At 35.4% G+C, this 288,358-nt stretch overlaps 9 protein-coding genes across 10 annotated transcripts; 4 read left to right on the forward strand and 5 right to left on the reverse strand.

Moving 5' to 3' along the window:
• Nucleotides 1-8,061: 8,061 nt before the first annotated feature.
• On the reverse strand, nucleotides 8,062-21,439 carry LOC132543002 (uncharacterized). Of its 2 annotated transcripts, none has more exons than XM_060206454.1 (2): nucleotides 21,318-21,439; nucleotides 8,062-16,239 (listed from the first exon to the last, which is right to left on the reverse strand). In XM_060206454.1, exon 2 carries the CDS (start codon nucleotides 16,235-16,237, stop codon nucleotides 15,164-15,166), a length of 1,074 nt encoding a protein of 357 aa, XP_060062437.1. In that variant the 5' UTR covers nucleotides 16,238-16,239; nucleotides 21,318-21,439; the 3' UTR covers nucleotides 8,062-15,163. The 2 variants fall into 2 exon arrangements, with proteins under 2 accessions (XP_060062437.1, XP_060062438.1); XM_060206455.1 differs by having other exon boundaries at nucleotides 21,308-21,439.
• A 240-nt stretch (nucleotides 21,440-21,679) lies between these two features.
• LOC132542999 (PHD finger protein 10-like) lies at nucleotides 21,680-42,633 on the forward strand. Its single transcript, XM_060206452.1, has 14 exons — nucleotides 21,680-21,766; nucleotides 25,282-26,462; nucleotides 26,705-26,832; nucleotides 27,176-27,259; nucleotides 34,004-34,071; nucleotides 36,935-37,003; nucleotides 37,703-37,831; nucleotides 39,051-39,160; nucleotides 39,931-40,060; nucleotides 40,365-40,478; nucleotides 40,593-40,680; nucleotides 40,960-41,072; nucleotides 41,557-41,702; nucleotides 41,933-42,633. Exons 1-14 carry the CDS (start codon nucleotides 21,680-21,682, stop codon nucleotides 41,979-41,981), a joined length of 2,496 nt encoding a protein of 831 aa, XP_060062435.1. The 3' UTR covers nucleotides 41,982-42,633.
• An 18,193-nt stretch (nucleotides 42,634-60,826) lies between these two features.
• On the forward strand, nucleotides 60,827-64,971 carry LOC132542992 (uncharacterized). The gene is made up of 4 exons (XM_060206444.1): nucleotides 60,827-60,869; nucleotides 61,971-62,174; nucleotides 63,320-63,480; nucleotides 63,907-64,971. The coding sequence occupies exons 1-4, from the start codon at nucleotides 60,827-60,829 to the stop codon at nucleotides 64,969-64,971; spliced, it is 1,473 nt and encodes a 490-aa protein (XP_060062427.1).
• A 6,633-nt stretch (nucleotides 64,972-71,604) lies between these two features.
• On the forward strand, nucleotides 71,605-74,240 carry LOC132542993 (uncharacterized). The gene is made up of 2 exons (XM_060206445.1): nucleotides 71,605-71,684; nucleotides 73,229-74,240. The coding sequence occupies exons 1-2, from the start codon at nucleotides 71,605-71,607 to the stop codon at nucleotides 74,238-74,240; spliced, it is 1,092 nt and encodes a 363-aa protein (XP_060062428.1).
• Nucleotides 74,241-79,754: 5,514 nt separating this feature from the next.
• LOC132542997 (autophagy-related protein 2 homolog B-like) lies at nucleotides 79,755-152,559 on the reverse strand. Its single transcript, XM_060206450.1, has 43 exons — nucleotides 152,392-152,559; nucleotides 150,331-150,499; nucleotides 149,424-149,606; nucleotides 148,886-148,988; nucleotides 148,274-148,463; nucleotides 146,845-147,015; nucleotides 146,572-146,668; nucleotides 145,997-146,185; nucleotides 143,876-143,989; nucleotides 143,315-143,368; nucleotides 142,147-142,411; nucleotides 140,974-141,124; nucleotides 110,926-111,045; nucleotides 110,525-110,692; nucleotides 109,087-109,190; nucleotides 108,733-108,905; nucleotides 106,982-107,075; nucleotides 105,954-106,155; nucleotides 105,612-105,754; nucleotides 105,168-105,319; nucleotides 104,662-104,819; nucleotides 103,298-103,430; nucleotides 102,532-102,767; nucleotides 98,311-98,391; nucleotides 97,690-97,796; nucleotides 97,027-97,119; nucleotides 94,964-95,034; nucleotides 94,493-94,560; nucleotides 93,649-93,828; nucleotides 93,155-93,263; nucleotides 92,786-93,006; nucleotides 92,263-92,479; nucleotides 91,736-91,775; nucleotides 91,027-91,159; nucleotides 90,047-90,214; nucleotides 89,488-89,589; nucleotides 88,623-88,966; nucleotides 88,387-88,459; nucleotides 88,119-88,201; nucleotides 87,551-87,672; nucleotides 86,947-87,101; nucleotides 86,324-86,470; nucleotides 79,755-85,748 (listed from the first exon to the last, which is right to left on the reverse strand). The coding sequence occupies exons 1-43, from the start codon at nucleotides 152,557-152,559 to the stop codon at nucleotides 85,515-85,517; spliced, it is 6,285 nt and encodes a 2,094-aa protein (XP_060062433.1). The 3' UTR covers nucleotides 79,755-85,514.
• An 8,846-nt stretch (nucleotides 152,560-161,405) lies between these two features.
• LOC132542991 (protein rolling stone-like) lies at nucleotides 161,406-167,537 on the reverse strand. The gene is made up of 4 exons (XM_060206443.1): nucleotides 167,454-167,537; nucleotides 162,485-162,713; nucleotides 162,139-162,237; nucleotides 161,406-161,857 (listed from the first exon to the last, which is right to left on the reverse strand). The coding sequence occupies exons 1-4, from the start codon at nucleotides 167,535-167,537 to the stop codon at nucleotides 161,406-161,408; spliced, it is 864 nt and encodes a 287-aa protein (XP_060062426.1).
• An 11,855-nt stretch (nucleotides 167,538-179,392) lies between these two features.
• On the forward strand, nucleotides 179,393-181,076 carry LOC132543000 (uncharacterized). The gene has a single exon (XM_060206453.1). It carries the CDS (start codon nucleotides 179,443-179,445, stop codon nucleotides 180,538-180,540), a length of 1,098 nt encoding a protein of 365 aa, XP_060062436.1. The 5' UTR covers nucleotides 179,393-179,442; the 3' UTR covers nucleotides 180,541-181,076.
• Nucleotides 181,077-206,656: 25,580 nt separating this feature from the next.
• Nucleotides 206,657-208,811, reverse strand: LOC132542994 (uncharacterized). The gene is made up of 3 exons (XM_060206447.1): nucleotides 208,805-208,811; nucleotides 207,332-207,536; nucleotides 206,657-206,819 (listed from the first exon to the last, which is right to left on the reverse strand). The coding sequence occupies exons 1-3, from the start codon at nucleotides 208,809-208,811 to the stop codon at nucleotides 206,657-206,659; spliced, it is 375 nt and encodes a 124-aa protein (XP_060062430.1).
• Nucleotides 208,812-216,527: 7,716 nt separating this feature from the next.
• On the reverse strand, nucleotides 216,528-248,406 carry LOC132543003 (leucine-rich repeat-containing protein 9-like). Its single transcript, XM_060206456.1, has 35 exons — nucleotides 248,203-248,406; nucleotides 247,696-247,917; nucleotides 247,094-247,234; nucleotides 246,568-246,631; nucleotides 245,631-245,701; nucleotides 245,198-245,377; nucleotides 244,488-244,643; nucleotides 241,017-241,154; nucleotides 237,899-237,993; nucleotides 236,184-236,315; nucleotides 235,603-235,788; nucleotides 234,516-234,639; nucleotides 234,067-234,184; nucleotides 233,763-233,823; nucleotides 233,345-233,412; nucleotides 232,812-232,930; nucleotides 232,367-232,515; nucleotides 231,773-231,959; nucleotides 231,386-231,442; nucleotides 230,927-231,058; nucleotides 230,392-230,658; nucleotides 229,482-229,592; nucleotides 228,969-229,256; nucleotides 228,499-228,621; nucleotides 225,654-225,734; nucleotides 224,220-224,395; nucleotides 223,717-223,944; nucleotides 223,532-223,605; nucleotides 222,476-222,693; nucleotides 222,010-222,078; nucleotides 221,527-221,652; nucleotides 221,112-221,277; nucleotides 220,587-220,598; nucleotides 219,415-219,625; nucleotides 216,528-216,571 (listed from the first exon to the last, which is right to left on the reverse strand). The coding sequence occupies exons 1-35, from the start codon at nucleotides 248,404-248,406 to the stop codon at nucleotides 216,541-216,543; spliced, it is 4,785 nt and encodes a 1,594-aa protein (XP_060062439.1). The 3' UTR covers nucleotides 216,528-216,540.
• Between the last annotated feature and the right edge of the window lie 39,952 nt (nucleotides 248,407-288,358).

The raw sequence follows: 288,358 nt of genomic DNA on the forward strand, positions 1-288,358 counted from the left end.
TCTGCATCAAAAAAGTCATTTTTTCTGAAATTTTCGATTTCGTCTCAAAAAGGGGCTGCGCAGGGTATTTGATATCAAAATATTAAAAAAAATAATGATCTTAAACCCTAACTGGAATTTTTTTTCAAGAAAATGCATTGTGATCTGTAAAAATAAGGAGATTTGGATAAATTGGGTGATTACTTTTTAAGATAAAGTTCTTCAAAAGTGGTAGTCTAGCAAAGAGGGGTGCCGACACATTTCTCAAAAAAACTAAGTCCAAACGAATAATTCCTCATGTTCAGCTGCCAATTTTTTTTTTATCTGTCCCCACCTAAACTAAGTAAATGTTTCTTTTTGAAGCTTAAGGGGAACTTGGCACCCTACAACAATCAGACAATACATATCATAACCATATTTTCAGATATAAGGCCTCAAACATGCCTCTTTTAGGGACTATTTGCTAAAAACAGAAAAAGGGTCGCTTTTCGAGGTACAAAAATTGATGTAACTTTTGAACCGCTCAACCGATTTCCAAAATTTTTGCACCAAAATTCCTCTTTCTTTGAGTTTTGTCCAAAAAACATGTTTTAAAATGTTTTCTAGGTGGTTCATTTTTTGAGCTGACCTCCCTAGTTAATAAAAAAAGATTCCACGACAGAACTGAACCCGGGTACCTGATATGTTAAGTATTATTTGCTCCGTCTGCTGATTGATAACTAGTGACCTTATTCAACACTATGTAACAGCCACACTAACATGCTCCCTTTTACACTTTAGGTACTGATAATACTGAAGTTCCAGCATTATCTCGATTTTACAAGCCTGAATTATTTCGAAGTTGTCACGTGTCTGTGTTCAATATGACTGTTATGCTTTTCACATGGGTAGGATCGGACATTTCCCTTGCAAATTAGAAGACAACAATATAAAACGAGTAAAAAAGACCTATTTATATACACTGTGTTTTTACAAAGGCCTATGTGTATGTACAAATTCCAATATTTCTTCCACAATTCCATTTACAGTAATTGGATGGCAATGCATAACTAAATATAGTACTACATAGCGGTTTATACTGGAAACATGTCCATTCTCCTCAGTTCCAACGACGTTTTATGAGTAGAGAAGTTCTTCGTATAATCTCAAATTTATTAGTTAACAAAATTGTAGTACTTTTTCGTCATCTCGACATATTTAGTTTCTCTCTATCGAGACACATTTCTCTAACATTATCATATAAACGATATTAATAGAAAATGTGCATTTGTTTTCAATTAAAATACAAGTTTTCCACACTTTGAACGGTTTTGACATATTATTTATTCGACCAAAGGCTAGTTCCAAGTCATGCTCGCAGAGTCTAAACTTGGTATATAGTCGTCTTAGACTGACGTCACTAATACTATAGACATTTAGTATGTTGGTAAATTTATAATACAAATGTACCAAGGCAGGTATAGTTATTCAAAATCCAATTACGGACCAGCATACAAAAGCATATTTGGTAATTGCAACCGAGTTTTTTTTTCTTCTTCTTTTTTGGCACAGGAATAACTCGCAATAACCATATCACGGAAAAAAACTTGTGGAGTATTGAATCACGAACAAATAAGTCTTGGGTCTTCATAATAATACAGGAATTTTGCCTGTTGTGATAAACTTTATTTATAATTTAAGTAGATATTTAAATGTTTACATGCAATGTGGGTCAGAAGAGAAATCATCACACTGAGTATTGGAACCTTTTATCAAAGCACGTTTATAACGCACCAGCAATCCTTTCAACAGCTGACGCTTATGCCAAAATACATTATTGTCTATTAAGATAAATTATAAATTTTGAGCCCATAATGAGCTACTAAAATATTACACATATATTGACGTGTTAAAATGCATTCTGGATCAACAGAATCCACTGTGATGATGAACTCCCTTTCAGCTATAATGAACTATAAAGCAGAGCACTGAAAGCGCAATATATTTTAATGGCAGATGCATACAGATGTACATGAAATAATTGGGCTACTTAATACTTACACGGCATAACATAATCAACAACATAAAATCATATTATCCGCTCATGTGTAAACGGAGAGGGCTAGTACAAGTCATTACAAAGCAATGCTAAGACTTTATTGGTTCTTGCCAGTGCATAGAAGGCAGAGTACAGGTATTAGGTCAAAAGTAATTACTACAGCATTGCCAAAACATAACTACATTTTAACACGCCCTTTCCAGTTTATGTAGACACTTCAGTTGTCAATGATGATCCTGTAGTTTCCCACGTGATTAGTTTGTGTCGACACTTCAGGTGTCAGTAACGATCTTTTAATTTACAACATGTTTAGTTGTGTCGACACTTCAGTTGTCAGTAACGATCTTGTAATTTACAACATGTTAAGTTTGTGTAGACACTTCAGTTGTCAATGATGATCCTGTAGTTTCCCACGTGTTAATTTTGTGTCGACACTTCAGTTGTCAGTAACGATCTTGTAATTTATAACATGTTTATTTGTGTCGACACTTCAGTTGTCAGTAACGATATTGTAATTTATAACATGTTTAGTTGTGTCGACACTTCAGTTGTCAGTAACAATCTTGTAATTTATAACATGTTTATTTGTGTCGACACTTCAGTTGTCAGTAACGATATTGTAATTTATAACATGTTTAGTTGTGTCGACACTTCAGTTGTCAGTAACAATCTTGTAATTTATAACATGTTTATTTGTGTCGACACTTCAGTTGTCAGTAACGATCTTGTAATTTATAACATGTTTAGTTGTGTCGACACTTCAGTTGTTAGTAACGATCTTGTAATTTATAATATGTTTATTTGTGTCGACACTTCAGTTGTTAGTAACGATCTTGTAATATATAACATGTTTAGTTGTGTCGACACTTCAGTTGTTAGTAACGATCTTGTAATTTACAACATGTTTAGTTGTGTCGACACTTCAGTTGTTAGTAACGATCTTGTAATTTATAACATGTTTAGTTGTGTCGACACTTCAGTTGTCAGTAACGATCTTGTAATTTATAACATGTTTATTTGTGTCGACACTTCAGTTGTTAGTAACGATCTTGTAATTTACAACATGTTTATTTGTGTCGACACTTCAGTTGTTAGTAACGATCTTGTAAATTATAACATGTTTAGTTGTGTCGACACTTCAGTTGTCAGTAACGATTTTGTAATTTACAACGTGTTTAGTTTGTGTCGACACTTCAGTTGTCAGTAACGATCTTGTAATATACAACATGTTTAGTTGTGTCGACACTTCAGTTGTTAGTAACGATCTTGTAATTTACAACGTGTTTAGTTTGTGTCGACACTTCAGTTGTCAGTAACGATCTTGTAATATACAACGTGTTAAGTTTGTGTAGACACTTCAGTTGTCAGTAACGATCCTGAAGTTTTCCACATTTTTACTTTGTATTCACACTTCGTATTCCAGCTATGTTGTTATAAGATTCCTATGCGCATCATTTGTTTTGACACTTCAGTTATCAGTGATGTTCTAATAATTTCTCAAGTGCCTTGTGTCAAGTGACCAGTTTGTGTAAAAAAAACCAGTTGTTAGTAACGATGATGTACGTACTTCAGTTGCCGTTTATAATACATGTACTTCAATGATCACTTACGATCAAGTAGTTTTCCAATTGAATAGTTTGTGTTGACACTTAAATTGTCAGTTAAACCAGCCTGTGTTAATAGTTTCCCACTTTCCTAATATATGTTAATAGTTTCTCACTTTCCCAATGTGCTTATAGTTTCCCGCTTTCCCAGTCTGTGTTAATAGTTTCCCACTTTCCCAGTCTGTGTTAATAGTTTCTCACTTTCCCAGTCTGTGTTAATAGTTTCTCACTTTCCCAGTCTGTGTTAATAGTTTCCCACTTTCCCAATGTGCTTATAGTTTCCAACTTTCCCAGTCTGTGTTAATGGTTTCCCACTTTCCCAGTCTGTGTTAATAGTTTCCCACTTTCCCAGTCTGTGTTAATAGTTTCCCACTTTCCCAGATAATTTCCCACTTTCCCAATGTGCTTGTAGTTTCCCACTTTCCCAGTCTGTGATAATAGTTTCCCACTTCCCAGTCTGTGTTAATAGTTTCTCACTTTCCCAGTCTGTGTTAATAGTTTCTCACTTTCCCAGTCTGTGTTAATAGTTTCCCACTTTCCCAATGTGCTTATAGTTTCCCACTTTCCCAGTCTGTGTTAATAGTTTCCCGCTTTCCCAGTCTGTGTTAATAGTTTCCCACTTTCCCAGTCTGTGTTAATAGTTTCCCACTTTCCCAGTCTGTGATAATAGTTTCCCACTTTCCCAATGTGCTTGTAGTTTCCCGCTTTCCCAGTCTGTGATAATAGTTTCCCACTTCCCAGTCTGTGTTAATAGTTTCTCACTTTCCCAGTCTGTGTTAATAGTTTCTCACTTTCCCAGTCTGTGTTAATAGTTTCCCACTTTCCCCCTGTGCTTATAGTTTCCCAGTTTCCCGCTTTCCCAGTCTGTGTTAATAGTTTCCCGCTTTCCCAGTCTGTGTTAATAGTTTCCCACTTTCCCAGTCTGCGTTAATAGTTTCCCACTTTCCAAATGTATGTTAATTGTTTCCCACTTTCCCAGTGTGATTATAGTTTCCTACTTTCTCAATGTGTTTTAGCACTTCAATTGTCAGTGATTAGCCTGCATTGCCCACGCTTGTTTACGCTTTCTCTTTTATATAGCGTTTTTATTTACTAATGACACAGACGATCAATACTGATCTATATGGTGGACTAGGCGATATCACGGTAAAATATGCACATAATATATGGACATTTAAAAATTGTTAAGCTATTCATTTGCATTTAACATGAGTTTGTTTACGGTTCTAAATACGTAATTTTGTGTATCAACTAGTTCACGTGAAGATACTGCATAGGAATCATTTGAATAAATCGTGGTAAGTACGTGTGATGAATCGATCTGACTACAAGCATTACAAATACGTAGTTATATATTGAATTATGACATCATATTCAAGTGTATCAAAAACATTTATAAGCGAATTTGATTTAACAAATACAACGACCTAAACTCTTGATTCAAATATTTATTGTATTAAATTTTTTCTTATATCTATTTCGGGTGCGTATACCAGGGCTCCGTGAGTAAAGGGAGACAACTCACTATTGGACCATATTTATTTTAAAAAATACGATAGAATTTCTCTCTTTGTGGAATTAAACAAATATCTAAAATGTATGATATAGAGGCGTAACAAAATAAAAACAAGTAAGTAAATGTTGCAAGTTTGCCAATCATTAATTCTCTGAAGACATTTCTTAAATAAAAGACAAACTGAATGTTTGAAGACGAAATTGTTTGGTCTATCAAATAAATGCGTGGTATAAGGAGAGTAGGGGCATTACAAAAACATAAGGCTTCATCGGTAATTAAGACTCTTTTCATTAAACTTCAAGCATACACAGGAATCATAATCATCACTAAACAGTATTAATAGATAAAGGCGTGTGTGATACCACGGACAACCACTTAGTGTCAACACAGACCATAAACATGTGTGATACCACTGACAACCACTTAGTGTCAACACAGACCATAAACATGTGTTGTACCACTGACAACCACTTAGTGTCAACACAGACAATAGACATGTGTTGTACCACTGACAACCACTTAGTGTCAACACAGACAATAGACATGTGTTGTAACACTGACAACCACTTAGTGTCAACACAGACAATAAACCTGTGTTGTAACACTGACAACCACTTAGTGTCAAAACAGACCATAAACCCGTGTGATACCACTGACAACCACTTAGTGTCAACACAGACCATAAACCCGTGTGATACCACTTAGTGTCAACACAGACCATAAACATGTGTGATACCACCGACAACCACTTAGTGTCAACACAGACCATGAACACGTGTGATACCACTGACAACCACTTAGTGTCAACATAGACCATAAACCCGTGTGATACCACTTAGTGTCAACACAGACCATAAACATGTGTGATACCACTGACAACCACTTAGTGTCAACACAGACCATAAACATGTGTGATACCACTCACAACCACTTAGTGTCAACACAGTCTGATACCACAGGGCCATCATTTTCAACTACACATTATCAACACATTGTGTTATCAAATGACTATCGTTGACAAATACACGGTGTCGACACCAATAAGCACGTGTGATATCACATGACCATCACTGACAAATACACGGTGTCAACACAAACCAGACACTTGGGATATCACATGACCATCACTGACAAATACACGGTGTCGACACTAATAAGTACGTGGGATATCACATGACTATCATTGACAAATACACTGTGTTAACACAAACCAGACACGTGGGATATCACATGACTATCACTGACAAATACACTGTGTTAACACAAACCAGACACTTGGGATATTACATGACCATCGGTGACAAATACACGGTTTCAACACAAACAAGAACACATGTGGTACCACTTGACCACCGCAGGCAAATATACGGGGTCGACGCCAATTAGACTCTTGTGATATCACATATCAACAGAAAATAGTGTCGTGTGACACAACAGGATATCAATAATAAACATAGTGTTAACAAAATGACATATATGACGACTACAATAGGATAGTACATAAGATAGAAATTAAAACATATGATTTATGATTATATTGACATTACCAACCCCCAGAAAATATTCCGAAATATTATATGTTTATATATGTTTTTACCAGTATAGCTGTTTTTTCGATGTTTCTAATAAAATATAGGTGGTACATAATGGAAGCTCAACACTAAAATATTTAAGCAATGTGCCCCTTTTGGATTCTCACACGAACACTTATGTGAATAAAATTTCAGAGTATCTTACCCCCAAACGATGAAAATCTACTGTCCTTGAACCTAGAACGTGCAGAATCCTTTTCCGATTTTTTCATCTCCTCTTTTTTCTTTTCTTCCTTTTTCTTGTCAACTTTCGTCTCATTTTTGATCACCTCCGCGGCAGGTTCATCGTCGCTGGAGTCTGACGAATCGTCCATTATCTTATCCCAAGCTTCCGTCATGGATACGGTGTAAAATCCATCCCAATAATCATTTGTTTGGTAAACTCATGTCCACAGATATCTAGGTATCTAGGTTTACCTGGACGCCATTTTCCACACAGCACACAGAGAGAACAATTATTATAATCGTATAATCCACAGATCAGTGTTACGATGCATATTCTAAATCGTATTATTAAAAACTTTTCTTTTGTTGCGTTTTAAATCCTTTTTCCATTCTCAACGGTAGGGTATATAGAATGTGACCTACCGATTGTGTGTACAGCGAGGGTGTTAAGCCAGTTCTCGCTCACTACCTTATACCTCCTCAACGATATCCAATGCGTGTTATAACCGTAGGTACTTTGTTAGTCTATGTCATTTTAAACCACATTGTACTTTGAATTGGTCTTAATTGAATAGTTTAAAGACCCCTTTAGTAAAATTTCTTGCCATATGCAAGTACAGAAGCTAGCAGAGAGAAGTTTATAACAAAACAGGTGTGAATTATATTAGTTGGATCTTTTCTTCTCAAGAATTTACATAAGTATATACATATAAAACTCGTCAACGACCGCTCCAGATATGTACACCCATCCCTGATGGAAATAAGTATACCTTTAAATTTTAGCGATTTCAATTTTATTTAAATTGTAGTACCATGAAAGGAAAAAAATGGTGAGCGTGAACTCGACTGAATCAGATCTTTCGCAAGGGATGATCCAAATAGTGTTCAATAATGACTATGGTAGATCTTTACATTGCGAGGAGTGTTTTCAGCGAACCATTGCGGTACCGGGACATGTTAGTCCTTTCATGTATTCCCCGGAGATACATGTAATGGTCAATACACATGGTTGTATACTCGGATGTGCACAATACTTCAAACATTTCCACGCATGGGATTAATTGGAAAAGGACTTTGTCTGGTATCTCTACATAAAAAAAAATCGTCGAATATAATTATATCAATAGGAAATCTAGTGGAAACACAACAAAGTAACAAAAGACAACATAAAATTGAAACAATAAGGTTTATTTATTATCATCACATTTTCAAACTTCGGATTTCAACAGAAGCTCTGAAATCCGTGTACAATATATGGACACTCACAGTAAAGGGTACAGAACTATTGTCATCTCACTTAACTAAGGGCAGATAATCCAGTACAGGTTAACACAATAATGGCGGGAACTTCATTTGATAAAACTCCAACATCAAAAATAAGCGGATTTGTACGAACACAACAATTTGAAAATATTAAGATGCATATGGCAGCTTCCGTAAAGGACTCCAGCCTAGATATACTATAACATATAGTTCCAATAACTGCCAAGTTCGTGTATTTATCTGTTTTAAATGTTTAAAAAAATTAAAGCCATTGAACTACATTAATTTTCCCGAAGTGAAAACCTTTACCCAAAACAAAGAATACATAAGTTTTCTACGGTAACGCACACCTTAAAATGAGTTAGAATTAAGGAGTATAACAATATCTAGTAGTCCGGTGTGTGTTTAATGTGACATTGTGGGTTTGGCAATCCTGGTGTGTAATGTGACAGTGTCCGGGTGGACAGTACTTAGTATCCTGGTGTCCGTGTAATGTGACAGTGTCCGGGTGGACAGTACTTAGTATCCTGGTGTCCGTGTAATGTGACAGTGTCCGGGTGGACAGTACTTAGTATCCTGGTGTCCGTGTAATGTGACAGTATCCGAGTGGATAATACTTAGTATCCTTGTGTCCGTGTAATGTGACAGTATCCGAGTGGATAATACTTAGTATCCCGGTGTCTGTTTAATGTAATAGTGTCCGGGTGGTGTATGTTTAATGTGACATCATCGATTGCCATTCAGTGAGATTGCAGAATAAAGGCGCCCATGAGTTGCCACTCGCCAACAGGATGGTAAAGCATGTGGGCTGACAATATTTCAACAATCTAAGTCGTAAACAGACGATTAGTGGGATACATGTGTCGGTGTACCCTTGGGCGCATGTCCTCGTATGGCTGTTGAGAGACTGTTGAACCACTTATCTATCAATGCGAGAGGACCAAAATGGAAGACAATATCCATTCGGAATGAGAAGTAAAACAGATCGATGCATTCTCACAACTATGATAAAGTCGTTTGGGTGGCGATGAACAGTTTTAGATTTTGACATCATGCCACAAACTGACTGTCAATTTCGTTTTACTGTTTCGAACTACTGGTGACATCGTGTCACAAAAACCGTTGACAGTGTGTCACAGGTAGGAACTAAGGTTGACACCGTTTCACGGGTAGAAACTTCGGTCAACATCGTGTCACATGTAGAAATTTCCGTTGACACCGTTTCACAGGCAGGAAGGAATTTAAGTCGATACCTTGTCACATGTAGGAACTTCTCTCGGCTTAATGTCACATGAGGGAACAACTGTTGACATCGTGTTATAGGACAGAGCTTATGTTGACATCGTGTTATAGGAAAGAGCTTATGTTGACATCATGTTATAGGAAAGAGCTTATGTTCACATCTTGTTATAGGAAACAGCTTATTTTGACATCTTGTTATAGGCAACAGCTTATTTTGACATAGTGTTATAGGAAAGAGCTTACGTTCACATCGTGTGACAGGTTTTAACTACTTTTGACAATGTTTCAAAAGTAACATTTCCGTTAACATCGTGTCAGTTTTGTGTTTGTGAAGTTTTTAAAGTACTGAAAGGGAATTTTGACATCAAGGCGTGGCAATTGAAAAATAAAACCATAAGCAAAAACATAGTACAACCCATAAATCTTTGCAGTCTATTTAAACAGAAATGATTCATTCGATTAAAATTACAGAAAAAAACACAAGTTTGTAATATAATTAAGAGATTAACGTGGACAAAATTACAACATCTAAACATTGGAACAGGTGTACAGTGATCTTCGGTGGTTCCCAACGGAAAGTCGGGTGAGATCAGCTTCATACTTGTACACAATTAGACACAAGATCAGAGCGGCAAAAGCAACCATGACTGATAAAATATATCGCCCCTTTATCATGGTACACATGAGATGTATTAGCAGTTTATCTCTGGTGTCATCAAAAATATCAAATCAGTACCGTATATGTGGTACTGTGTTGTATATTAAGTCCTTGGCGTCGACATAAACAAAGAAAAAAAAGGTAACAAAACAATGAAAAAACCGAACTGGTTAGATTCCTTTCGGTGGTGATAATTCTTAATTAAGTGCGCCAAGGGAATGCATAAAACTGTCGGCAGCAATCAGCCAGGCCCATTTCTGGTTACATAAAGGGTATTTATGTGAACCTAGGATTACTACCGAGAAGCTGATAAGCAAAATTTACGAGAATACATCATCCAAATCAGACAAAAGCAAAACCTTTTTACAATTCGTATGTATATGCCTATTTTTTCCATGCAATACTGATAATGTTAAATGTGGGGTATAGGCCTAAACGCCCACTTTGAATCTTCGCGATAAGATTCGTCATCAATCTCATTATGTCGCCATTTTGTCTTGTGTGTTACAAAACAATATTAAACGGATACTTGGTTAATTTTCCATGCTCAATTCAACGAGGATAATTTTGGAAAACAGCAAAAACGAAAGCTTCGTGATTTACATAGCACATCCACCGGTAAAAATATCTTCAGAAGGGAGATAACTGTCGGCTGAACAGACACTATCATATTTTTTCTTTCGTTGTTTTGTTTGGATATACAGTTTAAGCAATCAACTAACAGTCAACTATGCGCTGTAGAGTTGTGTATCTCAGTCGGAATTCGCTTATCACGTGTACAATTGTAACGGAGAAGTACAAGAGCAATGCAAACACAACACTAAATAGGTACAGACATATTTGGAATTATCAATGGAATGAACGTAATAAAATAAAAACAGAAAAAATGAGAAAAAGGTGAAGAAACACGAATGAAATACCGGAACGAAAACGGGTTATGACCTTAATCATTTCCGTGAACGAAGTCACGTGACAAAAACGGTAAATTAAAGATAAATGTTCAATTACCTGTCGCAATAAATGTATGTACCTGATAACGATTGAGGAACACATTAAGACACCAATACTTGTAGGAGATTAGGTGTGGTAGGAACAGACAGAGTGGAAACACGCAACCTGGAAAAACACACGTACATGGAAAAGTCATTGCATGAATTGGCAGTATACGAAGTTAATTGCGAAGTTATCAAAATCGGAAACCTGTAAAACATCTAAGAGTTAGGATATAATAGCACAAAACAATGAGCAAAACTCATGCAGAAGAGACTGGGAATATATATAGGTCCAAAATGTACACAATATGTCACATATACAACTAAGCGATTAGACCTGTTCTTACAAACATTTACTCAATATGATGGCGTAACACAACGCTACATGTGTGTAAACCAAACACACGTTTATCTCACTATTGGTGTAAATTTAGATGTTTGAAGTTCATGATTCATTATTAAATATTTTCACAATATTACTGATATTATACATCATTGCACCCAAATTTTGCCGTTGGGTGAAAATAAACGCTGGGCTCAAGTTTGATGTAATGCTGAAATTAATTTGTGTGTGTATGTGTGTGTGTGGTGTGGTGTGTGTGTGTGTTCGTAAGGACAAAATCAACACTTGACGAAAATGAAATGTTTTGGAAACTGAAGTGTTAGCTTTTTCACAAAAGCCCAGTTACTTATTTTACATTTAAATGATAATACCGTACCTAGTTTTACATATGATTTGTTCTTCTTTACGTTCATAACTAAATGGGTTAAACATTAACAAGAGACACGATGGGCAAACATTGCTCACCTGGTCTTATTTGGTCTCGGTCAAAACTAGGGTGCCTGAAGGAGTTTATCACTTTCTCTTCAAATATTACATAATTCATTTGAGTATAGTATTTTTACTTAGACATTTATTTCTAATTAACAATTTGATATAGCATGAATTTAAAATTAATTTCAACAGGCATATTTTTAGTGTCACGTTTCATAAATATAGGTTATTTGGTCAATTACAAGAAGTCATTTGAAGGTTTGTTAAATATGAGTCAAGATGATTTATTTTCTCAAACTTTGTTGGGCTAAATTCGATACAGCTTCTAGCCGAATACCAAGAGTTTAGGCCTTTTGGTTGTTGGGAAGAAATCCTTTAGATGTTGATGCCGGAAGGACGGACGACGAACGGATGATGGATGACAGTTATCGCGCCACGGAGAATCAAGGTTATAATCAATCATTTTGTACAGCCTGTTCGATAGCTACATTTACAAAAGTAACATTTACACGAGTTATGGAGATTTACACACGTTTAATACATCAATGCTACAGACTTTCTGTAATTTTTAACGCTTGTCTTGAAACGACCTATTGAATTGCTGCATCTGAGACTTGTATGAAAATCTTCCGGAACTGACGTTTTGATGATATAATAGATAGCTAAATGGCAGAGTTGGTGATGTTACATTTGATTAGGTGGTTTATATGGAAACATTTGAAACTTATTATGCATCTTCAGACATTTTTATGAAACAATGACCCTTTCAAGGTCAATAAACATACTGTTTTGTTCCAATTGAATATTTTTTACATAATTTCAATCACATGATCGACTGAGTCAAATGTAGTCTCCTCTATGCAACACAGTATGTGTATCGGAACGAACAGGGAAAATGGGCGAGAGAGAAATGATTGTTCTGTACATTGCAAGATAATCTATACAAATTACTATGTACTAAAACATGACTAGAAAAACCACTATACTTAGCTTAACACTTCATCGTCTTACAAAGTATGTACATGTGTTAAGTAGGTGTGTGACCGGCAGAGATGTGTACGTTAGAATTAACACACAGATCACGTACAAAAAATGTGTTGCTGCCGTTATGAAGATACGTTGTCATTTACTTACCAAAGCAACTATAAGTAAACTGATAGGTGTCAAAACAGTCGTGAATGGACAACGGGAAATAACTCAGCCTACATCAGTATACATTTTACCAAGTCAACAGCACAACTTCCCATCTGGCGTTACAATAATGGAACACGTTAAGCTGCATTCATACTTAAACAACGTTTGACAACCAAAATCCATGACATTAACACAATTTCGTTATAAAACCTTTTTTTCTGTGAGGGTGTCACAACCATTGACGCTAAGTCGTCTATGATAAAAAAAGGGTTGCAGTAGCGGGTCACTGTCGTGTATGTGGTCCTAGGAGGACGTTTCAAGATGGTGGCATGTAAACAACCGAACACCTATGTACTGAATTTCTATATATTTATCTGTGGTTTTGAGGTTTTAGTATAAGCTTTGATCGACATCAGCACATAAGTGTAGTAAAGTTTTCAGACTTAAGTATGAACTCTTCATTGATTGTGATAAAATTTCAAATGTGTGTTGATACCCGCGCACTTGGCTCTGTGGATGTTGAATAGTGTATTCATTTAAACAAGTAACCCGTCCGAATTCAAACGATTGTAGTCAGTATGTCGATATGCAGCCTTGTTCCATCTTAAAATATTCCTTCCGTATCACGTACACGACAGTGTGGTGTAGAACAAATAAAGAAATATGATCAATTTTTTTACGCCATATTATCAACGCTAACGTCACTGAGTTGAGAAAATGAATTGAACGTAGTGGATGTGACAAATATTTATGTACTAAATAACCGTTATATGAATTTGCATCTCGACATTCTCTTTCTCCTGCCGATAGGAACGAAGGAGACATGGTACAACTATCCTTATAATGGTTTAGCATAACTATCTATATTTCTAATAGCACTATAACTAGGGTACAGTAAACCTGTCGAACTTACAGTAATGTTCATATTAAAGAGTTACGATAAACATGCTCCGTATTTCATCTTCATGTTGTGCTAAACATCTTGAATAACAAAATAAAAAACCAACAAAACGGCGCAATAACCTCGAATATAACTGGCATGTAAAAAAATCACAATTCAAATATGACTTCAACATATCTTAAAATTCAATTGTTAATGGTTAACAGATATTAAACTCTTTTTTTATTAAGCACCATACTTATATACCTACATTAAAATAATTTTTTTATCAATATTGTATGTTAAGGAAACGTGAACTTGCTCGACCATACAGTATCAATCAAACGTTTCATTAGCTGATAGGTTTTTCTTTGTATCCTTTCTCGGTTTCAATGTTCAGTGTTTATTTCCTTATTTTGGTTAAGGGAACTATTCCTATTTATATACTGATAAAAGTTTATGTAGTAAAAATTGAACACTTCTATCTACGATAAACAACAGGACGTATCTGTTGAATTCATATATCATAATTATGAAAGTACGATCCACTGGTTTCCATAATAGCACCTAGAATACATCTAATAAACATGAAACATACATAAAATATACGTATTAATAACCGCCAGATTTATAAATTGGACTTAGACTAAAATACATGATAAAAAAGCAACAAACGTTTCAAAAAAAAACATTTGGGTTGACATATCAGTTTTAAAAACTTTGGCATAAACACGCGGCCACAAGCACGATCACAAAACATGGTAAGCAACATCGGTAATATGTTTCCTGATGCAAAAACGAGGAAAGTTTTGAACTTCCATGCACAAATGATTATACAGAAACACGATTACATCTGTAACTATTCTAGGAATGGAGTTTCTGCCCTTGATGAAGGGAAACCTATCACACCAAGCGTGGCCAAAAACGGTACAAAACTACTTAATTTAAGGTAAAGATACGGATAGCTAAAGAATACAAAAAATGCTACAATAGCAACACAGCATTTGATGCCATGTGAGAGAGGAAAATATTAAAACACATAGAAACTTAAGGGTTAGTGCCATCCATCAGAAAGAACTCGCTCGAACATATCGACTTCTTTCTTTTGATATCAGTCTCGATTCTCTTTGTGGACGGACATCAAAGCTAAACAATAATAAACACTTGTCTCTCTCTAAATATGCAGTATACCTACTTATATAACCTTCTCATGATTAACGTAGTATACATCAGTGATCAATGCCATTTGTCAGGAGTGTGTCCTCCAAAATGGACGACCTCTTCTTTGGAATAAATCTAGGTATGCACAAGTATATACAGAAACACTACGCATCATTGCAACTAAAATTAGCATTTTGTTGCATTGAAAGTTCCAGTTTTCTCTCCAGAAAGGCGATTCTCTCTTTCAAACAATGGTTTTCATATTCCAACTCAAGCGCGCGTTTGTAAAAATTCCGCTCCTTTTCTTTCTTTGCCTCTCTGGAACGTCGAGCAGAGTCATTGTTTTTCTTCCTTTTCTCCCAATATCCGTTATCTTTCTGTTCAGATGGGACGCATGCTTTTTTCCGTTTACATATCACTTTTCTTGGTTTGTAACCAGCCACTGTCACACCACTAGTGATCATTTGGTTGACGTTGATATCTACCGGTGCGCAATAACATTGCCAATCAGGCCTACTTCCGTTTCCACCGCTTTGGCTGCCGTCCGTTCCGCTTGCTTTCGAATCACTGTCGTCCGATTCCACTAATTCGAATGGTCTCTTTTTCCCGGAAAGGTCTACGGACGACCCTCCCGGCGTCTGTTTCCCGCCAATGCTGCCTCCTCCGACTCCATTATCCAAGGATTTGAAAGACTTTGGTGAGAACTGTTCGCCCAGTACATTACTATGGACATTTCTGGACTGATCAAAATTCGGAGTAGAGTTAACAGCACATGGACTCCATTTATTTGTATCGCACGTTTCCGCTTTCACGGCAATGTTATAATCGGGATACTTTTCATTGCCGTAAGTTCCATACTTATGACGATACTGGTCCTGCACTGGTTTCAAGGTACTACTGCCGGACACAAGTCCATTTTGACCATGAGCCTGGTCACCATTGGTGGTGGTAGTGGTGGTATTTAAGCTGCCATTGTGTTGGACAGGTCCGTATCCATTATTTTGTTGTGGAATATACGGGTAGTTATTTGAAAATGCTGATGTGTGGTTTTGCATCTGCCAACAGTCAACATTTGGCGGGAAGTTGTTGGTTTCCCGCTCGTTCTTGGCGCTTGAAGATGAAGTGACAGAGTTGTCGGGCCATGTGAACGGAAGCTCATTGCATTCATTATCCATTAAAAGTGCCCCGGCCATCAACTTTGAAATGCTGGTGTTATCCTCAAACTGTGCCGCAGACATTCCTGAAAAAATAAACACAAAAGAAAATATAAAATAATTGTTTCATGTTGCTGTTTTGAGCTAATCAACTTGCGCATCCATTAATAAAGTATTGCAAGAAGAACGTGGATACTCAAAATCACAAAATTAATATGTAACGATCTACTTGGTTTCCTTTCGATAACATCGATCGGCTGTATACAAAGGTAGTTACTCAACTCTTTCTTGTCTTTTCATTCGCTAACAAGGAATTGCTTAATATTGAAATAGAAATCAGCATCGACAATACAACACGTGTGACATGTGTCTCTTGCTTTACAACAACATGCTTGTGCTGAACAAATACAGCCTTGGACGTCGTCAAATGATCCAAGATGTGACATACGTTAATTAATACAAAAAATGGATCAACAGTATAACAGCCAGGAAGTTTGGCTAAGTTGTATACTAGTTAAAACCGTTATGAGTATTTGATATACAAATGCTGGTACATATCAATTTGCATATTCATAATGCCGAACTCAATACTACTTACAGTTTCACACATTTCTCATGAAGCTTGAACATATGATAGCAATACATATATATATATATTCCTAGTATGCAGAATTGATTAATTAACTATACTTAGAACGAGTCTGTCCTCAGAATCAACAGTACCTGTAACACATTGGTATAACACCATCCCTGTTATTCGTCCTGATACAAGTGCGTTTAGCCTCCAACATGTAATAGTAGTTGGATTAAGTTTGTTGGTCACACCTGTACTAAGATATTAAGTGTAAGAGATGGTAGTGATATAAACTGAGGTGTCACAGCAGAATTAAGTTTGTGATTTTGACAGGATTCTTGTTACAGATGTATAATATACACCCGAGAGCAGAATTTACACCCAAGTGTATGTAGTATTTATATTAATTCGCGTTAGACTTCAGTAAAGGACGGTCTCTTTAATCTGTCGCCTCTTTACAGGTATATATGCAAAACAAGAAACAAAGCATGATTTCTTAAAGTATATGTGGCATGTACAAAAATATCAACGTTAAAAGGATGGTTTTGAATAACTTTAAATCTAAATATGTATATTTATCAACTTATAATATATACATACCATGGATGTGCCTAAAGGGTTCCCTTGGGAAAACGAACATAGTTTCTGATGCCTACAGCACTGAATCAGGATTTATGTGTCTGTGTACTGCTGACAAACTCAGTCTTCGAACTTAATTGCAACCGTATTAGCCTATTAGTGGAAATAATTTATTATACATTTGTATTCTTTTATCATAAACTATTTAAAAGTGTTAACCTTTCTTCAGAATTCAGTTAATTAGTTTCTTTAAAAATACATAATCCCTTCATCTCCTTAGCGGAAGATATAATTACTATCAAAAGAAAAGTACGTTACCTCAGAGCCTTTCTAGTAAATCATGCGTTTTTCGTGTAAGCTACATCATGTAAATTAAATAAAAGCTTGTCATAATTAAAACCGATAATTGAATGTCTTAAATATAAATTCTTAGCGATCGATCTATCACCCGAGATTTAATGCTTTGCCATTGTTATGTATCTTGTTTGGGAGTTAAGAAATATCCGTTTGTCAGGAATGTATAAAGAAAAGGTCCAGCCCATGGAGTCAATAGAACGATTGTGATATCATAAAAGCATAGAGCTAGAAATTGAATTTTTTATATAGCCTCGAAATGCTTGGAAAAAACAAAAAGCATTTTCATGTTTCTACTTTATATTAATTATGCGGGTCTTTGACGGGGAAGAAACCAGTAGTCTTTTATTGATAAGCAGATCACAAGACCGGGCACATGTCTTTTTAACCCCCCCCCCCCCCCTCCCCTCCGAAAGAAAGGGACAAGCCGTAAACCTCATTTACCAATTCTCTCGCTGGTATGTTGATTTTGCTGGGTAGGCAAACAATTTCAAAAAATAATTCTGAAAGCATGTACTCGTGTATACTAGGAATTATACACGGATAATAAATGGAATTGAAAATAGAATAATAATGCCAATTTAACCATTAAAACATTTCTTCATTTTTTAAAATTCTGTTGTGAACTAATAATTTGTTTGTCTCACAGGCAATAACTTGAATTTAGGAAAGCACCAATGAATCTCGCATTGAAGTTGGAAGGTGGGGAGGTGAGGAGGGGAGGGGGAGGGGACAAATTATCTCCCTTTGATTTTAACAGTTGACTGACGCACACATGCAGTAGACATGCTTTTTAAAAAAGCAGACAGACGCGACGTCAAACAGCGCATGTATCGTTTACAGATCGAGGGTCTGGCCTTGACATACATTCTATATAATATGTGCTTTTGTACACACAACCGGTCGGTTGTTCACCTCTGACTGTTAGGGGACGCATATTTAGAGAGAATTTGATACAAAAAAATGTCCGCAGCTGTACTTGAAATAGAACATGATTAAAATACAAGTATTTGATTTCATACTGTATTTGGTGATACTGAATGCATTTTGTCAACCTTCTGAGGTAAGATTGTGTTTTCGCAAGTATTATAAACTCTCAACCGTCAGTCATTGACTGACTGTAGGATTACCGGCTTAGTCACTCAAACGCAAGCCAATTGTGGTGAAGCTGATTTCAAAACTAACATTTCTGTAGTATCCTGGTGATTGAAGTGAAAGGATTTGTATATATTAAACATCGTCACATGCACAAATCTGTTTTATCATTATTTTACTTCTGTATTCACTAAATGTATCTTGCTATAATTATCTGTCGACATATTTCAACATTTACGACCTGTGTATGTGTATGCAATGTATGACTTTCATTCTACGGTATTATATTCCAGTATTGTATAATTGACTAACATACACCATTTAGTATATATTCCGGTATATAGCAATGATCAGAACAGCCAAACCTATGCAAATGTATACATGGAAATTGTTAGTCGGTGTTTATATAATACCCCGACATTTCTAATCATTGTCTCAGATAGTAATTAAGATTGATGAAAATACACAAACATAAAGAAAAAGTTCTATTAAATTCCAAAATAGAAATTCTCATTTATTATATGTTAAAAACGAATGAAACTAATTTAACCTTAAGTATTCGTCCTAAAAAGGAAACTAGTTTTTAACCTAACGTTGAGGTTCTTGGAAGTTTTTATTCTAACGGATTACTAAACGTCATTTGGAGTTTATTTATAGAATACGTGATTGTGTGACAACTTGTTCCCAATCTTTTTGTACTTTTTATCATTATAAAATATGTTTAGCCTACACAATGACAAACTATTCTAGTAACTTCCACCTGCTTCAAAAAATAAATCTGAATTGGTGTTATCTTGTTGAACTGGTGGTCAGAATATTCCGCGTGTGTGACCTAGATGGGTGGCCAGCAGACTGGCATGAATCCCCAAGACATTGACCAGTCGAAGTTGCCGTGGAGATGATGGATAGAGTCGGAAGACCCAGACACTGAGTTAGTCAATAAAATTACAGGCTAACACTGTCCTAGCGCCTTTACTCAGACAGCGGGTATAGCGGAAGTTGGTGATCACTTTTGTTTATATTAATTAAGATTCCACACAATTCACATTTAGGACGATATACGTGTCAAACGTGTCGTTTAAAACTAAAATAAAGTTACCGTAGTTTTTAATGTGTCCAGATTTTATGTGAAAACCGCAAATTGATTTCAAATGGAAATTGTCTATTTCTTAGTCAAATTCAAACAGAATATATCTACCATTTTCACTACATGCTGATATATTTCATAAAATGATCAAAATTTTGTTCTCACAACATATTTAGTGGCTCCTTCGGGGAGGGATTCAGAGTTCCAAATTTAGTTTCATAATATATTTATTTTTAGTGAAAATTGCCATGAGCAAGATTAAGATTTGAGATTCTGAAAGCAAGAAACCCATTATTGACCTGCCAATGACAATCTGATATCATGAAGTTCTAAATGTAGTAATTTGCAGACAGTTATAGGGTTGATGTACCATACCATTCCTCAACCGTAACATGTTTTTAGTCTCTTTAAACTATATACGACATAGAGCTATTTTGTGGGAAACACCCGACATGAACACTTCTGTAGAATACCACAGGATGATTTAAAAATTCTGATTTTATTCAATGGGTTCTAACACGTTACTTTCACTACAAAAGACCAGGTATTTAAGAATTTCTGACCAGTTCTTGAAATTGTGTTCTTACAATGGGCCGTTTAAATGTTGCTCTAGGTCTATGTGAAGTTCTAAAATAAATAAACTACAGGAATATTACAAATATTAGAAATATAAAATGTGTAAGCCTCGAAATGTATTTGTTAATATATAGTTTCACATTACCTGATGATCGATTTTCAAGTGTAGACATTTGGATAAATAATTTTGATCTTGGCAATTTCCAAAATTTTTGAGTTGTCTATAACTTATAGATACCTGGCCCATCAAATGGACGTCCGAGAAAAAAACTGGTTATTCTGATTACAAATATATATACTTCTCTGATACAAGACAGACATTTGCATGTGTAGTTTAACTTTACCTATACGTTTTTCTATACCCTAACATATATATATATGTGTTAGTATATTAAAACCGAGTATGAAACAATGATATCAGCGATAAATTTCTGGTTGGAATATAAACATCCAATGCCAGTTGTAAATTGGTAAAAAAGGAAGCTGTTTGTTCCTGGCATCCTAACAACATTAACATATCAACTCTGAAATCAGTGCATTACTTAATATAACGAATACATATTTTATATTCCACCGAGTTGCGCGTTAATTTTTTTAGAAATAAGATATATTTTCAATTTTTAAATCCATTGTAACTCCTATTTTCAAAATGCAATCACCTAAATAGCATGGCCATTAATCCATTTGATATACTTTTAAACGACTTTTAAACGTATAAGACGGATTTTAGAGTTTGGCCATATTTACGAAGTGTCAGAATTTTATTCCTTAAGTTGAAACTTTGTGTAAAATGTAAACAAAAGTGTCAACAATTTGTAAATTAATCCAGACAAGACAACAAATAATTGTCTAAATGATTATCTAGAAATATACAGGAATTTTATCAGACCTTAACGCACCCGTCTAGTTTGGCGACGCGCTGTTGTAGCCAGGCGATGCCCCAAAGCTCAAGCGAGCCATCCGCAACGCCGGGTGTGACTGGGTAGCCAGTGTCCCGTATTCCGTGACCTTTTCCAGCCTGCAGCGATGGACAGTGTCGATCTGAGAGTTATGTCCCCTGAATGGTGGTACGATTGGACTAAATCGCCTTTGTGCAATATTTGAACATTTGAAAACCAATTAATGTTATCGGAAGATTGTTTGTCAGGGAAATTTTCATTCTGCTAGAGTCAATAGGTATTAATTAACAGTATAGAGAAAATATTGAAGAAAATTAGTTTTTTGGAACTCTTTTGTGTTGAAAACATCAATTATTGCAACAATGGCCGACATCGAAGCCGGCAAAATCGAAAACGACAAAGACAAGAATATTATTGATGGAATGAAGGACGATAGACGAACAATAGAGGTATTAATAGATTTTGCACATGAGTTTTGATGTTTAGGGTCATTAAGGAAGGAACTTTGGGTCGTATATGCCAAGGAAAATGTGCAAAAGTGAATCCGTTCTTTGTTTACCATACATTTTTTTCTTCAAAGTGACGCTTCTGAAAGTGTGAGGTTCTTATGTGTTATTGCTTACTACACTTCTCTTCAAAAACTATGTTCCATCGTTAAATGGTAAAACAGACATCGAATGTCTCAGAATAAACATTTCTTTACAGTAAGTAACGATTAGTGATGATTGGTGATAGGATACACACGAAACAATTTATCACATAACCACCCTGTTAATGTTATCCGTGTAGTAACATTCATTGTATAAATTGTGTTACGACCACTCGCATGATAATACTTACAGAATCTACGATTGGCTGAGGGTTCTCACTGTATCAATGGTGATGAAAATTTCATGTTCAGATCGTTATTCAAAGCCGTTGTTAAACCACACTTAAGAGTATGCAGTAAGGGTATGGAGTCCGTCTAGTGTTGCAGATATCGAATTGATCAAGAAAGTACAAAGAACGACTACAAAGCCAATCCCCAGGACTTAAGAACTTATTGTACAAGGAATGCTCGAAGAGATTAATCTCTTATGCTTCAACATTGCAGAATGAAAGGGGATACCATAAATGTTTTCAGAATTGTGAAACATATTCATGATATGTTAAGTTGAACAAGGGGTCATTCAGAAAAGGAAAAAAAAACCTGTTGTAACCTGGATATAAGAAGAGTTTTCTTTAGCCACAGAATATAGTAAATATATGGAACAATTTACTGCAACATATCATAGATACAGAAACATTTACCATTTCAAGGTATTGTTTGATGAACACTGAAAATAGTCATTGTAATGTTTAAATTCTAATTCAACAGTTGGCTCTGCAAAGCTTTTGTACTTGAGGATATAAATTTACTTGCTGTATATATATTGTTGATATGAATAAAAAGGCTTTTAGCCTGCATCCATTAATTTTCCTGATAGATCCTAATAAATAACATCGCCCAAGAAAGCCTACAAAGAAAAAAATATCACTGGATTGATTTGACATCTGTCTTATAAAATACTGGTTTAATGCACGTCTACAAAAGTATGAAAGTTATAAGATAAACATCATATTACTTTTTCCATTCCATTTGAGACTCATAAAGTTCTAGACCAAGTCATTTCACTTTGCCATCTGGCTTGGTAAAATGAAAACTGTTCAGATTCATTTCGTTACTCAGAGGACATGGAAACTCGTGAAAGACCCTTTCTTTATAACATCAACAGAATAGGAAGTTCTTTGCCTTTCTGAGATTTGATATTAAACAATTGTCCTTGATGCACCCCACCTTAACAATCCAAATGACCAAATCAGTGATCAGTATATGGTAGAAGCAGATTTAAATTCATTTCTCAAATTATGCAAATTATGCACTTAAGTATTGCAAAGCATATGGAGCTTACAAACACAGGTTGTATGAAATGCAGATCATTTAACTTAATTCAAGGGAGAAAACTCTAACAAACTATTATGCTTAGCTGTGACCCAGACTTGTAGACATGCAGACCATTTTCTTTCTTCTTTTTTTTTGTTTTAGTCCCCTGCTGGTGAAACCAGAGGGGCTATAGTGTTTATTTCCATCTGTCTGTCCATTTGTCTGTATGTCTGAATGTTGGTTTCAAGATGATGGATGATAAGTTGAGAAATGATGGATGGTCTACAATGAAAGACCATATAATGTTAGCTTATGAGTTAATACAGAGTGGAATTGAAATTGGGGTTGAAAGGTCAGCTATGAAGGTCACTGTTACTAAAAATGATTTTTTTTGGTCATGTTTTGGTTTCCAGATAATAAATTTGGAAAGGATTTTAACTTGATGCAATGTAATATTATATGGATGGTCAAGTGGCGCAGTGGTAACACACTCGCCTTTCACCTAGCCATCTGGGGTTGAATTCCTGGAATGGATGTGGAAAGGTATAGGGTCACCTGCCTGACCATGTGGGTTTTCCCCAGGTACTCCATTTTTCTCCCACACTAAGACCTCTCGTGCGCTTCCATCCGAGCCAACAAGAGTGATTAATATAAGTTCGAAAAACTTGCTTCGCAATTGTTGTAAAATAAATAAAGATTATTATTTTACACAAAGGTAGGTCCTTTCTGACATACAGTATTAAGCACAATGGAGTGCATATAAAGCTTTTCTCCAGGTTATTTGCTTATTTTTGCATCATTCCTGTCAAGACACTGGTTTTTTTTTAGGGAAGACTTTCAATTGTTAAAATGAGACATCTGTTCATTGCCCTCAAAGTCCATGTTGCTTAAAAAAATTAATTAATAACAAGGGACAAGTGTTGCATGCAACACTAATTGTAAGCTTGTTTGTCGTAAATCCCTTTTCTCTGCATTATATAAAAATGGCAAAATTGCATCATTTTTTCCTTTTCAAGGCTTAAAACTTCCTGTTTCTCCACTGGAATGCTGCTTCCAGTTTCCAGACCATCTCAAATAATACATTTTGGAATGTTACACTTATTGGAGCGAGAGTGGTTTTGTTCTGTTTCTGGAGTACAGACTAATTTACTACTTGAAAGCTTCTTTTAATTGCATGCCACCCAAAACACTTGAGAACTACACTATTAATACATTGATTTCATGAAGTGCAAATTTTCAGAAAAGGTTTTCAATTACTATTGAATGTAAAGTTAGGTTTTGACTGACTTGCAAACCATACATACTTTCCAAGGACCAATTTTTCACCACATTAGAACAATAGTGTTACCTCTATTACAACTTAACAGTTTGTATTTAGTATCTTTCAGAAGGTTAGAGTCTCCTGCAATATTTCTTTATTTCAATGTAATCAGATTATCATTTTAATCCAGCAGCATAAGTGCAGGTTAGTGCGGCTTGTACATAGTGTTAAAAAGTCTCAGTCACTCAATTGATGGAACATGCTTCCCTGGCTTATTTGTTAGAGCCAGGTGATTAGCACACCAGGGAACTGGGTTTGATTCCTGGTCAAGGCATTTGACAAGAATATGAGTTTTTCCTGTTCATTCCCATTGGTATCCAATGAAATTCCACCCATTGTGGTATATTGAGTCTCGGGTTGAAAGGTTTAGGAAATCTAATAAAAATATAGGGGGTAATGTAAAAGAAAGCAGGTGGGTGTGGCTTGTACATAGTGTTCAATGTGTTCTCTGTCACTCATCACAAGGATCAAGTTTCTTTGGCTCAGCTTTGATTCTGAGTTAGGGCACTCAACAGGAATGTGTATTTTCTCTGTTTTTTCACAACTGCAAACACTGAAATGTGTATATGTCTACATGCACCCTTTAAAACTATTTGTAAATGTAGATTGAAATTTTCTTTTGTATAAAATATCTATTGTGATTTAAGTAATTATAATGCTTTGAAATATAAAAACTAGCAAAAAGAATGATTAAATTTATCATTGTCTTGATATCTTGGTTGATTCTCTCTTTATTTTAGGATACAACACAGCCTGCTAGTGCTGCAGTCAGTCATCATCAAGAGGTCAATGAGAGTAGTACAGATCAAGATCCATGTATCGGCATGTCTGAGGAGAATAAAGATGTCAAAGAAAAGGAAGAGGGGCTTGATCAACCTTTGTCAGATAGTGGCCCACAACAAATGTGTTCGAGTCTTGAATTAGGAGACACGAGAAAAGAACAATCACACAATTCAGAAGTAGATCAGTCAAAAGGACTTAATACAGAAATAACAAACAAAACAACGGAGTTAGAACAATCAAAAGGGCTTGAAGTAATGGAAAAAACTATGGGGGCTAGTTCAGAAATAGAAGACTTGGCTGAAAGGAACAGTGTAGAAATAATGGACAAAACAAGTGGGGCTATGATAGAAATAGAAGACAAATCTGATGAACCTTGTACAGAAATAACAGAAATTGATGAGGAGCCTTTCACAGAAATTAAACATCAAGACGAACCAACTGGTGAAATATCACTAATGGAAGGTGAAAATGTCGCAATAAACAAAAGTATTCCTCAACCTGAGGTTACAGCTTTAGAACAAAAATTTATCAACAAGGAAGAAAGTATGACAGAACAGCGTCAGTTGAGTAAAGAAGTTTCACCGTTAATGTTACATGAACAAGAGAAAGAAAGTCAGCCAGAAGAACAGAACAAAGATGATGTAGAAATGACAGATGATTCTGAATTAAGGCATCCTGCTTCGGAAGCTGCAGTCAAGATTGTCTGTGAGGATCAACTATTGAAGCTACCAAAAGACATACCTGTGACTAGTGTTGATCAGGATAAAAATAGCAAAGACATGGAAAATATTGATCCACTCAGGGACGATTCAAATAAGAACAGTGATGTTGTGTTAGAGGATTTAAGTTCCTCTCTTGAGTCTAAAAAAGAACATTTGGAAGGTACTAATCAGGTAAACGAGACTGATCCTAAAAGTGGTCTGATTTCTGCTGACACCTTACAACTTCGTATGGAAGTAGATAATGAATCAGTACAATCTGAGACTGCGATGTATGATACAACAGGACCCGCAACTCCAGCCTCTAGCATCGTAGACACAGGCTCAGTGTCTGCAGGCCCTACACCGTCAAAACGGTCACGCCAGAACAGTACCGGTAGTGGCGCTAATGTAGAAGCTGTTTCTGATGATTTGGAAAAGTGAGTCTGATGTTATTGCTGGAGTTATCTTCCTTATAACATGTTAGCTATCATTTGTGAAATAAGTCTTGTGTGATACATATGAATATGTCTTTGTATGATTCATCCATTTATTCAAAGAAAGTGAAGAGTTACATGTAATAATCAGAAATTTTTGTACAAAAGAATGAGTCCAGGACTCAATTATCTTGTCCCAAAAACTCAGTGATGATATTATATTGATATTAATTCCTTCCTTGTAGCCATACATTTCCAGCCTCAAAAGTATTTGAGTACCAGTGGCCGAAAGATTCTAGTGGAGAGTACTACATGCTACAGGAGCAGATTAGTGAGTTCCTGGCTGTTAAGTCATTCAAGAGAAAATACCCAGGTATGTTGAATTATATGTAGACAGTTTAAAAATTCATTGTTAATTATGGTATGATATTTAAACTTTTTTTTTCTATTATTTCACTTCAGTTTCTACATCTATTTTTATATCTTGGATTACTTTCTCATTTTTATGTCATTTAAAGGCCTCAGCATCTCAATTATCCAATGGCAGAATACATTATAGGTTTCTTAAAAAAATACCATCAAAATTCATAGAGAGTTGAATAAGATATTACAACAATAAACTGCCTTGATGGAACTTTGCTATGTATTTTTGTGAAATAGACCTTGATTTCTTCACCATTAATACATGTTACAAGATGTCTTTATTTTGGTAACAGAGCTTCAGAGGCGACCAGTGGAGATGAATGAACGAATGTTTTTGCGTGAGAAGGGAGCAGTAACTGAAACACAGTGTGACCTAGGTAAGACTGCTGTTGTTGTACTGTACATGTGTGATTTATTAACATATGTATCCTGTAAATAAGCCCAGGGAGCAAACACAAGAACTTGAACTAATACTGAACTAAAGTCTGATGCTCGAATATACCCTGATATGGAACTAAAGAGACGTTCTCCCTACCCAAGCAGTATATTGTGGCTAGTATTTACCAAGATTACATACACTCTCCCTCCAGGAAAGAACTCATCCTTGAGTTTCCAGGGGTTACAGCAATGCTTGCAGAGCATGTTTAAGTATCATTCTTGGGTCCCTACATAGGCATCAGTGTAACAGAGGTCATTATTTATTTCAATGCCTCAGCTAGGATTCAAACGTGGGACCCCTGGCTGACTAGTCTGACGCTCAACTGATCGAGCAAAAGAGAAGTTCTCTCTAATCTAGCTGTATGTTATGGCAAGTATCTACGAGGGTTAACATAATGAACTGCAGTAGACATTGATGTGGGCTGATTACCAGGCATGGACTCGTGGAGGATGATTATTGTGATGTTTGATATTGTTTGACTCCTTGATAATGTGAGACAAAATATCGATCTCAGGATTGAAGAATGTCAGACTCTGATGTTGTCATGTTCAGAATTATTACTCTCTCCCCCATCCCACTCTGTGTTTAGTATTTCTTTTTGCTATCAAGATATTCTGGTCCTGAAGTGTTCTGTCATTGTCTCTGCCAATTATAATAATACCCTGCAAAACACATTTGCCGGGGATATTAATTTGGGCTCTGTCTGTGTATGCGTGCGTATGACCATGGGCCCTTCCGGGCTATAACTTAAAATCTTTTCAATTGAACTTGACAAAACTTGAAGTAGATATTAAGTATTTGTCCTACTTGTACCTATTGCTATTGACAACATTTCATTTTTTATATTTTTTGTGTTACCATGGAAACACAACCAAAAAAAACCCCACAAAATTAGTGTTTACTTTCCTTTCCAGGATACACCTTCAATACAAATTGGTATACCAGTATATATATATGTATGTATTACATATATCATATTTGGGTTTTACACCAACAGCTGGGTGCAGGGGATAATGCTACACTTTACGGGTCCTTGTTTACTACGAACACTGTCTCTGATGATAGTTAGAATATCTCCTTGCTTGTTGTTTTTTTATCACACACCACTGACAGGTTGATGAATTTTCATTCATTGAATGCAAACGATCATTGATGGAAAGAAAACATATATCTAACCCTTACATGTATGTAAGTCACTGAAAGGTTTTAGTTTCAATCAGTGATTTTCTCAGCATCTTCAATTTTTCATCTTGTCTACTTGGAATCTTTTTCTTCTAACAGCTGATAGCCATTTTCAAACTTTGCTAGAAACTTGTATTATTAACTTAACTTGTAAGAAATAAGACAATAGGTTAGATATGCAAGTTTTGATTAATGAAAGGTATACCACTTGAATGTAGGAGTGTATGGCTCATTAATGGAAATAAATCAATGTTGAAAGGTTTTCAATTTACTGTGGAGAATTTTAATGAGATAAGGTTCGAAAGATCATTGTATTGCCTAAAGAAAAACAAAAATATCAAGATATCGTTTTCCTATTTGCTGATTCAGTATCTAAGATGACTATTTGATTTCTGATCGGCTTAGACATTTGTTGGCACTTCAAACACCAAATAAAGAACCCTTGATCAAGTTTTGAATATTGAAACATGCTGATGTTTTATCTATATAAAGAATCCAATATGGCTACCTTAAATTTGGACTGGCATTTAAAACTATTCTCAGTTCCCCCAAGCAAATTTTAATCAACATGAAAATCCTTGAAATACCCTGACAGTGTGGTACATACATATAATGATGACATGGTTGGGTAGATAATGTACCATCAGAATCAATTTCTCTCCTGGTTTGGATAAATAAAAACTTGTTTATTAGTCTTCTTATAATTTTTTGTGGCTTTTTCTGTCGGAAGACGGGAAATTTTTTGTCTCGCTTGCAATGAAATGTTGCGGAAGGGCGACTACGACATTACTTTTCCAGCTGTGACAGCAACATCTACAGTTCACTTTCAAGTTTATGCTTTTAGATCTGTGGCTCTAAAAGTACAAGTTTATAACTTTATCCTTCTTGGTATATAGCTACATAACACACCAGACAACAACATATCCATTGTTGTTCAAAATATCTTTTAGATTTTTTAATCCTGCAATTCTGAAAACTAGAGATGTGGAAAATTTGTATTTCAATGTTTCGCATTTAGCTCATTTCTTATTATATACAATTGCTATTGCAATAAAAAATCATAAATTTTGTACTTTGCTTAAAATCACTTTACTAAATACTTAACAAAGTGGAACAGACAAGACATAATTTTGTGCAATTCTTGTTTATTTACCTATTGTTACCTTTCACATTCTTTGATTAATTTCAGGTTCTTTTTTTAATCATCCTTCTTTTTATTGTTTGTCTGACTGTCATCTGTCTGTCATCTGTCTGTCATCTGTCTGTCCATTGTCTCTCCTGAAACAATTCTTGTTATCACCGTTTCTTGAGAAGCATTGAATAAATCTTTCATGAATATCTTATGGAGTTTACCTTTAGTGCTTAGCTGTGCCTAACTAGTTTTCAGACTGATTAGAAAGACAAAATGGCAGATAGGTGGCCATCTTGGATTTTTTAAAAGTTGATATGCTTGATTTTGAGGTCATACATCTTTATACTTCAATATGCTGGCAGCTCCCATATGGAGAGGAAATTTAGAAACAGATGAGTTTGAATAAGAGGTGTTTTCAATCTGTAAACCTTATAACTATGTCATGTATTCCCCGACGTCCAGGGACATGGCTTTATTATATATTATATTATATAATGTTATATTTTATTATATTATATAATATTATATTATGTTATATAATAGTCATATAAAAACCTGTTTCAGAAGGAAGTTGTAATCTGTCAGTAGGTAATTGAATTGCTTTGTAATTAATGAAACCGCCAGGATTTCTTCATCAAACCTTTTATTTATAATATCCAATAAAAGAACTCAGTCAAATGAATAAACAGAATAACCTGACAATGATGATTTTATATTTTGTAAACACCAATCCAAGTAAAATACTGCATGACAAACTAAAAACCACCAAATGTGTACCTGACTGATGACTTCCATGAAATTTCATAGCAAAATTCAGACAAGATGATTAGATGAAAATAACACTGTTCATGTCAACCAAGTAAAATGAAATAGTGATTACTTTATGAAGTATCAATAGAAGATAAATATTATCAGATAATGTCCATAGTCCATTTCTCAAGTAAAGAAATATTGAAATGGCCTGGGCTGTGTCATTACATTCACAATGAAAATAAGATACTACACAGAAAGAAGAAAGAACAGGAAAGAAAGGAAAAGATCAACTGTACATTTAACTAATGAAGGTCATATCATGGGATGGGGGGTATAAAGATTCATCTGGAATATCTTGTTTCTTATACAATATCACCATGTTAGCTATTTGTTTGTAAAGTTATTTAGGAGTTGATATCAAGTAGTCTTTTTTATGTATAATATTTTTAGTTAGAGGGCCATTAAGTATTCAACATTGAAATCTGATCAACAACATTAGAGGTGTAAAAGATTATAAAAATAATCATTTTAATTATCAGGATTTGCTATAATGGAGACAAGCAAATAATTATTGCCTGTTTATTTTGATAATAATTCTGTAAATTCTAAAAGGCTGGAATACCAAATAAATATAAATAGTAAGGGAATACTTTCTTATTGTTTATCTAATGTAAGACAAAACAAACTTAATAAACATATAATCATGAGAAGAATATAAACATTAGCTGACTATCACAGTGAAATCTATATCAGCAGAGGACAAAGCCCAGAAGAAAACTTTATATTACATGTGTAAACTTGCCAATTTTTTTGAATATTTTTAAGTATATACCTCATATGGACTAACTAACATCTGAAAAGAAAAAAGGTCTGCTCTAACTGGCTGAGCTATTTTACAACGGCAACTTTTTTAGTTTTTTTTTTTTAAAGTTTATGTATTTATGAGACACCATACACATTTATTTTTAATTTCATAAATAATGAAAGAAAGGCACCCCTTTTTCCTTTCTAGAAAGGTTTCATAGCTGACACATTATACATTCTGTGTAAAACATCTTTTGTTATTTACACAAAGTTACAAAGTTTTCAAAAGAAAAATGTCATATTGTAATTAATGTTGAAATTTCAAAAGTATGAAAAAATAAACTTTATACAATGATTAACACCTAAATCTAAAAGAAAAAAAATACAATTCAAATTAATGCACTGTTAAAACAATATTCAAACATAATAAAAGAAAAATATTTTACTGTTATTTATGCAAAAATTCAGAAAGTATTAAAAAAATGAATGGTTACAAAATGTATCAAAATATAGGCAAACATTTAGAAACTAAAAAGACCAATCTTAAAATAGTTTGGCTTGAGATAATTTTTCATTCAATATTTTTATCGTAATTAAATCATAAATCTAAAAAAAATAAGAAAAACAGGTTTCATATAAAGTCTGTATACTTTGTCACGATATCAGAGTTTCACAAATATTGAGAAAATAGTTCAAGACACACTTTTTATGAAAATTTACACTTATATCTAGAATCAGAGAAAAGGCACACATCGCATCATGATTAAGAAGTCTAGATGATGTATTATTGTTCTAAAACTAGAAAGTCTTCCTTACCGTGCATGTCATAAGTAAAGTTGGGTTGGAATTCAGAAGCCATCATGTATTGCAATGGTGCCCCTCTGTCATTGGTTACTGATGGTCAGTCAATACAATGCCAATTCCATGCAGCAACTTTAGGTAATAGAGGCAGTGGTGACAGTTGATTGGTCATAACAGACAGTTGCTAGGGATGCTTGCTAGTCACATGATGTTGACGTTGATTTCATAGAAATTAATCTATTTAAAGTGCTCAAACATTTTTACTTTAACATATCATCTTAAGTTTTTTGTAATTCTGTATAGAGTGGTGTCCGGGTGTTTTACAGATATTGATGTTGTATGTCAGGGTCAAATCCTCAGTTTGATTGGAGTAGATATTTACGTTCTCAAAATTGACTCGGATATGTTTATTGACTAAAAATAAAATCGAAGTGTTGATAAAGAATGAAATAAATTTTGTAAACATGAAACATGGATATGGTCATCAACATCACAGAACATTTACCTTACAGAATATAGTGATTGATTAAGGTTATATGATGCACATCTGATTAACACTCCAGTCATCACACCTGTTCTATAATCCTGGCAATTTAAGTAAAACATCTGACACTTTATAGCTACCAGTGTCATTTGTAGGATTAAGGATTACATTTTCAACACAATCTTTAGGTTAAAAACAAACTTAAAGAGTGCCAGTAATGCTCACCTGCCTTTCAACAAAATAATCACAAAATATTTCTAATTTGAATTAGATCTGACAAATTAAAGAGATTTTATTCCCTTGACCTCCTTTACCCCATCCAGAGGAGAGGACAAACCCTCCATTCATATAAAAACAACATATTTTGTAATGTCAAACTGTCATATTTATAATGAAAGAAGGATTCTGAAATATTCTATTTATCATTTGGGGGCTATGATATTCAAGTAACTCATCCTCTATTAACATTTGAGGATATGTTGTATCAAATTCTGGGCTCCCGTAGAGAAGCTAGATACAGTTCAAATTTTGATTGGCCGTTATGATGTGCCTTTATTTAATTCTCTGTAGTGTATTTCTTTGTTTGGTGTATTTTGATACAAAAATCAATATACAAGAGTAATTATGACTTATTATAGATTAATGAAAAGGCAAAGGCCATGTTGGTGTCGCTGTGCCTAGTGAAATAGTATCAGTGGTACCAAAGGACAGAACTAGTTAGTGTTTACTTATACCATTAGACACCTGCTGCTGAAGCTGATGACTGATCAGATTTAGGGCTACAGGTAACTAACTACAAGTAACACTTTTACTGTCAGATTACCTAACGCTTCCGCTAACACTGTATACACCTGTCACCTAATTACCTCTGGCAGTGAAAATCCAATAGGACCACTCATGCTGTTCTCTTCAGAAGAAGAGCTGTTGGTAATCTCCGGCCAATTTTTCACAACTTACTCCACCTGTGTTTCATACAGTTAGATGTACAAGTATATAATGGTAATTTTAACTAAACTGCAGAAATTGTAATTTGTGAGTATTAATGATATATGTTTATCCATCAATCGTGGGTGATTCATAACTGAAAAACAAAGCATGAAATTATAGCACGATACATTACAGAAGCTTCAGGCATTTTATTGGTCACTTGTTACTTTCAGTACTTTTTATTGGTCACTTGTTACTTTCAGTACTTTTTATTGGTCACTTGTTACTTTTAATACTTTTTATTGGTCACTTGTTACTTTCAGTACTTTTTATTTATTTCCCTTGTTGTTGTTGTTCTCCTCCTCCTCCTCCTCCTCCTCCTCCTCCTCCTCCTCCTCCTCCTCCTCCTCCTCCTCCTCCTCTTTCTTCTTCTTTCTTCTTCTTCTTCTCATGTACGATCATCTCAGAGGTTACAGTGTGTAATATATAAAGAGACAATTCTATTGATAATACTCCTATTCCTTGCTATAGTACAGATCTCTGATAAATGTCCTGTCAGAACTGGTCTATCCTATCCTCTTTTGTTTGATGTGTTTTAGGATTAACAGCCATTCGGAGTGACGAGGTGTATGATCTGATGCACAGGGACTACCCAGATAAATATGCTGTAAGTATGCGTGGTTATAAGATACAGTTGTAATGACCTGATCCATATTACTTATAGCGTTACTTATAAAGAGGCACATGTACATATATTATTTTGTTCGCGTCAAGTAGATCCTCTTTACACCAGATACTGTTAGGATTAAAAATTGCCTGGTTTACAGAGAAGTTCAGATTATATAACCTATATGTCTGACCAACTATCAACTATTTCTGTGCTTAAAACAACAGGCATTTAGCTTAGACATGAACTATTGGTTAGGCAGGTTTTCTGGATGATGCTTCTAGTTTTCTTAACAAAAGTGTACATCACAACAATTAGGTCAATATTCCGAATGAAGGAGAATTCCAGAGTGTAGAGAATTACATTACTAGGGGGAATCCAGAGTGTAGAGAATTACATTAGGGGGAATCCAGAGTGTAGAGAATTACATTATTAGGGGGAATCCAGAGTGTAGAGAATTACATTATTAGGGGTAATCCAGAGTGTAGAGAATTACATTATTAGGGGGAATCCAGAGTGTAGAGAATTACATTATTAGGGGGAACCAAGAGTGTAGAGAATTACATTACTGGGGGTAATCCAGAGTGTAGAGAATTACATTATTAGGGGTAATCCAGAGTGTAGAGAATTACATTATTAGGGGGAATCCAGAGTGTAGAGAATTACATTATTAGGGGGAACCAAGAGTGTAGAGAATTACATTACTGGGGGTAATCCAGAGTGTAGAGAATTACATTATTAGGGGGAATCCAGAGTGTAGAGAATTACATTTATTAGGGGGAATCCAGGGTGTAGAGAATTACATTACTAGGGGGAATCCAGAGTGTAGAGAATTACATTTATTAGGGGGAATCCAGAGTGTAGAGAATTACATTACTAGGGGGAATCCAGAGTGTAGAGAATTACATTACTAGGGGGAATCCAGAGTGTAGAGAATTACATTACTAGGGGGAATCCAGAGTGTAGAGAATTACATTACTAGGGGGAATCCAGAGTGTAGAGAATTACATTACTAGGGGGAATCCAGAGTGTAGAGAATTACATTTATTAGGGGGAATCCAGAGTGTAGAGAATTACATTACTAGGGGGAATCCAGAGTGTAGAGAATTACATTACTAGGGGGAATCCAGAGTGTAGAGAATTACATTACTAGGGGGAATCCAGAGTGTAGAGAATTACATTTATTAGGGGGAATTCAGAGTGTAGAGAATTACATTACTAGGGGGAATCCAGAGTGTAGAGAATTACATTACTAGGGGGAATCCAGAGTGTAGAGAATTACATTTATTAGGGGGAATCCAGAGTGTAGAGAATTACATTACTAGGGGGAATCCAGAGTGTAGAGAATTACATTACTAGGGGGAATCCATAGTGTAGAGAATTACATTACTAGGGGGAATCCAGAGTGTAGAGAATTACATTACTAGGGGGAATCCAGAGTGTAGAGAATTACATTTACTAGGGAGAATCCAGAGTGTAGAGAATTACATTATTAGGGGGAATCCAGAGTGGAGAGAATTACATTATTAGGGGGAATCCAGAGTGTAGAGAATAACATAATTAGGGGGAATTCAGAGTGTAGATAATTACATTACTAGGGGGAATCCAGAGTGTAGAGAATTACATTATTATGGGTAATCCAGAGTGTAGAGAATTACATTACTAGGGGGAATTCAGAGTGTAGAGAATTACATTACTAGGGGGAATCCAGAGTGTAGAGAATTACATTATTATGGGTAATCCAGAGTGTAGAGAATTACATTACTAGGGGGAATTCAGAGTGTAGAGAATTACATTACTAGGGGGAATCCAGAGTGTAGAGAATTACATTATTATGGGTAATCCAGAGTGTAGAGAATTACATTACTAGGGGGAATCCAGAGTGGAGAGAATTACATTATTAGGGGGAATCCAGAGTGTAGAGAATTACATTATTAGGGGGAATTCAGAGTGTAGAGAATTACATTATTAGGGGTAATCCAGAGTGTAGAGAATTACATTACTAGGGGGAATCCAGAGTGTAGAGAATTACATTATTAGGGGGATTCCAGAGTGTAGAGAATTTTATTACTAGGGGGATCCAGAGTGTAGAGAATTACATTACTAAGGTGAATCCAGAGTGTAGAGATTTACATTACTGGGGGGAATCCAAAGTGTAGAGAATTACATTACTAGGGGGAATCCAGAGTGTAGAGAATTACATTTACTAGGGGGAATCCAGAGTGTAGAGAATTACATTACTAGGGGGAATCCAGAGTGTAGAGAATTACATTACTAGGGGGAACCCAGAGTGTAGAGAATTACATTACTAGACAAAATCTAGAATGTAGAGAATTACATTACAAAAGGAAATCCAGAGTGTAGAGAATTACATTACTAGGGGGAATCCAGAGTGTAGAGAATTACATTACTAGGGGGAATCCAGAGTGTAGAGAATTACATTACTAGACAAAATCTAGAATGTAGAGAATTACATTACAAAAGGAAATCCAGAGTGTAGGAAATTACTTTATTAGGCGGAATGAAGGAGTTTGTCTCTGTGTTAGACTTAAAGAAAGGATGGCCCAGAGATTCTACTACTAAGTACTATAAAATAGATACCTGTTGTCTTTCTATGCTTCAGTTGTTTGAGACCAGGTCCACATTTAGTATTGTCCTTTTATCACATTTCTATTTTCTTTTTTCTTAGTATTTCTATCTAACTTCTAATCTGCTTTGGTTACATGTAGTAATTGTCAAATTTATACCTCTCCGAGGATTAAGATTTCAGTTTCAGTGCTATTTATACTTGAGGTCAGAGGTCAAGACCATTGTTCAGGAGTAGATGTCTTCTGCTGATTACTGTATAACTTTATAATTACAGGAATATGCAGCTGTACTGCATGAGCGAGAGAGGCAGACCATCAAGGAGAAACACAAAGACTATGAAGTGGTGAGTCTGTCCTCAAAAATCTCCTTCACCATGTCGTCAACATGAAAGCATTATCATGAGAGTAATCATTTTATCAATTAATGAAAATTCAGAACTTATTTGTTTTAACTTTAATACATTATGCTGTCATAAAAACATTGTCATCACACTCTCATCAATACATTGTCATCAAAACTATCACATGTTCATCACATTGTCATCAAAACCATCACATGTTCATCACATTTTCATCAAAACTATCACATGTTCATCACATTGTCATCAAAACCATCACATATTCATCACATTGTCATCAAAACTATCACATGTTCATCACATTGTCATCAAAACTATCACATATTCATCACATTGTCATTAAAAGTATCACATGTTCATCACGTTGTCATCAAAACCATCACATATTCATCACATTGTCATCAAAACTATCACATATTCATCACATCATCATCAAAGTCATCACATATTCATCACATCGTCATCAAAACTATCACATATTCATTACATTGTCATCGAAACTATCACATGTTCATTACATTGGCATTTAAACTATATCATGGTCATCATATCATCATCAAAGATATAATGCTGTTTATTCGTTTACCATCATTTGGAATCATCAAAACTATCAAATTGTTACACTTTTGTAACTATGATTTAACAACCAGTCCGTGTAGCTGATAATCACATTGTATTGTTTAGCCCAAGTTAGAGAAAAGTAAGATGACTGAGTACATCAAGAAGGCTATGAAGTCTGCATCAGAATGGAACACAGTCTTCCTCAGAGAGAGAAAGGAGGAACGCAAAGCCTATTTTGATCTTCAGACGTTTGTAAGTAACGTACCTACCCTACATTCTAAAGTACAGCAATCTCTTAAAGTCATAGAAGTTAAAGTATAAAACTGTTCAACATTTTACCATAAGTTTTACATCTGTAATTACTGTAGAATTATTCATCATACGTGGGCGATTATTTTTTTAATTTATGAGTTCTCTGAATTCACACATTTAGAAGTCCATGAACTGATAAGACTTTGATTACAGAACTAATGAATTTTCTGAACAAGATTTGTTCACAGATTTAAGTGCCAACAAAGATGTATTATTTTCAGAAAACCACAAAATATCTGAGCCTCTGGAAAATACATGATTTTACAATAAACCACAGACAACAGTAACTAAGACATACTTTATTGTAATATATTTACATTGTCAGTCTGTTTAGTAGGAAATGTGTTAAGATGTTGTTTAACATTTTTCCTGCCGTTGGTATATATACGTACCAATACAAAAATTATGTTTGACCTTTTGATGATCACATTGTCATCTTCTTTAGACATAGCAGGCTTCTTCTAAACAGAGAAAAGGGGGCCCATAGAATTTCACCCATCTACCACCAAATCAACATGCTTTCACTATCACCTTGTTGTTATTTAGTCAAATTAATTTTCAGTTTACTGTACATGGGATTGAAGGATAGTTTAACGGTTGTCATAGTGACCTCATTAAGAAACATTTTATTTCTTTGTGCTTTATGAAGATGGACATGTTTGATGCTTGTAAATTTGCATGTTGGTTCCATTGTGGTATAACTTTTTCTCATTTGAGAATGTGATATTACTTTCTTAGATTCAACAAGATTTACACGACAGGTGTCATTGATGAAGCAGAAGACACTTACTCTTCTGGAACACCTGGTCTCCTTCTCCTTGTACATTTTCTGGAGTCTCCTTGTAAATCTTAGTAAATCATAGTTTTATGGAATTTAAACTTGGATTATGATTATGTTGACATGTTGGTATTTTCTTGTATTTAATAGAGTATAAATTGGAGGGGACACTACCATATAAATGGGAGGGGTTTAAGTCATAATGCTGTTATATAAATGGGACTGGGTTCAGTAATTCAAGCTCAAGTAAACTACAACTGTGATATTATATCTCTATCCTTTACTTAACTGGGAGTAAAATCAAACGACATAGTATCAATGTAATTGTCATCTGTGCTTGTTGTGTAAGAGATATGTTCAATATCTTTTTATCTATTTCAGAATGTTCACTATCCAGCTGGTCGGTTTAAAGTGCTGCCTGCTGACCTGACATCACCAAGTCCTTATCCTGTTACATTGATTCCAGGCCAGTACCAGGATTACTACAAAAAGTAGGTCAGACAAGTCTTACAACAAAAAGTAGGTCAGACAAGTCTTACAACAAAATGTAGGTGACCCAAATAGTAATACAAAAAGTAGGTCACTACAATATCGCTACCAGAAGGTCAACCAAATGGTAGTATAGAAAGTAGAACAGCTGAAATATTATATACTGCAAAAATTAGGTCTCCAAAGTACTGCAAAAGAAGTCACCAAATTGTAACTTCAAAAAAGTAGATCATTCTAATACTACTACAAAATGTATAAAAGTATGTCATCCAAATATTACAAAAAAATGTCACCCAATATTTCTTCAAAGAAGGAAACCCAAATACTACTCTCTACTACAAAAGGTAGGTCACCATAATGTTACTACAAACAGATGATCCAAACACTGCTTCTTAGAGTAGGTCACCCCAATATTAGGTCTCAGAAATGTTAGTACATAGAATATTACATATATATATATATATATATAATCACATTTTCACTATATATATATATATATATATATGTACCTGAAACATTAGATCACCCAAATACATGTATTACATAATATTTACCAGTTTAGAAAATTTTACCTTACCAGTTCACTGTAAATGACTACATGGTCTTATTCGAAACACCATAGGCTGTTATCATGCTAATTTCACTACATATTGAAGTTAAGAGGCCATTTAAAAGATTAATGAAAACTACATCGATAAGTAATTGGGATGTTTATCACATCTGATATTTTAAAATAGAATGGTGATTCATTTTATCAAATTTCACTGAACAGTCATTCCCCAGAGGAGCTGAAGTACCTACCCCTCAATACTGCTCTGTATAATCCACCAAAACAGATGGGGAACAGTCTGGCTAACCCTCAGGAGGTCTTGTCTGAAGATGCTTCAGAAGAGGATGCTGAGGTAAGGTCAAGGTCAACATTCAATGCTAGGTTCAAGTCCAGGATTTGTTATGAAAGATTTATGTCTAGATTTGAGGAGGATGTTGAGGTTGTTGAGGTAAATGTTTAGTGAGGGCAATGTTAGTTGATCTTGTTTTTCACAATAAACAATACTGGGATCAGAAAAAGACACAGAGGTAAGGTCAAGGTCATATTAGCTGTATAGGCAGTTGACTATAATATGTTTATTTTTTAAGTACAAAGAAAACTAGCACTTTGATATTTTACTAGTGTTCTGTTAATTTTGTAAGAATTCTGTGTTTAAGGCTGGTGGTGCCTCTGACTCGGAAAGTGATGATGACAGCAGCAGTGGAGAGTCTGATGACAGCAGTGGTCAGGACAGTGGTCAGATGGTTGAAGACCTGGCCAAAGGAGAAAAGGTCAGTATCCTCGTATGTAGAAGACTGTTTACACAGTGTACTCTTTTTTCTTTTAAAGATTATATATAATTGTAAAGTTTGAAAAAAATAATCTGTTGTTGTTGGTCAATTCAGGGTCAGGATGACCTGACATGTCGTATGTGTGAGAAACAGGGGGAGGCAGATGAAGATATGGTCCAATGTTCAGAGTGCAAGAAGTTTGGTAAGTATACTTCATTATACTGTCTGGCTGACATTCTAGTAAGTCTTCTGTCTTCATTGTTTCTTGTTTCAATATCTCAGTAAAACACTACTTTTTCTATCGTTTTATATGATTTAAAATAAATTATTATCTCTAAGAAAAAATTAGGGCACATGTGAATACTGTTGATAAAAAGCTTACCAATAAGCTTAACTTGGAAGTAAATTACATTCATTTACATATTTATTGCAAAATTTGATAATTATAATGAAATTTCTATCCAATAATTTATGCTTTTAGGTCATCCTACTTGTCTGGATCTGACAACAGAGATGGTGACAGTTATCAAAACATATCCTTGGCAGTGTATGGAGTGTAAAACTTGTGTGGAGTGTATGGACCCATATGATGAGGTAAGTAAAGCTAACAGTTGGAAGTGTATGGAGTGTAAAACTTTCGTGGAATGTATTGATCTGTAAGTTGGTGGTGTATGGATTGTAAAACTTTCGTGGAATGTATGGATCTGTAAGTTGGGAGTGTATGGAGTGTAAAACTTTCGTGGAATGTATGGATCTGTAAGTTGGGAGTGTATGGATTGTAAAACTTTCGTGGAATGTATGGATCTGTAAGTTGGAAGTGAATGGATTGTAAAACTTTCGTGGAATATATTGATCTGTATGATTGGAGAACTAACTCTCTTAACACAATTATTATAGGTGTATAGGGTATATATGATACAGACCTCATTAGTAAGAAATCATATAGATTAAAACCAATTACCTTGTTACTGAATTGCGATCAGCCTAGTGTCTTATTCCAACTGGAGATAACTATGTCTTGATCTGAAATGGAACTTACTGTGTCAATTTCATACACTTTTGTGGTGTCTGTTTTCAGGACAAGATGATATTCTGTGACAGATGTGACCGGGGCTACCACACATTCTGTGTTGGTCTCAGATCCATCCCCAATGGGCAGTGGAAGTGTCGCAGCTGTAAGAGCCCAGACGCCCCCCGTACTCCAAAGTCATCATCCAAGATAAGGTCAGTGTTTCAACCAGGCTAATTTTGTGGTCCAACATTTAACTCCTTTTGAAATCTAGATCTTGTCAATGCACATGAAGAGTTGGAGAAATTACAAAAACGATGTAATAATGTGAGTAGATTTATAGAGATTTTTTTATCCACAAAACAAAGTGCCCAAGAAAACAATTTTTTATAACAAAGTTTAGCCCCAACAGTATATATGATTCACAGTTAATCTGATTTTTCAGGGGCAGAGGACGGAAAAGAGGCAATAACACTCCAGCTAAGGAAGGATGATTTTAGTGTGTATTATAGTGTTGTATGTAATGAGGATCAAGCCAAGTGTTCACTCATTACAGTGTACAGTGTAATAAAACAGAATAGTTGTCACGAAATGCTCAATGTTAAACTGCCACACAGCTGGTTTACATGGCGATAGCGATGTAATCGACAAGAAATATCAGTGGTCAGTGATACTGTAGCTGTTTCATGCTGACTATAAAAACAAAGGATGTAATTCAAGAATTCATGAACTGACGTTGTGGAAGTTATTGCATTATGAATGATTTTCTCCACCATTGCAGGTTTTGGAGCTCATTTAAGTGGTAAAGATTTTATTTGAATCTGTATGTTTGTTTTTATTGTTACGGTATATATTTGTTTGTCTTGCTCCTGTTGATACTTTTAACAACCAACAAACTTAATAGAGGACAGCAGGACATATTTCTTTAACCCAAAGTAGGTGTCATTCAAAATAAACAATTTAAGAGGAGCTTTTGTATGTAAAACCTTTTGCCATGCCGTCTTTTGAACTATGATATTTTATCTCTGGAACGACAGATCAGTAACCAAGATGTTGGTTTCTTGCACAGAATGTAAGAGTGCTTTATTTTGTATACTTCAATGTCATATCTATCATATAAAGAAAAATTAAATATTGTGAAGAATCTTTTGATTGATTATTGTTGTGTCTATACCCCACCACCATCAGCTGATGAACTGTTTTAGTAACCCTACATCCAGCATTCGTTGTCTCTCCACCCTTAAACAAACCTTGTTATCACTATTTTGGAGAAGCGTTTGATGGATTATTCTCCAATTAAATATGTATGTTTGCCTTGGTCCTTAGATAGTCCATTTTGGGACTGATTGGAAGAAAGCAATAATAAAATGGCTCACAATTGGCCATCTTGGTTTTTGACAGTCATAGTCTGTAATCATCATTTCAAGAGAAGTTTTTGAGTCATTTTCTAACAGTTTCCACTGGTCCCTTGTGATCTCTTAATTTTGGGACTGATTAGCAAAACAAAATGGCTGATGTATTTTTGGGATGAATACTGCTGACATACTTCAGAGGGTCAATATTTCACATTTTTGATGAATCAATAAAACCACAAAAATAAGATTGCCTTGAAAATGAAAGTTAATTGATTATTAAGTTTCAGTGTATGGTATATTTTTTGTCCACTTTATATTATTGCATAAAAATACCTTTCTTTTCTATCAGTAGCATGAATATTTCATTAAGATATAAATGGTCAAGTGATTTTTTTTTTAAATACTCTTGTTTCAAAAGAGCTTTTTTGACTGAAATTTTTAGGTCAACCAGACCAAAGTTGAGTGACTTTTTATAGTCCCTCTTTGTCCACCATTGTGCATCATCCAATTTTTATCATCCATGAACATTTTCACATTTTTAACTTCTTAAAGGTTACTGCAGTGATTTACACTTAAATCACTGATATAGTTACACTATGATTTGGTAACGTTTACACTTAAATCACTGATATAGTTACTATGATTTGGTAACTTTTACACTTAAATCACTGATATAGTTACTATGATTTGGTAACTTTTACACTTAAATCACTGATATAGTTACACTATGATTTGGTAACTTTTACACTTAAATCACTGATATAGTTACTATGATTTGGTAACTTTTACACTTAAATCACTGATATAGTTACACTATGATTTGGTAACTTTTACACTTAAATCACTGATATAGTTACACTATGATTTGGTAACTTTTACACTTAAATCACTGATATAGTTACACTATGATTTGGTAACTTTTACACTTAAATCACTGATATAGTTACTATGATTTGGTAACTTTTACACTTAAATCACTGATATAGTTACACTATGATTTGGTAACTTTTACACTTCAATCACTGATATAGTTACTATGATTTGGTAACTTTTACACTTAAATCACTGATATAGTTACTATGATTTGGTAACTTTTATACTTTTACTGGATAAATCTCACACAAATTTCATATGAAGGTTCTTCTTTGTCCCTTGTTGTGTCTGTTTGATCTTGGGACTAGTCAGGCATAAACATGGCAGAGAGGTGGCCATTTTGGATTTCAATAATGAAAGTTTGTTATCACTAATTTGTGAGATGTCTTTGTCCCTAGTTGATTTTTGAACTGATCAGAAAAAAGAAAATGTCTAAACAGGCAGCAATTTTTGGTTTAGCACTGAAAGATTATTATCACTATTTCTTCAGAAGAATGTTGAAATTTGGTATACTCCAGTACAAAAACAGATGAAAAAAAGAAGAAAAATGGTCAAACTTTTAAAGAATAAATAAAAATTAAATGATTGTAGGCACAAAGATCCCTACAAGACCTCTTGTTAATCATGTACAATGATAATATATACATGGTATTCAGTTATGTAAACTGTTTACAATCAGTTCAATTACATCTGGCATACATTTAAATTTGGTAATTAATCTGTGTTAACGATTTTCAAATAACATAATATGCTTAACTTTGGATATATATTATAAGTAATTAGCCTTTGTGAGAGTGTATTGTACTGAAATGGAAGAGTGGAACCTAATAGGTGAAAAGAATTTAATCTTAATTATGGATTATCAAAACCACATCATTACCATAAGGTAATCAGACTGCCCCAGTAACGGGCATTAAGAGCCATCACACCATACATGAAAGTGCACTTAACACCAGGAACTTTTCTAATAAACCATGCAGTCCAAGTTCCTAATTAATACCATGAAATTCAGGGTGTTCTTCAACTAAAGTTTTTTCCAAACAGAAGATTACAGAATTTAATTAAAAGGTTCTAAAATAGTATATTTATTTTCACCATGTTTATGTTTCATTGTAGAAAAACTTACATATAGGAATTCTGTTAGTAAAGGAGCAGTTCATGAAACTAGAGTAGCATACTCTACATCAGGAACTCCTCTGATGTCACTGGTGTATTCCTCTGCATCAGGAACTCATCTGATGTCACTGGTGTACTCTTCTACATCAGGAACTCCTCTGATGTCACTGGTGTCCTCTTCTACATCAGGAACTCATCTGATGTCACTGGTGAACTCATCTGATGTCACTGGTGTACTCTTCTACATCAGGAACTCCTCTGATGTCACTGGTGTACTCATCTGCTCAGGAACTAATCTGATGTCACTGGTGTACTCCTCTGCATCAGGAACTCATCTGATGTCACTGGTGTACTCTTCTACATCAGGAACTCATCTGATGTCACTGGTGTACTCTTCTACATCAGGAACTCCTCTGATGTCACTGGTGTACTCTTCTACATCAGGAACTCCTCTGATGTCACTGGTGTCCTCTTCTACATCAGGAACTCATCTGATGTCACTGGTGTACTCTTCTACATCAGGAACTCATCTGATGTCACTGGTGTACTCTTTACATCAGAAACTCATCTGATGTCACTGGTGTACTCATCTGCTCAGGAACTAATCTGATGTCACTGGTGTACTCTTCTACATCAGGAACTCATCTGGTGTTACTGGTGTACTCTTCTACATCAGGAACTCCTCCGATATCACTGGTACACTCTTCTACATCAGGAACTCCTCTGATGTCACTGGTGTACTCCTCTGCATCAGGAACTCATCTGATGTCACTGGTGTAGTCTTCTACATCAGGAACTCCTCTGATGTCACTGGTGTCCTCTTCTACATCAGGAACTCATCTGATGTCACTGGTGTACTCTTCTACATCAGGAACTCCTCTGATGTCACTGGTGTACTCTTCTGCATCAGGAACTCATCTGATGTCACTGGTGTACTCCTCTGCATCAGGAACTCATCTGATGTCACTGGTGTAGTCTTCTACATCAGGAACTCCTCTGATGTCACTGGTGTCCTCTTCTACATCAGGAACTCATCTGATGTCACTGGTGTACTCTTCTACATCAGGAACTCCTCTGATGTCACTGGTGTACTCTTCTGCATCAGGAACTCATCTGATGTCACTGGTGTACTCCTCTGCATCAGGAACTCATCTGATGTCACTGGTGTAGTCTTCTACATCAGGAACTCCTCTGATGTCACTGGTGTCCTCTTCTACATCAGGAACTCCTCTGATGTCACTGGTGTATTCCTCTACATCAGGAACTCCTCTGATGTCACTGGTGTACTCTTCTACATCAGGAACTCCTCTGATGTCACTGGTGTAGTCTTCTACATCAGGAACTCATCTGATGTCACTGGTGTACTCTTCTACATCAGGAATTCATCTGATGTCACTGGTGTACTGAACATTAAGAACTCCTATACTGATAGTGCTATATATAACAAGAACTTTTGATACAGTTGATGCTCTTTACATCAAGACCTTCTCCGATACTACTGGTATACTATACATCATGAACTTTTCTGATGTCGCAGTTGTACTACATTAGGAACTCCTCTAATACTTAATTGCTGGTTTGAAGCTCAGTGTGGCAGGGTGTTTTTCATTACTCCTTCCTATTACAATCACCTTGCCACTGCTGGCGACCCTTCCATTACTAGACAGACACACTACCGCTCAACTAAAGAGAAATTGCCGCTTGCTGAGACTAGTAAAGCGACCTGTACTCTCAACTTCTACAACTTTAAGACATTCTGTAATACCAAAAATGTTTTACATTTCTCAGGAACTCCTCTGATATCACTGGTGTTTTCTACAGTAGGAACTCCTCTAATATCACTGGTGTTTTCTACAGTAGGAACTCCTCTGATATCACTGGTGTTTTCTACAGTAGGAACTCCTCTAATATCACTGGTGTTTTCTACAGTAGGAACTCCTCTGATATCACTGGTGTTTTCTACAGTAGGAACTCCTCTAATATCACTGGTGTTTTCTACAGTAGGAACTCCTCTGATATCACTGGTGTTTTCTACAGTAGGAACTCCTCTAATATCACTGGTGTTTTCTACAGTAGGAACTCCTCTGATATCACTGGTGTTTTCTACAGTAGGAACTCCTCTAATATCACTGGTGTTTTCTACAGTAGGAACTCCTCTGATATCACTGGTGTTTTCTACAGTAGGAACTCCTCTAATATCACTGGTGTTTTCTACAGTAGGAACTCCTCTGATATCACTGGTGTTTTCTACAGTAGGAACTCCTCTGATATCACTGGTGTTTTCTACAGTAGGAACTCCTCTGATATCACTGGTGTTTTCTACAGTAGGAACTCCTCTAATATCACTGGTGTTTTCTACAGTAGGAACTCCTCTGATATCACTGGTGTTTTCTACAGTAGGAACTCCTCTAATATCACTGGTGTTTTCTACAGTAGGAACTCCTCTGATATCACTGGTGTTTTCTACAGTAGGAACTCCTCTGATATCACTGGTGTTTTCTACAGTAGGAACTCCTCTGATATCACTGGTGTTTTCTACAGTAGGAACTCCTCTGATATCACTGGTGTTTTCTACAGTAGGAACTCCTCTGATATCACTGGTGTTTTCTACAGTAGGAACTCCTCTGATATCACTGGTGTTTTCTACAGTAGGAACTCCTCTGATATCACTGGTGTTTTCTACAGTAGGAACTCCTCTGATATCACTGGTGTTTTCTACAGTAGGAACTCCTCTGATATCACTGGTGTTTTCTACAGTAGGAACTCCTCTGATATCACTGGTGTTTTCTACAGTAGGAACTCCTCTAACATCACTGGTATACTCTGCTTCAGGAATACCTCTGATTCCACTGATGTACTATACATAAGGATCTGATCTTATGCCACTGATGTAGTTTACATCAGGATCACCTCTGATATCACTGATGTATTCTACTTCAGGAATTCAGCTGATACCACTGAAGATGTCAACATCAGGAATTTCTCTGATATTAGGAATATATCTGATACTAATTACGTACATCAGGAAGTTTACTAATACCAATTTTAGTAACTCCTCTATACATTTGTGTACTCCACATCAGGAACTTCTGTAATACCACTGATGTGTTCTACATATTGTATTCAGCAGCAGCAACTCTTCTGAAACCAATGGTGTCATCTAAAGCAACACCTCTTCTGATACCATTGGTGTTCTCTAAGTCAAGAACGCTCTGATACAGTTTTTGTACAAAATATTAGAAACTCATATCTGACATTACTAGTGTTTTTTACATCAAGAACTCAAAAATATCCCACAGCGCCTCTAATACTAACTATGTGTGGCACAAAAGGAACGCTTCTATACCCTTGATCTACATCAGGAGATAACCCCATTCCATAACAGGAACTCTGCTGATACCATTTTATTTATCTTGGTGTACAACACATCAGAAACAGCTCTATTATCTACATAAGGAACGCCTCCGATGCAAACGGTGTATAACACGTCAGGAATGTCTCTCTGATACCAACGGTGTACAACACGTCAGGAACGTCTCTGATACCAACGGTGTACAACACGTCAGGAATGTCTCTCTCATACCAACGGTGTACAACACGTCAGGAATGTCTCTGATACCAACGGTGTACAACACGTCAGGAATGTCTCTGATACCAACGGTATACAACACGTCAGGAACGTCTCTTATACCAACGGTGTACAACACGTCAGGAATGTCTCTCTCATACCAACGGTGTACAACACGTCAGGAATGTCTCTCTGATACCAACGGTGTACAACACGTCAGGAATGTCTCTCTCATACCAACAGTGTACAACACGTCAGGAATGTCTCTCTCATACCAACGGTGTACAACACGTCAGGAACGTCTCTGATACCAACGGTGTACAACACGTCAGGAATGTCTCTCTCATACCAACGGTGTACAACACGTCAGGAATGTTTCTGATAACAACGGTGTACAACACGTCAGGAATGTTTCTGATAACAACGGTGTACAACACGTCAGGAACGTCTCTCTGATAACAACGGTGTACAACACGTCAGGAATGTCTCTGATAACAAATGTGTACAACACGTCAGGAATGTCTCTCTGATAACAACGGTGTACAACACGTCAGGAATGTCTCTCTCATACCAACAGTGTACAACACGTCAGGAATGTCTCTGATACCAACGGTGTACAACACGTCAGGAATGTCTCTGATAACAACGGTGTACAACACGTCAGGAATGTCTCTGATAACAGCGGTGTACAACACGTCAGGAATGTCTCTCTCATACCAACGGTGTACAACACGTCAGGAATGTCTCTCTCATACCAACGGTGTACAACACGTCAGGAATGTCTCTCTCATACCAACGGTGTACAACACGTCAGGAATGTCTCTGATAACAACGGTGTACAACACGTCAGGAATGTCTCTGATAACAGCGGTGTACAACACGTCAGGAATGTCTCTCTCATACCAACGGTGTACAACACGTCAGGAATGTCTCTCTCATACCAACGGTGTACAACACGTCAGGAATGTCTCTCTCATACCAACGGTGTACAACACGTCAGGAATGTCTCTGATAACAACGGTGTACAACACGTCAGGAATGTCTCTGATAACAGCGGTGTACAACACGTCAGGAATGTCTCTCTCATACCAACGGTGTACAACACGTCAGGAATGTCTCACTGATAACAACGTTGTCCTCGCGTCAGGAACGTCTCTGATACCAACGGTGTCCTCGCGTCAGGAATGTCTCTGATACAAACGGTGTACAACACGTCAGGAATATCTCTCATACCAACGGTGTACAACACGTCAGGAATGCCTCTGATAACTACGGTGTACAACACGTCAGGAATGTCTCTCTCATACCAACGGTGTACAACACGTCAGGAATGTCTCTGATAACAACGGTGTACAACACGTCAGGAATGTCTCTCTCATACCAACGGTGTACAACACGTCAGGAACGTCTCTCTGATAACAACGTTGTCTTCGCGTCAGGAACGTCTCTGATACCAACGGTGTCCTCGCGTCTGGAATGTCTCTGATACCAACGGTGTACAACACGTCAGGAACGTCTCTGATACCAACGGTGTACAACACGTCAGGAATGTCTCTCTCATACCAACGGTGTACAACACGTCGGGAACGTCTCTGATACCAACGGTGTACAACACGTCAGGAACGTCTCTCTGATAACAACGGTGTACAACACGTCAGGAACGTCTCTCTGATAACAACGGTGTACAACACGTCAGGAACGTCTCTGATACCAACGGTGTACAACACGTCAAGAATGTCTCTGATACCAACGGTGTACAACACGTCAGGAATGTCTCTCTCATACCAACGGTGTACAACACGTCAGGAATGTCTCTCTCATACCAACGGTGTACAACACGTCAGGAATGTCTCTCTGATAACAACGTTGTCCTCGCGTCAGGAACGTCTCTGATACCAACGGTGTCCTCGCGTCAGGAATGTCTCTGATACAAACAGTGTACAACACGTCAGGAATATCTCTCATACCAACGGTGTACAACACGTCAGGAATGCCTCTGATAACTACGGTGTACAACACGTCAGGAATGTCTCTCTCATACCAACGGTGTACAACACGTCAGGAATGTTTCTGATGTCAACGGTGTACAACACGTCAGGAATGTCTCTGATAACAACGGTGTACAACACGTCAGGAATGTCTCTCTCATACCAACGGTGTACAACACGTCAGGAACGTCTCTCTGATAACAACGTTGTCTTCGCGTCAGGAACGTCTCTGATACCAACGGTGTCCTCGCGTCTGGAATGTCTCTGATACCAACGGTGTACAACACGTCAGGAACGTCTCTGATACCAACGGTGTACAACACGTCAGGAATGTCTCTCTCATACCAACGGTGTACAACACGTCGGGAACGTCTCTGATACCAACGGTGTACAACACGTCAGGAATGTCTCTGATAACAACGGTGTACAACACGTCAGGAATGTCTCTGATACCAACGGTGTACAACACGTCGGGAACGTCTCTGATACCAACGGTGTACAACACGTCAGGAACGTCTCTCTGATAACAACGGTGTACAACACGTCAGGAATGTCTCTCTGATACCAACGGTGTACAACACGTCAGGAATGTCTCTCTCATACCAACGGTGTACAACACGTCGGGAACGTCTCTGATACCAACGGTGTACAACACGTCAGGAATGTCTCTCTCATACCAACGGTGTACAACACGTCAGGAACGTCTCTGATACCAACGGTGTACAACACGTCAGGAATGTCTCTCTCATACCAACGGTGTACAACACGTCGGGAACGTCTCTGATACCAACGGTGTACAACACGTCAGGAATGTCTCTGATACCAACGGTGTACAACACGTCAGGAATGTCTCTGATACCAACGGTGTACAACACGTCGGGAACGTCTCTGATACCAACGGTGTACAACACGTCAGGAACGTCTCTCTGATAACAACGGTGTACAACACGTCAGGAACGTCTCTCTGATACCAACGGTGTACAACACGTCAGGAATGTCTCTCTCATACCAACGGTGTACAACACGTCGGGAACGTCTCTGATACCAACGGTGTACAACTCATCTGGAATCACACGTGTGTTACAGGTATCAATAATGATCATTACATCATGACCTATTCTTATGCAATATCTCAGATATCATTTCGGTTTGTTTCGAGCAGAAAAGTAGCTTAAAGTTTCTTGAAGAATTGCGTTGTCCTTTTTTAAAAACTTGTATAACTCAAATTTATAGCAATGCTTAGTAGGAACACTTAAGATAATTATTTACTTTTTTCATTTATTTCATGCTATAGTTGGAACACTTGATAAAATTAATGTTTTACGGAGTTTTTTAATGACACTTAACGTTTAAGCAACATACCTGAACTTTGTAGTACATATTTAGTCCTTAAGTCTTAAATACGTTGATCATTATGGGATCACGACGGTAGATGGTGGCTCGATAGCGCCAGTAAGCCTCTAACGAGTCTAAATAACACTTTTAATTTCACGCTCACCACCCAGAAATAATATGAACCCTTTTAGATATGATCCGAGATTATACTACAGCAAAGGGACATTTTGTGGTCAGTTAGTTTTCTGAATAGTAAATAAATTTATCCTTTAACGACTACTGATGTGGCTATTTTACAGATCTATTTTCATACTTGATTAATTCACGAAGGAGGATTTTTTTTAAAGAAACAGTGTGTAGATTCGATCATTGTGTTTGTCTGGCGATGGATAAAAACCCGATCTATTACAACACCTCAAACACTTGTACAGATTGAAAACCAAATATGTCTTGTATAGTGTTGCGTTCTGGTTTGTTTTGTCTTTTTTTTACTTCTGAGTCTGATATTTTCTAGTCGTCCTGCTACACCTTACGTCAGTTCGTTTCTAAGACACACCACCAGGTGACGAAGAAAATGGTACAAAGATGACTTTCTTGCTTTCTCTGGAAGATTGGCATTGCTGTTTCTTCCAAAATAATTTTCGTCCAGTTGTTGTTTCATTCCGTCAACAATATCCTCGATACACAAATATCCAAGAGGAAGCAAATCTTGTTGAAATGAATAATAAGCTACATCTGTCCATACGGCATGAACCGTCTAAAACTACTCCTCATGAACAGGTGTACAGATGAACAGTGTGATATCTGTTCTTAAATGTACCGTCTAAAACTACTCCTCATGAACAGGTGTACAGATGAACAGTGTGATATCTGTTCTTACATGTACCATCTAAAACTACTCCTCATGAACAGGTGTACAAATAAACAGTGTGATATCTGTTCTTAAACCATGTACCATCTAAAACTACTCCTCATGAACAGGTGTACAAATAAACAGTGTGATATCTGTTCTTAAACCATGTACCATCTAAAACTACTCCTCATGAACAGGTGTACAAATAAACAGTGTGATATCTGTTCTTAAACCATGTACCATCTAAAACTACTCCTCATGAACAGGTGTACAAATAAACAGTGTGATATCTGTTCTTAAACCATGTACCATCTAAAACTACTCCTCATGAACAGGTGTACAGATAAACAGTGTGATATCTGTTCTTAAACCATGTACCATCTAAAACTACTCCTCATGAACAGGTGTACAAATAACAGTGTGATATCTGTTCTTAAACCATGTACCATCTAAAACTACTCCTCATGAACAGGTGTACAAATGAACAGTGTGATATCTGTTCTTAAACCATGTACCATCTAAAACTACTCCTCATGAACAGGTGTACAGATAAATAGTGTGATATCTGTTCTTAAAACATATACCATCTAAAACTACTCCTCATGAACAGGTGTACAAATAACAGTGTGATATCTGTTCTTAAACCATGTACCATCTAAAACTACTCCTCATGAACAGGTGTACAAATAACAGTGTGATATCTGTTCTTAAACCATGTACCATCTAAAACTACTCCTCATGAACAGGTGTACAGATGAACAGTGTGATATCTGTTCTTAAAATATATACCATCTAAAACTACTCCTCATGAACAGGTGTACCAATAACAGTGTGATATCTGTTCTTAAAACATGTACCATCAAAACTACTCCTCATGAACAGGTGTACAGATGAACAGTGTGATATCTGGGAACAGGGGATATGGTTCCAATAAGGGAAATTGTTCTCAATATGAAATACGATTTTATTTTCTGATGGACGATGGGATGTCAACTTACTTTGGTATGATTTACACCACATGTATTTCGAATTTTGTGGAAGTGCGTGATCTTCTCGGACCTACCCCTCGAAAAATTGTTTCCGTATGAAATATTCCTTCCTCTCATGTCGTTGTATAATATGGACTGTTGAGACCGGAACATGTTTGACCTCTTCTGAAACGTTTTCAGTATCTAAGATGACCTTTATTAGTTGCTTTAAATTGCACCATGCTGACTTGGGCAAATTTGCTGCAAAAGTTCAACAAATGTTTTTTTTGTCTTAGAGACATTTTTCTGCTTCTTTAAAATTCTAATCAATGAAAATAGCAGACAGATACAAACTGTAGATAGGACTGATATATAATTTAATTCATCTGAAAGTTTTCTCGCCGATATGTCTAAATAGCATAGGAGAAAAATAATAAGATTTTTAGCATACGAATGTAGAACACGATATTCATATAGAGTTGTGTGTATAGCACTATCTCACGGTAGCCAGTTCGGACGGCACTTTGATATCGATGGTGTTTGTGGTAGAATCAGTGGACAGGCGATACGTCTGTCCTCTGTGATCAAAGACCTATACAGCACACTTAACGACGAGCACCACAGTCAGATACGGGAATTAGTTTTAATACGTTTATCTATAAACAGGCAACATCAAGACGATACTGACCTGGTTATAATCGGTCCGATAAATACCAATCAACAGGTTAGTATACTGCCGATATTGAGGATAGGGCAATACTTCTGACGAGCACCGCCCACTCACATCTGTTTGGGTTGGAAGCCCTGCTGGCTGCGCTTACCAAAACAAGCGATGCGTTATCGATTGTCTGTTAACGATGTATTTACTTAAGTAAGTCCAGTCAAATACTGTCTTATTCATTAAGTCTTTCCAGTTGTCTCTACAAGGATTAAACATACCATTTACCAAGATAATTTTGATATCGAAACGGCAGTGTGGCGGGGAAATTTGTCAAATTTTGGAGACTTTTTGTTCTTCTGGAAACACGTTAATGCTACAATGTTGGGACTGAGTGTAGTAGACCTATGTCGAATACTCTTGACCAGTTATAAAAAAATAGGGTATTTATTGATACTCGCCGATACATAGTATCTCTACACACTGATGTCGGGAAAGGTCAAGGTCACGGTCAAAGTTGAACGCCAGTGGATGGAATGAGGAAAATGGGGAGATGGTAGTCAGAAATTACAATGAAAGTTGAACAAACATTTGAATGACAATAATCTAGCGACAACGATCAAAAATTAAAATTAAAGTTTAAAAGATCTTTCGAATGACAATGATCTAGGGACGATGTTCACAAAATCGATGAAAATTGAAAATAAAAACTGTCAATGACAATACAACGAAAGCTTAAATTGCAAGACGATGTTAAAGAAATACGTATGAATGTTGAACAAAGTTATTACTGACAGAAAAAAAGAGACGATGATTAGAGTTACAGCTAAAGACGGGACAAACGTCTGTTTAAAATCAAATACCAAGGCGGTGTATCTTAAAACACCATGTAACTTGCAAAATTTCAGTGCTACCAGACATCATCGTCGTTTTTCAACTCATACGACCAAGCTTTTGCTTTTTAAGTGAGAGGTGTTTAATGCTGCTAGTCCAGTATGACACTTAAATAAACACGGGTTATGCGGACTTGTTGAGACAATTGTACAAACACAGAATTCGGCCTAAACAGGTACCGAAGTGTCCCGACAATGTGAAGTGCCTCTCTAGGTCGCGTTCCCAGACAAGGTTTATCGCTTGTTCTGTCTACATATTATTTGATTTCCGGTTCATGGTCATTCAAACTCTTTTATTGAAGAATTTACTCGTTTCGAATAAAAGGTTAATTTTGATACGGTTATCTTTAAACAAATATTTTTGTTTTTGCTTTAAATATTATTTCCATCTGTCACTCGATGCTCTGGAGTAGTTGATGGTACCATCTAGTACATAAAATACAATTTGATTTAGTCCTGTTTGTGGCTCTAAAAATGAAAGGTGCAGTTACGAATAATTATACCCTAGAAATGCAAAAAATGCATTCAGCTTGTGTGTTTTACCGGAGAGAAGACTTAAGTTCTGAACATCAAAAGAGTATGTTATGAGACCTAACAGTAGACACGAAAAAGGCATATACTTTGATAGAACGATTCCAATCCACTTCTAGACACCTGTCTTCCAGGTCAAGGCCACACTAAAATTACCAATCAAGTTGTAATTTTGGATGGTTGGAAATCAATTTTTGAAACAAATATTTGCATCATAACAAGATAGTGTGGTACACAAGCCCTTAGTTCAAGAGTCAAAGTCACAGCACGCTATCAAATTTTTTAATATCATACTTGTGATTTCACATAAATAAAATCGAAGCTGAGAGCTGCTATACAGCCTATAACATGCACACATCTCAAACAAGAAAAATGTCACGGCCTCCAGGTCAAAGGTCAAATAACTACAGGTATGGCGGAAATAGATATGAAATTGGGCATCTGGTATGAATATCTTCAGGTTTCAAGTCGAATTAATTTTACGTTCAAAAAAAGATGACATCATATCGTGAAATTTCGCTGCATTGACACAGAATAGAATTTGGCGTCGAATAGAGGTTTGACTATATGTGAAGGCGACTGTGGTGAATTGATACGGGGTAGGAGGGATACACTGGGTGAAGATTCTACTAGCTATGTGCTATTTACTGAAGTTAACGTGTGTTTGTATAAATATTACGAAATGTTAACGGATGTACGACTGTCTCGGAACGGGAAAGTGACTGTCTCGAGTCGGGGGCGGGCCTTTGGTCAGCTGAACCTAACTTGACCACGAAGGCACGTTGATGGTCCGCGATAACACTTGTGATGAAAACAGTGCGATAGAGGGCTTATCCCCTCTCTGGCGTGTAGCTGGGAGTCTCCTCGGCCTCTACACATTTACAACATTTCTAAAGAGTCATCTTAATCTGTTGATATTATGTTTGTTTATGAAGTATTTACCATATCGGAGCGCGAGAGTCACCGCTCCATAGAGACTACACTACCGAACGGATTTGTACGAATCTTGTTTTTATCCTACATCATCCGTATGATGGCTTGTAGAGTTTAAATTAAAGACCCTGTGGATTAAAGTCTTCACACGAACGTACCGGGCTCCGCAGTGACTATAGCCAGTAGGAAGAATTACTTTAAGAGGAAGTGAAAACAACAGGAACAATGAAATAAACCAGATATATACACGTCAATACAAAAACAACAGCATTCTTTTATTTCTCTTTTAATCGTATCTTAATTTAATTTCTTTTAGTCGACAATTTAAACTCGTGATAGCGGAAAATTGCAACATATCAAATATGGTTAAAATATCCGTCGTTGGTTTAAAATCCATTAAAGTCAGTTGGTCTGCGGGAAAATGAAATACCTAGACATATGTATAACAAAACGAAATGGAAAACCTTTTTATTTTAACTTTTATATTTTTCTCCTTTTTAAAACATTTAAAAAAAACTACTTAATTGATTTTTGTTATTATTGTTTTGTTAAGAAAACCGGAAGATTTGAGTAAAACTTTTGTATCTGAACTCATTTTCGCTGCTTTTATGATGAATTAATTTTGACTTGGATGAGTAGAAATGGACGTTGTTAACGTTATAATTGTGTACGTTTTGTAAGGTAATTTAAGTTCTTACAAGCTGATAAAGCGGACATTTCTGTGTTAATAAGTATGTGTATTCTACAATCTGACACGAGTCGAGGATGACAATATACCTGTACACAATAACGGCCGAGACTGCTCATTGTCCAGTGCCGGGATTCCCAGCACTGACCAGTCCTGTCACTTTTATCTAATATTAAATTCATGACATGTTTAAAGCGTGGCAACAAATCTTTTCTGTACAAAGGAGAACGATAAATCTCCACAAACACACTCTGATAGTAGAGATAGCGGATTAACGCCGTGTTCGTCAGATTATAGGGGACGCGATCATATAGCGGATTGTCACCACCCTGGATCAATCTAATATTACTGCTACTTTATTGTTCTACAAAATAATGTAAAACGTGTCCTTTCGCGTGATAAAAGTAACAACTAGAATGGGTACTATTTCATTAACCTTCACTGTGAACGAACTTTCAATTTTAAACTAATTTATTTACGACTGGCTGTATCGCCCTACATCTATAATCCTTGGTCTAGATCTGTGATCGTCCAAACTGTCAGTCAGTGTTCTTAAGAAACCCTTATTGGATCTAATTTCACATGTATGCTCCCTTTTGTAGTTATTTGTGCAATATGTATTTTGAGACTGAACCGAAAACCAAAATGGCGGCCATGTTGCCATATTGAATTGTTAAAATCACTATTTCTTCAGAAACCCTTCGTGGTTCATAGTAGTGCATGGTCAATGCAGGGACTGGTCCGGAAAACAAAATGCCTGACAGATGACTGATTTTGAAAGAAGATTATTGTCTTTTTTTTCTAGAGAAGTACATCATTAGTATGTAGACTAAGCGGTCATCATGGTTTTCGACAGTTGAAAATTGTTATTTCTTGGGAAGCGCGGGATCTCTCTCTCTCTCTCTCTCTCTCTCTCTCTCTCTCTCTCTCTCTCTCTCTCTCTCTCTCTCTCTCTCTCTCTCTCTCTCTCTCTCTCTCTCTCTCTCTCTCTCTCTCCCTCTCTCTCTCTCTCTCTCTCTCTCTCTCTCTCTCTCTCTCTCTCTCTCTCTCTCTCTCTCTCTCTCTCTCTCTCTCTCTCTCTCTCTCTCTCTCTCTCTCTCTCTCTCTCTCTCTCTCTCTCTCTCTCTCTCTCTCTCTCTCTCTCTCTCTCTCTCTCTCTCTCTCTCTCTCTCTCTCTCTCTCTCTCTCTCTCTCTCTCTCTCTCTCTCTCTCTCTCTCTCTCTCTCTCTCTCTCTCTCTCTCTCTCTCTCTCTCTCTCTCTCTCTCTCTCTCTCTCTCTCTCTCTCTCTAATTATATATGTAGACTGCTCTTAGTTCCTAGATGTGCATGATAAACTTCAGAATGGTTGAAGAAAGCAAATATGCGACAGACAGCTATTTTTGGATCCTTACAGTTGAATTTTTGCATTGCTATTTCTTGAGAAGGACTAAAATTTCAAGTTGTTTCCATCTGCTTCATGTACATTCTAAATTTCGGGACTGATGATAAATAAATGTTGCCAACTTGAAAGGAAAAAAAGAAGAAATAAAAGAAAAGAAGGGAAAGTTTAAACTTTTAATTATAAACGATGATTAGCACCAAGATCTCTCTGGCATATTTAGCTTCCGCTGTCCTGTGGTGGTTTGCATACCAAGTGTACTTTGTTAATGTATGAAAATAATCGCGCGTGCATACCTATCGACTCCAATGCTTATTTCATGGATGTGTTGGACTCCAGTAAAATCTGAGTAACGAGCACCTGTTAGTGACATTTTTATATCAGCGCTCAGTGTTTTCTACTTCTAGACGACCATGTGTCTGGTAAAATTTACTGGTTAGTACAAAGTCTGTAATCCTACTATATTTAAACGTAAGACATACAAAAATAATACAGTACACAATATAGTTACGAAAAGCACGATATATTAATGAAGTTGAAATCAGTTCTATTCAGATCTCTTTTATTGTATCTATACGATCCCCGCTTTATAAAAACCCGAATCTTAAATTTTACGACCTCATAAAAACTACGACTAAATATATATCAAGGATGATGGAGACACTCAAGATTTATCAACATTTAATCATCAAATAAACGCTAACATGGTGTGTATTCAAATGACATAAACTACGAGGTAACACCGACACAGAAAATGGTTCTGAGAATGGTTATAAACACTATACTGCATTAGTACGGTGACGGAGGCGAATATACTAGAGTGCTTCAAATTGTATTCTGAGTAGTTTTGTAAAACTGTCCTGTGTAAATTCCAGTGACCTTTTAAGACAAAAATTACAAAACGATAAAAAAAAAAAAAAAAAAACACACACACAAACAAAAGACCTTTATTTCATTATTTTTTCCAGTTCCTATTCAATATCACATTTTCATCTTTTCCTTTAATCATTGTCGAATTATAACACACACGATGCCTTAACGCTCTGGTGTACATACCATGACGCCGATTATCTAAAGACAATATTAAAATCAATAACCGTGGTAAAATTATAACATTTTTTATCCTGTTTTTCTCACGGTGTAATATTTTCCTCTAATTATTTCACCTTGGTCAATTAGTAATGTACCACGTAGAGTTCATTAGTTCCGGATGCTGGTTACTCTAGTAGGTGGGGATATGCCCCGATGGCGGAATAGTCACACCCTTGGACAAAGACGGACATGTTTCGGGTGTTGGTCTACATAACGCATTTCCGACCTGCTAAGGACACGATGACAATGACTTACGTATACCCGCCGGCAGTACAACTCCTTTCACAAAGAGATGACCACTTCTGGACAATAGGAGAACAAAACACGTTGGGCCGATAATCATTTAACTGGCAGTTTCCTTTTAATGCCGGGTATTATTGTAACAATAGGCACAAATTACTTACATTGATAATTATAGCCCGTTAAGGTATTAAGAAATCTGTCTATTATCCACGCATGACTAGAGTTTTGATTTCATTGGTAGTTTGACCACACGGGCACAAGTGTATATATACTGGATTTTAATCCACTTTGGTCAGAAACAATCATAGCTTTGAAGAACTTACCATACCTTAAGATTCAAGTCCGTGCCTTGATAAGATATTGTTTAGCGCTATCTTCGTATTTCTGTAGAGGACATAGCAGGTACCAGTCATCGCACACCTGGCTGAGATCGGACAAATTAATCTAGACTATCTGGCCGATAATTAGGTGCAAAGTGTCTTGTATTGGATCGTAATATACCTGAAAATCACAGCATATTCTGCTGACTTTCAAATGACAACAGTTGTTGCTTTGTTTATGTTTTGGTGAAAAGAGTCCTGTGTTTTTATCTACAGCGTCTCCCCATGGGAGGGACGTAACGTTGGTGCTGTCCAGAGGTATAACGAGGGACAGGTGTAACAAACATTTACCTGGTAGGTGACACGTGTGGACGCGGGTCAATAAATCATCGGAATTATTAACCGGTCAAATAGAGATCGATGTTTTACACTTTTCATTTTTACGTGGATTATTAACAGTGAAACAGTGAAGCAAAGTTTTCGTGGTTTACAGTGATTTTGACACGGCTGTTGGATCTTTTTTTCGACTGAGACTAACTCGTCAATATGCTGGAAGTGGACAGTTACCGCAGAACGTTCCACCCAACAGGTAAGAAAAATGATACCAAAATAAAGCTTTTCAACCTGGATATTACATCTGACTTCGTGATTGAATGTGTTTTGATTTTTGATAAAAAAAAAATCCCTCTCACCAGATCCTTATTGATATTTACAAGCAGTAAGACTGTTAAGTGTAGAAATCATATTTGAGGTACATGTACTTGAAAATGGAAACGAACAGATGATGGTTGCGAAAAGCATTATTTTAAAAACATTTTCCAAATTAATTTTTCTGTAGCCCATCCCTCGATACTTTATTTTCCTCCCCTTCCCACCCTTTTATAGTTTAACCCACAAGATATTTTTTTTCTAAAAGCCGAAAGTTTTTTTTTGATATATATGTATGTTTTCAACAAATTTTCTAAAGGTTAAAAAGAAAGGAAACAAAATGTTATTGATTTTCTTTTGCTATTAATCACACAAGGAAGCAAAACACGAGTACAGTTTATTTACAATAACAGCAGTGTCCTATGATATAAATGTTTCGATAAATACAGCATCTTCGTATACAAATATGTAAAAATTTTATTTGAAATATTCTCAACGACGTAGCGTAATAGGAAAGGTATGTGGACCGCAGTGTTTACTCTGTCTCGCGAGCTCCTGCTTCAAGGAGTTTCCCATGTACCCGACTCGATAGATCACGTTTTGCCTGATACAGATTAAAACTAGAAGTGAATTTAATGTTATCTGACTTCGTACTGGGGAAGTGAGTTGTCCTACGACCCATGCTATCGTTCTGTCCGTCTGTCCTGTCAATCATTTGCCCGACAGACGCTACCTTAGGTAGACAACCCAGACGTACATCTACGACGCGTCTTTATCTAGCATGTATATAAATTATCATTTAACTTGTCTAGATTTCAATACTGTTATGTATTTAAATGTGAAAACATCTTTGACAAGTAAATCACATTAAAGCATAGCGATACTGAAGTTAACACTTAGGTTCGAACGAAAATTTTGTGTTCCGTGTAAGATAAGTTAAAATTTATCAACAAAGTAGAAAGTCAAATGTCATTAATTCTTCTATAATTTTTAGTAGAATCCAAATAAGATATGTTCTTTAATATTTTTATCTAATTTATAGGGTACGACCCAAGGGCTTCTATGCAGGATATGGCTGACCTCGGAGGCTTGCACGAACCCTTTCCATACCACGCCCTCTCAGTCGTCAACAAGCCTGAGAAACACAACTCCTTGATCCACTGGTCCCCTCCCCATGCGACTACTGTTTCTCCTCCTCCGAGCAATGGCGCCAAGTCGGACGAGGAGTTAGACGAAGACGATGATGGTAGGTTTTGTTTTCCACGTCAGATAACACACAACATTTTTCAGTCACTGATATCATTTTCAATGAAGGGTTGTATAAATATCGATATTTTAGAGAAACATAGCTTATCTGTCTATCGATACTTACTAATTTGAAAAAAATTAAGGGTGTACGTTATCTTGTACAGTAGACAGGAATTCCATGTTAGAGTTAGCTCCCTTGCTATTATTCTTATTATCTACAGCCCTTTCAAATACGCAATTGCAATTAACGGAAGATATATAACAATCGCAATACCCTGCAGTATACCAAATAAGTAACGATTTACAATGAATTGACAAGACTAGTAAGTCCTTTTTTATAATACGTGCTAGGTCATATTTAGTTAACAGAGAACGCTGGCCGAATGTGAGCATATGATTTAGCACCATACTCAATGACAGTATTTCGTGAAAAAAAAACTTCAGTGTCGATCATTTGATAGTGAGTGTCACTGAGACCCCGTCAGGGACCAATGAAACGGACACTAATCACAATCTATACATACCCAGCGTGGCATCGTTAGCTTTGTGTTTTCTGTTCTATACCAAGTGCTAAGTGTACATTTGTAAACTAGTCAGTGAAAATTACTCTGTTTTCAATAGCATGTGACGCGAAAATTAAGGCGATAACAGCAATTGTAGGTACTACAAACTGTTGGGTGTAGCGCCACAATACTAATTGATGGACCACCAGTAAACCGGAATGTAAACAAAATTGGTCAACTTGTTTACATGTGAAAAGCAAATAACATCATGTTGTTTTAAATCTGATTCTTATTCATTCATCTTAAAATTCTTTGGGTACCCGAATATGTGAACAGCTATTCCATCTGCCTAAATGGTGTTGCCGTGATACCGTTGTAGGGGGTGATCATTCCCTCATAAATTGTGTGCTATAAGATAATTATTTTTACATCGTTATCATTATGTCGTAAAAACCGACGTAAAATAACAGGGATAGAACAACGTGGCTATAAGGACGCAATGTCTGTTACCATCTCACACAACGGGCTTATTTTTCTAAACTGATAATTTGTTCACATTGAAAAATGTGATTTTAAAATCATCGTAATGGACGTACAAATTCTGTTCGAAATAATGTAGATTTTAAAATTTTCATTACAGACTGTCGTCCGTTCACACCGCCACCTCCTAGGGAACGCCTCAGCTATACTCGCTACCAGCTGGAGATGCTGAACGGTATCTACATCCGGGTCCGCTACCCTAACAGTACACAGAAACTGCTGATCGCCAAAAGGGTTGGAATTACCAGGGAGCAGGTCAAGGTAATTACTATTTATTTTGCATTCACTAATAAAATTTTGTATACATACAATCATCAAATGCATTCCTTACGATTTTCCTCAGTCGCCTCCTAGGATTCAAAATTTGGGCCCTTATTATCACTGATGAGTTCCAGAGGGACGAAACACCTGTATGATGCAGTTCTAAATTTGAATATATTATCGTTTGAGTGTCGTTTATAATCGTCTTTACAAAGAAATAAAATGGCAATGTTCTCACACATTTCTACCGATATCCTACTTTCTTATAGTAACATTTTGAACGTAGAACGTGTATGATATGTTCTATGTTCTATGTATCTTTACTATACATCTGTTGTTATGCTTGAAAAAGAACAAAACTTAATTTCATCATGTACTCGTGTACAATTAAGATAATATTTTAATATATTTCATTTCTGTTTATAGATTTGGTTCCAAAATAGGCGACGGAAAGACGTCGTAGGCAAAAAGAAAGATGGGTCTGAGTCTGATTGTAGTAAGAGCGATCACAGCGACACCAGAAGTGATAACGGCGACAGCAGGAGTGATCATGGCGAGAGTAAGGGCGATAACTGTGACAGTGATTCGGGTGTGAGCGAGGAAAACGGGGCACTTATGGTACCGGAAGTGGTTATGAAAAGTGTAATTGCAGAATTACACAAGTTCGAAAAGGAACCAATTAAGTCAAAGAAACTGAAAAAGAAAATGAAAGCATCTAAAAAGAAAGCGAAGAAAGCCGTCACAACACAGCAATTTCAGAGCATGTTGTTAGGAAGTGGGTACGACATGCTCTCACCACCAAATCAAGTGATTGCACCAGCTCCTCCTAAAGTATCGGGAGCAACAAAATTCAACCACTCCAAAGACATGTCAGCATTCGATGCTCCTAAGGAGGGAATGAGACCAGTTAATTATATGGAAGGTTACGGAAATCCCCTAGCTAACTCGATTTTATCGTCTGTGCCGATGCGGAATTTACCAGCAGGACAGTCCAATATGAACACTTCACTTGGTTGTGACATGCCTGTTTTGTCTGATTTGTTGAACTACACTAAGACGGCAGGTGCGGATACACCCAGTTCACGTCCACAGGAACCTTTACAACGAGTAAGCGAGCCGTCCATGATGCATCAAACCTCCCCAAACAGTGGTTATTACCCAAGTGTCAGAAATGGTCACGTGGATAATCTTGGCCAAGCGTCCATGCCGATATCATCCGCAGTGCTCAGTCGGGTATATCCTTTCCCGTTTATTGCTGAACATCCCATGCTTTTTTCATCGTTACGTCACAACATGGAGCCTCCATGCCGTCCCCAGCCTCAGTACCCAGGCGGACACCATTACACTGAGGATTACTCTCTGTTCCAGCCATACAACATTACTTCACTGGCAAATCCTTACTACTCACAAACATCGCCTTACTCACAAGCATCGCCCTGGTCCCAACACAACTCCAGTGCCGAAAGTAACGGTCCGTTCCAGCAGTTATGATGCTAAGACATATTGAATGTTGTGTGTGCTTACTCCTAAATATGAAGATTCCCCAGTGCACAAACGTCATTACCAAAACGTCCTCATCCAAAATGCTGTGTGGCCAGGGGCAACCGAAGGACTTCAAAGACAGCTAAACAGTCGTCAAAAGCTTTGTCGTCTTGAAAATGGCGACAGGTAGAAACTGAAAATTCAGTTCAACTGTGACAGAATGGTTTTCGAGAAGAAAATATACAACGCAACTTTAATGAAAACCTATGGCGTGGTATCACAAAATATGTTTGACTGAATCATTTACGTCTGTGCAAAAGATATTATAATAGTGTGGGCGTATCATTGTCCCTTCAGTGGAATTTGTGTTGGTGCCTTCTGGTGTAACCAGATATGGACAATGTTAACTCAACAGAACAATCTCAGGTGCTATCCGTTATTATTGTTATGTTTATCACATGTTTGTTTTAATAAAAATATATATCAATGTATGGAGAAATTTTCGTAACGGTTGCTGTTTTCATTTCTAGTTAATTGATTTGAGAGTATGATACTTGACACTAGAGATTGTAACACATTCACTGTACACTGATTTTACATATTCACTGTACATTAGTAGAACATATTCACTGTACACTGATATAACATATTTACTGTACACTAATATAACACATTCACTGTACACTGATATAACATATTCACTGTACACTGATATAACACATTCACTGTACACTGATATAACACATTCACTGTACACTGATATAACATATTCACTGTACACTAGTAGAACATATTCACTGTACACTGATATAACATATTCACTGTACACTGATATAACACATTCACTGTACACTGATATAACACATTCACTGTACACTGATATAACAACACTGTACACTGAACATATTCACTGTACACTGATATAACATACACTGTACACTGATATAACACACTGATATAACACATTCACTGTACACTGATATAACATATTTACTGTACATTAGTAGAACATATTCACTGTACACTAATATAACATATTCACTGTACACTGATATAACACATTCACTGTACACTGATATAACATATTTACTGTACATTAGTAGAACATATTCACTGTACACTAATATAACATATTCACTGTACACTGATATAACACATTCACTGTACACTGATATAACATATTTACTGTACATTAGTAGAACATATTCACTGTACACTAATATAACATATTCACTGTACACTGATATAACACATTCACTGTACACTGATATAACATATTCACTGTACATTAGTAGAACATATTCACTGTACACTAATATGTATAACATATTCACTGTACACTAATATAACATATTCACTGTACACTAATATAACATATTCACTGTACACTAATATAACATATTCACTGTACACTGATATTACACATTCACTGTACACTAATATAACATATTCACTGTACACTAATATAACATATTCACTGTACACTGCTATAACATATTCACTGTACACTGCTGTAACATATTCATTGTACACTAATATAACATATTCACTGTACACTAATATAACATATTCACTGTACACTAATATTACACATTCACTGTACACTAATATAACATATTCACTGTACACTGCTATAACATATTCACTGTACACTGCTATAACATATTCACTGTACACTAATATAACATATTCACTGTACACTAATATCCTAACGGTATACATGTGGTTAACTCTGACTTATACCGGAATCTTCAAGTTGACTAAGTGACGTTGATATCAAACATTACAATACAAACATATGTCCATCACCAACGCTACGGTCTCGCCGAAATCATCAGAAAAATGATGTATTTTCGTAATATGGTCTTTTTTACCGCCACTAAAAGTGTGGCCATTAAGTAACTTCACCATGCTTTGTGAAAGATGTTACAGGAACAATGTTTTCTTGTCACAGAACTTGTAACAGCAAACGTGTCTGAATTATCACTGCAACAACACCTATACAGGTAAAAATTCCTGAGAATTTGACTGAAACATAAATACATCCCGTATAATGAAGATAAATGCATACCGTACAATGTAGATAAGTACATCCCGCACAATGTAGATAAATACATTCCGTACAATGTAGATAAATACATCCCGTACAATGTAGATAAATACATCCCGTACAATGTAGATAAATACATCCCGTATAATGAAGATAAATATATACCGTATATTGAAGATAAATACATCCCGTATAATGTAGATAAATACATCCCGTATAATGTAGATAAATACATACCGTATAATGAAGATAAATACATACCGTACAATGTAGATAAATACATCCCGTACAATGTAGATAAATACATCCCGTATAATGAAGATAAATATATACCGTATATTGAAGATAAATACATCCCGTATAATGTAGATAAATACATCCCGTATAATGAAGATAAATACATCCCGTATAATGTAGATAAATACATACCGTATAATGTAGATAAATACATCCCGTACAATGTAGATAAATACATCCCGTATAATGTAGATAAATTCATATCGTGCAATGAATATAAAACACACCGTATAACGAACAAAAGCTTTGACTCCTAATGATCTTCAATGATGCTGAGAAACAAATTTGTGTAAAACCAGGGATGGACCTAAGGCGATGTTTGTATAGAGAGAACTTGCATTTAGCAAATTTGTTTATTTCGAGAAATAAATAAATGAATAAATAAATGCGCGTAATACCAGTGTACCAGTAATGCTTATGAAATAATGTATTATTTCAATGTGTAATTTCAATGTCGCTCTCATTTATAATATACTTACTTTCGTTTTGTAATAAAAAAAAATCGAGTGCAGTCATACTGGGGACAATTTATTCGTGTAGTGAAGTTTAATGACGGATTCTATTTCAAATAACCCGTATTTTGGATGTCTTCGGTCCCAGGCTGAACGATTGGTGTCCGGGATCGAGGATGTATTTGGAGGGGGACTAACTTTTTAAAAAAAAAATATTGTAAAGTTTGTTACTATCGAGGATTAAATAAAACATAACAATGGTTTGCTAAAAATAGAGCTACCGAATAAAACAACCATTTTGTATTGTACAAATCAACCGTTACATGATCAAAATGATTAGTCAGATGAACTCTTTATTACCTTTTTACAACATTAACGATTCAATTAAGCCACGTAACAGAATAAGAAAGTCGTTTCAGGTGGTACCATACTATATTCACAAAATCCATTGGAATTAAGTAAAATATGCTAGAGTAGAAATTTGCATTACGATTGTTGTTGTAGTTATTCAGTTATCATATAATTAATTGAGGGTCGAGGGATTTCTATAGTTAACTGTACACTCCAACGCCTTGTTATTGGTTAGCCCCGGAATCTAAATTGCGGTCGTGTTTACAATGACGGTCATATAAATGTCACGTGCCAAAAATGTTCGTTGATAAGTTAGATTATTTTCTTTAAATTATCTTTTGGGTATACGACATACTGGGATTATACATAATATCAATAAACAAGACGAGTCTATTTAATTGTATATACTTAACAACACTTCCAATAACCAGTGTGCTGTAACATTAACCTTGTTTTGGCGGGAAATGATATCGTTACGTTTAGTTGTATTGTATAACTACTTGTCTACGCATTTGACAATACATACAAATCACAAGTTTAACCAAACAGTATCAAAGTCAATAGTGCATGTACATCGTTATATGTGATCTAATGTAGAATTTAAATTTGTGGCGGGTAAGAAAACCCAATCGACCGGAAAATGCAATCTACATGAATAGCGCGCATGAGCGAGAAGTACCCGTGCAGAAGTAACTGCCGGTTGATCGTATCGTGCAGATGGCGGACATTGATTCATTGCCTACCGTTATAGAGCTAACTGTACTTACATAATTATAATATCATATTGCCATGAATTGGACTGGTCGAATCTACTTAAAAAGCAACAGAAATGTCAACGAAAACGAACGAATTAAAGAAAATGCTTTTGCCGCCAATGTCACGTAAGTTAAGTCAGTTTGACAAACGCAATCTGACAAAAAAAAAAACGGTTCCAAAAATTAAGTTAGACAGGTGGACATTTTCATTAATTATAACAAATAATTTCATATGTGTTATATAGGAGACAGGTCGTTACTTTAACAGTGTTTCTTTGAAAATTGCTTTAAAAGTTATGGCAAAGAGGTGAATTTCCAAGTCCTTGGTACGGATGTCGCATGATTTTAGGGAAGAAAGCAAGGTTACGGGAAATAAATAATTTTTGTTTGGATTTGTATGGCGTTCAAAACTGACTCCTAAAACGTTACGGGAAAGTTTTATTAATAAAAAAATCAGCTGAATGGATAGATCGACAGAGATATAAGGAGGAATTTTCTTGTAGAATAAAGAACATGGATTTGTATCTGTAGGGCCATATATATACCTGATCTGATCCCCACAAATCATTTTGCTTTTGAAATGGAAAGTTACATCAAAATGTGGAAAAAGGACATTTTTGCCATGATTGATTCCAAATCAAATACCCAACTGATTAATCTCCAATTGTTTTTGGTAGTACACTAGTCCCTGGTTATTTCTAACCTATGATTGATATTCGATAAAGAAAAAGAATAGAAAAATCTGTTGTACATGTTGGATGTGACTTTTATAGCAAAAGATAGGTGTTCTCTCCGTACATATATAGTGAGTTTAATATATATTTATGTGTCAGTCCTGTATTTGTCTTGGTTACTATAACAATTTTATGAATTAGTTTGACATACAAATGAGTTGCACTTGAGTCGGTTCCTTGTCTGCAGAAATCTTGTAAGAGTAGAAAAAACTTCATCAAATAAATGATTGTAAGACATTACAATGGAGAGAACCTTAAGGACTTGCATGAATTCTCTATGTTCATATCCATGTATTATAGTTACAATACATATATAGATTGACCATGGATTGGGAGTTTGTGTTAAGTCCTTGTAGTTTACTTTTCTGCTGGTTAATGACCTTTTTCTTGTCAAGGGTCACCAACACATATGATTCATTGGTAAGACTTCGATAAATCTGCATGCAGACTTTTCAACAAAAAAAAACTTGTAAATTTCTGGAAAATATTGACAAGTTATATACAGATTTTAGACCCCTCTGTAATGATTGATGAGCATCGGTACTTTGAGAATATGTTAATGACCAATGTACAGGTACTTTGATTTATTTAATTACAGGTGGCAGAAATGTAATGTATGACTCTAATTACAGAAACTGTGAATGTATCGTACACCACCTTGGCGACCTTAACAGTATGTCCTGTAACACCGGCAAAAGACAATGTAAATAAGCCGAAGAGAATAAGGACAAGTTACACTCAGACACAGGTCAATGAATTTGAGAAAATCTTTGTCAACAACCAATATCCTACCCGTACATTGATTGACAAGCTCTCCAATACATTTGATATACCTGTTGAAAGGATGAAGGTGAGTTTGCATGAGATTATTACACAATAATATCGGTTGAAATAGCATATTCAAGTTAGCTTGCATGAAGTAATAGCAAATAGGAAAGAGGAAGTACTGTTGTAAAAATATCAAATCATAGCAGGACTTTTAACATGTAAATTTATGGAGCACAGCATCTCTGCAGTAGACTTCAGATATGATGATACCATCAATTGCATTAAAACAATATTCTGCTAAAATTATTGTATTTATGCTTTGTTATCTCCCTTTCTTTTCATAATCCATGAAAATCGTTGATTGATGGAGGAAGTTGTTAATTAATTTTGAAGGCATTCCCAACATTTCTAAAGGAGACACTGTTCATGATAGCTCCCAGTATACTGATACTGTAGTCCTCCATATTTATACATTGATTTGCTTCATGTTCATTTTGCCATTTGAGGATTACCAATTACCAGGTATATAAGAGAGTAGTACAAGTATAATCAATCCCCCCCACACTCCTCCTCCTACTTAAATTCACTCTTCCTGTTTGTGGAAGAAAAGGGCAAAATTCAATGTAGGGTAAAACTTTTTGGGTAGTGTAACTGCAATCTTTCTGTGACAAGGTTACAGTATTTTTTTTATCATAATCATGGAATTGGTGGAGTTGAGGTTTGATCGTTTGTGTTGGGGAAGGGAAGAATTTAACCTTTTGATATTACATTAAACCAAGGAGTCCTGCCCAAAACCTGTGACCCATTGTACGCTGGTGTGCTTATTAAAGTATGATGATTAAGAATTTAAACTGAAACATGCACTGCAGTAAATGTTTGTGAGCTGAATACTAGGCTTGGACTTATCTTAGACTTATCTTATCTTTGGAATTAGTAGAAAAGTTATTGTTGTACGTTCAAAACATTAAAAATGTGAGTACCCTATATATGAGTATTTAAATATGTCTTTTTTTCAGACATGGTTTCAGAACAGAAGATCCAGGCTGAAGAGAACCAGACAAAAAATCACAAAACATTCATCTGCCTTCCATAACATGGACACCACCATGGACAAGCAGCCATCCGTTAACTGCTTTGGAGAAGGATCCACAGCAGTTGGTTGTGGCAGTGACAGAAGGTTAACCCAATGGTCTTGTGGCCCCCCCACCCACACACCATCTACTAACCAAGCATACATGAATTGTGATAGTAAAACTGTGTACTCCGCTCTTTACCATCACCCAGTGATGACACCTTTTGAAGTCAGACTTCCGAAGTAAGTTCAAATCAAATGACCGTTAAACATGCTAGCTTCCCTGATCTTCCATATTGATATATTAATAGACTGGCAGTCTCTCTGATTTTCTTTTTATTTTGGTACAATATCTCAAGTTCTATTTGGCCAATTGCTCTCAAACTTCAGCCAATGTTTCTTTTAAGGAGTGATTATGTGGGGATGAATTTCGGTTAAGAGGACAAAGGTCAAGGTCACTTTCTATTAATAGAAAATTGGTTACTGCAAAACATATTCAGTTCTGTTTAGATAATTATACTTTGATTTTCTCCCTTGTTTTTCACAGAAAGTGCAAGGTCTCGGTTGCTTTACATTTTCAGAGGTGAAGGGTCAAGGTCACCATTATAATGAACAAAAATGAGAATGTACAACACAAAAATATATATTTGAATGATACTGGTAAATATTTACTTATGACATAATGAAAGATAATGACAGAAATCATATGAAAAATCAACTGACAACAAGTCAAGGTCATCGGGTCAAAGGTCAATGTCAAACTTGAAATATTTTACTTGCAAATACTTTTCTTCAGACTTATGAAGCAGTGTTGATCAGAATCAGTTTAGAAATTGCTTGACCACAGGTCAAGGTCACAAGGTCATCTATGAATAAGCTTTTAGTGGATAATTTGTTATTATATTTTGAAACAAAGTTGGCATGAACCAATTTGTAAAGTTCCCTATCGAGTTCAAGATCAATGGGTTTATTGTTGCAATCACATTTAAATACTTTCAAATACTTTGTCATGGCATTATGTTTTGAATGATCAAAATGACACAAGTTAAGTATAAGATAACTTTGTATGTCATGTCAGCATTCAAAATTTGATTGATAAATAATTTAATATTAATTCAGTATGATATAAAAGATGATAAGAATTGCTAAGTAGAGTCATTCCCATAACTAAACACACAATTAATTACTTCTTAGTTTGCACAAGTTTATATATCCAAGTTGCCATAAAAGGTTTAAAGAATATATCCAACATTCCTTGTATTACGTATTGTGGTACCTTTCCTGACATGTCAGTATAATAGTTTGCTGACGTGACTGTTGCTTATCACTGAACAACTTTATGAAATTTGATTGGAAACATTCTTTTAATGCGCAGGATTGAACTATGTAGTAAAATAGTTTTGAATCCAAGGCAGTTTGGGACACCCATAGAAATAAAGGATACTCTTTCAATCAAGGCTATGATCTTGCAATCTGACAATTATCTCTGGAGTTAATTTGTTTCCAAAGAGAAAAGGTTTTTTTTATCAGTATTGGCCCAAGACTGGTTAAAGGCCCAACTCCTTCCATATGTAATATGTTACCTGCTGATAAACTCACTGCCCCATATTTCTTGAGGCTGTTAAATCCTGTAACAGGTTTTTGGACATTTAAGAATTGATCTGCTCAATATACTTACGACACACTAGTGCTTGCAAGCTCTGTTGACCACCTTCCCTAATTTTGTATTAGTTGACAATTTAGCCACTACAAAAAATAAATTTGATGTTATTTTGTTGTATCAGTAGAGAACACATGGCTGAATACTTCCAAAGGTCATCAAATCACGGAAGCCATATTGGAAACCGCTCTTGCCATGTAAAGCAGGTATGCATGCAGTTGGCCACACCGACTAATGTGGGATACACTTTCCAGGAAAGAATTAACTATCCATATGTACCTCAGGATGGTAGGGGCTTGCCTTCAAATAATCAGACAGGAGGGTTTAGTGTGGAAAACTCCCAAAGAGTTGACAATATGTGCTCACATGCATATAATATGAAAACACGTGGTGTCAGACATACACCATGTTCAGCTGGTGTTAACAACTATAACATTTCTGGATTCTCTGATAATTCCAAACCAATGTACAATTTACTACTAAATGTTGGACAGCTTCAGTTATCGTCATATCACATGGAAGTAAATGGCAATGCCACACTTTATGAACAGACATATAGTGGTCATGATTATCATAATGATTGCCAGTTAGGAAGTAATTGTCAGAGTGTTGATGCGACTCTTCCTAGTTCATGTTTCCCGATGCAACCATGGCATGTGGTGAACACCGGCCATCACACCCTACAACCTCAATCTCATTCCATTGCATACCCATGGCAGTTTACTCATGGACAAGATTTCAGATCTTGGAACATTAATCGTCTCCTTCTGAGCTCACAGCCTTACCAAATTGATTCTATGCAGATCTCAACAGATGGCAACACTCTGACCACTAGCAGATTCAGAAATGAAGTGCCCATCTCTAGTTCCAGTTTGAACTTTAGACCTGTGAAGGACCTGGTGCAGCCTGTTGACAACTATTTCAATCATTCTTCTAGATCTTTTGATGACAACACTAGCACAACAAGAACCTCGCAGGACTCTGATATCGACTCTCTTGAATCATTTGGAAGTGGTCCATATATTGATCAGATTGACATGACGGCCAATCAATTGTCCGACTTCAGTCCACATGGTCCTAGGTCTCCAGAAAGTTTTCGTGGAGACACGCCCCACCCCGAGCTCTGGTGCATGGACTAGAAAATGAAAAAAATATAAGCTTCCTTGCCTAGTCATTCATGTTGTATTTGATGTCCCCACTGTTTGATAGGGATGGTTTTAAGAAGATGCTGTAAAAATGTCAACAACAACAATACATTCTTTAGGGGGATGAAGTCAAGGTCAGTGGTTATATTTTGTAAGGGGAGGTTCAGTGGTCATGGTTATGTTTTTGGAAGTAGATTCAAGGTCATAGATAATATTTCGGAGGAGGAAGCAGTTGTAGTGTTTTTAGAGATGGATTAATTGTTAATGGAAATGAGGATTCAATGTCTGGTGAAATATATTTTTTTGTGAGTGTGGAATTAGGGCATAGTGGGGATTCACAGTAGTGGTAATTAGTGGTAATTTTTTGACAGGATTTCAGGTCAGTGATAATGTTTTGGAGGAGGATTCAATGCCTGGTATAATATTTTTTGTGTTTTTATAGGGGGAGGGGATTCATGATAGGGATAATATTTTTTTCGGAAGAGGATTCAAGATAAGCCATAATGTATTTGGAAGAAGGTCAAAGGTCAGCTAGTATTTGAGGGAAACCTTAATGGTAATGTTAGAAAGAGGACCAACACTGCAATTTGAAGGAAGCTTAAGGTTCATGGCAGTGATGCACCTAATTTATTTATGTTGCTATTGTTGATTATTGTACAATAATGATTTAGGGAAGAGTGCTGCCAATGCTCGAGAGAAAAATTAAGGTTTGTGGTAATGAATGAAGTGAGAAGAGGATTCAACTGAAAGCTGTAAAAATTGGAATTAAGTGGAATTGTAGTGAAGTAAGGATCAGTTTTTATATGGTGTTGGATGTTGAATTAAAAATAGGCAGTATTGACTCTGTTGAGGACACGAATGGAATAAAGATCATTGATGTAGTTGAAGAAGAAATCTACATTAATGTTTTTGGCACTTGTTTGATGCATTGTTTTAACACTGATCATGAATGTCTACATCTGTTTAACTTTTACTTACATAACTTTATGATTTATTCTTCCTGATGTATACAACAATACAAAGGATTGATTCCTGATATACTCTTAAGCCAACTTTCTTTCGCATGTGCTTTACTATTTATGAAATTATGAAAATTAATTGCATTAAATTAAAACATAGATAATGAAGACTGATTTTCATGGTTAATATTAGTTACTTTATTAAATGACTATTTATTTGCAGTTTAACATTTATGTTCATATAACATACAGCATTAATGCTGTAAGAATGGTAAGTTCTTTGTCCAGGAGAAAATATCTATGGAAGAAAATCGTCACCAACATGTTATATGACTGAAATTTTCTAAGTTCAGTAGTCAATCAAATGGGTTTCCAGTACTGAGAAAGTCGTGTCCATTGAATATGATATTTTAAGTGAATGTTCAACATTTGCAAATGTAAGGATTATATACTAGAAAATAGTAGAATCAAGTTATTCAAACCACAGTATTTCACCTCATTAGTGTATTCCCATCTTTTTTTGTTGGAAAGGGGGTTGCTTGCTTCACTGATCTACTTAACAATATTGAGTGTAGAATAGTGTTGCTGAAATTTACAAACCTCAAGTTTTATGTTCTCAAATTGTTTCCTGCTACAGAAGTGTTCCAACACTCTTAAGATAGAAAGTTTTCCTGTGAATCATTAATGTACCCTTTTTGAGTTTGAGTAAGAGCACTGTGCATTTATGTCATTTGTTTAGGTTTAGTAGAATTTCTATAAAATATAGAATGAACTTCTCTCACAACTTGTTGATTTAGATTTATTGTAAAAAAACAATTCATTGTTGTTGTGTTGGCTTCCATCACAGGGGTCATGTGTATTGTAACTTTTCATCAAATTCATTATTTCATCATTTCATCATTATTCAGATAAAACACTAGTTGTGATTTAACATATAAAGTTTGGTCAACTTTTTAATCCCCTACAAGTGAAATAAATGGGGGAGGGGGGACAGACTTTTCCTCTCTGCCCATCTGTGCTTCCTATGGGTGTTTCTCTCCTGACCATTCCTTCTCTCTGTGTGTACGCACAGCAGTTTTATTTCTTGCCTGATTATCAGCAAACCTCATATGCAGACAAAAATAATCAGGGTTAGGTCAAAGTTAACATCACAATTAATTTTTTTAGAAAATCGTTTTTAGTGCTTTAGTGGCTCCATTCCTTGACAGATTCTCATCAAACTTCACACACGCAAAAGTTAAATAGCTTGCTTGTTGAACATGATGCCATTTAGGAGACCAAAAACATAAATCTAGGATGTTTTAATTCAAGAATGACTTAGACAAACATGTTTTCCACATCGATTGTAAAAATTCTTCACGATAAAGTGTTTTAGATTTGTTTCTGTTTTGACTGCAGTTTACAAAATTTGTCATTCATAAGACTAACATCACCATTCGTCATAAATATGGAACGGAATGTGACGTACAGGTTTTAACAGTGATTTTGTTAATGAGAGAAAATCAAAGTGCTAATTTTTATGGTAAAATTGTTTGCATATATTTTTGTTAAAGCTTTGATACTAGTTAAGTATTAGTGTGATTACCAGTGATTGTTATACTAATGTGTTAATCAATAGTTGTCTCCCCTTTGATTTTGCATTAGATAAATATAGACTGTTTCATTTGTGTTCATTATTTGTTGATTGACTCCTTGTGCAGGCCATTTCTGGTTTGCATCCATTATATATATAATATTCTGATGAAGACCAGGCAAATGCTGTGAGTAAGATGGGATGAAGGGGCATCAGTTTTAAGGTCACCTGAGACAAAGTCATTGGTGACCTATTGCGATTATCTTTAATGTTCAGTGTTGTGCGTCCGTAAACAACATTTTCCAATTCTCAAAAACTCCTGGACAGATATCAACAAAATTTTGCAGAAATCTTCCTTGGCCTAAGATAAACCAGAAGTTTGAACTGTACATTCCAAATTCAACAGGGGCCTGAGGGGCGGGGCCAAAAATGGTCAAATTTACTCGCGATTTTAAAAAATCTTCTTCCCAACATCCAGATATGGTAGAATCAAATACATGTAGTTTTTATGGATGGAAGCATCTTGGGGTGATTTACCAAAATTGTGAATTTCATGGCCCCAGGGTCTCGGCATTTCTCCGAGCAGAGGGGGATGTGTTAAAGTTTACTATAGTTTATATAGGAAAAGTAGATTTTTGAGCATAATTTGTTTGGTTTCCATTGGAAATATTTAAAACTTGGTTAGAATAATGAGTGAAGGATGATGGCTTGGTGGTATGCCCATGATTTCAAAAATCATCTTCTCAACACCCATGTATAGTAGAATCAAATGCTCTGTATGAATGAAAGCATCTTCTGGTGCTTTAATTACAAAAATGGGTCTCGCATTTCATTCTGGGGAAGAAGTTTCTTTTAAACTTTACTGTAGTTTTCAAAACAAAATTGCATTTTTGAGTATAATGTTGTTTATTCACTGGAAATAACTTTGTAAAAATTATTAGTATAGGATGACACACGTCGTCGTTGTCTGTACAAAATTTTCCCGGACTTTTTTCAGTAATGCTTTGAGTTATCAAAATGAAATTTGGCATATGGCTTTTTGTTGCTAGGGTACAGATTAAGTTCGATTCCTGGCTGTCTTTGACCCTTTTTTGGCAGAGTTATGCCCTTTTCAACTTAGAAAATATCCTGGGAATATTGTTTTCTTGTCTTTCTTTGGTTATGCTTTGAGTTATAGAAATGCAATTTTATATATGGTCAAAAGTTACGCACCAAGTTTGCTTCTTGGCAGTCTGTAACCCTTCTCGGCAGTGATATGTCCCTTTGAACTTGGAAAATTTCTCAGGAATATTGCTTTGCGCAGTTTTCCCTTTATGCTTCAAGTTATAGAAATGAAAATTGGTATTACAACTTGATGGTTGATCGTTGCACATCCAGTTCAATTTCTGGGTGACTGTGACATTTTCTGCAGGCGACACATACAGTTCTGAGGAACTCTTGTTCAGTGTCACAATTTCTTTTTCAAGACACTTGAAAGCTACCCTTTAACCTTTACATTCAATATTGCTTATCTCAGATGACTCAAGGCCGCCCTTGTTTGGTTGAATTTGAAATTGGGTGAAGGTCACTCATTTGAACAAACTTGAAAGCCCTTCCAACATGATACCAGTCCCAAGTTTTTGACATGGAGGCAATTTGATATTCAGAAGGTGGTTATTGAAAAAGTTTCAGGCATTGAGATAACAAATAGAAAAGGTTTCAGTTTTTGGTTATACATGAACATAATTCTTGTCAATGATATTGTTGATAATATATGAGGTCATGAGGTAAGATTTTAATCATATTAAATGTTTCCTTAAGTGATGTCAAGAACAGGAGATGAAGTGAATCATCTTCGAACGATTCTCGTGATTTTCATTGTAATGTGGTTTGTATGACAACCTAGAAGATCTTTCCTATTTCACACACAACAAGGATATGGCTTACAATATCAATGCCAGATAGGATTTTACGTTGATGCTTTCACATGACACTTTGAACTATATTACTGTTCACAGGCTGTCTTATGGGTCATTACACTGAGAAATCATCCTGGAAGACTAAGCTGCGGTCTCGGAGTGTGGCTTGGTTGTGCTGGTCACGCCTTGGTCTCCCATGGATCTTTGCTCTTACGTGATCAAGTCTTGTTATGTATAACCTGTCCCAGACCTTACCTAGATCCATACCCTCCCTTCTCTTCCCATTGGCACAAAAGCAGAGGATTAAGGTGTGATCTATGTGCACTTTTGCTTCAACCAATAAAGACCTACCCTTTTGTTCCCATGGGCATGACTGTCCAGTAGGTAGCTTCATCTCCCAGGCTCCATTTCTTTTTGAGGGAGGTGTACTGACCAAAATGTTCCCTCTGGCGTTCACAAAGCCAGGGAACAACCCAATATTTCTTCTTTGTATACTTCTTTCATCTTCAGCCTGGTTATCCTAACCAGAGGGTCTTGCTGCAATTACAGAGCATGGTGCTGGAAAATCATAGCATGATGCAGAGTGATTAGATACATGTCTTGTCAAGGCTAGTCAACTCGTAGCTAGATCAACCTAGATCGAGTCTTTATCTGCCAAGGTCGCATGTGCAAGAATAGAGGGTAAACAGAACAGTGATCATTATAGTGATGCGAGGTTGTGTGTGATTTTTCCAGATCATACTTGGTAAAATGACACCATTAATGCCAAATTGTTACAAAGAAAATTGTAGCAGCATGAAACAACAATATGGACTGAATAGTGAAACTTAAACCTAAAAATGAAATGAATATGTTGAACTCTTTTGGTTTTGGTCTTTCTTCAGATATTTGAGGAGGCTCAATTTGAGTAGGATAATCTCCATTACCAATTTTGTCGTCAGACATCTACAATACTTGATTTCTTTGAAAAAAAAGTCAACGGTTGAAGCTGCAGAATTGAATAAATTTGAAGGCAAGGACGATGCAGTCATGGTATAAACTACATATGCCTTTAAATGTGTCCAACAAGCCAACAACATACTTTATTAAAAGACTTTATTCTGTAATAAACAGAATTTCAATACATGATCAATAACATGACGCCAGTACGTAATCTACAAGGCAAGCACTCACAGCATAGTGCAACTTACCACTTAGCACCATTCAACATGTGCAGTATGAAAGACAAGGACAGATTAAATACTAGATTTTGGTTATGGTAATTCTGGACATCACACTCAAAGTATATTGGTGTATACTTAGGTATAGGTAGCTCTAATGTTACAATCACAACATCGCAGTTACAGATAAACAGTATGAATAACAAATTGGTAATGCTGTAGTGATTTGTTCATCAACATTACTGTAATTACATTGCCAACTTTTATGCCTTCAAGCTATAAAAAAAATCCTTTTCCAGAATTCATATGATAGTTTTTTGTAATTTATTTTTGATTTTTTATTAAGAAAATTTCAGTAGATACTAATCTGTGTTATACAAGGACCAAACATTGATTCTCCCACTATTCCTAAATAGAAAAAGGTTGGCAGGTATGATGATGCCACAGATAAACACAGAAAAGATTTACAGAGCAGAAGGGTAGTGTATCAACCAGACAATTGTACCACCAACTTCAAATAACTTTGCATTTCACAGAATTATTTTTATCAAAATTTTTAAAACAAAAAGGAAGATGTGAAAAATTCAAAGTGTTTTGGTTAATCATCTGAAACTAACATTGGATATATGACGATATATTCACAACATCAAAATAAAAAACCTCTACAAGCCAAAACCCTGCTGGTGACTTATTACTCTGTAAAAAGCAGTACTTCCCTATTATAACCAAAACAGTGATACCTTAAAGTATTTCAACTGGATCAACTGGTATTTTATTTGTCAAAATAATTTCTTCAAAAGATTATAAAAAATGATTAATTTATAAAATCTTCATGCATCAGTGTCACTACTTTAAGTAAAGGCAACATGTAAAATGAATCATATGCTACTGAACAATACATTTACTGACAAACTGATGCTGTTTTGATGGACAACATCAGACATTTTACTAAGTATTTCACTATAGAAAATGGAGATAACTGGGTACTGTTACCTGTAAAAATGCACAATAAACACCAATATGGGTGACAGACAAACTAATGGGATGGTCCCTGGCAGGATATCATATCCCCAAAGCTAAAATGGGTAAAATGTAGGGAATATCACAAAACAAGATTGTGGTGAGGTTAATGATGCAACACATTCTATCAATACTTAAATACAGTAAAGCATGCTTCTCTCAACTCTGTACTCGACAAACACCTCACAATTCTGTTCTGGTCAGACATCCTGCAACTCTCTACTGGTCTAACACCTCACAATTCTGCTCTGGTCAGACATCCTGCAACTCTCTACTGGTCTAACACCTCACAATTCTGTTCTGGTCAGACATCGTGCAACTCTCTACTGGTCAGACATCCTGCAACTCTCTACTGGTCAAGCACCTCACAATTCTGTTCTGGTCAGACATCGTGCAACTCTACTGGTCAGACATCCTGCAACTCTCGACTGGTCTAACACCTCACAATTCTGTTCTGGTCAGACATCGTGCAACTCTCTACTGGTCAAACACCTCACAATTCTGTTCTGGTCAGACATCCTGCAACTCTCTACTGGTCAAATACCTCACAATTCTGTTCTGGTCAGACATCCTGCAACTCTCTACTGGTCAGACATCCTGCAACTCTCTACTGGTCAAACACCTCACAATTCTGTTCTGGTCAGACATCCTGCAACTCTCTACTGGTCAAATACCTCACAATTCTGTTCTGGTCAGACATTCTGCAACTCTCTACTTGTCAGACATCCTGCAACTCTCTACTGGTCAAATACCTCACAATTCTGTTCTGGTCAGACATCCTGCAACTCTCTACTGGTCAGACATCCTGCAACTCTCTACTGGTCAAACACCTCACAATTCTGTTCTGGTCAGACATCGTGCAACTCTCTACTGGTCAGACATCCTGCAACTCTCTACTGGTCAAATACCTCACAATTCTGTTCTGGTCAGACATCCTGCAACTCCCTACCGGTCAAGCACCTTGCAATTCAGTTTTGGTCAGACATCCTGCAACTCTCGACTGGTCTAACACCTCACAATTCTGTTTTGGTCAGACATCCTGCAACTCTCTACTGGTGAAACACCTCACAATGCTTAACTTTTCAAACAACTTGCATTTCTGTACTGGTCAATCATATTATATGTACATGTTTGTATTTCAAACACAGCTTGTCATAATATCTAACATAGATTTTCTAAATATGGTAAACCAGGGGCTACAGAAATAGCCATCACACCATCACTGTCAGATCAATTAAGGATATTTGTATGTTATTAATAGAAAGATTATGAAATAGTATTCGCTAGCATGTTATCTACTGCTTTGTTTTTACAATTGCATTTCATTATGATCATGACATAACATTGTAACACATGTTCAACATTCTCTAGGTTACACACCTGGCCAAACATACTGGCTTAAAAACTCCCAATATCTTATGAAGGACATGTTCATCATAGCAACAGATACATAACACGTGTTCATGTTTTTTCTTCATCCATGTTTGTGATTTATTACATCAAGAATCTGTCAAAGGCTCCTCTGATACCCACTGGTCATAAACACTACTGCTCATTTGTATGGTATCTCAGGTATGGCTTGAATTTCATTGGTTATGTTGCCTATATTGAATGCAGTGAAGTTCCTTCTATATAAAATCATTCATCATCTAATGAATATATCGTGTTACATAGTATACATCACCTTCAAATCAAAGGATTTCACCAAAGAAAAAAAACAAACATTTTCTTGCCTCTGACAAATTGCGGAGTGTTATGAATAGGGATGTTGAGATGATTCTCTGATTCAGGATAAAATGTTTAATCTCACAGGAGAGGAATATTTTGTATGTCGATATAGAATCCTACATACGTGTAGGCTTTGTTACTGATAAAAGTAAGCTGGTGCAATTGTAGTGCTTTTGTAATTCTCAAAGGAGATGCATTCTAGTGTCATACTAATGATTTCTTCATCTTAAAGTGGTAAAATTGCAAACTGTGATCCTGTGCAATGATAAATATTCCACAGGAGCTGTGATCTATATCGAAATCAAAATCCTCCGAATTCCAAGACAGGTACACAATACTGCAGTGTCCACACACACAAATGAGATCAATTTTATGTTACTTAAACATTCTTAGTCTATTACCACAATTTTTGATCACTTGAACAAAAGCATGTTCACTATTGAACATGTTGTTCTCATTTTGGGTGATAACAATCTAGAACCTAAGTTAGATAAGTAGAAACACTAAGGTGACTCAGCTCACAATATTATGCTGAAATAGATTCATGTATTTTTACTATCAGAACCACTGAATAAATCACTCCATAAAAACATGTATTATTTTTCACGATGTGAACCAGTGAATATGTCATGTTATTTTCAGTGCTTTATTTTTTTTTTCAAAACCTACAAAGAACACCAATATTCAATAGATACACACGCAAAATATAATACATATCCTCGGTAAGTTCAGTGAGTCTATCTACTCAATATAATTCAAAACATGGAGTGATTCAGATTAAATGTTTCCTGTTAGATAATTCAGGTATAATCAGTCTATATCAGGCCATGACAATGGCATACATTGTATTACAATGTTTGAGACAATCACTAACATATTAATAATAAATTGATAACCTTACAGTTAATTTTTTATTACTGTACACATAGTGTATTCATACCGACAATACACAACAAAACTAAGTTGGATCAAACTCTGAACATTATTGCAACAGATTCACGCTGTGTCGATACCATGTAACAAGTGTTCAAATAACTACACACATAGATATATTGCTTTTTATATGTACAATGTTAAATCTATTCAATCAGGTTATCACAGACATGAATTACATGTACATAAATTAAGTTACTTATATTGAATGTTATAATAAATTAACTTTTCCTTCTATGTTTAAAGTGACTGAAAGTGTTAACAAGTCACTACTTCAACATTTTTTTCAGTTAGGTAACTACATCTTACATACATACCATCCCCATCACAACTCCATCTTAGAGCCAATTTATCAATTTATTCTAAACATACTCACTATACCAATCAAGAGAGCACATATCCCAGAAAAATTATCACAATGTAGGTTTACTATCAGTTAATTCGTGCATTAAGGTTGTCGAGAGTTATTTGACAAATGTATAACTCCGAGGTTGTTCTGAAGTAACCCTAATATTAAAAGATAAGGAACCATGTTACAATGTATCATGATACTATACAATACTGGTAACGTCCACAACAATAGCATTTCATATTATAATAATGTAATTTCCCAATCTTTACAATACACTTATACCTAAACCAATACCTTACACAGCCATTTGCCCCATGACTGATACACTGATACACCACATGATGAATATTATTTTAACATGTCATCAGTCAATTTCCAATTATAAATATGTAGCTATATGTCATTCAACTTTTCATATCTGGTACTCAGGTGTCAGGAAAAACTACAATATAGATCTGTCTACATTCTGGTGTAGGTATCAAGGAATCCTCACAGTTCCTATACTATTATAGGTATCCAGGACAACTTGCCACAACAATATACCAGGTAACACAATTTCTATTCCACTCTAGGTATCCAGGACAACCTGCCACTACAATATCACACAGTTTCTATGCTACTGTAGGTATCCAGGACAGCCTGCCACTACAATATCACACAGTTTCTATGCTACTGTAGGTATCCAGAACAATCTGCCACTACAATATCACACAGTTTCTATGCTACTGTAGTTATCCAGGACCTGCCACTACAATATCACACAGTTTCTATGCTACTGTAGGTATCCAGGACAACCTGCCACTACAATGGTTTCTATGTTACTGTTGGTATTTGAGGCCCATTCACTTCAATGCTGATGAACATATAATTCTGCATAAAAGGATGAAAAAGTACATTTCTTGGAAGAAACACTTAATATCACTCTGAGAATGAAAGCCCTGTATAAGTAGCTATATCACATGTTTGAACCCAATCCACTCAACATCTGTACACTCTAACAACCACCAGAATGAAGCTGAATCTAACATTGTCCGAGTTAATTAATAATACAAACACAGAAATGATCAGTCATAATACACTCCAGGTCTCGCGCAAGTACGACAACGTAATCAAATCACTTAAATGATACTAGACCAAAGATTCTATTGATGATTTGTGGAACCCATGATAAGCCAGATAAATACATATTTGAAAAGAAATAGAGATTGTATCAGAAATCTTTAAAATGGCAATTTTTAAAAGCTATGCGAAGCAAACAACTACTGAAAATATTGTCGTTTTAGATATACTATTAAACTCGCCTTACAGTCACACATGATCTTACCACATTTCAGCTGTCTACAAAAATTTTCAGATACCTTCCACTTCACCAATGTATTTGTAATACAAAGGAGAATGTTAATTATGACCTACTTGTTCTAAGCAAACAAAACAGAAACTTGTAGTTTTAAGAGTATTCTTACTTTTTTCTCTTTCAACTTGTCCTTCGATTAAACAAGAATACAATTCATACTCTCTCCCTCTCACAATGTCTGTAGAAACATTCACTTGTCCGATACTTCATCTGTAACAACCACTGTTTACACTTATCCACTGCTACATCAGAATCAAAGTTTGCTAAAAACACATTCAGAATCTCAAGGTGTTAACTGATACACTCAGACTTCCACTTTTCCTCATCCTCCTTACGAGCATCAGGTTTAATTTGGTTCCTCATGCCGCCAAGCACATTGGAGGTGGCCTCTGAAGCAATGATAAGAGGGGAGATAACTGTTGGTGGGATCTGTCGTATCACTCCTCCCATGGCTCCAGTTACACCTTTCTGTTCATGCTCCTTTGACGCCATGAGGACAATGTTCTGGGCTGTGTCTGAGAAGCCCTGTAATAATCAGAAGTATACATTATATGTTAGACAGGGATGGATAGTGAGGTTAGCAAGCTGTTAAGAAGATGTAGTATATGCCTGTTTAGATATATATGATTTTGTAGCGAATTCATCATTATAAACAAAGAATCATACAAATAATATCTCTTAAAACTGTTCTGTTATATAGAATAACAATAAAAAAATTCTTTCATTAATCCTTCCTAAACAATGATATACAAATATTAAGTTGCTACTTTGTTACTTTTATATCTATATGTTATTTTTCCAGGAGAATATTACAATATATCAAAACAATCCTTCATATCAGTTCTTCAAAAGAATGATAGGTATTTGGTATAACGCTTAAGATCTGTTAATATGTGAAGCATATTTCTTCCTGCTCTTCTATAATACCTCGATACCAAGTAAGTTAGACACAGATAGTTGCAATCATCTTAAGACACATATAGTGTGGTAATCATCTTTAGACACAGATAGTGTGGTAATCATCTTTAGACACATATAGTGTGGTAATCATCAGAGTAGAACAGCAACCTGTGACCAGTTATTTTTGTGTGATCACCCACCTCTTTCAGTACAATATAAGCATTGGTCATGCCTTCTCGGAGGTCAGCAGGCTGACCAGATCGTCCATACTTTTTTCTTCTCCGTAAACCCTTGTTACGTACACTTGGTCCAGGAGATACCATATCAAATGTCACTTCAGCTACATACTGTATGTCACAATGAAAAAAAGTTTAACAAGGAGAATCCAAGGTATTGTATAAAACACATTGTCATACACATCCTATACAAAGACAAAATGAGGTAATCACTACTTCCAGATATTAAGGTATAAAGACATTAAGCCATAAAGAAAATTCTGATTGGTTCATTTCATCAGACTTTTTTCTAAGTTATGAAGATCTAGAGTGTCACATCCCTTTGTTATACAAATAATTGATGTTTCTACTTTTCATTTTTGAAGATGTGCACAAAAAAGTTCAGAGACCTATTTTGAAGTACCTGTCTGAACTGAACAATACTAAGAAGTGTTTTAATTACACAAATAGGTTCTAAATAAGATATATGGTTTCTACAACTAATGAGAATATTAACACAGAATGATCAGCCTTGTAGGGAAGAGGATGGAAATCAAATTATACTCTTGATACCATTGATTCTGAATTTGACCTCTACACTACCTTACCTGTACAGACTGGACAACCCTGTTGGTGAGTTCAAGCACTGCCATGGCAGTGGAGGTTGTAAATGAACTGGCTCCTCGCTGGATACCACGGACAATCCGCCCATCTTTACGATACTGTTCCACAGGTAACCAGAACAGATCTTTCATTCCTTGGGCTGTATCAGAAACAATATAGTCAATTTTGTAGGTAGGCGGTAAAATCATTCCAGCACTGAATAGGAAGGTTAATAATTCAAGCGTGTGCTGGGATTTATATTCTTCATTATAATCAAATCATTTTTCCAAGTGTGATCTACAAAATTTTTAGCATTGTGTAACTAGAAAATTTGATCTATTTTAATATGTAATTTTATAACAGCTGGATATATGAACAGGTGCCCTTTTCAGTGAAGCTGCTTGAATCAATTCCTCCAATGGATGTGAAATTAATGTGGTCACCTCTCTGAAGATTCCTATTACCCCCAACCCCCCCTGTCAACTGCCTCTAAACACTATACCAATAAGTGTTTATAACATGATTTACATCTTGTTTCCTGTGAATACAGATATCAATCTGTAAATCTGAACTGTTTTAGAGACAGGGAGGAAGCATTGGGTCACATACCAAGCTGGACAAAAGAGTGCATAGGTCCCACACCACCAAGTATACTGGGAAGCTGGTTTTTCCTGATGTCAGTTAACCATTCATTGATAGCATACTGAAGGAGCCGGTCCAACCCTAGCAACCTGAAAAAGTAATCATACATGTATATGAAAATTACAAGACAAGAAGTGACCAAGATATCAACCATTTAAATAACATAACGATAACATATCAAGGGAACTGGACAAAGGTCAAAATAAAGGTTAGATTGATCCATTTTTAGCTCAAGACACACTGCCTGGCCAAGGTGAATCCATACCCCAAGTATGTAGTTCCAGGGACGAGTGGTGAAGGACAAACTTTTTCTTTGATGCACATTGCCTGACCAAGGTTAGGAAGTTCCATTGACAAGCAGTGCAGAAATTATAGCCCCAACAAGATAGTGAAAGGACAGACAGACATAATTCAAAACTATAGTACCCCCCCCCCCCTTCCATTCCGGTTGGTTCCCTGTGGGGGACTATAGTAAATAAATGATGGCTTTATTTACAAGATCAAATAAATTTCTCAGATGTTTGGTGCAACTTACCCATGCTGATGATTAATTCCTTTCAATTTCAGCTCAGAACAGTTTAGCTGGGCTAGTCCTGCTAATAGCCCTGTAAGGGCACCCTGAAATGTTCACATACATTTACAAATCATTTCAAGTCATAATATTCTATCAGTCAGGGGGAGAAAAAATAAAAATCCTATATTGAAGAAAAGAAAATGAAAATAAAAACCAAAGTAGCATAGTTGAGAGCATGTGAAACGATTTTAAAATAAGATTACAATAGACATTTTCTGTTAAAACTTACATGTTCTCTGTCAACTCTCTTCTTTCCAGTGTAATCTAATCTAATTGGCACATCAGGTGAAAATATGAAAGACCTGCAATATGAAATGCAAAACTGAAATAAGTTCTTGATTTCTGACCATATTCAAATTGCATATCAACTTCCCGTCTGTTTAATAGGTAACATATAGTACTGGGTAAAGTAACCAATTTCATCATTACATTATTCTAAGTATAGAATATAGGTCCATAACTTACTTGAAGAATACTGGCTGATAAGATGCCTCCTCCTCCTCCTCCTCAGCTGGTATTGGTGCATTATCAAAACCAGTATTGGCATCATTAGTAGTTATCTCCCCTCCAAGTCGCTCTTCTTGGAGCTCGTCAAACCTCATGAGCAGTTCCTGTGGATCAGTTTCTTCCTCAATAACCTCAGGATGGCCGACTACCATTACAGGTGGGGGAGGAGAGGGAGCATTGGTTCCAGAGGCTGATCTTGATCTTGGCTTGGTGTCAGATTTGGGTGGTGAAGGACTGGGGTTAGAGTGACCTCCCCCTCCAGACACCTCAGTGAAAAAAGTTTTCAGGAAGGCAAAGGAATCCTAAAAAGGATAAGAATTTTTAGATTTTAGGATAAGCAGCACCTCTTTCAACTCTGATTTGATGTAAGTCTTATGCTTACAGAACTATGCTAGGCCAACTTCAGAAATTTCTCACTAGATGAAGCAACACCTTCCAGATGTCCCTCATTAGCCTTCGGATGTTTAAACAAGAAAATGAAGCAGCATTTTTTATTTCCATGTTTTTATTTTGTTTGTGGCTATTAAACTACTTAAGTAGTACGTAGTCCTCTTGTCAGTGTAGCACCATACCTAACAAGATCATCCCTCTTTGAAAGCAAAATAAAACAAACAAAATTTAATTATATAAACAACCACAAATACAGTTCTCAACAAGAGAATCAATATCTTCATTATTGTATGTTAAGTGGGTGTAAATCAACTGCAATATGTAGCACTGCCAGTCCTACTACGCAGATACCTAAATGTTACCTGAAATCCTTAATCAGCATTAATGATTGTTATACGAAATCTGACAAAACAGCTGTGACAGCGTATCTCACCTGGTCTACATTAAGTCGTAGGGGTTGGACAGAGATGCGGAGGGCACATTCCTCTGCCTTCACGGTGGGATCTGGACGTGTGTGAATAGCTTTCACTAAAAGCTGTAATACAGAAAACAAACAGTTGGGATATGGAACGGGATAGTACCAGGTATGTATTGACTAATGATAACTACTGGTTATTTTCACAGGTCAAAATTTTTGTGATTTGTTTTAAAACGAACAAAGCATATTTCAACAAAATGAAAAAAAAATTGTGATCAGAATTTAAAAGGACATTGAATACACATGCATCTCATTATTTTACATATCAAACTGATGTAACCATGAAATTGAAACACGAAATAGAGAAATATCGTCGCCAGGAAAGAAACCCAGCAATAAAGTATTATAATTGAAGTAATTAAGTTGTCAGGGTTGCTGTTAATCCCTGTCTTCAACCAGGATCATTTTGAGGCAAAATCTCTTTCAGTAAATGGTTGATACCTCACTAAGGAGGATGCATTTTCCAGATAAGTAGACGGTTTTCGTACATGATGTGAAATGCTTGTATACCTACCATGTTGGCATTGGACTGTCTGGGCATGCTTTCTGAGGAGTAGCGATACAGAAATTTGTTGATGTTTGAGCTTGTGAGACGGTCCCGCAGTTCTAAGTCGCTGATTAGGAGGATCTGTCTGGAGGCCTGCTCTGTGTTACTGGGGTACCGCTCATGCTGCATCTGGACCTATTAATCATTAAATATAAACATACATCAGATTCAGGGTACAGCTTTGGGTATTCAACATGTAGTACTTATACAGTCAACCTTATGTAGCGATACCTGTTCAGGTTAGGGTATTCTAACCAAGGGAGGAGAATTTGGGTCAGAATTGAGACTATACTGAGGCTCTAAATCCAAATTCTAATTTTGGAGCTGTAACATGACATTAGACTTAGCAATGAAAGTGAGAGTATAATCATTATACATTGTCCACAAATTTCTTACTTGCATATCTAGTCTGGACATTAACTGATGATGATTTCAATGACCCAAAGACATCATGAACGATAAAGTGACCCAAAAGGTTGCCACATTTTGAATGTTACTGGCATCAAGAATCTTTAGTGAGGAAACAGATTACTAAGGTTGTGCACAAAAACAAAACCAAACGATCTTGTTTTCACTTGTTTAAGTCTATAAGAATCAGAATAAGGATAACACTACAGGATTTTGTAATTTGCCGTGGTATATCATGATATGCTGTCTGAAATCTATCTCCACTATATGTCTTGAATAAAACCACAAATTTTCAAAGGATTAATACAAAAAAATAAGTTCAGTTGATACTGAATAGTTGAACAGAAACAAAAATACAGCATACCATGACTATACCTGAAATTTAATAAACATTATGAGATCTTGTAATTATATTTACACTTTTCGTCATAAATTATTTTGAAATCTATTCTTAAATAAAAATCAACACAAATTATTGGGAGTGGATTTATAACCCTGACGTCTAAGCAAAACTTTGTGACCTTGACCTGTATACTAACCTTAGTGAGCTGGAGCTCCATTAGTGTTGTGTTGTCTCGGCCGGGTCCACCACGAGATCGCCACGGTGACCTATTTACATTCTCTGTATTAGACTTAGTCGTGTACCGCATGCTTAGGAGAGGTGACCCATCACTGTAACAAATATCTTAAATGATCTTAATCTAGCTGAATATATAACTATACTTACACTTCAACCTCTCAAGTAACAGCAAATGGGGCAAATGAAAGGATTTTCTTTATAATGAAATATACATGGAATCTTTAGGTGAATCTGCTTCATCTAATATCCTCTACAAGTAATCCCAGAGGATTCTTAGCACCCACCTTGAAAAAAATAATTTCTCTTCTCAAACAAGAACCTACGTAAGTACAGATCACAGAATGATGCAATCTGTGCAGGGAAATAGCTTATGTTATACTTGATTTCTAATTAATCCAAAAATGGAACATACACACATACACATTTAAGCAAAATTAAAACCAAGATTAAAATTATGCATTATTTTGCATTTTCTGAAAAACAGTGATAACAATATTACATCTAATATCCACACAAAATGAAAAATCGCCTAATGGTATTTCTGTTTATTTCTGATTTCCCATCTGACAACTAGGCTTCAACGGGAACATATATGCCACGTTTCAACAGAATTTAATCCACAGGTTCTGAATAGTAACTTCCATAATTGGCTGAACATTTGTACTCACCCATGATCTTTTGATCTTGTAGAGTACACAACTTCTTTTTCTGTGTAAAACATAGTAAAGAAACTATCATCATTAGGAATACAGATTCATGAAAAATCATCCACAGATTCCATTGAAAGATCAAATAGCATTTTTAACGTTTAAAATTCTCTTATATTTTCTGACAGTGTCCTGAAGAGTCAATAAAACAATTTATTGGATGACCAACTTCATAAATTTCATATGAAATGGAAAGAATAATGTCGATGTTATGTAGATGGTTTCATTATAATTTTGAAATTGGAAATAAGCAAATTATTTACCAATCATTTTATTTGTCTATGTGTTGTCAAGGTTACAGGGCCAGAACTCACTCCCTCCATACACATACAAAACAATTCCTCAACTTGTGTGTTGTCAAGGCACAGGGCCTGAAAACATTCCCCCACATCCTTGTACCAAACAAATCCGTACTTTGAGTGTTGTTAAGGACACAAGGCTTGAAGTCATTCCTGTATATGTATACATATATTAAAGTATTTCCTTACCTTGCGTGTTGTCAAGGTCACCGACCCTAAAGTCACTCCCACCATACATGTACCAGACAAGGGTCATCTCCTTCAGAGTGTACCGCTGTTCTGCCAGTGGGTAATGATCTGGAGCCTTTAGCAGGTCAGTTCGACCAAGAGGCTGACTGAAAAAGTTCTCCTTGATTTCTACAGGGTCAGTAACCAACACTCGAATGGAAGGCTCACCATCCCGTGGCTGTTGAGTTATAAAAGATGATTTTAACATTTAATTTGAAAAATATGTATTTTCAGTGTTTTTTCAAGGAAGTTGGCTGTTTCCACTGCTTTCGTCATAATTTTTCCATTGAAAGGTTTTAAAATAAAGGAGAATATTCTGAGCAAGTAAGAATATCTAAAATCAAGATATATTATCTATTTGTTGGAGGACCTCAGTGAGAAAACTGCAGTAATACTCATATTTAGAGTTCTGAAGTCAAAGAAAATTTTAAGGGTAATAATATCCAAAACACATGTCAGGGATGATTCATTATTGCAGACTTACCATGATACCAAGCCCAGGATCATCAATCACACAGAACTCTTCATCGTCACTCATTACCTCCATCCGCTCTGATAATGCACTACTTGCGAATGAATCGGCACTGTCAGAAATCACAATTGGTCTGATTCCTCCAGCAGGTGGCACTGGCTGTGAAGTTGCTCCACCATTGGCAACAAAGTAAACTTGGGTGGTTGAGGACGGTGAGCCATTCTCAGGCAGATCTGTGAAAATGAATTATCAAGATCTAAATTAGGGTAAAACATACACACAAACACACACACACACAGACAACATGTTTTTAAACTGAGAAAGAGTTGTATTGATTTGATTGGAAGCAATGAAAACGTATACTAGGTGTGAAGTACATACTAGCTGTCTGCTGGGACTCCAACATGGCATCCTCTACTAGAGTCTCAAGATGTCCCTGGCGTGATACTGTCAGACCTACATCTTCATCGTCAGTGCCTGACTCCTGCAACTGGGGAAACAATTCCATAATTACAAACAAATTAAAAAAAAAAAACAGAAAAAAAGAACTTTAAAAAGTTCATCAAGATAACTTTTCTCTTCATGATGTTACAATACTGACAGATTTTAATGTACAACTTTTCAGATGATAATACTATTTGAGTAATTTCGACCATCTTTACCTGTGATCTCTTTGATACAATACCAAAGGAATTGTGGGGTAGCTTAATGGTACAATTTAGCACCATATACTTTGAGCCTTTGGTTTTGCTATCATTGAATGCAAAGAAAATGTATTTCAAAGGCAGATAATTGAATTTCACAGACAAAAAGTATGGCTAAAAAAACAATATCTGACCTAGATAGACTAGAGTATAAATATGTGGTATGATTACCTCATCGCCTACCACCAGGTCCTGAGTACTGTCTCCAATACTGGGTGTTCCCTCTCGGGTGTATAGATCTCCATCACTTGCAAAGTACTGTATGAGTTCCATCAGGGCCTTGCAGGAGTCAGAACAGGTTCGTAGATTAAGTCGATTTGTCAGAACCTTCAAATCTGTCTTCGGAAATTTCTGTAAGATAAAATAAGGAACATATATGCTAAGATAAAAAAGAGCCTCTAAGTGAAAATTTAACTGATTTTCCAGACTAGTGCTAAAGGACTGACAATTTCTGACAGGTCATCAAGGACTGTTACTGTAAACCTTTCACAGCCACAGTGATCAATCTCAGGATGATTATACCAACAGTTTTACCTTTACCATGGTTACTATCAAGAAATTATGAATGAACAGTACTTAATGGAATGATGAATACTTAACAAGGGAAGTAACTCTAAGTCAGAGTAGAGTCTTTTGTTGCTAAAAATATTAAACCCCTTTATCAAAGATATTATGAACAGAATTTATTAATGTTCATATAATATTAATCTATTTCTAGAAAGTTTTTTCTTAAAATCTGAGCAAAATCTGTAGAAATGGTTCACATCTACAATGTGTGATTTCTAATATCTAAAAGCCGTAATAATTTTAAACCAAAATAGCAATGTGATTTATGTATTAAGATATTTATTATTCAGGCAATTTGAACTGACAAGTCTATATAATCAGTGTATGCAAGAAACTTTTGGCAGGAGTGATGATGAAGTGAAATCTTGATTACAAAAAAAATCTTTTTAGAATTTATATAAGTATCACAGAACTCTGTTTCCCCTGATAACAAAGGAATGATGCTAACCAAGTCCTTGCCATCGCTAAACCGCAGTGATAGTTCAAATCTCTCCAAATCAGCAACACACACATAATCTAAAGATAAAAAAAAAATATATATTAACATACATAATACAAGAATGTATTTCAGGTCAAAGTATATTTTCAATAAATGACTTGTATGCATTTGTACACATATGTGATATCAACCAGATAATATGACATCTAATGTTCATTACTTAAGTAATTTTTATACAATTAAGAATCCCTGCCCTGACTGCCTTGTATTTACCCATACTTTTCTGAATTTCTCTTTAAAGATCACATAAGAAATGTAAATTGTTTATCAATCTGATCTCTATAACAAGATTGTCAGGCAGTTAACTAATTATCCATTTATCTGTGTTAGGAATATTCATCCATTCAAGTAACATTTTGATAATAATATTTGGTTATATTTTTATTTTGATATGATCACTCATAAATCAGACCTTCATACCTTTTTTTAAGTTTGGCATTGTGTTGACAGGTTTCTGAGACAAGAACAGGGAGGCATCATCCAAAACAAATCTGAAACAACAGAGAAACATTGATCATTTTACACACAGAACATGTCCTCATCAAATAAACACCAGAAACATTGATCATTTTACACACAGAACATCTCTTCATCCAATAAACACCAGAAACATTGATCATTTTACACACAGAACATGTCCTCATCAAATAAACACCAGAAACATTGATCATTTTACACACAGAACATGTCTTCATCCAATAAACACCAGAAACATTGATCATTTTACACACAGAACATCTCTTCATCAAATAAACACCAGAAACATTGATCATTTTACACACAGAACATGTCTTCATCAAATAAACACCAGAAACATTGATCATTTTATATACAGAACATGTCTTCATCCAATAAACACCAGAAACATTGATCATTTTCATACAGAACATGTCTTATCAAATACAGAAACATGATCTTACACACAGAACATGTCTTCATATAAACACCAGAAACATTGATCATTTTACACACAGAACATGTCTTCATCAAATAAACACCAGAAACATTGATCATCATCAAATAAACACCAGAAACATTGATCAATCATCAAATAAACACCAGAAACATTATATACAGAACATGTCTTCATCCAATAAACACCAGAAACATTGATCATTTTACACACAGAACATGTCTTCATCAAATAAACACCAGAAACATTGATCATTTTACACACAGAACATCTCTTCATCAAATAAACACCAGAAACATTGATCATTTTACACACAGAACATGTCTTCATCAAATAAACACCAGAAACATTGATCATTTTATATACAGAACATGTCTTCATCCAATAAACACCAGAAACATTGATCATTTTATATACAGAACATGTCTTCATCAAATAAACACCAGAAACATTGATCATTTTACACACAGAACATGTCTTCATCAAATAAACACCAGAAACATTGATCATTTTACACACAGAACATGTCTTCATCAAATAAACACCAGAAACATTGATCATTTTACACACAGAACATGTCCTCATCAAATAAACACCAGAAACATTGATCACTTTATATACAGAACATGTCTTCATCCAATAAACACCAGAAACATTGATCATTTTACACACAGAACATGTCTTCATCCAATAAACACCAGAAACATTGATCATTTTATATACAGAACATGTCTTCCTTATACATATACAGAACATGTCTTCATCCAATAAACACCAGAAACATTGATCATTTTACACACAGAACATGTCTTCCTTATACATATACAGAACATGTCTTCATCAAATAAACACCAGAAACATTGATCATTTTATATACAGAACATGTCTTCATCAAATAAACACCAGAAACATTGATCATTTTATATACAGAACGTGTCTTCATCAAATAAACACCAGAAACATTGATCATTTTACACACAGAACATGTCTTCCTTATACATATACAGAACATGTCTTCATCCAATAAACACCAGAAACATTGATCATTTTACACACAGAACATGTCTTCATCAAATAAACACCAGAAACATTGATCATTTTATATACAGAACATGTCTTCATCAAATAAACACCAGAAACATTGATCATTTTATATTGATACAGAACATGTTTATCCAATAAACACCAGAAACATTGATCATTTTACACACAGAACATGTCTTCATCAAATAAACACCAGAAACATTGATCATTTTACACACAGAACATGTCTTCATCAAATAAACACCAGAAACATTGATCATTTTATATACAGAACATGTCTTCATCAAATAAACACCAGAAACATTGATCATTTTACACACAGAACATGTCTTCATCAAATAAACACCAGAAACATTGATCATTTTATATACAGAACATGTCTTCATCAAATAAACACCAGAAACATTGATCATTTTATATACAGAACATGTCTTCATCAAATAAACAACAGAAACATTGAAAAAAGAAAAAGAAAAGTCTGGAAAAGACCTTGTGATGGACTCTAAAGTATCACAGCAACACATACCTGAGGAGAGAGGTAGGAGACTCAGCTATTATGTTACTGGAGATACTAAAACTCTCGGCCATTAGTACCGCATTAGTCTTGATATGTAGTGGTCTGAAATAATAAGCAATGCTTTTCAATTATACACAATCACTTATGCTGGAATAGACTGAATTGAGGCAGTCAACAATATTGATGTGGAACAGCTTCGACTACATTCAAATTATTAATTTTTGTTGGAGATTTATTTTCGTAGATTTTGTGGATACACTTTATTAACAAATTTGTATGTCCATGAACTGTTATATTAAGTTGACATATATTTATAGAGCTATGTTTATGAATGAAATTGAATGTCCAGGAAATAGTGATTTTTGAAAAACCACAAAAATTGAATCCCGCGAAAATTGAATGTCCAGGAAATAGTGATTTTTGAAAAACCACAAAAATTGAATCCTGCGAAAATTGAATGTCCAGGAAATAGTGATTTTTGAAAAACCACAAAAATAGAGTCCCATGAAACTGAATGGTTTTACAGTATTCAACTTCCTTGTATACATGGCAGGTATGATTATTGTTCACTTGTAAATAACAGAATCTATCATACATTCATTACACTACAAAAAGTCTGCAGTTTACCCAAAAATGAGTTGTACTTGTTAAATTATGTAGGTTCCTGGTTACCTGTAATCAACTGCACAGTCCCAAAGGTGTACGTGTAGTTCAGTCAAAACCTTTGCCATGGTATAGCCAAGTATGTCATAATCCTTCACATCGAGAAATGCCATTATCTACAATGTAAAACCACAACAATTACTCAAAATGAATTTTCTTTTTAATTTTCAGAAAGATAGTGAAGCTGACTTTTCAGGAATTTCATGTGATGATGGATCAACATCATTTGAGTTGGAGTTAAGCAAAATATAAAGAAACATACAGAAGATTTACTGAATCTATATTAAGACAAACTCTGATGATCAGTTAACAAAAATCTACCAAATAATTGTCAATCAGTATACTTCTGTGAAGACTTGGTAGTCTATTATTAGCACTGAATACTGAAGCTTGCAGAAATCTGTATAGTGTTAAACATCTGTTCAACTGATCAACAGATGTAACCTTAACTTGCTGTTGTTGGCTTTGACTTCACAGTATTTATCTAGAAACAAATCCATATCAATTGGCAATGTTAACCTCGTGAATAGACCAGACACATAAAAACAGTATCACTATGTAGTTTGAGTTTTATTTGAGTAAAAATTGAAATAAATACCAGGTATGTATAAGTAATAAAGACGAATTTACCTGTGCAATCCAGCTCTGATCAGCTGCAGCCATTTTGTGTTGGAGAGTTCCCCCTCTGATTCCTACTGCCACCAAAAACTCCTGTAACCATCAGAAGTTCAAGGTCATTCAACAAAGCTACATTCCTCAAAAATTTTATACACAATCAGCTTTTAACTACCACATCTACCCTGTCATAAGTCTAGGGATCCAACATACAAATTCTTGTTCAAAGTCAGGGGTTGGGCTTATTACAGGACACTAAACCCAGGGTCCATCACATAAATTCTGATTCAAAGTTTGGGGGTGCACTTATTAAAGAATTATAAGTCCAAGAGTGAGCAAACAAATTCTGTCTGACAGTCTAGGGTTAGATTTACTACAGGGCAGTAAGCCTAGGGGTCTAACATACAAATTCTGTCTGACAGTCCAGGGTTAGATTTACTACAGGGCAGTAAGCCTAGGGGTCTAACATACAAATTCTGTCTGACAGTCTAGGGTTAGGTTTACTACAGGGCAGTAACCCCAGACGTCGAACATACAAATTCTGTCTGACAGTCTAGGGTTAGGTTTACTACAGGGCAGTAAGCCCAGGGGTCGAACATACAAATTCTGTCTGACAGTCTAGGGTTAGGTTTACTACAGGGCAGTAAGCCCAGACGTCAAACATACAAATTCTGTCTGACAGTCTAGGGTTAGGTTTACTACAGGGCAGTAAGCACAGGGGTCAAACATACAAATTCTGTCTGACAGTCTAGGGTTAGGTTTACTACAGGGCAGTAACCCCAGGGGTCAAACATACAAATTCTGTCTGACAGTCTAGGGTTAGGTTTAATACAGGGCAGTAACCCCAGGGGTCAAACATACAAATTCTGTCTGACAGTCTAGGGTTAGGTTTAATACAGGGCAGTAACCCCAGGGGTCAAACATACAAATTCTGTCAGACAGTCTAGGGTAGGTTAACTACAGGGCAGTAAGCACAGACGTCGAACATACAAATTCTGTCTGACAGTCAAGGGTTAGGTTTACTACAGGGCAGTAAGCCCAGACGTCAAACATACAAATTCTGTCTGACAATCTAGGGTTAGGTTTAATACAGGTCAGTAAGCCCAGATGTCGAACATACAAATTCTGTCTGACAGTCCAGGGTTAGGTTTACTACAGGGCAGTAACCCCAGACGTCGAACATACAAATTCTGTCTGACAGTCTAGGGTTAGGTTTAATACAGGGCAGTAAGCCCAGGGGTCGAACATACAAATTCTGTCTGACAGTCTAGGGTAGGTTAACTACAGGGCAGTAAGCACAGACGTCGAACATACAAATTCTGTCTGACAGTCTAGGGTTAGGTTTACTACAGGGCAGTAAGCCCAGACGTCGAACATACAAATTCTGTCTGACAGTCCAGGGTTAGGTTTACTACAGGGCAGTAACCCCAGACGTCGAACATACAAATTCTGTCTGACAGTCCAGGGTTAGGTTTACTACAGGGCAGTAAGCCCAGGGGTCGAACATACAAATTCTGTCTGACAGTCCTGGGTTAGGTTTACTACAGGGCAGTAAGCCCAGGGGTCGAACATACAAATTCTGTCTGACAGTCCAGGGTTAGGTTTACTACAGGGCAGTAAGCCCAGACGTCGAACATACAAATTCTGTCTGACAGTCCAGGGTTAGGTTTACTACAGGGCAGTAACCCCAGACGTCGAACATACAAATTCTGTCTGACAGTCCAGGGTTAGGTTTACTACAGGGCAGTAAGCCCAGACGTCGAACATACAAATTCTGTCTGACAGTCCAGGGTTAGGTTTAATACAGGGCAGTAAGCCCAGACGTCGAACATACAAATTCTGTCTGACAGTCTAGGGTTAGGTTTACTACAGGGCAGTAAGCCCAGACGTCGAACATACAAATTCTGTCTGACAGTCTAGGGTTAGGTTTACTACAGGGCAGTAAGCCCAGGGGTCGAACATACAAATTCTGTCTGACAGTCCAGGGTTAGGTTTACTACAGGGCAGTAAGCCCAGACGTCGAACATACAAATTCTGTCTGACAGTCTAAGGTTAGGTTTAATACAGGGCAGTAAGCCCAGACGTCGAACATACAAATTCTGTCTGACAGTCTAGGGTTAGGTTTAATACAGGGCAGTAACCCCAGGGGTCAAACATACAAATTCTGTCAGACAGTCTAGGGTAGGTTAACTACAGGGCAGTAAGCACAGACGTCGAACATACAAATTCTGTCTGACAGTCCAGGGTTAGGTTTACTACAGGGCAGTAAGCCCAGACGTCGAACATACAAATTCTGTCTGACAGTCCAGGGTTAGGTTTACTACAGGGCAGTAAGCCCAGACGTCGAACATACAAATTCTGTCTGACAGTCCAGGGTTAGGTTTACTACAGGGCAGTAAGCCCAGGGGTCGAACATACAAATTCTGTCTGACAGTCTAGGGTTAGGTAACTACAGGGCAGTAAGCCCAGACGTCGAACATACAAATTCTGTCTAACAGTCCAGGGTTAGGTTTACTACAGGGCAGTAAGCCCAGACGTCGAACATACAAATTCTGTCTGACAGTCTAGGGTTAGGTTTACTACAGGGCAGTAACCCCAGGGGTCGAACATACAAATTCTGTCTGACAGTCCAGGGTTAGGTTTACTACAGGGCAGTAAGCCCAGGGGTCGAACATACAAATTCTGTCTGACAGTCTAGGGTTAGGTTTACTACAGGGCAGTAACCCCAGGGGTCGAACATACAAATTCTGTCTGACAGTCCAGGGTTAGGTTTACTACAGGGCAGTAAGCCCAGACGTCGAACATACAAATTCTGTCTGACAGTCCAGGGTTAGGTTTACTACAGGGCAGTAAGCCCAGGGGTCGAACATACAAATTCTGTCTGACAGTCCAGGGTTAGGTTTACTACAGGGCAGTAAGCCCAGACGTCGAACATACAAATTCTGTCTGACAGTCCAGGGTTAGGTTTACTACAGGGCAGTAAGCCCAGGGGTCGAACATACAAATTCTGTCTGACAGTCTTATTACAGGATAATTACAGGATAATAAATTACTGTTTGTAATTTTATTGAACAACAATAGATATGGGTGAGCTTATATCCAGACATTGCCTTATAGCTGGATCAATATTGTACAGTTAAACCTATCATATGCAATGTTCAAACAGAGGCAATAAATAAGATAACAAACGACAGATGGCCAATTAATACAAGATCAATGACAAAAAAACCCACTCAAATTAAATTTGTTTATTACAACCAATATCGCCTATATTAATTGTTTAAAGAAAGTTTATTATGATATATTCCAACATGAAATATCAGATATTAACATATGTTTTCAACTCAGAAATGAATTTGTAAGCTCGAAGCCAATTATCCATATTTGAAACCTGGACTGTTCTTTGTGGCCCTAGTTATCGGCTAGTTATTGCCTGAGACACCCTTAGGTAGCTAGTCCCACCTTTCATCTGTCTATGTCAGGAAACAATAGAGATAGTCACCTGCCCATGCCACTTGTAGCACATACAGTTACAGTCACAGTTACATAATTAAGACTTATAATAAGACTCAAACATTTAGAACAAAAAGGGTAAATGTACAATACACACTGGCTGCAGACTTTTTTAACAGCTATTTACTAACCAGCCATAATTTTGTGAATATTCCATGATTCTGATAGCAGCCTGTGGTTTATTAGAAATTTCTCTCATTCAGCCAGTCATGTGTTTAAATAACCATAAATTGCCAGCTATACAGCAATAAATCCAGTTTGATGTCTCATGTTCCTGCCACATGAGCATGGTGCCAAAAATAGGTAGATCCTCACACCAATGTCATATTTACAATTTTGTAGTGATTAATTCCCTATATGATATTTTCATTCAGATCATAGCACATACAGAGGAACTAGTTAAGGGATTATCAAATTAAATTGTAGAATTAAATGATTTTATTTGTAGTAAACTGCTTGGGTAGCACCACTTACAGGACATGTGATTGTCACTTGATTATCTTAAATTTCGCATGGAAAAATAGTATTGACGTTTATGGAAACCAGGTAACTTTCAGAAATGATGGTCGCCTCAGAGAGGTGGTCAATTAATTCAGGTCATATATAATGTTAATTGCACTGAGAGGGAAAATTACGGTCATAATATGAGAGGAAATCACTTAATGCAGGTGGTTGCGAAATGCAGGGTTGACTGTATTTAATATTTGAGAGAGTAAGACTAACCTTAATTTTTTCGTCCTTTGTTAAATCATTGATAGGTGTAGAATCCAGTTTGATCTTCACAGCGACTGACACCATATCACTGGTGTCGATATCATAGGACGTATCCATGGACTTGGCCATGACTCCCGGGTCAGTCTTGTGTACGAGTCTGTGGTCCCTTAGGTGATCAGGAATTCTACACACATCTTCTCGTGTGAGACTGATTGCCTTTTCTTTAAACACATCATCTACAGCAGCTGAAACATATTTCCAATTATTATCTCTGTGGTACAAGATACAACAATGTAGCTCATGAACAGATGAATATTAATTTTTAAGCATTTCCTAATACCACTATAAACAAAATTAGGTAAAAATCAGATATCTAAATTTCAATCAATAAGAGGCCTTTATTAGGCCTTGGCATAGTTGTCATGACAATAAAACCTATAAAATGATGTTTGGCATCCCTGTGTGCCCTTATACACCAAAATACATCAAAAGTATTGTTCAACAATGGTATGAACCAAATTTCAAGTCTACTGAATGCTATGATAACTCTCTGAAAAGGGGAAAAATGACAAGTCACATCAGGGCTTACATATTGGCCATACCCACAAAATGTTTTTTATTCAATGAATCTTAGTTGTAAAACGTGCTAACTAATGGTATTCTCTAACCAGCCTCTGAACAACAAAGGCCACGTGTGATTTGAACAATAAACATTGAGTTATCATTTTGAGATCAGTGACCCAGTCAGAAACGTTCAACTGTAAAACACACATACCACAGTGGTAAAGTTCTGCCTTGTGACTGAGGAAGCAGACATACTGTAGACTGGGGTCGCCATTGTGGTTGGCTACAGTAAAGATAGTGGCATCCTCCAGCATGATCACCACTTCTCCATGGACCTTCTCTTCCTGTAAACATAAAATATCTGATTATAAAAACCTAGAATCCTCCCTCAGGACTTCTGTTCCTGTAAATATATAATATCTGATTATAAAAACCTAGAATCCTCCCTCAGGACTTCTGTTCCTGTAAATATATAATATCTGATTATAAAAACCTCCTCCCTCAGGACTTCTGTTCCTGTAAATATATAATATCTGATTATAAAAACCTAGAATCCTCCCTCAGGACTTCTGTTCCTGTAAATATAAAACATCTGATTATAAAAACCTAGAATCCTCCCTCAGGACTTCTGTTCCTGTAAATATATAATATCTGATTATAAAAACCTAGAATCCTCCCTCAGGACTTCTGTTCCTGTAAATATAAAACATCTGATTATAAAAACCTAGAATCCTCCCTCAGGACTTCTGTTCCTGTAAATATAAAAACATCTGTAAATATATAATATTATATAAACATCAGGACTTCTGTTCCTGTAAATATAAAACATCTGATTATATAAACATAGGAAACTCTCTAGGGTCTTCTCTTCCTGTAAATATAAAAATATCTGGTTATATAAACCTACAACCTTGCCAGGGACTTCTGTTCCTGTAAATATAAAGCATCTAATTATACAAACCTAGAAATAAAAAGTTATATAAGCCTAGAAACCTCCTGTATGTGCACACTACCTGTTTCTACAAATTAAAGAAACCACTCTGGGGTTTTCTTTTCCTCTAAATATACACTACATGGTTATATAAAACTTGGAAACCTCTCTAGACAATACCCAGCTTTATACGCCTAGAAATATGAGTACAACTTAACTCCATATTTCAAAATTCTTCAATGTAGGTGATAAAACTGTCTCAATTGTGTCTTAAAACAGTAAAAGCTATTTTTATCATGGAATCATGAAACAAGAAACTGATCCAAGGTGGTCTCATTCTTGCTCTCTCTGTAAACATGGTAAAACTAGAAGATGTCTGTAAGACATGAATGCCCCCACCCCCCCCCATGTGAAATAATAGTGAAAGGTCCGAATGAAGTTGTTAGGTGGTATATACTGATTTGGGACGGGACGGGACGGGACGGGACGGGATGGGACGGACATGGGCAACGCTATATGCCCCCGGCCATAAATGGCGGGGGCATAAAAAAATTCCTCAGTTTTGTTGTAGTGATGACATGAATGAAATGAAGGGACAGAACAGGAAAGGATAAAGAACAGATGTTGGAAAGTTGATAACTTACATGAGAGTTTGTGATAGCAGTGAGTTTGCCTTTGTCTATCTTTACGGAGAGACACATTTTGCTGGGCTGTTCCTTCTTGGTGGGTTTCCGTCTTGGATAACGGGAGTCGTGTATACTATAGTAGCCGAAACTTGAATCATCCTCCTCGTCTGAGGACTCTGTCAACAGATAACAGGTTTACTCGGATTTCCCAGCTTTATTTATCATCTACATAACAATAATATGTTGTACATAATGAACTCAAACAACCACAATTGGAATCATGGGCATTGCTTCATTTTTAATTTAAGAATTTAGTCCAAACTTATTCCTTATTAAAAATTTGACAGTACACAATATACTATGTACTTCTATTTCATTAAAATCCAGCAATTTTGAATTGATAATTAACTAACAAAAAATTTCATATTTATTCTGTATTTCTTCCAAACTTTTTTGCTTTAATACTTGAAACACAATTACCTTACAGTCTTGAATGCATCATTTTATGAACAGAGGGTACCTACCATACTTTATGGCTGATTTTGCCATATGGAAGGAATCTTGGAGAGCATTTGGGTAGCAGCTAAGGTCAAAGGTTGCTGCTGTCAGTAATGGATCTTGTGTTTGTAGAGGTGAAGGGGCCATTGGTTCCCACAGTAACAGGTCACTATTGATCCTACAATATCATTATAATGTATATAATCGTCTTTTAATTTTAAAAATTACAGTCGGTATTTCCAATATAGAAAGTAATTAAATTCTAGATTGATTCCATTTGAATAGAATATAAGACTATGCATACAATTAAAACTAGCAAACAGTGGCATGAAGGAATCACCATTTTAATGTTGTATATACAGAAAAAGAGAATACTATGCTTAGTAAAACCTCTTATATTTTCTGAAAATCAAAAAATACTGAAACCAATTATTAAAATCATGATAGCAAAAAACATTAGTCAGATTTACCTATTGTACAGAACTTCATAGAAATGTTTATCGGGAATGTGAAGGTTAACAAAGGGTAGAGAGAACTCCAGGGTCATGTGCGTGTTGCTTAGAGACTTTTCTTGAAACTCCTGGATTTCTCTGCGATCACCAGGCATAATCATCTGTGGAAGAAATAACAAGATGGTTATCAGAGAATTATTGTTAAAAATGTATGAAAGACACCCATAATTTTCTAGTATCTTTCTTTAAATCTAAATTTAGAAATTGATATACCTATATGTGTATTATATGTTGAACAATGAATAAATATAGTAAATGGATATCTAACTCTGAAGTCAGTAAATTTGACACCAACATTACCTCCTCACTGACGTGAGTAGACTGGTCTTTTTCGCTATACTCCTCTTTCCCATACATGTTCTTTTTGTTGGAAAAAGGGGAGGGATCACGCTTAGTGAATAGACACGCCCCATTGAAGGAATCCTGGGGTGTATTGTCTTCAGATTCGACAGGCTCCTCCTCCAGTACAGAAGTGGTCTTGTTGGAGAACTTGATGGACAACCTTTACAGTTATAAATAATGTGTTATTTATCATGTTAATGTTTAACAAGTGAAATATAAGGCTTTATACTGAATTCAAAATTTACATTTTTATTACATAGAAACAGAAAAGAGGCCCACTGGATTTCAAAGTAATGGTGGAGCAATATTACATGAAAATTACCGCACTCCATCAAACAAGAGATCCTAGAGGGATCTCAGTGCCCACCATTGTTTGATCTTTATTTGTTCTTTAAAAGTTGGATCTTTTCTGTTCTTTTCTCTTCCCTCCTCTGTCCTTACTCTTAATGATATGAAATTTGAACATTCCTTTGCAGAAATAGCAATACAAATGTAATAGTCTTTAACCCACAAATACAGTTCCAAAATAAAATGGACACGACTAATGACAATGAGAACCTACCTATGAAATATAAGAAAGATCCATATAGTATTTCTTCAGAAATAGGGATAACCCAAAATATTTACAGATGGATGAACCGTTGACAACTGACACATGACGATAAGAATAGCCCATCATCCTAAAACTCTTGATGGTTGAATTCCTTCATTAAGGGTATAGTTCTAATCCTTACAACACGTTGATTATTACAAACATGTCTGATCAACATCCAACAGAACAAGTCGGCAGAACTTGAATACTGCGGGACTCCATCAATAAAAAATTCTCCACTAAATGAGGCATATTACCATATCTATATAAATTTGACAGACATTTTCTGTGAAATCAAAGTTTGTTTTGCACTCAGTGACCCATAGTGCTCCCCTCCTCCTCCCCAAATACTTAAAAATCAAATACTGTGATATTACTAAACAGCTGTTCTTACCGTGGGAAATTATTACAACCATCTTCATTCTCATCACCTCCTACAAAGGCAAATGGTTCTGGCTCCTCTTTGATAGGGTCAATCTTAAAAAAGGCTGGAATTCAAAAGAAAACAATTTACTGTACAGTTGTCTCCCTTTACATGTGTTACTGTTTCACTACACAGATGATTGACTTTCTAAAATATGATTGTTGCTCCTTTTAAACTTTTGTTTTTAATCCTTAGGTTATTTACTGAAGTTCATACTGTCACTCATCATCTAAGCTGCAATAGAAAACTGTGAAACCCTAAACAAATAGCACTGTGTACAAGCCAGACAAACCCTTACATAAGAGTTCAGATATCCCTGTTCATGAAGTAGACTCATGATTATTTTTCTAATAAAGAGAAAATTGTAACATGTTGCAAGTTATTGTTGGAAAATATATCCAATATACTGTCTTTCATGGCCCATTAAATTTGTATTGAAATAGATACTGTTGGTTACTTAACAATGAAATGATGTTGAGACTGTACCTTTGAGTAGCGACATAACACATACTTTTCAGTACTCTTTATGAGTTTTATCCCACCTCTACATTATGTAGAATTCCCTTTACCAATACCAGATCATACAGTGAAGTATGTGATATTATCATCAACAGCATCAATCAGCAACAAATCCTTCTCACCATCAAAAATGACAGGTTTTGTAAAACAGTAGAACTTCTCCAAACTGACCATGAATGGGACATATAACATTTGGCTGGTTTAAAGAGGGTTTGGATTGTAGAAGTGAACCAAGTTTACCGGTTCAGACTCGTATATAATGGAACCAACTCCGATCTGTATATCACATTAACATTCGTTTGTTTTCAGCATTTATGCTGCAAATGTCCAAAAGCTTTATAGAATAAAAATATATTGGTAAACCAGAAAAAAGTGATACTTGTATACTATATAGGACATTGGTCAAAAATAAATCTGCACATTTCCTGTTATCTCAGAAGTGACATTACAAACGGCTCAACACTGGATGTACCCCCGGTTGCAAGGTCGGCAGCTTACCTGAAAGTGTTGCCAATCATGTATCTAATGAAAAGGTGTTTGTTGATTAGTAAAACAACACTCTATTAATATATTCATTGTGTATGTGTTCAAAATAATATTCATTTACCCACGATTTGGATACGTAACGGTGGCTTTCTAACTCTGTATCAGTACTTATTTTCACATTATCTGTAACTGAATCTTGCTTCGGTGAAACAATGGAATCGTTAAATATGGTTCAAATTTGTCATTGGAGATAACTATTTTATCAAGTGTTTATTATAATCTTCCTGATTAGGGTTGTTATGGTGTACAAAGCATACCCATGATAGGTGTATGTAGTGGGAGTACAAAGCTTACAACTGTTACCACAGGTGTTGAATTCATGGTCAACTGGTCTTGATAGGTCAGGTAAATCTGGTTTTCAGAAGTGATTTTCAGTACATTCAATTTTTTTGTGGACACTAATTCAGTTCAGTATTCAGAATTGAGAGGGATCAGTATAGGGAAGGTTTTTATTACTATAGTAAAGAGGACATCATTCCGTACATCACCATATCCTTCAGTTTCAAGGATGATCTGTTTTGAAAAGTATCAGTTTGAGGAAGTTGCACTGTAATAATGAAAATGACTTATCTTATGTAGAAAAATCTAAATCTTTTGAAACGTATTCTAAAAGTACGGATGGCACAAAATACGTATTTGAGATCCAAGCTACAGACCATGAACATCTCGACAGGTGATGTCCAGCTCTGTGATGGACTGTGAGGATAGGAAGCTAGTCTGGAACAACACATCTGACATTTGTAAAATCAGGATCTCGTCCCGTAGATTCTTCTGCCACCATGGTAACTTGTCTACTTGGGACAGAGGTCGAAGGTCGGGGATAGGAAACCTGAAGAGGGATATCAAACATCTGTATAAGTATACAAGTTTATAAGAATTGATTAAAAAATTTCATAAAATGAATCTTAATGTATCACTTTGTAAACTAGTAAAGCTATATGTCTTTATTTTGATAAGACTTGAAACATGTACATATGATGAACATCAACTTGAAAAATATATATTATTACCTAAGCGAAAGCTTGGCTGAAGGACAGGATATTTGCAGGTCATACTTGTGTTCTTGTGTACCAGGACCATCATCTAGTGCCTGGCTCAAGGCATAGGACGTCATCTGCACAATTAATCACCATATTACAAATATGTAGACAACAAATTCTATATCAAATAAGATCTATGGTATTGTATGTGTGAATTCAAAGTGTTTAAAATGACAGCTAAGATACAGAACCTACCGATCATAGAGCCATGTACCCTGATCTTCATGTCACGCTTGTGATGTACAGATTAGTCTTAAATCTTTCCTTCATGCTGAATGATTACAATTCTTGAAATGGATCTCAAAATTCGTAAATAGAATTTCTCACCTCTGTGTGGTGTTAATGGGCAAAGATTTCTTTGTCCTAATCACACAAAGTGACAGATATTTTTATTCCAAACTGGCCTATTGCAATTTATTACATTTTTAGCAGTGAAATATAGGGATATCTCAAACTGATAAAAGTGATATTTTTCACTAGTGAAAAATATCACTTTGAGGATTGACCAATCAGAGAGCCCGATACAAATCTACTCCAATTCCGACTAAGTGTGCCAAGCTTTTTCATGCGCAGAAGAATTTGCCATTGTTTCGGTTTATTTTGGCGATGAAAATGTAATAAACAGAATTTTTAATAATGTCTTCAGTAACAACAAATATATTTCACTCGTGTGGCTAATAATTTGGTATCTTTCACTCGCAATTTGCTTCGCACTCATGAAAGATACCAAAATATTAGCCACACAAGTGAAATATATTTGTTATTACTGAAGACACTATTAAATATCCTATATATGTCATATGGACATGTCAAAAAAGTGTAATGTGTGATAACACTGTTATGACTAATACATAAGTCAAGCCTTGATGTTGTTACAAGATTGTCTCAGTAGTTAAAATGGTACCGTTCACAACCAAATGAAAGGAAATGAATTTGAGAGATTTCAGAAATACAGGGTATATAAAATCTCATATTCTTGCAAATGTAGTATGGAATTCATAAATTTGATAATTAATTTGACATATCACTCACTTACCCGCTCATAACAAAACCAATTATTGATCTCTTTTAATAAATTCCATACAACACCAACACTCATGTCAGATCCTCTATTTCTCACACACTATACTATTGCACAATATTGGTCAGTATGCACAACATCACAATTAATGGCTAAAGAAATGAGTGTAAAAATAATGTTGATGATACAGCTCTAATTTGAGAGGTGACATCAAAGTTTCTAAGGAAAAAAAGGTAAATCTTCCACAAGCAAACACCAGCACCTGTGAAGTGTGGGTGAAACTGTCATTCAAGAATTCGATCATCAGGTTAACTCTTGTATTTTGACCAATAGATTCAGGTATTCTGACCAGTAATACAGGGTTTCTGAATATTAGTTGCGTCCTACCCCGCCCGATATGTTGGTAGCAACACTTGTGCTATAGGGTCGTCTTGTTGGCTCTGGTTTGATGAGGCTATTAATCCTGTCCACAATGGTGATGTCAACCTCTGACTCCAGTTGTGCAAGTACAATACTAATATCTGTTTTAGGGAAACTGTTGGCTTTCTGAGACCCCTGTATACAAGAAAATGAATTTCAAAGATATCACCAATAAATAGGAAAGTTATTTGTCAGATTATTTTTTTCAAAAATGCGAAAATATAAACTGTTAATTTGCCTTTACAATTATGTTATGATTCCTTTCAAAATAAAATCACACTTGATATTAGATATTTTGAAAGAAGAAAACATTCCTTCAGCCTAACTCAGCTTTCAGTGAGACTCTCTGAAATGTGTAGTCAACCTACCCGCAGCTGTTGCAGGCTTTTGACAGTGGCCTTGACACAAGGAGCACCGCCATGCATACTGCTGTACATCTGGTTGGAGTGGATTGGAGATGGTACCACATCTCTATGGAATACCAGCAACTAAAACAAAATAAAAAAGACAAATCCATGTAACTAGTGTACATCTGGGTCAAATTGCAGTTAGACATAAGTAAATTAACAATCCATTGACTTAACGTCAGTAGTGTTAGCTGATCATACATGTGTGTTAGACTGGCTCAACTTGTATCTCAAAGGTTCCTCCATCAACAATGCAGACAATAACAGTGGCTTCAATGTTACAACTTGATTATTTTCTTGTCTAAATTGGAATCAAACAATATCGCAATCTAAATAAGAACTGTCTGATCACATCCAAGTGTTCAAGTGTAAATGTATACTAATTGATAAATTCATCATCGCCTTATCTTACCTAAATGACTGGCAAAAACAACGATTCTTATCACTCAATCATGCCATAGAAATCTTAGTGCATGGAGAAAACCACTTTTCATACAGAATTGATAACCTTCAACCAAGCATGCTTCAGACCAAACTGACACAGAATCCTGGCATTCCTTCATAAAAACAATGATTTTAAAGTATTTGCCTTATTTCCACTATTGGGCCCCATGCCCTTCCCACCCCAAAGGGCTCAGACCCAAAATTTCCTTCACCCTGTAGGGCTCCATCCAAAGGGGCCGAAACCCAAAGTTAATAAACTGATTTCACTTCACCCAAAGATGCTTCAGACCAAATTTGGGCAAAATCTAAATATTCCTACAGGAGTAGGATCTTAGAACATTGAAAATGCTTTATTCCCCTAATGATCCCCTCCCCTCTTTTCACAAAGACCCACCACTTAAAAAAATTCAAATTTTAAACACACCCAAGAATGCTTCACATCAAACTTGGACAAAATTTAATTGTTCATACATGAAGACTTGGATTTTAAAGAATTTACTTTATTTCCCTTATTGGGCCTCCTCCCTTAGGGGGCCTAGATCCAACATTTATACACAATTGATTCTCTTCTCCAAATGACACTTAAAATCAAATTTTAGCAAAATCTAAACATCCCACAAGAGTAAAAGAGGTTTAAAGTATTTGCTCCACCTCCCCTATTTTGGCCCTGCCCCTTCTGTCCCAGGGGGCTGAGACCCAGACATGAATTGTTTCCCTTCCTCCAGTGATGTTTCTGACCAAATTTTGTCAATTTTGACAAGTTAGGATTTGTAGAAAAAGTTGTTAGGCAACAGATAAGCCAATAACGCCACTGTATACCATGAGCTAGAAATCAAGCTCAATTACGTGAAAACCCAAAAAAAAAGAAAAAGAAAAAAGAATAAGATAATGTAACATTGTCAAGTTCATATGTTACACATTTTTACAGTAAACAAAACTGTTATACAAACAACTTTAAAGTATGATTATATATCACTTTCCATTTGCATGTTAAAAATTCACTTTTCTAATATTTTCTCCGAAAACTGTATAGAAAATGTGAGACGCAATTTGTCTGTCACATGTTTCTACTTGGAAATTTGATTTGGAAAAAACCTTAAGCTTTCGATGAATCATATCTATGGATATTTATATATACACATACATGTATGTGCATGCCAAATTAGGTACTTCAAGCAATAAACAACAACACTTTCAGAAACTCAGGTGTTCATGTGTCAGATGTGTGTTTGATATTGTCAATCCCTAATTCCTCATGATTTCCATACAAGTAAATAATAAATATATATATATGTGTGTGTGTGTGTGTGTGTGTGTGTGTGTGTGCCCTTTAGTGAATATATATACTCAAATGTAATTAATATCTGTGTGTTGTTAATGACAATTGAGAGTTGAATAGTCCAGTTAAGGCACCTGTGGCATACAGTCAATTCTATACTGTAAATACACACACACTTTGATAAATGGTGTGTAATTGCACCCCGTCTGACCAGAATTTATCATTTTGCTATGACATCACACATTTTCTCTTTTACCTCGTTCAGGTAATATATCAAGACAGATGTGAATCATGTCTGAAGATCTGTAGACAAGTTAAAAGACTCTGTTCATTTATATAATCACTCAGTTTCTCTAAATTCCAGGTGAGACACATAAAAAATACCATTTGACAACATTCAATGTCGATACTAGATTACTTTACATTGTACAAATCTACATTTAAATATTGTATTTCAACAAATAGTAATTCCAGTCTGTAAATTCATGAATAAAAACCACAGCTGAATTCAGATATTTTATGTTTGAAATATATATTGTTCAGAAAGTTCAATGTATCTTTGTTACACAAAAGGTCAAGTGAGTATGGCTGCTGTTTGAAGAGATATACACACAGAATCACTCTAGCATTTGCCAACACAATGTTTCACGTTTATACACAGATACACAGACTTACAGCAGCTTTATCATAAATATCCTTACAGAAATGTACAGGTGAACATCCTAAGATGTCGGAAATATTTTAAAGATCCTAATCCCATATTCTGCAAACAAATAAAACATCTATATTAAGCCAACTTTCCAAATAGCAGGATATGCCCTTTACTTCACCACAAGAAATATGACTTCATTATTTACTAGGTACAAAAAGCTAGTGGAAAAGCATGAATTAAATGTTTATATATGATGATAGAGGAAAAAAGGCTAGGGATGCATTCCCAAAGAGAGGCTGCTCCCTACCCATGGCAGTTTTTGTTTCTCAGGAGGAAGCTGAGAAATGCATCAGTCCATGTTGTTGTAGTTGTATAAAGGTAAGACATATTACCCCCAACTTTTCTAGATGACATGCGACAGGCCTTCTGTATGTTGTTCAGAGAAGCAGCCACCTGCTACTTTGAGGTGACCCTAACTCAGGATTACCATGGCTGTTCACTAAGAACAGCAAACAAACTCAACCAAATGCATTTTACCCAAAGTAGAATTTTTGGAGCTAAGTACTGAAATAGCTATCTGAATGTAATAGTTGAAGGTAAATGTAGAGAACTTGATCCGGAAACTCTAGTATTGTGGTGAGCTGTTTTATTTGTACAGTGAAACCTCACTATTAAGACCACTTTGGGGACTGAACAAAAGTGGTCTTAATAGCGGGGTGGTCTTAACAGTGAGGTGGATCAGATTGACTGCAAAGGACCGTAACTCTGTTTAAAATAGAGACTATATATATATCATTAAGTAATGTACATGTATATTATTCAACAATTATAACTAAACTGTACATAAAATGTTGAATTTTATTAAATGCACGTAAAAAAAGATAAAATTGGTGAATTATCAAAAGAATATACATGTATATATTGCTTAGTTTATATCATAATATACATGTATATTTACTATTGTAAACATTGAATAAAAGAATACAAACAATCAACTTTAAGTTCAATAGGAATTTAACATTAATTTTTCATTTTTTCACATAAATTACAAACACATTTACTCAGTATTTGTAACAACATTAATGAAGTCACTATAAAGTCTTTCAATGCTTCATTTTTCACATAAATTTGCAAACACACTAACTTGAGGTTTTTTAATGTAAAACCAATTTTCATGATGTAATACTTACCATAACTTTAGTATGCAAATACAGTACCTACACCCATCTTTGTATCCCAACAACAAAAGATTCAAAAGAAAAACAATCCCGCCCTCCCTACGATCCATGAGCCATCACGGCAGGAACGCAGAGAGATCTCCCTTCCTCTAATAACCTTTATGGCGTAAACCCCACAGAGGGGCAGCCAGGCAGATAAGGAAGAGGGGAGGATAGGGTGGGACTCCATAAAGTTATGGTAAGTATTACATCATGAAAATTGGTTTTACATTAAAAAACCTCAATTTCATTTCAGTAATAATTACCATAACTTTAGTATGCGAATTCGTCTTACCGTAGTGGTGACTAGAAGCCAGGCAGCCCCTTCAGCACAACCAAAGTAGTAGGGAGGGAGAACAGAGTGCTAAATTGAAGGAAGGGACCTCTCTGTGAAAGAGCAGGTGTACCCACATGCCGCCGTACGGAAAGACATGGCCCGGGGCTAACGAGGAGGCCCAGCCACTGACTATGCCACCACCAAAGGTCCCAATGAATACAGGCCTTCTGAGTGGGAAGCTAGGGATCACAGATAAAAATCTGTGAAGGTATCCCTGCCCTGCCAGAATACTGCAGACATGACCTCCTGAAAGGAGGACTCATTGAGAGAAGGGCCCAGGATGAAGCAAGGGCCCTGACCTCGTGAGACCGCGCTTTCGCTCTCGCCCGAGCCAGATCATCAAAATGCTCGTAAGCATACTAAATCACCTGGCAAACCCACCTGGAAACTGACTGGGAGGAGATATCTCGTTGTCCCTATTTAATGGGCAAAACAGATGGGATCGAGAGCCCCGCCCCCCCCCCCCCCCCCCCCCCCCCCCCTGGTTTTATCAAGATAAAACCTAAGAGCCCGACAAAGACAAAGCAACCTATCTCGCTCCTCCGAGCTAGTCACAGCCAGGATCCTGATGGGATCGTGCGAGAACCCCGGAAACTGATTCTTCGCTAAAAACAACTCTATTCATAGCAAAGCCTCTGATTAGGGCAGAAAGAGAGGAGGACTAACCGGTCTCCTTCCTGCCATAACAAGCAAGAACTCTGGCAATAGCTGTACGATAGCCAGCAATAGTGCCAGGTGGCAGATAGCGGTACCTAAACAAAGAGATTAGGAAGTCCGCAATCAAATGCAGAGGCTTCGAATGAATAAGCTTCCTTGCCGACACACCAATCACAGAAGATCATCCAACGTGACTGGTAGACGGCAGAAGAGGAAGCCCTGATTGATTGCTCAATGCAATCTGACACCTCTTGAGAAAAGCCTGCCTTGGCGTGGCTTCCAGAGATAGCCTCAACGCGTGAAAGTGGAGGATCTCTGGTCAAGAGTGTGTTGTTCTGGGCCAAGGCTGGCGAAGGAGATTCGGTCTGGTGGGGAGAACCAAGGGCTCCTCCACCAGAAACGACAAGAGCTCCTGAAACCAAGCTTGCCTCGGCCACAGAGGGGCTCTCAGAAGTAAGGAGCAGTGATGCTCCCAGAACTTCTGTAGAACCCTGCCCACCAGGTTAAAGGGAGGGAATGCATATGCATACGTCCCTTCCTATTCCAGAGAAAGGGCGTCCACAGCCCACGCCTTACGGTCTGGGACCGGGGAGACGAAGGTTAGCAGCTGGTTGTTCAGGGAAGTGGCAAACAGGTCTATAATAGGTCTGTCCCACGCCTGACAATTCCCCTTGAAAATCAAGGGACACAGCTGCCATTCCGTCAACACCGGCTGGTGGCGCCTGGAGAGTGGCCACCAACACACTCAGCCTGCCAGAAAGATGCTTGACCGCTATGGTCAACTGCATGTCCTGGCAGAGAAGAAGGATGTGGATGGAGAGGGCACACAGGACATGAGACCTGGTGGCCCCTGTCTCTCCAGATACGCGACAACCGTTGTCGGTAGCCACACTTTGGACTGCAGGATACCCCTAAAGGGCTGCAGAGCCAAATGAACAGTCTCATCTCGAGTACACTGATGTGCTCCGAGAGCTGTTCGCCAGACCACTCCCCCGAGCGGCATTGGCCATCGAGGTAAGCTCACATTCCTGTCATGAACGCGTCCATGAACAGGATCATAGAGGGGAAAGGCTTGGTCCGATGTGAATCCTCCCTAGGAGGACCACATATGCCAAGGAGTTGAGATACCCCAGAAAACTGAGGAACCAATGTACCTGGACAAGCGACCAAGTGATGAAAGTCAGAGCCAGAGCCCTGACCTTCTCAAACTTCTCCAGAGGTGGAAGGGCTAAGCCCCGAACCATGTCAAAATGGTTCCCCAGGAAGAAGAAGTCCTAATATGAAGGAACCTCTGACTTCTCTCTGGAAGGAATGAAGCCGACTCTGAGCAAGAGTTTCAGGACCAGACGAGTGTCCTTCACTAATGATTCCCACACCAAAAGAGGCATGAGGGAGTCGTCGAAATAGATGTGGACGTCTATTCTACGTGAGTGAAGGAAACACCAGCAGCAACTTGGTGAACACCAAAGGAGCTGTCGTGAGCCCCAAGGGCATCTCTGCCTTGGCAGCATGGTCCCTACTTCCTCCTGGAGCACCCGTGCCCTTTCTGAATCCCCGGGAGGAGGAAAGAAACAAAAACGGCCAGGAGGCGAGGGACGAATCCTGAAGAAGGGGAATACCTAGACCCTCCCTGACCACCGACAAAAGCCCAAGCGTCATCTGTAATATCCTGCCACTGGGAAAGGAAAGCAGAGAGACGTCCGCCCACAGGGAGTTCCGGATGGGGCAGATTGAGCCCCTGCCAGACCAGAGAATCGTCTGCCCACCCGGAGCCTGAGCCTGCGGGAGAAGGACATGAGCCCGGGAAAGGAGAACCACCGTCCACCCGGCCATACCCTTCGCCTTTCGCGGCCAAGAAGCAGAAATAGTCAGGAACCCTTCTTCTTGCCCCCAGGAGGTTTCTTACCCTTCCTACCCTTCCCCTTGTTGCCGTTGAAGTGAGGTTGGGACTTGGGCTGTGCAGAAAACTGAGCAGCCGAAGACTTCGCCTTCTTCTTAGGAGGCACTGACCCCTGCGAGGCACTGGCCTTCTCAGCCTGAAACCTCTTCACCAGAAGTGCTGAGGCGACCGAGTCCTCCTTCATATCCTTCTGAACCCAAGGAAGAGCTCCCCTGAACAGGGTAGAGCCCTAGAAGGGGGCATTCAACAAGCGGAAACGGTAGGGTTACTGGACTGGGCGGATTTTCAGAACTGAAAACTGCCTAGCCAACACGGCATTGACGAGCAGAGAACCTGCAAGGCTGCCGTGTCCTGTATGTCGGCTGTTCTGTCTCGGATAACAGACACTCAGGCAAATCGGATACCCTGTATAGACAAACTGTCAGGAAGTCTATGTATGACAGAACTTGGATGGAGAGGTGCAACATTCTCTCCATCCTGTGGTGCTCTTTGGGATCGAGCACCACCTGGTCCACTGATTTGCTGGGCCAGGCAGCCAGCTGTCTCAACTCCAGCTGTGCTGGTTGAGAGGCCAGCTGCCCATCATGTGTGGCATAGTCGGAAGCTGAAGCCTCCGACAATTCACCAACACTGAGCTGCAGACCGACAAACCCGGGAGCACGGGTAGAGAAGGAGTCCTTCTCTAAAACCGGAGCCCGAGCCGTGGCCAGAACCGAAGACATGATATTGCCTTCTGGCAGAGACCGATCTGAGCGAACGGAAGCCCGAGGAGCCACCAGGGAACCCAGAAGGATGGTGGATTCAGGCGCCGACGATGCTGAGGCGGTGGGCAAACCTCCGCCCTGAGATGTTGGCCCGGAGGACCCGCATCCCAGAAAGCACATGCTGAGCCTCGGCTTCAGCAGTCTCAGGGCCATCTTCCCCTTGTGAACCCTCTTGGCCCAGGAGAAAGATGTATGACATCGTCTTCCTCTGCCGAGCCCGCACCCTCGATGTCCATCTCCTCCTCAATAGAGACCGAAGTCCCCTTGGGAGGAACAGGGGCCGCCAGAGGAGCCATCTCCGCAGAGGGGAACTCCTCTTTATGGCATTTGGACGCAGCGCGACCAACAGCCGTAGCTGTAGGCTTGGGTCGGAGACCCGAAGCCGACCCCTGAGAACAGGAGACTGACGGGTCCGCGCTGGAGGCGGAAGTCCTTAAGGTCTGGCAAACCTTTATAGGACCGGCCAACAAGGCCCCCGAAGTAGCAGAACATTGGGGGGATTCCACACTGCTATAACATCTCCTAGAGGAGAGACCAACCCCTATGGGTTCCACGAGTGACCCCAGAACTGGCCAAGATGGCCTGCCTGAGTCTGGGGCTGGACACCCTGTCCAAAGGACCAGGATGAACCGCCACTCCCACCAGGTGGAAACCCAGACATGTACGGGCTAAGCCCGTAACTGCTGAGTAACTGTTGGTACCCAAAACCATCCGCAGGTTGGCCTGGGCGACCCAGGAATAAGTGCCCGCAGGCACCCCTACTCCCTGAGCCCGGGGGAAAGGGAGACCGGAAACCGGACTCCTGGCCTGAAGCCCCAAACCCTTGGGGGAAAACCCCCTGGGAAACCCTGCACTGGGAAATCTGGATAGGGACGGAAAGTCCCAGAGCCAGAAGCCTGTGAGGGTGGGAAAACAGACCCCGCGCTGACACCAGGATTAGTGAACTCAAGTGTCACTAATCCCCGTAGCCACAGACAATCCTGACAAAAAGTCTGTGGCCCCTGACCCTATACCCGAAGGCACAGTTCCGGAGTCAAAGCGGCCCCCACCAATGACGCCACCTGGCGCGCCGAGGTCCCTGAAGGAATCAGAGACCTCGACCGGAAGTCCCTTTCCGACGGTAACACCGCTGCCTATCGAGAGCTACCGGCCAATTCGACCCTTGACTGCGCCGAGTCAGGGTCGGGCTGCCCCCCCCCTACTCCAGGACGCACCTGGACAGGGGGAGCCACCCCCTGCTGAAGGGCGGAGCTCGGTGGAACGAGAGCACACCCAGCAGGAACGCTCTGGTTCAGAACTTGAGGAGGGAGGCCTTAAAAAGCTTACTTCCCTTACCGGAAGAAGAGGACGAATCCCTCTTCCGGCGGAAAGTTAGCTGGAAAGGCATGGGAGCCTAAGCAGCAGACTCCATGTGCAAACAAAGTTCACATAGCGAGGTCTGGCTGCAATGTCGGCAAATGGGACAGGTATCATGGGGTTCCCATTATCTATAGAAATAGGAACATCCATGCGCTGACCCCCGACGTAAACCCGGCACCTTTATCCAGCATCGAAACAATAAAAAATTGTAACAATGAAAACAAGGATAAAAAGTTTTCTAACAATCAAAAAACTACGAACGAGATCATAAAACCTACCGTACGCAGCAAGATTGTACTGCAAAAAAAAAAAACGGTCGTACAAAACGGCCGACAAAGCAGCAAGAAAACAATTTCAACTTCACGAAAATCCGAGTGACGAGACAAGTAGTCACGCACTCGAACACGCGGAGGAAAAACACGGCCGGAAACGAAGTTCTCGAACAATAAAAAAACTACGAACGAGAGCACAAAGCCTACCGTACGTAGCAAGATTGCACTGCATAAATAAAACGGCCGTACAACACGGCCGACAAAGCAGCAAGAAAAACAAATTCCAACTTCACGCAAATCCGAGCAACGAGACAAGTAGTCACGCACTCGAATACGTGGAGGAAAAAACGGCCGGAAATACGGTCAAAATAAACAAATGACAATACTTAATTTCACAATATAAGTTGGGAGATGGGTTTATAGACTACTAATAGAGTAACAATATACTCAAACGACAATGGCAGTACGAAGAGAAGGAGTAAGAAAAGCACTTAGCTCAGACACCTCCGCACTCGTCGGCAGCCATAAAGGTAAGAGGAAGGGAGATCACTCTGCGTTCCTGCCGTGATGGCTCATGGATCGTAGGGAGGGCAGGATTGTTTTTCTTTTGAATCTTTTGTTGTTGGGATACAAAGATGGGTGTAGGTACTGTATTTGCATACTAAAGTTATGGTAATTATTACTGAAATGAAATCTGTCAGTGTATCACTCCGTACAACACATTTGTCTTTTGCCAGCTCTGCAGGCAACACAAAAATATCTTTAGGACATGAATGTATCAATTTAAACCAGAATTTCCATGGACTGGCTCTTGGAAATTTCTATTTACTACAGTTTATAATTAGAGTTTGTGATAACTGCTGCATTTAGCACTAACTGTATAGAGATTGCAGTTGATGATTTCATTTGGAACACTGTAAGTAATTACTTCCCGTCACTTTGTTCATTTCCCAATGAACTTAAAGAGGTTATAAATAAAGCTTCGACACAGATTATAATTCACAATTTATTGTTTATTAAACCTTTATTCTATTTTTGTTATTGTCTGACGACATATATGTATAATCATGACAGACCCACATTTCCAGGAAGTCCCCATCCTGTTTATCTACATGCCCACACAGGTCACACTTATTGATCATCAAGTAAATCCCCAACCAATGTTCACACTGCTGGCAAACTTATATTTAAGTACACCATCCTAGATAAATTATTTTGTTTTTGCTATTGTGTCCTGTCACCATATCCCAGTATTTACATGCGTTAGCTCCATTCCTTCCATTGCTCCAGTCAGTTCTGATACATTTTAAAGTTTTGAGCTGTTACCTTCTCAATTGAATTTAGCTGTCCAAGTAATATCAATTCCTGAGGAACAATTAAGACATACATAACAAATATCGTGCTGCTCAAGACCTGTATAACAAGCAATTATCGCCATGTCTCCTTTCATGAGGACAACACGCCAGTGAAAAGGCCTACTCTGGACAGACCCATACAATGACCACAACTGGACAGGAGGGCTTGTCAGGACTCACAGGTGAACAGATTTCATTGACAGGACTGTTATTTATTTACACTTGAATGGGTGTGGCACATGAAGGCACCTCCCACTCGTCTCGACCCATAGAAAGTACTGTGATACAATCTATTGATTAGTGTCACCCTCTGTAAACTGTAAGCCATTCTTTGGAATTCATTTTTCCACCTTTCAGAGATTAGTAAACTTTACAAAGATATTATTTCATATCACCACAGCTACCTATAAACCATGGTTTGGAATGCTGCTACTTTTGTAGAAGGTTGTATGTACACCAGCAAATTATCTTGTCAGTTAGTGACCAGCTGAACACAGAATCAGAAATCTTGTTAAAACACAGGCCATGATGTACACAAGTACATTACAATCTAATAATGATCCTTAGCTATTGCATATATTTAATTTCCAGTTATATATATATTCTTTCTTTTGTAGATGATGGTTGACTTTCTAACCCAAAGCAGAAAATTGAAAAGGTAAATCTGCAAGGATCACTATCACCTACTGACTTTCAAGTGTATTCCTTTACAGGGAGTGATTACTTTTACCTGTACAGGTAAACTGGGACAGCCCAGCAGAATAGATCCGCCATATTGTGTGTTGTGTCTTACATATACAGGTATTTCACATGACTCACCTGTTAGTGTTTGGATATAACAGTATTACAAGTCGTGTTTAAACTGAACTAAAGACTTACCAATAATTTTGTCTGGTGACAGATCAGCTACAGTTATGATCAGGACACAGGATTCTGAAGATGGGACATTGATGAGATAGAATATTCAGGTGAGAATCTAAGAAGTGTTCTGAAGTATATTTGGAAACGTCTTTCATATATCTGTGCCAGTGTTTTGTGCTGCCATCAAACACAAGCTATCTGAAAAGGTGTGCCAGTCTATACGTATGTATAGCTTAAATGGTTATATTTTCTGAAAAATTTGAGATTTTTCATGAAAATTTTTAGATGTATGAAAAGAACTGAAGTAGTGAAGGGCATAGTTATAAAAATATAGCTTTCCTTTTTTCATTGTCATCGCCATTGTTTGGAAAACCACAAAGTTTGACAACAAAAACTGAATTGTTAATAAAATTTTGTTACAAACCTATGGTATTTTCATGAGTATAGAAAAAACGAAAAGTGTACATCCTGTTTGAGTTGTTTATATGTAGCCTAATGTAATGGAGGGATTATTTTGATGAAAGTCAACATTGAGGTAGGTATGAGTGTATGAGTACCGAGTGTACAAGATATCCGTTTGGTAAGGAACTGTTAGATATAAGACTGTTTCAATGACTTACTCTATGTATATCTAGTGCAAATGTCAAATTCATTTTCAAAATAGCAAAAAAAAAAAAATTATCTTCACATAAATACATCTACCAATTAATCTGGTATACAGGATATATCTCTATACGTAGTAGTATCACATGATATAAAACCGGAGGTGCTCTTGTTACAAATTTTTTTTAATTGGTTTCTGGATTTTTGAAAAATATAATGGAATTCTTATTTCTTGTTATTAACAAAAATCTTTAAATCAAACTTAGTATTGTCAAAAAAAAACATGAGATACACATAATTTTTCAACACAGATTTAATATACAATAATTTTACAATGGGTTCAGGAATTTTTTCACCAATAACAAATGTTTTACAGTAGTATGTGGTCAAGCTAACCATGTTGTACGATTCAGTCTTGTAAATACAGCTGTGTAATCATTCTAATCCATTACTGTGTTCTGTCAGGGATTAGGATAATACAGTGAAATCAGAACACATAATGCTAATCAATTCAAACTTGCCAAGTCTACACATATTTTAAAATGATCTTCACAATTATTATTAATGCAGTTAATTAAGTGAACACCATATGTTTATTGTGTCGCCTCCAGTATCAAGTGACTGATAAATAAGCGTTTTAACTATATATGTATTTTGTACTTGTAGGAATAACAGAAGACGTGAAGAATCCTCAACAAAAAAAATACAAAAATGTCAACGGTCCAGACTGCTATATTGTTCTTACTGCTGGTAGGCATGGCAACAGTTGATGCTGATTGTCCAATCACCCGTTGTTCCTGTTCGCCAAGCAGACAGAACCCATCACTACAGGTCATAGACTGTCGAAATAAAGGTTTCACTGAGATTCCACAAATAACAGTATCAACCGTCCCAGAAGCTTTTTATGAACTGACTTTGGCTGGGAATTTGATCACCTTCATTCCAGATGGAGCATTTTCCAACATAACTCTCAATGTGTTAGATCTATCAAATAACAAACTAACACAGATTTCTAGCAATGCTTTTCAAGGTTTGGAGTCTTCACTGACTACACTTAAGCTTGGAGGGGACAGAGATTCACCTAATCCGCCAAGTATTTCTTACACATTTCTACAGGGTTTAGTAGAACTTTTAGATGTTGACCTGAGGTACTTTCGTCTGACAGTGATTGACCAAAGCACCTTTCCACAGCTAACAAAGTTGAATACTTTGACTCTAAAAACAATGAAAATACAGAATATTTTACCAGAAGGATTTCGAGACAAATTTCCTGCCTTAACAAGATTAGAAATAGTAGGGAATGTGGAATTGGGAATTATTCCTGTGTCTGCTCTAAGACTTCTTACAACACTGAAACACTTAGTTCTGCAGCAGAATAACATATCACTTGTGCCCTATGCTTCATTTGAGACTCTTACTAACCTTATAGACCTAGACCTGTCTCACAATGAAATCACTAACCTGGGAGATGACTGCTTCAAAGCACTGTATCCTACATTGGAGTATCTCAGTTTATTCCTCAACAAGCTGGATCAGAACGGTCTACGACCTATCTACACAAAAAACTGGCAGAGCCTTCAGCAACTCAATATTGCACACAATATGGTGACAGATATACCCAATGGATTCTTTACAAATATGCCTTTCCTAGCCTACTTGAATTTGAACAATAACAAGCTGACAACAATCAAAACAACCTATTTCACAGACTTACCAGAGATTCATACAATTGATCTTGTCTATAATCCAATTACAAGCATAGAAGATGGATCTTTCTCTCAGGTTCCTACACTGGTGCAACTGGACATGGAAAACTTCAATACTTTTAATAATCCAACCCACAGGCTCAACTTTACCACTGCTACAGTAAGAGGCCTGGAAAACTCATTGGAAAAACTTAATCTTCAGCATACCTTCTTGGTTGAGGATGAAGCTTGGAAAGCAATTAAAACACTGAAGAGACTAAACCAATTAATTCTGCAAAACACAGGTCTCACGGTTGTTCCAGATTTTGTCTTTAGTGACCATGTACATCTTTCTTACCTTGATCTGAGTAATAATCAGATAAGTGTTGTTCAACAAGAAGCATTTCATGGACTGCAAAATATATTGGAAACTCTTGACCTTCAGCATAATGCCATTCCTTCTATAGACGAGTGTGTGTTGAAGAACTTTAATGTTCTGTTAATTTTGTATCTCAATGGCAACCCTACCCACTGCAACTGTACCATGAAGTGGTTAAAGGACTTGAACGCCAATCCCTTACCAAATTCTTTTATGAATGATGTGTTATGTACCACTCCAGTAAACCTGAAAAATCAGAACCTGTTTGACCTCAGTGACCAGGACTTGAATTGTGCTGGGTATGTGGCTCTAACTTGTCCTGACTTATCCATAACTACAACACCAGCGCCACCATCAACAACCACACCTGTACCAACGCTACCCCTCCCTGTCCTCACCTCCACTATCACTGCATTTACAGAGAACACTATCACAATATCCTGGATCATAAATGACCTACGCTTGGTCTCTGGTTTCAAGGTAAGCTACACTACTGGAGGTGTCACCCAGGAGACTGCACTCCTGGACAAAGGAGATACATTACACACAATTACATCCTTGTCTTCCGAGACTCCATATCGAGTGTGTATTCATGCTATCCTCACAGACAACACTCGAGCTCCAATTGAGAGTTGTCATGACATCACTACATATCCAGCAGTACCCGACCTTACCACTGGTGTGGCTAGTACAACAACTACTACTGTGACACTGACCTGGATCATCAGTGATTCGCCCCTGATCAACGGCTTTTCCCTCAGCTACTACAAGTTTGGTACGTCAGAAAGTCATGTCCAAGTACCTCTGGACTCGTCCTTGAGAGAGTTCACCATTAATGGCCTGGAACCGGATAACACATATGAAGTATGTCTGAAGGTCCTCCTGACAGTGTCCAGGGTAGTGATACAATGTCAGAATGCCAACACCAAAATGGGTGAGGTGATTAACCTTACTCCTGCTGCTAGCACTGGTCTCAGTGGTGGTGAAGTAGCTGGCATTGTAATTGGTTGTCTTGCAGTCATTGTAATTTCATTGATCATCCTGTACTTTATGTTTACCAGGAAGGGCAGTCCAAAGCAACCACTGCCAACTGTACACCAAACATCCTTCAGCACTGCCGCCTTCCCTACGACTACAGATCATGCAAGACGGTTTGTTAAAAGCAAGCCTACACAAAATGGAGGTGGAAAAGACATTCAGGTTATCTCAAGTGGCAAGATGGATCCTGATGACACCACTCGTATATCAGGAGGAAGTTATCAGTTCTTAAATGAAGGACAAGTAACACTACAGCCTGTGCCATTCAACAACATGTCTGGTGCTAATGGATCAAGTCTAGATTATGTACCACCAGGAAAAAATAAATATGCTAATGTGGGCTACAACAGTTCACCAACCCCCCCATCCAATAATAAGCACACCTACATGAATGCTCCACAGCCCAAAAAGGGAGTTAGTAGTACATACAGTAATGACATTGACAAACGACCACTGCCTTCAGAACCTCACAGAGATGAATTTGGATTTGCAAATAAAGGTTTCAAATCAGAAATGCCTGCCACATCTCCATCATCACCAGCATCTCCAAATGTATACCATGAAATTCCAATCTGAAGGAGGATAGCTTCTTGAAATTTGTGTACTTAAAGAGCTTTATCTCAATCCACAAGAGGTGTCATAGGGTCCTCCCCCAAGACATCTATAGATATCTATGCTAGACTCACTAACCAAGATAGTTTATGCTGCAAAAGAGCAGAGTATGATTTCCAGTAACATATACACATAGCTCCTTGGTACTTGCTAGCAGGCTTTTATCTACAACTTTCGGTGGATTATTATAATATTCTATCACGGAATATATATCCTTTCCTATAAGGATATATGGTCAGCAGAACATTGTGAGTTACATGGAAAATTATTACAATGTGTTCTGCTCCACACAGAGTGAAAGTATATCATGGACAATGTAACCAAGTGTTTAGATATTAATCAGAGTTCCATCTTACTGTGAATAGCAGAGCAGAGAGAATCATTCATGTTTGCTGTGATTGCACCTCATCTGGTACTAAATAAGGATTACATTTGTGTGTGTGTTTTTTTTTGTACTTTACTCTTGGTACAACAGCTACCGCAGGAATTTAATGGAAATTAACTATACAGATTTTATTTGTGTGTACCCTGTCTGTACCTCGACTGGGATGTTATGGGGAACTATAAAGACTACCTGTGTGCAGGTTAAACCCTGGGTATCTGTACCTTAATTAAGTGGTACAGGACCTTAAGGGGACCTAACTACTTCAGCTGCAAGTCTTTATGGGAAGTTGTACAGATTGCGTGTAAGTAATCTGTCAGTCTGTACTTAGGTGGTACAGTTAAAGGACTGCAATGGTATTGTTTATACATTCATGTGTACCCTGCCTCTACCTAACAAGTACAGTAGCAGACTTTGTGGGAAACTGTACAGATTCTATATATGTATACATATACAGAGGGACCTTTCTGGGGCACTGTACAGATTCTATATATGTATACATATACAGAGGGACCTTTCTGGGGCACTGTACAGATTACATTTGTGTGAACTCTAAATGGTACAACTGAAGGCCTATATGGGGAACTTTATGAAATAAGCTGGTTGTGACCCTTGGCTGGTACAGAGCTTTATGGGAAATGTGATGTTCATCTTTTCTGTACTATATCTTTAATAATAATGATGTTATATATGATCCAGTCATTAGAGCATTGATGTAAATACCGGTATATACATAACACAAATAGTTCTTAAGTTTGTCATCAGATATCAATTACTGTGATAGATATGAATGTGCTGCAAAAGGTTTTAACTCCATCTAATTATCATAAGAGCTTTATTATAAAATTAAAAAAATAAAAATTTACATGAATTTACATATGGGAAAAATTTAAAAACCTAGGTATAAAACCATAAGTACCAAATGTATGATAAATTATACCTGTAAGTGAAAAACATAAATGCTTTGGATTTGGTTAACAATCTACAGCTATTTAAGTATTATAGACTATACATAAATAATGTAGCATTTTTTTATAATCTGTCATGTAGTGCACATCAATTAAAATGTACATTAACATAGTACATCTGTGATCTCAGTATAATTTTTTTTAATTATTACTTAAATATATATACAAATATAGTGCTTACAATAACACTGATCCATTACATAGCTTTTTTTTAAATCTATCATGTGTATATATAAAGGTATACTGAGATACATTTTCTTCTCTTCTTTCATTATTATGTAAATAGGAATTGTACAAAGTCTCAACTCCAACAAGTTTTCATTTGAATTATTTCTGAGCAAAACATAAATGTATCTACATACCTGGTATTTGTTGACATCTAACATTTAAAAAATCAAAATGATATTTCTTACATTTTTGTCAGTGAAATACAGAAATTTTATCGGTTTGATTACTGCAGTGATTGATGCTATTAAGAATCTTGATAATATAACTTTTTCATTCAGTGATTACTGGTATATAACTTTTGTATTTTTGACCAATCAGAGCTTTGGTTTCTAGCTATACATGTATGTATATAGTTACTGCATTGAAGTTTGCTCTATTTTTCTTGTTTGATGCAAATGAAGTAAATGTTGAATAAGTTGGCTTTCCATCAAATTTTTCCGATGTGAATCTTCAATTTTCTTAAATTCAGTATAAAAACAGTCTTCTAATCAATTCTCATCAGATAACAGCATAAAATGGTAGACTATCATGAACGGCAGCCAGTTCAAATGGCATGCAGTAGTATTGTTGTCAAGCGCAACGTCATAACTATTTGACGTCAAAGAAGGTACTAGTAGTTACTGAACTTTTTTGAACACCAGTTCATTTTATGATCTCATCATCTTTTGCTATCTGTTTTTCCCTTTTAAAATTGTAATAAAACAAAACTTTAAGGGTTTCCTGTTAAACAGATATAAATTTCACTCATATGACAGAATATATCTATATTTTTCACGAGTGTGAAGATTGATATTAATTCATATTTGTGCAATAAAAGACAGGAAATGTACATCATTTCTTACATGTCTGTGCTAGATATTGAAAGAAATGAACAACTTATTGCATGATATTAGGATAATTTGTTTTATTGGTTGGTATCTCAATATGTTATCATTAAATTTTTTATACAAGAATTGAAGTTAAATGAAAATCTTGAAATATACAGTTTGAATATGTGCCTTCAATACCACAATAGTCCATCCACGTGTTGATATTTTTCTATCAGATTTTATTGTTGCGGTAAATATTATAGACAAGTTTTTGAAATGTATTTGCTAAATGAGAATAGTTATGACTCTTATACACTATAAAAAGAAAAATGCAAAATCTGAAAAGCTGTGTGTATTTTTTCAAATGAACGTTAAGAGCAACGAAACATTTTAAGTTGAAATATTGTGAAACAATGGCAGATTATTTTCGTGATATGTCGTCAGATTGATTTTAATGTATGTTGGTATTAAATGTATTGAATCGAATGGTATTTCCTGAAATGTTCCTGGATAACAGCTTTTCAAATTGCCATTATCATCATTGTTCAACTGATATTTTGTATAAACATATACAGCATAACATCTGATTATACGTCAACCTTTTGACAGATTCATATCTGATCCTTACCAGAAATAATCTGCCTATGAATTTTTGTAACTCCTATTTGGTAATAACTTGTTGTAAGTATCTGTAAACAACCCATTGCTACAAGTATGACATGACAAGTAAATTTTTTAATTTTGAAGAAGTATGGAAATTAAATTGAATATCTACTGAAGTGTTAAATTCTTAAAAGATAAGAAAGGATACATTGTTTCCCTTAAGTAGCTCAATTCACGCCCAATAAAATTAGTAAGGCAAAGCTATCTGAAACATACATTTAACTTGTGTATACACCCTATAGTTGTCAGTCAAGTCATGAATATGAGGACACATAAGTATGACATAACATACTATAAATTAACCCATAAGTATTTGTTATGTCACTATTACATCAGAAATTCTTCCAGTCTTTTATTCTTTTTACTTATATTTCTAGATACCTATTTCTAGATAAGTCATGGGTGGGTTTTTCTATCAATGACCAGACAGCTGACCTGTGAGAATGTCCACAGGGGATAGCCAGCAGGTTTATATACATGTCTTAATCATTCCTAAAGTTGAAGACATATCAGACCACCTTCTAAGTGCTTGGCTGATGATTGAGCTGGTGATTTCATAATATTACTTAGAAATTACTGACAGGATATTTCAATTTGGTGTGATGATTGACTTCTAGAATGCTTTCATAGATTTGGAATCCTGGGATGAGAACCTTCCATTTCAAACTTTGAAACAATGCAGACTTTCTACATACCAGACAGCTTTAATTTGTAGCTACAATATTGCATCATTCCATTAGAAAACCACCAAATGACAACTTATTATATTAGTAGATATACAATAGACATAAGAATGTGTTGATGATATCGACAGGAGTAAACATTTGTGAGCCTTAGGCATATGTACTTACTAAATCATTGTACACTTCATGTCCATTTAATTATCTGTAGATATTCCCTCTATATAACAAAATCCTTTTGAGACACAAGATCCAAATCTATATACATGTGACACTATATAATATATATATGTTATTGAATGTGAAGTTCTGTTTTCAGGATTTAAAAATGGTTGTGAAATACAAAATGTATTATTGTAACGAGGTGTTATTCTTTAGCAAGATTTTGCAGTAATGTTACATATCTGCAAAAGGTGTATTTTTTTTTATATATCAAACAATTTTAACATCATATTGAACTTCCAATCATACATCTACTAACAAAATTTCTAAATACAACACTCAAAAGACAAATCTATACTTATTCAATATGAAACCTTATGATTGTTAATGCATACGCAAATCATTAACTTGTTACATTTCAAGTTCCTTGTTTATAATGTATATAAGAACTTTTCTACATGACAAACCACTTAAGTTTGTGTGTAGAGTATATTTACATAAAATATATTGTTATTTATGATATTCAAATAGTTTTAATAGTTTTTTTTTCTGTTGATGTAATCTTTACATAATCAAAGTGTAAATATTTAAACTTATACTAAAACATTCCTTCAAGACAGAGAGTCGACCTCAATTGACATTTTCCTTAATGTGAATTTAAAGCCATGTGTAGTATATTAATAGAACTGGCATGTTATTCCAGTTATTATTACCTGTTACACTCATATAGACTAGAAGAAAAAATTCTTGAATAAATAGACATACAATAACATGTACACTATACATCCATTACATCCTGTTAACCCTGGGAGTGTCTCTTTCATGTTATAAGTTTCACTCTGTAGTCATTGTGTATAAATATAGACAGTACCTGTTATTTATCTCCGTTGAACCAGTACATAATCATATCCGAGGAATATATATTTTTTTTTCATTTTTAAAGGTGTTCATATCTTTCTATCAAACTTCTTGTTAATTAACTAATATGTTGTCAAGTAAATTACAGTAATAAGATGAAAATTTGATTTCTTTACATTACTTCTAAACATTTCAGAATATCTTTCTACCATAAATTTTCGCATATGATGTTGAAATACAAGAATGTATAAGCAGAATATTGTGATCCATTATTGATATTTAAATTCTATGAATTTTTAAGTATATGATGAATAAACAGTATGAAAGAGAGTATGAAAGTTTTTCTTTTTTCTATTTTCATTTCTTTTATTATCAAAATGTACCAATATATATATATATATCCTGCTAGTTTAATATTACAGATGATGTAGTACAGCCTTAACATATACAACTGTATTTAGCTGGCTGTTGGTGAGATCTGGTGATGCCTGTACCGTTATATTTAGCTCACCTTTAGTACATTTGAGATCTGTTGGATATCTGCATCACAGTAATTTTGGCTAGTGTTTAGTGAGATCTGTTGGATATCTGTATCGCAGCCATTTTGGCTAGTGGTTTGTGAGATCTGTTGGATATCTGTATCACAGTCATTTTGGCTAGTGTTTAGTGAGATCTGTTGGATACCTGTATCACAGTCATTTTGGCTAGTGTTTAGTGAGATCTGTTGGATATCTGTATCACAGTAATTTTGGCTAGTGGTTTGTGAGATCTGTTGGATATCTGTATCACAGTAATTTTGGCTAGTGGTTTGTGAGATCTGTTGGATATCTGTATCACAGCCATTTTGGCTAGTGTTTAGTGAGATCTGTTGGATATCTGTATCACAGTAATTTTGGCTAGTGTTTAGTGAGATCTGTTGGATATCTGTATCGCAGCCATTTTGGCTAGTGTTTAGTGAGATCTGTTGGATATCTGTATCACAGTAATTTTGGCTAGTGGTTTGAGAGATCTGTAGGATATCTGTATCACAGTAATTTTGGCTAGTGGTTTGAGAGATCTGTTGTATATCTGTATCACAGTCATTTTGGCTAGTGGTTTGTGAGATCTGTTGTATATCTGTATCACAGTCATTTTGGCTAGTGGTTTGTGAGATCTGTTGGATATCTGTATCACAGTCATTTTAGCTAGTGTTTAGTGAGATCTGTTGGATACCTGTATCACAGTAATTTTGGCTAGTGGTTTGTGAGATCTGTTGGATATCTGTATCGCAGTCATTTTGGCTAGTGTTTTGTGAGATCTGTTGGATATCTGTATCACAGTAATTTTGGCTAGTGGTTTGTGAGATCTGTTGGATATCTGTATCACAGTAATTTTGGCTAGTGTTTAGTGAGATCTGTTGGATATCTGTATCACAGTCATTTTGGCTAGTGTTTTGTGAGATCTGTTGGATATCTGTATCACAGTAATTTTGGCTAGTGGTTTGTGAGATCTGTTGGATACCTGTATCAGTATATCTTCATAGCTGGTGGTGAAATTTGTTGGATACATGCCTAAATCCCTAGAGCTAGCCACTCACAACATCCTGAACTGTGACACTCCAGTTATTCAAACATTCTAAATGTCAAACTACAATGTATCAAAGAATCAATGAATCCTCCAAGTTAATTCATAAAATTTGTAAGAAAGCAAGCATTTCCGGAAAATGCACTAAGTTGGTGGTTAATTAATGAGTAAGAGACCTATCCCCGGACATAAAGTGTCCAATTACTGAAGTCATTTACATCCACCACACGCTTACCCTGTCGCAGCGAGGATATTTATAGGTACAAATCCTGGTGGACCATTTGCTACTTAATTAAATCCCCTGTACATTGACCATTACCTGTGATGAAGTACATACAGGTATGTAAGGTACAGTCTAGCTGACATACACCTGTACACAAATTTGAAGCTGTAGTTGACTAAGGACATGGACAATGAGCTGGAACAACATCTGTTCATTGTCACTGCTTGGAAATAACGACTAAAATAAAGTTATGTTATTTCCACACGTTCACACATCAGACAGACACTTCACAATTCTGTGAACTGACAATAACATTTTAAACACAATAGAAACTGAGGTATAGGATCTGGACCTGTTATGAATAGAAATTTTGACTTGACTGACTGCTGGGTAATTCAATCGAAGAAAACTTTGCTGTACTTTGACACAAATCATCAATAATGCTATAACAAATTTCATCAGTTTAGTATATTTATACTAAAGCATACATACATACAAAAAAAATTCTTACCTTTTAACAGCATTAAAATGAAACTTTCATTTTCTTTAAAAAGAAATAAAAAAAAAAAAAAAAAAAAAAAAAAATGTGAGAAAGCTAAACAGAAACATTTGAAATATTTCTAATACATGAATGAACAGAACAACTAGAGAAACTTGTGATATCACTGTGAATACTTGACTATGAGATCAGATCCATAAAAACTTCTTAGGTAAACTGTAAGTATGTTTATTTAACCCTAGCCAGTTCTCCTACCTGTACAACTACTTGAACTTATCAATGAAATATGATGACACATTCAAGTTCTACGAGTTACAGTTCTGACAGCAACATGCAACAGGTTGATAGAAGGTCACATAGCTTTAAAGACATACTTCAAGATGATACAGAAAAACCTTTGCCTTAGGGACATATAATAGGCATTTAAATAGTTATCTCTGCCCATAACAGTTTGAGGAGGATACAAAAAATATTAATTCACCATCAATTACACAAAAGTTCTTGTAGTCAGCATTTAATTTGAAAGTGATCACAAAGATTTAAGGTATCAGAATGCATTGTTGTGATAAGAATCAGCCTAGTGTTATCATCCTCAGGCTATACTCAGGTACACTACCTGCCCTTTACCTGGCAATGTTTACACATTAATCATCATATACATGTACATCAGAACTCTTATACCAAGAAAGGAAAAGACGTTCAATTATTTCAAGCTAATTTTCAAGATAATTTTCATTCTTGTAATGCATCATATATTAAATTATGACAAAGGTAAAATTAACAAATAGATCACGAACAAGAATCAACCTGTCCCAGTAATTCTGGGTGAATCTACGTATACACACAAAGGAATGAATATTCATAGGGAGCTCACAAGTAATTTTACTTCCAACAGAAAGTGTACACAAACCATGTTACCGGAACTGTCTGAATTTCAACATAAAAGGCTGGGTAAGATGTTTACCTGTATAGGATTTTAAACCACAAGTACACAAAATCACAACATGACACACACCACATCTGACCTGTGCTGAGAAAATACAATCCACGCCCCCACAACCCAAAATCTGTGTTGAATCATTTACCTGTCTTAACATTACCTCATAGGGCAAAGTCAACAAATACATATCCTTATTTCACAGAATTAATACATTTTACTATAGAATCAGGTGATCACTGGTTGGCGTTCAGCTTTAAGGATAAAACAACTGAGAATTCATAACATATTATTGGCATTATATCACAGTTTATAAACCTCAGCACTGACAATACATTAAGAAGTCAGTTGAATCATTCAATATCAATGAATAATTGGAATATCTCTTGTTTATAAATGATATAACTATTAAGGATGGTTAAGGGAAAAAATTTGTCTTGCAATATTTCATTACAAGAGACCCAAGGGGCCTACATCCCTCATCTGGCTAATTTAGCTATTTAGCCATTGAATGTAGAATTTCAAATATCATCAACAATTTCTGATATAATTACCCTATTGGGCCCAAGCCTTGTGGTGAAACAGAGTCAGATTCACTATCAATAAAAATTGAGTCAGACCAAACTTGGACAAAATCTTTATTTCACTAACACTTGGCCCCAACCCCTCCCACTCAAGGGGGGCAGGATGCACTGTTTAAACAGAAATAATTTCCTTTACCTAAGACTACTTCAGACTAAATTTGGGCAATATCCATTCATTCCTACAGGAGGAGTAGGATCTCAAAGAACTTACTCTATGTCATCTACTTGGCCCCACTCCTCCTGCCCTAAGGGGCTGAGATCTTACATCTATACAAGATTGATTCCCCTTTACATTAGAATGTATCAGACAAAATTTGGGCAATATCCATTCATTCTACTTAAGGAGTAGGATTATAAAGGAATTAACCCTATTTCCTCTATCAAGCCCTGTCCTTCCTGCCCCAGGGAGCCATGGCCTTATGTTTATACAAGATTGATTCCCTTTCATCCAAGAATATTTCAGACTAAATTTGAGCAATATCCAAACATTTCTACAGGAGTAGGATTATAAAGAATTTACTCTATTTCCTCTATATTGGGCCTGCCCTCCCACCACAGGAAGCCCATGACCCACCTCTTATACACAATTTATTCCCTTTTCTCCGACAATGTTTCAAACTGAATTTGGGCAAAATCCAAACATTCCTCCAGGGGGAGAAGGATTTTAAAGAATTTGCTCAATTTCCCCTATTGAGCCCAGCCCATCCTGCCCCAGGAGGCAGAGACCCACAGTTACAAATTGATTAACCTTTACCCAAAAATGCATCAGACCAAATCTGGGCAATACTCATTCATTCCTAGTGAAGGAATAGGATTTTAAAGAATTTACTCTATTTCCCCTACATTGGGCCCGAACCTCCCAAAACAGGGGGCCCGGACCTTACAAGATTGATCCCCTTCACCAAATGATGCTTCCGACCAAATAAGGGCAACATCCATTTATTCCTGCAGGAGGAGTAGGAATGAATTTCCTGTATTTCCCCTATATTTGACCCCACCTCTCCAACACCAGGAGATCCAGGAGTTTAAAGAAATTGCTCTATTTCCCCTATTGGGCCTGGCCCTTCTTGCTCTAAGAACAAACATTTATAAAAGTACAGGTCCAACCACATTTGAATCATTTTGCAGGAATCATACTTGTATCTTGAAAAATACAAAATTGACTCACAAAAAGATTTTTGCTCCTTCTATCAACTCTGAATTCAAATTAACTAAATGCTTTATCAAATAGGGAATGTGAATGTTGATATTATAATATTTCATTTTGCATTTCAAAACTTTATGTTGGATCCATTTTGAAATGAGATGAGGCACTCTCCAGTTAAAATCAGAATTGGCTACTTGACAGCTATGATATTGACCGACACCCGTTATGTTGCATGTACAGTAAATCGTATTGTAAATATATGTTGATACCTACAGTAAGTTTTCCATTGAACCACAACATCAATACATCCCCACCAGCTGCCATGCTTGCTCTCATATATTTTTAAAACTACTTTCTTATTACATGCCAGTTATTCTTATTTTTATCTGATAAATCATAATTCAGGAACTGTGAAGTTAGTCATCGATTGTTTGTATTATGGATAAAACCACAGCAACCAGGTGTGAAACTAGCGATTATGTATGTCAACACCTGGTATCCATGGCTACTGGTAAACTGTGTGGATGACTCATGCGCAGCTGACCTCTATACAACAGCTGGTCCAAAGCTACTGTCCCGATAAAACTACAACAGGGGTTTTACCGAAACCTTGACCTCCTTCTAATACTGATACACAGCAGTTGGGTGATTCAATACCTATTTTTAACTTGATGACACATGTCACTCTGCTCAACTAATGCAGCTCAACAAGATAATCAATCTAATAAATTCAACAACTTGTATTGTCAAAAGTTGATATAAACATATAATAAACAAAGTGATTTATGTAGTTGGTAAAAAGACAGGTTTTTAAAATGTATTTTTATCTATGGAAAATAAGTAAAAGAGGAAAAACAGAAAACAAGTCAATCAGTTCATTTTACCTAAATTATCTGATTTTCAATTCCAGACAATCAATATTCAAATAAACTGCACCAATAATATACAAGAAGAGCTATATCAGATCTTAAGATAACATACGTAAAAGGAAAAGTTTCCTTCAAAATGATTCAGAGAAAAAAGAATGAGAAATAAAGGAATAATTAAATAAACTGTTTTGCAATATTTATAGAATAGATCATTAATATCCAACACATATCTGTATATGTAGTCTTGTTGATAGCACTACTAGCAGTTTGACATAAAGGAATCAGTTTAGACAGATATATAAACAGTGTCTATAAATCAATGATATAACTATGTTAATTTTACCAACAGATCAATGAATTAGACTACATCAGAGTATTATTGGCAGTGGCACATTCATCACAAAAGAATGTCAGCAGCTGTTACAGAGTAACCACACCCTTCTCTAATTAATTCATTAGGCCTCCAAGCTTCATACTATACTGAGTCACAATTTTATCTTTCTTTTTTTTTTGACACATATATTGCATGAAAATCTGAAATATATCATTCATGCAAGTTCTTCCGCTGTTGAAATGATGTAAAGCTTACTATTTGCTGTTCACATTAAAAATATTAAATATGTATGTTATGATTTAGATAATTAGGTGTTGTTGATATAAACATTGAAGTTTATTATATCAAATTTTACTTCCAAAAATGCCTGTTATTCTGGAGTGTTAGTAAAAACATTATCTCCCATTTCAAAACGCCACAAAAATCACAGATGCTATCTGACTAGTGCTAGTATATTTGTTATCTGTAGACATGCATGTGTACATTATAAAAAACTAAAGCAAGATGTCTGCCAGCGATAAATTCAGACTCTCTAATTGTAAACATTGTCACCCTGTAGTGTCGGGATGCACAATTTATACAGAACTAAGTCCCCTTCACCCAAGAATACTTACCAGGTAGACCAAATTTGGGCAATATCCATTTATTGTTGTAGGAGGAGTAAGATTTTAAAGAACTATGCCAGTGGGAACTGAGAACCCACCCTGACACAAACTTTGTTCCTGTTTATTCAAGCATACTTCTGACCAAATTTGGGAAATATCTAATGATTCTTAATGGAGAAGTAAGATTTTGAGGAATTATGCCCTATTTCAACAATTGCACCCCGCCCCTCCAACCCCAGGTGGTTGCAATCTACTGTTCATACACATCTGATTCCACTTCATCCGAGAATATTTCAGACTAAATTTGGGCAATATTCATTCATTCCTACAGGAGAAGTAGGATTTTAAAAAAATTTACTATATTTACCCTATTGGGCCCCACCCCTCTCGCCCCAGGGGACTGAGACCCACTGTTTATACAAAATTAACTCCCTTTCATTCCAAAATGCTTCAGATTAAATTTGGGTAAAATCCAATCATTCCTACAGGAGGACAAGTATTTTACAGAAATTGTTCTGTTATCCCTATTGGCCCCACCCCTCAGGCCCCCGGGGGCTGAGACCTACCATTCATATAAATTGATTCCCTTTCATCCAACAAAGCTTCCGACTTAATTTGGGGAAAATCCAATCTTTCCACAGGAATTTTTAAAAAATTGCTTTATTTCCCTTATTGGGCCGGACTCCTCTGTCCCCAGGGGGCTGAGATCCATGGTTTATACAAAATTGATATCGCTTTGTCCAAAAATGCTTCAAACCAAATTAGGCCAATCATTCCTACAGGAGTAGTAGGACTTAAAAAAAATAACCTTATAAACCACTTTTTTTGCCCTGCCCCAAGGGGCCGAGACCCAATGTTTACACAAATTTGAATCCCCTTTATCCAACACTACTTCATACCAAATTTGAGCAAAATCAAATTATTACTACAGGAGGAGTAGAATTTTAAACAATATGCTTTATAACCCCTATCTAGCATCACTCCTCCTGCCCCTCGGTGAGGCGAGACCTCTCATTTATGCACAACTGATTTCCCTTCACCCAACAATGCTTCAGTCTAAATTTGGGCACAATTCAATAATTCCTACAGGAGGAGTAGGATTTTAAAATTTGTGATAGACACATTTGTTCAGGATTTAAAAACAATTCTTAGGATATTTAAGTAAATTGCACTTTAAAAAAGTGCAAGTTAATTTATAGTTACACACTTATAGTGTTGTACAATGTAAAGAGATGCTTCAATGATGTTGTTGCAGCTTTCATCACTTCATAACCTACCTCTGTGCTATCAATGTTATACCAATGTAGAATGTTCATAAGTGTGTATTCACTGAGTTTTATTTTTTAAAAATTGTTGACAAGACTTGTTACTCTTAAGGATATAAATTTGAGCACAATATTTGAATTACTTTAGGTATCAATTTCGAGATATGTGAATGAGAGTCAGGGTAAATCCATGTGTGTGCTGTAATTCGATGACAAGTGTTTCACGTTACATTTTACTTATAACTGTTTAATCAAATAAAAGATATCGTTAATGTATGAAAATATCAATTTTTTTTTATTCATCTATTACTTAATAATTACTGTCATTCAATGCTATGAGATGAAAATAGTGTCTATCGTGGATGCAAAATGTCTCTGTTCATAGAAACATGGCTAAGTCCAACCATCGGATAGGTAAAATATTTTATTATATATAGCATGTGAATACAGTGGTCTTGTGAGGTTTGCATTAGGTCAGCAGTAGTAATCTCCCTTTAACAGATGACCTAAACACAAAAGCATGCATGTCTATACATTCAGTGTAAATTATACATGTATGACAATACATCGGTGTGTGTGTGCAAGGTTTTTGCATGAAGTTAGCAGTAGTTATCTCCCCTTTATATAGATCTTTTGTAACCCCTCCACTAAGTCTGCAGTAGTTATCTCCCTTTATACAGACAAATTTAGAAATTCTTTATGAAATGTCAATAGATCATTATATTTCTTAAAGACTGACATACCTAAACTAAGGGGTATAAACAGATAAGATATAGTCAATGACAAACATTGATATAGTTCATGACTTGTAGCCAACAACACCAATATCTAACATTTTTGAATTTGCTATTTTGAATTATCTTTTACATGTCCTATAGACTTTAGTCAAGTGTTTTTAAACCAATTTTCGATATATAGAACCAGATTCACACATACTTGAGAGTTGATAATGTAGCTAAACTATTCTCTAATAATCCTGAAAGTATTTTGGATACAATCAGAAATTTCTCTTGGTTCTGAAACAGTGGAAACTTTTTGCGTGATGTTTCTATGACAAGTATGACATTCTGTTGCCCTCTTCAGACAAATGCTGTCCTCATATGAACAAAAATGTAGAAAAATAAACAACAAAACAAATTAATGTACCTATTGACGTATCATTTTGAACAATTTTACCTTAAGGGAGGCAACAACAATTTGAACAATGTATAAAACGTACGAGACAGACTGATTTTGTTACAGACTTAATTAGTACCAGTGTATAAGAGTCTCGGATATTGGAAGACAAAGTGAAAGGTTTTGTGGACATCAATCATATAGAAGTGGATATAATGTATATATTTAACATCATATATTTATGATCCTGGCCCTTTTCACACTAAACGATACTAAGCTGTAATTAAATAATTGCACTTATTGCAATTTTGGTTCGAGGTTAAAAACCTTGAACAAATTCATTGTGATGATTTGTTCAAAATTAATATTGCGTTTTTGACTGCGTGAAAACAAGTAAATTTACAGTATCTGACAGAGCTATTCTTTCCGTTTTTTAGAATCTTGATGATAAGAATGTACAAAATGAGCATGGAATGGACAAATCAATTAAGCTCCACTTAGTGCCTAGTCATAATTGTTGAGTTTTTCAGCCAATTAAGAGAAATAAATAAAGGGGTGATAGCTGAAACATTTTGGTCTAAATATCATTCAAAATACAGTAAGTGATTTTGAAATACTAGATATTAATCTAAAGTGATGTGCTGTAGCAATTTTTCAGCTTGTCAATCAAACACATGGACAAAGTGAAGGAAATAGAACTAACCTCTGTGTACTCTGGTTTCATGCTCTCATTTCTGCGGTCAAACAAACATTCCACACCCTCGAACAGTCCGATGGTGAGTTCTATGGTTGTACTATAATGTGTTGGAACGGTCTTCTCTACACACTCCAGGTTCAGTGGTTTCCCTACAAATCTGTAACCAAAATATCAACTTGTGTTTATTTAATGACTACAGTCTAAAACCAAACGCGATTGCTAGAAGGGAAATTAGAGAGATATTCCTGACTATGGTATTGAAGAAGACTTATAAACAGTATTACTGCATATCATCAATTTAGCTATTTCATATCCATGCAAAAAATCCTTTTTCCCATCAAGGTATACACTTTCAATACTCTGATATTTCTAAATTTTATATCAATTATGCATTAGCTCTTTTCAGTAATATTTTCAAATTTTTGAATTAAATATATAAGACCAATAGTCAAAACAGACCAATGTAAACAATACCTGAAGAAAATGGAGCCAAGATTGATAACTGAGACTTCAAAGTTATTTTCTGGAACATTAATAACATGTTCAATACACTCTAACTCAATAATCATTTCTACAGCAATTTTACAGGAATTTGACTTATATCATATTACATTCAACATGATCATCACATTATACAAGTTTCCTGTTATAATTAAACACTATCTAGGTTTCCTTTACCACACTACCCAAGTTTTCTAACCGAACCTATACACTGTCCAGGTTTATAACCTAAGTACCAAAACCTTACTACCACACTAACTAAGTTTTCTAACTGAACCTACACACAATCCAGGTTTCCTTTACCACACTATCCAGGTTTTCTTACCAAACCTATCCAATATCCAGGTTTATAACCTAACTACCAAACTAACCAAGTTTTCTAGCACGATCCTACACACCTTCCAGGTTTTCTAACCAAACTACCACACTATACAGGTTCTCCTGTATACCATCCAGGTTTTCTAACCAAACCTTCACACTATCCAGGTTTTCTAACCAAACTACAAAAATATCCAGGTTCTCCTACACAACATCCAGATTTTCTAATTCAGCAACCACACTACCAAGGTTTTCTAATTTAACTACCACACTACCAGGTTTTCTAATTTAACTACCACACTACCAGGTTTTCTAACCTAACTACCACTATCCAGGTTTTCTAGAGAATATCCCACTTACCGCAGGTGATCACAATGCAAAGCTTCAGCAAAGTGTTTCCGCATCTGTCTTAACTCACTCTTGCCCGCAGGAAGGAAAGTGAATACACGCTTAAAGAATGCTTCTGAAATACCCTTCATTTTGTTTTTCTGCTCAGATTGCTCATTGCTTTCACCAAGAACTGGTCGAGGATTCTCATGCAGGATTGAGATGGTGAAGAATGTCAGTCTTAGGTGATAACGGCACAGCTCAGCACTTGGGTCATCCAAGATCCTCTGTAATGTGTCTTAACACACAAAAACACACCTGGTACTAATGTGCATACATACAGTTATCTATATACTGATCACAGCAAAACTTTTTATAATAGATCTTTATGATATTTCATATTCACAATAAAGACAATCTGATGACAGATCAATAGTAATATTAACTTTTCAGATATCATTTGAAATACTGTCATGTTAATTTTTATCAAATTCAAAGTGTTCTGCTTGTATATTTAGTTACTAGAAGTGCTTCCTGAAAATCCTACTCATCTGAATGTTTTGTATAAAGCTATTATGTGCAAAGCATTGACATAACATAGGCCAACACTGCACCAGAATGAAGTGCTATCATTGTCTTGTGTCAATACATTTAAGATTAACACTGACTTAATGGGAGGTCATAATGCAAAATGCAAATATTGATCACTTTTTATTCTTTTTTAGTTTATATTTCATGGTTACAAATATAAAAGTTTGACCATAAAGAGAATGCACAGGATTTAATAGTATTACATTTACATTTTCGATTAAATTTGAAAATATTCTGATATGTTGTAGAATGCACTAGCCTCTATCTCATACATTGATATCGTGAATTACAATAATGTAACTACAGCAAAATGACTTGAAACGATCACAATGATGGAGATGCATCACATACAATTATGTTTATGCTGGAATGTTTCTCTATTCAATTTCTTTTGTCATCCTACAATAAAAGTCCTATTTTCTATCTCTATCATGTGTGTCTTGGCCTTATGTTTTGTCTTGAAGCTTAAGGACAAGGAAAACTTTCCCCCAGCAAATATTTGTTCTGTATAAGATACTGTGTTCTAATATTCTTAAGTACAATATATATATATTCATTACAAAAGGTAAACTGTGGTGATCATTTCTCTAAAGTAGGGACAAGTACTTACCTTTCGATTTGTAGTGACTTGGTTCTCTCTTGGGAGCTCGGCTAGGTTGGCGACCTGTGGTCCAAAGGAATTATTAGCATCAAAATGTTTCTGTTTGGTCAGGTACATAATTATACATATTACAATTAAACACTTATTCTCAATTTTTTTTGTTTGTTTAGTTTTGTTTTGAGTAACCCACTTGCCTGTCCATTCAATTCAAATGTAACTCTATGGAAACTTTGGTATCAACTTCTCCTTGAAAGTTGATAAATATTTTGATAGGATCTGTAGAGTCAATGACTACACTGTTTCTGAACAATCCACACACATATTAGTGAATTCAGAACCAAAACATGTACCCCTAAATGATACAAACAAATTCAATCAAGTCTGCTTACTAAATCACCTCCATGCAGAAACCAGCTATGAAAGCGAATCTCCTATACAGCGCTATTACAGTTATTTTCAAAACAAATGCATAAAATTGCACTAGGTTTTCAGAGATTTAATGCACATCACACTTAACTTCCTCAAGGTTATAACTCAACATATCTTAGAATACACTTGAACACTACTTACTTGTCACAGTACTGGCTGTTCTGTTGGAGGCTAAACTAAAATTACTGGACACTGAAGATTCCATATCTATACTTTTGCCCGCAGGATTCAGAGAAAAGTAGCATTCTTCTTCTTCTAAAATTAGAAATATTTTATTACATAACTTTTTGATCCAAAATATTTTTCCACTGAAAATCAATTAAGTCAATTGTCAAAATGTTTAACACCTCAGTTTTATATTTTAGTTATTAACATTTTTCTGATCTCTCATATTGCTAGTTTGAGTTATGGTACTCATTCAAATTCCCTAAAAGGTTTCTAAATTTGAAAAAAATAATTAACAGAACAACATAAAAAAATCATGCAATCTCCTATATCTTCATCTTAATCATTAGAGTAAAGACGATGAATACTAAGTTACATTCAGTCAAATTTAACATTTTGAAACATTTAGAACAGGTATTAGGGGCACTTAAATATTGAATGCCATGTTAAAGTTATAAATACAAGCTTGTCTTTAATTAATTTGACATTTCTTTTTAACCATTGCACTTGTCTACATAAATATATGTATAGTAAACAAAGAAAAACATATGATTTTAATCAAGAGTATGAAATTTTGATGTAATTTTCTCTATATTGGTGTACTGACAAGTTACCTCCCTTACTCTAAATCAAACTTACTTTTTTATAATGCCTAGTATAACAAAGCTTGTAGAGTGGAACACATAGGTCACACTGTCGTGTATACGAGTGTTGTCTCCCTAAAGATACATCCATAAAGTAATTTTGGAGAATCTTTTACTTTTTGTACTAGAGTAATAAGGTTGATGTGGAAAAATATAGGAGAGTTACCAACTTTAATATGATACAGTGAATAGCAGATGAGTTATCTGTATGAATAGATTACTGACTAAGATTTCTGATGTAAGAGTTTACAACCAAAGTCTAACCAATGGTATGGATGGTCAAAGACTGATAACCTACAGAAAAGGGAAATATGTCTACTTTATCAGGTAGTGCCATAAACAAAATCAGATGACAGCTGTAAACTGACTGCATCAAGATCATTTAAGAGTTTTAAAGACTAATGTGCAATGCAATACTAGAAGAAATCATGTTGATCATGTGTTACTGGGATGTGAGCGTGTAGCTGCAGCAAGCTTGAAAGAGGATAAAACCAGGCAATAGAAACTTTATACGTGTACTGCAATGTTACATTCTTTTGGGAATTTGGCAAAGGAATTATTAAGATATAGATTATGTTTGTACCAAGTTAGACTTCAATGATAACAATATTATTATAGACAAAGAGATTGATATCACTCAACAAAACCATTTTATCTTACACATATGAAATCACAGGTAGTGTTTGAACAGAATTTCTAAACATACAGAAATAACATTACAAAGCGGGAGGACATTAGCAAGCATACCAGTTACCGAAACAGTAATACAATACCAGTGAATGAATGATAGCTGGACACTGGAACAACAAAATGTTATCATACTAACTGAAAAGTCACTAAGTTCAGATTAAAATGAATGTATTACGACATCCTTGATGAATTCCAACCTAAACTGTTCATATAATTTCCAAAACTTACAATAAAAGTGTTCCAAATATTCTTACAGAGTTTAAAGGGAATAAATGATGAGATTTCGTTATTTTTCCCAATGCTTTTAAATTTCGAGCAAGAGTTGTAATACTTAAAATTACACCGTTCACAAAGCTATAGCACTTTTTGAGAAAAAATGATCAAGATTATCACCTTCAAACTAAGTTCATCACATGACCTTCAGGAACCTCATTTTAACCTGCTGCTTTGTTATGGTTTCTAAATTTACATGTACAGACATTGCTTACACTTTCCACACAATAATGATATGAATCAGTGTTGGGGCATTCCTATCTTAACTTTTTCAATAATATGGTTATGCAAACTTTTAAATATCATAATTAACAGGAAAAACTTTTAAAAGATATTTAAATGCTATAATCCTTTTAATCAGCTATGAAATGAAAATCTTACCATCTAGTCCCTTTAAACTTATTCACCAAGACTGAAGTGATGACATTAAATGGTGTTTCTATGATTACTTAGATAAGATTAAGGATCATGCTGTTACTATGTCACTGACCCATTGAGGTGGTCATGATGTCATGCATGCCCATTGGCAGTCTTGGATCAGGTGACGGTTTTTTATGAGACTGAACCCGCCCCTCCATCATCTGACGCTGGAGTTCTCGCTCTATTCTTTGCATGTCCTCAGCAGACATAGGCTTGTTTCTGTTACTTTGATGCCGTCTCTTGGCTGCTTCATTAGTACCTATTAAATAAAACATATTTGCCTTTGCCAGCACAGGGAAACCAGATTTCATGAGAATCATATTACACAAATCAAACTTTATGAAAAGAAAACTATGCTAATGAAGACCAAAACCTTGCTTCAGACTTCTATTTTATCAAGGGACATGCTAAAGTATAAATGGCATTAAACTGAACTCTTATACTACAATACATTTTATTTTCTAAGGAATATGATCACTCAACTGAGGTATCGTCAGCATACATATTGGAGGTACAGTGTTTGTTTAATAGAGGTAAATCATTAACGTACAAAATGAACATCAATGGACCCAGTATTCCTTTACACTTTAATGATAAATTTGCCATCAGTGTCATTATTGGTGGAAATCATTACAGCCAACTTACCTGGAGAAATGAGGCCATCCATTATCTCCAGCAGAGAGTGTACCTGTCTGGGAGCTAGGAGTATGTGTAGAGCACCAAGCTCTACCTCGGTCTCCAGCTGACAAACACAGAATTTAAAACATCTTATAGTCATCTTGAAAATCAATGAATATTCCTAAGTACCTCATATATAACACAGTTTAATATTAAGAAGGAAAAAGCATGGTTGATGTAAACAGTATTACAATATTCTTATTACAGACATCTTTGTATCAGGTAATCGGAATGACTTACTTTGGGTCCTGTAACAGAATCAGCTTGCTTGATTTTCAGTTTCAAGCTGGTCTTCCCTGTAACAACTGCTATTTGTATTGGTTCACATTGGTCAGGTGATTCAGTACTCTCTGATGATTGGTTAACATTCTTAGGAAGCCCTAATGGAGAACTGGCAGCAGATTCATAATTCTGAATAAAAAAAGAAAACTCAATATGTAATTCTCTAGAGTAAGAGAAATTCCAAAAAGGAGTGAAACTATTTCTCAAGTGATTAGATATTCAGCCTTCAATATTTATAGACTGCAGATCAGCGTTAATCTGCATGCCGATTATCCAAAACAACAAAAAAACTCAGTCTGGATGGGAATGTTGGAAACTGATTTCCGCAATGTTAATTGCACTCATAGTCTATGATTTCAAATTCCAGTTCTAGAAATACTTTTTGGGAATGGAATGGACTTTTTGTAGTAATATTGCTGTAAAAGTTAGGATACTTTTGTTACTACATGAATTTTTTTTTATGTTCAGTTACTAATGCTCAAAGCGTACAACATATACCTCTTGCTATGTATAGTACTTGTATACAGGACAAAATGAACTGATTGTAAAGAAAATGCCAAAGAGAAAGTCTTGGTCCACTCTTCTTTTCAAATGTTGGACAAGTAAATCTGAATTGTCCAAGATTTTTCCACGGCAAACTTCTATATGGAGACGACTTGTTTTCTAGTTTTTCATGTGACTTTAAATGTTGATGGTAACCAGGAAGACATGACAGAAGATAAAGTAACAATATAATTAGAATTTGATACAAATCACAGTAAAATTTGAGTTATTACGACAATGCCATCATCCCTCAATACTTTCGTATATACAACATAGAAAAACAGAGCACAGATTTTCAGTATCAGTGATACACATGAAAGCGAATTGTGAGTAAAAATGTATTTTCTCCAGTTTTTAAATTTTGAAGAGCCTCCAGCTTGTAGGGGAATTGCTCATTATCATGTCAATGACTACTGCATGTTCCTGTGGTTGTGTTAACCTACATATTTGATTCTTAAAACAGAATACTTCACCAAAAATCATCCTATAAATACACTGTATGCAATATTCAGAAAGCATTGGTTTTTAACAATTTTTGAAATGAAAATAATTTTTTTTATAAATTTTCATAGATATTGTATATATAAATATTTGTATTCACAGTAAATACTACATAGACATTCGAAAAAATCCAATTACATCATACTGACGACTTTCCAGTCAGATTGGCCTGTTAACTAAACTAAGCAGTTCATAAAATTTTAATCCTGTTGATTTTAGCTGGGAATGAAGGATTATCGAGGGTATACTACATACATTTCAAAGACATTCAAATTATTGTAAAAGCCACACATCAGTGCCAGCCAGTCATAGCTTTGTGTTGTGAAAGAAACTGCCACCCTACCTGAGGTGATGAGCATGATGAGCCTGAGTGGTCACTGTGAGGACGTGAATTACGAGAAAAGTGATCAATCAGTATATGTAAGCCTTCCATCAGGAAATTCTTATGGGCAACAGCTGCAGGTTCCCAATTCTTTGTAAACTGTGGGTTATCTACTGATGATCCTTCAGCCATATCATCAAAGTATTCCATCCTATAACAAAATCTTGTCTTTATAAACATTGAGGAAGTGTGACAGTTATCATGTGGTTTTAAACACATATACAAGTACCGAGACAAGTTACAGACCAAGTTGATGTAACATTGGTGAAGACATATTCATGAAAACAAAATAACAGACACGAACATCAATGCCTATCATCAACATTAACACTAACATTACTTTTTCTCTTTTATCACAGCACTACTGATTTGAAATGTTGAAAAGGAACCAGACCTATAAGTCAGAAGGAATTTTCCAGTACCAGTGTATACCATGTCTTGGTCTGATTAGTTATATGTTCCTTTGTCCTTGTTCCCCTGGGCTACCTCTATTTCAACACTGTTGAGAATGTTCCTATATAATTTTACCCTGTAACACCCCCTTCGTGTCAGCACTGGAAGAAATTTCCCTACCTTTTTATCTTGATTTCAAGTGCCACGCCTGTTTCAGCACTGTTGGGGAGGTGTTCCAGTCGTATAACAGTGTCTACCAAAGTCACTTTTACTCTACAAAGCACTGAAAAAGACAGGAAATATCATACATTATGTGTAGCAGAATATTCTACTATGTAGTGTCAGGTTGTATCTAATATGGTATAAAAAATTTATTAGCTTGGACAGCTTCTGATTATTATAGAAACAAATTAAAGAAAATATGGCATTGTTAGAAAAAAAAAAAATTATGTTGACATCCCTCACAACTTAGGATGACCACATTGCACAATTGTTAACTTGTTAAAACCAAAGTGCAAAAGAATTATTAGTATACTACCACAGTAACGTCAAAATTTGGACAGGTGTATAAAAACAAAATAGTCTCCTCATATTTCTAAGTACATGTACAGATGATTGCAGGCATTTTATCCTAAGGAGAAGATGGAAACTGACAAACAATCATGTCCTAATAGTTTAAAAAGGAAATAGAATTTGTATTTTTATCAGGAAATATTACCTGAATCAATAGTCTGAGCAAACTTCTGAACTCCCTCAAATTGCTGGCCCCCGTCATCCCCAAGGCCTCCGTCCAGGCCTTTCATAGGTTTACTCCGGTCCTCCTTCAAGCATTCCTCTGCTATCTGTAGACTGGTGCTCATGCTACTGTTCATACTGCAAAACATAGTCTCCAAGCCTTGGGCTAAAAAACAAAAAATTAGATGGCAAAATAACAAGGAATAAGAAACCAACATTTACGCCAGGAAGTTAAGTATTGAATCATGATGACACCTGATGCTGTTGGTATTGCACTTCATATGAATATATATATAAATGCAAGATGTAATTATATCTTATATAAACGCAAGATGTAATTATATCTTATATAAACGCAAGATGTAATTATATCTTATATAAATGCAAGATGTAATTATATCTTATATAAACGCAAGATGTAATTATATCTTACAGAAAATCAATCAGGAATACAAACTCATGAAGGTAAATGCAAAAAGCAAAAAGTCAATATATACTTTAACTTTTGTATCAGTTCTCAGGTTAATTTTTTTAAGATGTACTTCTCTAAGATTTTCTGTAGAATAAAAGTCTCATTTCAGAATACCTTTTTTTGACAATTGTTTAATTTATTTTTTTGCAAAACTGATACTTGAGCCCAGGACTAATCTGTATTACAAGAGTATATATTGTTTTAAGATGAACATCTCTTATTAATGAGACTCAACAACATTTAGACTGCAATCCTTTAGCTTCCAAAAGAATGAGTCTGGAATGGCTCTGTACTATGTGTATCAGAATAGCAGCATATGCAAAAACAGCATGCAAGTGTCATGATCAATTTTTCAATGAGACAATTAAAAAAGTGCTTATAGTCATTAGGATGGACAATATTTACATGCTATACTCACCACTGTTGCTTCTCTGTTTTGGCTGAAGAGTGAGCTCCAGACCCCGGATCTCCATCTCTGTACTGCTTTGTATGAGGGCTGTCCATGGTATGGAAACAGCTATTTCATCTATAAATCCATCCACTATCTCCACTGGTAGATTGCTGTTGTCCAGCACCTCATTGATTGCCTTTTTAAAAAACCAACAAAAACAAAATGAATATATGAATATGATTTCAAAAGACTTCAGTTGGAACTTGCCTTGAATGTATTCAGACAAAAATGAATTTTAATGTGAAATGTATCTTCTCATTAAGAGTTTTGTTATACAACATGAACTTCTCGTTTACACCTTTAAACATCACAAGGCTGTTGGAATGGGGAGTACTGAATGTATGGATGAAAGTTTTTATTAATTAATTACATAGATAATGGAAGAAACTGCCCTGCCGTTGTAACTACAAAACAACATATAGAGATAAAAATGATGTATGTTGATGAAGTTCATGTTAGATTTTAACGGGGCCAATTTGCAATAAACTGGTCTAATACTAAAAACATACACTAACAATTTGATTTGCTTTATTGTCCTCATCATTATGTGTTGTGGACCATTTTCAGAAAAATTTAATTGATATAAAAATGATGTGGACCATCCTTTGTAAAATTAATAGAAAATGGAAAAATGAAGGAGTAAAATTTTAGTTTTGAGGAGACCAGGACTCCTTGCAATTAGCTATTTCAAGATATTTAATAGCTAACAAACAAGGCCTTACAAAGACCTGTAGTAATATACATATGAGAACAAAACTTGTCATTGTAAAACTACCAAAAAGTAAACTCTAGTGAGATTAGCGAAAATGGTAGGTGCATAATATCAGGGCATGTCTAGCGAGACTTGATCTGTATAGTGACAACCATTTTAAATATGCTAAATAGTAAAGATGTTGAGGAAAATGGGTGTAAATACTTTGATTTACAACATTAAATTGCTTTGACAAATCTATACAGGTTTCAATGAATGTATGATTTGCAACTCTCTTTGTAAGTTACATAAATCATTGCCTGAATGCCAACATTGCCTGAATCCTAACCCATGCACAGGTCGTTAAAATCTGGCTTTTGATATTGGGAGATATTGTAACTGTCAACCACAACCAAGACAAAAATAAAATAGTTTGAACCCTTTGGACTAACATAAACAGTTACAGTGATGTCTTATTCTTATATGTCTTCCACTGTTTGTCTTTGTAAGGCCTTATTTATTAGCTATAAAATTTCTCCAATTTGTGTAACATCTGAACAGTAAATAATGCTTCTGCTTCTACCATATAATGACCAACTACAACAAATTGCATGTCTTGTCATTTATGGTTGACTGGTGAGAAATGTGGAGAGGAACAGAATTAATAATGGAATTAGGAGATTGCTGATTTGAAGGAAGATAATGTGTCTGCTGACAATATTTCAGGCAGAGGTGTATTCCATTTTTTTTTTTTTTTTTTTGCAATCAGCAAAAAAAATGCAATTTTAAGATGGTCTTACAAGTTACCAAAACTTGAGGTGATGAGGTGTTAAAATATACTGAAATTAAACAAAAATAAAGCAGAATAATTGTTATAATATACATATACTGGTTACCTGTTGGGTGTCAAACGACAACAGACAAAGTGAGTCAGTAATATTCAAAAACATTGATTGTTTGTGTCTTTTGACATTCATTCTTTTGAGTGTTTCCTCAGAATTTACACAAATTTACAAAAATCGACGCTTATCATTGATTATGGGTTTCTGATCATGATTAAAATGTTATGAAATATTATTCCTTGGTTCGATCCGTCAGCCTATCATAAAAATGTGGTACAGTTCATTCTGAATATAAAAGCACTTAAACGTAAATGGCCTCACTCCATTTATACACCAACAGACATCCAGAGAGAAATTTGTTTGTTTACATTTTACACGTCGCAAAACCCTCCCTGTTTACGATAATTCAACAGAATTAGTGACTAAGCTGTAATCATGATAAATATATTGATTGATATATATTTTGATATCTCTAAAATTAAGAATATCACATACCTCGACGTCCAGATCGAGCTGTCGAATTTTCCCAGTTCCATTATACAGATCGACACTCAATTGATCGAGGGTCAACTTTTCCTTTAGAAAATGGCCGAGATAATGCTGTAACAGGTATCTACATGCCCTTTTCTTCACGAATTCTGACCAAGGAAACTTCCAAGACATTGTTCTCTTTGATTCCAGCGTCGGTTTCACATATAATTCATGTGAATACAATTATCATTCCAGTTGAAAAACCAAAACAATCTTGCGCCATTTTTGTTATTTACGCACGTGACGTAAACTTTAAGGATTTCGGTAAAGGGAAACAACTCCAACGATTTTCTTGTCGCTTTGTGACTACCAAATCTAGATTGACTAAGTCACTCTTTGTTTTAAAAGGCGGAGTAAACATAATAAACAATCAACTGTCAAAAATGTTGCTATGTTCTTGTAGAATTGTAAGCATTGACAATAGGATGATTTTTTTCTTCGTTTTTTTTATTATTATTTATTTATTTATTTATTGCGTGAGTGTTTTGTTTTTGGTTTTATTTTTTTGTTTTTCCTTTGTTTTTTTTTTGTCTTTTATCAAACAAAAGTATATAAATTTTATCAATTCGATACCGTTTAAGACATGTAAATTCAATATGATTATTTCATTAGCAGAAGCGATAAAGTAAATTGACGAATTAATTTAAGCATGCGATGTACCTGCTAATTTGTAATTTTTGTCATTTTAAAAGAAATACCGACTTTGTAGACAAACGACTTTTAGGTTTCTGGTCTCAGATAATTTTTATCAGTCAAAATGATCTGTCAACATTTTAATAAATAAGTGTCCTTACTCTAAAATGTAATTTTATCAGATAATTACCCTGTTACCCGGATGTAATAACATCCACTACAGAAATTTCATTATGGCCACACTGAGTATGTGTAACAATACATGACAGATTTTTGATTGGGTAGAAGTTAAAATTTCGGCATAAGCCACTTTATTGATTATACATCAGTCTAAAGAAAGACTAGTCATTCCTGAATGATCTAAGAATATAAATCTTATATGATACTAAGATTCTTGCATTCATTTCTCAGAAAGGATTTACGAAAATAGTCGCTATTTTTACATCGCCGTGTGGGCATATAAGTATGAAATGCCGAAAACTAATTAAAACCGCTATTGATCATTATATAGAGATTTATAATAGGAACGGGCACATATGACGTAGAAATGAGAAATTAAATATGCTGCTACATGATGACATGTTAATTCTTGTACAATATATTACTAAAAAGAGCACCATGCATGGAAATGTTTCATTTAACCTTACTTATAGGACTATGTGACTTCCTGTCACTTCATTCCAGATGTATGCTTGTGTCTCTCAGTAATGATATATAAAGATTTATTTTAGTTACAACTTATTCATATGTTATTTTTGAGTGGTTAAGACGTCTGACCGTCTGTCATTTATCCCTCCACCTCTGGGTAAGAGTTCGTGGCCTATATGGGGCGTGCGCAGTCGCCAGATACTGGTCTCAGGTCGTTGTTTTTTCTCGGGAACTCAAACTTTCCTCCACCATCCAAACCTGGCACGTCTTTAAATGACCCTGGCTGTTAATAGGACGCAAAACAACAATAAACTAAAGCAACGATTCAGATATTTTGTGGTATCATGTTAATTTTCTTGTTTAGTTTCATTCCTAATCCAAGCGTTTTGATTTCAATATCATTCCAAATTGCTGTCTGACAGTTACAATTAAAGATATTTGAAGAAAAATACTTGCAACAAAGTTTTGAAAAATGCCAGAATAAGATAAAAAAAATATATCTTAATTGGTAATTTGAAAACGCATAGTATTTTCTACGCACTATCGCTGTGCTATAATTTATATGTAATTTGATTATAGTATAACTGTCAACTGATAAAAGAGTTGTTTCCCTTGACGCTATATGCAAAGGAAATAATTTAATATCTACCATGAGAAGAAATATCACTTCAAATATTTTGCTTGAACGTTCAGCTATGTTGACGAGATTTTGAACTGCACTGTCCTAGATTTTACACAATTTAATAACAATACGCATATGTTGTAAGTTTTGTTCTTGTTTGTCACGAGTTCATTCTTCATAATATATAGGATCAGACGAGGACGGGTGTCTAGAGGGACACAGAGTGTGCACAATAAGATGTAATAAGCTTTCAAAACCATGGTTTGTTTCAAATATTTTTTACTGTCATAAAAGGGACCAGACACAAGTACTTAAACAAAGCATTCGTACAAAAAATACAATTGTAAATACGGAATTTGTAACGACGACAAGCTTATAACTAATATGACAATGTACCAATATTTTTGCCTTGATTGCGTTGTCGAACAGGTGACATAAAACATTTTAGATGTCTACTCGCTCTAATTGCGTAATCCAATACAGAAACAAAATAATTATATTACATGTTTTGTCTAAACAAATTGTTAATATCAAAAAATCATTACATACAAATAACGGAATAGATATCTAACACAGTTCCATTATTTAGGTTTATATTCTTTGTAAATAAATTATGAACGAAAACTAAATATCATTTTTATGAAGGGTTATCTCCCTTCGAATAACACCTTATTTCATGACACGCTGATATTTAGTTAGTATAAAATTGATTCACCGTAGATTAATGTTGTTGTCTTTTTCTTAAACTCTTCATCTGAGGCATAGCTAATCGTACGCCATTACTTTCGAGCATCCACATAATTTTCTTCTCTTGTTTTTAGTGATAATGAAATTTCAAATTATTGAAATTGTGATAGAAAATTGCAATCACTTGGCGAATTTCTTACGTCAGGAACCGTACAAGTAGTAATACGACTCCTTACTGCCAAATAGAAGAGTTCTCATCTTTAAAAAATGTTTATTCGATGCCTGAATCGATACTCTCGTGGTCTTTGATAAATTCATAAAATGTTTCATGTATAGAAGTACATCTCTTGATGTAACTATAAGAGAGAGAGAGAGAGAGAGCACGACCTGTTCTGGAATATGTAACTAGCATATATCACTTAGCTGTAATATGATGACTTAAATCCAGAAGCCTAATGTTTTAAAATAATTTCATTTTACAGTTTCCTTGACAAACTTTCAGGATTAAGAAAAGTTCACTTCAATGAGTGTTTTGGCGTTTTCAGGATATTGTATCAGAAGAGAAAGGTGTCAGACCTACCAGCACAGAAAATTGAAGTTTCGTTTCTCCATCAAACTTCATTGTTTATCTAAGATTGTGTTTTATTTGATCACAATTGAATATTAATAAGTTCTTATATTTTTGATATTAAATGATAAACTAACGGAAATTAAAGATTATATATTACAGACAGGTGACTTGTCGAACTTTTGGTAAAATTAAACAGGTATGGCCTCTATGAACATGTACTTTTTATTATTCAATTAACCGTCACTTATACCTGTGATATGTCATGACATCTGTTTATTAAAAAAAAAAAAACCCACCAAAAACCAAAAACAAAAAACAACAACACTTCGAGCATTATTGTACTTTAATTACATACATCATAGATATATTAGATAGATATATTAGATATAATATGAAAATACAAAAACATCATACTTCTTAAAATAAAAATCTAAATCCGGTTGACTTCTACAAAAACAGCTAAATAATGAACAAGAGAAACACATTGCAGAAAAATATGGATAAAATCCCCGTTAGCAAGAAATTGTGTTTTTTGACCATTGTATATCCGAGGAAAGCAACAATGAAATAACTTATCAATATTGTACACTTTAAAAACTGAAGTTATTTGTTTGTTTTTTTTTTTGTGCATTCCTTTTTGTTTTGTTTTTTTTATTTTTGTTTGTTTTTTTTTTTTATCAGAATGTGGAAGATTGTTCCTGAGAAAAGCGATATTTCAATTTCTCCCGGAGGATCATGGCTCCACACTCCTCTAGCAGGTTCGGGTCGCGGTTCGCAGTGGTTTGGATAGAACATAACGGATCCACACTCATGCCAGTCTGGCTGTTCCACTGGTTTCAACCGAACGCCTTCTCCTAAAATCGTGATTTTCGTGTAGGCAGATATTGACAACTAACGGGGTTTCGAGGAAAGCCGGATGATGAAGATAACAAAGAAGCGTTGTGGTCATCAGTGTGATCTCATTGTGCGATGTGAAGTTAGACGACGTATTCGATGCTTGACATTGATTTACATGGCCTTTGTCGTGCATTAAGTAGAAGACGCTTTATCTTCCAGAACACTTGGTCTTATTTCTCCTTTCATTTGTACTCTCGTTAACAGGTCGATATTGTATTGTGTTTGTTAAGGTTTCACCATCTCTTTCGATACACTTTAGATAAAGGTTGAATTACATAGGAAGTCAAGAACAGACTTATCGATAGCTGTTGGAGGAATTGAAGAATATTTACAATTATATTGTTGATGCTTGTAAAAAGGACCAGGCTGCTGATTTCGTTCATCTTAACATTACATTGCCAGCTTGATGTTATCATTGAAATATCTTATCTCCGACAGAATTTATCAACACCTCTCGCGGATCTATTTCTTTTAATCTTTGAATAGAATTCAAATCCCATGTTAAAATGTGGTGCGGGATACACATGTTTTTCATAAAGGTTACTTTGTTTCGCCCATTGTTGAAGTTAAGATTAAATATTACTTCATAGATCACATCACTCGTACAACCTGGGTCAAATCCAAGCTATCCTTGTGTAATAGACTGTGGTAACATGTACATACGTAAATAAAAAATGGGAGATAATTCAATTACATTCGATGATTAACAATAAGCAAAGAACTTAAATGGGGTGTTTTGACCGTACTGACATATGTTTCATGTACATTTTAGCAACGTGATTTCAAAGTATCTGTGTAATGTTTTCCTTTTCTATAGGGATTACAAGTTTTAGCATTTTTTTCCTGTTAACATGGCACTAAAAGACACTGAGAAACGGAAACGTGATATGACGAAGAGGCTTGCTGAATACGTCAACGTGAGAGACTCATAAAATCTGTTACCTGTAACTGAGCGAGAATGTCACTATCCGCTTTTGCCTTTCCTTTTCAAACATTGGCTCTAATTTGTCATTACTATATTGCTTTAGTACAAATGACATCCTCTTTGAAGGTTCTAGGTGTGTATCATTGTGTGATGGTACCAACAACAGACTTCCCCAAGCATCATCACTTGGAGCTACATCTGAGACATTTATTGCATAATTTGGAAAACCTCAGATACTTCAGAATTTGTCCACAGACCTCATAACGATCATGATTTTTTTTTATCTAATCTCCATACCAAGAACTTACAACAATTTCCTCCTCTCTAAAAGCAGATTTTGACTGCAATATTTGCACATAGAACAAAAGATAGCCCTTGGACTAGTTCACTGAAATGCCCGTATCAAAGAACCTTCATAATATACCAAAGAATATATAATATGTGATATTTACTTATAAAAACATTGTAGGTTTCGCCTTTCAGTTCATAAACAATCTATACAAACGCTTTAAAGGATCTATACTAAACACTACTATACAATTTATTGTCCCATTCGCTACCGCACTATGATAAATAGTATAAATCTATTTCCAGTTCCTTTCCCTGAGTGGAATATGGGTATTTGTGGTCTTTAGAGATAACGTTTGTCAATGAATTCGCTCCGGATCCTTTATTTGATTGTATGGGTTTCCTGAATGGTACGAACGGCTCGTTGCTCAGTCAGTTATAGAGACTAGGCTTCCTGACACAGCCGATTTGTTCTACACAAGCTGAATGTCAAAGCTGTCATGATGTTTAAGAGGAAATTTCAAATTCAAATTCAAATTTCATTCAGAGGGCCTTACGGCCCATAGGTATACTATTACATACATGATTATACAAATATGCATACTGTTAATTGGGGAGTGATCTCTCGCACACACACGTACTGTAGTACATAATCACGTGGAAAACATCTAGTAACATATACATAACACTCACGCACACAACAAAAACACCCTCACTCACGGCCAAAATTGTACTTTACTTAGATATACAATATCACCAGAGATGCTTAGCAGTATAAGGTATATAATGATAACGAGTTGGTCTGTTTTCTCTTTCTTAAAGGAATGCACAATAAATATATATTAGGTGTTATACCTTTATCTATCCTGGTATGCACATAACATAGTTATAAACAATGTTCTTCTTACATGGAGTTATATGATACCATTTTATCACACGCCAAATGACAGCCAAATCACTTTGATTGCAAATCAAAAATCTTAATGTCATATTTAACATAAATTAATCAAACGAATATTGAATACAAGCAACAAGTTAGTAAGGTGGGCGAATATATGTGTGTACCTCAATATATAAGTAATTATTCATTTTCCACTTTACCTTGTTTCAGGAATAACATAAGAGTAATCACAATTATCTGAAGTGTGTTTTTCTTTTCTTAAAGGCTAAATAAATATATTTGCCAAGATTATTTAAGTCCTTCACATTATCTATACTTAAAAGCTGTACCAGTTTGAAAACTCTAGGTGATTTGTAATAACATTTTTAAATTTACCTTTGTCTTAATTCTTTATAAAAAAAACCACACTGGAGTATGAAACAAAATTCGTCTTCAATTTCATTGTTTTCGCAGCATTCACATATTCTGCGTCTCCTTTCAATGTTAAGATAGTGCCAGTTTTCAATTTTTGACTGATGTGACGACAATCTAATGCTTGCTAAACATTGTTTATAAGTATAATCGATGGGTTTTAGTAAATAATATTGCATGCAAAAATTATCGATCAAATGTTTATATAGGTCACCTCTGGCAGCATTTTGAATTCTTGCTCTAATATCCTGTGTGTAACAATCCTTAAATCCCTGTTCTATTATTTATGTTAGTATTTACAGTATCAATATTTCAAATATAAGATAAGCCTAATTTATCTAGTTCTAGTTTAATATTGTTCAGCCAGGTATCATTCATTACTTATCGCTCTTCTAAACATCTCGCCAGTATACAATTTTTGGATTCTTTTGATTTTAACCATAATTTATTACTTTTAGCCTCCTATTTATGTAACGTGGCTGCCTGCCGAGTTCATAATATACTAAATCTGTACCTGTGTTTTTTTAATACCAAGCAATCTTTTATAAAAACCGAATTGAAGCTTTTCTATATCTGGAGCTTTATGGAAGCCCCATATCTCACACCCATATTCCAACATACTATTGGCATACGTATCAAAAACTGAACACTTTGTGTTAATATTAAAATTATTATTCTTTATTTTACTACTAATTGAAAATAAAGGTTTTCTTCCTTGATTAGCAATATGTTTCTGAGTGACATTAAATTTCCAATTAAAATTCATCAACATTCCCAAATATTTGAACTCATTTACTACATCAATCTCTTGGTTGCTATATGTCTATTTCTCATCGTCCCTTTTATTTCCACCATTTCGAAAGATAATAATTTTAGTTTTTGAGTCATTGTGCTTTAACTTCCATTCTAGGTTATTAACATAAAGAGAACCTAGAAGTTTATGCTTCTGGTGACTCTGAAATCAACGCAGTATCACCCGCACACATAAGTAAACACAAATTAAGAAGACCTATTTCAATGGATGGACAATTTTCAGGGATAAATTTCATTTCGCAATCATCTATTGTTGAAAAACCAGGTTTGATTCCAAATTGCGCATCGGAAATTATCTCGTGTAGGCTCTCCCACTTAAGAAGCCTTTGAAATTACGGGTATAACGACTCTTATGCAGTTTCATAATCAATTATGTTTTTTTTGTTTTTTTTTGTTTCTCGCATTGTTGGTTGTCTGTATTGACCAACGTTCTTGACATGGTTTATACATGGCATACATCATCTGAGGAACCTAATCCACTTCGTTCTCATTCGTCTACAAACTAAATTCAACCTGTAATGTCTGTTTTTATCAATTTTCTCTAAGTTTCCAAATACTCCCAATAAATAACACAAATACGTCTTTTACATAGCTAACTGATTTAATAATAAAACGTAACAATTTCAAAACTATATTTCGAGATTTAGAAATCATTTAATCATGAATAAGAAGAGTAGATATATATGAAGGAGCCCTACTCGGTAACTTACATCAGGTAATGATGTCTCATGTATCAATGACAACAAGGTGATATATATCGCTTTACAACGATCACATTGATTTATATATCGTAAAAAATAATTTTTGATCGTACAAATTTTCGTGAAAAAATCCCGACAAAAAACAAAACAAATCAGGCAAACAACTTATTTTTTTCAAGGAAGTCATGCAATGGATTATAATTTTCTCTATTAATTGCATTTGTTCCATGTTAAAAAATAGCTAAATAAAAAACTCGAAAAATGATATGTACCGAAGTATCAGGGAAGTCAACATGTATCATGTAAGAACTCTGGATTATCTTCAGCTAAGCAAAGCAGAAAAATAAAATAAAGAGAAAACAATGATGGAGGTAGCATGATTACTAATCAAAACGCACTGTATCAAAACAAAATATAACATTGCATGTATAATTATTCTACCATGGAAATGCTGTGGAACAATTCGATTGTCATCATAGCTAAAATATCTTCACATATATTTGTATATATGGTTTACTGTCAACATTCAAATACAATTTATTACTAACCTATGTTAGCCTAAAGAGAAAATGAACACCATATTTACATGAAGATTTCTTCATACTCCAGTAACATGTAGTTGAAAATCACAGTCGTTCAATTTCGAGTAAACAATAGCAGGTATGGTTGTTTTGAGAGATTTTAATAGTCAAAACCCTAACGACAGGGGTGGAATATATTGAATCAAAGCTTGATGGTGGATCTAGATTTACACATTTTTATGTCTACAAAACATAAAACACCTGTATGGCAACTGGAGAATCGGGAACATGTTTTTTCTTTGACGTAGTTGATTAAGACTTGATTAAGTTTGCACTAGCCCCCTACAATAAAGAAGTCGACTACAAAGGGCCGTTTTTCTTAAGTTCATTAGATATTGTAGATATCTGGTCACCATTTCTACTCGTACTGACCATTCCCATCTCACTGTCCGTCCGAGGGCGGACCTGCGACCCCCCTGTGGGACTTCCGTCTGTATTTAGAAAACATTTCCGCCATATTTCCAAACGAGCGTAGTAGACACCACATACGCCCAGGTGGACGAGAGGCACAGCTATAAGGATAAGGGGTAAGGTGAGGGCGAGGGCTTCACCTGCTTTACTCCAGTCCAGCACTTCGTATATATTACCCCCTCCCGCAGCGAAGTATATAACAGAGAAAATAGTATACAAAGCGGCAAATATTAGCGGCTGGTAGAAGTGCAGGATACGAGAAGGCTTGGCAGTGAAAGACACATATAACAGCGCTATAACGCCATTGATAAGGTGTTTATTGATGCTCCCGGGCCCGAACGCTACAAGGAAATAAACAAATAGATTAAATAATTGTGTTTTTAATTGCGAGTGGAAAATGAATTTAAACATTTGCATTGAAATGGCTGTATTATGAAATCATTTTGAATATACATTAAAGGATTTTAACACAGACTTAAAGACAATTGATCGATCTATAGTTGGAAGGTTAATATCGAGAACTGAGCAAACCAGAAATATCAAATAGACCAGTATTATAATTTATAATGATGTGTGTAGTGTTCCAGAGATATAACTGATATGCTGAGGAAAGAGAACTTACACGAGGCGAGCAAAATCCAGTATATGACCACTATAAGGATTGCTGTTGTCATTGCCGTGTTATAGAGAACCCAGTTGACCTTCCACAATAGGGGCATACCTTTAACAGAAAGCATAGAATGAACTCTGTACGCACATATATAAACTGTTTGTCTGGTTAATTTGCTTTGATATCGCCATAGTATTCATTTAACGTTTTCTTAAAAAAAAAGTGGGATGGGGTTAGTTTTTGCCTTTGTCTATAAAAGAAAGCTCAAAATATTTGTTGCAGGAGAACAGGGATAAGTATAGTAATATATTTTGTTGTTAAACTCAAATAGATATCAAAATATATATAAAACACTCACTGGACATGTCAGCACCTTTCTTTGTTTTTAGGATGTAGTATATAACAGCAGCTAGGTCCAGCCACGTGAAACTGACCAACAGAATATAGCCGAGGTTAGTTAGGTATATAAAAAAGAGAGCGTCGTTTAAATTGTCTGTTGCAGCCCAGTAAATCTCAACGATTATCCACGACAGGTGATAGAGTGACCAGAACAACGCCCACGCCAGGTAGGGATAGATTCGGCCTCCCTGAAACAGATACGTAAACACATGATAATATAGAGTATAGAACAGTTTAGAATGTAGAGGTATCCTTCCTTTCACAGGAAGTCTTATGTATAATGATGACTTAAAGGGAAGCGTTCTCCCTGTAACATATAGTCATATGTAAAATGGCGGCTCAAAGGAAAGGTATGTTCTCCCCCTGTAACAGGTAGTCTTATGTATAATGATGACTTAAAGGGAAGCGTTCTCCCAGTAACATATAGTCATATGTAAAATGGTGGCTTCAAAGGAAAGATATGTTCTCCCTGTAACAGGTAGTCATATGTAAAATGATGGCTTAAAGAGGAGAGGCGTCCTGTCTGTAACAGGCAGTCATATGTATAATGATGACTTAAAGAGGAGAGGCGTTCTCCCTGTAACATATAGTCATATGTATAATGATGGCTTAAAGAGGTGAGGTGTTCTGCCTGTAACAAATAGTCATATATATAATAATGACTTAAGGAGGAGAGGTATTCTGTCTATAACAGGCAGTCATATGTATAATGATGACTGAAAAAGTAGATGTGTTCCGCTGTAACCGATAGTCACAGGTGTTCTGTCTGTAACAGGTAGTCATATGTATAATAATGACTTAAAAGAAAATTTCTGTGCTGACCGTACCAACGTTAGTAGTCACACACATAATATCATGTGAGAAAATGTTATACGAATAAAGTCATTAAAACAATGATGTGTAGTGTACTTTTTGTAGTTTTTAGAGATGACAGAGAAACACTTAATATATGTACATGGTTGTTACTGAATGGAGGGTTAATATGTGGTTAAAAATAGATTGGTAGATTGGTAGTACAATGTATACTCCTCCTAAATTGATATGTGTTTGATAAGATTGGGATTTCTCTATTCATGAAATGTTATTACCTGAACGTGCTTACAGGTAAATACGTATTTTATACCTCATGCTTCATTGGAGATAAACGATAAGAATTGAAGCCTTCACACCAGGTCATGTGGTTCCATATAATGGTTAAACGTGACATTAACAAATCGACCGATTTGATTTTATAGAAAAAACGTCAATGGGTCAGTTTTATTAGAGCTCGGTCACATCTATTTAAAATCGACCAGCTGAACAAAACATATTAATGATGAAATTGATCTAGGGAGTTTTATAACCTTGTCTTGCTTGAGTGGTATTTTTGTAAGGTTGTTAATAAGACCAGGTATTGTTAGGGACCTTCTCATGTCAGTAGGTATGCCACAAGTTCCGATAATTACAAAACGACACGACAATCTTAGGTTAAGAGTACCGACTTAGTGACTAAGCAAAGAATACCACCTTTACAGATGAATTTCAAATTTGTATATATAATACATATACATTACAATATGTGGAATGGCACTACGGATATATATCGTTAGAAAGCATAAAAATATTTTTAAGTAGATCATAAATACAACACCAAAATAAAACGTCGTTTCGTTTATGACATTATAGCTACAGAGAGTCTGTATTTCGCATTCGATTTGAGTCCCAAAATTAAAAGGAGTTGTTAAAATTCACCGACAACTAACACAGATTTCTGGTAAAACAGGAAGATTAATTACAAAGCAGTGATATGTACTGTATGTTATATGCTTTACCTGTGACACAGGTGATGTATGGAAGAAAAGCCAACTACCTGATGAAAAGAAATATGTTTTAGCATATAGTATGTGGTATTAAACAAATCTAACAGAAATAACGTATTACAATACCATGCTACAATATGCTTCTAGTTGTAATAGTAATGATTTTTCTCTATTAAATTATTAACTATTTTAATAATGCTTAGAATCAGGAAAATTCGTGTTTCAGTTTAAACAAATGTTCATTAAACTACCTAGAGGTATACTCCACAATAACCCATGAAAAGTTCACGCTTGGATGGGCCATTTCCCTGTCACTTTTAACAGATGTAATTTCACCTGTAATTGTTTATTTTCATTCCAGTATCATGACTTTGAAAAATAAAACATGATTTAGAATATTTAGTATTTTTGACGTCAATGCTGCGTGGGCTTCTATATGACAACCTATTTGTATTGTCCTAACCGTTATATATGTCAAAAAGATCAATTTTGAAAAGGACTAGAAGTGTCAGTGCTTGTGACAAATTATTAACATGTTTGTTCGCTTTGTCTGCAATAACATAGATCTGAAACCTAACCCTTCAGGCTCACCCCATTGGATTTTGTATTAACTTGTCATCAACCAACCGACGTATCAAGTGATCGTCACATATTTTGTCGTGGTGTATACTGCAGCCCGATGATGAAATTCCATAATCATCAGCAATGTACTTTGGCAGCAAGTATCTTCCGAGCAATAGATGTAATTGTTTCAATTAATATACAGGCAGAAAGGTCGCGATCCAGTTATTTTCAACCTAACAGTACACTTGTTATACGCATAAACACTACGATAGGAAATGCCACACCAATACTAAACTATGAATTGACTAGGTATATAGATGTTGGTATAGAAATAATTTATGACCTACATTATGAATAAATGAAGAAGTTAAGTCAATATAACAAAAAGCTAAATCCTAACATTAATATACATAACCACAAACACGCGAGACACAAGTGTACTAAAATACAAACGTCAATATAGGTCAGAACTCACCAGTGTCCATTTATGTTAACAAAAATAGACTAAACTAGTGTTACTATTTATATATATGCACGAGTAAATAAATATGAGTGTTAATGTCCACATAAATATGTTGGTGTTGTTAGTAAACATCCGGACATATCACATCTTAATCTATAGCATTCATATATGGAGGTACAAACTATACACTGCTTTAGAGTTCACATTAGTCACTAAATATGTTACCGTTTTCAATATTTTAATTTCCATGAATTTACCGAAACATCGAAGTTAAACTGCTGTATTTCCACGGAAGTCCTAACACGAACTATGATAGAGGACTTATATAGGCTCTGCCTGATGTTTACTCCTTTTGTCATACATTATTTGTTAAAAAATGTTTGAAATTGAAAAAAACACGGCCTATGGTTTCCTTTTAATTACAATATCATTTTATTTATTTATCATTTCATTCCATCCGCAAACAATGTTAAAAATATGATCCTCCGAAATTCTGTTGTAGCAGTATACAAAACTACTAAAGATACTGAAATATTAGAAATCAGTTAAGATTTCCAGGGTCAATATATAGGTGGGGTAAATGCATTTAATACTATTGGCCGTACAGTCCAGTGAACAATGACTGATATCAATGCACTAAGTAGATATACACCTAACCTATAACTGGAGTCTTAATAAGAAATAGATAAACATATTACTATATTCACATATTTGTTAGTTTTCTTAGTAAACATATTTTGCATACCATATTGAAGCATAAACTGTCCTGAAATGATCATTACATCAATTATTTTCGTCAGATTTAAAATTAATTTTATGCGTACATTTCATCTACTAAATAAAGTGCCAACGAATTTTTTTTTTTTTTTTTTTGAAAATCAAAGAAGTATGAAAATATAACTTTAAAGTATTTAGAGTTAGGAAACTGTGGTGAAAATGACAGAGAGCTATTAACTTGTCAGACATGTAGATGTTTATATCCTGTTAAAGTGCTACAATGCTTATTGATAAAACCAGGTAATACACATTCAACCAGGGACTAGCATCACCTTTTTATGTGCTTGTGTATATGACATTTTGGTGTGACATTTAACATAGATTTAAATCATAGATAATCAATTTCTGTCAATTACTATCGTCAGTTTTATCAAACGTATTCATCACCAAGGATTACAAATGGTCTCCTCAGTCCCAGCAGCAAAGTGAAGAATTTGAAATAATTTTGAACTGAAGTGAGTGTTTTTCGTTCAGCTAACGGCAAACATTTTTCGAAAGGAGGATAATCTGATTTGGCCGAAATAAATGTGAACCCCCAGACGAGGAGATGCATTAACCCAAAAGGTCAATAGATTCTGAACCGTATCATTATTCAAACGAACCAACTGCATGCAGTATATGTCAAACCTTTGCAGTAGTGAAAAGCCTGCTGTGGCTTTCAATATAAAGTATTAGAAAAATCTAATGCGATTTTGACTTCGACAAACAATTTCGTCTTTCCACGACTCTTTGGTGATAAGAACTTGTCGAAACTAAGGGATAAAATATTACTCTCCATTCGTTTGCAGAAAACTTTTTGCGAAGTATCGTTGTAAAGTCTAAACGTTTTGCTCAACAATGGAACCGACTGGGAATCCGCACGTGAACATTACAATGACATTATCAACGTTTAGTCTAATGGAAGAATATTGACAACATTTAGTCAAGTACAAGAAGAAGGTCAACGCTTAGTCTGATACAAGATCACGGTCAACGTTTAGAATATTACAAGTCAATTACAAGAATAGTGTCGAAGTGATGTTCAAGAACCGCTCGATACAAGAGCATTGCTGTCTTAGCACAGTATCGAAACAACACTAAACATCAAACTCTTAGCAAGACATTTAATATACGAAAACGGTTTTGAAAGGAGGAACAAGGGCAACACAGGAAATAGTAAAATGTTCATAGAAGATAATACATTAGGAATATAGGCGTTTAACATTATACAAGAACAATAAAACATTTCGTGCACTGCGTGGACAATTTGCTCGACGAATTTAAACATATAAATAATATTCACTACAGAAAACCCAATATCTGGATAAAATAGCCGATATACATACCTGAAGTGTGACAAAGTGTTCGACATCCGAGTGATTGAGTTTAAAATTGTGGACATTACAGGGATGATGCCTGGCGAAACCCATAGTCGTCTTCTCGGAAATTCGTTTTACAAATCAATCCGTTTCCATCTTCAAAAATATACCTGGTTTTGGTTTCAAATCTAAAAATATTTCAAAATGAAGTCCATGATCTATGTCAGATATATTGAGCCAATCTCGAATTATGGACGCGAACTAGCATTTCTAGTGTTTATGGTACTCACTGATCGTCTGGGTATAAACCTACCCATATATACACTAGGGCTAATCAATGGTACGACCGCACTGTGTCGTCACCCCATACCTCGTGTATAGTCTACTTGTACACACTAATCTGAACCTTCTCACGTATAGCGTTCTTTGTAGTGGTATAACATTTAATCCAATTACAGTTTTTATCTTATTTCATAATTTTGAATTAACACTTGCATGACTTGTTTTTGAAAACGGGAGTTATCGCTATTGTGTGTCACAAAGCGCTACAATAGAAAGTATACCTTAAGGCGATCAGGTCATTCTTCGGCCTTGTTAATGGTTGTGTTTTAACACACCCTGTGACCGAAAGCACTCTTACCACACCAATCTTACATGACCATTAAGCCGTTTTGTGTTGCCAGTAATTGAAATGTATATGACGTGATTAGAAGTAACAATAAAAGTGTGTGTTTATATAATGATTCATATACATGGGTAGGTCTTGACTATACTTACTAAAAATACAGTATTTTCTATTTTTTGATTTAAGAGCAAATTTGCTAATCTTGGTTATTTCATATTTTTCAAGGTTTGCAGCAGCAAAGCATGGGTAGTAACCATCAGATACAAGGTAACATACTCGCAATCTGACCAAATTTATAATTGTCTCATTATATGTTTCCTCGTTGCACTGCACTGTAGGATGATGTCGTTTATGATCTGAGGGCATTGGCATTTCCTATAGAGAAGTTTTGGAACGTCGAAAAGTTCGCAGCTGAACAAAGGTTAAAAAGTGGGCCCGTTCATTGACAATTCACGAGTGAATTGGCGTTTAATCAAGCCAATAGAAAGATTAAAACATATTTTGGAAAATATAAGTGACCAAAAAATGTTCAAATAATTTATTCATTAGATCCGCATGGCGCAGAAAGAAATAAAAGATATGAATAAAAAAGTGGTTTAATTGAAGACAAAGGGGAAACTGAAAGGGTAGTTTACTTCTAGTTAGACGTAGGCCGACACGAAAGCAAACATACAAACTAATATGGTCTTAATTAACGTACAGCAATCATAACGTGTTGACCATCATTATCGATGCTAATGAGTAATTATTCCTTTTTTATTAAGTTGTCGGAAATGTGAACTGATTGGCATCTTGTATTTACAAACATATCAAATAAGTGATTTGCAGTGCAGTCTGAATTTGCGTACCAATGAACACCCAAGACGACGAATACGGTGGTGCCTGAGAGTGTGCAGCTGATACAGTCACATAATTCATTATACGATTGTCTACATATAATCTATTGTTTGAAGTAGGCAAACGATATATAGAGAAAATAGCTGTTTAACAGTATCAGGTGTCAGGCCTCCCCTCACCTATTGACTTAATGAAAAACATGATAGTTATATGAAATGGTAGCTCTCTGGACAATGATGTGGATTTTAACCCTGAACTAAGCTTATATTGGTGTCTGGATTGCTCTTAATTGTTGTGTGATGTACGGTACTTTTTAAAGATTATTATCTAGTACTTACCCTGGGTAACATTCGATCGTTTCAATTTCCACTGATACGCATGAAAGGCACACGCGCCTTCTTGTCATGAAGGTGTGTATTCTACTTGAATGCTACATGCATTTGGTTTGGTCGTAGTGAATGAGTAGAGTGAGAAATACTAGGTATCAGTATTGTTTTTATTTAACAAGAAGTAATACACTCCATTACCGGTGATTTTTGTACGGATGATAGTTTCGATATTTCGCGGTACATTAAACGTGACCGCGGAAATTTAATACTAGACCTAATGAGACACGGGTGTATTGCAGGTCCTTATACATACATTTTAAATCGTTAAGATATAATAAGTTTGTTTTTTAAAGAAATTCGCGAAAATTTTGACCCTTGAAAATTAACAGCTATGCGGTAATCAAATGACACAAAAAATAAAAGCAGCTGTATCCCCTATCTTGTGAAGTAAGCATGCACTAGACATACTCTTAACGCTGTAGGATCTGTGGTAATGGACTTCCGTTCTGGATTGTTCAGTTAGATTCAGGGTTAAACGTTGGCAGTTGGTGGAAAGTACATCTTTCACTGTTTAACTAAAAAGTTTGGTAAGTGATTGAGATTCCAAATATATGTCTCACCGACTTTCTTGCCACATCAAACACGTCGTAAAGTGCTAATTGCAGTTAAAGGAATTGGCGAATAAACATAGTAATTCATAATTTATCTTGATTACTACTGAATCGATATTCTAGCCACAAAGAACGGAAGTAGTTAAGACATGGAGGCCGTCGACGTAGGTAGAACACTGATTAATACATGTAGTCTCGACTGACTTGTAAGGGTTCGGCACGATATTTTGTCCCCGGAGGATTCCATATACAACGGGCAATAACAGAAATGCATTGTTCATCAATGATAAATAACATGTAGTAAATGGCACTAATTTTGATGTCTTCATTTCATTATTTTTACTATCACGACATGGTAGATATATAGTTAAACATTTGATTTTTAAATTTGAAAATTTCATATCTATCGAAATTTCCTGACGTTACCGCACGCAGTAAAACATGAAGTACCATAAAAACTGAATGTCCGCGATGGTGTCGGCGTCATTCTGGCTGTAAAGGTGTGAGATAAGGCTGGTGCATTTCCACCTATCGGCACGAATGTTGTAGTGTATGAGACCATATATAACATTCTGACTGTAACGATGATATTTTCATTGACAACCAAAATCGAAAAATTGAGAATGAATGCGTACATTTTCATGAAATAACAAAAGCTTTGATGGACATTTGAAACAACTCAATGGTTTTATGACCGTTTCTTTATACAATATCTTTATGCTAATACAATTAAAACCCAATATAGGTATTAAGGCTTAGTCGTGTTAGTCACCGAGAAGGCATGGTATCATATTTAACGTAACTTAAAAATAATCTAATTTATTATTATAATAAAACGTTTTACAATTGCTTATTGGATAAGGGTTTAACGTCTCACTCATAATATAATTATTTGATATATATGTATTGGGAAATAGAACAGTACTACTTTCCCATTGTATATACCCAATACCCGATTATCATATCGTAATGTGTGGCAATTCTTAGGTAGCGGTATAATACAGGTGTCACTATACAATGTTATACAGAATAACTTTTCAAGTTAAATACATAATCTTGCACTTTCAATTTATTCGATATGTCACATGATACAACTTATTTCTGAAATAATGTCAACTGTTTAAAGTAGCACTCTAGAATAGATTAAGCACTCGATGCTTACTTGCTCCAAATTCAATACCGATTTCCAAGAATATATACGATAACACCTGAATACATAAGAATGAATGTTTACTTAATTTCTTTGATCAAGAAATCTAATTACCAACATGTAAACCCTTTGTTATTAATTTGACGACAATAATATCATCTCTCTGCGGCACGCGTCTTAAAGATGTACACGTGTGTCCACCAAAAATACCTGAATGCCGCAAATCTTCGGAAGGATATTTAGATCAACATGTCTCAATATACATGATGTATTAAACAGAATATGTCGCAATTATGAAATATGTTTTTAATTGGAATTCTCTTGAATTACCGAGAGTCTAGCGCAAAGAATTAAGGTTTATCGCAGGAACTCACTGCGCCATATTCACACGATACGGAAGCGTATTCCGGCCACCTTGTGTTTTATTTTAACTCGAAATTTCGAGATAGTAACTCGAAATTTTGATTTAGTAATCCGAAATTTTGAGATATTAACCCGAAATTTCGAGATAGCAACTCGCAATTTTGATTTGAAAATCCGAAATTTTGAGTTAGTAAGTCGAAATTTCGAGTTGACAAGTTGCTATCTCTAAATTTCGAGATACTCGTGGTATACTTCTTTTTAAACAGCTATAGAACTACGCATTCCTAAAGTAAATCAATATATAAGACTTATCTCGTGCAGGATATTTCATAAAATCACTACTACACCATTGTCATGTTCGTGTTCGACAATCTTTGATAAATATATAATAATAATTTATTCGTTTCAGATTTAGAAAACGTGTCTTAGAAATTTTTATACAACAATAATGAAAATAGTTTTTCTTAAGTCTGATGCGTTTTCCTGATATTTCCTCCTGTCATCACTGCATGAAGCTGTGACGTCACAAAAGCAGATATTGGAAAGCTTCAGCCAATTACAGCTCCGCTAGGTAGTACTGCACATGTGTCTTAACAAAGGAATATGCAGTGGGTGTTATCTCACCGATAACAAGGCAGTTATGTGATAAGTCAACAATATTAATGTATTTGTTTTATATTATTGGTCATAAATCTGTCTATAGGTTTTGCCGGTATGTTGTCTTTGCAGTTAATATAGTTTGTTTAATACAAGTATGTTTGGATAATTTTTGAGTAAACTGTAGTCAAGTGTGTGAACACGCATACGAATTTGAATTGAAGAATAATTCTAAGCTTCAGGCATCCTGGTAATCAAGGTAATGAACATGAGAGAGAGAGAGAGAGAGAGAGAGAGAGAGAGAGAGAGAGAGAGAGAGAGAGAGAGAGAGAGAGAGAGAGTTATTTATCAAAGTTTAAACTTATATCGATATTATAAGTGCACGATTCATTACAACTGAATCACCCCGGGATCGTTTGTTATTCAAAATCTTCTATCTCAAAATTCCTCTTCAGAAACCAAAACATTATTAATGATAAGCAGGATTAATTATTGCGCTAATGTGCAACGTCCCTAATATAACATCAACATTCTCAGGGATGACGTTTCGAAATCCGCGAAAAGACAACCCCGTTCTAAGCGAAAATTGAGTTTCACAAATTCTTTCTTTTATAAAGAACGCAATATGAGGCTAAAATTTTCATATCCATTCGAGTTAGGATATTTTTTATGGTTCTTTATGTTTTATCATTTCCAGTTGTCATATAAGATCCTTCTGGCAGTCAGACGATACAGACAACATTGGGGTCATATATGACCCTTTTGGAGCCCAAAGTGTTAAGATTGATCAAAGAATGATAATGATGTACAATAAACGCAAGTTAAAGCGACGTTCTAAACTTCCTAATGATAATAAAAACAAAAGCTTTGATAATTAAAAACATTGGTCTGATAACAGAACACATCACAAACATGTATCATGATGACTGAAGTGCATAACTCACCTGGATCCTTTTTCTGACAAAATGCCTTTTCTATTTTCGTTGAAGCGCCTCGCCAATGGAACCCACTGTTATAACTGTTGAAAGTTCGTTACGTATTTGTAGACGTTGCCAGACGATAAAATTGTTTGTTCTAGGGCTAGCCAACATGTTTAGGTAGCTGCACTTCCTATTTTTTTTATGTGTAACTTAATAGGAGAACAAAGTTGTTATCGGATACAAATGCATTTCTGATTTATCTTTGGTTAACCTGTCAGTCAAAGACCCAGCACTTACCTGTTATGTCGTGTCGATATCATATGGACAAGAACTAAATGCAACTGAATCAAACTCTGCACTCAGGTGTTGATGACGTCATTATTAGAATAAGAAAGCAATCAGTCATTCGGCAATGCAAATAAAAATATCTTTCTCGGCTCAGATGCCATCACGTATATAGTGCATTTTAATAGTTTCCGGTTTAATGTCACGTAACAAGTAAATTTCAAGAGAATGATAGAATGTTTCATGTTTGATATTTACTAATGCGAAGAGAACAGAGGATTAAAAGTTAAACAAACCGGTGTACAAAACAATGCGTGGAATACTGGCACTTTCTTTGACGTTTTATTGTTTGAAGTTACACTCAATGATGACAAAACGACACAATTTTTCATTTGCTCGATTTATGTGGTATTCTCTTGTTTTACACTGTTATCTGGTAGGAATCACACTTAACCTTCAATTGATTTTACATTTGAAAATGGAAATCGGCGAATTTCAATGCAGTTATTAGAAAGCGCTGTTCTGATTGGTCAATATTACGAAAGTTATGTCATCACCGGGAAAGGTATACCATTTGTAGTAATGATATAGGATTCTTATATAAACGCTAAAGTGATGATATAAGTTTCTATCAAATTTATAAATCCTATATTTCACTGGCAAAAAAGCAATAAATATATTTACAATTCGCTTTGCCTCGTTAAAGGTAGTACAGTCCAGTCACTACATTTCCTGACGAAGTAAGTGGAATGCTTGATTTTCTTTGTGTTAAGATTCATTGGTGCATTGTTTTGTAACATTGCTGTAGTTTTCTACTGTACATATCTACTGTATATATCTACTGTATGTGTCTACTGTACATATCTACTGTATATATCTACTGTATGTGTCTACTGTACATATCTACTGTATATATCTACTGTATGTGTCTACTGTATGTGTCTACTGTACATATCTACTGTATATATCTACTGTATATATCTACTGTATGTGTCTACTGTATGTGTCTACTGTACATATCTACTGTATATATCTACTGTATGTGTCTACTGTATATATCTACTGTACATATCTACTGTATGTGTCTACTGTATGTGTCTACTGTACATATCTACTGTATATATCTACTGTAAATATCTACTGTATGTGTCTACTGTACATATCTCCTGTATATGTCTACTGTATATGTCTACTGTATATGTCTTCGTGGACGTCTGTTGTAGTTGTCTATGTTGTAGGTCTGCTGTAAATCTCAACTGTACATGCCTTCGTGGACGTCTGTTGTAGCTGTCAATTTTGTAGGTCTGCTGTACGTTTTTATTGTACATGTCTACTGTATATGTCTACTGTATATGTCTACTGTACATGTCTGTGCATGTCTACTGTATATGTCTACTGTACACGTCTTCGTGGACGTCTGTTGTAGATGTCTATTTTGTAAGTCTGCTGTACATGCCATTGTACATGTCTACTGCAGATGTGTTCACACGTAAAACTATTATTGCATAAGGTGCTAATGAACAATGTCAGTATAATGCGGACAGTTTAAATCGTCAACGTCAACAATTAGCTAATACTCAATAATTTCGCAATACACATACAATTGCAGTAGATATCTCAAACAGCTGGCACAATTTTTTGTAAGCCGGAAGTTCGGGTGTGGTCAGATAAATGTGACATATTTGTCAGTTCAAACACCAGTCATTAGCGAGATGTTATGATGTTACGGCTACATGATTCTACCGTAATATAAGCACTTATATCATTTCCAAAACGGATTTTCGTCGAGGCGTGATCAAATCACACACCAATAGTGTTTTGTTGTTTAGAGCACTTTCGAATGTTGTTCATTAATACGGATAAAGATAAGTGGCTGTCAGATATGAAAATTGAGGAAAAATGATTGAATCCCGATGAAACTGATAACAAATTGTCATCAATAGTTAGATATATGACCACGAATTTTTCAGTTTCTTTTTTCCATTATAACATGTATTCTCTACAACAAGTCAAACGTTGTCATTACTTAATGTTTGGATGTAAACATCCTTAATCAAACAATAAACACGAAAAAAAAACATTAGAAAATAAGTTTGTCTTACTTTATTAAGCCATCCTTCATATGTTAAAGTTTACAAATGAGTTGAGCCGATTGAGTTTGAGATTTTGGCAAAATCACTTCTTGACAAACGAAAGATTTGATATTTACGATAGTATTTTTAATATCTTAATTTATACCGTCCATTTGTGGTTTTTGATAAAGAAAAAATGTCAAAGATTGTTTCAGCATTTCTACTTTTATAACATTTGTAGGGAATGGTCACCATGAAAATCTCATTGGCGAATATTTTGCCTTGTGCGATAAGAAGTTACATGCTTTCGATGGTAACTGGAGTTAGAATTCCTGATGATTTTGGTAACTTCGTTTTCGTTTGGATACTGTGATAAGATTTACATCGGGAGTGTTGTCGATGTAGCATTTGACTTATAAATTGATTTCTTTTAAATATGTTGACGTCATTTTAATCGACTTTCAGTTAAAATTGACTCGGCGTCAATTAAAAACAAACAACAATGAAAGACAGGTATTAATAAAGACATTGACATTTTACTGAAAATCCAACTCATTGCATCTTCTATTACATTTTCGCAGCGTTCTGAATGTATATATATATAATTGATCTCTTTTCAATTTATCAGATAAATAAAAATTGCAAACGTAATTTAGGGGCTAGTGCACCCCCCTTCTACATTTTGACATTTCTTTCGATCAATTTATCCTCGGTCGCACTCTTAGGTATCAAAAATCAGGCCATTACTATCAGCGAGGATTTCAAGAACATTGAAATAGCTGTATGATTCAGTTTGATCGATTTTTTGACTCTACAGTCTCTGATTCTAAATTTGTATTGAAAGGTATCCTTTGTGCAACTTCCGTAAACGCAATATACCTAGCAGACAAAGCAACATGGGTTACCTCCCTTCGCTTTCAGTAAAATACATGTTTGAATTTATTTTTTTTTTTAGAAAATTGTTGTGATCACAGGTAAATTATAATAAGTTATTATTGTATTGTTTCAGTATAAACAATTAAATATGATTAAGTTTTTATGGGTTTATCATGTTTTTCTACCAAACATCGTGCATTCGATGATTCAATACAATACTGTTCTATCATGAAATTATTAGTGTCTCTAGAATTTGATCCGGTTGGAGTTTAATGGTCCGTCTACAGCCACTGTCGGTTGGTCTTAACAACGCGGATTTAAATAGAACGTCTATTAATGGATAGTGACTACTGCGCGTGAGACATGTAAATTACCAATACCTAGCAGAATCTAGGACAAATTTCAACTGAGATATTCACCAGTGTTTTATGTTGTATTTGTAAATAATTACGAAGAGCGTGCCATATCCTTCTCTGAATCCATGACACATCTATTTCAGTTTTGGTGTTGATTGGTCGAGTCTGTTTATTTATTGTATGATGCATAAAATGACAAATCTCCTGTTAACGTATAACGGTCGGTTTGGTGTTACGTATATCATACCGAAATATTTATCCTCTGTTATATTAAACTAACTCGTCTTATATATTAACCTGCTAGCAATAAATTATGGCCATCTGTTATAAAAAATCTAGAATTATATCAATTTGTGTTATCAAAAGTTTTAACCATGACAATTTTTGCTTTTAGCTTTTACGTTTTAAAGCCTATGATTAAAAACGAAAACTTACAAATATCCTTTGTAGCATGCTGACACCACATCACTTACTCTGTTTTTCGAAACGAGTCCTGGTTGGACCGCCGCTCGGCATGCGGTGAAAGTGATTATCCCAAAGCCTTAGTTTAGTTTGTCCACAGCATGCTTAAGCTCTCTTGGAGGAATAAATGAACAACAAACAAGTAGAAAACAACAACAAGTCAATATGATTATAATCCAGACTCATAGTCAATAAAACTAGTTCAAAATATTAACAAAAGAAAATTCTACAAGGCGACTCCGTGTTAGATGTGTGATTTGGTGACAGATGCCTTACCTCATGGTTTAGTTTCCTAACGGCTGTCCTGCTGGATTGGATCCAATGAACTTTGTGAGACATCTCGCAGTTTGTATGTCGCAGTTTAATTCCTTATTTGGCTAATCTAAAACGAGTCTAAATTTCTGTTGTATGGTAATGTTCACTTGCGTCTTTTGTACAAGTTTAAATGTAATTATGCATGTCCAGTGTCATGCAATGACCGCGAATTTTGTCTGTGTCGATGTCACCACAGTACAAATGTTGTAATTGTGATTCAATTTCGCATTAAAATTTCCCTTTTCCTTTCAGTTTTCTGAATGAAGGTGATTTAATCCCCCAGTTTTTATTATATGTAATATCTGTTTGTTTTAGAATATTTTATGTTATTGATATTTATCTAAATTTGTCAACATAAAAACACAATGACAATAGAGTATTTCTGAAACTAAACAGTGGGTATATGAATGTATCCTATTTTGATCTTTATGTTTACAAACGACGTTGCCATGCGAAAAACGGAGACGTCAATGTCAGTGTCAAGAAATTAAATACAACAAAATAAAAAAGATTAACTGACGTCACACTACATAACACCCGGCTCTTAAGAATATAATCTATCACTTTTGAATCATTTGCCGTACTGTCTGATCAATTATGTATAAATAATAAGATGCTAGGTTATTTCAAATATCAGTGTATATTTCTAATCGTAAAAATCGTAAAATAGAAGAAATTGCGAAAAAATCAGGTGATTTCGATTTTAATGACGGAAAGCACGCGAAAGAATGACACAGATAAAGGTGTTGTGATTCTTTAGAAATCAATTTGATATAGAACAAAATGTTTGGTAATCATTTTGGAATACGATGTAAAAATGAGACGACGTTAGATAAATGACAAACAATCTGCACAGTTAAACTATTGTCACTTTTAGTGTAATGTAAGTTTATCAAAGTGATGACGTCTGTATGGTGTTATACGTGATAATTGGATCATCGATAAATTTTAAATATCCATCACACACACACACACACACCCACCCACCTATATATAGATATGATCTTTCCCTACATGACGTGTTTGTTTTCGATGTGTAACAGTGGAATATGACGCTGAAAGTTACAACTTGAAACCACGATGTGTTTACTATGAGAGTATGTAAAGGATTTTTAAAGACATGTTTTAATGATATCGTCTGTTTGAGTGAAAAAATCAACAACTTATTGCATTTACGATGATCACCTCTGATGTTTGACCGGAATCAGATAATAATTCAATACTTTCGTGTTTAAATATACTGACATATAATATAAGAATTGTTGCAACCAAAAATAACAAAGAATGTCTGTCAGTCAGGAGAAAATAAAGACCGACGTTTCAAAAATATTTTTCCTGTTACAGATGTTCTGACGTCTGCATCTGAAAAAGAAATGCAACTACATGGCTATTTTTGCTTTTAAATTACTGTCTAAAATCTAGCCTTTCAGAAAGATTAATCTCCATAACAGAAGTATGAATTTAGAATTGTTTACTTCTCAGAGGTCACAATTTGATGAATCAATACTTCTGTTTTGAATCATACACGTTTTAAACGTTTACGTGGTTCAGTACACGCGGATCTGTGGATGTAAGACCTGTGCGTGTCACCGTTATTTTTATCTGCGGTGACCGCATAAGTTAAACATAGAAAATACGCCGAGACACATGTGATATACAATTTTAGACAGAATGAATAAAAATGCACAAAAAAAGACGGAGAAGGTGAATGTCATTTCTGAATTGTGTTATAAAAATCGGAATGTACAAATTATTATATAAATGACTAAGTGCGATGTGTGTGTACAAACATCTCACGCTGATGAAAAAGGACTCAACAGAAGTGATATCATACATATTGAACCTACAAAATGTATATGTATTGTAAAAGAATAGTTCGGCAAGCCGAGAAAATATTATAGAAATAAGACTGTTTCCATCAGTTCAAGTAAGTGTTATACGACACGCATGATGTGTAGGTATTTCTGATTGATGGTGCAATGTAAGCTGCATCTATATTTAGCTATTGAACTCATGACTGTCCAATCGCAGACCAGAACAGTGACATCATTCGTCTGTTTACATATGGGTATAAATAGAAACACTGGATTTCCCAAGCACAGATAATAAATACTGTTGCGTCTTCCTGATCAGTCAAAGTTTCTCTGGTTTGACAGCACCGCATACCAACTATAACAACAATTTGTTTCTAGAATATACACGCTTTTACAGTTTAAAGATGGCTACTAACAAAGTTACCGTAGAAGATGTACCATCACAACCGTCGTTAGCGAAACATGATAGTGCGGTTTTAGATATTGCTTTCGCTATGGACTGTACGGGTAGTATGTCGAGTTACATAGAGACAAGTAGAAATAACATCCGAACCATTGTGGAGCAAATTGTGTCCAGTGAGAAGAGTGACATACATTTAGCGTTGGTGGAATATCGTGACCATCCGCCACAGGACTGTACATTTGTGACACGTGCACACGACTTTGTTTCGTCTGTATCAACCATGAAGTCGTGGTTGGATAACTGTAGTGCTCAGGGAGGAGGTGATGGTCCCGAAGCTGTGGCTGACGCCCTTCACGACATGCTTAAACTCTCCTGGAGAGAGAATGCTACCAAAATATGCGTGTTGATATCAGATGCCCCGCCACACGGCCTGAGTACCTATGGAGACGGATTTCCTGATGGGTGTCCAGCTGGACTGGACCCAATGGGAATTGTAAGACAACTTGCAGCTAAAGGAATCACTCTGTACACTGTTGGGTGTGAACCAGCAATAAATCCATACAAAGAATTCTTCACAGCTATTGCCTATCTAACAGGAGGGCAGTATATACCACTCAGGGGGGCCAAGGCCCTCACCCAAGTCATCATAGGAGGGGCACAAGAAGAGATATCGCTGGAGCGGTGGATGGCTGAAGTGGACGAAGAAATACAAAGAGAAATAGCGGCTGGGAATCAAATAAACGACCAGGAAATGACCCACAGAGTTCAAGCGAAGATGGAATCTAAAGGCATCAGAGGTAAAAAATTGCAGAGGAATAATTTTGATTTAGAGGCTGCCTCTGCGTCCTCCATACAACTTGCACAGTTCACCAACATGGCAGAAGTCAGGACAAACTTCAAGAGTCCTCCTGCCGTGGATCGTCCAAGGATGGGCGGCATGCTGAGAGCTTCACGTGGTCGTTCAGCTGCTTTCCATGCTCCGGCAGAGATGGCACCTGAAAGTTCGGATTCATGGAACACGGTAGACAGCAGTATCTCCTATGGGCAGGCGGCTAGAATGGTGCAAAAGTCGAAATCGAGGAACAATTATATGTCATAAATTTATCATACACCCACTGCATAATACACATTTTTGCATACGTCATTGACATTATTTCAGAGGCTTCATTTTTTGGAAGACTTAAATGCCAATTTACTTTTTTTAACGAATGGCGGGATCGAAACCAAATATGAATGAGAATTTTTTAAACGAATGGCAGCATTGAAACAAAGGTGAATGTGATGTGATTTTTTTAACTGATGGCGGGATTGAAACGAATGTGAGTATTACAGTTTTGGTTTCACATCGATGGCAGATATAATTGAACATGGATTTATATAAAGAGAGATAACTCTTGTTGGACATATGTATTAATTTATAGTGATAACGCTTATGTGCAAATACTGTAGAACCAATAATGTATATCGGAGTTTTTATTTATCTTCCTGTACCGGACAAAGACATTCATTAAAAGTGCAATTATAAGTTTGGAAATGATCCGCATTTCATATTCATTATAATACTTCATATCTGTTGTATCGTAGTTGAATGTTATTTATTATGTATCTGCTGTTAATATTTTTTTATTTAATTGCCTGTACATAATGTTATGCTGTTGTATTTGACAAAAATATTGACAATGTTTTTATTTTATTGAATATACTTAATGCTTATTTTCTAAAGGTGTTCATTGTTTTTTCTTATTCCCGTGGTTAAATAACGTTATCCCAACGTTGTGAGAAAATACTGTAGAATTATATATTTTCGTTGGGTTCAATTTACGCGGACACTTGATTCCGTGGATATACATATAGCTAAATAAATTTTCTTATCTTACATCATCTACATTATATACTTATCTTAACAGTATGATTTTACAATAATTACTTAGAGGACTGCCAGGAATGTGATATAACAAAAACAGCATTTAAAGTTCCTAGAATTTTTCATACGCGTGAACGCTGTGTGATATATTTCTGTAAAGATTATTATTTTCAAAGGGATTTTTGGGTTGTTTTGAAGGATGATAATCGAAATATTTCCGTAAAAATAAATTCATTAGAGAGACCATAATCCATTTCATTAATTCCATTGGAGATGTAGATTCTTTTATGCAAGCTTTTGGTAAAAGCGCGAAAACATCGGACGTCGATAAAAGGAATGTCACGGACTTGATCAGAATTGCGCCAGGACATAAGTTTATTACAATATAGAAAACTTGGGCGTTGTGATGATAATGCAATTTCGAGCAATTTCATTGACATATAAACTTATACATGACAAAGGGATAATTCATCAGGCAGAATCAATTTAAAACTTAAAACATCAAAGTGGTACAAAACAAAATACATTAACATACAGTTTAGTAATAATAATCAGGCAATATAACACAAGGGAAGCAACTCTTATCTGCCTGAATTTGAGCTACAAAATTATCAATTGCTACTTAAAAACATGAAAAATAATATGTATATTATTTATCACTAAGCTACAAATACTTGATGACATTTTGTAAATTTGTAAATATTTGATGCTTTTAATTTTGTTCACCTAATCAGGTGCAGGCCTAAAGTCTACTTCATAATCAGCAAGGCCATCAACTGATGGTACACAGAAATGCAATCTCATCAAGTAATTAAATATGTTAAGATGTAGATCTAATTTTATGTATACACTTACCAATTTTATATTTTATAACATATATAAAAACTTATTTTACCCAAATATGGGACAAATGTTAATGGAATATATAGATCGTGAGTCATAATATACATCACATTTGTAAAAAAAAAAAAACAAAAAAACACTTAATCATAAAGATTTAGATTTTATTTTGATGCAATTGTAGCTTATTTGATAAAATTTAAATTTGAAGAATGATCTTGAACAACGCTATAATTTACAATTCTGTGAACAGATACCGTAGGTACTGTAAACTTCCTGGTAATCTCAGCCGATGTTTACTTTAGTCAGTATGATCATATCTAATGAAGCCGGTGTCAGGTACAGCTATGACTGAAATATTTAACAACCGCAGGGGAAAATACAACCACAGGACAGAACAACCATTAGATTAAGTATTTGATAATTACATGTATTTGTGATATTGTGGCAGGGTTGTAAAAAAATCCAACTTTAACATTTGATTTTTTAACGTACATAAATCTGACACGAAAAAAAAATCATATTTACATGCAATGAAACAATGGATTGAGGTCTCATTAAATGCTAAATGGACAACTATAATACCAAATTAAATTATGATAGCTGGTACTTTACCTTCTAGTCGTGTGTCGCAGTTAATTCGTTTAATATCTGGTCAGTATCATCCAATTAAACATTACTACATTATACATATGTAATTACACAGCAAACAGAACTATTCTTTGTTGACACCATCAGAGCCATGGTCTGGAATTACAAGTTCGCAAGGTATGTTGTACAGTAGATACAAACGGTACGAACCGGTATTGGAGAGGTGCTTTCTATGTCGTATAATTGGTTAGGATCCTTTTCTGTATAATTTTGCCGTGAATGTCTCAAAAGACAGCCAGTCAAGGTGACTTTCAGTGTAGTCGGACAACGGTTTTACAGTTATTGGTATTTGTCAAGTTGTAAGTAGTAAACTAATGAGTTCATTTGTAAGTCGATCATTATCAGTCCACGTGCTTAGAAAGATTTTGATGAAGTAACCAAATTTCCATTCAGTAGATAAACACAAATTTTGACATCAAAGAATTATATGATACACTGATCAAAGAGGAATTCTTTATTTTCCCTCGTACATTAAACTGATACTGGAAGAAGTTTGAGGCAACTATAGTAAACCTTCAACATAACTACATATACTCGAATACGGAGCCCGTTAACTGACATGCTCCATACTTATTTTATTTCGTTTTTTCGAAATAATAATTCGTTTTTTCGAAATAATATTTCGTTTAAACGAAATAAAATAAGTATGGAGCATGTCAGTTAACGGGCTCCGTAAACGGGCTCCGTACTCGAATCAATTTGGATAGAATCTGTATTTTTACTTGGGATACATATCAGGACAAATCATAACAGGAACCTGGTTTTGAAATTCTTGATAATCATCATCAAAATCACCTGAAGCTATGTACTGTAGATTTTATAGCACCACATCGATTTTCCTCGGTGCTTAAACCCATTCATTTTACAGTAATGGTGAATTCTCCATGTAATATTTGAAGGTAAGAGTTCATTCATGCTATCTGTAGATCACTTCATTGTACAGGTTTCTCCCTGCTGTGTCAAGATACTTAAACACTTTTAAACCTGAAATATAAAAACGGATTCCCGTTCTAATATGAATAAGTCATTACAAACACTACACCGTCTTACTTATTCACCACTGTGTTGTTGTAACTATGAAAAAATACTTCATATACTTCCTGTTTTTACAAGTTTTGATATGTTCAACAAAGGGAGATAACTATGGTAAAACTAACAAATTTACAGAGCTTTTCTATAAAAAAAATAAGTAAATAAAACGAATCAAAAAAAAAAAAAAAAACTCCCAGCCCAGAAATACACTACACTTAAGACATCAAAGATAAAGATATAATTCACTTTGTAATTAAAACATTTTAAAACTGAATTTTTGAATGTAATTCACATCTTTATAATCTTAACATCCATGCTCATCATCAGAATCATTCAAGCTCTGGTTGTGTTTAGGGACATTAAGAAAGAATTAGGAGTCACGAAGGTAAGAAAAAAAAGGTGATACTAGAATTTAACAAAGTCATTATTGCTGGATTTGCTGGATCAAGTCATCCTCGAGCCATTACAACAGCTAATTATTACATTGATTTCAAATAATGAGTATAATAAGGTTGTTATCTCCCTTTAACCAATTATAAATTCAATATATCAATATCTAATCGAATCCTTTATGTTCGTATTTCATATATTTTCCTTCTATTATATTACTATATAAGGATTAACTGGCGAAGATTGGGATGGGCTTGTTTAATCCAATAGTATGTTTTATCTATAAAGTTGATTGAAGTTGAGAAATACATTTTTCACTTGTACTGTTAATGAAATGAACCTTAGATAATCTATTTAGTGCATGGTACATAACTGTATTCATACTAGTATACAATTGTAACACAGTAGGCGTAGACACACTTACTTGTTGGTAATAGCCATGTTTATTACATGTTGAATAATAATAATGTTACATGTTACATGCAACATCTCATCAACATACAGAGTTTGTATACTCATACTAGTACTTTGCGTTGTGTCTCGTACTAGAACTGTCCCTGTATAAATACAGTACTTCTAACGTATACACTAAAATACCCGCTCCTCATACTGTTCATTATGGTGTAACCTCTCTGTCCACAGGGCTCTGCCCCCCTCCCCCCCCCCCCCCCCAAAAAAAAAATCCCCTTCTTTTTCCCTATTCTATAATATCTCGTCATAAAAATGCCACGATCTAATGCCCCATTGGTTGAGTTCTTATCAGGGTGGACTTCAGTTTATTAGACTGTCATTAAACTGCCTGATACTTGTTAACCGGGAGAGGTAGATGTCAGTGCTGTCCACTGTGAATACAGTTAGGAAATATCCATGTGCATTCATAATTACACCCAGTCTACCAGATGTTACATATTGACAAAATTAATCCTACAACCAGTCAGTCAAAGATTACCGACTTATGTATCTGATATACACTAATATAGAAGTTACATTTTGTCACATTATATCTAAACCCTATTTTGTTACAACAATGCAAAAATTGAATGGAAAGAAACTTTACTTTGAAACAACTTTATTTTGTCACTACAACGCATATCTAAGTATTTTATTGTTAATAAAAGGTCGTCTCTTTTGTCTTGATAAACAGATTTGATTGAGAGCAGTTTTATGTAAAAATCAAATAAGTTCAGAGACGTTTTTTCCAAACAAATATTGAAAATTTTTTAAATAAAAAATATTGAATTTGAATTTTTCGATCAGTTCCTAATTCTTAAGTATCTTGAATATTGATGTATTGGTATATTAATGAGTCGGCAGGATATAAACTTTACGCTGCCGGGTTCGAGGCGATGAACTTGGTAAGGCCAGATAGCGTGGAGTGTAACAACCTCTTGACATGCTCTATCACACTGATCGATTGTTCGTCCTCCAAAGGCTCTTCAGTGGTCGGCATGACGTACCCGATCAGTGTACATTGTTCATTAAGGAGCTGATTTGGGTCATGTGAACATTCTTTCGCAATGGCGAATTCGTTGGCGGAATCAAAGTAAGTCTCATTTCTGGGTATGACAGACAATTTCTTGGCCACAATTCCCAGGTAAACATCATCTAGACCCAGGTATTTAACATAGGGGAATGCAAAGTAAAACTTTCGAACTACGTCAATAGTGGCCACAAATGCTCCCCCACTGAGATACGGAGGAAAACGGTTATAAGGGTACTGCTGGTAAGTCAGATGCCACTTTTCCTTTCCCCTGTAAGGAGGCGCGTGTATCACTAGCCTCCCAAGGAACTGGTCTTTTTTCCTCCTCAAACTTCGCAGATAAGCCGCCAACTCACGTTCCTTCACATAGTAGTCATCATCCACAAAGAAAACAAAGTCGGCCATTGGACAAAATTTCACCGCCCAGTTAAACGACATTATGGTTTTATATGTATTGTTCAAGTATGCATCCGTAAAATCTTCCTGTATCAAATCTTTATACATCTTACTTTCTCTTTCAACCAAACTCTGATTAATATATCTGTAGCCAAGCGTAAATACTCGCTTGATATGAGAATCTCCTATTTTCGTCCAAACGGAGCGAATCGCTTGGCGCAATGCAAAATTTCCAACGAAAGATTTAACTATTATGAGGATATTCTTATTACCGTTCGGATCCGCAGGGAATTTACAGCTCGGCGGTCTATGTAGGTAGTGGAATGGATGCGGGTTGATAGGTTCCGAAGGTATGGGTTGGTTATGAGATATAGCTGCTGATACGAATTTCAAAAGATTTATATGGAGTGGATAGGAAAAGTTCAATCCGTAATATAGATATCGGTTCGTTTGATTGTATTTGGAGTAAAACTGAACTTCTTCTTTGAAGTCTATCAATTTTTGACGATTCTCTCCGGAAAGAGGACAATTCTTCTTCAAAAGCTCTGAAGCAACATCGGAACATTCCCATACCAAGGCGTTCTTGTTGTTTGGATCAAAGCGATCGTCATTAAAGGGACGGATACGAAGTTTGTCTGCCACGATACCAATGTAGACGTCATCAATATTCAGATGTTTGATGTAGGGAAAGGCCAAACTCATTTGTTGAGCTACATCAAACGTAACGGCATAAGCTCCACCGCGAATGTACGACGGCACACCATCGGACATGAACCACTCAAACGGGAAGAAGAGTCTTTTACTCTGGTCTCTGTAAGGCGGGACGTACGATGCTACTTTACCTATGTATAAATCACGGCTCTTGGTCTCTATGAGAATCCGCAAGTAAGCTGCTACTTTATTAAGCTCGACGTAAAAATTATCATTAAGAAACAGAACCAAATCCGCCATAGGACAATATTTTACCGCCCAGTTGTAGGACATCACGATTTTCAGCGTGTCATTCAAATGGTCGTCGAAAGTTTCCTGCAAAATATCATGATACAGTCTGCTCTCCTGTTCTATCCGCCATTTAGGTCCCGTAACGCTGCCAAGCGTGAACACACGTTTAATAGCTCGGTCAGCAACTTGTTTCCATATGGATCGTACTGCTATTCTCTGTTCTATGTTCGAAGCTGGGGATTTAATAAACACCAAGATGTTCTTGGTATTCCCGTTTGGAAACTTGCAATCAGGTGGTCTATTTAAATATGCATACGTGTGCAGGTTTATCGGGCTGTATGGTATCGGATCACCAAATATCAATTTCTTTTGTATGGCTTCGGAAATATTGACATCGAGTGGGTAGAAGAAGTTTTGTTTATGAGAAGAAGGTTTCGTGGGAAGATTGGAAACAGAATCGCTTGGCTCGTTGTCTGTGTCTTCCTCCTGACTAGTACGTATGGTCTCCTCGGTGTGAGTGAACTCTTCGTTAGGGTCGACATTGACAAGTTCATACCTGGACGACACTAGGGACACCTCTAGGACGACCCATAGTCCTCCCAACAGAAGTAACAACAACACCAGGCAGATCAGGTTACGTCTTCTACACCGTGACCATCTGAACATACCGTAGATACAATTGAAGGTTAACATTGTCCTTGATCTTCCCTATTAACACTGTCCATAAATATTTTTATATCCATGCAAAATGCAATTGGGATCTGTTTTCCTGAAATAAAATCCCATTGCCATTTAATCATAATATATATTTTACGTACGTGATTGAAAAAACCCATTTTATACGTAAATATACCATCGTTGTATGATACTTTAGAGCCCAATCGTTATGTAAAAGTCTTATCATTTCTGTACACATTTAAGAGGAAGGATTGAAAGAATGAGACCAGAACAACGTGATCTTATGCCTTAATGACACAAACAATCTGCAGAGGGAAGCATAAAAAAGATTAGAAAATATATCTAAGACATGCACGCCCCCAAACATGAGTGAGCATATGATAGTGTGTAGAACGTACAAATAATATTTGTATAGAGGTTTTCCAAATACGGCATTGAATATGAGGAGGGGCATAACATGGAGCCCTCCACCCCCATCCTGAGGGCTTCTCCTGTCTCTTGTAGGAGAAGCGCTTATTATCTATGCTTTATCATTTGAACATTTGTCCCCGTGGTTTGACCGATGAATGCAGGAACCCCGAATATTTCAAATACTCTCTTCTTGTTTACATTACTAAGGCGCAGTTAAATAAAACACCTCATAATTTTAAGATAGAAACGCCTCATTTCCAGTTTCAGCTACCCCAAACAAACTTTTTACCAGATATAACAAAGTATACTTAATATATTGGTAAAAAAACAGACAAATACAATATATATAACATCACATAGAGTTTAAAAAATACCTGAACTGATTCCTCCATACGTTCCAAGGTCTACCGATAGTACGAAACAATCAATTACATAGTTATGGGATTGTTAATTAACAAGTCTGATTTAGCTGTTCGTATGAATGAAGGGCCGATCTGGTTGAAAGACTTCTTGCCTGATTAGCGCTGAGGGGTGACTGGCTATGCTATTACTGACTGGTAAATCCAGCTGCCATTTTTGGCATATAGCCTGGGTTTGACACTCTTACATTACGTAATGTCTTCAATATATTCTCATAAGAGACGCTTTAAGTAAAATGTTGATTATTGCTTCGTGTTTGCTATTTTTATGTTTTCAAATGTTTTAATAGTTATTTTATGTGTTTTTATGATGTTTTCTTGTTGGTCAAGGAAGCATAAGTAAATGATGAATACAAAATGTTGGCAGTTTCTGGACGAAAATATAGGGATTATCAGAAATTTTCATTTTTTTATCTCGACTAGACACACCTGGAAACTTACCAATGAGTATGACGTAGATACTGTACTGGTATTGGTATGGTGGGTGCCTCCTTTGTGAAAGATCACCCATACATTAAAATGTATTTACAAGCTTACAGCTGTGATTAAACGTTTAAACTGTGCATTAGACAAGAGGTAGTGTAAACTTGGTAGATCGAATCATTGTATACCTGTGACTATACCAAAACAAAAATATGATACGATCTGCATTTAACTTTAAATTACACATACCCTTGCCAAACAATAATGTTTAAAAAAACCCAGATCCTGACACTCAACGGAAACTTAATTCAAACCAAAATGTAAACAAAAGAAAGATTTACATAGAGACTCCTGATAAAGTATAAAGAGAATAAGATCAGGTGTTCAGTGTTGATATGCGTTGATTGTCGATTGTTAGAGTAAACACTAAAAAAACGTTTTTCTCTGATAAGTTCTAAACGTCGGATGGAGAAAATTCATTGATGTATGTATTTACAGAGGTTAAAAGCGCACAACTGTAACACCACAAATAGGACGAACATTTCTGGTATAATGTGAATACTAGTGTTTGGATAAATATTGGAACCATGATCTTAAAAATCAAGTTGAAAAAGTGGTAAACAATAACACTTGCTGTTATCAAACCGATTTTAGTTATAAAATATTTCTAATATTAGCATTTTAGCATAGGTCACTTCACCATGAGCATTGTACAGAAATATAATGATTATTCTGTTACAGGAATCATCAAACAATGCCTGTTTGTTTGTCCCTTTTTATTGCCTTTTTTTACAATTTCCTACAAACATTAAGACACATTTTTAGCATCTGTGTTTTAATATCAATGGCACTGTCTATCGGTTGATAGTCCTTTACTATATCTTCTGAATGTTTTTCACTACCTACACTTCCATTACATATGACTATACGACATCCCTTCCCTGTAGCTAACAACTTGTAAAAATCCTCCTTATTAACACCTGACCAAAAGCATGATAATCGTTTAATAATTTGATATCGGAAAGATGAAAAACTATGTACAGCCGTAGAAACTCAATGGGAAAGATACAGCTTGCTTGTTAAGTTCCTATGGCAACCAAATCCATCGACAAATTATAACAACTTTTCAAATCAGTAGTGATGTCTGATAAAAAAAGAAAACAGAAAACCAACAAACAAACAAATAAACAAACAAACAAACAAACAACCGGAATCATAATCAAAATTCAATAAAAATAGCGGGAATATGAATCTGTGTTATACTGACACCAATGGTGACTTACACTACCGGTATCCGTGTTACACTGACACCAGTGGTGACTTACACTACCGGTATCTGTGTTACACTGGACACCGACACCAGTGGTGACTTACACTACCGGTATCTGTGTTACACTGACACCAGTGGTGACTTACACTACCGGTATCTGTGTTACACTGGACACCGACACCAGTGGTGACTTACACTACCGGTATCTGTGTTACACTGGACACCGACACCAGTGGTGACTTACACTACCGGTGGTGACTTACACTACCGGTATCTGTGTTACACTGGGTGACTTACACTACCGGTATCTGTGTTACATTGGACACTGACACCAGTGGTGACTTACACTACCGGTATCTGTGTTACACTGGACACCGACACCAGTGGTGACTTACACTACTGGTATCTGTGTTACACTGGACACTGACACCAGTGGTGACTTTACACTACTGGTATCCGTGTAACACTGGACACCAGTGGTGACTTACACTACCAGTATCTGTGTTACACTAACACCAGTGGTGACTTTACACTACTAGTATCCGTGTAACACTGGACACTGACACCAGTGGTCACTATCATTGCTTGTGTCAGTGTGACACCGGACATGTTAGTTATACACTACTGATAACGGACGGTGACATTTAACTACTAGAAGACTGAGTTTTGGGGTGTACCCTAATTTACCATGGACACACGTAACTGTCATCACTTCATTGTAACATTCCTGTGTTTTTTCGGGTTGCCTTTTGCTATGAACAACATATTTCTAGGAGGTACTATCAGCTGGAGACCAATCGGAGGAAAGGTAAGTTACCTCCTTAATAACACCAGTGAAATATTTACCATTTATTGCTCATCTCGTCTTATGTCTTTGTATAATATTTAGTTACATTAATCAGGTATAATATTTAGTTACATTAGCCATATATAATATGTGCTTATTAACTTGTTTTTTGGCTTTGAAATAAACTATGGGATTGTATTGTTTAACTCACTGGTAATATAGATTTGCGGAATGTCTCGCTTAAAATCTTAAAAAGCTCACATGAACGAAGAATTATATTTATTTTCAATTTGTAGAAAGAATACATAATTATGTATCTATGTCATGAGAGATGTGTTTTCTCTGTTTTCATGCTTTTTGTTTATCTTTTTAGATTTCTTTTCTGACTTTTCACAGTACCTAACCTTCAACACTGAAGACAAAACAATATCACCAAACAATTTCTATCAATAATTTCATATATAAAGTTGATAATCAGATGGGGTTGTTTTGATACAATGCGTTGATTTATTTGCTCTGAATGCTTTCAAGCCTTTTTTAAATGTTTGTTTTTTCTTATTCTGCGTTATGTTGAAATTAAAATTTGAATAAGGGGATATATTAAAATACGATATGAAAGTGCAGATGTTGAATTTCATTGCCGGTTCTCTCGTTACAGACACGATTTACATACAGACTGACTTGGGTAAAAGGTTTCGGGCCTTGTGGTCCGAGATGTAACAACAATTCAGTTGGAAAATTGACATCAGGTGGTGCACCGTTCGACTCCACATTCTGGCAGATGACAACAGGTGTTGGTAACGTGGCAGACCTTAATTACGTCACAACGACGGTGTCATCAGACTGGGAGCAAGGGGAACGTGCATTCAACGTTTCCTCCATGCACAGCTCCAAATTATATCTGTGGTTTGTCTGAAAACATATTTTATCTGAGGTATATCTAAATACAAGTTATATCTGAGGTTTATCTGACAATACTCCTGCAGTTATATGATCTGGCATTGCTTCATCATAAAAGGCCAAAATGAAAGAAGAAAAAAGCCTCGACTTCTGCTTTTGTTTGTCGTAAAAAAACAGTCTTTGCTGATTCGTGGACATTGTAATTCTCGTTTGTAGATCTTTGGAAATAATGTTTTCCCGTTCTTTCTCAAAGATAGTATGTAATTTTGTTCTCAACAACTCTTTATCCAATCGGTTAACTTAAATGTGAGCCACGCAATGCAATAGTTCGGTTTCCTATTTCACGAATTTTAACGATTTCCTTATTTATTAAACATATTATACGATAAGAATCATACCTTGTGAACTATATTACACAGGAATGTTATGCGTTTTAGAAACACTAATTGAATGATGATATATTTGTATATTGTACTTACTTCCCTTTATAGCAGTTTAATAAGAAAACTGTTTTGTTCATAGTATATTAGCGTACAAATGTACTTTTAATTACACCAGGTTAAGCATTGCCAATGTGGCTTGGAATGTTACCGCAAAAGCGATGGGCGGAAGTGCCGTATTTATGGAGACATTCGTTGACACACAGACGCGCAACGATACCAGTGAACAAAATGCAAGCCCTTTAGCCGCCCTCCCGCCGTATATCGGGTTGGTAAAGTATACAATATTATATGTAAACATAAACCATAATTTGGTTGCAATATATATATATATGTGTGTGTGTGTGTGTGTGTGTGTGTGTGTGTGTGTGTGTGTGTGTGTGTGTGTGTGTGTGTGTGTGTGCAATAACAACCATTAAAGGAAACCTGTCGATATGGCGTCAATGGGACATTAAGAAATACAGAGAATTTATCAAAAAATATTTTCTTTAAAAAGTTGTTTTCGTTTAAACTGCTTAGATCTCGACGATTCAACGATGATCTCAGGAAATCAGAAATAGCTGTTGCTGTATTTCAAAATTCAAAATAACTCGGTCGGCAACTTATGACGTTCATTGATCTTTAATGATTCTTTACCTGCGGTGACTTGGAGTGCTTTGTATTGATAACAGTTTGTGTAATTTGATGTGTCGAGCCTCCTCGCCCCTCTTCTTTTCCGCATTACATCCTCCTATACTCACCTTTCTATAAAACCCCAGTAAACACTGTTTTGTGCTTATTTTGCACTAATCTATCGATTCTGAATCAAGGTTTTATTTTCGAATCTATTATCTGGCTTTTTCAGAGTTCCGTATGACTGCCTGGTAACGATTAACTTACCCGTCACTGAACCTGATCATGATATGTTGGGGTGTCGCTGGGCCCAGCAGGTCGAGTGTGGATCTGCCTGTACTAACCTCCCACAGGCCTACATAGATCAGGTCAATCCTTTGTGCTGGTGATAGTAGTGATATGTTTTGACGTTGCTTGCTGATGATGTTTTTTTTGTTTGTGAAGCATTTGAGATATCAGTGTTTTTGGTGGCGTATTTGTGAATCGTTTTCTTGTTTGGGATGGTAGTTGTGTTCACGGTGTATCAAGGCAGCGCTGTTGATTTGCTTATGTAGAAGAGGTGTTAAGGATTATATAGCTCTTGGTGGTTTAAACAAATTTTATTGCCTTAGGCAAAAGGATTGGGCGCAAGTTACAATAACATTATTAACGCTCTTGGTGGTGTAGGAGGGATGCAAGTTTCGTTACCGTATCTGTTGTTGTTGTTGTTGTTGTTGTTTGTAGCTTTCTAGAAAGAAATCTATCTAAATATCTACATAAAATGTGTATATAAAAAAGGCGCTTTTAACTTTAAAAATTATGGGAGATGTATATTTTACATTTTTGTGGTGGTAGGTTTGACGCAAACTGTTTTGTGGACATGTATAATATCCTGGATTACAACAGCTAGTTGTTCTTTATTGTATCTTACGGGTACAATACCACATACGGACGAACATTGCCCTTCCAAATAGTCTGTTATTATGTAATGTTCAGTTTTGTATGTTAAGTGGCTCAAAGTTTACAGTGAAAGTATTCATCGGAAAGTAACCATCATATTTTACTTGTATCTTTACGGTTGTAAGGTTAAAGAAATGTTCTTCTTAACCAGATACACTTACATAAATATCAATTTTAAATAACAAAAAGAAGACATAGAAATCATGGTAAATTTAGAATTTTTAATCTGGTGTTTCGACGATTACACTCCCTAAATGTATGTATACATTACTACAATCCTCCAACAGGAAATTCCGTTATTATGAAATTTAGTCTATGATTACAAGTAGTCTTTGATCGATTGTGTGTGTTTATCTGATGGTATTGATTTATCGATAGAATGAGAGAATTGTTAAGGTCATGTATCAGCTATGTCATTTTATCCCATTAGCAGGGAGGCATCGTCTGATAAGGCAGAAATACTGGTACTTATCGGGCTCTAAACAGGAATTAATGTGATGTTGACTTGTTCTGTTTTGTTGTTTGAACTAGAGTGCTTGTACCATTACCCTTAATACTACGTCCAGTACGGGTCACATAATTGGCCAAAAGTACCGGGTGACTGTGGTGGTAGAGGACTTTCCACGATTTCCAATTCTTATGGGGAGACAACTCAAGCTGCCTACTGACCCCTTAAGTAGGATTCCGTTACAGGTAACGATGGCGGTAGTTTTATTTGTGTCAAAACATTGTTATATTGCTTAAGTTTGTTCAATAATCAATTCAGTTGATACTATTTTAAAGTGATTTTTTATTTATTCTGATTAACGAGAAATTCACGAGAAATTGTTGAGGAATTGCAAACGAGGAAAAAAACTTCAGGAAATTTTCGATAGATATATACAGTGAAACCTCGCTATTAAGACCACTTTGGGGACTGGACAAAAGTGGTCTTAATAGCGAGGTGGTCTTATTAGCGAGGTGGATCAGATTTAACCACAAAGAACCGTAACTCTGTTTAAAATAAATAGTATATATATCATTAAGTAATGTATATGTATATCATTCAACAATAATAACTAATAAAAATAAACTAAAATGTTGAATTTTATGAAATGCATGTAAAAAAGACAAAATAAGATAAAATCCATCTTAAATGAGTCTGAAGCGAAAACACAAAAATTCATCGTTGTAATCTTAGACAGTCATAGGAATAAAAGAAACGTAAGAACAAAAGCAAACGACAACCCTGGGAACAAAAAAAAAGACATCGAAACAGGAAAGACTAAAAAAGGAAATAAAAAGGCATCAAAATAAATGAAATGTCAATATCAGGAACCAAAAAAAAATTGGGTAAAAAAATTCATAAAAAAAAGGAACAGAAATATCGAAACATTAAGAGAAACGAAAAAGAAGTACATTCATAGAAATTAAAGTGAGATCAACCCAAGAAAATAACGGGCAGCAAAAGACTGGCGAAATTGGGCATGTGTGTCGATTGTTTGCAGTACAATGTAGTATTCCCCCTGGCATCCATCAGTGTTCCTCGTCATCATATAGCTGCCATGGGTCACATGATAATGCGATAGACGACAAGATGCTGGTGTTTATACCAGACCTGCTGTTTGTCCATGACGTTTACACATCAATACGAAACTTTCGGAAGCCGACACAAGAATATTTCCCCCAGTAAATAATGCATACCATTTATTGTTATAATCTAGTTTACGATCACGTTCCTAGTGCTTTACCTTCCCGAAGCACAAGAATGTGGACAGTGTGGCGCGGATTCGCTATAACATCATAGAGGATCGACTCGGTCCATCTTTTCTTTCTTTAGGTTTGTTAAGAAATCGAACTGACCATGTTCTTAGTGATGTTTGGTCTAGTGAACATGAAATGGTTACAAAAAATTGTACTAAGTTATTATAGACACTACCGGCTCACGCAACAAGGCTGAAAACAGTCTTCGAAATGTATCGATCGGAATAAGTCTTGGCTTGGCTGCATAAATTAACTTCTGGGATATGTTATCAGGTCTGCATCATTCTGGAGAACCTCTAATAGTCCATAGATAGCTATACTATAGATATGGCTTTCATCCAATGCTTTTGTATTAAGTCCCAGACACGTCGAAAGTATATTGAGTGTAATTCCAAAGCGCATAGTGGCCTTTTTCTAATGTCAAGGAGTATAATCTGTATGTGTCTTTTATTTGGTTTGAATACAGTGGGTTTTTGTTTTGTTTTTGACCATACTAATGAACATTTCCTGGCTTTCTGTGTTTACATTTTGACGTTGGCTTTTCCTTTTAGGTTTCAATAATTCATGAACTAGAATTCAAATTCTGTTGAAAACAGCTGCCTATAGATAATCTTCAATTCTAAATATTCTCAAGCATATACTGTAAATCACTTAAATTTCGCGTTGTATTTATTTTCGCGTCAATACGCACGGAGAATTAAAATCACCCGCGATTTTTTATACGAACCTCTTATGACGTCCTTGTTATTACGTCGTTAACTTCTGTTGTCACTTCCATCGAATAAGTATATGTAAATTTGCTAGACATATATCACTTCCAGACATCTTCTAAATGACTTCCACGTTTTGCTGACCATAGAACTGGACAAAATGGCGTGATTAAAATGTATTGTACAGCTTTAGGTCAGACGTTAAGCACGTGTGCCACGTTAGATAAAATTGTGAATCCCCGAATCTATTTTTGTGTTCGAAAGGTGCAAAAATATTTACAACGACATGAACAATAACTTTTTTTATTGAATTACAAAATAAACAGTAGGAAAAACATCAAAGTCGTTAGCGCTTGGACGATTAATGTATAAATAGTATAAACACGTTACCAAGCGTAACGTTAAACACTGTACAATACGTCTGGCCTATTAAGTCCTGTCATCTTACCCTGGAAACAACTTAATTCATTCTTTAAACATAAAAGCAAGTGAGGAGTTTACATTCGTTTCACACCTATAACACGAGAGGTTGAACACTTAAAAAAATCATACTAGACTGTATTCCGATATATATAATTCAGTATGGACACAGCATGTGTCTTATGACTAAATCAATTTTCTGGTATAGTCACATGACTTTCAGAAGTAAAAAGTTTTCCGTGGTCTATTTCTCTAATAGCTCATCATTCGCGAATTCAATTTCATTTCTAGATCAACGTTCGCGAAATGATATATGTCGGCAAAAGTGAGTTCGCGAAATTAAGTCTATAAAATCTATATACGGTATATCAAACACCTAGTATCATCTGGGAAAATGAGGTCACTTCCACGTATTATTTAGTTTACAGTTACAATTACCAAATCGACCAATTGTGTGAGTAGTGTGCAGTTTACCTCCCCGACGCTTCCAGACAAGCTACATGCCTCCTACTCCATGTTCCCACAGCCATTTCTCTTCGCGACCTACCTTACAATATCAAACCATGGGTTTGTATCACTCCTAACGGATATTTTATATCGTAACATATCTGTCTTTTCTAATCGATAAACCCACTAATGTTCTGCTTAAATTAACTTCTCAAGGACATTATATTTACAATATATTTGATATTTTTTTTATGAAAAATAAATATTCTGGTCAAACTAATCGACAAATGGACAAGATGTTGAAATATTTTTAAAAAATCTTTACTTTACACGATAATGATATTTATGATATATCATATTAATAAATTAATAAATTCTTGTTGACAATCCAAGTTTGGTTTAAAGTTCAACTAGTTTCCTGATTTCTGTACATATCCATCCGCTGTATCTAAAGTTGTACCGGTTGAACAAAATAGTATCGTTTTCAAGTCTTAGAAGTTGAATTCTAAATTGTACTGGTTCAGCGGCAGTGATTTCCTGGCTAGTCTACCAGCTGGGATGATATCACAAAAGCTCTCCGATGACCAGAAACGACATAATGTTACACGCCTCTATCTAACATGGCATCCAGAGAGGAGACAAATGGGAGATAACTTGGCTTGTGTATGGGGCAAGGACCAATTTGGGTAGGTTTCAAAGGTATTAAAAACAGAGCAAGATAAGTTTTATCTTCAAGGGCATTACAATGATAGTAGGATACTGTTATGACTTAAACCTTTAGGTTAGAATAGGCTCTAATGGAAAACACACGATTAGGTCTGTTTTGTAAAGAGTATGAATAGACTATGTTGTAAGATGGAAAACGTTTGGTTTTATAGTGTGAAGGGACAATGGAGCAATAGAGCAAAAAGAGAACAAGAGGGCAGAAGCCCAGTTCCGTATTCTGTAGGGGGCAGCTTGCATTAAGGACCCCAGTACAACATCGAAAGCGGTTTTCAATGCAAACTGCCCGCTATAGAATCATCCACTCTGATGTATTCCTTCTATCATCTATCATGATTCATGAGGAGAAAGGATAAGTTCTATTCATGTATTGATGATGGTTTTTATATGGATGTTTAATTGAAGTATGGATGATATGTAACCTAGACAAGCTTTATATGTATTTAGTACAATGAAACATTTTCATAAGGTGCGAAGATTTATGTTCATTGCAGTACGTATTGGTTCTATTGAGATGAGAGAACAGTTTACGTAGACATTCCTCGGTATGTTATGTACATGTAATAGACATGATCAATCTGTGGAAATTGTTAAATGGAACATTTTTTATTCATTATTCTGTATGGATATACAATGTTTTACTGTGTTTTCCAGAACAACGACATCACAGCGGTGTGTTGATGCCTTGATATCAGGTATGGGGAATGCACGCTTTCATTTAACGAGTAACATGTGAGATTTTTGTTAATTTAATAACCAACTAAACATATATCATTTATACTTCAACACATCATAAAAGAAACACGTTGTCACTGAAGACCAACCCCACTAATATGATCGTGTTGACGTATGTTCTTGTTGTCTATGGTATGGTATCATATTGATGTAGTCTGGACTACAATATGACAATAAGTAATATGTTACTGACGACATCACTGTAGATATTTACGAGGTACCTGAGGTATCTTATGAAACATTACCGTGAGCCTAGATATCAAATTATCGTTTCGGATATGAACTAGTTTATCAAGTGGTACTTTAATATCGCGCGAAGCGAAACGAATACTTTCCGTAATATATTAGCTTTTTTTCTAGAGTATACTTGCTTTTTCTAGTGGGGTGATGTGGAGAGTTTCTTATAAAGAAACTTATCAGATGTATATAGGGCTTTGTAAGTAAATGTCACCTCATTCTCGATTTATTCAAAACAGATACTGACGAATGCCGCTCGTCCCCTTGTAAGGGTGGAGGGACGTGTGTTAACCTGTTCCGCAGATTCATCTGTGACTGTCCTGCGGGTTTGATGCCACCTCTCTGCTCCAGAAGTAATACACACTATCGTGTTGCATGCATTATGTATATCGGTTATGTAATGCCACAGGCACTGGTCGCTATGTATTTCCCTTGAACTGGAAAACTATCCTACTTTATATGTATATATGTATATACATGTGGTAATAATTCCTATGAGTAGATAGTTATTCATACATAATTACACAACAATACTTAATGAGTTTATGTATGCATAGAACAGTATATATATATAGCAGTTAATTCGCATAGAAATAGATTGTGACAAGTACCTGTGTAATACACTGTACACATTATGAATTATCAGGAAAAAAATTTTATACACAGGTATTCCAACGTCGATTTTTCTGAAAAAACCTATAAAGAGATGTCGTGAATTTACTTGATTAACGGGCATACTCTCGTTTGCACTGATCGATTTAATAATTTCAAATCCATATTGTCATTGATGCGACCGGGGCCGGAGATTGGAATGTCTTTATCACTGAAGAGTTGAGAATCTAGATTGAATAACACAGTCAGTCAGACCAGGAAATTATCTTCTAAATATATACTGTTTGGTTAACGACAGTAGTTAATAAACAAGTTGTATTTGACAAATACGCAATCAAAACATTTTTATCGATCTACATATCAATAGCTTGTACATAAAAAGACAAGTGTGGAGGATGTGACATTTAAAATGTAGTAGATGACTCAAAATTGATGCAAAGAAATGTAAAAATTTGGATGGGAAGGTCTGCTAGCCCCATGGTTAAATGGATTTCGTAATTTCCATACATCTGATAATTTCAGGAAACCCGGATACATTTTAATCTACATTCACATATCTCCGTTCTATAGACGGATGACCTGGAGAGCAACTGCGAGCTACTGTTAAAATTGAATAATATTTATTTTGCAGATATCACATGCAGCGATCATCCATGCCTTAATAACGCATCCTGCCTGGGTACCAACTCGTCGTTTACCTGTGTTTGTCCGCCAGGTAGGCTATACACACTACTGGTATCCTGCTGTAACCTACATGCTCGATGATTTGGAACCCTATTAATTAAATATATCCCGGCAGCTCGTTTAGCTGATCCCGAGAATCTCCAATAAACCAGAGACTTGCTTTAATACTCTCAAATTCATTCGATAATCTGAACCGAGCATGCTGATTCTAAAATCACATTACAGTAACGTTAACAAATAACTGGTTTATCAAAATCAGGAGGGAGACTCAGGAAAGCAGTGAAAGAGGTGATAAAACCTCGTTCTAAAACCTGTTAATGCCAGTGTAAATATTAACGATCAAAGGTTAAACTGTAAATGAAAAGATAGTCATAAGAATCAAAGTGATGTTAAAGCAAAGTAGAAAAGACAACGTTAGAAACCAATGAACCATTCAAAATTAAAGGGAATAAATCCTTACTAACAAGACCACCAAAACATATAAAAAAAACAAAAGAACAAAAATAAGCAAAAACATACATTAATAAGTCTAAAGTACTTCCGAAAATCATTAAACCAGGACTGATAATATTACGACAAACCTAGATATTCGCCTAACAGTCGTAATAAGACATTAATAATTAAGCCCCAATATTCCTTTATCATATCTCAACTTCACAGAAACCAGCGAGAACTCTTTGTTATTATCAACTTGTTTTCTTCAGTTCTTTCAGTGCAAACTTTGCTGAAAAGATGTTTCGAAAATTCGAAAATTCGAAATTCGAAAATCATTAAACTATATTACGAAGAAAATCAAGCTTCATATGAAACCTTACCAATTGTTAATGATAGCAACAAAAGTACGTGTAATTCTTACATTGTTTTCTCAAGGATGTTTTGGAGATCGATGCCAAAGGAAGAGAAATATGTGTCAATCCTTTCCATGTAAGAACGGGGGAACGTGTCACAATCACCATGCCACTTTCACATGCACGTGTCCAATACATACTACAGGCGTCACGTGTTACCAAAGTACGGTTCCGTGTCAGCTGACACTATTGTGTGACAACATTTTTTTTTTCTTTCAACAAAGTACTATATCTGGAATCAATAGTTTGGGCAAAAGTTTCATTTGAAATTGCAATGTTTATATAGAGCAAACAAAAGAATCGTGTTTTACTAAACCAAACGGTTTAAAACTTGACAATAAATAATATCTGTATCATTTTTAAAAATATTCCTGGTATATGATTTTTGTTCAGGAATAGGTTCTTGGCCGTATTGATACATTTTAATTTGTTTTAATTTTTCGTATATAATATTTCAGAAATAACGACGAAGAAGAATGTCTCTGCTCAGGTATACTTAAACATTAATACATAGTGAAAATATCGGTAATGGCATATATATAGAGAATGCTTGGTCAGTGTCTAAAAATATAAGCTGTATGTTGGCGAGGGTGAAGAAAGACAAAAGTGGCGAGCCAAGTTTGTCTTTCTATCCAGAGCTGGAATTAGTTCGAGGAAATAAATGCCTCTCGGTTTTTCCATTGAGATTTGCACTTTATTTACAGTATATCTTCAGTGGTTGTATTTGAGACGCTGTATTTCAGAACTTGAACATCACAGTGGACAACGTGGTCCCCCAGCAGCCTTGGATCATCCTAGCTAGCGTGCTCAGTGGTATTCTTGGTATGGCTCTTCTTGGGTCTTGCTGTTTTTGGGGGCTGACCAAATTCTGGCCTCAGTCCAAAGGGGCCGTTGGAACTTCGTTAGACAATGATGCGTCTCTATCAACAACTAGCAAGCGTTGGCCCATCAATGCCCGTAAAATCGAAACTGTCGACAATCCTGTAAGTCTCCGACGGCCTGGGTCATATCGGCCATCTTCCATCTCCTCGACAATAGGCCTTTACCCACAGCCTAGTGTCTCGACCCCGACGGAATCAGGACTGTCAGCATTACCGCAATATAATAACATTTACTCAGCCTCGATGTCAGATCCCCTTATGCATAAATGTGGAAAAGTTTAATAGATAGAATAGAGGTTATGATTTATTTCCGACAAATTTACCATCACTCTTCGTTCCGCAAATGGACACCGCCGTGGATAAGAGAGATATTTTGAAACATCTGTATGTCTTATTGGCGCAAGACATATCAGATGGAGAATTTGTTGTTGTTATGAAACAATAATTTCCTCCTGGCGATTTTGTTTGGACTGTTTCCAGTTAATGAATATATGTGGAACTGCCAAAACGTTTATTGACACAGTTGACAATATCGACATAATGGTAATCTAAAGGCGATGAAAAGTGACGAAAGGTTTTCGTTTAGTCGTTCTTGGAGTTCCAATTCTTGCTGTTATCTAAATTTGTGTAGGTCAAATTGTAGTAGCGTTGATAGTTACCAGTGTACCTTTGAAAAAGATTCGTTAATTTTGGGTTGAAAAACATTCTACCGTTCCATCAGAACCATTTAGTCATATCATCAGTGTAACATGGTTATAACATACCAGGAAAAAGGGAAATGTGTTGAATATCAAACTGAAAGATCTTTGTTATTTGAAACATCACCGCAATAAAATGTGTAGGCTATTGCAGACCACAACGGATCCAACAGAGATTTTAAACAAAACATGTGTTGATCTAAATCAAGTCTTCCTAATTTTATTTGGTTCACTTACGTCTATTATACAAAGTCAAAAATAGGACGAATTACCGCTTGGTAATCACACTTTGCTAGAATACTTTTATGTGACATTTTATTTATATCTGAATAATAAAAAAATACGTTGTTTTCGTCTTGTATTTGTTTCAGTTACGTGAGTCTGTCATAGTCCTCCTAAGGATCAACTGCACTATTAACAGTGGTTGGAGTATTATACCCGCCTCTTATGGTAACACGTTCGGTATGATACTTCAGTTGTAATTCTGTGCAATCCCTCGTGTCAAAACCTTCGATATATTTGTCTGGTTATTCAGGGTTCGCTGTTCGGGAAGATTGTTTAATGAATTAATCTCGACGTCTGGTACATACTAACACGATAGTATTCTCAAACATGCCTAGTGTTTTGCGTCGAATGAAGTCTTGTCTGTTGGTAATATTGACCTCGTGATTAGGTAGAAACTGTCTGAAGTTGCAAAGAAAACGTATTCTGTCAGCTAATTTGCATTTTCAATGAGAAGAGGACGCTTTACGATTCTTCTCCAATATTTGTTGTCTGTATTGGTAATCAAGTTTACCGTTAGGTTTGTTTTGATGCATGTCATCTGGCAATTTAGACTATCGAGCAGTAAAATAAGGGGGGGGGGCACCAATTAAGGGGCACTATTAATAGATCCTGGGAGGCCTGGCTTCACGAAGTTTTGGACAAGGTTGCACTGCTTTATAGCATGACCGGTATTCCCTTAAAATAAGACTGTATGTGTTGTTGGTCGTATTCTACTGGATATTTATGTAGCGATGCTCTATCATATCGTGTGGACATTCAAAGTGATTAAAAAAGAATCTCATTGACAAAAGCAAACTGTAAATGTGATCAGCTTTGAACAGCTGATATATGCACATATGGTTTGAAACGCATGGTGCCGAAATCTTAAAATCTGTTAACACACTATTCAGCTTTTTTGCTTTTTAAAGGTAAACAAAACTCATAATTGCTAAGAGTTAAAAATTGCAGATCGCAAAGCATTATCTGTTTTATTTGTTTTTAACTCTGAACGAGGCAATCACAATTTCCTTCATGCAATTATATCAACCCAAAATGGTGTATATAATAACGGCTTAATATGCATTTTATTGATTTCCTTGTGTTCTTTTTAGGCAGTGCTTGTTTCGATATCAGAAGACATGCTTAAACGTGTATGTCACTCGTGTTCACTTTATAGACCAGTAGATCAACTCGGATGAAATTATTACGCAGCTTATCAAAACTGGGCATGCGTGTTCCCTCATTTCCGGTTCTCCATTCTCAGACGCAGGAAGTTCGGATACCGCGGCATCTGGTAACCTGCTGCTGCATCTTTAGCTTCCCGTTTGTAATGGGCGTCATGGATGTCAAAAAGCATCTATATCGGTCGGCAATGCTTGCTAAAGATTAACGACCATTACTTTCAAAGATGTAAGACGTAAGCAGGGCGCGGATAATGTGCGTGACTAATTTAGATTTTTTCCTACTTTCTGTCAAAACATAGATATCATGACGAATAACTGACCTTAAACATGGATTTAACTTTTGACCTGAGCTCCTTTGTCTACTTACTTGGCGCATCCCCGCTCACAAATAAGAACATATCGGCAGTCTTCACACAAATTCGCAGTTCTCGTCTTCTCCATCAACATATATCGTTCTACATGTTATGACAATGAAGGAAGCCTGCATGTGATAGTTATATTATAATGACGGTTTTCATAGAATTCCTTCATTTGGTTAGCTATTAACCCATGCATGTATTAATTCATTCATCCGAAATACACAACTAGATGGAGTTGTTAGGAAAATATAATAAATTCGCTTGTACAATTAACATAAAATGTTTGTAAGTAAAAACGAAAGTAAGAATTTAAAACATTACTATAAGACTTATTTCAACAGAATAAATGATTTAGAGTATATTGAGGAACTTACGCTAGGACAATAAACAATTCAAGAATGATTATATCAGAAAGGCAAGGATCATACGTACACTTTGTTTGAAATAGATGATCACGTGATTTCAAGAGAAGGCACATAATGATTAAAACTAGACCTAAATAAATAGAGATTTAATCATATTTTAGCAACGTTATAAAGATGACATGAAGAGGAAGATATTTAGTAGCCAACTCAAGCGAGGTCTGTATGAAAAGTAAACGCCTACAAAATTTATTAAATCCATAAAAATGAAGCACTTTGTAAATATTGAAACAGGTTGCTACCTGAATCATAAATGTGAGGTTTTAGATAATAGTCCTATTGATCTATCTCTGAAGGATCCGAGTTGGAAAAGTATTATAAAGCAGGGTGTGTATTAAATACTGAATATTTATTATGCACGTAAATCTGAATGGTTGAATGTTATTTCTCAACAAAGAAACCACTAACAACAAGGTCTTACTATTTAAGTCTGTATTAACTGTCGGTTCATCTCTTCCAGTCTTTTACATCACTTGACGTAAAGAATCCATACACTTCTGGAATATATTGCTAGGTATGACGCCTTTTCTTGTTAACTTATTTTAGATTTATTCATAACGTGAAAATTCAAACACTGAAACCAATACATAACAATAAATACATATAGTAATGCTGTTGAAAATAAATATTTCCTGAAAAGTGTGTAACAAGAAAACAACATGTTTATTATGTTTCAAACATTACAATACAATCGTGTTAATAAATCACTCGGCGATTTCCGTTGTAAAGATGGACGAAAGTGTTCGATTATTTCTGAAAAAGTAATGCTTAGTATCTAGTTCAGCAGTCAAAGAGCTCGGCCTGACTCACAAACGTTCAAATCTGCTCAAAGCTTAATTTGAGTGCAAGATTCAACTGCATAAGTAGAAACTCTTTGTAAATATAACTTAATGTGTTCGTTATATCGTGACAATTTCCATGTGATCAAATGCATAGATTTGTATTTTAAAACGACCTGAAAAGGACCTTTGTGTGTTGACGTTTAAATCAAGTTCCAAAACTTCGTTCATCGACATGCCTGAACAGGCCACATATCCTTTCCTGCATCAGTAATCTTTGATTCCAGCGGTTTTAAAACAAAGTTAAGACGTCAAATGAGATGACGTCATACGTCATCTTCCACGGACAAAGTGCCGGTTTTCAGCCCAGTCATTGAGTTAAACATGAGCAGTACATATGGTGGCCAGTAGGTTATGGCGGAGTACAGAAACAGACCCAAAACTGCAAATAAAATGGCATCTATTCAAAAGTCAAGGATGATATTTCAAATTATGATTACTTTCTTCGAGATCACCCCGCCCTCCTTCACTAGCGTAGGTCTGAAATGGCTACATATCTACATTGTAATTACTCGATGTAATTGGCCATATTTCTTATCATGTAAATTACTTGGTTAAAGTAATATGTGATGCAAATGATTTATCATGCCCCGGATGTAATGCAAAAATCGTACAATGAGGGTCCAGTGGAAGGGAGGATGATATAAATCTATAACACTAATTTGTGACTGCACCGAGTAGGTCAATTGTATTCAAAGATATGACACTGTTCGATACTGCTTGTAGATCTGTGAATGTTCTATGTTAAGTACACACTAATTTTCATTCCAGTGCTGAATTACGGTAATATGATATACAAAACAAAATCGTTTCTACGTCGTATCATTATATTATAACAAATATATAGTATTTTGTGTTTTTGGTTAAATACATTATTGTCAAGTGTATATTGTATGATTTATTAATGATAAATTGCAACGTCATGTATTGTATCGTTATGTATTGTATCGTATTGTATCGTTATGTATTGTATCGTATTGTATCGTGGTGTACTGTATCGTTATGTACTGTATCGTTATGTACTGTATCGTTATGTATTGTATCGTTATGTATTGTATAGTGATGTACTGTATCGTTATGTACTGTATCGTGGTGTATTGTATCGTGGTGTATTGTATCGTGGTGTATTGTATCGGTATGTATTGTATCGTGGTGTATTGTATCGTTATGTATTGTATCGTGATGTATTGTATATTATATATTGCACCGTTATGTATTGTATCGTGTTGTACTGTATCGTTATGTACTGTATCGTGGTGTATTGTATCGTGGTGTATTGTATCGTTATGTATTGTATCGTGGTGTATTGTATCGTGGTATATTGTATCGTTGTGTATTGTATCGTGATGTATTGTATCGTGATGTATTGTATCGTGATGTATTGTATCGTGGTGTATTGTATCGTTATGTATTGTATAGTGATGTATTGTATCGTGGTGTATTGTATCGTTGTGTATTGTATCGTTATGTATTGTATCGTGATGTATTGTATCGTGGTGTATTGTATCGTGATGTATTGTATCGTTATGTACTGTATCGTTATGTACTGTATCGTTATGTATTGTATCGTTATGTATTGTATCGTTATGTATTGTATCGTGGTGTATTGCATCGTGGTGTATTGTATCGTGATGTATTGTATCGTGATGTATTGTATCGTTATGTATTGTATAGTGATGTATTGTATCGTGGTGTACTGTATCGTTATGTACTGTATCGTGGTATATTGTATCGTGGTGTATTGTATCGTGATGTATTGTATCGTGATGTATTGTATATTATATATTGCACCGTTATGTATTGTATCGTGATGTACTGTATCGTTATGTACTGTATCGTGGTGTATTGTATCGTGGTGTATTGTATCGTTATGTATTGTATCGTGATGTATTGTATCGTGATGTATTGTATCGTGGTGTATTGTATCGTTATGTATTGTATAGTGATGTATTGTATCGTGGTATATTGTATCGTTGTGTATTGTATCGTTATGTATTGTATCGTGATGTATTGTATCGTTGTGTATTGTATCGTTGTGTATTGTATCGTTATGTATTGTATAGTGATGTATTGTATCGTGGTGTATTGTATCGTGATATATTGTATCGTTATGTACTGTATAGTGATGTATTGTATCGTGGTGTATTGTATCGTGGTGTATTGTATCGTGATATATTGTATCGTTATGTATTGTATCGTGGTGTATTGTATCGTGGTGTATTGTATCGTGGTGTATTGTATATTATATATTGCACCGTTATGTATTGTATCGTGGTGTATCGTTATCGTTATATATTGTGTCGTGGTGTATTGTATCGTTATGTATCGTCATGTATTGTATCGTTATATATTATACGGGTATGACCAATGTTCAGTATATCATCGATGTATTGGAAATAATTGTAATCATTGTACTGATAGGTATCAATGATTATAATTGTGTTATGTTATTTTTAATACATTGTTATGTAGTTAGTTGTAATAAATTGTAATATTTTTATTCTAAATACTTTGTTTTTTACGTAATTAATAACTTATGATGGGTATTTTTGTAATACATTACATTGTTATTTTAATTGCCATACATTGTATTATTACATTATTTGTAATAATTGTACTATTATATTTATTTGCAAGACAATGTTATACTCAAAGTAATACGGTGCACTGTTACGTTATTCGCAATACCTTACAGTATAATGTGTTAATTGTATGACGCATCTTGTGATGTTGGTTTGACACGGATCAATATTTTCACGGGTATACAGAACAATGCAAAACCTGTCAATAGATCATCACAACTTATAAATAGCATGCTACAGCTACATCTACGCTTTAAGAAACCCTACTATTCGTCGTCCGTAACATTTACACAATACATCTTATCAATCTGATACCTGACACCTCTCGGGTCGGTCTATCCAGAGGTAGCACAGTGTAAACACCACGGCCGATGACCTGCCGGGGCGTGTATTGTGCAGAGCATTATTAGCTTACCAAACGAACTATTAACGTTATGAAAAAAAAACAGAATATTTCTAAACCAAAACTACAGCCGTTTCTTAATGCCTTCAAACGCTCACGTGACATGGCGAAGGTATGTGGTGTAGACTTTATATAGATATTATAGAGAAGATATATTTCATTCGTTATGTTAACCAGGGACGTATAATACAGTATTATACGTCCCTGGTTTATCAAACTAACAAGGATTACAAACCAAGTTCATGTTTACAAAAAGCTGTTACTTACAGGCGCTGATCACATTCCCAAGTATGTCAACTATTTCAAATTTGTAACGTTTGGATACATTCTATTCTACGTGAATAATTCATCAAATTTAAAAGACAAAAAGTATACAAAGTTGAGTTTTATAAAGGATACGAAAAAAAATCTTCTCAACTGGTTCCATCATGTACATAGCACTAAAAATCTCCCATTTGAAGTACCAGTATCCACAAGTAAACTTAAATCTCTGCCAAACTTCCATGTTGATAAAGTTCACAGCCTTCTCAATGTCGGTATCAAATAAACATGACAACTAGGTGACGAAATGTGGTCACTAGGTGTAGAAACACAAAACGTTGAGTTCAAGAGCGACACGTATATCACTGTCCAGTTCGTTTTCCACTTCCCTGGTAATGTAGTGCCCAACTCGTGGTTCTATCACATAAATGTCTGGTGACGTAGAAGTCTGGTTTATTCCAAGTCACCTGTAAAACATAACCGTACAAAGGCTATGATCTTTGTCGGTCGAACGTTTTAACACTACACGGAACCCTTATTACACATGTATGAACGCAGTGATCAAATGGGTACACACAAACAATGACAACGGCATCGTGTATCGACAGGAACTGAATGATGACTGTTCTGGCTCGTGTTATAGTAAACACACTCTAGATATTGCCGCACGCACGAACCCACCCGATATCAACATAGCAGACTTCACCTGCCTTACCCAAACAGCGTCTAGGCTTTATCTTCCAATTCAGGTTTTGTGTTCCTGGAATTGGAAATCTGTCAAACCGCTCCCACCTTTTTTTAACGTTTAAACAACCTGTTTGTTTAATAACATCGCAACATTAACAATAATTATCAACCTTTAGAGAATTTGTAGAATTCCAGTATTACCAACAGATAACTTAATATTGCGTGTTACCCGACTCAACGGACACACGTCTCCCATTCAATACCGTGCTAACACAGAGTGAATTATTTAACATTTCTTCCAGCATGCATGTCAAATTTTACCGAAGTGAGTTAATCGATACTTTCTCAGTATAGAGTAACACAAAATTATTGCGGTATTTTACGACAATAGTCTATATGGTAGGTGTATTATTGATAAAACTATCAGAATGTAGTAGCAACACCATCCTGTAATATGCATTTATGCCCGAAAGGCTGAATGATCGACTTAGCCAAGACAGACAACATTTGACTGCAATTTTTGAATAATTTTGCGTCTCAGGAAACGAGCTGGCCCAACGTAGTTATTTTTTCAGTGTACTGTTCACGCTAAACGACTTAAAATTATTCTAAACGTTCAATAAACAAATGGTTGTAAGTGAGAGACGTTCCTCGCGAAAACTTTTTAATCCGTGACTTTTGGAATTCATCAAAACCGCTCTTTGTCCATATGCCGGGAGCACTTTAAATGAATTGAAAAGATCACTATGATGTTGACAGAAAACTAATTTCATTTTCAACTTCAAGAAAGACGTATTGATGGTTATAGGTAAAACCAATTGACATGCTAAAAACACGTACATAACACTCCGCACCACTTTCCCGTAACATGAATGCTGATAGATAATAACGTTAGTTCCGCAGGTTTGTATCCTGCACCCGTTGCTGGATGATACCGACAAATAAACAGCATTTCTGACCTTTAAAGTCGGCTAAGATCCCCGTATATGAAACCGAACTGCTTCCATAAAGGTTTTGAATACGCCCGATATTGAATATCCATTTAGAATAGCTTGATTTCACAACTTTTCGGTTATTGTCGTTCATGTATAAGATAAGTCATCATGTATTGCAGAAATCGAATCTACCGTTCAGTGCCATATTTCGGTCCCCAATGTTTGCTTTCTCTTTTGTCTATCTCTCGGACTGTCAGTGTGTCCTTACTGTACCTTCACATGACCTTAGCTATTGCCTTATTTGAACCCCAAAAAGTGGAATTTGAAGTAATACATTACAATGTGTTATATAACAAATATTGAGACTAACGTTAGACTTACCAAGAATGCTGCAAATGTAAATTCCCTTGTACAGTATAGTTCAATCCCCACTCATGGATTCATGGACTGTCTATCATATGCAAGATACAGGCCTCTGTCAATTCCCGATTTAAATGCCCATGTATCCGATGTATTCTCTTTTTAAAAATAATCAGTTTCCTTTCATTACTAGTTCGTTCGATCTTGAGTCTAGCTTCCGTCCTGTTTCCCATAGATACAACTTAATGTGGATCCACGATTAGTGTTAGACTGCTGTCTATTTACGTGTATATAGTCCTGATGGTTTACGCAGTTTCTGTAAATGGGGATTGATCGGTAGCAAGTATGGAATTGTGTAGTCAGAGCGTCCCATTCACTTTTCAGCATCTAAACGTCTCTTATACACTTTGTACCTCCTGTTTAAGTTTGACATCCAACCGAGGATACCTAAGGGAATAGTATTGGGCACTATGGTTAAGGAATGAAGCGCGAAATCAGCGGACCATGTGATTTTTACAATGCATCACTGGGTTTGAGTACCCGAAGGCTTCAGAGATTACGTTTCGGAAAATTTCAGGAAAATAACACAAAACTATTTTTTTTCTCCTAAAACAGGGACTCTGTACAAAGCCCCTACCCTACTGTCGATAAGACCGCACTGCCATTGGTCTACTGAAGAACCTACCACACAGTAGGTAGTAGTTTAACTCACGACGAGGACTGATATTTTTATTTTCACATAAACTGGGATGCAAGTGGTTGATTTACCCAAATTAACCCAAACAAACGACCCATTTCGTAGTTTTAATTTATGTTTTTGTTTAACCAGGATTTAGAATTTAATGTGTTGAAGAAACCAAAAATTGTTGACTACTATTCTAGAATTTTGATATTGGTCAAAAGATTTGCTTGATTTCTGATCTGAATAACTAAAACAGCCATATATTGATGCCCTAAGTGTGACATCATGCTTTCAAGTGATATTCCTTCAGATAAACAACAGACAATTCTTTACGTTATTCAATTCTAGATTTTATTTCACATTTTGTCTTAATTAGTCATCTTCGATGCTAGAATTATAAATCAAGACAACACTGGAAAATTAATGTTAGGCATGAACCAAAGTTAGCTCAAAACATCAGACAAGCATATAATGTACTTGCACAAGCACCATTGAACAAACTGTTGAAATCACAGTTTATCATTGTAAATTATTCAAACAGGCTTTAAAAAATTATTCTGGTAATTATTTCTTCATCAAAATTTCAGCAAAATCCAATGTTCTTGTTGAAATTTAGAAGAATTAGCTATGGAACATTTGGCAGAGTTTTTAGGAGACTTATAGTTACTTCATCGTTGTTGAATATTACTATGTTATGCAACTACAAATGTATAGGAAATATGTTTGGATGATATATCCACAGTGTCTACAATGTTAGTGCTATCACCACAGAAATATGTACTGTCACTAAATCTTCCACTTTGAAAAAATTCCAACATGATATCTAACTGCTGACTTTTCAACAGACACATATATAAAGCTGAGCCTTGAACATCTAGCAACTTTTAATCTCAGTAAAAGTGACTATAGAAAAAAAAAAATGATTTCTGGGAGATTACCTATAATAATGAGCTGATGTGTCCTAACACTGACAGAACACTGGTCAAGTCAAATTTGTATGGGCTGTATAAACAAGGCTCGGCTTTAATCACAAACTGACAATACTTGAACATATAATTTTTTGTTCACTAATGAAAAATAGATATTGGTAAACAACATTATGCAAACTTTTATCAATAATGACACGCATATCCAATACAATGACATTTAAACAGTTGCCTTGGTGGCCTTGTGTTACCTACAGAGACCTACCTGGCTTCAGAGTTTAGACCTCCCTGTCTTGACAATCATCGTTGTTTCTTCTTTTTTAATGACTAAGATTTAATAAAGTTAATAAGGATGCGGAATGTTTCTCAATAGGAAAATAATTTCTATACCAAACATTTTGAAAACCTTATATCTTATCAAATTAAACTGGACTTTACTCAATTTTTCAATCGATAAATTTTTATTTGACTGATGAAGAACCTTCTGACAACTACTGTGTGAACAGCAGAGTTTTGAAATAAGCACCAATAAGTAGGCAAGCTTATACATCAATAACATAACTCATTGCTTCTCTCTGTATCTGACAGAAGCCAGGATTTTACCACAACTCAACCTCTCCAAACTGAGGTATATTTTAAAAACACCTTGTCATAAATCAGTGGAATGAATTTTTTCTGGGCCATTTGTTTTCAACTTTTCACTCAAGAATCACACTCCTAAAAATATCCAAATGCTTTTCCGACTCTAACATAACTGGTAGTAATCATGAAAACAAAAGCTTAGCAGTATCCTTAGTTAGATTTTTTTTATAATAAAATGTTCTGTATAGAAATTAATTAGTGACAGAGTTGATACTTAACCTGAATGATGTTGAGAACACATCTGTCAAACTTACACTGGTACATGTGGGCAAAGACATATGCCTAACTTACTGCAATGGGGCAGACGACATATCTGTCTAACTGATGATGGCACTGCACCAGCACTGACACATCTATCTAACATATAGTGGCATGTGAATTGACACATCTACCTTATTCACAGTGGCACATGTGGGTAATACATTTGCCTAACATTCACCGAGATATGAAGAAAATACATTTGCCTAATATACACTTGCCCTTAGAGTGGCACATGCAGGTGACACACCTGCCTACATATGTTCCTTATGGTGACACATATACACGGCATACCTGCCTACATATGTACCTTACAGTGACACATGTACACGACACACCTGCCTACATATGTACCTTACAGTGACACATGTACACGACACACCTGCCTACATATGTACCTTACAGTGACACATGTACACATCACACCTGCCTACATATGTACCTTACAGTGACATATGTACATGACACACCTGCCTACATATGTACCTTACAGTGACACATGTACACGACACACCTGCCTACATATGTACCTTACAGTGACACATGTACACAACACATCTGCCTACATATGTTCCTTATGGTGACACATATACACGGCACACTTGCCTACATATGTATCTTACAGTGACACATGTACACGTCACACCTGTTTGACTGACACTGGCTTTTACTCACATGAATGTGACACATTTGCCCAACTTGCATTCACTGACACAAACACACAGGGATGACAGTAGTGATATACGTATATTTAATAGTACTATATGTAGTAATGAACATGTAGTTGGTCCATGTGATTTTTTTTTCTTATATGCGCTAATATGATTGGATGGTCCAATGTTTTACCTGTCATTTTTGATGTGTAGATAATATGTCTCTCTCACATACACACTCTTACACTTATTGCAAATGTACTTTATCCATCATCATCAAAGAGACACGGATGAGACATGGACCTTATCAATGTTCACAGAAACAATGGTGAAGCATGTGTCTTACCGAAGTTCAGAGAAGTATCAGGATGACATATGTCTTACAAGATATCAGAGACATGTGTCTTGCTAAAATTTATGGAAACATGTAGATGAAATATGTGTCTCATAAGAGGTATGAGACTTGTGTTTAACATGTGTCTCATGACAGGTCAGATACATATGGATGGGACCTGTGCCAGAGACATGTGAATGACACATGTGTCTTATCACTGTTCTCAGAAACCTATAGGTGACACATGTGCCTTCACTGAAACACATTTGATTTATTTTGCACTTCTATACACCATTAATTATGATAACACACCTTCCTCTAATACACCACTAACACGCCAATGGCTAAGAAGTAATATTAAGACTCTGTACTATTCGATGATACACTATAAATTATTTTTAACAAATAACATAATTATTTAAAACAATGCAATTACCTGCACAAATGGTCAGCTAGCACTGAAGATAAGGAAATGTATTTATTCATAATTAAACATGAACATTTTGATTTAACTTTGAACAACAACTTTTGATACATAAATAAGTAAATGAAGAATTTCATCACAGAACAATGTGGCCGTAATGGGCCAATATATACTAATAAATAATAATAAAAATACATATTTATCACAATAATCAACATTCTGTTTAGGGGATATAGCTGATATTTGTCATCTCTATGTCTCCTGAGTCATATCACAGATCCTACTTTACACTAATCGTATAATGCATACATGTTTCACTATGTCTGATCACTGTATTATTATTTACTGGGTTTATAAAATTGATTATACATAGACTGCTCTCTCAGAATAAATTACAATTTTGCAATCAGTCCATATCAAACCACCATGTTTATCTTTGATATGTACTTTGAATTTGTTTAGTTAAAAACCAAATAATATCAGTGGTTTTACCAAGTTATACACAAGTATTCTAAAGAAAAGAATAACTTTTTTCACAACCAACAACAGCAGGTATATATGGTAGATAGATATAAGATATATCCCCTTAAAATGTTTAATACATACACATGATTGAACTTTTTTAAAGTTTCATTTTGACATGAAAAAATACAACTATTTAAATCAGTGTTTGCAGTGACATGAGAATATTTTGCATGAAATATTACAAAAATAATTAGAATTTCTTATTGAATTTCATAAAACATATATGTGCAAAACATCAACCTGCACATAAGTATAGTGGGCAGCATACATACAGAAATATATCATTAAAATGATAAGTAAGCAAAGTATCACAACTCGTATCGATAAATATCTTCATCCAGCTTGCAACTCAGTAAATTTGGTTACAATATGGCTTTGTGGCCCACTTGACAGGCATCAACTGTACATTTGTAGCTAGGTGACGGAGGTCTTTCTGTGGTTACGAAGGTGATGAGGTAAAATGGTTTCCATATAAACAATGTTTATGGCATTGTGTTGCTAGGCACACTTACACATAATGGCAAACAGTCTTACCCTTTCATTTATGAATTTTTTTTATATCACCATTGTAGTAAGTTCATTATATGAAATATAAATGAACACATATGTGACTGAACAATCAGAAGATCAAAGGTCAATGGAAGTTCAAGGCCACTAAGAGACCATCTACACACGGCATGATGAGAAGATTGCATGTCCAGTATGTATTGCACAGTCAGGAGGGTAAGTCATTCCCCATGTTACACTGGTAAGTCGCTCCACTGTACACAGGTAGGTAAGTCCTACCTGTTACACTGGTGAGTCGTTCCACTGTACACAGGTAGGTAAGTCCTACCCATTACACTGGTGAGTTGTTCCACTGTACACAGGTAGGTTAGTCCTACCCATTACACTGGTGAGTTGTTCCCCTTTTACAGGAACGGATACCATCCACTGTCAGTCTCTATCCTGATATACTGGTGGAATTGATAGAATATTCTGGTGAACCATGGACTACTACTGCTGAACAGTGTCACTGAAATCTCTACAAATCTGCGGATGATGTTGATTAGTCTCCCAACCTTGATGGTCAGCATACATGTCACAACTTTCTTGTTCATCCACTGAGGATCATTAACAAACTGAGAAGTGTGTTTATCAGATTGTGCTATCTCTTGTTGTTCTTTGCATGGTTGATCCTGTAAACAGACAGATGGAAAATGTAAACAATACTTATATAAAATGTATACCAAACACAAAACATCATCATCATCATCATCATCATCATTGTACCAATAACTATCAGTTGATTTAAAGTCAATTAAAAATCCTTTAATTATACTTTTATGTCTTTCCTTTCCAGACAATAACTACAAGTCCTTAAACAAGTAAACAATTAGAGTAACTACTTCGGGGCTATAATTTTTGATGGCATTATGAAACCTATAAATATTATTATTTAGAATTTTCGCATAAATTGAAGTTGACAAGTCTTGAATTATATCAAGTTTGGTAACTTTACAACACAAACTTAGTAATAACAGACAGATGTTTCAATACAATCACTGTTAGGCATACAACATATACAGGAACTGACTTATCACAAAATGAAACACAGATTTTTTGTTCACAGCAAATTAAAAAAAAATTATATACACAGCAGTTGACTTCTATAAACTTCAATAGACATTTAATTCTTTTTACATCTTAAGCAAATTAATTTCAAATTTTGTTAATTAACATCACTATGCTTCTAAACAGTAAATATGCAGTCAAATTTACTTACATAACAAGTGTCAATATTGGGTCTGAATCTGTGTACGCTAATTATCGCTGATTTACATCAATAAATATTTCTTTATCAATTTTCTAATATATGATACCTCTACCATGGTGAGCAAGTCTACAGCAATGCAAAGGTGTGATAAAGTTACAAACAACACAAGATAGATTCTTAAACTGAAGCAAGAGCCTGTGCAGAAATAATGCAGTACTCGTACATACATTTCTGTGCGCTAAGCTTGTGAAGAGTACATAAGGAGGGTCATGACCGGTGAATGTATAATAATTATATGTAATTTCCATAGAAAAGGGACACCAATGTTTCCCACATGCAGTGTTCACTGTTATATAAACTATCCCGTGAATAATGAGAAATAATAATTTAAAAAAAATCAATGAAATATAGAAATAAAAACAAAATCGTGCCTTCCTGTATTTCCTTGAGGAAATCACAAAACCTGGCAAAGTTAAAAGCAAAATTATAAAAGGCCGACCCGATAAAATTGCTGAGAAAAGATAATTTTTAAATAAAAAATAGAGATAAGGTAAGAAATTATGTGTTCAATAATACCAGGGTCCCAGCAACCTTTAGCTATAGTACTCAATAAATTACCCGGTCTCTGGAACTTACATAACATTAGTGAGTGGTTACATGTATTAGTACAGGAACCCTGGACATCCTCTGAGGGAGGCTAGGTTGTCTTCTACTAATCCAACATATTATACTAACTTTTCTTACATCATTGTTCATGGAGCTGACATAGAAAATCAATACATCAAATTGTCATTTCCAATGATTTTAATTATCAGTAGATATCTGATCAAAATAAAACACTAGTTATAGATATAAAGAGCCTTTTCATCAGTTTGTTTCAGTACTGAGGTAAATAACCATAAAAAAAAATAATAATCACATTCTTTTGGAAACAATTTAATGTGAAGATATCACTCTGGCACTGTCCCCTCTTGCTTGTTGAAGTGTGTTAAACTCTGAATTTAGAACAAATAGTAAACATTGCCTCCTGATATATGTAAATATGTGCTAGAAAATATCAATAAATAAACTTTGATGCAAATTTCTGACAAGTGAAATGTCCACTCCTATCTGGTAACAGAAACAAAACAATAAAACCATGATGACATTATTTCAACTTCTCTAGGGGTAGTTATCAACAATCAGATATATCAACACATGTATCAACAGAGATGTTGAACGAGATCCTAAATGTGCTCACTGAAACAAAGGGAGCTAATGTTGAATGAGATCATAAATGTACTGACTGAAGTCAAAGGGGATAACGTTTTTTTTAAAGAGATCCTTAGTCTGCTGACAAAGAAATAAAGTTGCACAAGACCCTAATTTTGCTAAGGACAAAGGAGATAAAGCTGTACAAGATCCACAATGTTCTGACTGAATCAAGGGAGATAAAGCTGTACAAGATCCACAATGTTCGGACTGAATCAAGGGAGATAAAGCTGTACAAAATCCTAAATCTGCTGACTGAATCAAGGGAGATAAAGCTACACAAGATCCCAATTTTGCAAAGGACAATGGAGTTAAGTTATATGAGATCCTAAATCTGCTGACTGAATCAAAGGTGATAAAGCTGTACAAGATCCAAAATAAAGCTGTACAAGATCCAAAATGTTCTGACAGAATCAAGGGAGATAAAGCTGTACAAGATCCTAAATCTGCTGACTGGGAGATAAAGTTGTATGAGGCATTCACCTTGAAAAAGCATCAGATTAAAATTCAAGAGAAGAAATCAAACTTTTCAACAGTCACCCAGAAAGACAACTAGTGTATGACAAGGATGCATCCTTAAGCTAGAGAATTTGAATCTCAACAATAGTTCAATCTATGTCAGCAAGCAAGAGGAGGTCATATAAAAGTTGTTCCTGAAACTAGCTTAGATCTGATCAATTAATTACTAGACATCATAAATACCCTACCTTTGTAACACTCATGTATGTGTTTCTCTGTGATCAACAAAACAATACTGGAATTTTTGTTTATTTCTCTAATGTCTAAATAAATCTCATATGAATTACATGTGATATTCCAAATTCCAAACCAACACACAAACAAGTGCCACTTCATTTTAAAATCTTCCAAATTATAGATGTAAATTTATCATTTATTGAAATTAGCAGTGATCTAATTTTTTTTTCAAAAAAGTAAAAAGAATGATTATGAATATGCAAATTAGCAGTGATATTAACATTCCCTCAGAAGATGCAGCAGGCAGTGGATATATACCTTGAAAACCACTCAACATACTCAGATTGTGTGGGTGGGTTGACATAGGGTATTTGATTGAGATAGAACTGCGGCCGGTTGCCAGCGTTTGTGGTATAGGAGAAACCACCGTAACCTTGACCCTGTTGCATGTTGACCACTGTGTTGCCCCGATTGAGACCCACACCATTACCATTTTCTGACCCTTTCGTTGTCCGTCGACGACCACCACCTACAAAACAACATAAAAATGCATAAGTAACATAAAAGTACATGACTGTATTTTGAACAGAAAGACAAACCTAAGAATTGTAATAATCTTTAAATGTTTTTTGTTTAGAAAATCTCCTATTCTAAATAAAAATAAAAGAAAATGGGGATAAATTAATAGTGAAAGTCATCTGCAAAATTTATTTGCTTAGAAAAAAGAATAATGTGTGATATAAATAGTAGATAAAAATAGACTTCATAAATAACCTAAATCTTTGGCTGACCAAGGAAATAATTATCTTTTAATTTACATTATATATACATATATAAACAATAGAAAGTAAATATAAATAAAATTACAAAATACCAATCATAGATGTGTGTGCATCATATAAAGAAAATATTGTGAAAATGATAAATTTTGTAAAACAATACTATATTTTATTAAAAAAAAAAAATGAGAGAAATACAAAAATATGCCTGTTCTGAAATGTGACTCTCATACCAATATTTTTATAAAACAAGATTAAAATTCTAAACAACTCATGATAACCTTGGGTGGTGCTTGGAATATTATGCTGAGACTAGCGATACCATAACCATTAACACTAATTTTACAGTAACCTTTGATTCGACTGACGCAATAACCTTTGACCTAATGATGTCATTAACTTTCATCCTATATTATTTTCATTATTTCAGCACTTGGCTGTACCACAAATTTCAATCTTTGTCAATTTTCAAATGCAAAATGTTAAAAAACTTACAGACAATGGGATAATTATCTAGTACATTATATTTCACAAATGTACAGATGTGTGTGACATACCAGCAGGACAAAATCTGGTGTCCGACAAATACTTACTATCCACAGAACTCATCACAGCAGCTTCATATATATATATACAGGGAACACATTTAAAGTCATGCAATGGAGTTAGAACAATCCATCCTCAAATACATGTTCACAAAGTAATACTTACCAGTACTGACCACTAAAAACAAAATGTGTAGCATTCAGCGATTTTTTCAATGTTCTAATATAGAAAACTAGGGAATAAAATCACACTTTCTGATTTTTTGAAATTTGTTTTCAGAAATAGAATTCCATATAAAGTAAAAATGTTGCCAATGTTACCAGGTTGGATACTGTATGGATGTATTACCAAGTGTAAAGTACGGAAATTTGCTAAAATAATTCAGACAGTCTTACACACGATCCTGTCAAGTTTACATCAATTTAATGACCTCAGGACCAACAGCTGTGAAAACTGTCATGTGAGCTGTCCAACCATCACCATGTCAAATTTGACACACAGAAAACCTAGACACATCAGAGCATTTCCATAAAGTTTTTAAAATCAGTTGCTGAATTCAAATACAGCATAAAACAATGAACACCACATTCTTGTGAAACATATGGTGTAGCAATTTCAATATCTAGTATGATCTTCTATTAGTTCAACTATTTTTCAAAAATGTTCTTTGTTCATATACCATAAACTCACCTCTTTGTAAGGATTCTGAAGGCTCATTGTCATACAACACTCCACCATTCCACATAGGAGAGGTCCCCAAGTTCATTGTGGTCACCTTGACCGGTACCTGAGCCTTGTACTGACTGATGCCAGGGAGTGTGCCATCTGATACTGGTCCCTGGGTAGTCATCACAGGCTGTATTGGGTTCACCAAAAAGTATACTTATCATACCATTAAACTCCGACATTCAAAGGGAGGTAATCAATTTAAATCATTGGGACAAAACTGCTAAAATGTAGTTAGATTGTTAATCTTCAAATTTATCTTACATAATTTTCAGTCTATGAATGTAATAGAATGTACCTGATCTGTTTAAAAATTTAAAAAAAAAAAAAAAAGTTATTAAATTCCTATAGAAAAAAAAACTCAAGTACATATTCTGACCTGCTGGTCCATGAAATAAAGTTCTGCCTTCGTTCGCTCCTCCTCACTGACTGGTAAACCATCAATCACTAGTAACTGCTTCAGCTTGTATACAAGTAAAGGACGATGCAGGTGTCGGCGTGCAGCCTGGAGGAGAAACCATGTACCTTATGTATGAATTACAGCTTTTTTTTTTGAAGAAAGTAGACACAGAAGTTGTTTTTATTATTTGAAAGTTTTCATTTTCAATGTTCTTGTGCATAAATTGAGACAATATTTTTCCATGGAATGAAGCGTCCATGAAATAGTAATTTTTGAAAAAGCATGAAAAAGTTGAACCCAAAGATGATTTTACAGTATTTAGTTAATGAAAACAACATGTAATTTATGTTTATCTTTATGATATTACTCTGATTAATTTGGGAAAAAAATATCTGCTTTAAAATAACAATGGTCAACCCATAATGTAATAGTGAACCTCTAGATAAAACTGTTGATACTCACAGCATTGTTGACAAGAGATATTTCAATCAAATTATTTAGGCCTTCCAGCTTCTGTAGTTCTGACACTTCCTGAAAATGTGAAAATCTATGTTACAATCTTTAGATAAAAGGAAAGACCATTCTGTTCCTTCAAATATCCTTAAAACAAAATTTAAACATCATACTTTGCTAACAGGATCGAACATCAAATTGACAATAGTTGTTGATAGCACCAATAAAATTCCCTGAATTACAGTGCCAGACCTATCTGTTTGGATTAGAACCAGTAATATCCCCTGAAATATAGTGCTAGACCCACCTGTTTGCGTTAGAACCAGGAATATCCACTGAATTTAACTGATTGACAGAAAACTCACTGTATATCGTTACAACCAGGAATGTCTTCTGACCTATACTGCTAGACCCACCTGTACACAGTTAGAACCAGGAATATCCCCTGACCTACACTGTTAGACAGAAAACTCACCTGTATACGGTTAGAACCAAGGTACATCCTCTGAAGGTGCTCCATACAGCTGAGATTTGACAGGTCCCGTATCCGGTTCTCCTCCAGGTGGAGCTCCTGTAGGTTCCACTGATTGGCAAATGACATCTCGGAGATGCTCTTGATCCTGTTCCTATCTAGCACTAGCTCCCGTAAATCATGTAGTCCTTCTATACCCTCTACCTTAGTGATATCATTTCCTGGAGAAGTATGAACAGCATTAAATCATTTTTGTTTGAACAATGATGTGCTGAAATGAAACACTAAACATTCCTTTATATCCTGTTAGAAATTCCAACTTGAATTGCATGTAAAGTATTGTTGTGTTTAAATTCACACAATCACAGGACCTTACAGTACCTCTTCTTAATAAGAAACAATTGACAGAATTTTCCTGTCCTTACATACACCACAACGTTGGTAAATACCCATGCCAATACTTTCTGGGAATCAAATACCCTTCTATCTTGTACTAGGAGTCAAACCAGTTCACTACTCACAACGTTTTACAGGACAGGTCACAATTACATGTAGGATGAGAAATTGTGCTTTAAACAAAATTATAAACACTTTCAAACAGAAAAACACAGAACTCTCTGAAATATGATGGAGATTTTTGCATGCCTAATCTTTTATGTGAAACACAAACAAACAAACAAAAAAAAAAAAAAAACTAAAACAAAACAAACATAAAACAAAACAAAAACAGAAAACCCCATTACAATCAGAATTAAGTGTTTGTAATACCAGATAGAATTTCAAATTCGAAGATTTCTAGTGCTTTAAGTCAAAATATCAAAAAATAAAATTTTCAAACAATACCATGTGCTTGTAAGTATAGAACACTATGTCATGTATCAGAAATACTGACAAGTAAATGGTCAAAGTGTAAACTCTGTAGACAAGATAGCTTGATATAATGATCAGATATAGAAACGTTCAGTATCTTGTGTGAGAGACAATGTCACTGATTTTTAAATTCTGGTTCTATTACAGTTCTGTCTAACACAATACTGTCAAGAGTGTTTGAAAACTGACCTTGGAGGAAGAGGGCCTTTAGTGAAGTTAGTCTGCTCAGCTGCAAAGTGGCCAAGTCCTTGATGCTGTTGTAACTGTTAAACAAAAAAAACTTTTTCATGTGACGTTTTATGAAAATTTGGACTGATTTGTCCTAGCATACATTTCTCATGAATATGTCATTGTGTTTATAAACATGCACCTACCCTAAATGTAGCACCTCCAGATTCTCCATAATAGGTGTCAGAGTTCCATCGTTAAGGAAGTCCAGATTCCTGACATTGGCCATGGTCACTGTGGTCTTCTGTTTTGCGACAGGTTTTGATTTTGGCATGATACACTCAATATGATTGTGGTTGAGACAAAGCACTCGTATGTTTGGTAGATGAATTAGGCCACTGAACGAGGTCAAATTGTTGTGTTCTAGGTTTACACTGGAAAGCACATCAAACACAGAATTAAAGTTCAGTAAAATATATCTTAAATATAATAATACACTGTGTATTGAAATTTCAAACAGATCTGGTGGATCAGCTTCATGTAAATGTTTTAGAATCCTGAGAGTATGAACAAAGATTGGAACATTTCATAGAAAAGAAATATAGTATTCTCTGTGTTTTATAATTCTATACAATTGGTGCCTAGTGATAGTTGGTCTAGCCCAAGTATCTTGTTCACTTTGTCTTCTCAAGCTGGAAGGGAGCATTACCTGCGCAGATTGATGAATGTGTCCCCTGCCCCAAGGTCAACAATTCTGATGGAACAGTTGGGAAGGTCAAGCTCTCGTACATCCTGGAAGTTGGAATGGCTAAGTTTCTCTGCAACAAAGTCTGGAGTGAGGCGACCTCCAAACGTGTCTTTGGCCATGCTTCCTTCTGTAGCCTCCTAACAATGATACGAGTGTTAAGGTTTTGAATGGCATGAAGAATTTACAAAATTCTAAAGAAATATCATAATTTATGATAACTGTGATTCAAGAGAAATGGGCTTCCACTGAACTGGTTACATTTCTGTGAAATGTTGACTGTGTATATACTAATATTGGTCATTGCACTATCACATGCATGTGGCATGTTAAAATATAGGTAATTGAAAAATTATTGATTGACAACAGGAGATAAGTAAAGGTTAACATGCTTGTCTACTGATTTAATGTATCACAACCTGAGTAAAAAAAGGTTAAACATGCAAGAATGCATTGCATCAACACATACTATGAAGAATCCTGGCATGCACTGTGAATGGTTATCAATACGTGTACATGTAAAGGGCATGTAAAATTGCAGCTTTTGGTTATGAATGGTGAATTATGGGGCTGGGGGTTTGCATGCAAGGCCATCGTGTCATGAGTATAACACAAAGTCAGCACACAGTTACAGAGATTCCATATATATCTCTGGTACAATGTAAAACTTAGTTAACTTTCTAATTTTTATTGTGATGTATGTAAATTGTAAAAAAAAATACATTTCCTTTGCAATATCAATATATACATATATTTTAGCTTAAACTATTACTATTTAAGTACAAATTTCACTTTATTTTGTTACCTATGCAAAAAAAAAAAGATAAAACAATGTTTTATTTCATGTATTAAGATGTAAAATTTCTACTGAACTTTTGATAAAATAAATGTGTAAACACGAACTTATTCACCTGTTCTCAATATATATCAGTAATAAAAGCTAAATATGTTACTGGAGCCATCATCTGTTAGAGACCCTATGAAAATTAGTCCTGTACCTACTTCATTGCCCGTATCTCCCGTTAACACAATGTGTTTGTAAGCCTGTACTTCCATAAAAAACACCAGTACCATTGTCACCACACACCATTGTCATTTAACTTAACCCTATCTACAATTAGTAGCTCTTCCTTTTCAATAAAGAATAATAATAAAAAATAATAATAATTTCATTTACATCTTATAAAACTACTTTATTTCACAAGGAATATCTTTTAATGGTCAGGTAATATTCACTAAGCAAACTTAATCCCCAAACAATTAATCATTAGAGTTGTCCGAGCATTTTCTGATGAATTAGTAACATCCACGAGTACAGAAAGCAGAACTTTGTATTAATATTACTGGTGCTTTACAAAGCGTGAGTGGCTGAAGGTAGGAGCACTTCACAACTCTTACCAACAAAGTTTTGTCACGCACAAATTTCATAGCACTGAAATATGGCCTGTCCATCAACTTAAGAGCTGAGGGCTTCACTTTCTGAAATTGTTAACCATTTATTGAAGAATAAGAAACAAAACTTATTTTTAAAAAAAGTTGATAAAATATGAAAGTTTTTACTAACGAAAAAGCCCAGATTACTATGTATTGTAAGTCAGTTTGATATGGAAGAAACCATTGGTCACCAGATAGAAAAGTGTTAAATTTTACAGAGCTCCCATTATTTCATTTCAACATTGATATTTAGAGATATTCCTATTTACGAGAATCTGACTTGTGTATAACTGTCTGTATTGACTCTTGCTGGTGTTTGTGAACAATGTAAATGAAAGTAAACATGTCTAGGGACTTTTTTGTGGCTGAATTAGTGAATATGACTGTGCTGGACACTTTAGGAAAAATGCATGCCAAATAAAAAAAAAAGTGAAGATTAATCATAAAGAATGCAGAGACATGCACAAGCAGATTACATCCAGTGCAGTGTCAAAGGTCAAACAGAATGAAAGATTAAGTGACAAAGGTCATTCACAAACACACAGGCACAGTGGAAAAGTCCAAAACACAACACAATCCAAGGTACAGTGTGTTAAAGGCCAAAAGACAATCCGAGCTATGGTGTGTTAAAGGTCATGGTGTGATCCCAGGTACAGTGTCAAAGTTCAATACACATACACTGGTAAAGTGTAAAAAGTAAAAACATACCTGGTAATCACATATACAGTGTCAAAGATCACCACACATTCACAATTACAGTGTCAAAGGTCAAAACATAATTACACATTTAGTGATAAAGATTACAGTCTGATACATTAGTCTAACAGACCTGAAAACAGGACAGTACTTTTACACATCAAAGCACAGAGACTTGTTATGGAGGTATTATAAGAATTCCAAGGTGTAAGATAATTAATGATTAAACAAGAACTCATATGGGAAGATACATGAAGTTCATTCAGTACAAATTTAACTAAAAATGATTGAAGATATAAACTAATATAACCCATTCAAAGAATAAACCTTTCTTAAAATGTTGCACAATAGCATATGAATTATCTAGTCTAGCCCAACATTTGTCAGAGTCTACGAAATCAGGCCTAACATTTTTAAAGAGCCCATGTAAGTTTGTCAGGTCAAGAAATTACCAATATAACACAATGTCTGTGAAACCTTGTCCCAGCCTAACAATACAGTCTGTGAAACCTTGTCCCACCCTAACACTACAGTCTATAAAATCTTGTCACAGCCTAACACTACAGTGTGTGAAACCTTGTCCTACCTTAACACTACAGCCTGTGAAATCTTGTTACATCCTAACACTACATTTTGTGAGACCTTGTTACATCCTAACACTACAGTCTGTGAAACCTTGTCCCATCCTAATACTTCTCACACTGTCTGTGAAATCTTGTCTTAGTGTAACACTACAGCCTGTGAAATCTTTCCATGGCCTAACACTACAGTCTGTGAAACCTTGTCCCATCCTAATACTTCTCACACTGTCTGTGAAATCTTGTCTTAGTGTCTGTGAAACCTTGTCCCATCCTAATACTTCTCACACTGTCTGTGAAATCTTGTCTTAGTGTAACACTACAGCCTGTGAAACCTTGTCCCATCCTAATACTTCTCACACTGTCTGTGAAATCTTGTCTTAGTGTAACACTACAGCCTGTGAAATCTTTTCATGGCCTACATCAGAGTCTGTGAAACCTTGTCCCATCCTAATACTTCTCACACAGTCTGTGAAATCTGACTAAGCCTATCAATTCTTACACAGTTTGTGAAATTTGGTAAGGTCCATCACTTCTCACATAGTCCATGAAGACTTCTTGGTCTCAAACACTTCTCACATAGCGCATGAAATCGTGTTGAGCTTAAGAACTTTCAAAAAGGGAAGTACACTTGAGTTAGTAATACTACAATGACCTGTGAAATGATACATACTACAATCTACTTAAGCAAATGGACAAGAAAGCTCACCGACTGGCCCACTTTCTTCATGATCTAGACAGTACATTGAAGTACACATCATCACTACATAAGTTAGGCAAGCATGTACACAATGTCATCAACTCCACAGAAGTTTGGTAAACTCCATTACACTATATCAATTATCATCAACTGTAGGTAAGTTAGGAAGGTAGGCTAGAACATTCAAGTATGTTATGTTAGCAGTGTCATCAATTTGACAGTTGGTAAATTCAAAGCCAAAATGTCAATGATTCCAAATGCATTTATCATGTACATTTACAATGTGATCAATTCAACAGAATGGCTTGTCTAGGTGATGAATGTTAGATTGTTAAAAGTTTTAAGGCATACACTGCAAGCCAGAAAGTGGGAAATATATATATATATGTATATCGTGAAATTACTTGTATTATTTTGTCGTTTTCATTTTCCTATTGCAGCTATGATATTTATGCCATATTTGGTCAGTTGCACTAAATCAAACACTAGACTTTTAAAAGGCATACTAAATCCTTACTAAAAGGAAGTCTAAAAACGTTCTGCTAGTAAATGCTTCTGCTCCGTGTCCTGAAAGCTAAATTCCTGAATAAAATCATATCCGACCTCACTAACAAAAATCTACCTGACAAGAAGCAAGAGACATCTACGCCATATTGTGAAAAAGGAAAATCATAATAACCAACCTGCATGAAAGAAAGTATTCATTACTGCAGTTATTTAATGAGGGAAGAGTAGATTGATATGGAGGATAAGGAGTAATTAGGCTGTTAGCCACACTTCACATCAGCCCAATAATAACACAGAACAAGAAAGTGATGTGATTTGTAGGACTTACAATAGCTACGCCATCCAATGCTTTCAGGTTCTTTAGATGGTAAATGACAAACAGGCGGTAATTGTCTATCTCTGTGGCCACGGGGTTACCAAACAAGTCCAGAATAACCAAACTGGATAGCACCTGAAAAAGGAACAAAACATCATTGTTACTATTGGGGTAAATATGAATGGAATCTGTTGAGAGATTCTCAAGATATGATGTTGATTCGGAATGTGACAGGAAAAAAAAAATCAGCTTTGAATTACTGTCACATCAATTTCAGACATCTAATGATTGTGTGTATGAAGTAGAACGGATATGTAATGAATACTATTCAGACTTACAAACTATTCAATAACTCTCCCCAAATACTTTGAACTTCTGGATTGAGACATACAAAAGAGGGGCACATAACTGGCTCATGATTACTTGTAACTGGTGAACGAAAACATAACTTCTCTGATAGAATTGTAAATCATGATACCAACCTTTAGGTAGAACACCTCTCTCACACTGTAGATGAGATTATTGCCGACATAGAGCTCGACTAGACTCGACATCTTCTGCATCCCAGCCAGTGAAATCAGTTTGTTGTTCTCCATAGATAAGTACACCAGCAGTAACAGGAACTGTAGGCCAGCGTTCTCCACTGAGGTGATATAGTTGTTGCCCAAACTCAGTCTTCGCAGATTTACCAGTTTAGAGATTCCTTCCAGTCGGGCTATACAGTTGTTCTCCAGGGACAGCTCCTCCAAACTTGTACACTGGTCTAGGCCCTGTTATACAATATGGTGTACCCTTTGGTGATTTTAAGTATACATTAGAAGGACAATGGCTGTTTCAGTAAGATGACGACATCATTTAGATTGTGAAAGGGCACATGAATTGATAGCTAATACTTTTCTCGTATGTCCCTTTGTATACTCTGTACAGTTATTAGTCTATTTAGACCAATCTTGTTTCTGTGATATATGATATATCTTTAAGACACAATGACTTACCTCTATCTTGGTGATATCGTTGTTGTTGAAGGAGGCAAATCTGAGGTTATCCATCCGCTCTAGGCCAGACAGTTTTGTGATGTGTTGATTATCCATGTTCAGTGTCGTTACCTGACCAATGTCAATGTCACATCAAATTAAATGTTTCACAATCAATATCATATCGAGATAAACGTCAAAAACACTCTTTACAGTTGATCAGTCTTTATTTTTAGCTTTTACCTATTTTTATTGAATTGTACATGTAGTTACATAGTGTAAAATTCTATCTATAGTTGGACTCAAATTTTACACATTTTACAAATATACATTTGTTTTGGAACTTGCTTTCCTGGATAAATCGTCTTAATAAAATCTGTTAATCATTTCAAGGTCATACAAAGGACATGCACAAATTCCTTGATTAAGAGTAAACAAGAAATCAATGAAAGTAAACACCTCACAAAAACTGAAGATTTTCATGTGTTCCCTAATTAGCTTTAGGATATACCAGGTATGTTACATTGCTGATTTGTATCAAAGTCATCTCCCATAAAAACATTTAATCAATGTTAGCCGTTTACTGAGAGAAGTATACAGTGGTTACCAAATGCTTGTAAAGATACTGAAAGTATCATCAGTGTAAGTGGCATTCATCAAAGATAATTGTATTTTATACGGTTTGTAACTCTTTGGGAAAGGAAATTCTTCATGTAACTATAAGTGGCATAACACCTTAACATAACTTACAATTAATGGCAAAACTAGTAACAAAATGTGTGTTATGAGAAATTCAGTTTAAATGAAGAAAAACACTTATCTCTTGATTTCTTCCACTGTTGAATTTAATACCTAAGTCTATTTCAAAAGATATTTATGGAATAGATCATTTGCTCTGACTTCTTTAAATGTACAACAGATAGCAGTTTACCTTGCTGTACCACACACTATCTGATTCTCCAAACTTTTCAGGTTTTAATCGACTCATTTTCTCTAGTATTTGAGCTACAGCCTGTAAATTTAAAGAGCGTGGCTTTGATTCGTCTGTTCGGCCATGAGTCAGGAGAGACAATTGAGAAATCCTTGATCCTGCTGCAACCCTCAGAGCTGATGTTGCCTCATTTTCTGTCACAGCTGATCCATCTAGCAAGGTCAAAGACTTCAGGCGACCAATCACTCTTAACCTTAGATTTTCAGGCTGATGACGAAAGCAAAACAACAAAATGCCTTTTGATACGATAAAAGTTAAAGAGTGGGTGTCATTTCAAAGACATAATTAATCAGATTTTTTTTGTCTTGAGATAGTATGATGTATCTTTGTGACCTGATGTAGTGGCTCCAATCCAAACACTAATGATTAAAGTTCATTTCAAATTAATTACTTTACATTTAAATCAGAATAGACTGTTTACTAACAGATAGATAACCTTATTAATTTGTGCAGCCAGTTGATATTGACGACCCACCTTTTGCCAGTTGTTGTTTCGAAGGTCAAGTGTCACAAGATTACAGATATGCTTTCTGAGAATCGACAACTCATCCCTTGTATGTAACAACTTATTCCAGCTCAGATCCAGAAACTTCAATTTGTACATATTCTGTAAAAAAGGTGATTCATAATCCACATAATACTATATTCAGTGTATTGACTGAGTCCATCACAACAACAGCCTTATGGTTTTTAACTATTTAAAAAAGTGACAATATCTTTAAATTTTAATAAAAAATACATAAAAATTGACAAAGACTTAAAACTTCAGTATATATATATATTTTTTGAAAAATCAACCATTTGACTATAATTGTATGTGAGATAACGATAAAAAACCAAACATTGTTTCATTTTTTAAATAATTTTCAATGCACATCAGCTGCTCAATTTGTTTTCATTAGAATTTTATAGAAGCTGAACTTTTTTTGTTTACCTTCATTCCCTCTAATGTTGAAATTTTGTTGAAACTTGCATCCAAATATTCCAGACCCTGGAAAAGAACCAGACAAGTCAAGTTGATTTTGTTAGAAACTAGATGAAATTACTACACAGAACGGCTTCTGAGGCCTATTGTATCACTTTGGTAACACAATTTTCTGCCTTTTAACTACTTTCCTTTAACTATCAGCTACAGAGAAATATTTGTCATTCAACATTCTGTGTCTTTGTAGCCTTCCAAAATGAAATGCATTTGTTTTGAGGAGAGCTTGTCCTCTCATTTGATATTTAGTTACTATAAAAATAACACTGATTCTGAAATAAATTCAGATTACCTTATATAGCTTGGGCAAATTTTCCCTTTTTCAAAATATTCTCTTACCGTATAAGCCAAGTCATCAAGCTTGGTAAGGTCATTGAAACTGACCACTAGTCTACGAAGGGACTTGAGAGCTTGCAAGGATCGCAGCTTTGTTAGACCATTACCATGTAAGTTTAGGACTGTAATGTTGTCTAAAGAATCTGTATTAGCAGTCTTCAACAGTAGTTCTTCTGTTAAACCAACCATTCTGAAATGCAGTAAACATTATCACTTTAGTGATGTCAAGTTTACCATCCAAAGGCAAAATATTCCAACTTAAATAGTGTCAAGCATTATATACCAAAATTAATTTCAAATAAATTGTGTTAGAAGCATGGATTTGAAATAAGAAATAAGTTGGAGATATGTCCTTTGATCTCTCAGATTAAGTCAAACTGCTTCTGGTATTGCAATTGATTTAAAGTTTTTATCAGACAGGAAAAAAGTATCTGTTCATTCTTACAATATGGTAGACATCTGAAGTCTACAACATAGAAATAATGATCTATCTGTTGGATCATTTCTACCTTGGTCTTGTCATCTGCTGAAAAGCCGAAATGTCATAACAGTGGATACTAAATAAACAAATAAAAAAATAAAGAATTAAATAAATACCTTGGTCTTTGTTTTGCGACAGGTTCCAAATTGAGAACATCTTCATCTGTCTGCTTCTCCTCCTCCCCATGTGGCACAGCTGGCAACTTACATTCGCGATTGTCTAGCAGCAGGTCATTAAAGTAAGAAAATGGCGATCTGGGTCGGAACTGTGTACCAAAGAAACTTAATTAATCACCAAAATTAGACAAAATAATTATTGTTAGATTTCATAATCTATTTCAGTCAAATAGAGTTTATGTATATATATATATAGTGTGTGCTATATGTCCAATTTTTATAACTAGGTAAGTAAATTTTGACAAATATAACAAGTCAACAAAATACAAGTTATTAAATTTTCACATGACATTGTAAGTTACCTAAAACAATCTAAAAGTGTTAGGAAAACTTATATAATTTCCTAATTAAAGACTTAAAATTCAGCAAACAAAACTGAACCTACCTTTGTTATATACTCAAATTCCACAATGTATTCAGGCAGCACTAACTCATTGTCAAATATGTACCATTCACATTGTCTAGAGCTGCATTCACAAGAGTTAGACCCATCACCATGTGATTCTGAAATAACAGCATCAGTGCCAGTCTGGTAAGATATCTGGAATTTACTTTGTATCAGCTTCAGACTAAATCATTTTGTGTTAACAAATACACTATTTCAAATATTTTCTTTCCAAATATATTACACCATAAGATAATAGATGAGATGCATTTTTTTAATATTGTTTGAAATGTCTACTTGTAAACAATTCATTCTTAAAGGCTTTGCTTTCAAATTTTGTTGCTTCAAGTCAATGAGGAAGATATTTGAATATACACAAGTACTGTCAGTGTTTCATTTTTCTTTTGGATAAATTATACAAGGAAATCTAAGCTTTAGATTAAGAAAAAGTCTGATTTCATGAATTTTTGGATTTCTTGGATGAAAGAAACTTTAGAGAATTAAAGAAAATTGATTTAGTATTTGATATTTACCAATGCCTTGGCACATTTTCCTAGGTTTAAATACAGCATCAATTTTTGGATATGACGACCTTGTTATTCTGAGGAAGTAAAACAAATTTCTCTTACTAATGTATAAAATGTACATCAAAAGACAAAGCTAAAATTGTGTATCATAATTTCTCACCCTTTTTGTACAACCTTAGAAAATGAGTAAGTATAGTCTACTTTAAAACTGATGAAGATTGTCAATGCGATATGATGACACTATACCTCATACTATGACCCATAGGGTCAGAATTCAAAGACGAAAAAAAATTAAAAAAATATTGTGGTAGGGTATTCAGATTTGTCCAATATTACAAGAGTATATCAACTAAGTGTTGGAATTCTCCTGTGGTATAGCAATTTATATTTATATTTTTTTCTCTCTCTACTATGTTACACTTACTGTCGATCATCCATGGCCTTGACACTTTTACCCAAGTACACCTTTGAGATTATCAGCTGACCTGAAATTTATACATTATAAATCAGATTAATTGAATAAACATTTCCATAACAAAAATGTCATTTCTTTGACAAATCAAAGTATCTGAGGTTGCTATCATCCTTCAGAAAGCAATCAAATGGTTTAAATTCAAAACAATTTTTGTGAAAATCTGAACTTAATAAAATACTATGTCACATTGAAATATCTTGCCAACTTCCAGAAGTAAAGTTACATTGTTTATCAAGTCCACTACTAAACTGACCATATCTAAATGGACAGGCATCTACATTACTGGAGGCCTTTGTGAGATGTTTGATGCGGTGTCGGTCAGCCAGACTTAGGCTGTTACTGAGAGGCACTGCTCCATCACGTCCCAGGTCCTGAAATATATGCATGTCATTAAATTCAGATAAAAAGAAGAAACTTCTGTGTTGGGCTCACTCCTATTAATTTTATATAGTTTATTTCAAATAAAAAAATACAACCGATTTTGAAATAAAAAAGCAGAAAAGCACTCCTAAAAATCAACTGAAATCAACAATACCCTTAACCACAGCTGATATTCAATGCTAATATTTGTGCAATATGCAAACAAAATTTTTATATGAGCTCTATGTCAAACACCTATGACAATGTGACATTATGAACTTGTTTGTGTTGAAGTCAACATCTTTCTCTGATACTCTCCACAACAACTACAGATTAACCCACCTTATAGGTGTTGGAGTCCATATAACCTTCCTCTAGCACCCTCATTGGTTCTTGTACTCCTCCTAGTAGTAATGGATCCCACATCCAAAACAAGTATTCCAATTGCTTCTTATAGGATGTGTTTCTGCAAAAAGATATCCACGTTTAATAAAAATCCTTTTCTATAGTGCAAAAGCAGCAAAGCAATACATCAAATTACCTTACACGGCTTGTTTTAAACAGAAGCGATGTTTTTGTTACTCCTGCACTACACTGTGGACAGCAGATAAATCATAGACAGGATCATTCGACAGACAGAAATACTGTGACATATATGCAAGTTTCCTGAAAGAAGGGACGTGTTGGTGATGATAGACAGATATGGTTAACACCTTATATGCCTCCTGTAAAATATCACTGCATTAAAAACAAGGTCTGCTGAAAAGAAATCAAAGGAAACATATATAGGAAATTTGAGAATGAACCATCTAATCCTTCTCAAGAAAAAACGATAACAAACTTTTATAAGCAAAATCCAAGATGGCCACCTGTTGCCTATTTTGTTTTCTGATCAGTCCCAAAATAAAAAGCGCACTAGGTATAGTCAAAATTTAAGATGGCAGCCTGTTAAGCGTTTTTCTAGTCAGTCTTAATATCAAAGGAGCACAAGTAGGGACCTGGGGGAACTTACATATGAAATCTGTGAAAGACCCTTTCAGTACTTCCGTAGAAGTAGTGATAACAAACTTTCAGTCAAAATCCAAGATGGCTGCTTGTCAGCCCTTTTGATTTCCTGATCAGTCCCAAAATCAAAAGGGCACAACAAGGGATCAAGAAAAATCAAGGTACGAATTTTGAGAATTATCCATCCATCACTTCCCCAGAAAGATCAATATTAAAGCATGACTGTTGTCAAAATCCAAGATGACCACCTGCTAGTTATGTTGTTTTTCTGATCAGTACCAACTTAGACTATGCACAACTAGGGACTAAGAGTTACCTATATCACCATCTGATAATGATGAACTTAAATAAAAATAGAGTGTTCATATAGGAAAATTATGAGTAAGCAAAGTGTATATCTAGAGAATACAGTCTGAGTATATACCTATTACAAGGATAAAACTCCCCTTCTGCGTCATCCACAATGGACACTAGCTTCTCATCAAACTGGGTTCGTAGCATTCGGTTATGGACTCTGATGATCCGGTGGATTTTAACACCAGATATGCCGTGATCTTTGAAGTCCGTCGCACAAAAACGGGACAAAACAAGGTCATGGCAGGAAGAAAACCTTGAAATATGCAACAAAGTAAAATTATTCATCATCATGGAATAAGCTTTTAAAATTCATTTTTTTGGGATATGCCAATTTCTCTTGTTTGCTGCTAGTTTTCAATTGTTCAATACTGTTTCACTTTTACACACACACTCAAAATAAGGCTTGATATTCAGGTGAAACGGTACATCTAAGTTATTTGACAAAAATTCTTTCATTTGAATAAGTATAGCAGGGATATTTTATCGAACTATTATAATAACAAATTGAACTCTGCTGTGTGTCTGAGGAGATCAAGTTGACCAATAAAGATAACAGTAGTGTGAAACAGGAAGCAATTACAAGACTCAGAGTGTAGAAGGACAGTGGGAGTTTATTGTTCTGAGAATAGCTTCCATAGCAACACTCACCATACTTCTGACGTCGTCCCCTCCTCAAACCGTACATTTCCCCCAGACTCCAGCTCCAGGACCATTCTGTTGACTAGTGTATCACAGCTAATTTGTAACCGTTTTACTGCCTCCTTCATAAAAATTTCTATCCTGTAACAGAATGTACCTTTGTGTCAAGCTGTAACGAACTTACTGTAACTTACTCACACCGTCCTTCATAAAACTCTTTGTCCTATAACTCAATATTCCTCAGTGTTTAGCTATTATGAAATAATGAGTCTGCTGTGACAAACTCACATCATCTGTCATTAAACTTTTTATTTTGTAACTCAGTACTCCTCTGTTTTTAGCTATAATGCGCCTGCTGTGACTGTCTAACTGACACCTTCCTTTAAAGAACTTTCTATCCCCTACTCAATATTCCTCACGATGTATAATCATGTGGGAAAAGACCGGATTTACTAACTATTTGAAATAAGGTTTCAAATTTTCAAAACCTGACTGAAAAATGTTGTTGTACCAAGGAGCATGTAGCCCACATGGTAGAAATGATAAGATATAAATGGTTTTCCTCTGCGGTAATTATAAGGACCTCTTGATTTCCATATATGAGATCTAACTCTAGGTTAAAGGGACATATGATTTCGAAGACTAGTAACAAGTTCTGTACTCTACTTACTCAATAATACTCTTTCCTTCATAATCCTAAGACAACAACATCTCAGTTTCTTTGACACTCCTACAAACCTTACAGTCCCCTATCATTTACAGTTCATTCGAGATAGAAGGAAGAAAGACATTCATCCTGCTCACACTTAATAGACCTGTATAACTGACCTCTCTCTCACTAAGCACATACTTTCCTACAAAGCTCAGAATAATTTTATATAAGCCAAGGCTAGCAAGAAGACCAGTACTTTTTCACTACCCCTCCTACATAAAGTGTTTCAACCCAAGGATAAGGCAAAACAAAATATATCTCATGTACATGTTTAAAATGTTTTAAATACTGGGCAATTTTCCAATTAACAGGAATTCCTTGGCAGATTTTGAAGGAATATTATTGATTAATTTGTTAAATCCTGAATCCCACTAATACAAACAGTGACAAATGAATTGTACACTTCATCTCCCTATGGGAGAGAGGAATCAAGCACAACTATTTTCTACAAATTACTTCATTTCAAAAATGGTGAGGTATCTATTTCCCAAGGAAGGAAAATTCAAAGAGACCTGTTAAAAATTTAGAGTTCTGCCATGTGGAAGAACACGTAAAACATCAACACACTAGACGTGATAAGGCTGTCTTCCTCCAATTTTATACTAGAACAGTACTAGTGATTCTCAAGGCCCATACTAAACATCATCTTCAGTGTAGATAACCTGTAAGGTCTGTGTCAATAATGCTTCCATATATTGTAATTTGTGATATCAAGCTCCAGCAGTGGTAGCCTGATAACCATTTATGCCAGGTCTACATGTTTTCTTATCAGAGTACAATAAACGTAGATAATTACATTAGAGCAACACGTACTTCATAAAAGGAACTTTACAACGCTGCAACAAAAACCAATGCTATATAACGGTAGTTTACAGGACAGACATTCTGATATAAATCTAGCCCGTTTCTTCAGAATGCTTTTTTTATTCGCAAACAAGGCTTGACACATATGTTACTTATGTATCAATAATTACCAATTACAGTCAATATGAATCAGCCAGTTCTAACTTACTCTGCACATTTCTTCTCCCATTTTTTCATCCTTTCCTTTATAGCTGTTAGTTTTGCAGCAAAAGCTCCATTCTCATCTAAGTGTTGTAATCTTGCCTGCCAAAAGCAAAACAGAAAAAATACTTATCATCTGGCCGGAAAGATTATATCAAGACAAACTATAAACACAGCTTTGTTGATCATGTATGACTTAAATACTATAGCCCTTGAATCACCCTTGCAACACATCAAATAAAAGTTATACCCTGTAAATTTAATTAGAAATTCATTTCACTCCGACAAAAAACAAGTAAGATTCAATTTTCATAAAATTTATAAGAATCAAGGCAAATAAATTGAAGAATTCCTTTTCAATTTAATGTTAATATTAAATTTGCAAATTAAATAGTTTTATTTTTATTCAGGGTATCAATTATTACCAAACAGCATGTGATATGAGGCAAAACTATCCTGCTCAATTTCCCCAATGTTCTGGTTTCAAATGATTTGATAATATCACCTCTTCTGATGGTGACAATTCAATGTGAATTGAGTGATTGTGTTAGAGGGTGAGTTTCCATGAGATTCTATCAGAACAATGCCACAGATCTGAGCAGACACTGCCTGACATCCCTACAACACGTGTTGCAGAGATAATCTGATGAAATTCACTCCTTTTAGAAACTTTTCAAGAGACTGCATGTAACACTGAAGATGATGCACAACTACAGTAATCAGATCAGGGTGCCAGCCTTCGTCTCTCACTTCACTGAGCAAAATATTGAACAGGGTTACATGGCTGCATGATGGATGTGAAGAAGCAGTAACAGAAAACGACGGCAGAGACAACACTTGGCACCATCTTCACAAACGTTATGTTATGTGTGTTGTGAACAATGACATTACACTATGAACAATGACAGCAAGTATTACTAGCTATACATGCTCTCCATAAACAGATCATTTTGGACACATAATGTAGAAGTTTAAGGAAGATACATAATTTCTGGTGCAAGTGTATTAATAACTGTTGCCCCTCTTTAGGGTCATGTTACAAGACGTAACGTGAAACATGTCTAAAGAAGAAAAGAAATACAATTTCCTACAGATATATCTCTACGTTACATCACCAGAACTGTCTAAGTCAGAGTCTTTCTAATACCCTCACTCCATCAGAAAAATTATCAAAACCTTACATAAGATGTAGAACACATTACTTTATTTTTAAGGCATAATAATGATGGAATGGGACTGAAATTTTTTTAATACAACAAAAAATTTTTACTTTCAGATGTTTTCGTAATACAACAGTCTCTTACTGTAATACTGTTGATTGAAGCATGATTTCAAATCTACTGGACAGAATTCATCATATAAGCAAAAAACTGTATCATCAACTCAAGGGCCAAATATGCTGTGATAATATTATCACTCAAGTCATTACAAATTAAGTTGTGAGATCTGTAGAGGTCACAATCATGTAATTTCTAATGGAAGCCATTTATACAGTATATGTACAGACTAAGTAAAATACAAGCACAGTCAGACCAAAAGAATTTCACTGTACTGTAATTTAAATTACATAATGTGTCTCCACCAATCAGAGGCCATGGTGGCCATCTTTCATCCTTAAATTTAAGTGTTGTCCGTCAGTCAGAGATTTTTTGCATGAAATAAACTAAAAGGGTTTGAAATGACATCAAAGAACATTGTGAACATACATCTTTATAAACTTAAGCTTTGGTTGTGACCTGGATTACTTGTATGAACAGATAGAGGATCAAAAAGAAGGAAGAATGTGATATGTTTGTGGGGAACAATGGATGAGAGGTTTAGGAGATTAAAAACCTTATCAAATGTATACTGCGTTTATATTGTCGAGGATCAATGATAGCAATACACCAGAACCCAAGAACACAGTATTAACAAGTACCTGTGATATGGGCTGTTAAGTTGTAGTATAATCCTCCAGGTATACACTAATCTGGTTCAGGTGGCTACTGTAACCATTTACTTACCTACCATGATCAATAAACCTAGTCATAAGTAGGATCACATCTCATTTGGTCCTAATGTTTTATTATGTTTCTGTTTCTCTGTTGTGTTGCCTATACTTGACAGCTGAGTTTTTTAAGCCAATATTAAACAAGCATGGTTAAAAGTCAAGGTCCATGTTCAGTGTTTGACACTAACACTAATCTTAGCCTAGAATTTAACTGCAGGGCTTCAGATTCTAATAACAAATTTCCATTCCTTTTAATATTTATATAAAAAAGATTCCTGAAGAAAAATATGCCTTGAAATAATACCTGTTTTATGTTCGTAATGTGAAACAAGAAACACAAAATTGAATTTTCAGGCCTTAGTCCAAATATTAATGTTCCTGAAAAAGTTGTCTGATTAACAAATCTATGGATAAATGCTGAGTCTCATGACTCATATTAATTTGTAATACACCTTACAAAGTAATGGTCTAGTGGTAACCATATAATGTTTATCAACATAAAGTCAAGATTTTTTATCCTCTATCTATCTCAAAAGCGTGAAAGTAGAAAAAGAAGAAATAAATTCTGTAAAAAACAAGCTAATTGTGTAGTTCCCTGTCCCATTAACAGACACCAGTGCTAATTGGTAGAGGACATCTACAGGCTTGTAGTTAATACCAGGACAAGTAAATAAACCAACAACATGTACAGCATTATTGTCATCACACTATATTATACAAGCATTACCACAGTATCACAGGGAATTTACAGCAATTCCTCCACAGTGAAATGACATTTTTCATTACAATCATTGCACACTTTTAGCATAAACAGTTAATTACAGAAAAAACTATGAACAGCATTTTAAAAAAATGTTTTTTTCCCTTTTGAACTGAAGTTTCATGGTAAAGTATAACTGAGATAAAATCCACATTTTTTCAAACATATATACATTCTAATGCTAATATGTTAATGAGGTTAATAATAATGTTCCATGGTTATTTATGATAGAGATCAGGTGTCAGTAATAGTAAGAATGACATACAGAGGTTAAAGGTCAACTACAAGCCAATCAGCTATTGGGTAAAAAGACTACAGGCAGGCAGTTATTATACATGTACTAGTTAGTGACAAGGTAAGACAACAGTTGGTCACCTGGTTCTCTATTTCAACAGCCAAAACAAGTTCAGCATCCTCATCATCTAGCTCCTCCTCATCATTAGATGAGTCAGAGACTTTGCGGATGGGCACCAAATTGTTGTAATCATGCATTTCTTCAAGTTCTGTTCGCACCTGCAAGTTTTAGTTTGTGTGGAAATACAATCACTAGATTTTTACAAGTGAGATTAATTCAGCCTCTCTTGAAGTAATTACACATGCATCTACAGTGAATTGTGACCCAAAACTCTCTGAAAATTTTTTAAAAAAATTTTAGGAAACACTATATATAAACTTTTGTTGTATTTGTTTTTCTTTCAGTAGTGTTCATAATACCTATTAAAACCTAACCGTCAAATTGTCACAAAAGCCCTGGAAACCTCACAACTTACATGTTTTCTCACTTTATTTTTGCCCATCATTGCTGAACTTGCATAAACCATATTTATACAGTTAATAAATAAATTAAAATTTGTCCATGTTGTGAAGTTCCAAACATCCTCAAAATCCACTACTGCGTATACTAGTATTTCAACTATTTCAAGGCTAAAAAGTGTACCTCTGGAACGTACCACACAAAAACCGTAATTTACGGTGCACTTTCCCTGTAACAGCTGACATGGACAAATTACAACTACCAATACATCACTCCTTGATGTGCTTCTTTTGTTTCTGTTTTTAATCTAAATTTGTTATGTTGCACTTTAAATAGGACTGACAAAAGCCTGAAGTGAAGCTAGTAATTTAAATGAGTAAAAGCTGATATTTACATCAATATTTCATGGTAGCTCCATCACATCAGTACTAAACTTAGTGATATCTTATATTCAATGAGAGCTAGTAAAGAGAAAAACAGCTTTGAGTGAAAGATGAGTACTAGGAACAAAAAAAAAAATGAAATAAAAAGGAAGCCTAGATAATTGAATCTAAACCAAATTCATTATAGAATACTAGACAGACCATCTATATCAATATTAGTGTTATATTTCTGTCAATTTAAAAAAATATGTTCTTCTTGAAAAATCTGTATATCATGCAGATACAGATCTAATTAATTTGCATAACAAAATTTTCTATATAATTACATTCACTATACTGAGAATGGGAATTCATACAATTTGGTCCTTATCTAAGAATGTTTGGACCTTATCTTATCAAAATTATTCTTATTAATAAATACTGGGGTTTTATGAAGGGTATGAGCTTTGAAGGGTATGAGCTAATCACAAACTTATATTCAAACTTTTAACTGAAACTAAAGATTATAGTATCTTTACAAAAAATAGCATCCCAAGTACTAGACAGGTTAACATTAAGATTTTGTGTTCTATTATTAGCACTGGTTTATAGTCCCAGTCTGCATCCCAGGTTCTGGGACAGGTAAACATTAAAAGTCTGCGTCCTAATTACTAGTACTGGTTTGTTGTCCCAGTCTGCATCCCAAGTACTGGGACAGGTAAACATTAAAAGTCTGCGTCCTAATTACTAGTACTGGTTTGTTGTCCCAGTCTGCATCCCAGGTACTGGGACAGGTAAACATTAAAAGTCTGCGTCCTAATTACTACTACTGGTTTGTTGTCCCAGTCTGCATCCCAAGTACTAGACAGGTTAACATTAAGATTCTGTGTCCTAATTACTAGCACTGGTTTATAGTCCCAGTCTGCATCCCAGGTTCTGGGACAGGTAAACATTAAAAGTCTGCGTCCTAATTACTACTACTGGTTTGTTGTCCCACTCTGTATCCCAAGTACTAGACAGGTTAACATTAAGATTCTGTGTCCTAATTATTAGCACTGGTTTATAGTCCCAGTCTGCATCCCAGGTACTGGGCCACATTAACATTAAGAGTCTGTGTCCTAATTACTAGGACTGGTTTGTAGTCCCAGTCTGTATCCCAAGTACTAGACAGGTTAACATTAAGAGTCTGTGTCCTAATTACTAGGACTGGTTTGTTGTCCCAGTCTGCATCCCAAGTACTAGACAGGTTAACATTAAGATTCTGTGTCCTAATTACTAGCACTGGTTTATAGAGTCTGCATGTTCTGGGACAGGTAAACATTAAAAGTCTGCGTCCTAATTACTACTACTGGTTTGTAGTCCCACTCTGTATCCCAAGTACTAGACAGGTTAACATTAAGATTTTGTGTTCTAATTATTAGACTGGTTTATAGTCCCAGTCTGCATCCCAGGTACTGGGCCACATTAACATTAAGAGTCTGTGTCCTAATTACTAGGACTTGTTTGCAGTCCCAGTCTACATCCTCGGTTAGAGGACAGATTAATATTTAGTGTCTGTGCCCTTATTACTACTAGGGCTTGTCTGCAGTCTCAGCCTACATCCCAGATTCTGGGACATGTTATCATTCAGTGTCTGTGCCCTTATTACTACTAAGGCTTGTCTGCAGTCTCAGCCTACATCCCAGATTCTGGGACATGTTATCATTCAGTGTCTGTGCCCTTATTACTACTAGGGCTTGCAGTCTCAGCCTACATCCCAGATTCAGCCTATCATCTCAGTGTCTGTGCCCTTATTACTACTAGGGCTCGTCTGTAATCTCAGTCTATCCCAGATTCTGGGACATGTTATCATTCAGTGTCTGTGCCCTTATTACTACTAGGGCTTGTCTGTAGTCTCAGCCTACATCCCAGATTCTGGGACATGTTATCATTCAGTGTCTGTGCCCTTATTACTACTAAGGCTTGTCTGCAGTCTCAGTCTAAATCTCAGGTTCTAAGACATGTTATCATTCAGTGTCTGTGCTTTCATTCTTGTGTCTAGTAACTATCCTTGATGCTGAGTTTGATAAATATTTCAATCATTTCAAGTATCATTAATTATGAATGGATATCAATTTAGTTGAAAAAAACAAGAAAGTGAAAAAAAAAAAAATATTAAGTGAAGTTTTAGCTAATTCTCATGAAGTGTCATTAAACATAGAACAACATTTTCTCTTCCCACTGCAAATAGCATGTTGATTTAAGCTGATGAAGAGGCAGGGACACCAGGCAGTATTCAAAATTATCAAATTCATACAACTCTACTGAAGATTCCTACGAAGAACTATAGCTACATCAATCCTTTAAGCAACACTTCAACACAAAGCTATACTTGCTAACTATAATGAAGCACACATAAAAAATCCACAAAGCTTAAAGTTTGAGATTCTCTTTTAAACACACAAATATAAAATATATAAATATTAGATTCAAGAGTAATGGCTTCCATCATATGATGACGGAAAGAAAAAATATTGTATATAAAAAAATAGATCAAAATTGAAATATGCTCATAAGATAGGCAAATTGAAGGGAACACACTCAAAATAATATTGATAAATCAAACACAGAGAACATAAATGAGCAGTATTTAATAACATATTAATTTTAAAATAGAAAAACTAAAATTTAAAAGCAACAAAAGGGAATCGATAAGATAAACAAAATAGGCAGTGGAAATGTTCAACTTACCTCTTTTATCGAACTAGCCAACGCACGAATTCGTTCTCGCGGAAACTCAAGTAAACGTTGTTTATATATATCCATCTTTGATAAAATATCAACCATATTTCTCTTCACAGTTTTCACTCTCATGTTGTAATACATTTTCTTCTTCATTACTGTTGTCTGTTAACAATAATAACAATAAAAACACTTAGCTAAAATAATGAAACTTCCATCTGAACAGAAAAAGTACTTTAAGTCATGGATAACTTCCAAATGTTCAATTTTAAGGCAGATCTCACACCAGGGAATGACTCCTGACAGATAATTTTAATGGTGTGTGTTTTACTGCTATGAATGTAGTTTTCATGAAAATCTCTTCAGAACTTGTGCTGACTTTATAAAGTGGTGTCTGTATAATCTAGTTAACAATGATGGACTTAAAACATGATAGTCGTGTAAGACAAGATGTTGGAAATATAGGTCTCAGATCCTAATTGTTTCACAGTATTTGATATTTTAACTGATTTATTACATTGATCCTGTGACAGATAGGAAAGGGAACTGGAGGGAACAAAAGAGGACTTTGTCCCTCACAGAGTGTGGAACTGTAAATTAACGGCAATATCAATGCATTCATTTCATAAGTATTCAGTTTGATTGAGAAGTCAGAAGAGGACCTATAATCTATTTATCAATCAGTACGTCAATACACAAGAGTGAAAAGATGAGCTGACCTCGGCCATGTCCACAATAGACTTGCTGACGTCGTAGGTGTCCAATGTGGCCAGGTGAGGCATGTGATATAGTACATGTGTGGAATAGTTACACAACAAGCTGACAGGCGCAGGGGAGTAGATTGGGTCCTTCATACTCAGGCTACGAAGCTTTGACAGTCTCATCAGGTGGGTCAAGTCCTAAGAACACATCATTACAAAATCACCATTTCTTTTAAATGAAATAGAAAATTCTTTCACTTGACAGATGTTTTACTTAAATTGTGATACATTTGATAAAAAAAATCATCCCATTTCAGTTATGACCTCATATTTGTGAAATCAATGATTTATTTAGTGTAAATCATTACATTTCAATAGTTTGTTAAGCTAAACATCATAACAAAATAAACTGTGTAGCCAGCTTGAAAATAGTGAGAAATATTGTACTTACCCGTAGTGAAGATATGCTGTTGCCGGACAGATTGAGGTCTTCTAAACTCTGATTGGCATCTAATGTATGACCTTGAAAAAAGATTTAAACATATTGCACATGTAGTACCAGGGCAGTGATTCATATTACATGGGATTTTGTCTCTCATATCTTTTTTAAAAAAAAATTAATAAAACTGACCCAATAACTTTGTTATTTGATTAGTGACATTAAGTATGAATCCTAAAACCAATGCTTCATAATTTCATAAACTATTTACCATTTAACAGCAATGGAATTTAATCTCGACTTTTAACTGAAAATCTTGACCTTTGACCCCATACATGTAGGTACCGGTAAGTTGACTTCCCATTTGATTCCTCTGTGTCACATCTTTATGAAGTGTTTCCCAGTAAGAGTCACACAATAATAAAAATTTAGAAAATAATTTCTGTAAGACATGAATTCTCCCATTTGCATGCAAGTATCATTGTCTGATGAATGAGGAGAAGTTGTTAAATGTGATATTTTGACTTTTAAACCTTGACCAATGATCATCTTAATATGATTAGGTTCAGAACATCAGGTTATATGGGGTAAGTATGAATCAAAGTTGAAGAAAAACTATGAAAATATATGAGTCATTTGGATTGCAATGGGATTGGTCAGAATGGACAGACATATATATAGGTAATAGTACATACCCCGTCCCCAATAAAATATTGATAGCATAAAGAAGAAATAGGTTATCAAGGATGAGAAGTCGAAAACATCTCAAGCATCCTTTGAAACATGAACCAAAATAGTTTGGGCGATTTCATACATTTTTTATTAAATTTGTCTGTCAACACCAGGAAAATAGCATTTCTTCCCTCAAAGTTGTTGTGGTGAGCTAAACAAGTTCTTAATCTGATTGTGGGTACAAAACAAGATAAAAGAATCATGTTGTAACACTTGCCTATTTTAGAAATAGAATTCTGTGCAAGATTCAACTGCTTCAGCTTGCATAAACATGAGAGATTCTGAAAACCAAATGAAATAAATATTCAATATCATTTACACATTCAATTAGAACCTCCAAAGGGACTATGTTGTTCTCACATTGATTATTTCAAACTGAACTATTATTTACATAAAAATAGATGAAATTTCTCTGTGAATTTGAATATGAGATTAGCTTGATTGTTGTCAGTGTTTCACTTCCTCAAGCTACAGACCAGCTGTATTATTCCAGGTCTACATACTCTCATGAAGCAGTTTGATTTTTTTTCAATTCAATTTACTTTATGATCATGAAGAGGGGTCAATTGTAGAGAGATGTTATGCATTTGAACTGTCTTTTACCCCCCAAAAAAGGCTACTAGAAAAATATAACATTATGTATCACATCAAATATGTCCACCGTACATATACAAACATATAGATGGTGGTTGGACGTTGGAGCACTTTCATTTTCCTAAACATACATGTATTACACTACCTACCTCTATATGGACTATATTGTTGCTGTTGAGCCATAACACCTCTAACTCCACTAGGTGATCCAAATTCTCTATCTTATTAATCTTATTGGAAAATAAGTACAACTTCTGAAGTTTCTTCAAAGCACCAATATTTTCTATTTTCTGTAAACAGAAGGAACAAAGTCTAAATATAAACACTGATAGATCTGCATTGAAGGAATAAAATTTCTTAACTTTACACACTTTTATACGAGGAGAAATTTGTTTTCACACTAAAGTTCCATCAATAAAATTCTACTGACAAAGATCTAGATCCAAGTCTGCTGATATCAAGTCTATCAAATCTACTGGTACTTAATTGTGTATAAAACACAATGAAAAAATTCACTCAGGTGATCATATCCATAGTTTTTGTTGTGAAATCATAATGCATTATCGGACAAAAAAAAACAACACACTAAAACGAATCATATGCACAGTAATTTCAGATAGATATTTGATATTTATTAATTTCCTAAAGATGATAGTTATATAATTGAACAAAAGCATGTGCTACATAAATGTATTCTGTATTGTTACTCCGGTAAATACCATGTCACAATGGCCATGCACTTAAAACTAACCTTGACCCCTGTCTCGCTGATCCACAGTTCTTTGAGGTTGGTTAGACATGACAAACCCTCAATCTTCTGTATTTGCTGGTCGACAAGGGTCAGGCAGGTCACATTGGGAAAGTGTCTCATTGCCACTATTCTCGGCATTCCAGAAAAAAACATTTCCAGCACTGTACACGTAAAAACCTCTCCATTCTCTATTTTGTTGTAATTTAGTCCATTCACACTACACTGTAAAACCAGAACATATTCAAATCTTAAAACATACAGTAACACAAAAAAATTTAAAACTAAATTTATTTATCAATGAAGAGAATAAGTACTAAAGAAATTTTCTGAATGCTTTAAATTATGATTACATAATGATGACATCTGTCAAATTTCTATGTATAAAAAAACAACAATTTTTTGTTGGTTATATACAAATAAGTATATCTGCTATGATGCATACACAATGTGTGATCTATGCTATGTACATAGATAAACATTTGCTGATCCCTGTGAAGGACTACTCACAATTTCCCTGAGTATTTCATCCTCCTCTTCCTTCATGGATTTCGGCTTGGAGGTAGACTGTGTTGAGGAGCCTATTAGGGATCCTGCAGATTGCTGCCCACCAATCAACCCCCCTGTCTCTGAGATGCTCCCCGCAGGCCGCATTAATCCCCCAGAACTGGACCCTGACAGGGACCCAGAGAGGGACCCGTTTGACAATGACATCACGTCTCTGTGATGTCCCAACAATGACTATCTGGTTTACTCCCCATGGCAGGGTTTGGGGTTCTTCAATAGTTACTGTACCATGTGACAAACATTTCCTATGTAATATCTGCAGCAATATCGTCTTTAAACTCTGGCATAAACATCTTAACTAGACACCATCTGAAAGATCAAGTAAGGCACTCTCAGAAAAATACAGTTTTTCTGTGTCAGTACTGCAGATTATTCACCACACTCCTGTCAAAACATCAGAGATTAAGTGTTTTAATATTAATCCAATATATCCTGTGTATAACTCAGTAAGTAAAGGGTGGCCATTGGTTCTTTAATATAAACAGACTTCAGATTCAATATAGATACTTAAGTACTTATATATACCCATTAAATTGTATGCATAATGTCAGATAAAATAGCTTATGTAATAAATAATAGAGGTGCATTAATCTCTGGACTCCAATGACTGAAAAGCCTCTTTACAGGGATCAACATATCCCTAATAAATAATCAGGAGGTACAGTGTACTTCACCAGCCACCATACTTCATATCCCCAGGGCTACAGACTTTTCTATTCTAAACAATTCAATATGTGTATGGATAAAGCTTAGCATTAAAATTTCTATTTTAAAAAACTGTATTATATATATGGTAATAAAACAAAATTATGTTCTGAAAATATACCTCAAGTTGCATGCTAAAGAGCAAACATTTAAATTTCTCTATGTAGAGCTAATCAGTCATGACTAAACCACATCTACCATGGGTATATATTAGAATTTAAACTCTTTGCATGTATTTCTCTATGCTAATCAGTATCTAATGAAAATACCAATATAATGCATTACCACACACAATGCAGAGATAATGTATGTAACACATGAGATGTATCGTCTATCAACCCAGGTAAAAAATCAATTAATGATAATACAACAAGTTGAAGTGTAATGTCAACATTAAAATACAATTGACGTTTAGACAGATTTGCCAAATAATCAATACAGACCTATTTAGTCTAAAAAATAAATTGAATGAATTTGTATTGAAAAGATAACTATCTGGCATCAACATAGATTCTGAACATGTTATATGTTTATTCAATATTTCCTAAGGGTAAAAACAATGGTGATGTTTTATAGAATGTGAAATGTATATATACAGTAAATAATGCAGGTTACTAACTGTTACATGCATGTCAAAGTGCATGCAATCTACCATGAAGACAATCATATTATTAGAAATTTGTTCAAGGTAATAATAAATAAATAGAGAGCGTTACACTGAGTTGGGGTATTACTGAACTGGAAGCATAAGAACACCAAGGCATCTGATTTCATAGGTGCTGAAATGTCAGAATGCATAATAGGTAAAAATATGACATTGTGATCAACTATTTATATATAATTAGGAATTTAAGGTAAATTAACTGTTGAAGTCATTGATTTCAATAATTAACCATTTATCTTCAACTTTAATATTCCGAAATGAGCAAATGTATATGTAACAACTTTCTTATAAAAGTAAGTAATTATACATGTCTCTTAAGGATTAGAATCAGAATTTAGCTGAAGTGTTCAATAATTACCAGTCCCGTGTAATCCAGCCAAAGTACAAACCATTTCTATATTAACTTTTAACCAAATTATAGCAGTTTGAACATACACCACAGAGGAGACATCCAAAGAACAGTCCGAGCATAATGTAAACAGCTTGGCATGATGGGTCTTCTACACAATAATCAATATCCACAACATACCTACTATAGTACTACATTAAAGATTTGGCAACTTGACATTTCTCAGACATACAGAGTTTATTAAAGACACCTGCAGACATTATACTTTGACAAAATACTTTATAAATAGCTCATTGGTAACATGATAGCATTTGGTTCAAAAACAAATAATTACCTTTGTAATATTTTTGTATACACCAATATGGTACAATATACAGTCAAAAAACAAACATTAACTCCAATGTGAACAGATTGGTGACACTATACAACTCTTGTAATTTGATACCGATTTTTACAATCACTAGTCACTGTACAATGTAGATACATTCCAATCTTTTAACACTGGGGCTTTAAGTCTATGTGAATGGCAGTATATTTAGTATGTAAAGTAGTTTTTTGTTTTATGAATAGTCTGCAGGACACAATGTATATAATGACCTCAAAAAAAATAATTCATGACACCTTAGATTATAATCCAAGATAATGATATTAAAGTACCTCCGAGACCTTTAATGTGTATTTTGTGTACAAACTCCTCCTAGTGAACCTGTAAATTATGTTATTCTGCCTTCATGTACAATGTACAAAAACATATACTGTACACAAAGTCAAGTCTAATTCAGTACAAAACTTATTTGCGACAGTGTATTGCTAACAGTAAACAAGTGTTTTGCTGATTAACACCCAAAGAAATACTTTGCCTGGAATGCTATGAATTGATTAGCAGTACTAGTGTAAACATTCAAAAGATAACTGCATTACTTGACAATTGATCTGTGATATAAATACCATGGTCAGTAGTTATTTGCCAAGCATTTTGACGTCCATGTATTTACTAAATAAGTATATTTATTTGGTCTGCATGATTGCTTTTGTTACATGAAATTTATGACAGCAAATGATGATGTACAACATGTACTATCAGTTTGTTGCCCTGAAATTAAAAGCTTCATGAATGCCTTATATTGTAAGATGTTAATTTTATCTAATTGTGATTCTTGAAAAAATGCTAGATTTCCAAATCAACATCTCAGTAAAATCTGCACCTACTAGCAATTTAGTGTATAAACATTGTAAACCTGTGATGTATGTAGAATCTGCACATACATGTATATGTAATACATGCAAATCTTCAAAATTGGAATATGATGCATCTTATAACACTGGTAGTGTTAGGATGCATGTTTTAATACAAAGATACACGTAACATTACCATGCAAATCGTATTAAACTCTTACAGCATTACGGATAATGATATCTCACATTGTAAACTGCAAATGGCAACAGAATAATTGATACCAAAATCGCCTCTGTAATGAAAAGTTACATATATTTGTAACACAACTGAACAAAAAAACAACATATCTATTTTCTGAATTCACATCTTATGTATAGAAAGAATGAGGATAGTTTTGTGCTGGGGTTCAAACTAGCCTTACAAGTATTAACCCATAGACAATTGGCCTGTCTCAAGCCAGCCAGACATCCACATCAATCTAAATTGTGCACGCATGTACAGTTCTACTACTTACACGTACATTGCACATCTGTGAACAAGCATTTTGAATGGATGCACTAAAACTTGTTGTTTACGCAGAGCATCCTTTTATCTCACAATGAAATGATGTATAGTAATTTAATTAAAGTAGACAATAAAGAAATCATATCAGGAGGTGCATGGGATAAGAGTGTCCTAAGCTAATGTCACAGCCGGGTGATTATGATCAGCTTTACACTCCCATCGATGCTTATTATATGCTGCCAGTTGATATACTGTACATGTTGAATTTGTTAATTTAGTAACAGAAGCTAACAACAATACGACTATTCCCATGGACTCTGTAAATATAAGGTGCATGGAAATGTCATTTCAATTGAAAAAACATACCATGATCGTTTGTCAGAAATTCTATTTACATACGTTTCTGCAGTCACGTTTCAATTGAAGATCAGTTTCGACGTGTTTCGTCTGTTAATCGGTGATTTCGTTGGTATAATTTCGATACGACAACTTTGTTTATCTGATATAATATCATGGACGTATTTTATGACAACTGAAGAGTACAGAAACACGTGTTATTCCATAAATCCTAAGTAAACATATTCCGTACCATTCATTGAAGATTGTCGCCTCAAAGTGTCTGCCATCTTGAAACTTTACGGGCTGAAATGATTGGCTGATTTTAGATCACGTGCCCGGGGTCGTTTCTAACGAGACGAAAGGGGCACTGCATTGGGGTTTCTAACAAAATGTAGATCGACGCGCATTGCCGTTACTACATGCACGGCAGTTATGTCAAGAAAAAAACGCCAGAATTTTTTTATTATTTTTTTATCGCATACCAGAATAATCCTTACTCAGCTTCCATATTTAGGCATAGAGAAATGTATATTTTTTTATGTAACTTACCGATTTTTATGAATCCGAAAGTGAACTCCCGTATTACTGGGTACATAGATCACATTGTAGAGAAAAGCGCATTTAGATCCACAATGTATAAACCCCGTTGCAACAAACCGTGAAACGTATATAGAATTGTACAGAGGAAACACAAATTAATAATACTTCGGAATTCGATACCGCCTGCAAACAACAAATTATACTGCATCTTGCAGCTGTTTCGTCATTCCAGAACTCAAAGAAAAGCCTGCTCAAGTCGGCATTTTCATGGTTCTTTATAGTAATGCTTTAAATAATATTTCGACCTTTATTCTATATTGATATCGCAATAATGTAGGTTTTAGAAAAGGAAGATAATCATAACCTTTAAAAGCTTGTTTTTCCATCGTATTTGTAAGTATGTATGATACTGAAGTTGAATTATTAAATACAACTATTGTTTAAAAAAATTATATATAGTTCATTTTTGTAAGTTTTTTGTGTCAGTTTTGAAATCAAGTTTTTATATACAAAAATGTAATGCTTAATTCGCGAGCGAAACCATTAGAGTTCAAAACTGGATAAAGTTCATGATCATATCTCATAGCTATTCCCAAATCAAACGGAGTGGATAGGAATTAATGAGCTTTTAGCTTGTTTTCCATTCCCGTATATGACTTGTATGTCAAACAACTGTTGCATAAAAACCACAAAAAACCAAAAGCAAGAAAAAAAGTCTTGAAATAAAAAAAAAATTCAAATATTCAAACTAAACTGCATGTATAACGTGTTTATAATCATCATTGGATGTAGGAGAAATAGACGGATGCATGGTTACGCTGCTGAGAAAAATCTCTAAAACATCCTAGTCATGTTATATTACAGTGTGGAATTGAAATAAACTTCCAACTGCCTTCAAATCGGGTTTTGGTCAAGAAAGGGAAAGTCCACAAGAATGTGTGTAAGCCTGGCGGTCATCGGTTGCAGTCAGTATATCGAGAAGTACAACTTTTGTACAAACTTTTTTTTATGTGAGACAGTTAATGCAATGCAGGAGGCTTGTTTAGAATCCAACATCCAAGATTATCCTGATCTAGTCCATTACCAACAAATGTGAATGGTTCAGTTTTTTTTTAAACAAATCATTCTGAACAAACACATATTACTTCCATGTGGTCAAAATGTCTATTCAGTTTCCTTTATATGACACTGTGTTGCCACCACATACCAAAACGTAGCGCTTTGTTGAATAAATAGATAAATAAATTTTAAAAAATCGTTTTTTCACAGCAACGCTTTGTCGGGGTGAAAAAGCACCGATTATTTAGATTAACGTCGTTTTCGCAACAGCGTTACAAAAAATATCAACGGATTGATTGACACTTTCTTTAAAATAATGAAATGTAAAGATATTTTTTATTTTTTCCTTTCCTTTTTAGCTTAAAACCCTCAGAAATGCTTGTGTGATATATCATTAAATGAGCTAATTGCCATACAAACTGTTAATGCTTATTCATACAAAAAGTTGTACATTGTGATTTCCAGTCAGAGCTGTATCATATTTAAGTGCATCACTAAGGTCCTCACGCTAACGTCATTGCTATTAGTATTCTTTGTCAGAGAGAGAGAGAGAGAGAGAGAGAGAGAGAGAGATGTGTGTGTATGTGCGTGTAGAGAGAGAGAGAGAGAGAGAGAGAGAGAGATGTGTGTGTATATGTGCGTGTAGAGAGAGAGAGAGAGAGAGAGAGAGAGAGAGAGAGAGAGAGAGAGAGAGAGAGAGAGAGAGAGAGGTGTGTGTGTATGTGCGTGTCTGTGTGTTATTTTATTATAGTCTTACCAGGTTCTCTCCGATACTCACGAGAATCTCAGCTGCAAGAAGGCAGTATGTCACGTACGAGACGTTAACAGACAGCAGGCCATTCCCCTATGACATTCTACAGTCGTGTGCCGACCTTTTCTGTCGTTTTGAGGACCGGTATCACATGAAATTCATAATATCTACCATTAACATTAAGTTTTTTTAAAAAGCAATTATGCTCATCAATCGAGATTACTACTGGGATATAAGCCATGCTTTCGATCTCCTAACGCATATGTATCATGTAAACTCGATCTGATGAATAAAGCCTCTAATCACAGACAGATGAGGACATGCACGAATGAATTCAAATATAAGACACGCCACGGGGGATCCATGATGATTACTAATTTTCTATTTGACCTTTCGAGCAACCATATTTCTATTTTACTTGTGAAGAATTTTTCGTTACGAATGTCCTTTTTGTAAGACATATTCATGTCTATTCTACATTTTCTGTGTTGTGTCAGTATACATCTGATGATATATGTACTAACCCCAGGCAGTCGACAGACGTCTTCCATTTCGTCAAAAACAAATCAGTTCTACAGGCAGTAACGCGTTTGTATATACTGTTACTATCAAGTGACAGCTTCTTATAACTCCTATAAACCCCCTAATCGGAAAGCATTTAATTCATTTCAAAATCGTTCCACCTTGAGGCAGATCCCAGAATGTCTGGATTGACTCTGGATCCATTTGTAGAAAACACGCCGTGAGTAGGTAATTGTATTGAACGAACTCTGTAACTCCCGGTCCATTTCCCATTAGGTTTTGTCCCCAATCTTAAATTTTCTCTGCTGCCATTTTAATAATTCATTAAGGTAGTTGAGTTTTTAGCGGACGCGGCACTGAGGCAAGATCAATTATTTACGGGTATCAAGCAGATTTTGAAGAGTACAAACGCCATGTAACATGCTGTAACACGCGAATATAACAAGCGAAATAGGACTGTGACTAAACCTTTGAGATTAAATTAGAATGAAATTATAAAAATTGGGTCAGAATGGAACAAGATGTCCCAGTATTGGAGCCTAAAAACTATAGATAAAAGGACACTGGTTGCGAACTTTTAAACTGGGTATTGAGTTGTTAATATCGAATAAGAATTAAATACATTTATGACAATAATGGTATAGAATCCAAACAAAATATTGCTGTAATGATGATACCCGGGGATTAACGTGATAGGATTTATCATTGTAGTGTTGGTGATGTGGTGTATGTGTAGGGTGTGTGTGTGTGTGTGTGTGTGTGTGTGTGTGTGTGTGTGTGTGTGTGTGTGTGTGTGTGTGTGGGTGTGTGCGTGTGTGTGTGTGTGTGTGTGTGTGTGTTTGTGTGTGTGTGTGTGTGTGTGTGTGTGAGGGTGAGGGAGGGTTTGTGTGTGGTGTAAGGGTGTGTGTGTGTTTTGTAAATAATAATAATAATAACAAGCAGCCATCACTCCTGATGTGATATATTCTACTGTCGTACTAAGGATGGCCATGTACTACTGTTTTTTTTATTCCGTTCTGTAAAATATCAAATGAAGTTTCCGCATCCCCCTTTTTGTTGTCAATTATTGTGAGGTTAAAAACAAATGCAGGGACATTTTAAGCCTCTGTTAGAGCATGATATATATATCCAACTACAAAGAGGATCCCCGAAATAGCATTTCGTGTTGTCCATTCTGTCTCTCTCTCTCTCTCTCTTTCTCACACACACACACATACACACACACTTCAAAACAAAACCACATAACGACATTTTCTTTGTAATTTGTGTATAGTGGCTTTGTATGACTGTCTGCTAGCGAGATATTGGAATTGTTTGAAACTACTTAGATAACGATGTAACACGTATGATCAGAAGTCTGTTAATTGTTTTCTGACGTCAATAGCGGCATTGCATTCAATCCGTTACGATGTTGTTGTGTCTATTACTGAAGGCTTTTAATCTCATGTAATATTTTTTTTGTCTTTTAATCGATATCAAAACATTTAAAATTCATCATATCATGTCAAAACTCACCGTCTGTGGCACCACTAAGCCTAGGGTAGACAAGCTCTGTAAACCATGACGCCCTAGTCAAATCATCACGTAATACGAGGGCTGGTTGATAAGTTGTGAACCTCATATTTAAGGTTTGACATTTGGCGGACATATTGCATTACTTTTCAACATAATCCCCTTCAGCATCTAACCTCTGTACACTTTTGCCAGCGATGTTTAAGGGCCTCAATGCCACTTTTAAAGAAGGTTTTTTCTTGACCGTTCAGAACGTGCTTCACTGCATGTATGACGTCATAATTTGACCGAAAATGGGTGCCGGAAATGGTCTTTTTCAATTTCGGAAATAGATAGAATTCTGACGGAGCGAGATCAGGCGAATAAGGCGGAAGCTCAGTCAATTCAAAGCCACAGACATTAATGGCAGCCATGTCAACGACAGAACAGGGACAATGTTCTGGTGGAACAAAACACCTTTATTGAGTTTTCCGTGGCGCTTGAGTTTAATATTTTCTCTTAACTGACTTAGAAGTGATGCATAATATGTGCCATTGATTGTTTGTCTATTCTGAAGATAATCTACCACCAGAGTACCATAAGCATCCCAGAAAACAGAGGTCATAACATTTTCAGCTGATAAGACAGTCTTTGCCTTCTATGGCGGGGAGGAACCAGGATGTTTCCATTGTTTTGACTGTTGCTTGGCCTCTGGGGTCAAATGATTACATATGTTTCTCCCTAGTCACAAACCTCTGTAGAAAGCTAGTAGGATCTGCCTCTAAACGGTTCAGATTAGCACACGACAAGGTTCGCCTGGTATACTTCTGATCAATTGTCAAGAATCTTGGTATCCAACTTGCTGAGAGTTTTTTCATTGCGAGATCTTCTGTAAGAATGGAATGTAATCTTTCCTGTGAAATCCCAACTGTACTGGCTATATATCTCACTGTAACTCGCCTCTTAGCCATACCAATATCATGTACTTTATTGACCATTTCAGAACATTGCAAAAGTAACAGACCTTCCAGGACGGGCGTCATCCCCAAAGGCTTGGCCTGCAACGCTTAAATTCTGCCAACCATTTCACGGTAGATATGAAAGGGACATCATTCCCTAGTGTTTCTACCATATCTAGACCTTTCTTATGCAAATATTGAATCCATTTTTTCACGGAGTATTTCTGTCTATATCGTGTGATTTATTAGCTATACAGTTTTGCTCTTTCGTAAAGTTGTGAACGGTCTCTATTCCATTTCTCCGACAATGTTATTTATAACACCATCTTTTATTCCATGGAGAACGGATGATTGATTACCAGTCACCAGTACAAGGTCTTATACCATATTTGAAATATGGGTAAAAAAAGTCATACAGTCAATGGGTAGACTATTTCTCTCTTGGGACGTTCAGAGACTTTGATAACAAGATTCTCAACTTTTCCTGTACCTTTCAAGATTTTAATTTTTAAAAAGAAATACATGCAATGTTATGACTTTATGATTTTTGGTGACTTTTTTCTTGTACATTACACATGTGTTTACAAATGTTCGTCGTCGTGTTTGGCTGTTAGATCTTCAAACAGACAATCGACGTGCCTACGGGAACTAGCTGTGCCGTTCTCTTGGCTGACTGATCTTTTCCAAAAGAGGCTGAATTTATCAAGGAGCTTATCAAAACAGGACATGAAGACCTTGCAAAGTCCTTCAATTTCGTTTTCAGATATATTGATGACGTATTGTCTTTAAATAACAAGAGATGTATTGACCATAAGGTCTATTGGAAATCACAGACACAGAAGATTCTTCTACATCGACCACCTATCTTGATCATCTCCCACAACGTAGCCAACATAGCTCTCCACCAAGATATATACTGATAGGCGTGATGACTTCTATTTTCCTGTTGTGAATTTTCCAATCCTGGATGTATCCTCAACCTTTGGTTTTTATATGTCGCCACTTATTCAATATTCAAGAATCTGTTCCCAAGTAATACGATTTTATATGCAAGATGTCAACAACAGACAGAAAAACTCACAATACAGTCTTTCGAGAGATGCAGGTCGACGAACATTATGGTGGGGGGGGGGGGTGTGGGTGGTGTAGTGATATAATTAGGAAACATTCTGCTTCTTTGTGCAGGGGGGGGGTTCGTTGTCGTAGTGATATAATTGGGAAACATTCTGCTTCTTTGTGCAGGGGGGCGGGGGGGTCGTCGTCGTAGTGATATAATTGGGAAACATTCTGCTTCTTTGTGCGATGTGGAGATGGATGTGTTTAATGCTCGATAGAATGCCTGTTGGTTCTGTGGTTGTATTCCTTGGTCTCATTTGTGAACGCGACATTACTTACTTGAATTGACAAACATTTACATGGCGGGTGTCGTCGATGAAGCATAAGAAGCTTACTCTTTTTGAACCAATGACCTTATTCTCTTTGTGCTTTTTCGGTGTTATTTAACATTGTTGACACTTTCATTTTCTTGTCATTTTTTAAGCTTTCTTGAATATACCTAAGCACGATGGTGTATTTGACTTCCTGACTATGTTATGCTATAAAGCATCGAATGAATGATATTGCACGTCAATCTGATTTTTACAGTAAAATGGAACATTCTTCGAAGTATGGCTTATATAGACATTCGGTACCTGATATTATTTTGCAATAATATTTGACCTTTACCTTATGTATTTTAAACAATGAGGTAATCAGCACATAGATAATGTATTGAATCAGGGCGAATTCGAATTTATCTTACAATGTCTAGTTTATCAATATATTAGAGCGAAAAATAAAGAAAAAAAACTGATTAGTTCAACTGGATGATTGTACAAAAGACACACAAGTGCATAGCACCATTAAATACAAAATTAGCTAAGTGGATAAGATAAAGTAGAGCAAAACTAGAAATGTCACAGTTCAAGGGTTTTAGTTAGTTTGTGTATGATGTAATCATATTAAGAAAACCGTTAATATAATTTTCTCTGCATTCTCTACGGCATTAATTAGTTTCCCGTATACCACGTGGACACATTTCTATGTACTTCTTTGATTCATTGTTTGGCTTTACTGAATCTTAGCTAAATTTGTATTGAATATATCTCTTCACTTGTGTGTCTTTTGTACAATTTTTGATATTGCAGGCGGTAGACACAGCTGGTGGACTTTTAATCCTCGAGATTTGCCGTTGCCTGCATGCCACGTTTTAATTCATCTGAATAGTTGCAAGGTCAATAATATATACATGTAGGTGACGTTCTTCTGAAATTATCAGAGGTATGAAAATTACGAAATTTACTGAAGTACGATAATAGTGTACATCCCTATCTAGTTTTGACGTTTCTTTCTATCACTTTGGATGTTTCTCATTTCCCTCCTAACATTGACGAGTCCCAGAAGGACGAAACATTTGTTTAATGCAGTTTAATTCATTGTTTGGCTCTGCCATATCTTATCTTAATTTGTAGTAAGTATTGCTGTTGACTGTGTGTTTTTTGTAAAATCGAAAAGCACTACAAATATCACACTAAAATATTTTTAGTAATTTTGTGTATGATGATGGGACTAAATCAATATACGCATTATTATAATTTGTTCTCTATTCTCTACTGCATTAATTAGTTGTCCGTATACCATGTAGACATTTCCTTATCAACATAAATATGTACTTGTATATGAGCTGCACAGCTTAACGTAATAAAATGACTTTTACTTGAACTAGTGCATGGGGAGCTTGTATCTTGTACACTTTCATCGATTCGATATGAGTTACATGACGGATGCTATATTTGACACAAGGAAGACAACAAGAAAGTATACTTGTGATGATAGCATTACGATACACCTGGACACTCTGCCGATTATTTTATTGTCTCTGCGATTTGTTCCTAGAACGGTCTTTTCTTCTTGACTTTTAATCACCCAATAAAAAGTCTCTTTAGTGCCGCAAATGTGTTTTGTTTTATGTTCTTGTTTATATTTGTAAAATGATTCCACGATGTTTTATCATTGGTCAATGAGATCGAACCTACCTGGATACAGTCCTCAAATGATCTTCAATTGAAAAAGAAATTGTTACGTTCCCGATATTTTGCAGTGGCCATATTGTCATATATTTTCATTTGATTCCTCCTTTATGATTTTGTACTTGTATTTTGTAACTTTCTATGGTTAGGTAACGTTCTGTAGCTGAAGCTAACTGAAGTTCGCAGTGTCGTATTTTGAAGTTGCGTTGAACTTTACAACAATGTTTCTGAGTTAGAAAATAGGTAAATCCTGAAATTTAAGTATTTTAAATTACAAGAATTTTATAGACTATGTCCATCGTATATATCCACCAGAACAGGAAATCAGAGACACGACAGACACTTCTATATCAGCTGCTTATCTCGATCTTTTCCTACAACGAAACCAACATAGCCTTTCTTCAAGCTGTATGATAAACGTGATGATTTTCATTTTCATATTGTGAATCCTGGCTAGCAATATCCCTGCATCGTCTACCTATGGTATTTGGTGTTTGGTTTAAAACTTACTGAATTGCTATATAATAATCACAAAATACTTCAGGCACATACTTCCTTTATTTTTATCACTCTATAACCATGGGCATTTCGTGAAACGTGAAAAGAATCCAACAATATGAATATTATGGATTTCCTTGGGGAATATTTCATTTCCTTTTTCTCATTTGACGCTTGTGCTGGCCAAGGTTAACATCACAGGGTCATTAACGAAGCAGAACAAGATTATCTTTCTAGGACACCTGATATTGTTATTCAGTAAATGTTTAAGAGTATTCGTATTGATCCATTTTTGTTCGTGTTTTGGATTTCGAATTTGGATATTCTATGTTTTCTGTTGTAATACTGTACCAACCTCTCATTCCAATATTGGATTCCATTAATTACTTTCATTGGTAATTTAAATACAACATTTCATAAAACGGCCATTTTCAGTCGAATGCTACAGTTTTTGATCGGCAATAAGTTCTTCAGTTATGTTTCACTGCTTACATTGAATTTGAAAGTCGGGTATCTCCCGTTTTCATTTCCGTTTTCCTATGTTTCTCATGATGTGTAGTGCGAGTTATAATGTACTCGTACAGAAATAATTTCATTTGTTGACAAGTATGTATCACCTCTTTGTCACAGGGTATGATTTATATTAACTGCTGACATATTTTAGTTGTTTTGTTCCAATTTTGTTCAATGTTATAATAATTGGAAAAATGACAGATAAAAGTAACGACGATGAATGACCATACTCTTGGTATTGTGTTCCCAATCTCTTTTCATTTGCTCAACTATTATTGACATAACGAAATGTACAGTGTCAAAGAGAATACAAAAATACAACGAAAGGGGATATAATGTCAGAAAATGATCTATGTTGTTTTATCTTCAATAAATTTCAATGATCACAAAAATTTGAAGAAGTTCTATTCACATCATGTCTGAAATGATTATCGCATCGTTAAGATATTTTCCTGTTCATATCTAATTCTTGACGCAACTTTCAGGCAAACGTCTGTTAACTCCAGGAACCGGAAATGACGTAGACATAGTCTGGATGCTTTATCCCCCAGTCCGCTATAGAAAGGTCGTTTGTATTTTACAGAAACGTGTCAAGGTAAAACCTCTTTCCCAAGTAACTAAATCACATAATGGATTTTTATATGTGAATATGAGTCGTGTTTTCTCTCGCTAATTTGATAAATTCTTCCTCAGCTATTATCCTGTTCTATTAATTTGTTTCCTGTAACCATTGTTTTGAATCGGGTCGATGTTGTGGTGTATCTGTTCCCATAGTCAGTGAACTAGTGAACAGTGATTACCCAGGCGTAATTGTTACAGCTGTGTCGACATAGAGCTACACTTATTGCGAAAACTACAACGGAAATACGAGTGTCTTCTATAACACAGCCATGACCCTTCCATTTTCCATGAAAACTCGCTCATTGCTTTTGTTACAGATGTGTCTGTATTACAGCAAAACCAACACTTAAATAGATACTTTTTTCTATATAAGATTAATTTTGATCACGTAACTTACAATTTATGACTGACGGACAGCATTTCCAAAAATGACTGCTATCTCTACAACTTGCTGTACGAAACAACAACTGTCTGTCGTACCCTATACTTATCTCACGGTCAATCAATAATGTTCTCTGTGGATCTTACAACTGCAGTTTTACAACTATTATCAACTTAAAACTTTTCAGTATGTAATTCGCTGAATGAAGAAATTCAATCGAGATGTTTTCTGTGTCAATCAGTGTTAGAATGAACCAGAACAGTATAACATTAACTCGCACACACGTCATCATACATCACTGTTTGTTCTTCATCGTCCGAACCGGGACTTGGTGCCACAGAAAAATCAAGGTCAGAGACAAATATTGGAAGTTTGTGTGCAATTGTGTGTCTGTCTTGCATAGTAAACAAAGTGATTTGGTTCAAGGCTGAGCCTGGTATACTTGTAGACATCATCAATAGCAAACGGACAATTTGAATAAAGGTCGTTGTTACACAGCTATGTTTCTGTTTCCTAATGATAAATGATTGTGGAAATATTTTACAGCTCACCCTGAATCACTGCTGCATTGTTCTGAGTGTTTTATAGAATTGTTGATATTATTATGATATCTGTAATACTACTGTTATCGATTATAACAATAATGGTCTTTCTTGCAAGATGTCGGCGACAGACAAACTCAGAATACCTGCTTTTGAGAGATGCAAGTTGATGAAAATGATGAGGAAGCTTTACGGTCGTCATAATGATGTTCTGTGTTTGATTCTCTTAAGTATACCTGTTGGTTCATCGTTGTTTACCGTGTTCTCATTTGGGAACATGGCATTCTTCACTTGGATAGACCAATATTTACATCGCAGGTGTCGTCGAGGAAGCAGAATACGCTTACTCTTCCGGAACAACTGGTCTTCATCGCCTTGTATGCTCTGTTCAGAAGTCTTCGTGAAATCTTTCTTTTGTTCATATTTTGAATTTGTTAATTGAATTTGATTTTGGATTGTGATTCTGTTTACATGTTGGTATTTTCTTAGTTGTTTTCACAAATTCAATCAAAGGATATGAAGTTTTCTTGTATCTATTATTGTTGGTAATGATGGTGTATTATTTCTTGTGTATTATATATTATAAAATATATTATAAAAATGAAGTGATATTATAATCACGAGCATAGTTGTAATATAAAGTTAACGAAATTCAACGCGTGACAATATGTTATATTACAAGTAATGTGACGATATATCGAGAAGTTTATTACCACATTGTAACATCAAACATTGTAATTAAACAAGTGTTAGTTAAATCTAAAATGCTATCTTATGTGTGCTACCGTATATATCATTCATCATGTCGACAACATATACAATGAAAATCTCTTGTGCCAGGCATAGAAAAAGTTTTTTGCAATGTCGGTTGTTTAATATCGACAGCATAACCGATTATTACACCCCACACTTCATATAATACATGATACACATGTTGTCTTTTAAATCTTCCTTTAAATGATTTATTCATTATATCAATAAGATCCAGTAAAAAAAACACGTTCACTAACAAAATAGGTGAAATACCATACATTTTTGTGCTGAAAAGAGTACACGATTACTACAAGAGATCAAGATATGTATATTTCATTTGTTTTCAATCTGATGTATATAGTGGTAAAATAAACTAAATTAGATTCTTGATGCCATTTTAAAACATCCAAATCTTTTAAAGAAAACATTTTTATCAATTACTATTAAGACCATCATGTGATATGACGTAATGAACGAATAATTCGCGTGACGTCATCGTACCACACATTAAACTTCAATTTCGCGCGTTTTAAATTAACCCAGAGAAGTTAAATGTTTTAAAAATATCCCGAACTTGTTAAATTTCTGAGTTTTTTTGACGGAAAATCCATATACCCAAACTCAATATTTTTGTTTGCTTTCTTGTTTTTGTTTTTTGTTTTTTTGTTTACACAATTTGTTATAGACAGAAATCAAAACTTAATGAAGAAAAAGTGCAAATATAAGGGTTAACTGAAGGATACAACATCCCGTCTGGTGCTCGTGTTTAAGCATTTCCTTTAGTACTCTCCACATTAAAAATACATCTTTATTATGCGAAATAACATAAATTATGCCATACATTCCCATCATAAATATATAAATATAACGAGATATTTTCCTTTATTTATCACACGTTTATTACATTGACATCAATAGAACATTAACAACGTTTACGTAATTATACTTGGTAAACTATCGTAGAATGAACATAATCTAAAGATATATTTACATCTCTTAAAAAGTGACAAAAGTAAAATATTTATGTTTGAATTAAATTATATGAACATCTGCTACAATGTCTCATACAAATCACATGTTACAGTTGATAAAATTCAACAGGAAATATTTCTTATAGAATATATCATACATATATAGAGAAATAGGTTTATTACATGTTTTGTGATCTATAGTATTAGAATTTTTATTCATCATATCAGTAGTCTTTAAAACAATTGTGACCGTTCCTAGTTAAAATAGATCCAGACTAGGCTTTTCATGAAAAAAGGAAACGTACACGAAAATATAAACCATGTGATATACGCGTTTGGAGAGGAAACTTACATCATATCGAAAGTGTCAACAATATTTTCCTACCGACACGATAAAAAGAGTTACCGGAAAGCCTTCAGTTCTCCACTAGCTCCGACACTGTCGACTATTACCTTGAAGTGTGAAGGGATATTAACTTTAGACTATAATTGATATTCTTAAAAAATATCGTGTCAAGATCATAAAATTCACCAGCATACTGTGGAAAAAATGAAACCCTTTAACAATTTCAATTGGTTGTAAAATCCTACATTAGAGACATGATTGAAGAGGTAAGGGAGTTAACGTAGTGTCTGATAAATGGCTTCAGGATGCAAAACAAAAACGCGAGGGGAAATGGATTTCGGTTGGTTTGAACAACATTCTGCTTCTGAGCGATATCACCAGGTCAGAAATTCAGTGATAGGTAGATAAAGAAATAAGCAGTAGAATTTAAATATATACCCAATCTTATGCGATGATGATAACCTTGATGATAAAACGGATGATACCGTTGTAAAAGAGATACATATTATCTCTGTGTTTCATTGCTATTGCTCTTATTGTAAATCTGAATTTGGTAAAATATACTGATATAAATTATAAACACCATAATCCCGTATATTGTACTATTGATAGTAATTATTGTACCTGTTGATGATGCATTGTCTAATTTCTTTTTTGTTCATACGTTAAGATTAGAACTTGTGATTATTTCATCGGTGTGATAGGTTTTACTGGAAATCAACAATAGATTGAACGCGAATCTAATGCACATGCTGTGCGACAATCAAAGCCAGATATGAGCAACGTCACCTGTAGGGCTGACTACGACGTGAAGTCTGTTACTGTCACTAACGATGTACAATATATAATAGTTGCCCTACACGTGCTGTCACTAAGAACGGTCACAGCTGTACTGAAGGCTTTGCCCAACTACCCCTACAAAATAACATCTAATGTCTCAGTCGATGGAATCATGCTCACATCCCAAGTGAACAATGACGCCATTTTGGATATAAGTTATGTCAGTGAACGATTGACGTGAACGTGTTTTTAGAACATTATTGGACGGTGTTTTTCACTTAATTACAGCTGACATTAAAACAACTAAATTGTATTGACAAATAAGTGTGTTTAGACATACAACTTTAAAAAAATTAAAGTGACTAACTGAGGATTCAAATAGTAGGAATAATCATACTAAAAGCGCATCTGTCTCCAGCGATATGATAATATTGGTGAGCAGGGAACAAATTGATGTTGAAAAATACATAAAATGGTGTATATGATATTATATAATACTTTCTAGGATAATGCTGGTTATGTTAAAGAATATTTACAAAGTAGTAATTGTATCCTAATATATTGGCTTGGCTACATGTGCGTATTATTACCAATATGTTAACTGGTAAACTGTACAGACATATCAATACTGAACAGGTAACATGGAAGACAATGCGTTATGAAGTGATGACATCAGATTGTAAATTTACACCGCGCTAAACATATCTTTTGACTTTTAACGAAAATATTCTGGTAAGTAACAGCTTTCACCAATTTTGTTCAAGACCTCAAACCACGGGCAGAATAAAAGAAAATGGTTATCCATTTTTGTTACCAAGAACATCATATTTCGTCTTGTCTAAATTCTCGATGTTGTTGACGCCCTGCCTCCTGATAAGATCAGGCATTAGCTACATTACGTATAATGACGGTGAACCGTTCTGTCCAATAGGAAAGGAAAATGTTCCATCAGAGGTCCTTCAAGTGGACAGAGGACGATAGGTACCGTCTACCGACCATACAGACATAGAGGGTTCCTCGGGTAACTCCGTGTGATTGTCACATGTCAGGTCACCATTATTGCTAGTACTGAACCGCCATCTTGAAGCCAAAATGCTGATTATGGTCACCATGGTAATGATGAACACCATCACAATGACGATGGACAAAATGGCGATGACATTTGCTTGTGTGTAGAACATATCAACCATGATTTCTGAAAGAGAAAAAGAAAACGATTTAATGGATGTCATCCCGTTAAATGTATAAGTATGCATTATCCCTAACGCGTTCAGTCAAATATATCAATTTCAACCTAATTGTTTCAAAAGAATTGCTATTGGACAAAATATTACGTTAATTCTTTGGTAGCAATGACGATATACATATCCGTGGGTAATACGTATAACGACATCTTACTTGAAAAATAATTTAAAATTAGTGTTGAATTCATGTTGAAATGAGAGTTTAGAGCACTTGACCGATCCAACTATTCCATGCTTTTTTTGGAATACAAACCAAGTAAGAAGGAGTTCCGATAAAAATATATTAATTTTCACAATTAACGAGCACTTTGTGTGATGGGATTTATCAAATCACTACAATTACGAAATACATTTAATGATGAAACACCAATAATCACTATCCCGTATAGGTGTTCATCTTGTTGCCTGAACATCTGAAAAGAAGGACAACAGTGGAAAACGCAACTGCGTAAAAGAACAGAAAATTCTCGTAATTTGCATAATTCGATATAAACTAATCAGTTCGAGACAACATCTACCGACTTAAGTAATGAAACAGTGTGTACAATCACAATGAAACAACTCTGTATTTGTAAAGAAGGGTTCACCGGGTACAAGAGAATGTATAACATGTACTGTTTCCTTGTAGTTAAGCATCCTAATGAGTTTTCCGGTGTATCAGGACGAGTCTTTACATATTTGACAACACCTAAGGACTTTGCTCAGCAAGCTTTATCAAATTATCTTGATAGTTGAATTAACCTTTTAAAGTTTCCAATGAAATCTAATACAATCACTACATCAGCTTTACACAAGACAAGCTAAGGAACAAAAAGTCAACGCAAGAGGAACGCAGGGAATACTAATGTGACTTGCGCGTCATAAAACAAGCCGTTCTACAATCGTGAAATGTAACAAAAAATTAAAAAAAAATCAATGAAAAAAATAAATATATGAAATAATAATAATTATAATCGGAGTTTGGGAAAAATTGAGATATGAATAAAATTTAGGTTTTTTTCAGGAGAAATTTTCTGCTTACAAAGGTTCATCGGAGATGTTTCCAAAGGCGGCACACCCTAATATAAGCTAGTTCAAAGTAACTTCTTGAGAGTATATATAAGTATTTCTTTCTGAAGGTAAATGTCATTATCGTGATTAGGTTGCTCTGAACTCTAAAATGTAAAGATAAAAGACATAGAATGACACTTTCTGTTCAAGAATTGATTCACAGAATAAATAAGTTTGTTATAACTGATTAGTTATTTCTCTGTAGATGATAGACAAAAGTTAAACATTCCAAGTAAGAAAATATTCTAAAGAACGGAAATAACTAGCATGTAGAATAAAGAACATGCACTACTCCCTCATAAATATACTCATATTATCACCTTTTACTTTGTCTTACTAATGAGTGTTAATCTGTACATGGTTTGTGAATGAGTTATACCTAGTCAGTGGCAACGGCACAGAGAATTGGCAATCAACGTTTCTATTTGTCAAGAATGCGACGGTTATGTGGATAAAAACGATAACAACTTTTAAGTCAGGAGAAACTAAAGAGAAAGAATTAACAAATTAATTACCAGAAGATGAGGAGGTCGTTAATTTGTGATATTTCCCCAAACACACAGAAAGCGCTTTCAGCTTGTTAGAGATCAATCAATGTTAGAACTGCTGCAGGTTACAGGAGATGCTGACACTGCTGAGAATCCGAAATTGCTTAAAAATCACTGAATTGTTCAACGGGTTGAGATAGAAATGTAAAATAGACACACCGATACATGCGAACGAACTTTCTAATATAAAAGTTAACGTATGAATATCAGTCTTTCGATTCCTGAGGAATTATTGATTAAAACTAAAGGCAAAAAGTCTTAAGTAGTTACTACTGACAATTGTACAAGAAGAATATTTCTGTTGAATATACATACGATATTAACTTTCACCACTTTAAAGTAGAAACGGCGCAGCCGCAATGCGAAAGCAGTAAACATGCGGGATTGCTGTCTCATAACAGGAGATCTTTACTATTTAGAGTGAAAAAATAAATTATCACCTTCTCAAGAGCATAGTTAGGATAAATGTGTATCAATTTTTTGATATGCGATAGAAATAAACGTCAGCATGAAGGGTGCCAACGTTTGGCAAGTATTAACACATGCGCTTATTAGAAACACTGACAGGGTTGTGTACAAAACGAATTGTTTTATGTGTTTTTGTTTAATATTTTTCAATGTTGGAAGTATTGATAAACAATTCATCGATTTGCTGTAAAATTATTAATATTCACGGGTTCATTTTTTTTAATTTGTAGAAAGACATATCCATATATAGTTTACCAATTCGTGCACATACGACTAAGCCTACACAGGTTACGATAACCCGACACGAGAATGAATCTTTCATCAGTTACCTTATTTTTTCATTCAACAGTGATGTTAATGGTGTTTTAATTGAAATTTTGCCCTATCAAAATATGAATTATTTTCTTCCAGTACCATATTTAACATCCCAAAGATTTACCATAAACGCTACATAAACAATACACCGCCTTCCCTTTTGTTATTGATCATCCAGACTTGTTAATTATGGATTTCCACCATTTAATGAGTGATTTACGATATCCTTATTACTCTCACATGTCATGTAAGAATTTTATTACTAGCTGGACAGCTGGTTTTCCCTAAAGCACATAAATAACTCAGACCAATACATTATACCTATTTGACAATTCTAAATGTCACGAAAGTTGCCATGGTATGGCAGACGAAATAGATGTCTGCCATTAAAGATTATCGGTATACCATTTGGGTCAACCTGGCTTTACAGAATATAAGTATACCTTGTGGGCTGAAAGACATTACAGACAATCGATTACTGCAGAGTTGGTCTGATATTACAGCTAATCAGTTACCTTGAAACTTAGTATGACTTTGCAGCTTATTGTTATACCTAGGTAGATATTCTGAATTTACGGCTTATTGATATATATTGAGAGTTAGGTCTGATATTGCAGATTATTGGTAAACCTTGAGGGTTCATCAGTCATTACTGATTATTGATATACCTTGACAGTCTGATATTACAGAGCATTGGTATATATTGAGAGTTAGGTCTGATATTGCAGATTATTGATATACCTTGACAGTCTGATATTACAGAGCATTAGTATATATTGAGAGTTAGGTCTGACATTGCAGATTATTGGTAAACCTTGAGGGTTCATCAGTCATTACTGATTATTGATATACCTTGACAGTCTGATATTACAGAGCATTAGTATATATTGAGAGTTAGGTCTGACATTGCAGATTATTGATATACCTTGAGAGTTCATCAGTCATTGCTGATTATTGATATACCTTGACAGTCTGATATTACAGAGCATTAGTATATATTGAGAGTTAGGTCTGACATTGCAGATTATTGGTAAACCTTGAGAGTTCATCAGTCATTACTGATTATTGATATACCTTGACAGTCTGATATTACAGAGCATTAGTATATATTGAGAGTTAGGTCTGACATTGCAGATTATTGGTAAACCTTGAGGGTTCATCAGTCATTACTGATTATTAATATACCTTGAGAGTTAATAAGTTATTGCAGATTATTGGTTACCTTGACAGTCTGATATTACAGATTATTGGTATATATTGAGAGTTAGGTCTGACATTACAGAGTATTTGGAAACCTTAGGAGGTAGTCTGACGTCGCTGAATTTTGGTATATATGAGATGCAAATTGGTATTACGGTCAAACAGCAAATCTAAAACAGTATTGGGAAAAGCGATGAAATTTTCAGTTCCTATTTAGACCATGGTTTCTGCAGGAGATATCACATCGGGAAGTGATATCTTATACATTGACCAGTTCTGCTGATGATTTAAGAATTCGAGGTAGACGATTTGTAATTTAGAACAGACAGACTGGCAGTTCTTTGGCAAAAATGATGAATTATGCCAAGTTCGCATAATAATTAATAGAGCTACAGACTTTTTATGATGCCTTATGGTCCTGTTTGTGTACTGTCTCGACGGTAAAGCGTTTCCAAGAGTGCTCGGAAATGAGCAGTGCCTTCCAGGAGAAGTAATTAAACTGTGGACGAGTGCGTTGTCTTTGACCCCGTGAGCCAGCCACATGATTGGTTGCTTTGGTACACCGACTTGTAAATAAATCTGCCCTGAGTGGGTATTTTATTACGTTAATACAAGGAAAGTACAAAGTTCTATTTGGACGAAGAACATTTGTTTCCCCAAGAGACTTCGAAATGTTTTGTCATTGTAGCGATGTCGTGCGTTTAAGAGTCGAGTCGTAAAATTTGATATGATAAAGTATTGATAGTAGCAGTGAACTGCTGGGTCGGAGCTAGCGGAAAAGATACAGTGATGTTAACACGACAGATTTATAGCAGTCACCATGAGATACTTAAACTAGACAGTATCGCATATTTCCAGGCGAGCAAAGGTATCGTCTAATATTATCAATGTTTAGTTATGAAATCATGTTCCAGACTGACAGTTATCTAACGATGTCATGCAAATGCACTCATTATCACGACTTTTATCTCCTGTAAATAAAAATGTTTCCATTTTTGAATGAAATAGAATCTGGTTTGACAAAGAAAATATTCCATAAACCCATTACCTTAAGATATACTGGGAATAAAAATTGAAGTTATCCAAGTTGTGAAATCTAACATGGAAATCAAGGTACATAAAACGTGATACAGATAGTGCAGGCTGACAATACGCCAAGAGAAAGACGGTGTTCAAGCTAATGTTAAATATCCCATAGAACCATCTACATCTTTCAAATTCTGCATGCTTGTATAAATAAATATAAATGACAATACAAAATATACAAAGGCCCATAGGGATCACATGTTTAGTGGACTGACCAAACATCAAAACGCCAATGGCATGTTTTTATATCATCCTTTTCATACAATTCATGATTTTGTTACCTTCCTGGAATGTTATTCATTTTCTCAAATCTGTATTGGCATATTTATAAACAAACAGTTCAAAGGGAAAACAGTCAATTTTAACATTTTCAAAACATGCTATCACCAAAAATTAAAAGCATAACACAAAAAACATGGCGTGATATATTGAAACTTAGCCAATCATTTTGATTTGTGATTTATTTAAAACATTTACTTGCATATATATTCTATCATTAAATGGAATTTTAAAAGAAATCCGGGAAAACTGTTCTCGAACAACTTAAATATAAAAATCAAAATCTTGTCTCCAGTTACTGGTTTGTTAATTCTTCATGTGTGATTTGTCCTGTTTGCAAACTTTTATTACAACTGTATATGTCACTTGTCTTGTTTATTACAACTGTATATGTCACTTGTCTTGTTTATTACAACTGTATATGCCACTTGTCTTGTTTATTACAACTGTATATGTCACTTGCCTTGTTTATTACAACTGTATATGTCACTTGTCTTGTTTATTACAACTGTATGTGTCACTTGTCTTGTTTATTACAACTGGTTTGTTAATTCTTCATGTGTGATTTGTCCTGTTTGCAAACTTTTATTACAACTGTATATGCCACTTGTCTTGTTTATTACAACTGTATATGTCACTTGCCTTGTTTATTACAACTGTATATGTCACTTGTCTTGTTTATTACAACTGTATGTGTCACTTGTCTTGTTTATTACAACTGGTTTGTTAATTCTTCATGTGTGATTTGTCCTGTTTGCAAACTTTTATTACAACTGTATATGTCACTTGTCTTGTTTATTACAACTGTATATGTCACTTGTCTTGTTTATTACAACTGTATATGCCACTTGTCTTGTTTATTACAACTGTATATGTCACTTGTCTTGTTTATTACAACTGTATATGTCACTTGTCTTGTTTATTACAACTGTATATGTCTCTTGTCTTGTTTATTACAACTGTATATGTCACTTGTCTTGTTTATTACAACTGTATATGTCACTTGTCTTGTTTATTACAACTGTATATGTCTCTTGTCTTGTTTATTACAACTGTATATGTCACTTGTCTTGTTTATTACAACTGTATATGTCACTTGTCTTGTTTATTACAACTGTATATGCCACTTGTCTTGTTTATTACAACTGTATATGTCACTTGTCTTGTTTATGTCACTTGTCTTGTTTATTACAACTGTATATGTCACTTGTCTTGTTTATTACAACTGTATGTGTCACTTGTCTTGTTTATTACAACTGTATGTGTCACTTGTCTTGTTTATCACTGCTGTATGTGTCACTTGTCTTGTTTATTACAACTGTATATGTCACTTGCCTTGTTTATTACAACTGTATATGTCACTTGTCTTGTTTATTACAACTGTACATGTCACTTGCCTTGTTTATTACAACTGTATATGTCACTTGTCTTGTTTATTACAACTGTATGTGTCACTTGTCTTGTTTATCACTGCTGTATGTGTCATTTGTCTTGTTTATTACAACTGTATATGTCACTTGCCTTGTTTATTACAACTGTATATGTCACTTGTCTTGTTTATTACAACTGTATATGTCTCTTGTCTTGTTTATTACAACTGTATATGTCACTTGTCTTGTTTATTACAACTGTATATGTCACTTGTCTTGTTTATTACAACTGTATATGCCACTTGTCTTGTTTATTACAACTGTATATGTCACTTGTCTTGTTTATCACTGCTGTATGTGTCACTTGTCTTGTTTATTACAACTGTATATGTCACTTGCCTTGTTTATTACAACTGTATATGTCGCTTGTCCTGTTTATTACAACTATATATGTCACTTGTCTTGTTTATCACTGCTGTATGTGTCACTTGTCTTGTTTATTACAACTGTATATGTCACTTGTCTTGTTTATTACAACTGTATATGTCACTTGTCTTGTTTATTACAACTGTATATGTCTCTTGTCTTGTTTATTACAACTGTATATGTCACTTGTCTTGTTTATTACAACTGTATATGTCACTTGTCTTGTTTATTACAACTGTATATGTCACTTGTCTTGTTTATTACAACTGTATATGTCACTTGCCTTGTTTATTACAACTGTATATGTCACTTGTCTTGTTTATTACAACTGTACATGTCACTTGCCTTGTTTATTACAACTGTATATGTCACTTGTCTTGTTTATTACAACTGTATGTGTCACTTGTCTTGTTTATCACTGTTGTATGTGTCATTTGTCTTGTTTATTACAACTGTATATGTCACTTGCCTTGTTTATTACAACTATATATATGTCACTTGCCTTGTTTATTACTGCTGTATGTGTCACTTGTCTTGTTTATCACTGCTGTATGTGTCACTTGCTCCGTTGCAGACAAGCTTTAAAGTCTGCGGTTTAATTCCGAGCCGCCTTTTGTCGATATTGTCTCGTGGACTAAATGTTGTGTCCACGGTGTGTCTACATTATATTCATGGAATGTTAATACCTAATTACTTCAAATTCCATAGAGTGTAACAAATCATTTTTCATTTGATCACTTTTGCTCAATCGTTCGCGAAAAAGTCTAGACTTAATCTAATTTAGATAGAATTTTCTCGAAATTGCTGCTTCTCCAATCCTAAAGCTTATAAAACGCCGTCTTCATCAGTTTTTTCACATACTTACGAACATATTATGTTAGCTGTAAGACTTTTTTCAAGTATGTCAGTGACACAATGATGTATGACAGTAACAGAATGATGTATGACAGTGCCACAATACTGTGTGACAGTAATACAATGATATATTATAATAACAGAATGATGTATGACAGTAACAGAATGATGTATGACAGTAACAGAATGATGTATGACACTTAACAGAATGATGTATGACAGTAACACTATGGTGTATGACAGTAACAGAATGATGTATGACAGTAACACTATGGTGTATGACAGTAACATAATGATGTATGACAGTAACATAATATTGTATGACCGTAATACAATGGTATATGATAATAACACAATGGTGTATGTCAGCAGTACAATGGAGTATGGCATTAACACAATGATGTTTGTCGGTGGTACAATGGTGTATGATAGAATACAAAGATGTATGACCGTAACACAATGATGCATAACAATAACATAATTATGTAGGACAGCAACAAAATGGTGTATGTCAGTGATACAGTGATGTATGTCAGTGATACAGTGATGTATGTCGGTGATACAGTGATGTATGTCAGTGATACAGTGATGTATGTCAGTGATACAGTGATGTATGTCAGTAATGCAATGGTGTATGGCAGTATTATATAAAGATGAATGACAGTAACATAATGATATATAACAGTGCACAATGATATATAACAGTGCCCAATGATATATAACAGTGCACAATGATATATGACCGTAACACAATGATATATAACAGTGCCCAATGATATATGACAGTAACACAATGATATATAACAGTGCACAATGATATATGACCGTAGCACAATGATATATAACAGTGCCCAATGATATATAACAGTGCACAATGATATATAACAGTGCACAATGATATATAACAGTGCACAATGATATATAACAGATATATATGCACAATGATATATGACCGATATATAAACACAATGACGATATATAACACTGCACAATGATATATGACCGTAACACAATGATATATAACAGTGCCCAATGGTATATGACCGTCACACAATGATATATAACAATGCCCAATGATATATAACAGTGCCAAATGATATATGACCGGAACACAATGATATATAACAGTGCCCAATGATATATGACCGGAACACAATGATATATAACAGTGCCCAATGATATATAACAGAGCACAATGATATATAACAGTGCCCAATGATATATAACAGTGCCCAATGATATAAGACCGGAACACAATGATATATAACAGTGCCCAATGATATATGACAGTGCCCAATGATATATAACAGTGCCCAATGATATATAACCGTAACAAAATGATATATAACAGTAACACAATGATATATAACAGTAACACAATGATATATAACAGTGCACAATGATATATAACAGTAACATAATGATATATAACAGTGCCCAATGATATATAACAGTAACACAATGATATATAACAGTGCACAATGATATATTACAGTAACACAATGATATATAACAGTAACACAATGATATATAACAGTAACACAATGATATATAACAGTGCCCAATGATATATAACAGTGCCCAATGATATATGACCGTAACACAATGATATATAACAGTGCCCAATGATATATAACAGTGCCCAATGATATATAACAGTGCCCAATGATATATGACCGTAACACAATGATATATAACAGTGCCCAATGATATATGACCGTAACACAATGATAAATAACAGTGCACAATGATATATAACAGTGCACAATGATATATGACAGTAACACAATGATATATAACACTGCACAATGATATATTAACAGTGCCCAATGATATATAACAGTGCACAATGATATATAACCGGAACACAATGATATATAACAGTGAACAATGATATATAATAGTGCCCAATGATATATGACCGTAACACAATGATATATAACAGTGCCCAATGATATATGACCGTAACACAATGATATATAACAGTGCCCAATGATATATGACCGTAACACAATGATATATAACAGTGCACAATGATATATGACCGTAACACAATGATATATAACAGTGCACAATGATATATGACCGTAACACAATGATATATAACAGTGCCCAATGATATATGACCGGAACACAATGATATATAACAGTGCCCAATGATATATGACCGTAACACAATGATATATAACAGTGCCCAATGATATATAACAGTGCCCAATGATATATAACAGTGCCCAATGATATATAACAGTGCACAAAGATATATAACAGTAACACAATGATATATAACAGTGCCCAATGATATATAAAAGTAACACAATGATATATAACAGTGCCCAATGATATATGACCGGAACACAATGATATATAACAGTGCCCAATGATATATGACCGTAACACAATGATATATAACAGTGCCCAATGATATATGACCGTAACACAATGATATATAATAGTGCCCAATGATATATAACCGGAACACAATGATATATAACAGTGCCCAATGATATATAACCGTAACACAATGATATATAACAGTGCCCAATGATATATAACAGTGCCAAATGATATATAACAGTGCCCAGTGATATATAACAGTGCACAATGATATATAACAGTGCCCAATGATATATAACAGTGCACAATGATATATAACAATGACAGTTATGTATGAAAAAACACAAAGATGTATGACACAGTGTTAAAGACTGAACAGCTGTCAGTAAAATTCACTCGTACATTATAAGTAGCCGGACATAACTACCTGTAAGACGATGACTTAAATGAAATAATCAACGCAACAGACAAAAGTTATTTCTGTCTGAAACACAAAAGCATGTCGTTTCAAATTTCTATTTGAATGTGCGACATGTGCATTAGTCCTACTCAGCACGTTAAACTTATTCAGAAGAGAGCCATAAAAAGTACAAATGATTATTGATTTAATAATATACATCAGTGTTACATCAGTGTGTTCACGTTAGCTAGATAGATAGGATTTAAGGTAAGTAGTCAATATGCAGACGACACAATATTTGACACAACAGGTTGTTTCAGCAACTTCCTGGCTGGTGTACCAGGGCGACTGTCACTGCCCGACAAGCTCAGTACACATGAACTTACGGTTTTCCTGAAATTTACCAGGACAATAAATAAATTCGCTTTTTTTCCCCATACAATTACTAATCTAGAAAGTACGTATACATCATTCTTAGTATCTTGTAATCTTGTAATAGAAACTTCACGACATGAATAGAAATGCTTTACAATTAGGCTGAAGATTTACACCATATTTAATGTATGTTTGTCCATAACAGCAGTTAATCAATGTAACTAAGTTTGTCAGATAGTAAGTGAAACGACACAAATTTGAAGAGTTTTGAGTCATTCTATTTTGGCAAATTTTGAGCAGCATAACTCAAAAATGGGAGGGAGGGATTAATACTTATGGTTTTGATTACACAACAATAATGTTTCGTAATTTGTTTAAAATATCATTCACAAAAACACGCTGTTTACAGTAAAATGTGTCAGTGACTTTTATCACATAATTTATCATTGTCTCTCACATTTTGACTTTAAAGTCTCTTAAAATTTAACTTTCCTCAATTATGCGATAAAAAGTACTTTAAACTTATTTTCAGTTTTAAATTTTTTTTATGAAACTCGTCGCGAAGCTCGAATTTTTGCTAGTCAAGGTTTTCAATTAATAAAAAAAACTCGTTTCATAAAACTCTATATGAAATGGAAGCTTTTAGAAAATCCTATATGTCAGAAGCATCCCAAATACATTACAAGTCATTAAGCGTTTTTATTTTTCTAAATAACACACCTCATCAACAACCATTCGGGCGAAATGATACCATGCCGTAATATCAATAGCTGCACCAGTCTTACATGATTTACGTCGTTTTAATTAATGTATTCGAAATATCAACATGAATAAAACCAAAAATATTAATCATTATCATTGTGAGTGGTCCTTAACCGATCTATAATCGTGATTCAAATCCATTCATGTGTGAAAACTGTTGGTTGGAAAACAAGTTAGCGTTAATATGACGTAAGATAGAAATGATTAAATTTGTTCAATAATGTCAATAACTCTAGTACACGACATGATATTTAACATTGTTCCCTGAATATCATATCATCTTGGCGGCCTGCCTCTTGACAGGACAATATCATCACACTATCCATGCTACTTTCATTATTTGTTTAGTAGATGTCGCACTTTATTAATGTCCGCGTTTTGGGGTATTTCCGTATCGAATTAAAGAGTAAGGGTAGAAAGACTGTTGCACTGTGCACTGTTGTCATATGACCGTCATTAATCACTCTATAACAGCCTGACGTAGGACACTTTGTTCTGAAGAAGAAGGATGAGTAATGCGGAAGCGATGTTGTAATCTCATTTGTAACAATTATCTATCCTAGTAACATTGGTTAGGACGACATTGTACCATCGCTATTTTTAGCTTTCCCAAGAATACATTTAACGTGTAGGTAGATTCTTGACCTTTTAACACGCACTGCAGTGTCACGTCCTGTGACGTGAAAAATTGCCGGTGCTGAAAATGTCTTTCTACTCCGCTGGAGACAAAGATAAAACAAACGGGAGAAGGGTGCCCTGGGTACGTCATGTTAGGAGTTGTATTGACCAACCACCGCTCCACCAACAAATCACTTGTTCTTTGAGTTCAAGTTCCTCGTGAAGCTGTCACGTGACCGATTCTTCAAGGAATCTTTTTTTCTTAATATATAGTAGATGTGACACCAACAATAATTATCCGTTTGTCTTAAATTTCTTCCCGATACAGTTACTCCTTCTGTGTTTATGTTCATTAAATATCTTTTGCAACATAGTCCTATCAAAATTGGCAAGACATATACCAAAAATAAATCTACAACCTTATATATCATAATTGTGGAATAGCAGTATCCTAATTACTACCCACTACACAAGATGTTTGGAAATGGTCGCTTCTCACAAATTGTTGTTGGTTTAAATACACATTGATACAGCTTTTTTCGTATCTGTCTCAGAGACAGACAAATATCAATATCGATACAATATGTAAGGGACGCTTGGTAGGAGATAGAGGCAATATAGTGTAGCATACAGGAAAGAAAACCCGGTCTCGTGTGATTGCTATACAGGATTGGCAAGATATTTACAAGACGGTCGTAATGATGATGAACCAGAATTATTGACAAAGAGTTTAACTTCTATTTGTATGTTCCCATTTGCAGTAAAATGCATATAAAACTCTGGCTGTTCATTACTCAAACCTCTTGTCAGCTACAATAATTCAATTTCTCTCCAGCTGATTTTTTTTACTTCCGCCTTGCGTAGACATAATAATGACAAACTTCCGATACTTAAAACCACCAAATCAAAGTGTGATACGAGATGTCACTGATAACAGATGCTTTTAAACGAAGAACTTCCTCTTCTGGTTTTTCTTGCAACCGCAAAATGCCATTGAAAACATTAATGTTGTCGAAGGTTTTCTTTATATAGTAAATTATAAACGATATCGGCACGAGAGGATTGGGACAGACACACGAGATGGTAGATACCTACACAATATATATACAGGCAGCTGTAGACATAAATAACAAATTTATGGACTAATTTCCAAGAGCTAACGGGTTTTATTAATACATTTCCTCGATGTCGAATGAGAGTGAATCCCACTGTTTACTATTATACCTAAACAACAAACAAGTTATAGCTTCAAGTTCAAAGGACAAATAATCTAGACAAAATCACACATGATTCAGTATACATATGCGTGTGGATATGTATATTTGTTCAAGACGAAATACAGCGAGTTGTTGATTGCAGACAGACGTGCTATGAGAGGATTAGAAACATCCCGGTCGTAGCAGTATCTACAGGAACCTTCTACAAACTCAAACGCCGCAATTAAATTCCGAGTGTGTTGCAACAATATTGAGCATCACAAGGCTATAGGCGACAGTATGAAGATCACATGGACTACAGGAGCACAGGACAGAACGTAACGAAATACACAATGGGAATATATATATACAGTGAAACTATATACACAGTTGAAGTATACAAACGAATTGTCTACAGTTTAGAGCTAACGTATCACATATCAGCATGCAATTAATGATCATTTTGCAATAATGTTTATGTGTAAGTCGAAATAGGTCATGTAGTGAAATACGACAAGCCTGTACTATCATAAAACCCTTCACAAGTAAGAATGTAGGCTCTCATATAGCCTTAAAAGTAAATATCGGGTTTAGGTCTTTATGTCTGTTATTTGGCCAAGTGTTTATGAAACGAACGCATTGACATAAATAAAAATGTTCAGTTCAGTAGTTCTGTGGAAGAAGCAAAACTTGATCTTCAAAACAACGCACACGCAAAATAAAAAATATCGTTCTATCAACTTCAAAAGCACAATAACATGCTCAGCTTACATTAAAGTAAGCATACATCATGTCGATGTAGACTGTTATTTCGGTAGACATGTAATCCAACCATTTACTCTTTAAAAAAGATGTTACCAACTATTGATTTCTCTTTTGAATATTCAAAAAATATATATACACAATTCATCAACATTATCTTAAGCTGAAATTTGAAGCGAGGAATGACTGCCAGAATCGTTTATCATGCATAACCTACTCTATCAATATCTTAAAAAGTGATATTTAAACAAAGATAAAAGACCCAACACTTCGTGTGTTTTCGTCGCGTGCTGTGTGTATTGAATCCCGAGTGAAGACAAAGCATTTGGCTGCTTTTCAGTTGGCATTGATAAAAAACAACTGGACAAAGGCCAATGCGATGAAGTGTAATTGTGAGGGTTTTGTTACTTTTTTCAGTTGAAGTGCATTTTACACACAGATACAGTATACAACATAATTTCCCTACTTTTTAAATATAGTTTTTTTTTGTTCGACGGAAAATATAATTGATCTATTTCACCAATTTCTATATAATGTTGCAAACACGATGTTATACTAGCGTCTTATTATAAAATGTTATGAACAAGGTTGTACCAAAGACCCACAAGCGGTAAGATACAGTAGAGCCAAACTGCTTCATACAGCCGTGCCAATGGCTTGAATATTAAACCTAGGAGGCAACATAGGAAGATCCAAAGTGATCGAAAGAAATGTCAAAATCTATATGAGGAGGCATATTAGCCCCATTCACTAATTCAATAATGTTCGTAAATACAACATTCACACGTTCATAAAATATCTTCCATTTTCATGTAAGAGTTGATTAAATATCAAATTCGGCAATCGATCATACAAAAAATTCATATTTGATTTTTTTTTCAAAGACCAGTAATCAACAAATTGTTAAGACATTTGTTAAGATTTCTATTGTATTGTGTTATCTGCAATTTAAGTAATTTATTTATTACTTTAAATGTTTTGCAAAATTTATTTATCCTCTTCTTGCCAATATTTCAGTTTTGTATTTCTTCTTTCAGTTGTTTTTTTTTATTTCTCCGAGAGATGCTGGTTCATTAAATCTACATTTTGTATGGAGTTGTTTTATGGTCACCACCATTTTTTAGGGGAAATATCCTACAAACCTGTGTTATATGAAGGTATACGTATTCCGTAATAGTATGGCTAGTTGTTTCCTTGTTGTTTACCTTGTCCTCATTTGAGAATGTGACATCCAAATCAAAGATTGACCAAGATATACCCGTCTGTGTCGTCGACAGAGTAAATAACGCTTTCCCTTCCGGAACACTGGATTTTATATTCCTTGGACCTTTCAAGTGTCTACGTTTGAATCGTTTTTTGTTTATGTCTTGTCCTCGTTAAATCGGATTTGAATTTGTATCATGGATTGCAGGTATTTCCCTGTCGTTATTGTTAGTGTTGTGGTACTTTTGTATTCCGTTACTGTAATGATACGATATTGAAATATTCTAATTTGGCAATAATTTTCTTATCAAATCCATGTTTTCTTTTTCAGTGAAGTATCAAAACTGTGGTTCATTTACTCCAATAATAGAACCCCTTTTTGGCATTTTCAAATTATTTAACTGATCGATAACTCCATTTTCAAACAGAAATCTGAAGAGAATGCAGCGTTTCACCGCCTTAACATTTTTTGTTTATTCTTTGCGACAAAATAGAATTTTAATTCCCAATAGGGACGATTGTCGTATACGGTTTTCAATAAATTGCTATCTGAACCTGGAACGTCGAAACACTCGGCGTTATGTCATGTGAGTACTACACGAAGGTGGCTTCTTGTATCATGTTCTAAATTGTGAACGCAAAAAGTAGGTTAAATATAAATCAGTTAGACATTTAAGTGCACCAATGCGATTTGAGACACTTAAATCAGACACACGTCACCTGTTCATCCACATGTCAATAGATCATTTTAAGTTCAACAATAAACTGAATAAACTGAGTAATTGTTTGAAGGTTCTGTTGCTCACAAAATCTTCTATGAAAGAGTGATGTTATTTGTCTGATGGCATCTAAGACATATACGTTACAACAATGTGTTCTTTGTGAAGGCTAACGCGGGATAGGTGCTGTCAGTTTGGTATTAAAAAAAGACAGCATTCACTACATCCTATAGAGCTCACATCTAATAGGTTTCATTGTTTACAATATATCTAATGGGTCACAATGTTTACCACATATCTAATGGGTTACACTGTTTACCACATACCTAATATGTTACACGGTTTACCACATATCTAATGGGTTACACTGTTTACGACATATCTAATGGGTTACACTGTTTACCACATTCCTAATATGTTACACGGTTTACCATATATCTAATGGGTTACACGGTTTACCACATATCTAATGGGTTACACTGTTTACCACATACCTAATATGTTACACGGTTTACCACATATCTAATGGGTTACACTGTTTACGACATATCTAATGGGTTACACTGTTTACGACATATCTAATGGGTTACACTGTTTACCACATTCCTAATATGTTACACGGTTTACCATATATCTAATGGGTTACACTGTTTACCACATACCTAATGGGTTACACGGTTTACCATATATCTAATGGGTTACACGGTTTACCACATATCTAATGGGTTACACTGTTTACGACATATCTAATGGGTTACACTGTTTACCACATATCTAATGGGTTATACAGTTTACCATATATCTAATGGGTTACTCTGTTTACCACATACCTAATGGGTTACACGGTTTACCATATATCTAATGGGTTACACGGTTTACCACATTTCTAACGGGTTACACTTTTACCAAATATCAAATGGTTCAACTGTACACAAAGTTGACACAATTTTCTCCATACGTAATAGAATGCATTTTTTGCTACTTTATTATCTATTGTTTTTCTGACGGGACATCATGACGGAGTTACCATTTGGTGATGTCGGAAAAGCTTGCCACTATTGAAACATCGCCACTGATGTTGTGCAGGCTCCCTATTGATTTAGTTCCCTTCTGACCTAATCCCACATCCCCCTCCACACACAAAGATAGTTGTATTGTTGCTCTATAAGACGAATCTTTTTGTAAGTAACATTCGGTTTTGTTTCCACTGTGGAAAGACCTATTGATGTCTAGTACTCCCGATCATTTTACCAAATCTTCGCGTATGAATAGTAATTTACGTCAAGCTAAAACATTACATCTAAATCACTGGTAAATATCTGAACCGTCTTCCGTACGCGAAATGATATTCATCTCATTTATCAGAATATTATTTTACAGGGAAACACCATGTATTGTTAAAATAATACATTTAGGTCACGAGTATCACAATTTTTATGGATTAAATAAAACACATATTAAGTAATGTTCTTCCTCACATTAACCAAATCCCCAGCGTTCCGTACTTACATTGTTGTAATGGACTGATGACAGGCATGGAGTTGACGCGACCTGAGATACATATCATTTAGTCATGAAAAAGTTATAAAACTGACTGTATTAAAGGATATTTTCTATCCGATATAATACCCCTACATTCTGATAGCAGCTGTTTTCTTTCAAGATCGGTGCCGGTTACAAAATACATGAAGTCTGAATAAACCTTTTAGGCTTATTTTGATGATAAGTCACGGCAGACACCACATACATACGGTAAACATGTGTAATAATGGGCATGGAATTATTCCTAATACATCCAGCACAACGAGAGCTTTTACTCTTAACCAGAAGATTATCAAAAGGGTTTTTTAAAAGATCGCCATAATTAAGGTAGTCCTTGAACACCACCATTAACAATGACATCTGACGTGTCGGTTCTCATTCCGCACTTCCCCTTTATATATTGCATCACAATGATACGAATTAAGATCTATTATACTTAAGAGCATAATTTAGGACAAATAAATATTTTAAAAAATTCAATTACTAAATTAATTAACGTTTTATCAGACTTTCAGTTATTTGTAATTAATACAAATCAAATAATCAGTTTAAGAATTATTTTCATATGTATAATACGTGCACGCATTATGTGGGGAAAAGTATGTACATACATTAGGATAGAACATGTAACATATGCACCATAGTGTGTTCTGATTGAATGTTATTGGTCCACCGCAGTGTGTCGCCTGGCGACCAAACAATATTCCTGGAAATAAAATGATTATAAAAACTGTATGTCCCTCGGTAGAAATAAAGGTTTCCAATCAAGTGATATTCCAATTAAACACAGAATTGGTCATTAAAAGACAGTAAACACTCTAATGAATTTCCTTCCCTAACTCATTAGTTTTCATGTAAACTCGATCGCCGTATAGTCTTTTTTGTGATAAGAGCAGCAGACTCACTCTAATGATTGACATCGCCATCAACAGTGTTTTCATCCGTTCTTTTCAATTAGAAAAAAAACTGAACCCTTATTGAGCAATATTGGAATTTGATTAAAGAAAAAAGTGAAAGCATAACTACACAGAGAATGGTAAGCATGCAATCTTTACCATCATCACAACATACGGGTAACCATACAAGTAGTTGCATTGTTAAAATGTATCTGTATTCCTTTGTGTACGACCTCGTTATAAACACCGACTGGACAATGTATCAAGGTCATCCTTGAGACAATTACCGCGCGGTAGTCATATTCAGCTTACTTCCGGTAGGCAGAAAAATCTCACGTGATTAGATTCTTAGTTAATTTCCGGTGTTGGGATATATCGAAGCCACGTGCTTTATTGCTTTTTATCAAAATACCCATCTTATACAGCATGGTTATTGGCATTATATGACAATGCTCTGTGTCTATGTAATTACATAGATCGTACTGAAGATATTAGATGTGGAGGTGTAATAGAAGTAATAACGTATCGTGGGCGAAAGAACCACGCTACAATCACGACATTTAGACTCGTAGATACATAGTTACATACTTATGTAGTGAAATATGACCAAGTTATAAGTACGAATAAAACAAACTGTTTTTTTTCATTGTTTTTCACTGTCATGAACACTTGTAATGATGTAATGATGACGTCACAATGTTAATGCAACATGTGAATGGAAAGTCTAATCCATGAACTCACATATCACTTAATATAATAGACCATCACCCGTAAAAGAAAAAAATGTAATGTTCGTGTGACAAATATTCGTATTTCACGACGTAAGAGAGAATAACTCGAAATCCAGCATGTATATAGTGATGTGTTCTACCGATTTTATGTATGGGGCATAGTGCACTATAAGTCCAACTGTAGTCTAAACTTGATGTACTATCGGTCTTAACCTTTTACACTTATAGTACACCACCTGTGAATGTTCGCCTACACTCAGCTGTATGTACTTATGGTCTATTAAACAATATGAACTTGTATAATGATACATGCATATGTATCGTGTTTGCATGGGTCTTTGTGGAGACACCGGCGGAATCATTCAGGCTGCTTGTCAGGGAAAATGGAATTCATAAACACGAAAGCATGCATCATCGAGTTTTAATGTTCCTATGACGGCAGTAATGGTGTATATAGCTGATGTGTTTACTGTTGAAATTATCTCAGGACTGCATGGCCAAACACATTATTCTAGAATTCTACAGAAACTATACGTAGGCCCTCCTACGACAATATCAGCTAAAGACATATGGGAATTCATCATCTAATACTTAAGTATTATTTTATATGTTACTTCAACTTTTTAGATTCTTTTGAAAGAATCGAACATCTGTAGTTCCAGAAAGTAATGTGTCCATTGTGGATATTTGTGAGTTGAGTACAAAGTGTATGTACATGAATTGAAAAACCTATGTTTGAAGGAGACTCGCGCTCAGGGACTTCAACTGTCGGACGTTATAGCCATAACATACATTGCCTTAGTGGTATCCATTTTTTTCATCAAAACCCTATCTTTATACAGCAAAGTTTAGAGAACTTATCAGTTCCTCAACACTTTCATGTGAATTTCCCATACGACAAACTCAGTATTTAAAGCTATACTCAATTTGAATCCAATGACTGATACAAATCGCCTTTTATGTTGTAGTCGTTGTGAAGGTTCCATTCAAAGAAAAAATGTGGAATGAACAGAATATCCAAAATGGAACAGATTTATCCCAACGAAAGCATCGACCATATAATACTAGAACGAACTATGCATTTCCGCCCCAAATATCAATGAAACACAACAAACGGCAGCCGAAGAGACTTCCAGCGATAACAATAAATGGGACCTTGGCCTGGTAATTGTCTGGCTATACCACCGCACCAATAAGATGGAAATGTTTTGCTTAATGTTACTTAAAACAGGGTCAGCACACAAGGAGAGAAAACATCAATTCAGCACCTGAAACGTAACAAAAGACCGGAGGAAACACAGATATAATAATGAAGCTTAAACAGACAAAGGTGTAGAGGAAGTACAAAAACAACAGGATGTGAGGAGAAGGCAAAACAAAGGTGTAGAGGAAGTACAAAACCAACAGGATGTGAGGAGAAGGCAAAACAAAGGTGTAGAGGAAGTACAAAAACAACAGAACCTGAGGAGAAGGCAAAACAAAGGTGTAGAGGAAAATACAAAAACAACAGGATGTGAGGCGTTATCAAAACTAAAATGTAGAGGAAGTACAAAAACAACAGGATGTGAGGAGAAGGCAAAACAAAGGTGTAGAGGAAGTACAAAAACAACAGAACCTGAGGAGAAGGCAAAACAAAGGTGTAGAGGAAGTACAAAAACAACAGGATGTGAGGAGAAGGCAAAACAAAGGTGTAGAGGAAGTACAAAAACAACAGAACCTGAGGAGAAGGCAAAACAAAGGTGTAGAGGAAGTACAAAAACAACAGAGCCTGAGAAGGCAAAACAAAGGTGTAGAGGAAGTACAAAAACAACAGAACCTGCGGAGAAGGCAAAGCAAAGGTGTAGAGGAAGTACAAAAACAACAGGATGTGAGGCGGTATCAAAACTAAAATGTAGAGGAAGTACAAAAACAACAGGATGTGAGGAGAAGGCAAAACAAAGGTGTAGAGGAAGTACAAAAACAACAGAACCTGAGGAGAAGGCAAAACAAAGGTGTAGAGGAAGTATAAAAACAACAGAACCTGAGGAGAAGGCAAAACAAAGGTGTAGAGGAAGTACAAAAACAACAGGATGTGAGACGGTATCAAAACTAAAATGTAGAGGAAGTACAAAAACAACAGGATGTGAGGAGAAGGCAAAACAAACGTGTAGAGGAAGTACAAAAACAACAGAATGTGAGGAGAA

The sequence above is a fragment of the Ylistrum balloti genome, unplaced genomic scaffold (genome assembly GCF_031769215.1).
Source record: "Ylistrum balloti isolate Yb309-2 unplaced genomic scaffold, AGI_CSIRO_Ybal_v1 Utg369732, whole genome shotgun sequence".
Classification (NCBI taxonomy): Eukaryota; Metazoa; Mollusca; class Bivalvia; order Pectinida; family Pectinidae; genus Ylistrum; species Ylistrum balloti.

Excerpts from the sequence above, each read along its gene's own strand:
- LOC132543002 (XM_060206454.1), bottom strand. The coding sequence starts at position 16,237 with ATGTCTGCGGCACAGTTTGAGGATAACACCAGCATTTCAAAGTTGATG.
- LOC132542999 (XM_060206452.1), top strand. The coding sequence starts at position 21,680 with ATGGCCGACATCGAAGCCGGCAAAATCGAAAACGACAAAGACAAGAAT. Across the intron at positions 26,833-27,175 it reads ATTCAAGAGAAAATACCCAG|AGCTTCAGAGGCGACCAGTG; the intron begins GTATGTTGAATT and ends TTTTGGTAACAG. Across the intron at positions 40,479-40,592 it reads ACCTGGCCAAAGGAGAAAAG|GGTCAGGATGACCTGACATG; the intron begins GTCAGTATCCTC and ends TGGTCAATTCAG.
- LOC132542992 (XM_060206444.1), top strand. The coding sequence starts at position 60,827 with ATGCTGGAAGTGGACAGTTACCGCAGAACGTTCCACCCAACAG. Across the intron at positions 62,175-63,319 it reads GTTAGACGAAGACGATGATG|ACTGTCGTCCGTTCACACCG; the intron begins GTAGGTTTTGTT and ends TTTTCATTACAG. Across the intron at positions 63,481-63,906 it reads TTACCAGGGAGCAGGTCAAG|ATTTGGTTCCAAAATAGGCG; the intron begins GTAATTACTATT and ends TTCTGTTTATAG.
- LOC132542993 (XM_060206445.1), top strand. The coding sequence starts at position 71,605 with ATGAATTGTGATAGTAAAACTGTGTACTCCGCTCTTTACCATCACCCA. Across the intron at positions 71,685-73,228 it reads TTTGAAGTCAGACTTCCGAA|AGAACACATGGCTGAATACT; the intron begins GTAAGTTCAAAT and ends TTGTATCAGTAG.
- LOC132542997 (XM_060206450.1), bottom strand. The coding sequence starts at position 152,559 with ATGTCTTGGAAGTTTCCTTGGTCAGAATTCGTGAAGAAAAGGGCATGT. Across the intron at positions 149,607-150,330 it reads AAAACAGAGAAGCAACAGTG|CCCAAGGCTTGGAGACTATG; the intron begins GTGAGTATAGCA and ends TTTGTTTTTTAG. Across the intron at positions 89,590-90,046 it reads GACAGTCCAATGCCAACATG|CTTTTAGTGAAAGCTATTCA; the intron begins GTAGGTATACAA and ends TCTGTATTACAG.
- LOC132542991 (XM_060206443.1), bottom strand. The coding sequence starts at position 167,537 with ATGGGTTTCGCCAGGCATCATCCCTGTAATGTCCACAATTTTAAACTC. Across the intron at positions 162,238-162,484 it reads GAAAGGTGCTGACATGTCCA|GTATGCCCCTATTGTGGAAG; the intron begins GTGAGTGTTTTA and ends TTTCTGTTAAAG. Across the intron at positions 161,858-162,138 it reads CTGGATTTTGCTCGCCTCGT|CGTTCGGGCCCGGGAGCATC; the intron begins GTAAGTTCTCTT and ends ATTTCCTTGTAG.
- LOC132543000 (XM_060206453.1), top strand. The coding sequence starts at position 179,443 with ATGGCTACTAACAAAGTTACCGTAGAAGATGTACCATCACAACCGTCG.
- LOC132542994 (XM_060206447.1), bottom strand. Across the intron at positions 206,820-207,331 it reads ACGATACAATACACCACGAT|ATACACCACGATACAGTACA; the intron begins GCAATACACCAC and ends CACCACGATACA.
- LOC132543003 (XM_060206456.1), bottom strand. The coding sequence starts at position 248,406 with ATGTCATTGTCAAACGGGTCCCTCTCTGGGTCCCTGTCAGGGTCCAGT. Across the intron at positions 223,945-224,219 it reads ACATTCATCAATCTGCGCAG|TGTAAACCTAGAACACAACA; the intron begins GTAATGCTCCCT and ends TGTGCTTTCCAG. Across the intron at positions 221,278-221,526 it reads TTTATTTCATGGACCAGCAG|CCTGTGATGACTACCCAGGG; the intron begins GTCAGAATATGT and ends AACCCAATACAG.